The 273,450-nt window shown below is 41.5% G+C and overlaps 4 protein-coding genes across 13 annotated transcripts; 2 read left to right on the forward strand and 2 right to left on the reverse strand.

The window, feature by feature from the left end:
- Positions 1-374: 374 nt before the first annotated feature.
- firrm (fignl1 interacting regulator of recombination and mitosis) lies at positions 375-44,012 on the reverse strand. Of its 5 annotated transcripts, none has more exons than XM_078218383.1 (24): positions 43,546-43,766; positions 41,485-41,524; positions 39,345-39,433; positions 38,128-38,232; positions 36,879-37,019; positions 34,641-34,791; positions 32,019-32,103; positions 31,215-31,353; positions 29,657-29,746; positions 25,548-25,612; positions 24,355-24,503; positions 22,684-22,813; positions 21,291-21,477; positions 19,821-19,903; positions 19,500-19,551; positions 16,472-16,561; positions 11,411-11,596; positions 8,988-9,110; positions 7,665-7,760; positions 5,727-5,840; positions 5,078-5,182; positions 4,550-4,630; positions 2,545-2,667; positions 375-1,830 (listed from the first exon to the last, which is right to left on the reverse strand). In XM_078218383.1, the coding sequence occupies exons 1-24, from the start codon at positions 43,633-43,635 to the stop codon at positions 1,648-1,650; spliced, it is 2,697 nt and encodes an 898-aa protein (XP_078074509.1). In that variant the 5' UTR covers positions 43,636-43,766; the 3' UTR covers positions 375-1,647. The 5 variants fall into 5 exon arrangements, with proteins under 5 accessions (XP_078074509.1, XP_078074508.1, XP_078074506.1 ...); XM_078218382.1 differs by having other exon boundaries at positions 29,657-29,743; positions 34,629-34,791; XM_078218380.1 differs by having other exon boundaries at positions 34,629-34,791.
- Positions 44,013-50,609: 6,597 nt separating this feature from the next.
- On the forward strand, positions 50,610-76,825 carry usp1 (ubiquitin specific peptidase 1). 2 transcript variants are annotated; one of them, XM_078218394.1, is made up of 9 exons: positions 50,610-51,001; positions 56,550-56,721; positions 57,755-57,884; positions 59,617-59,715; positions 61,939-62,108; positions 64,654-65,411; positions 68,962-69,123; positions 73,536-73,737; positions 74,016-76,825. In XM_078218394.1, exons 2-9 carry the CDS (start codon positions 56,558-56,560, stop codon positions 74,779-74,781), a joined length of 2,451 nt encoding a protein of 816 aa, XP_078074520.1. In that variant the 5' UTR covers positions 50,610-51,001; positions 56,550-56,557; the 3' UTR covers positions 74,782-76,825. The 2 variants fall into 2 exon arrangements, with proteins under 2 accessions (XP_078074520.1, XP_078074521.1); XM_078218395.1 differs by having other exon boundaries at positions 50,882-50,964.
- On the reverse strand, positions 76,765-237,901 carry dock7 (dedicator of cytokinesis 7). Of its 4 annotated transcripts, XM_078218393.1 has the most exons (50): positions 237,755-237,901; positions 235,661-235,763; positions 223,998-224,173; positions 217,299-217,367; positions 217,073-217,202; positions 212,013-212,225; positions 208,859-208,944; positions 208,689-208,755; positions 206,798-206,947; positions 204,739-204,819; positions 204,271-204,436; positions 195,001-195,143; positions 194,776-194,869; positions 192,963-193,125; positions 162,421-162,538; positions 158,522-158,592; positions 155,512-155,650; positions 154,382-154,483; positions 151,258-151,344; positions 148,939-149,170; positions 146,347-146,511; positions 145,055-145,230; positions 143,978-144,067; positions 140,169-140,255; positions 138,554-138,649; positions 137,031-137,171; positions 135,970-136,083; positions 135,120-135,290; positions 129,957-130,096; positions 124,010-124,179; positions 118,007-118,161; positions 116,724-116,906; positions 115,333-115,468; positions 113,465-113,561; positions 102,547-102,661; positions 101,684-101,818; positions 99,158-99,310; positions 98,888-99,046; positions 98,048-98,148; positions 96,256-96,448; positions 95,456-95,599; positions 94,282-94,413; positions 94,017-94,031; positions 87,146-87,271; positions 85,641-85,730; positions 84,493-84,729; positions 83,564-83,707; positions 79,573-79,679; positions 77,829-77,996; positions 76,765-77,261 (listed from the first exon to the last, which is right to left on the reverse strand). In XM_078218393.1, the coding sequence occupies exons 1-50, from the start codon at positions 237,790-237,792 to the stop codon at positions 77,219-77,221; spliced, it is 6,411 nt and encodes a 2,136-aa protein (XP_078074519.1). In that variant the 5' UTR covers positions 237,793-237,901; the 3' UTR covers positions 76,765-77,218. The 4 variants fall into 4 exon arrangements, with proteins under 4 accessions (XP_078074519.1, XP_078074516.1, XP_078074515.1 ...); XM_078218390.1 differs by lacking the exon at positions 143,978-144,067 and having other exon boundaries at positions 102,547-102,643; XM_078218389.1 differs by lacking the exon at positions 143,978-144,067.
- Positions 167,447-188,168, forward strand: angptl3 (angiopoietin-like 3). Of its 2 annotated transcripts, XM_078218396.1 has the most exons (7): positions 167,447-168,012; positions 168,883-168,993; positions 169,935-170,055; positions 176,488-176,601; positions 178,131-178,226; positions 182,507-182,782; positions 187,854-188,168. In XM_078218396.1, the coding sequence occupies exons 1-7, from the start codon at positions 167,518-167,520 to the stop codon at positions 188,033-188,035; spliced, it is 1,395 nt and encodes a 464-aa protein (XP_078074522.1). In that variant the 5' UTR covers positions 167,447-167,517; the 3' UTR covers positions 188,036-188,168. The 2 variants fall into 2 exon arrangements, with proteins under 2 accessions (XP_078074522.1, XP_078074523.1); XM_078218397.1 differs by lacking the exon at positions 178,131-178,226.
- Positions 237,902-273,450: the final 35,549 nt, after the last annotated feature.

Raw genomic sequence — 273,450 nt, forward strand, 5'->3', positions numbered from 1 at the left:
TAATGTGAATACTCCTAAGGTCCCTGCTTTGGTCCATTGATAAACCTCTGTTGAAATACAATTTAAACATCGGTACAATTAAACAATTTTGCAAAAATCAGTTAAAGTTAAAATGAGTGCATTTACAAATTCCAAACTAAGAATTGGATTTGTATTAGTGCAGAACCTGTTTATGCTACAGCAAGCTATGCACTACTCAAGTGTGATGATACAATCAGCAGATACATATTTCTGGCTTATTCACAAAAGCTGTACCTGATCCAGCTCCGTAATATTGAGCAGTATCCAGCAGGAAATTTTCTCCCAGATGATCTGGTCCTTTAAACTTTACAAATGAGGTTCAATTGATAACCCTCAAGATAATCTGGATGCTCGTCAATAGGCAGTGCTGAGCTTGTAAATCAGGTCAAAGGGCCTTTAAACTGACTTAATTTTATATACTGTGGCATTTGATGCAATTAGAGGTAATCGCAACAGAAGTAATTTACATGTATTTGGCGCGCTACTACTTTCACAGCAATTTACTGAGACTAAGTTCAGGTTATTCAGCCAACTGATTTATTTAACATTTTGATAGTGGATTCAGAGAAATTAAATTGCCATTATAAAAGAACTTGTAAAATTTATTGGGTTGAGATGTATTAATTTTTATACAATTAATAAAGATCTATTTGAAAAAAATCAACTGGTTACATTTAACATTCTAACAATCAGTGGTTTGGTACTTAATTACAATAGACAGCACATCCAACAAAATCTTGATACTTATTTTCAATTTTAAAATCAATCCTTTGTTGCAGGGTATTAATGATCCAGCCTCTTGGCTGACCCACCAAGGAAGATGCACAAGATGAGAATCTAAAGTGGTACATGTAGCTCATATCTGCTTTGTGGGTGATCCTTAACAAGCCTGTTACTGTATCTGTCAACTGACCTTTGTTCACAGCCCACTCAGTTGTGAAATGTTGGTAGAACTGAGATTCAGTACCGTCCAGTAAGAGCAAATAACAAAGCAGAACTGTGTTCTACTGGAACTCTTTCTACTTCTTTTGGGAAAATGTCACAGTTGCATTGATGGAATTGCAGGTGTAAAAGACAAGAGAAGTGTGGCCCCCTTTGGTCAAAAATGTTAATAAAACTTGCTTAGATGTAAAAACGCTCACTTGGGTAATCTTAACTGTCAGCTATTAAACTCTGAACTGATTTGAGAATTGAGCACTGCAGTCATAGTTGTTGGTTACCATGCTTGATCAATCTGAGCATCACACTTTAAGGTCAATTGGCTGCCTAATTATCTACCTGACCAGTTCAAGGTGTATAAATGCTGCTCTGCTTTAGCTCTTACAAAATTACTATTGCAGAAAGTCATTGCTTCAAAAAGAACTATTAAAATCTGTATCTTGAAACAATTTGAACATTTAAGTAATATTGGTGAGCAGCAAATACATTTACATTTGGTTAATTTGATGCAAATCAACCCTAGAACATTAGGCACATGTAGTGCATTAACTACATGCAATTCCTGTCTATTCCAAAGATAAAAAGTTGACTGGCATTACTGCTGGTTGTTTCCATTATACAGCAATGACATGTATTCCTCCTCTGCAGGAAGATGTAATTTCTTCAGGTTGTTTGTTTTATGCCATATTACCTTCCAGTGTTCAAAGCAATGATTGTTGTCTGTAGAGCTTGTAAACGAGCCATTACAGTTTCTGGTGCTGGTCTTTGTTGTATCAAGGTCTGCAGTGTTTTAAAAGCATTCTCTGCTGTTTGCAATGCTGACTCATACTCCTCTTCACACTGTTCCAATCGAGCACGCTTAGCAGAAGGCTAAAAATGAAAACGGGTAGAAAACTCATGCTAGCAACAATTTCTTCAACCATCACCAGTTCTTAATGCGTTTTTAAAGGCAGAGAAGTGAATGAACTGCACATGGTTATTTTTTGACATTTGTACTGTGGTGTGAGGCAATGGGCGCTATTGGCCATTTCAAGGATTTAGCCCCTCTGCCTTTCATGAATTTTCTCTAAGGGTCCACAACCTCCCTCCAGGCATTCATTGTTTACCTCCAGCCTAGCAGAAGCCACTGGCACTTGCTGGAGGTGACCAATATTCCTTAACTGCTGTCTCCACTTGTTACAATAGCATATTTAATACCCGAGTTGACACCAGACTTGTAAATATTTCCAAGAATGAAACAAGCTTTATATTTGTAAATAGAAAACATTAAAATAGTTTGTGATCTCATTCAGGGCAGTGATATGGATACAACTAGTTTTGAGTTAATGAATGGAAGTGGGTCAAGGTACCTGCTCCCAACAGCCATCTGCAAATCATTTGGAAACATGCACGTGGTTGTTGCGCTAGGATAGATTGGGCTCAGTTGTGTTGCTTTCCATTGTCAAACAGTCTGTCAAAACTTGCACATAAATAATGGCCACTCAGGCAAAGTACTAGATCATGGATACCACCCATAGTTAAGAAGTGGTGAGCCTGGAGTCAATACGGTCAGAAGGAGAGTGGAAAATTATTTTAAATATATACCTGCATTACAACAGGGTCATTCACCGCACATAGGTTTAGGGTAGTAAAATGTGCGTCCAGAATAGTATTTTCTTGTTTTAACCTCTCCACTTGCAACTCCTTGCACTCAACTGTTGTGATCACCTGCAAAAATAAAACAAAATATATATTCCTGGAGGGGGCCTTTACCAAAGATACATGGGGGAAGCAGATATTCAGTGGTTTCTACAGAAAGCTTAATATAGAAAACACCAGACAACCTGAAATTTTAGATGGGTGTATATTTGTGGAAGATCAAACTGAAATTCCAGAATTGCATAGCAAACTCATCAGAGTATCTGGTTTGACTTGGTATCTTGCTATATTCTTTTCTGACAAACACCAGATGAAATTAATTAAAATTGGGACATTATTACTCTTAGAATCCATTCTTCCAACTAATTAAGTCACAATCTTGCAAACTTGACCATAAACATTGCTTTCCAAAGTTGGCGAAGTGGAAGGTAGCAACAGGTCTAGACCATTCAAATGGAAGGAAATTTCAACTCCAATCTTCAATTTTACATTCCATTATATTTTCATGTTTTCCAAGGTGCCACATAACTTTGGAAATAATACATGTGTAGTCATCATGACACAATGCAAACTGATAACCCTATTTTGTAGGCAGACATATTTAAAAACCATCTCAGCAACTGATTACATAGAAACATGCAAATTAGGAGTAGACCATTCAGCCCCTCAAGCCTGCTCTGCAATTTAATAAGATCTTGGCTGATTGGATTGTGGCCTCTCCAATTTGTCTAGCCTGAACTCCCTTATCAATCAAGAATCCATCAAACACAACCTTAAAAATATTCAATGAACCTGCCTCCGATGCTCTCAGAGGAAGAAAATTCTACAAACTAACCACAGTAAGAAAAGATTTCTCATCATCACCATTTTAAATGGGAAACCCCTTATTTTTAAAACTGCGTCCCTTAGTTCTAGTCTCTCGCACAAGAGGAAACATCCTCTTAGCATCCACCCTGTCAAGTCCCCCTCAGGATCTTCTGTTTCAAAAAGATTACCTAATTTTTCTAAAATCCACTGGATACAGGTCCAACCTTTCCCCATAAGATAACCTCTTCATCCCAGGAATCAGTTAGGTGAACTTTCTTTGAACTGGTTCTCATGCTATTATATTCTTTGTCAAGTAAACCAAAACTGTACATTACTCTAGATGTGATCTTACCAACTTCCTATACAATTGTGACAAAACTCCCAGACTTTAATATTCCATTTCTCTTGCAATAAATGCCAGCATTCCATTTGCCCACCTAATCAAGTTGCAAACTAACTTTTTGTGATTTGTGTACCAGGACATCCAGAACCCACTAATTGCAGAGTATGCAATCTTTCTCCATTTAACTAATATACTACTTTTCTATTCTTCCTGCCAAAAAGGATATATTCACATTATTCCACTTACACCCCATCTATCAATTCTTTGCCCATTTACTTAATCTATATCCCTTTGTAGATTATTTATGTCCTCCTCACAATTTATTTTCCTACCTATCTTTGTATCATTAGCAAATTTAGCAAGCATATGTTTGGTCCATGCCTTAATCCAAGTCATTTATATCTCCGGCCCAACAGGCCAATTTTACAAGCAGTGTAGCTAGTTGCGCGCATTGATTCTAGAACATAGGCTTTTACAGAATTACATTCCATTTCATATGATTGCTATAAACCACAAGCAAAACATTTTGGGCAAAATCTGCCTATGAAATAAATGTTGGGCTGTTTTACGGATAATTAAATATACATATAACCCAGAACAACAAATGTGTTTAAACATTAAACCCTTTATCCTTTGAAAAGTTTAGCTTATTATTTTTCTCATGGTATTTCCACTAACAGAGGGAAGTAACACTCTCATTTCATGAAAGGATATTATAAAAAGTAAGTTTTGCCATGAAACAACTGTAAAATTTAAGAAGGAAGATCCACTTTCACTGGAACCAGCTCAAATTATGTGTACCTTGTTCAAGAAGCTTACAACTTTGTTCTTGGTCCCTCCCGACTCCAGGCTGTGAGGAACCACTTCCTCATGGCAAGTCTCCTGAAACAAAGAGTTTTATTACTCATTGTCCACTGCGACTAAAGGGTTGAAAACAGACAACAAACTCGTGCAAAATAAACCATGTATCTTGCTTTATAAATTAATCAAGGTCGTTTATATTTAAATGATTTGGAACAGGGTGACAGCTTACAGAGAAGTCACTTTTTCATAGCCAAAGGATACAAATTGTTAACATGGGGATGGACATCAAATTTCCTCTCTTCTTAAGCAATTCCCAAATCTTACACAACTTCTCAAATTTAATGATAGAAAAAATTTAATTTGAAGAACTTCATTCACGTAGTTGCAAGACTTAGATGATGCTGTATCTATGAACATATACTGTCCCTGGAGTACCCATTAATCCTTCTGGAAATGTATTATATCCAAAGTTTAGTAAATAGTCAAACTATTCAACACTATAACTACCCAAGTCTCAATTGTCACCTCAGCAAACAGTGTAAATCCCTGCAGTGCATGTTGAAGAATTAGCCAGGACTTGTCAGTCAGAAGAGATGCAAAGAGGTAAGGCAGCTTCGGAAGGACAGTGCCCTGCAAGAGATTGAAACATGAGTTCTTATGTACTTTATAAACGAACATGGTAAGTACAAAAATGTTTTCTGGAGTAATTTGACTGGACGTTGCTTTTCACCTCAAACTCCAACTCAAATTCCTACATTACAATAGCATTTACACTCAAAGTTTTTCATTGGCTTATAATGTCTTTTGGTTGTGAAATCTTGTGTATAAATACAAATCTTTCTTTTCAGATGTATTGAATGGAAATTTTGAACATTCAAAATAGACACTTAAGCACTACAAAATGCAAGTTGATAGAGGTTCAACCTACATTTTAATGCGTGCCAGTCCATAACTCAGAAGAGTTTTGCACTTAATTGGTAATCTCTCTTGTGTGAAAGGTGAAAATAGACTTTTATGGTTGGGGATTTTCACCTAAGGATGAACCAGATTACAATAGGAGTGCCTGATAATGGCATTGGGTGCAAAACACAGCAAAAAAGTGGTCCATTTCCCAGGTTGACAGCTTTATTCAAACACTCTTTTATTGTACTTTTAAAAGAAAATTCTAAAGTACCTGAACATCTGGTGGTATAACTATCTTTCCTAGGGAACCCAAGAAATCCAGCGCAGCAAGACGAACATGATCAGGGGGATTCAAGGGAAGAAGAGAACTGAGAAATAATACCACCTATTCCACAAATAGGAGAATCAATCATTACAATAAGGAAATTCAACAGCACGGAACCTCCATTACAAACATGTGACATTTTGCTAAACGCACCAGTAAACCAGTGGATCAAGCCTCTGATTAATAGTTATGTCCATATCTTTAACCACTAAATCATGTCCTATTTTGCACCATTGGTCATCAAAAAAAAAACAGCTCATGGAATGTTGTGGGTCTTCAGTAACCAACTTTTTTCCTACTGCTAGTTAATTAGCCAACTAATATCCTACTGAGCATTTGACAATTTCTCATTCAAATATATATATATTAAATATATATCATTCATACACACCATGCAGACTCACACCCACAGATCTCATCATGATGTTGCCTCAAGACCTCTCCATCCAAATGGTTACAAATGTGAAGTTTTATAAGATTGTTGTGTTTTGCAACTGGCTCTTTAAGCTAAAATAGAGGTGAGCATGGAGAGGGGAGAGTCCATCGGAAGCCACCGTAGGATTGGATTGTGGGATGTTTTGTTAAAAATATCACTGACAGTGTCAGTCTGCAACAATCTGAGAGAGCAGCGAGTTAGTGGCAGCAAATCTCTGTTGTTCACCATGCAAGAATACAGGTGGGAGCTCGTGCTCAGATTTAAGGGACTGAGTTCATGAGGGGATGGCACAGTGGTTAGCACTGCTGTCTCACAGTGCTAGGGACCCGGGTTTGATTCTGACCTTGGATGACTGTGTGGAGGTTGCACATTCTCCCCGTGTCTGCGTGGGTTTTCTCCAGGAGATCTGGTTTCTTCTCACAATACAAAGATGTGCAGGTTAGGTGAATTAGCCATGGTAAATGCTCAGGGTCAGTGCAGACTCAATGGGCCACGTGGCCTCTTTCTGCACTGTAGGAATTCTAAACGAGACTGGAAGATTTGCCTAATTTTGGCTAGAGGCAAAAATAATCTAGAGGGAGGGATTTCCAGGGTAACCTTCACCGCAAAAGCCAGTTCAGCAATTAGGCTGCAAAAATAAAATAAAGGAATCGCTTTGAACTGGTTCCAGGAGAACAGAACACCTACTTAAGGGACACAGAGAGAAAAGTCCCAAAATTGTGTATTTGCCTCTGACAGCCCACGGACCTGGTCTTCGCACTGAGGGTAAATTCAATGAAAGATTCAGCAAGGAACTGCTCCTCCAATCACTGGCTGTTTTTCGCCCATGTTTGCTGTTGATAAACTCAATAGTTAACCCAGCAGCAGCAAATTCAGGAGAGAAACTGTCTCTGACGGAGGGACAGACAGCAGTGGGAGGAGGAGTGTCCTCTCTTTCGTTTTCCATGTTCTCCTTTAGCTTTCTGTAGTAGTTTAGAACCATATAATCCTTACAGTGCAGAAAAAGGTCATTTGGTCCATTGAGTCTGCACCGATTCGCCGAAAGAACATCCCACCCAGGCCCTCCCATCCACCCTATCCCTGAAACCCCATGGCTAATCCATCCAACCTACACATCTTTGGACAACTAACCTGCACATCTCTGGACTGTGGGAGGAAACCCATGCAGACACTGGGAGAACGTGCAGGCTCCACACAGACAGTCGTCCGGGGCTGGAATCGAACCCGACACCCTGGTGCTGTGAAGCAGCAGTGTTAACCATTGTGCCACTGATTATCTCCTACATCATGCAGTCACCATCATAGAATCCCTACAGTGCAGAAGGAGGCCATTCGGCCCATCAATCCTGCACCAACCACAATCAAAAGCTAAAATCTACATAACAAACTTCTCATATTTGGTCATTTTTCATAAGAATCAAAGCAAATTCACCCAACACCAACCTTACCTGAACAATCAACGTAGTACCTACTAGTCGAATCAGCAGTGCAACAAGAGAAAGGAGCAGAGTGGCTGTCGGCTGAACACAGCGCTGGCTCAGGACCTGTATGAAGGAAAGGACAGCTTAATTCATAAGGAGACAAAAAACTGATTATGTGTACAACAGGAAATAATTGCGCTTGTTAATTTATGTTCAATACTCCTATACAGTTTTTGCTTTTATCATGCTGACACAAAAATATAGTAGGTCTCCATTGAATTCCTGAAAATCACCACTTTAAATTGAACATAGGTTCCCATAGAAATCAATGTTAAAACTGTAGTTAAGTTCTGTAGGACTTTCCTAATCGGAGAAAAAAACATATTAAACATTATAACCTCCAAGTTGAAATATTCTACAATGCTAAATTCCTGCATTGGCAAACAAAATAACTTTTAAACAAATTAAGTTTTAAAATATAAATTAAAAATTTTAATTTCTACTTTTGTTCTTCTATCTCACTGCAGATCTTGCTTCCCAAACGTCCTGCTCCCTGCAGATTCTCCCCTTCCCAGACTCTCCAAGTTGCGACCTCACCTCCTCCATGATCTCCAAGTTGTGGCCTCTCCCCCTCCCCGAACTTCTGAGTTGCGATAGTGGGTTGGGAGCAGGGGAGGCCAAAACTCAGATCAGTTCAGAGGCGTTCCAAAACAGTAGCAATCTGGTTTTGTGGGAAACAGTGTTAAAATGAATTCTACACCATTCAACGATATTATAGACCCCATTAACTTATCGATGTTAAATGGGGAAATGACAGATGAAGACCTCCTGTACACAGCATTCTTCCCCCCCACACAAGTACTAAAGCATTTGGAAGAAGCCAATAGTACACGATTAAAGCATACTCAGGGAAAACCACAAGTATTAGAGCAGAAATTCACCTGTGAGAGACTATGTGAACAGGAACAAGAACTTACTATGGAGAAATAAAATAGAAGAAAAGTTACTGATGAGATTTCAGTGGGGTGGAAGGAATATGCTGTGTTATAGGACGGCCTATTCTAATTTTAAGAAAGTAATTATGGTTTCAATTTTGGCATTACTTTTGGTATTTTAAACGGTGTAACAGTACATGTGCAACCAGCATGATTATAGCATTAAGCCAGTCTAACTGAATCAGGGCTTGTTTCTATTATTGATCAGGTAAGTAGAATTTTGTGGAACATCTCGCTACCTAGCAACAGTTGTATTGCATTATCCTGGTCAGATTATCATAAAATGCAAGAAATATAGTATTATAGTGATGTTCACAGATAAGAACATTAGTTGCATTTTGTCTACTCTGCTCACCTGTTCCACAGTGAGGACGGTCCACATCTGGCAGAGTGTTTCTGTGATTGATAATTGCAACTCCAAATTCAAGGTTTCCCCATGGGCACGACACACAGCTACCAGAGCAGCAAGGGCAACATTCTGATAAAGACAAATCAGCTTATGACACATAATTCCACTATAATATCAAAATTAACTATTAATTAGTTAAAATATCTGGCTGTCATCTTTGGTTTAAGTAAAAAAAACTTCAAGAGTCACAGACTCATAAATGGGATGCAAGAAACTGAAAGCAAAATGCATGCCCATTATGAGAAACAAACATTACTAGAAAAGAGATGTGACTTGTTAGTTGTGGCATTAATATTGGATTCTTTGCTGTGATATTATAGTTTAGCTTCTCGAGGTCATCTACTGCAATATGTTGGGTTGGTTGAGAGACCACCCTCCTACTGCAGGATTAACAAACAAAATATTGATAGCTCTAAGGAATGTTTGAAAACTGAAGTGAATGCTCTCTCAAAAGAGGTTGGCAACACTGATGAGGGGAAATTCTTTTTATTTGCATTTGAACATTTGATCTAACGAGCACGATCGTACTGTCTAAAATTTTGAGTTTTGACAAAAACAGCAAACACTGTACTATTCATAGAACCCCTACAGTAAAGAAGGAGGCCATTTGGCTCATCGAGCTTGCACCGACACTCCGACAGTGCATCTTACCCAGGCCCAGCACTTGCCCTATTCCTGCAACCCCACGTATTTGTCCCGCTAATCCCCCTAACCTACACATCTTGGGACACAAATGGGCAATTTAGCACGGCCAATCCACTTAACCAGCACATCTTTGGACTGTGGGAGGAAACTGGAGCACATGGAGGAAACCCATGCAGACATGGGAAGAACGTGCAAACTCCACACAGACAGTCACACAAGGCTGGAAATGAACCTGGGTCCCTGGCGCTATGAGGCAGCAGTGTTAACCATTGTGCCTTCCTATTCTGCAAACACTGACTATTTTCTTAAGATGTTGAAAAGAAAAGGGTTCATCCATTATGCAGGAATATAACCAGCATGCAATCAAACAATGCGCAACCAATTGCTATTTAATTATTTTGAGGATGGACATTTGTCATGTTTAATGGAGGAACCATTTACTAGTCGCTGTAAAAATATCCATGGACATGGATAAAATTATCAAAACCTTGGACAGTTATATGTCTTTCGTAACCAAATTAGCTTTATTTTCGCAAATATAATTATTTGTCTTGTGCAGGGTGTTGCTACAGGGTAGAGGTGGAGCCATTGGCAGGGGCATTTGAGTCCTATTTCCTCTGGATCATTGACTGGCAATTATTTCTAGAGCTTGGTAGACAAGGTTGCATCTCAAGAGGTTCCAGCACTACACCAATAAAGTTCTTCAATTGTCAAAAGAGGGTGCATTCATTTTGCACATTTGGAAAGCTGCTGGGCTTTGGCTCCACAACCCTGTATGAATCTTAAGCTGCTTTGTGGGGCAATGGACTAAAGTATTGTTGAAATCAACATCTGCATTTTGGTTGCGTCTCAGGCAAGTCCTGGTTTATTGACCAAAATGGCTGCACAAATTCGTAATCACAAGTCTGCCATAAGAGTTAGTGTTGGCTTTTCTGGTTTATTATATTTTTCTTTAGCAATGAGGTGGTGAGCTCCTCTCCACCCTGACCATAAGTCTAGCAAGCTGAATACTTCAGATTTGTCGGGCTAATGTGAGATTGTATATTAAGAGTAATAGAGAACATAGAATCTCTATTCGGTCCATCGAGCCTGCACCGACAACAATCCCACGCAGGCCCTATCCCTGTAACCCCAGTATTTACCCTGCTAATCCCCCTGGCACTAAGGGGCAATCAACCTAACCCATACATCTTTGGAGTGTGGGAGGAAAGTGGAACACCCGGGAGGAAACCCACGCTGACACTGGAGAACATGCAAATTCCACACAGACGGTCACCTGAGGCCGGAATTGAACCTGGGTTCCTGGCGCTGAGAGGCAGCAGTGCAAACCACTATGCCAGAATGCCGCATGAGCTTAACATGCTGCTCACTACCAGTTAGTTGGGCAAAAACAACCTCAGGCATTTTGGAAATGGATCACCAGGAATGCAACTAGACTCCTCTGTCTTGAGCGGTGGGTGAGGAAAGGGGACTGAAAAAGATGGTGGAGCACAAGAGCCATGATGCCCGGAGGGCAAAGGCTGGAATGGGCGTAAAACAGTCCTGAAATTGCTAGCTGCAGCAGGAGATTCATGCTTCCAGGAGTGTACTGTCTACTTAGTTTAACCAAAAACATTATCACAGGATTCAAGATATAGGTGCAATTTTCCATCAACTATAATGCAGAACGAGAAAATTCATATGTTCTTTGTTCATCTCTAATGAAATTGGACATTACGTCTTACCACTTGTTCCAGTTCTCCCAAGGCACATTTGCTACTCTGCCATTTCAGACACTGGTCGATTGCTGTCCTGGTGATGTCAGAAGTGACAGTTTTCTGAAGCTCAGGGGTCAGAGCTTTAACATTAACTTGTCGCCATAGCAATAAGTTGCTCATCTCCTTGGGAGAAAACTTCTCCACAAACGCAACCTGTATATAGAGTGAAAGGAATATGATGACTCAAAAAAAAATGCATGCTTTCAGGCAAGTCCTCACAAATCTTACTGAACAATTCATCAGCTGACAGATAAATCAATATATCTGACCAGTAATTGACTTTAATCCCTCAGCCTAGGAGGCAAATTCTTATTTTTACAATACCAAAGGAGATCAGGGAAATGCTACACAGTTCACAAAAAATTAATTCGCCTGTTACATTCTTTTCCTTTTCTTGGCAAGTTGGTACATTGCACTTGTAGATGATGCATACTGCCATCACTGTGCACTGGTGGTATTAAACAGGCTTGCTTTGACCTTGATGATGTTGAGTATCTTGCGTGTTTTGGAGCTACACTGATCCAAGCAAGTGGAGAGTATTCTATCAAACTCCTTACATGTACCTTGTAGGTAATGGTCAAGTTTTGATGAATCAGGATGAATTACTGCAGAATTCCTAACTTCTGACCTGTTCTTGTAGCCTAGATATGATTGATTCAGTTCAGTTTCTGGTCAAGGACAATTTTCATGATATCGATGGTGAAGGAATCCAGAACAGGAGGACACAACTTTAAAATTAGAACCGTGTTCGAGTGAAATCTGGAAGCACTTTTGCACACAAAAGGGCAGTGAAAAACTGAAACAGTCTAGGCGAGATTCTCCGACCTCCCAGCCGCGTGTTTTTGATTTGATTTATTATTGTCACATGTATTAACATAGTGAAAAGTATTGTTTCTTGCGTGCTATACAGACAAAACATGCCATTCATAGAGAAGGAAACGAGAGAGTGCAGAATGTAGTGTCACAATCATAGCTAGCGTGTAGAGAAAGATCAACTTAATGCAAGGTAAGTCCATTCAAAAGTCTGACAGCAGCAGGGAAGAAGCTGTTCTTGAGTCGGTTGGTATGTGACCTCACAGCGGGATTCTCAGGTCCGGCATGAACGGCCGGAGAATTCTGGGCACTATCTCCAAAATGTTCTGGATGTGAGATTAACTGAAATTTTGTATCTTTATCCCGAAGGAAGGTGGTGGAAGAGAGAATGTCCGGGGTGCGTGGGGTCCTTAATTATGCTGGCTGCTTTGCCGAGGCAACGGGAAGTGCAGACAGAGTGAATGGATGGGACGCTGATTTGTGTGATGGATTGGGCTACGTTCACGACCTTTTGTAGTTTCTTGCGGTCTTGGGCAGAGCAGGAGCCATACCAAGCTGTGATACAACCAGAAAGAAGGCTTTCTATGGTGCATCTGTAAAAGTTGCTGAGAGTCATAGCTGACATGCCAAATTTCCTTAGTCTTCTGAGAAAGTAGAGGCATTGGTGGGCTTTCTTAACTATAGTGTCAGCATGGGGAGGCCAGGACAGGTTGTTGGCGATCTGGACACCTACAAACTTGAAGCTCTCGACCCTTTCTACTTCGTTCCCATTGATGTAGACAGGGGCATGTTCTCCTTTACACTTCCTGAATTCGATGACAATTTCCTTCATTTTGTTGACATTGAGGGAGAGATTATTGTTGCCTCACCAGTTCACCAGATTCTCTATCTCATTGCTGTACTCTGTCTTGTCATTGTTTGAGATCCGACCCACTACGGTGGTGTCGTCAGCAAACTTGAAAATCGGATTGGAGGGGAATGTGGGCACACAGTCATAGGTGTATAAGGAGTATAGTAGGGGGCGCCGGCAGAGGTGGCGTTTTGTTTGCTCACAGCGGAATTCTCAGGTCCGGCATGAACGGCCGGAGAATTCTGGGCACTATCTCCAAAATGTTCTGGATGGGAGATTGACTGAAATTTTGAAGAATAAGATCAATAGATTTTTGTTTAGTGAGAATATCAAGGGAATATGGAACAACGAGTTGTAAAACAGAGTTAAGATACAGATCAGCTATGATCTAACTGAATGGCAAAACAGGCTCATAGAATCCCTGCAGTGCACTAGAGGCAATTTGGCCCATCAAGTCTGCACCCATTCTCTGACAAAATATCTTACCCAGCTTCTCTCCCCTATTCCTGGAACCCACACATTTACCATGGCTAATCCATCTAACTCACACATCTTGGGACACTGAGAGGCAATTTAGCATGTCCAATTCACCTAACCTGCACATCTTTGGATTGTGGAAGGAAACTGGAGCACCTAGAGGAAACCCACGTAAACACAGGAAGAATGTGCAAACTCCATGCAGACTCAAGGTACTGAATGACCTACTCCTTTTTCCATTGATTTTTCTAAATCATTTATAGGATATGAGCTTCGCTGGAAATCTGTTGTGCATTCCAGATATATTCATCAGGCAAAAGAACTGTGCATTTATAAAGCACATTTCATGTTCTCAGAACATCCCAAAGCACTTTGCAGCCAACTATGTACTTTTAAAATGTAATTATTCTTCCAATGATAGTAAATATCGCAGTCAATTTGCGCACACTGCCCCAGAAGCAACAGCTCCCATGCACCCTCCTTGTCAGCATTCCATCTCAGTCTCATGCTAATGGTGCTCCTGTGCTCACTGTTATCTTGCAGGGACTCTATATTGCTATCGTTAGCGAGGGCAAGAAACAAATCGCTATTCAGTCAGCAGCTAACCACCTATGAATACTTCTAAAACCATCAGTTCTCATAAATGAAAATATCATTGTTGTTGTCAGGGTATATTTCATTTACCTGCAATAACCAAATCCTGATGGTTCAAAACCACTTATGTGTAATTGGAATGAAATCGCGATACATTCATTTACACAGAAAGGCCTGATGGCAACATGGGTACCATCAATGTCACCCTGTACTCTTGGGAACCCAGCTAATTTGGAGAAGAATTGTTCCTTTTTTAGTATCAAGAAAGTTCAATGAAGTCATGACCTTGACCACAACAGGTCCACAACAACATCTGCTGATTAGTCCACTGTTCAAGCTCCGGTATATGGCACATACTCCAAGGCACAGTCAGAGGTATTCACGCTTAAAACCTTGCTGCAGAAAAAAAGAGAACTCCTTCAAAGCCAAACGGCTGACGTGTAGTCTTTGAGGCAAATTTGTCAAAGATCTCAGAAAGTGCACTTGGGTCTAAACATTCTGTTGGATGGGTCATGCTGGAATGGTGTGGCTCTTCTCCACTGTTGCCTAATTAATCTGTCTACCTTTATTGCCTCCTCAGCACTTCTTCCGACATGTACATAAAATGAAAATGGAATTCCCATTAAGAATAACAACGTGCTGCTTTCAGATTCCAATGTTTTCCATGGGCAAGACAGAATGTAGAAGGGCTTCTGAGCAGAAGTGAAAATTATTTTATTAAACCTGCAATGAACCCCAAGATACACAAGTCCCCACAAATATTTTCAGCCAGCAGTGTTCTTTACCAAAGTACCTCCACCTTGATGAGTAGTATTGTAAATTGTAAGTATTGCAAATTGTAAGCGTGCAGGTTCAGCAGGTGGTAACGAAGGCAAATGGTATGTTGGCCTTCATTGCGAGAGGTTTCGAGTACAGGAGTAGGGATGTGTTGTTGCAATTGTACAGGGCCTTGGTGAGGCCACATCTAGAGTATTGTGTGCAGTTTTGGTCTTCTTTTCTGAGGAAGAATGTTCTTGCTCTCGAGGGAGTGCAGCGAACGTTTACCAGGCTGATTCCAGGGATGGTGTGACTGATGTATGAGGAGAGGCTGACTAGGTTAGGATTGTTTTCGCTGGAGTTCAGACCAATGAGGTGGGGGGGATCTCATAGAGACTTATAAAATTCTAACAGGACTGGACAGAGTAGATGCAGGGAAGATATTCCCGATGGTGGGGGAGTCCAGAACCAGGGGTCACAGTCTGAGGATTCAGGGTAGATCATTTAGGATGGAGGTGAGGAGAAATTTCTTCACCCAAAGAGTGGTGAGCCTATGGAATTCATTACCACAGGAAGTAGTTGATGCCAAAACATTGAATGTATTCAAGAGGCAGCTAGATATAGCACTTAGGGCAAATGGGATCAAAGGTTATGGGGAGAAAGTAGGATTAGGCTATTGAGTTGGATGATCAGCCAAGATCATAATGAATGGCAGAGCAGGCTCGAAGGCCAAATAGCCTCCTCTTGCTCCTATCTTCTATGTTTCTATGTAATTTTGAAATACTGCTGCACGTTCAAGAGCAGATGGGAAAAACAGAAGATACAGAATTTTTGAGAGATAACACCATTCTGTGCCAACTCTGCCATTTACATGTAGCTGCCACCCAGAGGCTGTGCAGCTCTTCACTGTGCCCTGAAGCAGAACAGAATTCATGGAGATGGAGTGCTTCCAAAGTAGAATCCCAGCACTCGCAAAATTGCCACAAACATGCAATTACTGATTTACTCCCTTCCCCAATGCAAGACTTGCAGCCTATGACATAAGTTTGTATTCCCAGTTACTTTAGCCTAGTGTAATATCTATTTCAGCCACATGATGCCACTAATAAACCAAGTAAACTATTCACCTTCATTAATGCCACTAATGCAGTACTGCAATTATGAATTACTTCATAGATTTTAAGTAGCCAGGTTCAGAGAGGTAGTATTATCCTCAATAGTTAAAATTCCAGTCAGACTCCGGCAATTCCTTTACAAGATAGTATGGTTTGCTCAAAGTCCCCATAGTTCTAAAGCAAAAGTAGCAGCTCTTTCCACATATAACCCTGACCCATTAGACTGTTTTGTTCTAAGCCACGTACTTCATGGTTATACACAACATGATAACTGTTCAAAGCTCATCCCAATTTATTGGTAAGATCCATTGAAATAAATGCAGTTTGTCATTACTGCCAAATTGCCAAAATTCTGGTATGTTATCTGAATTTGGCAACAGGTTAGTCAGCATAATTTTCAGCCCTGCCCTCTTAGAGACTAACCTGATGGTCTGCTGCCATGAGAAAAAGCATACGTCGGAGCAGTAAGGATAAATGGGACAACTGGTAGCACTCTCCACAACAAGATTTTACCTGAAAATGAAAATACAATACATCAGTCAACCAAAAAAATGCACTACATGAGAATAAGGTTCTCCTAAAGTGATAATTTACTTCCTATTTACAATACTCATCATGATGTGACACCGCACCCTCTCCACAAAATATAAATATAGCCTTAATGTAGCTATTAAAACTTCATAGCAACCTCAAGCTCTCTCTTAAGTGTTCACAGTATAAATCTGCTGGAATATGGAATTAATCCACCATAGGAGGAAGGAAAGTTAATTATCTGTGGAAGGGAAAAATTGAAGAGTCTTCAATCAAAGAATAAAATTAGCATATAACTAGATTAACCAGCAGTTAACCAGTAACGAGCATAAATTTAAAAAGGGGCAATTGTGATTGACAAACCTCAGTAGATGGGAGAAATGTAGTGAATGTATATGGCACATGGACTTTACGAAAGCCTTTCACATGTGAGATCACTGGAGAATATTAAGTGGTACGAAATTAGGGGGTGAGCAACAAAATTGATTAAAATCAAAGAGGGAAAACCAAATGCAGTTTTCAGAGTGGCTGGTAGCGAGTTGTGGTATCCACTTCCAAGTGCCACTTCTGTGTATATCACTAATTTGGATTTTGGCTTAGTGGCCTACATTTGTAAATTATACCAAAATAGAAGACAATATTGTTTTTTATAAGATCAAAGGATGTTGCAAAGGAATAGTGATTATATGGGGGGAAAACAGGCAAAAATGAGGCAAATGGAATTGAAAGTTTTTGTGTGAGGTGACACATTTTAATAAAAAAACAGCTATCATGGTACTGAATGAAGGTACTCAAAAAAGTAGAGGATCTGGGGGATATAGGTTCCCAGGTCATTAAAGACAGCACCTCTGGTTGATTTTTAGGTTTTGAATTCTAGAGCAATAGGATATAAAAGCCAAGAAGTAACAACCATTTCATAATTAAATCTTAAAAACACCTCAGTTCATGTACGGTGTACAATATTAGGCTTCACACTATATAAAGAACCTGATGCACATTCACTAGGATAGTGTCTATGAAGAAATAAAAATACAAAAAAAATTGAAAAAAGTTTTTTTTAAAATTAAACCACCAAAGATTGTGGGAAATATAACAGAAGTATTTAAAATTCTGAAAGAACGGCATTAAGTAGATTGTTTCCAGTAATTGAAGGGTCAATAATGAGGCACCTTAGATATAAGATTATATGCAAGCTGCTTAGAACAGAAAACAGGGAAAACGTCCTTATATAGAACAATGTACCAAGCCGTGAAATTCACTTCAGTTAGTACTTCAGGCAGAAACTGCCAACATTAAAAATTAGACTTGACACAGATGAAGCAAATGGGGTTGCCCTCTGGTTTTAATACTTGGAGGATTAATGCCAGCATGAACTGCTCGAGTCAAATGACCTGTTCCTAAATTGTAACTCATGTATTTTTATGAGATGACTGGGGAAACAGTTTTAAGGGGTCAAATTCAATGAAATAGAACTTGTAATATGATTTGAACGAAAGTTGTGTCACAATTTCAGGCTGTAGACAGAAAAATATCAGTTTGCAAAATGGATTTCTTCTTGTTGATGATAGAACATCCTTTAAACTTAGTGCCATGAACAAGAAATCTGTTTTAAACACTTACATTTTCCTTTATACAACATGCAATACAATCTAACTCTTCTGCTTTTTAACCTTCGTAACTAATTCTTAATTCATATAACTGGAGGATCTGACATATGCTTAGTGGTACTATCATGTGCAAGATGATGGTACCTTGAGCTTATCACTGTGTCTCTATCCTCTTTGCTTTATACCACATGACATGAAACTCAGTATGATGGCCAGGAAAAAGCTTAATTGGGTTTTCCAGTAATTCTTGAAAAGAAACATCCAGAGGGAGGGGTAAAGACCCTAAAAAATACATTAAATAACAAATTACAATATCTCCCATATAAGAGAATATATCCTTGTTTACTTTCACTTTTGAGCAGCATGGTGGCAGTGTTGGCACTGCTTCCTCACAGCGCCAGGGACCCGGGTTCAATTGCAGCCTCGGGGATGACTATCTGTGTGGAGTTTGCATGTTCTCCCTGTGTCTGCATGGGTTTCCTCCGGGTGCTCCGGTTTCCTCACAGTCTAAAGGTGTGTGGGTTAGGTTGATTGGCCATAGTACATTGCCCCTTAGTGTCATGGGGACTAGCCGGGTTATGGAGATAGGGCCTGGTGGAATTGTGGTCGGTGCAGACTCAATGGGCCAAATGGCCTCCTTCTGCGCTGTAGGGATTCTAGAATTCCGTTCAAGACAGCCTGTGGAGAGCAGCTGTATTCCAGTTCAGGCAGGCTCCATTATTTAGCCTTCCAAGTGTTGTGCTGAATTGGCAACCAGATCATAAAAGATACCAATCCCCGTGGATGATAGCTAAATGAAGAGCAAATTGGATGAATGAAGATGCTTCAAATCAATTTATTTTTGTGCAAACTCTTTAAATAGCTTTCTATTCTCCACAAATATTCTCCTCCCATGACACTGATATGCTTTGTTGTACAGGTTTCATGTGCCATTTACAAGCTCTAGCATCTCACCCAAGTGGTTATTCTTTACAGGTTAGGAAAGTTCTTCCATCTTGGGAAGAATACAGCTGCATCCAATCCTGTTAGACACGACAGCAGCCAACAGCAACCCTGATCAATTTTCTCTGCCCTTCCCCAAGGACACTGCAGCTAACTGCAATGGCCTAAATGCAATCCCAGTTCAGATGAAAGTCAGTTTTAATGAGCTTTCGGCGGAAAGTAGCAATTGTTTACTCCCCACCCAATCATCATGGCATTCCACTTTAACACCAAACTGCCAGTTTTCTGTTGCCAAAACGAAATTGTGAAAAAATATTTTGAAAATGCTACAACATCCTGCACAATATTTTAACATTACTTTAGTTGCTTACCAGCTGAGCAATGAGAGAGATGTGATGAGCACAAAGTTCAGCACTTCCATATCTGCAAATTAAAATACATGATGAAACAAACACAGAATAGGATGCTTTTACCAAAAAATTGCCAAAACATTTAAGCTTTCAACAAATAATTTTAGGTCCCAAAAGAGTTGTATAACACCATAAACAATCTGCTTCAGGTCTAAGGATTCAAATCTAAGGCCAGTGTCTTAGAATACATTGTGTAAACCTTCACCACAAGAAATAAGTTAAACATTAAATCGGTGCAGATTACAAACTTGATTATATTTCATTTTGCTACTCAGTACTTACCGTGCAAGGAAACACCATGCATCTGTAGCTAGTAGTGCAGTTAACATGTGAGGACGGAGTACAGCATCCAACAAGGTGCATTCCTGCAAATAAATAACACAGATCAGTAATCATAATCACAAATTTAACGAGAATATTTATTGATTATGTTGTACTGAAATATTTAACTGAAAAGAAAATGATTTTTTTTATTTTTAAACTATTCTCAATTTTTTAAAGCAGGTTCATACTTTGCTTCAGTCTTCACAAAGGAAGATATGAATAATGTACCAGAAGTGCCGAGAGAAATATGTTTTAATGAGGAGCGGAAGGAAATCAGCATTAGTAGAGAAATGGTTTTGGGGAAATTGATGGGATTGAAGGGGGATAAATCTCCAGGTAATCTTCATCCCAGAGTTCTTAAGGAATCAGCCCTGGAAATAGTAGATCCATTGGTGGCGATTTTCCAAAATTCTTTGGACTCTGGAATAGTTCCTACAAATTGGAGGGTAGCTAACATAAGCCCGCTATTCAAAAGGAGAGGGAGAGAGAAAACAGGGAACTATAGACCAGTGAGCCTAACGTCGGTACTGGAGAAGTTGCTAGAGTCTATTATCAAGGATATTATCTACCAGGAGTTGGGTGGGAGGGTGAGCTGTGAGGAGAATGGAGAGATGCTGCAGCATGATTTGGACAGGCTGAGTGTAGGGCATCTGCGTGGCAGATGGAGTATAATGTGGATAAATGTGAGGTTATTCACCCTGGTAGCAATAATAGGAAGACAGATTATTACTTGAAAGGATGCAAATTGAGAGAGGTGGATACTCAACGAGACCTTGGAGTCCTCGGGCATCGGTCGCTGAAAGTAAGGGTGCAGGTACAGCAGGCTGTAAAGAAGGAAAATTGTATGTTGGCCTTCATAGCGTGAGGATTTGAGTATAGAGATGTTTTGCTGCAATTGTATAGGGCATTGGTGAGGCCACACCTAGAGTATTGTGTGCAGTTTTGGTATCCTTATTTGAGGAAGGATATCCTTGCTATAGAGAGAGTACAACAAAGGTTTACTAGGCTGATTCCTGGGATGGCAAGTCTGTCATATGAGGAGAGACTAAATCAGTTAGGATTATATTCACTGGAGTTAGAAGAGTGAGAGGGGGTCTCACAAAAACTTTTAAAATTCTAACAGGATTAGACAGGGTAATATAAACTCAGCAGGATTCATAAATTATCCGAAAAACTATCAATAAGAAATTGCAACCAAAAATCAAACACAGTGAATACTGAAGTGTACATTAAACTTTGCTAATGGTCCCTGGCATGCTTTTCAAATGATAGTACTAGCAGCATCTCAAAAAGATATAGTAATGAAGCATGCATTTTCATCTTCATTTTGTGACTCATTTTGAGAGTTATTCTTAGTGCAATTTCAGGAAATACAAGGAAAGTTCTTCAAAATAGCTCAAAGAATGGAACGTTAAAGTTCATACTTACCAACACTGGAAAAAGAGAAGCCGGAAGGGATGTGATAAAAGAGCACAGATGAGTACATACATATTCATAAAGGCTGATACTTTGCTGAGCCTGTCCTTTATTCATCACACTTGGCAATTGGACTGGCAAAGAAAGCTCTGCATGACAACGTTGGAAGTTATGAAATAATACATTGAACAAAGATAACCTGAGGACAAGCAAAAATATAAAGATTAGGTGCAAACTTTCTTCTTGCTGAGAAAATTTGTAATCCTTTGCTATTCCCACTATTGTCATGTGAGGGTGTCATTGCGGAAGACAGTCATTAATCCTGCTCGGAAACCAAGACAGAGAAATGAGCTGCTCAACAATGTCTGCTATTCTGTAGCAGGTTACAATAAATTCAAGACTAAAAAACAGAAATGGAATTGGGTCCTGCTGGTAGAAAACTTTGCAAGTCTTACGTGAGACCCATAAACTAGCAGCCAGCAGCACTTGCACCAGTGTTGGGCACCATCAAAGCAGTTTAAAACAATCTTGATTTGTTCACTGATTCTCTTTCTGCTCATGTTAAAATTGTGAAATTTGCAAAATCAGCTACATTGAAAGGATTATTTTTTGTTCATGGGATGTGGGTGTCGCTGACTGAGCTAGCATTTATTGCCCATCCCTGAGGGCATTAAAGAGCTAACCACAATGTTGCGGATCTGGAGTCATATGTAGGCCAGATTAGATAAGGACTTTTGTGAACTAGATGGGTTCTGTATATTTGTGTTCTATGTTTTGCTCTGTTGTACTGCTCCATTCTCCTGCTGTGATTTGCTTACATTAGTATTTATTTCTGTATCTTGAGTTAGTAATTACATTACAAGTAATTATATCTACAAAAATGTCAGAAATGGAATTCTTCAACATTCTCTTTCAAAAATATCAACAGTAGGTCAAGCAAGGTTAGTTTAAACGATTAAAAAAGGGTTAAGTGAATAATAAAAATTCTTATGCAATATTTACACCTTGTATTAATCCAGCCATTAAAAACATCAAAAAAGGATTCAGTACACGGTCATCAGTTTAATTTTAAATCAACCACGGATACAAAGTGTCAGTCGCCTTCCTTTAACCTAGTCCCCTAAATTCAGATCAAGTTACTAATTGGTACAATAAGTAACAGGCTGGGTTAACAGTCAACATGCATTTCATTCAACAACATTGGTTAAAATTTATGTCTGTATTAAATTTGGTGAGCTGAGCAGATTTTGTATGGAAGATCATCAAATACATGTATAACTCAATACCCCACCACAGTTATACAAAGGCATGCGGCTTTCTCAGCTTTACCAAGTGATCGCCTGTATTTTCTAGTCTAACTAAACATGATCCTGTTTGATTTTATTCAAGCAGTAGTTGCCCTTACCTTGGCCTTTCCTCTGAAAGCCGGCTGCCAGAACACCAAAGACTTTGAACCTCCCAAGACTGTGATGGAAGCTTGCCCATGACATTCATCAGCAGCAAACATTGTGGAAAGGCTAGTTCTGAACTGAAATCTTAACATGAATGGAAACAGATATTTAGCAAAATTCCACCAACAAAATCACAGCTGGCTGAATCAAACATTTAAAGATTATATCTGTGACACTAAAAACTCATTAAAAATCTGTTATACCGAAACTTAAATCTACAAACGAAATTACAATAATTAAAATCACTGCTGTTTTTAATTAGTTAAATATTATTAAATGGCTTTTGAAGTGTTAGAATGCACTATTGATTCCACAACGATCTAGGATTATGAACACCTGCTTCAGAGGAGAGGATCTATATGAAGATAGTTTCAACAATAAAGAATAAGATAGTAGCAAAGCACTCAATCCTTCAAAATCATTTCAAAAAGAACAACATTTCTGTAGAAAATGAACTGTTCACGAAAGTCAGTGTTTTTCCCTCTTCAGTTCTAATATAGGGAAAGCAGCCAAAGAAGTTAGGATTCACTGAATTAGAATGCCCAAAGTACTCATTATCATGATGACTTTCACAAATTTATGGAGAAATTGGTTTGCACAGTGCTGCATTGTTGTTTCCCCTCAGGGTAGGCAGCACGCGTGCTACCTGCATGGTGTTCTTCATTGATTTCAATCAAGAAAGACACTTAGGCTACTTGAGTGATAACCTGCAGCATCTCCTGCTCCAGGGGAACTAGTGGAAGTCTGTTTAGCGACCCATGAAGCAATGCCATGCAGATGAATTTCTCTCCTTGAATCCCTTAAAATATGGTGTTTGAAAGCAACTTATTTATTTTTAGATCTAATGGACCAGATTGAAGCCGAAGTACTGTGAATAACACTATTCACAGATATGGCTATACTTATTACATAGATTTCACAACTAAGGGCGGCACGGTAGCGCAGTGGTTAGCACTGCTGCTTCACAGCTCCAGGGTCCCGGGTTCGATTCCCAGCTCGGGTCACTGTCTGTGTGGAGTTTGCACGTTCTCCTCGTGTCTGCGTGGGTTTCCTCCGGGTGCTCCGGTTTCCTCCCACAGTCCAAAGATGTGCGGGTTAGGTTGATTGGCCAGGTTAAAAATTGCCCCTTAGAATCCTAAAATGCGTAGGTTAGAGGGATTAGCGGGTAAATATGTGGGGGAAGGGCCTGGGTGGGATTGTGGTCGGTGCAGACTCGATGGGCCGAATGGCCTCCTTCTGCACTGTAGGGTTTCTATTCTATTCTATTTCTACGTATTCTTCAGATGCAGGGAATTACTTGTTGCACCATTAACTCTGGCTGGCAAAGGCAATGAGTCCCATAATCTGTTTGCTAATATGATAGTGATAGAGGATTTTATTTGCTGTGTCTTGCAAGCATATTTACAATCTTTTACCAAATATATTGCACTGATGTGAAAATTACTTCTCTGACATTTTATCATCAGGGAATGAATAATTGAGCACGTCTGATATTTATTAGTGTTATTATGGGATAACTTTAGCTGAAAATATTTCCTTCCAGAGAAGAAAAGATTTGATCTCATCGAGATTAGTTATTTTTAAAGAGATTAAATCAATGTTCGGACACTATTCCATGAACTCACCCTGGTTATCTCGTAGCACCGTCTCCACAAAGGGCCTGAAGGGTAGTAACTGAGAAACAAGAGCATCCAGAGCAACTGGGACAACTGAAGCAATTTGATCACAGGGTCCAGCAGACAAAATTGGTGCATACAAACTAGGAGTGAATTTACTGCACAAAGAATTAAAATGAAAAGTTATTGTTTTCTAATTCGTCCAAAAGGTATCACATTTCAAATTTATATTTTTGCCACCACTTTTTTTTAAAAAAGTAATATTTTTACATTCTTGTTGCACCTGTGGCCGCAAGCAAGTTGATGAAAAGTCATCACTTTGAAACATTGGGCGAGATTTACCCCCTCCCCGCAGTGGCCTGCCATTGATCTGGTCCCGTCATTGTCAATGGGATTTCCCTTTGAATGCACCCATCACCACTGGGAAACCTGCGACGGGGTGTGCTGTCAATGGGACCAGAAGATCCCACTGTGTGAATGGCTGTAAAGTTCTGACCATTAACTCTTGTTTCTCTCTCCCCAAATGCTGCTCAAACTGCTGAATATTTCCAACATTTTCTATTTTTATTTCAGAGTATCATCATCTGCAGTACTTTAAGTGTTGTGGCTGTAAAGCTGTTTGCTCCCAGGTCACTTTCAATGCAATGAAGTACACAGGTTTGGGTTGACTTACCCACAATTGTTCATTCCTCTCTAAAGAAAAACATTTTATACCTACACGGCATATTATCTCAATTGCCAAGGCAAGGTCAGCAACTTGGTGTAAAGGGAATCACGGAAATGAACAGAGTATCAGAGAAGGCCAAAACTCAAATACTAGAGGACAATGCAATTTAAATTAAGAATATGCGAGCTTGGAAATTGAGAGTCAAGAGTGAACAGATTTCAGATCCAATGTGATTCCCTTCTATGGAAGTAGCCTTTTGATTCTCCCTCCCAAGGTTCACTCATGGGCTACCAGCATCCATCAAATCATATCCCAGCGAGAATCAGCAACTTCAGGAAAAGGGAGAACACGATGGAAATAGGACCAAACCAACCCGTTCTTTTATTGAATGAAAACTGGAAGATGACCCACTAGGTTCCAAAATTGTGACTCTCAGGGAAAGTCAGATTATACTTCAGCCATATTTTTCTAAATTTACTCTACAGATTAATGGTCAAATACAAAATTGCTGCTGCTTGCTGATGTGTAGCATTACCTGTACATCTGAAGGTAAAGGTGATGCAGGAGATGACAAGACTTTGAAAGGAAATCAATGAATTCCTAAAATTAACAGTGCAAAACAGATATCAGAATTGAGAAGATTGATGCTATAATCAGGTTAGAAATTAAAATGCCAGTTAAATTTGGTTTAATGAAAGCAGCCATCAGAAAATCTTTTAAATGCACAACTAACTTCATCATTCTTTGCTATTCAGAAACTCATTATTACAACACAAGATTGTTTTTTTCCTGGTGAAACTGACAATTAAAGGCAAAAAATGTTTTAAAATATAGTTTCCTTATATAGATAATGGTGCATCCCAGCATAATTTCTCAAGAAGATAAAAGCTACCACTTTTTTTTATTATACTAACTTGTCGATATACTTACATGCCAATAAAGGTGCACATCTTTGCCATATAGTATTGAACCACAGTGGTGCAACAGAAGCAGTACTTTGCCTTTAATTATTAATCTAACAAGTAGAAATTATATTTTGTCTCATTTTAAGCAGCAGTCATAGAAGTTTACAGCATGGAAACAGGCCCTTCAGCCCAACTTGTCCATGCCGCCCAGTTTTTACCATTAAGCTAGTCCCAATTGCCTGCGTTTGGCCCATACTCTCTATACCAATCTTACATATGTACAGTGGAACCCTGATTTTAAGCGCCCTGATTTAGCGCGACTTCGGATATAACGCGATGAATCATTGGACCCTTTCTTTTCCCGCTCATGATTGGCAAATCTCGCTCGCCCCGCTGTTTCCACCATGCTCCACCAGTCAGCTCGTCATGAAATGCTGGGAAAAGAGTCTGGGGCCAGCCTTTCCATCACGCCAATCCACCATGGAAGATGATGACGAGCCAGATTTGTACGGCTTCACAGAGGAAGATGTGCGTGAGGCAGAGAAGCTGTCTGAATGCAGCAAAGAACAGCTACACCAGTGGCACTGCCGACGACGAATGCCCAACATATGAGCATCTGACGGACGCCGAGATCGTCCGTAACGTAACTGTAGCACCGGCAGAGGCACGTGTACTGGTTCTGGAGACCCAGGAGGTGGACTGCATAAAAATCCTCCAACTCAGAAGCATTCTAGATTTCGCTCGCAGCCTGCGAAATGCTACGTTCAAACAAGGAACACTCGATCACTTTTTTAAGAAATAAACTGTTGTTGTTTTGTTTTATTTATTAAAAAGCTTTACTAAAAATTAATTTGTGTTTTAATTTCTACTGTAACAACAACGATTTATTCGCAGAATTCTTTAATTAAAAGGCAATTTACTTGCCAGATGGTAAACGTGCAAAAAACCGGTCAAATAGGGTGATAATAGGTGTTTTAGAATATTAGGTCAACATTGGGTAAGTTTGAACGCTGATTTTCTTGAACCCCGATTTAGCGCGACCCCGCTTTTTTCGCGATAACATTTTATGGACCCCAACCATCGCGGGCTGCACTGTAACTGTCTAAATACTTTTTAAAAGACAAAATTGTACCCACCTCTATTACTACCACAACTTTTACAGATGCACCATAGAAAGCATTCTTTCTGGTTGTATCACAGCTTGGTATGGCTCCTGGCGCTGTCCAAGACCACAAGAAACTACAAAGGGTCATGAACAAAGCCCAGTCCATCACTCAAACCAGCCTCCCACCCATTGACACTGTCTACACCTCCAACTGCCTTGGAAAAGCAGCCAGCATAACTAAGGACCCCACGCAGCCCGGACATACTCTCTGCCATCTTCTTCCATCGGGAAAAAGGTACAAAAGTCTGAGGACACGTACCAACCAACTCAAGAACAGCTCCTTTCCTGCTGCTATCTTTTAAACGAACCTGCCTTCCATTAAGTTGATCTTTCTCTACACCCAAGCTATGACTGTAACATTACATTCTGCACTCTCTTCTATCCTCCTCTATGAATAGTATGCTTTGTCTGTATAGCACGCAAGAAACAATACTTTTTACTGTGTACTAATACATGTGACAATAATAAATCAAAAAATATCAAACCTCTCGCAGCTCATTCCAGACACTCACCACCCTTTAAGTGAAAAGATTGCCTCTCTGGACCTTTTTGTATTTCTCCCCTCCCACCTTAAACCTATGCCCTCTAGTTTTAGACTCACCTACCCTTGGGAAAAGATGTTGACTATCTACCTTATCTATGCCCCTCATTATTTTATAGACCTCTATAAGGTCACCCCTAAGCCTCCTATGCTCCAGAGAAAAAACTTCGAGTCTATCCCAGTCTCTCCTTATAACTCAAACCATCAAGTCCCGGTAGCATCCTAGTAAATTTTTTCTGCACTCTTTCTGGTTTAATAATATCCTTTCTATTATAGGGTGACCAGAACTGTACACAGTATTTAAAGTGTGGCCTTACCAATGTCTTGAAGAACTTTAACAAGACGTTCCAACTCCTGTATTCAATGTTCTGACCAATGAAACCAAGCATGCCAAATGCCTTCTTCACTACCCTGTCCACCTGTGACTCCACTTTCAAGGAGCTATGAACCTGTACCCCTAGATCTCCTTGTTCTATAACTCTCCCCAATGCCCTACCATTAACTAAGTCAGTTATGCCCTGGTTCGATCTACCAAAATGTATCGCCTTGCATTTATCTAAACTCCATCTGCCATTCATCAGCCCACTGGGTCAATTGATCAAGATCCTCTTGCAATCCTAGATAACCTTCTGCACTGTCCACTATGCCACCAATCTTGGTGTCATCTGCAAACCAACTAACCAAGACACCTAAATTCTCATCCAAATCATTAATATAAATGACAAATAACATTGGACCCAGTATCGATCCCTGAGGCACACCGCTGATCATAGGCCTCCAGTTTGAAAAACAACCCTCTACAACCACCCTCTGCCTTCAGTCGTCAAGGCAATTTTGTATCCAATTGGCTACCTCACCCTGGATCCCGTGAGATTTAACCTCATGCAACAATCTACCATGCGGTACATTGTCAAAGGCCTTGCTAAAGTCCATGTAGACAACGTCGACCGCACTGCCCTCATCTACCTTCTTGGTTTCAATCAAATTTGTGAGACATGATTTTCTACTCACAAAGCCATGCTGACTGTCCCTAAATCAGTCCTTGCCCTTGTAAATGCCTGTAGATCCTGTCTCTCAGAATACCTTCTGACAACTTACCCACTACAGCCCACCCACTTGTAGTTTCCAGGCTTTTCCCTGCAGCCCTTCTTAAAAAAAGGCCCAACATTTGCCACCCTCCAATTTACTAAAATTTACACCCTCCTTTTACTAAATGGCGGCCTTGAAAAGAGTGGCATTTATTTGGGAATATATACATAAGATTTTACAGCACATAAGAACAGGTCAGTAGTCTGTCTTCAATCCCTTAAATTTCAACTTCAGTTAATATTGTCTTATGAGGGACTTTATAAAATACTTCTGGAAATCTATATAATTAACATTGAAAGAAAATCCCTTGTCCACTGCTTTAATCATGTGCGTCTTCAAAAAAATGAATCAGATTTGTCATTACAAATCCATGCTGGATCTTTCTAATCAGCTGAAAATATTCAAGGTGTCACTCTATCCTTAATTATAGATTCTAGTAAAGACTCGACAACAGATGCTAGGTTAATTGATCTATAATTTTCTCGTGTCCCTCTCTCAAATTTCTTAAACAGTGGAGTGACATGCACAGTTTTCATATCTAAAGGAACAGTAGCTGAATCGAGAGTTCTTTGAAAGATTATAGTTAGGGAATCTGCGATGTTCTCACCTACGTCTGCTAAAACCCTGGGATGGAAACCATCTGGTCCGGGGGATTTGTCATTCTTCAATGTTGCGATTTTGTTCATTACGGTTATTTTGCTTATATTAATTTTAGCGAGTTCCAATTCTGAATTCAATATTGGTTTCCTTGGGATATCTGGTATACTATCACATTCCCTATTATATATACACATAGGACAAATGAATTATTCTACAAGGCCAGCATTTCCTTATTTTCATGTTTACTATCATCATTCAGTTTTCAAGGGACCCACACTGCTCCTGACCACCCTCTTTGTCCGGACATATTTTTAAAAAAAGCATCTGATAACAATTTGTATTACCTTTACATAATGCACCAATGTGTTGGCAAAAAAACGGCACAGCTTCATGGTCTTCTGGAAGAGTTTGCAATCTGTAGTGTTTGCATTCTCCTGGGTGAAGTGCAAATGCTTAGTAAAATATAAATCTCAATCATTTTACATTGACCCATGAAAACCCATGTGGAAAAGCTAACTTTTACAAAAGATCAGGATTCAAGTACATTGGCTCAAGTTAACACAGATCTCAGTAACAGTTTACAAAAACAGCCTAGTTTATCTAAACAGCATGTCTAAAATTTCAAAGATCCTCTGTTTAGACACATCCGGAATGTGTTAGTAATAAGATACAGTAAAATAGGTCAACATAGCAAATAATGATGAAGGGAGCAAGCAGAACATAAAAGATAATTTGCTACATCTTAGGAAGCACAAGAGAACCTGCTCATGTATCTAAAAAGTATTTTTTCAGGTTGTTGGATAGCTTCAGGAGTAAAAGTAGTAAATTTTCTAACAAGCTTGTTAGCTTTTGGAAAATTGACTGAAAAGCAAGAAATCATGGAATGGGAGAAAAGAGAAATGGTTCCTGCTGCTTATCTACTTGACAATACCCGTTAGAAAGTGTGCATGTACAGGCAAGATTAACTTTGAAGTAATGCTGTCTTAACAGTCAAAAGTCCATTGTCACTCAGTGCTTAAGCACTTAAGCACACATATGATTGACTGATTACAGGCTTTTTGGTGCTTATCCTTACAAAAGTCAGTGTCTTCTATTTTTTTTTAAGCACAGCCTTGTTGTATAGGTAAGTAGTGCAGAGGAACTGACTAAAATGAACTGGTGTTCAGACCCCAGATTTTCAAGGACAGGTTTCCTAATATTGATTGGGTGGGTGGGGTGGGTGGTGTCGGTGGCAAGAGAAATATCACTTTTAACCCAAAATAAAATCTCCAATGACTTCCTTGTTCTGCTAAGCCATTCATCAAAATATCCAATGTGACTGGATCAATTCCAGGATGAATATATTTTCTTTTCAAGTCTAACATGCATCTCTCAGTTGCCACACTTACATCTTGTATTACGACTTGTTTTTCCAACATGAGTATCGTGTGCATTCATTATTTATATTTGTAAAAGTTGTATTCCTGGCTGCAGAGCAGTGTTCAATCTGCCCTTGATCATAAAAATGGCATACAGTGCCAAGAATTTCAGCTATTTGCATTTGCTTGCAGTGATATTGTTTCTCATGGAACTTGGAAAACCTGCTCCTAAAATGATTGGGTAGTCCATTTTTTTCAGTGAGAGTGGCTTGCCTTATTTCATATTTTGCCACAGACAGGGCTGTCAGTAGCATAAGAGTTAGTGTATCTGGCAGTTGCTCAAGACAGCAACTGATAAACTCTTTACACCTCCTTATCCTTACCCCTCAATCCCGAGTGCATAAAGTAGATGCTCAGTTGTCCTACATCAGAAAACAAGTGAGAAATACTCTTGCAGCTGACAATGATTAAGCTGCTCTGTTAAAGTTTCACTGTCCGCTAAATGTCACACATTAAACAAGTTTTGTATCTAATGAATAATTACCATTCCTGCAGGTTGGTTCATTTGTTCAGCTAACTGCAGGCACGAGCTGAAAGAATTGAGAATATCCTCACAAAGACCAGCAACAAGTTCATCATGTGGCAGCTTTGTCTCAATCAATACCCGGTGCTTCACACTTATTCTGGAATAGAATGTTAAGACATTACAAAGAACACTGTAACTGTGCTTTTTTCCCCCCTAGCCAACTAAGTGGAAAAGCCTTTTATCTCATTTGCTGTAGTTAATTGCACATCTTTCCCCTCCATCATCAATGATCAATAGGGTGGCACGGTAGCACAGTGGTTAGCACTGCTGCTTCACAGCTCCAGGGACCTGGGTTCGATTCCCGGCTTGAGTCACTGTCTGTGTGGAGTTTGCACATTCTCCTCGTGTCTGCGTGGGTTTCCTCCGGGCGCTCCGGTTTCCTCCCACAGTCCAAAGATGTGCGGGTTAGGTTGATTGGCCATGCTAAATTGCCCCTTAGTGTCCTGAGATGCGTAAGTTAGAGGTATTAGTGGGTAAAATATGTAGGGATATGGGGGTAGGGCCTGGGTGGGATCGTGGTCGGTGCAGACTCGATGGGCCGAATGGCCTCTTTCTGTACTGTAGGATTTCTATGATTCTATGATCAGAAGTGGCCAGCAATTAATGGACAAGTATCAGTTTGCAAGTAACATCTGTTTCAGGAAGATGTATATATAGAATTGGGTAGTGCAAGAATTATCTTTGTAAAATGGCACTCGTCTTCTGGAAAGACAGGAATTTAGAAGACAAAGAAAATATTTTACCAATGCCGTTTATACTTACTTAATAAGGAATTTCCATGTGTTAGCGTGTAAGGCATGGTCCATTTTGGAAATGACTGAACAAATCTTCAAAACATTGTGAACCACTGGAAAATGGGAGATAATTAGAAATACACAAGTGTACAAAAATTGCCAAAATATTACTAAAATTGAGAAATATTTATCTCAGTGATGTCAATATCCAAGAAGCACTGCTATCACCTTAACAGACATACATGAACTGAAGGAAATTTCTCAGTAGCAGCATTGCAAAACAATTTGTAGCAGATGAAATTGTGAAGTGGTGCATTTTGATATGAAGAGAAAAGAGAGGCAATATGAAATAAAGGGCTCAATTCTAAAGGAGGTGGCAGGAATAGAGAAACAGGAGGGGGTGTATAAGTGCACTAGTTGCTGTGTGGCAAGGTAGGTTGATAAAATATGCAGTTGCTCAAGACAGCAATTGATAAACTCTTTACACCTCCTTATCCTTACCCCTCAATCCTGAGTGCATAAAGTAGATGCTCAGTTGTCCTACATCAAAAAACGACAAGTGAGAAATACTCTTGCAGCTGACGATGATTAAGCTGCTCTGTTAAAGGGCTTTATAAATAGAAGCATAAAGAACAAAAGCAAAGAACTTATGATAGACATTTATAAAACAAGAGTTCAGCCTCAACTGGAGTAGTGTCCCCAATTCTGAGTGCCACACTTCAGGAAAGATAGGAAAAAATCAGAGAATTTACGAGAATGGTTTCTGGTACGAGGAATTCAATTATATGGACAGGTTGGAAGAACTGGCATTGATCTCCTTAAATTGAAGATTAAGGGGAGTTTTGAAAGATGTACTCAAAATAACCCTCTCCTGAGACTGTCATCGACTTCAGGAAGCATAAAGGAGAACATGCCCCTGTCTACATCAATGGGGACGAAGTAGAAAAGGTCGAGAGCTTCAAGTTTTTAGGTGTCCAGATCACCAACAACCTGTCCTGGTCCCCCCCATGCTGACACTATAGTTAAGAAAGCCCACCAACGTCTCTACTTTCTCAGAAGGAGGAGGAAATTTGGAATGTCAGCTACGACTCTCACCAACTTTTACAGATGCACCATAGAAAGCATTCTTTCTGGTTGTATCACAGCTTGGTATGGCTCCTGCTCTGCCCAAGACCACAAGAAACTACAAAAGGTCGTGAATGTAGCCCAATCCATCACGCAAACCAGCCTCCCATCCACCGACTCTGTCTACACTTTCCAATGCCTCGGCAAAGCAGCCAGCATAATTAAGGACCCCATGCACCCATGACATTCTCTCTTCCACCTTCTTCCTTCGGGAAAAATATACAAAAGTCTGAGGTCACGTACCAACCGATTCAAGAACAGCTTCTTCCTGTCAGACTTTTGAATGGACTTACCTTGCATTAAGTTGATCTGTCTCTACACCCTAGCTATGACTGTAACACTACATTCTGCACTCTCTTGTTTCCTTCTCTATGAATGATATGTTTTGTCTATATTGCACACAAGAAACAATTCTTTTCACTGTATGTTAATACATGTGACAATAATAAATCAAATCAAATCAAAATCAAATCAAAAAATAAAAAGGGATCTAGACAAAAGTAGATAGAGGAGTCATGAATCAGACGACACCAATTTAAGGCGAGTGACAAAAGAACCAATGGCAGCATGAGGAAAAAGGTTTTTACGCAACGAGTGGTTAGTATCAGGAATACCCTGACAGTGTGGAGGAAGCAAGTAGAATTGGAAATTTCTAAAGAAAATTGGATTAGCACCTGAAGAGAAAAGAATTGCAGGGCTATGGGGAAAAGGCAGGCAATTGGAAATAACTAAGTCGCTCTTTCAAAAAACTGGCATGGACACAATGGGCCAAATGGCCTCTGTGTAGCCATTCTACGACCCTATGATCGTTTACAATTCAAGATCATTGTCATTTGGTTCTGACACCTCAAAATGTGTACTGCAGGGACTAAAGTGCCTGTCAGCAAGAGGTTGAGGTAAAAGATTACAGAAATACTACAGATTAGAAGAAAATGCACTATTTGATAATAATTACATCCAGCTCATTATAAATGGGTTGGATGCACAAAGCCTTCATATTAAAATGGAATTAATTCATTTCATAGCTTCTGATTGGAGTAGGAGGTAATTTCATCCTCAGAATCAATAACACAGTGGGAAGTAAAATGAAATGCTGTGGTCACTACTGGTGGATTCTGTTAAACAGAAGCTGATTTTTCTTCACTAGCTAAAGTGACATGTGATTTGACAACACAAAAGAAACTTATAATCACATTGAAATGGATTGGACACATATCCAACATTGGTGATCTTCACTATCAGTTTCACAATAAAATATGGTCCACTGGCATTCAGGTCTACCGTGATCTTAATCAACGTGAAATAAAGTACTTATAAGAAATAAAAATCCTTATTTTGCAAATTGAGGAGATCACCAAAAGCCAGGAAAAAATTAAAAACATTATAGGCACTAAAAGTATTTAAATACTAATGAATCCACACTCAGAAATTCAAATTAATATAAATAGGCATAAAGATTACGGCAACTTTCAGAAAAAAGACAAAGCTCAAAAATTGAATATTCCAAACACACCTATTACCATACATGCAATATCATCAGTAGCATCTGCCGATTCCAAAACTATCCGATCCAGGAGTTCCATGAAGCCTTTTTGAAGGGAATATGCCTCCTTAAATAAAGATTGTAACAGGTCCGCAACCAAATGCAAGCGACCTCTGTACAAAGTCTCACTGTCCTAAATACAGGTTAAAAGCAGAGCTGTCAGCAAAAGGCCAATCCATGTTCAAAACAGACAGATTATTAATAATAACGAGTAATGGGTTGGAATTCACCACAAATGTTTCATAATTTGTTTTACACTCGAGTCCTTGGCCTGAAGTAGAAACTCAGGATGGAATTTACTGTCCTTCCCAATGGCGATGAGGCCATTCCATTGGGTGGGAAGGTGGGGCCTCTGCCCCAACTTAGTCCATAGAGCGAAGGCCAGTGGACAGCCTACCCATCCAGAACTGAGACGCTTAAGTGGACTATTAATGCCCACTTAATGGCTTCATCCTGCCACTGCTGATTTTCACCCAGGGCAAAGCTCTATCAGTAAACGCTGATGAGATTGCTTGTAGGTCTCTGCTGGTCTCTCATTCAAAAGCACTGAATGCCTAATCAAGGAACCTGGCATCAGGAAAAGGGAGACCGTCGAGAATCACTCCACTGTGTTTGCTGCTGACTTCCCTCTCCTGAAACACAAATCCCAAGTTCCCCCTCCGAAAATCATACACTGTGCCTGAGTCCATTGGCAGTGCTGGACCACTGGAGGGTGTAGTACTGGCAACAGCCACTGCCAAACAATGAAGAGCTGCTGGTCGCTGACTGATTGTCAGATCTCTGCTAGACTTCTGCTTCTGGAGTGCCAGGAAAGTCCTGTTCCTGCCCTGTTAAGTGTCTAAATGGCACTTAATTCAGCGTGCCTTCTCCAAAATATGGTGTACCAGGTTCTTTCTAGCTCTCCAGCTGTTAGAAAAGACCCCACCTTCTCCATTAAATACCACCTTCAGTTTTAATTAAAATTTGATCTTTACTAGCCTAAATAAACTATGATGAATGGCAAAAGAAATAATAAACCCAAATGCCAGCTCTTACAGCTGGGGAGGAGAGAAAGTCAAAGAACAAGATAAAGAGAAAGACAAAAATAGAGTGACAGCGAGAGAGAAAAAAAACCCTATTTACAGAGTACCTCTAATGTTCTAAACAAGCACCTGAATCACAGCAAATAAATTTCTATTCTCGTCAACGTTTCTTTGAGGAGAGAGTGAAGATAGGAATTTTAAATGGGAGGGATAAAGTACTGGAGAGTAAGGTCCGCGTAAATTATCAACTAGCATGGGACCAAGCAGGTAAAATGGCGGTCAACATTCGTAATGGGTTCAAGAAGCAAGAGGTGGGTAATGTGGAAAAAGAGAGCTCCAAGGGGGCAGAGGAGAAATAAAGGGGCGACACACCCAGGTTCAAGGCTCAGGCATGGGTAATCTGGGGAGAGATTGAGTGTGTAGGAGAAATAATTTTGAGATTCCAGAAACTTGAGCACATATTCTCGACTGAAACCGTAGCACAGGACTGAATGAGGGCGGCAGCAAAGTGTCACCTTTCTAATGAAAAGTTAATTTATGGTCCCATCTGCTTTCTCACATGGATATAAAAATCCCATGACACTATTTGAAAAAAAGTGGAGAGAGCAATGAAGGGGGTGAGAATGAAGGCATGTTCATTGAATATTTTTAAGGCCGAGTTGGATAGATTTTTGATTGACAACGGAATCAAAGAGAGTAGACAGAAAAGTGGAGGTGAGGTCACAATCAGATCAGCTATGGTTTTATCAAATGGCAGAGCGGGCTCATGGTATTGAATGGCCTACCCCTGCTCCTAATTTGTAATTAGGCAGGTTCACCCCTGGTTTATTCTTCACCAATCACCACAGAAACAGAATTATCTCAAGGATGTTTATGGGGCTTAGTTACTCGATCAATGAATGATGCAGTTCCCTCTATCACAAATTGGATAAAAGTTCAAACTTTTGTCCATGGAGTGTTTTGGGAGATCCAGTGTTCATGACATAATTACATAAATGCAAATTATTTCTCAAGTCAGTCTTAATGGAGACTATTGGGTTTTTCTGTCTTTAAATTTTCAGCTGCTGCAATATTTTGCTTTCTGTAAAACAAACATAATTTACATCCTTCCCCCCCCTCCCCCATGCCAACAAATAAGGAATGATGAATGACCTAAATGGGAAATAAAACATTTCTGCAGTATTTTTGTGTATTTCACCTTGCAGTGACTAAATGTATTCTTCAGGATATGGAAGGCAGCCAAGGATAGTGAATGGATGTTTGTCAAGGTCAGAGCCTCTTCAAGAGTGCATACATGATGCACAATATTCATCAGAACTTCCAAAAGCTGGATCTGAGACTGCATATAGAAAACAACAGGAATTATATTAGCAACTTACAGATGAAAGTGTGCAGGTGGTTCATGAACCTCATTCAGAAAACATTCTATTTTGCAAGTACTAAAGGCAAATTGGCATTACTTGATTTCAAGCAGTTTCTCTCAGTCATCAAAATACTAGTAGAACTAATAATAATGAGTTCAATTTCATAATTTACCAGACTGTGCTTAATCACATCTTAATATTTTAAACCATTTTACAGGGGGCAATTCTATTAAAAAAACGTTTATAAAACTAATATTGCAACAAGCCATGGCATAAAAGGTTCCATTCCACATTAAGCTTCAAATATAAGACAGCCAAGGTCTCTTTCATCACTGACCATAGCTACTTCAAAGACGTTCATGGAGTACATGTGGTAGACACTGCAAGTATTTTTACTTTCTACACTTGTCTGCATTCAATTTTAACTGCCATTATTGTGTTTTTACATATTTTGTCCAATTAATTCTGTAATTTGAACTGCCTCCTGCAATTTCACTGCCTTTTCTAGTTTGATATAATCTTCAAATGTGACTGCTTTGCATGAGTTTCTCATTCCAAGTAACTTATGTAAATTAGAAATAGTAATAATGCCAGCATTGAACAAGGGGGCACCCCATTAAATATGTCCACTCACTCCGACACAACAAGTACATGTTTTCCATCCTCTAGCCTTTTTTCTTTCCTTTCTAAGAGTTTACCCGGAATCCCCACAGTTTGAGTTTAACCGATAGCATTTAGTGTGAAACTTTTTCAAAGGCCTTCAAACTGAATAGGTACACAACATTATAGTTGCCACAGTGCACTTGAGTTGTTTCATCAAAGTTGTTACACTCGGTCAATCAGGAACGTTCCTTCTGAATGCACACCGACTAAGCTTTTACTGTACAAGTAATCTTCAAGTTTACTCCTGACAATCAAATTTATTATTTCACAAGGTACAGAAGTTAAACTAACGGCTCTGCAGTTGCCTGTATTTGAACTCAATCCTTCAATGATTCATTCACATCACTAATGTCACTTACATAAACTTACAAATATAAAATGAAGATTAATAATAACCATTTGAACTCTAAAGGGTCCTACCTGTATAGTGCTCCTCAGTTCTGCCTGCAGTTCAGTGTTCTGACTGGACAACCCTCCTGCCTGCTGGGATAACTTATTTGCAAGCTCATCAAACAAAGTCATTACCTAGTAGGAAGAAAACCATAATGGAGTTTATGTTTCAACTGGGAAATGATGCATGATCACTGAAGCTAAAGGATGAGTGGAAATAATTTTTAAAATAGTACAAGTAGGAAATATGGCTGACAGCTCAAATTTTTCAAGAATGTTTTGACTTGTGAAGTATAAAGCAGTTGTTTACTTATTCTAACTCTTGTCCATTGCTTATTTTTGTATCTTGAGCGAACGCCATATGCCAGTTAAGACTCAGATAATACAACAGTGAATAAGATACCAGATACAATATTACACAATTCCTAGAGATTGCCCTGTTGCACTTTCAACATAATACACCATGTATCAAAGGAAACTAAACCATTATGGTTTAAGCTCCTTAATAGCTGTCCAATGAGTAGTATTGGGCACAGTGAAAAGAAAAGGCTACAGTTTGATCCCTGGACTATATTAAACCAGTTTATTTCAGTGGATGGTGGTGAAGAGGGGTCACACTGTCCTTCTGCTAAGAAGTGAGGAAAACAGTCAGGTTTCTCTCTGCAGATTATCAGCCAGCAGACCCCATGAAAAATGCAAAAGTTAGGTGAGGACCTATGAAGGAACATTCTATCAACACACATGAATTGATGGCCACTTGGTCCCTATGGAACAGTACTTGAGCAATGGATAATCAGAAGCTTTTTCCCAGGATGGAAGAGTCAATTACTAGGGGGCATAGGTTTAAGTGCGAAGGGCAAGGTTTAAAGGAAATGTACAAGGCAAGTTTTTTTTTACACAGAGGGTGGTGGGTGCCTGGAACTCGTTGCCGGGGGAGGTAGTGGAAGCAGATAAGATAGTAACTTTTAAGGGCATCTTGACAAACACATGAATAGGATGGGAATAGAGGGATAAAGCCCCCCGGAAGAGTAGGGGGTTTTAGTTCAGTCGGGCAGCATAGTCGGTGCAGGCTTGGAGGGCTGAAGAGCTTGTTCTTGTGCTGTAATTTTCTTTGTTCAATGAGTGAACACAATCAGTGAAGAAAATTAATAGAATAAAACAAAACTGATTAGATGTTTTTTGGAATTAACTTTTTAAAAAGTCATTACAATAAATAGACATATAATCAAAATGGAAAATTTACATACCCTGGGTAATGTTTGAGAGAAAAAGGTCTGTTCTTTCTCAGCAAGGCTGATGTGAGGCAGAAACTTGTCTGTAAGAACCTTCAACACGCCTTGAAAAATAAATGAACAGGTATTAGGCCAATACTCCATGGAGTTTCAATGATATAACTGAAATATACCGGATTCTGAACAGATTTGACATGGAGAGGTTGTTTTCCCTGGCTGGGGAATCTAAAACACAAGGCACAGTCTCAGGATGAGGGGTCAATCATTTAGGACTGAGATGAGGAAACATTTCTTCGCTCACAGGATTGTGAAGACTTGGAATCATCTATACTAGAGGGTTGTACATTAAGTATATTTTAGATTGAGATAGAATTGATTTTTGGTCTCGGCAATCAAGGCATATGGTCAGGAAAGTGAAGTTGAGGTAAATCAGCCACGATTGCACCAAATGGTGGAGAAGGCTCAAGGGGCCATATGGTCTACTCCCTCATCTTTTTCTTATGTTCTTATGAAAGCGGACTAATCAAAGCAGATATGATGCAGATGGAGCTGAAGGTTTTATGGAAAGCTGGGCGGGAAGTATTATCCAGATTATCCAGGTATTTGGGGTAATGTACACTTGTAATAAATGTGAAATCCTATTAACAAAGATTGAAAAAACAGAGAACAAGGAGGAAAGGGAAGAGTCAGAATTGGAGTATGCAGGGCCAATGGGGAGGGAGGGGATAAAATTAGAACCACAATTAATTAAAGTCTAAAAGATCAGTGCAAGAACATCAACATGGCGTAGGACATAGGAAGACAGCAGAGTGAGGATGAGTAAACCTGAATAAAATGTCTAAAAAGATAAATGTGGATGAAACCATTTGAGTTCCCACTGCCATGCCTTTTATTTGAAAGAAGTGAATGGAACTAAGAAGTTGTGCAGCATGAAGAATGATTCCATACAGGGCAAAAAGGATAGTCATGCAGGAACGGGACTGCTTATTTGCTATTTGATTGAATGGAGAGTCTGGAGTGATACATCCAGAATGAAAAGGAGGAAAATGGGGCCAAATAAATTAAGAGGCCATCAGATAAAGATGAGTAGGTACATAGGAAATGATAAAAGTCAGCTTGATGTGACAGGAGCAGGCTGGAACAATTGATCTACAGTGACAATTATGCTAGTGCATCTTTTGGAGGAAGCGTAAACAGGTTGTACAGAGTTTGAGAAATATGAAATAAGCAGTGGGAGGGAGAGAAGATCTCTAGAGACATGGGTTGTGTAGCAGGGTGGGAAATCATCTACTAATTTTGCTTACTACTGTAAAATATATAGATTTTCTAATTATTTCCAGTAACAAAGTACATGGAAAACTAAGTCTGTGTAAAAGTACCAGATGCTTATGAACAAAGTATGTCATTCATGTTAAACTATATATTATCTATACACACACAAAAAAAAGTTATGTTGATTTGTGTTCAAGTATATGTCTCAGTTAGTATTATGTAATTAAGTGGTTTCCTGCCCCATCACTAGTGACTCTAGTCTCCATCAGTGAACTAGTCTCATGGGGATCCTCATGCTAATTGATTATTATTACTTATGGATCATTGTGGTTTTGTCAGCTGGAAGGGATGTGCCAGATGCTGGATAATTCAATGGCAGATTCATAGAATGCAGTAGCCAACTGCTACTAATTTCCCAGTCTCTGATTCCCACACTCTAATCGAAAAGGAAATCCATCTTCACAGAACTGTTACACAACAGCTTATTCATAAAGCCTGTTCAAAAATCTTAGGTGTGAGTAGGAAAGTGGAGTTGAAGCCCAAGATCATCCACGATCATATAGAATGGAGAAGGTGGCTTGACATGCCGTATGATCAACTCCTGCTCCTATCTTGTATTCTCACTTGGTTGAATTTTCACAACTAAGATGGATTAGTCTCAGGGAATTGCGAAGGATTTTAGAAGGAAATTAACGTTTAGATAAACGGGAAGGAGCAGAATTTTTAGTATTGAAAGTTATCCTCCCTAAATATTTTAACTGTTAGGTATGCAAATAGAAAATAATGTATAGACATTATTTCAACTCTTGATTCTGTCTTCATAATTAATTATTGAGCTCTACAGAAAGATACAAGACTGCTAGCATGTGTACTCAGTACTTACATAATTGTTCACTACTGTTCTCACTACATTGATATATACAGTAACTGGTGTTAAAGAGAATTTCACTAATAAAACATCAATCACTGAGTAATTACATATGAAATATGCAAAATTAACAATAGCTGGGAACAAGCAACAAAATATATCATAGGTAAATGTAAGATTATAAGGAATTGAAACAGGAGTATGTCATTCTGCCCATCAAACCTGGCTCACCATTCAATCAGATCATGTTGATCTGATTGTACAGAATCCCTACAGTGTAGAAGGAGGCCATTCAGCCCATCTAGCCTACATCAACAACAATTCCACCCAAGCCCTATTCCCATAACCCCACGTTTACCCTACTAATCCCTCTGACACTAAGGGGCAATTTAGCATGGCCAATCAACCTAACCTGCACATCTTTGAGACTGTGGGAGGAAACCGGAGTACCCAGAGGAAACCCACGCAGACACGGGAATGACATGCAAACTCCACACAGACAGTGACCCGAGGCCTGAATTGAAGCCGGGTCCCTGGCACTGCGAGGCAGCAGTGCTAACCACTGTGCTACCGTGCTGCCCATAAATTGTGCCTTAACACCACTTTCCTGCCTGCCACCAACCTCTTCTCTCCCCCCCACTCCCTCCAATAACTCCATCCATTTCAGCAATTCGGTATAGAAGAGCTACGGGGGGGGGGGGGGGGGGGGGGGCAACATTACACCGGTTTCAAAGAACTAATCCAGGACTACACTGGATAAAACACACACCGCTTCAGAGAGCAGCACATGCCCTTTCACAAGTTGGAGATGAGCGTAACCCAAGGGCTCTGGCTGCCTGACTCTCTGCTACCGTCTTGTTCTTACCCATATCGCCCTCGAGAGGGAGAATGGAGTCTCCAATGGTAATCAGAGCCTTTACAACCTATGTACACCAATTAGGGTACTGATTGCCATTTGATAGATAACAAAATAACAATTTAATTTAAATCCTCATTAGTTTGATTAGACACAATTAGATTATGCCTTCGTTACATCCTTTTAAAAAGGGCACTTGTGCATACCGATTCCTTGCCATCCAGTGCCATTGTTATAACTCTAAAGGAAGGCACTCTCGTTGGCCTTACCATCAAACAGAGCTTAACTCCAACGATTTCTAAATATCAAATTAAGAGGATCATCCTAGAGAGCAAAAATAACCCTGACACAAATTAATTACAAGTTTGCTACATTACAAATATCTTCACTTCCAAAGTATTTCATTGACTACAAAACATCTGGTATTGGGAAAGGCGCTACTGTATATAAACGCAAGTCTTTACTTTTTTCTACTTAAAGCAAGACACAAACTAAACTATAACTACAATCTACAACTCCCTGTCTGAAACCAGTGGTATCAATGACAAATAGCTTCAAGAGTCAAACTAACTCCATAACGGACAGAAATGGGACAATATTATCCTCTTTCATAGAAAGAATCATAGAAACCCTACAGTACAGAAAGAGGCCATTCGGCCCATCGAGTCTGCACCGACCACAAACCCACCCAGGCCCTATCCCCATATCCCTACATATTTTACCCACTAATCCCTCTAACCTTCACATCTCAGGACACTAAGGGGCAATTTTAGCATCTTCGGACTGTGGGAGGAAACCGGAGCACCCGGAGGAAACCCACGCAGACACGTGGAGAATGTGCAAACTCCACACAGACAGTGACCCATACCGGGAATCGAACCGAGGTCGCTGGAGCTGTGAAGCAGCAGTGCTAACCACTGTGCTACCGTGTCTCTCCTGTCAAATTGTATTCTAACTCAGGAGTTTAGTTACATTTACATGATAACTCCAATTGAATTTTCTTCGCCATGCCCAAAGGTGGTCCTGGTAAAGATTTCCATAACTTATAAATTTTATCCCAAAATTCATTATTTAACATTTTTATTAAACGTTAATTTTAATGAATCAAGAATAGTCATTTGTTAACTCTGCCAGGATGTGTACTAGTAGCTTCTTACTTATTAGTATTGGCAATAACAAATCAATGGAACACAACTTCCAATAGGACAGTGAAAGGATATGATAAGTTCAGGGAGAACATGCCCCATCTTCCTCTTGCACATCTCCTCATTCCACTGGCAGACCTCTTCTAATAAACAATTCCGGGACATTGTAGGGGTTTATGTCACTTTGAAGGTACTCCAGGTTGGAGGAAAGCCAGGCAGTATAGTGGGTACTCTTCGGCGGGAGAAGTCAGAAATAAAACTCTGCAAATATCTGGCATTTCAGCAACAGTTGGAGGTTCACAGGGAGGCCTGGTCGCTGCGGCTGACACCACGGGCTTATCATCAGCCGCCAGCCTCTATTAGAGAAACCAGTAAACCTGCCATCAAATCCGACACAGACCCGGGTTTATTTTCACTCAGCCTGGTGCCTGTTGGTGTTAATATATCGGTGTGGGATTGTGTCCAGTCAGATGGACCAATTTCCCCAAGTCCCGCTCTCCAACTACAACCCCCTACCAGCCGAACCCAGCGCGCATGCGCGCAGACTGCCGGCCTACGGCCGCTTGCGTACCGCGCATGTGCAAACTCATTCAGCCCTGAACAGGTTCGGACAGCTGATGGACATGGAGCATCTTACTGCACTGTGGAGGCTCTGCAGCTCTGGGAACAGTTACTTCCAAAAGTCCCTCATACAATCATAGAATCCCTACAGTGCAGAAGGAGGCCATTCAGACCATCGAGTCTGCACCAACAGAGTCTTACCCAGGCCCTTTCCCCCAGCCCTATCCCTGTAACCCCGCACATTTTACCATCACTCATGTACACATCTTGGAACACTAAGGAGCAATTTAGCAGGGCCAATCAACTTAACCCCCACATCTTTAGACTATGGGAGGAAACCGGAGCACCCGGAGAGAATGTGTAAACTCCACACAGACTGACCCGACGCTGGAATTGAACTCCTGGCACTGTGAAGCAGCAGTATTAACCACTTTGTCACCATAACTGCTCCTGTTGTCAAAGACATATTTGCACAGCTTGAAGAAGGTAGTGCTGGCACAGTTGAGTTGGTGCAGGACTTCCTCACCGATTTTAGTCCCTTGGGAGAGGTAACTGCTGAGATATGGAAAGTGCTGCGTATACTCTGTCTACATGGATGGCGCAGGGGATGCTCATTTGACCTGTGGAAGGTTGATGAAGGATCTTTGCCCTTCAGAGATAGGCTACACTTTTTACAGGTGTTGAAGAGGTCAAGTGTCCTTTCATTTCCTGTACAGAGTGAACCATCACACAGTAGTCATCTGCAAACTGGAAGTCGTGGATATCCTTGGTGGTCAATTTTGTTTTTGCCTGGAAGTGACTAAGGTTGAAAAGTTTCCTGTCCAGATGATACTTGATGCTGATACAGGATGGTAGGTCATCTCGTATGAGGTGGACGATGACAATCAGGTAAACAAATGGGGGCAATCACACAACCTTGTTTAACCCCAGTCCGGACGTGAAGGGTGTCAGTTTCAGATCCACTACTCAGGACAGTAGCATATTGTCATGCAGGAGCTTCAACAGTCAACCAAAGCATTGGAGGACAATTTAAAGAACTTGATTTAAAGAATCAGATCACAGAGAAGTCAAGGAACAATTCTCGGCTTTGCTCCCAGCATTTTTCCTGGATCTGCCTAGCCACAAATGGACATGCATTAAGGACTACTTTGTTTTAAACTCTATTGCCTCTGACTGATCCAGTTATAATTTCTGGCAAATATGTACAGTTGGTGCTCTTCACATCTTGGGAGCATTGTCACTACATGCAGTCCTTGTCAAGAAAAAGTTAGAACTGCTGCAAATAATAAAATTACAAAGCACACTTATCAAAAAACTAGCCCAAGCACAACAAACGCCTTCTTTATAACAAATTGTCTTTGACAATTATGAAATATAATTTAAGTTTCATTTTATTTGTAACAAAATCATCAACAACAGCTATAAAGTATAATGAGGAAATTTCTTGAAACAAAAACCTGAAAGGAAAATTTACCAATTTTGAGATAGTAAGGGACTTATGGTAAGCCTCGCAGATTGATGCACAAATGAGTGTGCATTAAAGTTGTCTGCAAAGACTTGCAGCGCTTGGAAATATGATCTTACTTTTCTTTTTGAGGGTATCTGTTGGATTATTCAATTGCTTTTTACTTATTTTGTCTGATGAAAATTTTCATATTTTAACTTATAAAAGGTCTAATCTGACCCCATATAACTTTCAAAGGTTTAAGTATTATCTTGGTATTAGATTATGCAGTGCCTAAAATAATCATATGATGACTTCACTAGACATTCCTCCAGCCATATTTTCAGCAGCTTACATAGATTTTACAACAAGCATCACAATCAGTTGATAAAATTTAACACATGGATTGCCTTTCGTACTTCTTACTGTCTTTGATTAGATTTTGTACTGAAAGGATTTTTCTTCTCCCAAAATCCTTGACTAGGCCATAATATTTTTTCCAGAGTTTTGATATTGATAGCTGATTCTAGGTCTTGTAGTCAAAAGAATGCAGTCTGCACAATTTCCCTGGATAAATCAGCAGTATTTAAACTAGCCAAATGATAAAATGTTACTCTCAGTCTCAAATCAAATGTGTTTTTTTAATTATTTAAATAAATGATAAGAACTTCTAAAGCTTGTTCAGTTCAAGTTTATAATGAATCTATTTTTAAAAGAAAAGTTTGTCTGTGAGAAAAAATTGTTTATGCACCTGTTGTAACTTTTATGTTTTATAATTTTCAGAAGGCATAGTAAATGCTTTTTCTTGTCCTAGTTTTAGTTAATTTATCAAAGCAAATTAAAATTAATTTTGAAGTCAATGAAAACTTTCTAATTTTCTCACCTGTTTCTGATGAAAGAAACACAATGGTTTAAGAAGGTGAAGTCAAAGGGCAAGATGATGTTGTTTAGGGCTACATTTCCTGATACTTATTTACAAAATGCAGCCTAAGTGGTTTGTTTTCCACACCCAGCACTGCAAAAGCAGGATGCCAGATCATACTCTCCGTTTTTTACACTATCTGATTTCCCACTTAAGCAACACCTCAGTAGAAAAATTCTCATTTTCAAATTCTCCTATGGTCTTGCCCCTCCCTTTCTCTCTAATCTCTATCTGTCTCACAACCTCTGAGATACCCGTGCTGCTCTAATTCTACCATCCCTAATACTAATCGCTCCCAACACCAGGCTAAAGTCCAACAGGTTTATTTGGTAGCAAAAGCCACTAGTTTTCGGAGCGCTGCTCCTTCAGCAGGTGAGTGGGAGTTCTGTTCACAAACAGGGCATATAAAGACACAAACTCAATTTACAGAATAATGATTGGAATGCGAGTCTTTACAGGTAATCAAGTCTTAAATGTACAATGTGAGTGGAGAGAGGGTTAAGCACAGGTTAAAGAGATGTGTATTGTCTCCAGACAGGACAGTTCGTGAGATTTTGCAAGCTCAGGCAAGTCGTGGGGGTTACAGATAGTGTGACATGAACCCAAGATCCTGGTTGAGGCCGTCCTCATGTGTGCGGAACTTGGCTATCAGTCTCTGCTCAGCGACTCTGCACTGTTGTGTGTCGTGAAGGCCGCCTTGGAGAACGCTTACCTGAAGATCAGAGGCCGAATGCCCGTGACCGCTGAAGTGTTCCCCAACAAGAAGAGAACACTCTTGCCTGGTGATTGTCGAGCGGTGTTCATTCATCCGTTGTCATAGCGTCTGCATGGTCTCCCCAATGTACCATGCCTCGGGACATCCTTTCCTGCAGCGTATCAGCACAGCAACCTCTGCAAGACGTGCCAGATCATCAACACGGGTGCCATCATCTCATGTGAGAACACCATCCACCAGGTACACGGTGCATACTCTTGCAACTCAGCCAACATTGTCTACCTAATACGCTGCAGGAAAGGATGCCCCGAGGCATGGTACATTGGGGAGACCATGCAGACGCTACGACAACGGATGAATGAACACCGCTCGACAATCACCAGGCAGGAGTGTTCTCTTCCTGCTGGGGAACACTTCAGCGGTCACGGGCATTCGGCCTCTGATCTTCGGGTAAGCGTTCTCCAAGGCGGCCTTCACAACACACGACAGTGCAGAGTCGCTGAGCAGAGACTGATAGCCAAATTTCGCACACATGAGGACGGCCTCAACCGGGATCTTGGGTTCATGTCACACTATCTGTAACCCCCATGACTTGCCTGGACTTGCAAAATCTCACTAACTGTCCTGTCTGGAGACAATACACATCTCTTTAACCTGTGCTTAACGCTCTCTCCACTCACATTGTCTGTACCTTTAAGACTTGATTACCTGTAAAGACTCGCATTCCAATCATTATTCTGTAAATTGAGTTTGTGTCTTTATATGCCCTGTTTGTGAATAGAACTCCCACTCACCTGACGAAGGAGCAGCGCTCCGAAAGCTAGTGGCTTTTGCTACCAAATAAACCTGATGGACTTAAACCTGGTGTTGTGCGACTTCTTACTGTGTTTACCCCAGTCCAACGCCGGCATCTCCACATCATGACTAATCGCTCCACCATTGGTGGCCAGTCTTTCACCTTCAAAGGCTATAAAGCTCTGATATTCCATCTCCACTTTACTGTTCTACACTGCACTTTACAGTGCTCTTTAAAACCCACACTTTGGCTAGCTTTTGGCCATCTGTCTTAATGTCATCTTAGATGGCTGACTGGTTAATTTTCTTTTATAATGGCTGTGGGAATCACCTTGAAACTTTAATGATGTTAAAGGCACTATATGAACAGAGATTGTTACATGTGCAAAGGTGACTGGTTTCCCACCAGTGAAACGGTCCTTTTGTGATTAAAAATATTGTTTAAAATGCAGTGAGGACAACCTCTGGGCAATCCCGAACTTTTCTGGTATTGACACAGGTAGTTAAACAGGGGACTGTTCCTGGCTCTGTGTATAGGCGATAGTTCCTGGCTCTTTGTAAGAGATTGCGACTGACTTTGTGTGGATTATTAATGCAGTAAGAGTTTTAACAACAACAGGTTAAAGTCCAACAGGTTTATTTTGGAGCAAATGCCATTAGCTTTCGGAGTGCACTCCAGTCATTTCGATGGCGTGGGTGCTCCGAAGCTAATGGCATTTGCTACCAAATAAACCTGTTGGACTTAAACCTGGTGTTGTTAAAACTCTTACTAGATTATTAATGGCCATGTAAGGGGATTGTTCCTGGCTAAGTGTTTAGGATTATTACTGCCTCTGAACAGGAGATTGTTCCAAGCACTGTGTAGGGAATTGTTACTGTCTCAGTGCAGGGGATTGTTACTGGCTCTGTACAGAGGATTGTTCCTGGCTGTGTAGGGGATTGTTACTGGCTGTGTAAGGCATTATTCCTGGCTGTGTAGGGGATTGTTACTGGCTGTGTGCAGGGGATTATTGCTGGCTATGTGTCGGGCATTGTTCCTGGCTCTGTTTAGGGGATTGTTCCTGGCTGTGTAGTGGAATGTGGGATTGTTCCTGGCTGTGTGTGGGGAACTGTTCCTGTCTGTGTTTAGGGGATTATTACTGGTTGTGTGTAGGGGATTGTTACTGGCTCTGTGTAGGGGAATTTCTTGGCTCTCTTTAGGGGATTATTACTGGCTCTGTGTTGGGGAATATCACTGGCTGTGTGTACGTTATTGTTCCGGGCTCTCTATAGGGGATTGTTGCTGGTTGTGTAGGGGAATGGGGAAATGTTCCTTACTCTGTTTAGGGGATTGTTACTGGCTCTGTTTAGGAGTTTGTTACTGGCTGTGTACCTAGGAACATAGGAATTAGGAACGGGAGTAGGCAATTCAGCCCTTAGAACCTGCTCTGCCATTTAATATGATCATGGCTGATCTTACCCTGGACTCACTTTCCTGCCTGCTCCCCATAGCCTTTATCCTGCTTTTTATCAGAAACATGTCTATATCTTTCTTGAATCTGTTGATTGATTCTGCTTCCAATGCATTCTGGGGCAGTGAGTTCCACAGATTCACAACTCTCTGAGAGAAATAGTTTCTCCTCATCTCAGTTTTGAACCTACCTCCTCTCACTCTATATCTATGACCTTTTGTTCTGGACTGTCTCACAAGGGAGAACATCTGTTCAACGCCCGCCTTTTCAAGCCCCTTTAGCATTTTATATACCACAATCAGATCCCTCATTCTTCTGAACTCCAGCAAGTACAAGCCCAAGCTATTCAACCCCTCTTCATTTGACAGCCCTTTCATCCCTGGAATCAATCTGGTGAACCTCTTCTGAACTGTCTCCAGTGCAACCACATCCTTCCTCATGTAAGGAGACCAAAACTGGGCACAATGGAAGGGAATGGTGGGGGTTATTCCTGGCTGTGTGTAGGGTATTGTTACTGGCTGTATAGGGGAATAGGGGACTGTTCCTGGACGTGTGTAGGGGATTATTACTGGCTGTGGAGGGGAGTGGGGGAATATTCCTGGCTGTGTGTTGGGTATTGTTTCTGGCTGTGTCGGGGAACAGGGATTGTTCCTGGCTGTGTGTATGGGATTATTACTGGTTGTGTTTCGGGGATGGTTGGCTGTGTAGGGGAATGGGGGATTGTTCCTGGCTGTGTGTAGGGGATTATCACTGGCTCTGTGTAGGGGATTGTTCCTCACTGTGTATAGTGGATTATTACAGTCTATGTGCAGGGGATTATTACTGGCTCTGTGTAGGGGATTGTTACTGTCTCTGTGTAGGAGATTGTTCCTCGCTGTGTGTGTGGGATTGTTACTGTCTCTGTGTAAGGGATTGCTCCTGGCTATGTGTAGGGTATTGTATAGGGGAATAGGGGGGGATCATTATTGTCTGTGTAGATCAGTATTGGCTGTGTATAGGGTATTGGTACTGTCTCTGTGCAAGGGATTGTTATGATTTCTGTGTAAGGGATTGTTACTGGGTGTGTAGGGTATTATTCCTCAGTGAGTGTACGGGATCAGCACTGGTTCTGTGTTGGGGGTTGTTACTGGGTGTGTAGGAGAATGGGGGATTATTATTGTTTGTATAGGGGATAAGCATTGGCTATTTATAGGGTATCGTTACTGTCTGTGTGTAGGGTGTTGTTACTGGGTGTATAAGGTATTATTCCTCACTGGGTGTAGGAAATCATTGCTGCCTCCACACTCTGCTGCTGCTCTGTTATAATCTGTGTTGCTGAGCACTCTCCAAAATAGTCCCATTTAGTTCACTAATGTATATCCTGTAATAATTAAAAGTGGAGTCGCAAAAACAATGGATATCAATTTATATAGTTATTAGAATAAATATTTTATTACTGTTCAAACAGACGAGTATTAGTAAATAGTATTTTTTAAATAATGAAAAGATTGGACAGGCATTCGCCGCGGACGGGTGTCGGGGCCTAGCGGTGGAAAGGGCGCCAAGCTCCGTTGTCAAGAGGTTGAGAGAGAGAACCGGAGAGAGAGAGCGGAATATAACCGAGAGAGTGAGTACCGGAGAGAGAGCGGGGAGCCTGGAAAGAGGTGAGACTCCTGGGGAGAGAGCAGGAAGTGTACCGGAGAGAGCGGCGATCCGGGACGGGGACGCAGGGCGGTGTGTGCCAGGAGCTCGGGACAGGATTAACAGGGAGAGGGAGATGAGAGAGAATTGAGGGAGGGGGAGAGAGGCAGTGAAGAGTGGGGTTGGGGGGAGAGAGAGTGCGGGGAATTTGGGGGGGGGGGGGGAGAGAGAGTGCGGGGAATTTGGGGGGGGGGGGAGAGAGAGTGCGGGGAATTTGGGGGGGGGGGAGAGAGAGTGCGGGGAATTTGGGGGGGGGGGTGGGGAGAGAGTGCGGGGAATTTGGGGGGGGGGTGGGGAGAGAGTGCGGGGAATTTGGGGGGGGGGGTGGGGAGAGAGTGCGGGGAATTTGGGGGGGGGGGTGGGGAGAGAGTGCGGGGAATTTGGGGGGGGGGGTGGGGAGAGAGTGCGGGGAATTTGGGGGGGGGGGGTGGGGAGAGAGTGCGGGGAATTTGGGGGGGGGTGGGGAGAGAGTGCGGGGAATTTGGGGGGGGGTGGGGAGAGAGTGCGGGGAATTTGGGGGGGGGTGGGGAGAGAGTGCGGGGAATTTGGGGGGGGGGGGAGAGAGTGCGGGGAATTTGGGGGGGGGGGAGAGAGTGCGGGGAATTTGGGGGGGGGGGAGAGAGTGCGGGGAATTTGGGGGGGGGGAGAGAGTGCGGGGAATTTGGGGGGGGGGGGAGAGTGCGGGGAATTTGGGGGGGGGAGAGAGTGCGGGGAATTTGGGGGGGGGAGAGAGAGTGCGGGGAATTTGGGGGGGGGGGGAGAGAGAGTGCGGGGAATTTGGGGGGGGGGGGGAGAGAGAGTGCGGGGAATTTGGGGGGGGGAGAGAGAGTGCGGGGAATTTGGGGGGGGAGAGAGAGTGCGGGGAATTTGGGGGGGGGTGGGGAGAGAGTGCGGGGAATTTGGGGGGGGGTGGGGAGAGAGTGTGGGGAATTTGGGGGGGGGGGAGAGAGTGCGGGGAATTTGGGGGGGGGGGAGAGAGTGCGGGGAATTTGGGGGGGGGGGAGAGAGAGTGCGGGGAATTTGGGGGGGGGGAGAGAGAGTGCGGGGAATTTGGGGGGGGGGAGAGAGTGCGGGGAATTTGGGGGGGGGAGAGAGTGCGGGGAATTTGGGGGGGGGAGAGAGTGCGGGGAATTTGGGGGGTGAGAGAGTGCGGGGAATTTGGGGGGGGAGAGAGTGCGGGGAATTTGGGGGGGGGAGAGAGTGCGGGGAATTTGGGGGGGGAGAGAGAGTGCGGGGAATTTGGGGGGGGGGGGAGAGAGAGTGCGGGGAATTTGGGGGGGGGGAGAGAGAGTGCGGGGAATTTGGGGGGGGGGAGAGAGAGTGCGGGGAATTTGGGGGGGGAGAGAGAGTGCGGGGAATTTCGGGGGGGGGGAGAGAGTGCGGGGAATTTGGGGGAGGGGGAGAGAGAGTGCGGGGAATTTGGGGGAGGGGGAGAGAGTGCGGGGAATTTGGGGGGGGGGGGGAGAGAGAGTGTGGGGAATTTGGGGGGGGGAGAGAGTGCGGGGAATTTGGGGGGGGGGAGAGAGAGTGTGGGGAATTTGGGGGGGGAGAGAGAGGGCGGGGAATTTGGGGGGGGGGGAGAGAGAGTGCGGGGAATTTGGGGGGGGGGAGAAAGAGTGCGGGGAATTTGGGGGGGGAGAGAGAGTGCGGGGAATTTGGGGGGGGGGAGAGAGTGCGGGGAATGGGGGGGGGGAGAGAGAGTGCGGGGAATGGGGGGGGAGAGAGAGTGCGGGGAATGGGGGGGAGAGAGAGTGCGGGGAATGGGGGGGGGAGAGAGAGTGCGGGGAATGGGGGGGGGAGAGAGAGTGCGGGGAATGGGGGGGAGAGAGAGTGCGGGGAATGGGGGGAGAGAGAGTGCGGGGAATGGGGGGGGGGAGAGAGAGAGTGCGGGGAATGGGGGGGAGAGAGAGTGCGGGGAATGGGGGGGAGAGAGAGTGCGGGGAATGGGGGGGGGAGAGAGAGTGCGGGGAATGGGGGGGAGAGAGAGTGCGGGGAATGGGGGGGAGAGAGAGTGCGGGGAATATGGGGGGGAGAGAGAGTGCGGGGAATGGGGGGGAGAGATAGTGCGGGGAATGGGGGGGGAGAGAGAGTGCGGGGAATGGGGGGGGGGAGAGAGAGTGCGGGGAATGGGGGGGGGAGAGAGAGTGCGGGGAATGGGGGGGGGAGAGAGAGTGCGGGGAATGGGGGGGGGAGAGAGAGTGCGGGGAATGGGGGGGGGAGAGAGAGTGCGGGGAATGGGGGGGGGAGAGAGAGTGCGGGGAATGGGGGGGGGAGAGAGAGTGCGGGGAATGGGGGGAGAGAGAGTGCGGGGAATGGGGGGAGAGAGAGTGCGGGGAATGGGGGGGGGGAGAGAGAGTGCGGGGAATGGGGGGGGGGAGAGAGAGAGTGCGGGGAATGGGGGGGGGGAGAGAGAGAGTGCGGGGAATGGGGGGGGAGAGAGAGTGCGGGGAATGGGGGGGAGAGAGAGTGCGGGGAATATGGGGGGGAGAGAGAGTGCGGGGAATATGGGGGGGAGAGAGAGTGCGGGGAATGGGGGAGAGAGAGTGCGGGGAATGGGGGGGGGAGAGAGAGTGCGGGGAATGGGGGGGGGAGAGAGAGTGCGGGGAATGGGGGGAGAGAGAGTGCGGGGAATGGGGGGGAGAGATAGTGCGGGGAATTTGGGGGGGGGGAGAGAGAGTGCGGGGAATTTGGGGGGGGAGAGAGAGTGCGGGGAATTTGGGGGGGGGAGAGAGAGTGCGGGGAATGGGGGGGGAGAGAGAGTGCGGGGAATGGGGGGGGAGAGAGAGTGCGGGGAATGGGGGGGGAGAGAGAGTGCGGGGAATGGGGGGGGAGAGAGAGAGTGCGGGGAATGGGGGGGAGAGAGAGTGCGGGGAATGGGGGAGAGAGAGTGCGGGGAATGGGGGGGGAGAGAGAGTGCGGGGAATGGGGGGGGGGAGAGAGTGCGGGGAATGTGGGGGGGAGAGAGAGTGCGGGGAATGTGGGGGGGGGAGAGAGAGTGCGGGGAATGGGGGGGGGGAGAGAGAGTGCGGGGAATGGGGGGGGGAGAGAGAGTGCGGGGAATGGGGGGGGAGAGAGAGAGTGCGGGGAATGGGGGGGGAGAGAGAGTGCGGGGAATGGGGGGGGGGAGAGAGTGCGGGGAATGGGGGGGGAGAGAGAGTGCGGGGAATGGGGGGGAGAGAGAGTGCGGGGAATGGGGGGGAGAGAGAGAGTGCGGGGAATGGCGGGGGAGAGAGAGTGCGGGGAATGTGGGGGGGAGAGAGAGTGCGGGGAATGTGGGGGGGGGAGAGAGAGTGCGGGGAATGGGGGGGGGGAGAGAGAGTGCGGGGAATGGGGGGGGGAGAGAGAGTGCGGGGAATGGGGGGGGGAGAGAGAGTGCGGGGAATGGGGGGGGGAGAGAGAGTGCGGGGAATGGGGGGGGGAGAGAGAGTGCGGGGAATGGGGGGGGAGAGAGAGAGTGCGGGGAATGGGGGGGGGAGAGAGAGTGCGGGGAATGGGGGGGGGGAGAGAGTGCGGGGAATGGGGGGGGAGAGAGAGTGCGGGGAATGGGGGGGAGAGAGAGTGCGGGGAATGGGGGGGAGAGAGAGAGTGCGGGGAATGGCGGGGGAGAGAGAGTGCGGGGAATGGGGGGGAGAGAGTGTGGGAATTTGGGGGGGGGGAGAGAGTGTGGGAATTTGGGGGGGGGGGAGAGAGTGTGGGAATTTGGGGGGGGAGAGAGAGTGTGGGGAATTTGGGGGGGGGAGTGAGTGCGGGGATTGGGGGGGAGAGAGTGCGGGGATTGGGGGGGAGAGAGTGCGGGGATTGGGGGGGAGAGAGTGCGGGGATTGGGGGGGAGAGAGTGCGGGGATTGGGGGGGAGAGAGTGCGGGGATTGGGGGGGAGAGAGTGCGGGATTTGGGGGGGAGAGTGCGGGGATTTGGGGGGGGAGAGAGAGCGCGTGGGGATTGGGGGGGAGAGAGAGCGCGTGGGGAATTGGGGTGGAGAGAGAGAGAGCACGCGGGGAATTGGGGTGGAGAGAGGGAGAGCGCGCGGGGAATTGGGGTAGAGAGAGGGAGAGCGCGCGGGGAATTGGGGTGGAGAGAGGGAGAGCGCGCGGGGAATTGGGGTGGAGAGAGGGAGAGAGCGCGGGGAATTGGGGTGGAGAGAGGGAGAGCGCGCGGGGAATTGGGGTGGAGAGAGGGAGAGCGCGCGGGGAATTGGGGTGGAGAGAGGGAGAGCGCGCGGGGAATTGGGGTGGAGAGAGGGAGAGCGCGCGGGGTATTGGGGTGGAGAGAGGGAGAGCGTGCGGGGAATTGGGGTGGAGAGAGAGAGAGCGCGGGGAATTGGGGTGGAGAGAGAGCGCGCGGGGAAGTGGGGGGGGTAGAGAGCGCACGGGGAATTGGGGTAGAGCGCACGGGGAATTGGGGTAGAGAGCACGTGGGGAAGTGGGGGGTAGAGAGTGCACGGGGAAGTGGGGGGTCGAGAGCGCGCGGGGAAGTGGGGGGGTAGAGAGCGCACGGGGAATTGGGGTAGAGAGCATGTGGGGAAGTGGGGGGTAGAGAGCGCGCGGGGAAGTGGGGGGTAGAGAGCGCGCGGGGAAGTGGGGGGTAGAGAGCGCGCAGGGAAGTGGGGGGGTAGAGAGCGCGCGGGGAAATGGGGGGGAGAGGGAGGGCGGGGAATTGGAGGAGAGAGAGAGGGCATGGGGAATTGGAGGAGTGGGGGAAGAGAGAAGCAGAAGAGTTTAGCAGGCGATGGTAGGGAGGGCAAGGGGTAGCGGGATGGTGAAGGTGGGGAGATTGTGGGGTGGGAGTGAGGATAGGGGGTTGGGGCAAGGGTGTTGAGGTTTGGGCGGGGGGATGTGGGTGAGTGAGGGCAAGGGGGGGAAGAAGGCAGTGGATGAGTGGGGAGGGGGAAGTGGGCAGACGAGATAGGGGTGGCTGGGAAATGGTTGCAGAAATTGTGTATCATTGTCAAATTAAGTTTAATTGCATTACTATTTTAGGCTGTTGAATTGAAGAAACTCAGATTAAATTGATTATTTTAAGAAGGAATGACAAGGCCTGCCATGTCAAATAATTATACTGTCATAATGCCAATGACATCACAAACTAGCTTCAACTGACTCCTTGTTTAAAAAAAAATACTCTTCAATTGGATTTTTTCAGTTGACATTCTATGAGCAAATTATTTGTTGCCTCTGGAAGTACTTGTAATTACAGCTGGCCATCACATTCCAGGTTTTTCATGTTATTGATGGGCTCTACGTGTCTGTTCATGCACAGCACTAGGTTGGTTTCTGATTCCCGTGTAAATTCAGTTTTATATGATATTCATTCAGTTGACAATGTGTTTCTGTAATTTAAATTTGGCGTTGGTCTCATAATACAACTGAGTCGAGATTTCTAACTGTTCTTCAACAGAAATACAATTCACCATTTGCTAAATCCATTTATTTATTTAACAAGCTGCTAGGTTGCAGCTGTGAACAGAGAACAGCCTTACTTCAATCTAAAAAGTTACTGTTTCTGTTTACTAGTAAATAGGATGCCAGGCCTGATGCAGAATGAGAGCAATGGAAGGGGGAGCCCTACCAAAAGGAAACGACTTTCCCTTAAGTTCTTTCAGAAAAAAGAAGCCAAACGTGCATTGGATTTTACTGAGAAGCAAGAAAATGAACAAAGCCCTTCAGAGCCCAAAAAACTGGATAAGTATGTTGCACAATAAATCAGTACAATAAATTCTGAATCTATGATGATCACAGTGTTCCAATATGTATTTTTAGTAATGTTCTGGACAATTGATGTAAGACCATAAGACCATAAGACATAGGAGCGGAAGTAAGGCCATTCGGCCCTTCGAGTCCACTCCACCATTCAATCATGGTTGATTTCAACTCCATTTACCCGCTCTCTCCCCATAGCCCTTAATTCCTCGAGAAATCAAGAATTTATCAATTTCTGTCTTGAAGACGCTCAACGTCTCGGCCTCCACAGCCCTCTGTGGCAATGAATTCCACAGACCCACCACTCTCTGGCTGAAGAAATTTCTCCTCATCTCTGTTCTAAAGTGACTCCCTTTTATTCTAAGGCTGTGCCCCCGCGTCCTAGTCTCCCCTGTTAATGTACATTTAATTGCAGAACATGAAACTGCGTAAAAATGCTTTCTGCCTCATGCTAAATGCTATGTGTCATTTTTATTTAATACTGCATATTCCTGCTGCTTTGTTAGACAAAGTACGGTTAACAGTTTGCCGTTGTTGGTGCTCCGGCTTGTACTTGATGGAAAGTTATAACCCCTCGCCCCACTTCTGCATCCAAGTTACATAATTTCCCACTGAGTAGAAGATTTTTTAATATTTTGAACTACCATGTCAGGAAATCTCATGGGCTAACTTCTGACTTGTGCTGAGTGCATAATGGGTAATAAATGTCAGTTTATTTACCTGACTTATGATGGTCCTTCCATTCAGAACATCTTAATTTCTCAATTTATTGTTACTGTGTTAACTTTTACTTTCCGCTAATGCTTCCTCTCTATTTCACCTTATACCTGGTTGTCATGCCAGTGTCCTTTTTCTTTTGTTCAGTGTAATTTATTTCACTGTGGTTTGAAACATTTAATATATCCATGATTTTTTATGTTCAAAGATTGCAAGATCTTTTGAAACTATTTATTCAATGTTACTGATTATTGTACTGGCAATGTGGCTTTTCTTTTATCCCAATCCCATCCCTAAAATAGATGTGATAAAATTGTTTCTGGAGGACCTTTGATATCTTCTGCAGTTGGATACGAAAAGAGGGAGGAGCTTCTACCTTTTGTGGGTCTGAATAACCTGGGAAATACATGTTACCTCAATAGCGTACTTCAGGTAAAGTAGACTGATCTTAGAGGTGGTGTTAATTCCTTGAATTGTGTTCACTAATATATTACAATACTCTGTAATTTTCTGATTTTGTAACATGACTTTGGGAGCATCTACTCTGAAATATGCTGATCAATTGCTGCTTTTTCTTTACATTTTTAAAGTTGCTTGTTTATCTAGATCGACTAGCCTCAAGCAAGGAAATTAATTCTCTTAAATACTTATCAGACATTCTGAGGCATTAATAAAATTACACATGGACATATGCGCTGCTTCAGTTTCTCCATGTATCCAGATTTATGTTTTTTTAAGCATACTAACAAGGAAGGTCAGGAAAAGAGCCTCCTAGTTCATTAAACCTGTTCCAATTCAGACTGCAATCATTTATAATGTGCAGGCTATGCAGGATTTTTAGTGTCAGGACATTTCAATCCACAGGCATGCCTACAGTGAGTTTTGCTGCTGATTCCTTCACCATGGCATCTGCTTCTGTTTACATCGTTCCACTTGATGATTTTTTTCTACAGTTCAATTGTTTTGAATTACTACCGTTGTTTATTTTAGTTTTAGAAAATGTTCTCTTTTATCTTAAATATTGTACCTTTATTTATAAGCCTCAAAATCACATGCCATTTTGATTTTAACAAGCCCGTGTTGCTGATCACTACTTGACACTAAAATAGTATGGGTTAGGTGAAAATGGGTTCTGTTCTGCAACACTCTTTTGTCTTTCCTAAATTCATAGGTCATGCATCTCATTGCTTTTTGTGGGATCCTGTGCAGAAAATGGCCATCACATTTACTTCCATAAATCACTACACTCCAATCTTCTGAAGTGCTTTGAGATATTTTTGAGAAAAGTAATAAGGTAGAGGTGATGCTGCTGTTTATTTCTTTCCTGGAGTAAGTGTGTATGCAAGCAGAGAAACAACTACATTTCAGTCAGCAAGAACAACTGTATGAGGAACTCGTGTACCTGTTTTGGGTAACGAGTAAGCTAAGGATCTTCATTACCGTTTTATCAAATATTTGGATTACTTCTACACAGGTTTTTAAAACATTTACATGTTTCTTGTACTTCTATTTTCACTATTCTCCTTGATCACTTGCCTTCTAACAAAAAAAATCACCTTTTTAAATCATGATTGATTTTCCCCATATGACAATGAGATAATAACAAAGAGGGAAGCTCTTCAAACTAATTCCAAAGGAAATTGAGGGGAAGCTAGAAACAATCATAGAGAACATTGTTGGAGTTTGTCACAGTTTTTGTCAGTTGTGGCTCAGTTGGTTGCATTCTTGCCTCTTGTGAAAGATCCTATAGCATTATTTTAAATAAGAACAGGGTCCTAGCCAATATTTCTCCCTCAACCAACATCACTTTTTTGAAAGGAACCAAATTATCTGGCCACTGATGTTTGTGGAATCTTTTTGTGTACAAACTTGTTGCTGCTTTTCCTAGATGACAACAGTGACTGTGCTTTAAATTGTACTATATTGGTTGTAATGTGTGTTGGAATACCCGTGATTGTGAAAGTTCAAATAATTTTTAAGATTATGGGATTTAGACAGGGTGGTTCATGATGAAAGATGTTGACAACCAAATATCCTGTTTCTGTACTGACATGTATGATTCTATTTAGTATCTCTCAGTCAGCAAATATATGCTGAATTGTGGTTAATGTGTAAATGTGTATTATGGTCACATTTTGTTAAAATGCAACTTTTTAATGACTAGGTGTTGTACTATTGCCCTGGATTTAAAACTGGGATGAAATTCATGCATGACATAATCTCCAAGAAACTGAAATGTGAGGAGGATACCAAAAAAGAGCAGGTAATCGGGAATTAAAATACATTTGCAAATGGTTAGGTTTGTTATGCTAAGCATTTCCCTGACTATTCAAGGACTTTAATTTTCTACTGCTTCTGTAACTACACTTATGTTATTCCGGTATTTCATTTTGAAAGCAATTTATTGATATGTGTTTCTACTGTCAGGGGATAGTACCTCATTCAAATGGCTGATTATCTGTTGTCTTGCTACTTGATCATGGAGGGCACTGCAGCTGAGGTGAACTCTTCCTTTGCCAACATACAGTTTCCATCCTGATACTGGATAGTGATCAAGAGGAGAAAATTTGATTGATTCTCTCTCTCTCTTCCCTGTCAAAGTTAATGTAAATCTTCTCAAGGATTTTTTTTTTGTTGCACTGTCTCCTTATGTGAGGGGCAGGATGTTTCTCAGTACTGGCAGCCAGGGGAGTTGAGTTGATCGGAGAGTAGGTATTGTTAAAATATATTATTATTAAATATTTAAATAAGAAAAGGATTAACAGAGTGAGTGTTGACCCTATGGAAAGTACATCTGGATAATTGAAAATGGAAAATAGGGGGATGGCAGGGGAATTAGTTATTTTTCATTGGTCTTCACTGCAGAGGACATGAGTAACATTCCAGAAATAACTCTAAATCAAGAAATGGGAGGGAGAAACTCAGAAAAATTATAATTACTAGGGAAGTGGTACTGAGTAAATTGTTGGGGGTGTGGTTGGAATTCGCCCAAGGTCTTGAAAGAAGTGGTTAGTGAGATAGTTGATGCATTGCTTTATATTTTCCAAAATTCCCTAGATCTGTGGAATGTTCCATTAGATTGGAAAATAACAAATATAACTCCTTTATTCAAAAAGGGAGGGAGATAGAAAGCAGGATACTACAGGCCAGTTAGCCTAAGATCTGTTATAGAAAAATGTTAGAAGCTCTTATACGGGATGTTATAGGAGGGCACTTGGAAAAATGAAAGTCAATCAGGCAAATTCAACATAATTTTGTGAAGGGGAAATCATGTTTGATTTTTTTTGGAGTTTTTTAAATGAATCACATGCTGTGGATTTAAGGGGTGGATGTATCCAGCTTAGATTTTCAGAGGCATGTGATAAGGTGCTACATCAAAGTTTGTGGAAAATAATAGCTCATGGTGTAGGGGTTCCATATTGGCATGGATAGATGATTTGTTCGTCAACATTTTAGAATTCATATAAATAACATGGATGAAGGGATCAAAGATATGTTTGTTAAATTTGGTGATGACACAAAGGTAGATAGGAAACTAAAGTGTGAAGAGGATGCATGGAGACTAGAAAGGACTTAAATAGGTTAAGTGAGTGGGCAAAGATCTGGGAAATGGAGTACAAAGTGTGCAAATAAAGCTTATCTGAATGATGCATGAATTACAAAAGGATAGTATACAGGTACAGCAAGTAGTTGGGGAAGCTAATAGAATATTGTTTATTGTGAGGGGAATTGATTACAAAAGTAGAGATTATGCTTCAGTTGAATAAGGGATTGGAGAGACCACATCTGAAGTACTGTGTATAGTATTGGTGTCCTTATTTAAGGAAAGATGTAAATGCGATATAAGGTTTACTAGACTAATACCAGGAATGGGTAGGTTGTCTCATGAAGAAAGGTAGGGCAGGCTTAGACTAGTATCTGCTGAAGTGTAGAAGAGTCAGAGGTGACTTGATTGAAACCTTTAAGATTCTGAGTGGTCTTGACTGGGTGGATGTGGAGAGAATGTTTTCTCCTGTGGGAGAATCTAGAATTAATGGTCACGGTTTAAAAATAAGTGATAGTTCATTTTGGACAGAGATGAAAATTTTCTTTCTGTGGTCCTCCGTCTTTAGAACTCTTCCTCAACAGGCAGTGGAAGTAAAACCTCTGAATATTTTAAAGTCAGAGCTTGATAGATTCTTGATTAACAAGGGGGTGAAAGGTAGGCAGGAATGTGAAGTTGATGTTACAATCAGATTGACTATGTTCTAATTGAATGGCGGAGCAAACTCAAATGGCCTACTAATCTGTAAGCTTAAGAAATAGTTTTGGCCACATAACTGAAAATACTTTATTTTGAAGAAAAGTAAGCTTTTAAAACGGAGAATTACTGGTGAAGAACACTTAGTCCTAATTAAATGTATCCTGACAGTTGCTGCTTCTGACAGATTTTAGCTAACTAAAATTTGAGGTATAATACTGATCTGTGAATGCTTCTGTGCGATAGGACATATTAAATGATCAAGAGGAATTGCCAATCTGTTTAAAGCTGATCTGCAACTTGCAAAGCTTGATTGTATCCATGGAACTGATACAAGCCAGCTATCTTCTGAACGCTGAGAATTATACTGAGGGTGAACTTGCTACTCAGCCTAAGAGACTGATGAGTACACTGAAGTAAGTTTTTAAATACATATTAGAAACAATACTTAAGTGTTAAAATCTAGACATTACGTCTTGCTGTTAAATAATCCTGTTTATGGCACTACTGAACAAAATGCCTGTATTGAATGATCATTGTGAATGTAAAATTCTGGGTACATCTCCAAGTTCATTCTTAAGTACTTGGTCATTAACTGTCCTCATACCAGATTCCTAGCCAAGGCAACTAGAGATTGTAGAATATTTATTCAACCAGAAATTTTCTTAACTATGGCAAGGTAGATTTAGCTGCACACTACAATTGTAATAAGGTGTTCTCTGAAGGGATCAATTTTGTCTGAAAAGTTAAAGGTGTTTTTATATTTTGCTTTTTCTTCCCTTTTTATGTCATTTCTGGAGGAGATGTTTCATCTTACATTATGGCTACTTGGGCAGTGGCAGCCATTTAATAACTTGCTAAAGCATCCATTCTTCATCTTTGAACCTTACAATGTCAGTTTGCCCTCTTCTGTTATCTTAAGTGCACCTAAAGCAGAAGATACTCAATATTAATCATGAATAGGAATTGTAGTCTCTCCTCTTTGTTCATTCTGGTGATGTCGGGGCCATTGTTGTACACAACTGCTGCAGTTGAGATTGAGTAATTGAACTCTGGCTCTTTGCTGCCTGTATGAACCAAACTATGAGTTATGTTGATACACTGCGAAATCCTGTTTAACTTAAGTGTTATATAAATAGCGAAGATGTTATTAACACAGAATCATGTCGTTGAAGGAATATTCTGCAATAAGATTTCGATCTTTGAAAATGGGTTTAAAAAATAATTTCTTTATTCTGCTCTCATCTTTGCTTGCCCCTAATACGCACACATGTTTGCACACCAACTGAAACTGCCTTATTTATGCTGTTCCCAAGACTGGACACTGGAGTGTAATAAACACTTGTTTCAGCTACTGGCATTGAAATCTCACATTTGAGCATTCTATGCTATTTCAACACCCAACATTGGAAATGGCATGAGAGAGGCCAGCAGTTGAGAAGTTAACTTTTAATTTGCCTTCCTGCAATAACAACCCCTCCCCCTTGAAAGAGTTTTGAAGCTTTGACTCCTTACTGAGGTACTTTATCCAAGTAGCTATTATCTGTAAGTGTATGTAGGCTGCCCAATGACTTGGTAATCACAGCCTCACCCGATTCTGACATTTAACGCAATGTTGCCACCTAACCCAGGTAAGATTGTAGCCAATTGTAATCATCCTAGCTGAAATCATTAAATCTCCATAGATCAGAAATTGAACCAGATCAACCAAATTTTCTCCCATTCTTTTGTATATTTGTTGTTTGCTGAAACTTTAACTTAAAAAAAAATTGAATACTACAAATAGAACCACAAAAATCTGGTTTGGTGAGTCAAAATCTCGACTATTTTATAATAGCATTACACTGTACACAAGTAAATGATGGTGTAGTTTCCTGTGACATTTCTCACAGCAAACACATTCTTCTCCTCGCTGTAATTATGTAGTATTCTATCAGATTCAGTTTGAATTTTTCACTCTAAGCCTCCTGTCATCTGTAGATCTCCAATGTTTCTCTCTGCAGCTGTCACACATGTTCCCTTTACTGATGTATGCACTATCCATGTTTTACGTTTTTAAGCTACTGTACTGTATGTCGGGAAAATGGGAGGGATTGACTAAGAAATGCTAAAGTATGGGTAGTTGAGATAGAACGTGAAGATGAATGCAAAATCAGGAGTATCTGAGTGCAAGGCTCGGGGTGTTCCCAGCTCAGTCAGAGTCTGCAAGGATTTGGGGTTAAGGAAGAGTAGAGACAGCTGGAAAATGGGAGTAAGAGTGTGGTAATATAGGAATAGTTGGTGAGGGAGTATATGAGCAGCCAAGAAAAGCTTGGCAGGTGAGTTGGAAAGAAGTTGTTTCCATTATCCAAAGTCTTTCCCATTTTGAGTCTTCTACAAACTGGCCTGCTCCTCAGCCGATTCGGAACCATATTGCTGTGTAGTTCTTTTCTTTAGTTAAGTAGTATAGCAATGCCTGGAAATTCATTTAAGAATTCTGACCCAATAAGACTAGGATCTACTAAACCAAACTACAAAGCTGGCATGGTAAACGATTATTGAAAAGCTGCGGTGCTCACATGTATAAAGAATAGACCAAACTTTGTACTCTGCTAAATCAAAACAACTTTGTATTTTTAAAGTTTAAATGTAAATCTTAAAAATGAGGGGATGTATATGAGGAACAATGTTTTAAAAATATGCTCATTCTTGGACCTTTTTATTGATAACTGTAATCCTTCCAGAAACACTGACATTGGCTGGATATAATGAAGTATCCTTCAGAAATGCTATTCATTTGGATCATAAAACTGACGTTACACTAAGCGTCTATTGTAATCAAGTAGCTGGGCTACGTATTTTAACTGTACTTGAAGGTCTTGCAGTAATATCAATAGAAACATAAATATTTATGTTGCAGAATAATTAAATTGAAATTACGTTTGAATGGAATAATATATAAACTGCCGATATGTATTTTAGAGAGCTGAATCCAATGTATGACGGCTACCTACAGCATGATGCACAAGAAGTGTTGCAGTGTATTTTGGGATACATCCTGGAAGCTTGTCAGCTGTTAAAGAGAAGTGCATCTGTTGAAGAAAATGCAGCTTCTGAAACAACTGTGGAGAATCAAACGAAGAGGCCTACAGAAATGCCTTGCTCCAGTAAGCTATTAATTGGAAATGATGCAGTGCAAAACGACTGTGAAATGCCTGATCTGGAGACAGAGGAAATGCTGAAGAAAAAGAAAAATGGGAAAAGAAAAAGCGATACGCAAGCTGGCAATGCCATGAAAAAATCTAAATTGCCTAAGGATCTGAGAAAATCGGAAGAGAAACGACAAACAAGACGGACCAGAAAATCTTCTGGGGATGCTATTGAACAAGAACCTGATATTGATGCTAGGAGTGTATCTGAAAATGGTATTGTGCGCTTAGTTGCTCATAAGAAAGCAGAGCTTGGCTTAAGGTGGCTGAAACCTACAGTGAAGCAGCCAAGTATACTTTCTAAATTTTGTAGTCTTGGCAAGCTTACATCAAATCGGGGCATAAAAGAACCAAAAAAAGATGATGAAGCAAATGGAAATCATCCAAGGTGTGCAAAAGTGGCAAATGCGAAAAGTTTAACAGAGCACTACTGTTCTGCATCAAGCTGCAAGGCCAATTGTGCTACAGAAATCGCCAATGAGAGAAATGGAAGCGTGTGTGAAATTGAAGACAAGAGCACAAGGAAAGCAGGTCAGTGAGCATAAAAGTTTCAGCAAGTTTTCTTTTTGAGCTAAAGTTGACGCAGTAACGTAGGATTTATTCAATGCCTCAACAAAGGTCTAAGTTCCAGCAGAACACAGACAAACACCATTTCCAATTAAATATTCTTAGTGCCATGCAATTATGCTCACAGCGTTTCTGTCTAGTTTTAACACCTATGGAGCTAGAAAAGGTCAAGTAATAAAGAGCCTGGGGAACAGAAAGGAAAGCAAAGCAAAGAGGTAAGAATGATGGTCTAATTTATTAAAAATTAATCATGGGACTCAATGAGGTGGATGTTGAGATATTATCCAAAAACCACAAAGAGAAACAGATGACACTATTTAGGCTAAAGGTGACATTACACAAAATAATTCTAAGTTCAATTAAATTGACTTCTGTATACAGTTATCTAGAATTGATAGGGTTGGAAAAAGATATGGTGCCATATTGACTTTTCCTTGTTAGACATGGTGCATTCGAACATAATCTATCTGAACTGAAATATGATTGTAAAGGTGACGTTGTTTTGAGTCTGGTCAACTTTCATTTATTCCTCTGTTTACACAGCTCAAACTGACTTGCAGACTTCATTTTCTTTTACTTACAGGAAAAATAGCAATGCAGTACTTTCCCCTGAAACTACATCAATAAATTACAATACTTTACTGTAACATTGTTAGAACAATCAAAGAAAATAAACTCTTGAGACACCAAAGACACTTAATTAGAGTTTGTCATTCCTAATGTGTGTTAACAACCCTATTCTTTTTTGACACCTAAAACATGTCAGGTTGACTTGGTTACATTTGCGATGCTACTAGAACAATACTCTAATTTATTCAGATTGACTAACAGTTGGGTCCAAAGATTTATTATTTAACCAATTAGTAATACCTGTAAAGGCCGTTGCTCCTACTTCTGGTATGGGTCATGAGAGGGAAGTGAGTGGCTTTTGCAGAAATATCGTTGAGAAAAAATGACAAGTCTAAAATGCCCTAGCTAAAATAGATGGTTTATTTTTGTTCTTCAGCATTATTATGGTAATAGTTAGTCTTGCCTTGAGCTGCTGTATTACTTATATTTTCAACTAATACTGATATATTAATATGATCCTTCATCCCAGAACCAGTTATTTCTTATTCTGTTTCTAGCCAATTATTATTTATTCAACTTTATTAGCAATAGAAACTTAGCCTGCTTTTCCTCAGTGCAGTATTTTACCAAGTTGAGTGAGATGTAATTTTAGTCTTTTGTTCCCATAATATGTTGACTTTCAGGATCCTTTTATCATTGTTTTATTCATAGCTTTCAGCTCATGCAACATGAAACTAAAATCATATGGTAACATTCCGGATTGTGACGAGAGGTATATGTCAAGTAGAAACTTCATTCATTGCGTTGAGTACTGAAACTTCAGCCAAGTTTTGGGAGCTGATTTATTGCCACCTGACATGACTGTGCAGCATGATCCTCCTGGTTAAAACGCTTTCATGTTCTGATGTTAGGCCGTCTGGTTGGTTGGGACCTTACTTAAAAGAAAATTGGTTTATCTCTTGTGTTGCTTTCTGAAAAAGTTAATGTCTGTTTGTCTTCCCCTTGTCTTTCCTGCTCCCTCACTGATTATTTCTATTTCTTTGACTTCCATAATTTAAACATTTTCTTTCTGTTTTCCACTTTGCCTGCCTCCATTCACTCTAAGCCATTTAATTTAAGTACAACTGAAGAATCCCTTGCATTTGTTCTTTGCCTCCACTTTCTGTATACCCAGAAGACCAGCTCCGTTTTCTAAATCGAACTCCAGCAGGAAAGCCGAGACAAAGAACAAGGTAAATGCACTAGAGTCCTTGTGGCTTCACTGTCCAATCCATACTGTTAAACATACCTAGAGTCTTTTTTTCTCCTACGTAACAATGACCCAAAGCTTCAATCTTTTGATAGTTCTAGGAGGGGTTGCATCACCCCTTGATATTTTCTGTCATTAATTGTCCCTATTATTCATGATGCCTTAACAGACAAAGTTCTGCTTGCAGGTTTAATTTCAAATCTTAAAACAAGGAAACTTTAGACAGCCAAGTAAGTGTGAAGTATCCCTTTTTTGTAACATGTGGAAATATGGAGTATTTTCAACAAATCACACAACTTGTGTATTGCTGAAATAAGAGACATGGCGAAGCTTTTTGCCTTGCACTTACCAGGACACTTCACAAGAATACCAGCATAAAGGGAAAACCATTTATTCTTTGAGAAGAAAATGCTTATTGGTTGGTAAGTGCACTCTGGTAGAGGCATTGCCTTGGAGAATGTACCAGTTGATGATGGTTGCTGGATAACTGCCAAGCACCATTTTAAATTTAGACGAGCCAGCTCGACTCTGATTAATCAAAGCATTGCTGTGGGGCATTAAATCAGTGAGTGAGTGTCACATGTTCTTTCTGTCTGCAAAGAACAGGGCCCTGTGTATTAACATATGTAGCTTCCAGTATACACAAATATGCCATACTGCCAGCCCAACTGACAATCTTAAATTGGTTGTCAGCATAATCTTAGCATATGGAGGATTATTTAGTCAATGCTATCCAATCATGGAATTGCACCTAATGTTGGATTCTGTTTTGAGTTTCAGAAGAATGTGCTGGTTGAGTATGGTCTGTACCTTGCTGGTTGAGAACTGGAGCTGGGACCTGCTGTTTGATATGATCCACCAGTCTTTAGGACATATGACTTACATACCTAGCGTTACATTGGCACTGAAATTCATATAGCACATTGTTCATTTGTGTGACAGGATATCTTTTTGTATTGACGGTAGCATCTTATGAGTGGCAAATAGCACTGCATAATAGCAGTGTGAAACAGCTAGCTTCACCTGTTGCTCAAATTCCTGACTGGGTACTTCTCAGGGCCAAAAGTGATGGCCTTTGGCCGTTCATGGGTCTGAGAAATAATATGTTCTGATATGGGTAGCCATTATCCTGCAAGATGCCTTTTGGTCCTATTTCAGCAACAAGCTTCGTCAACATTTGCTAAATAATCCTTCAGTGTGCTAAGAATTACATTTAACCAATTTAAGATTGTCAATTGGATTGCAGTGTGGTGCATTTGCATATATTAATACACAGGGTCCTGTTCCTTGAAGACACAAAGAACATGTATACACACTGCGCCTGTTTCAGCTAAATAAAATAAGTGACATCCATTCATTACCCATTTTAATGCCTTGATCAATTGGTGTCTAGCTGTCTGGTTTAAGTTTCAAACAATGCTTGGCAGTTATCTGTTAATCACCATCAACTGGTATTCTCCATGGCAATGCCTCTACCAACCAGGGTCCACTTGCCAGCCAATCGCATTCTCTTCTTTGTATAACTTGATGTTTTTCCCCTGTACTGGTATTATTGCAAATGTCCTGATTGCAAGACAAAAAGCTTTGACATGTCTTTTTCTTGCAGCAATACTCAAATTATAGTTTAATTTCAATGCTCATGGCTTTTTGCACTTGCATTATTCTGACAGTAACAACTATTTTTGGTTTGTTTAGAGTTGTCTGGGTTTGAGTTGATGGATGGAATGTTCCAAGGACAGTTAGTTTTGAGAACACGGTGTTTGGAGTGTGAGTGTTACTCTGAACGGAGAGAGAATTTCCAGGATATCAGCGTACCTGTTCAAGAAAACGACCCAAAGGAAGGAGATGGTTCTGAGAGTAAGTAAATAACTACAAACATACATAAAAGGAGCAGGAGGAGGCCATTCGGCCCCTCGAGCCTCCTCCACCATTTATAAGATCATGGCTGATCTGATAGTAAGCTCAAATCTGCATCCTGCCTACCCCCAATAACCTTTCACCGCCTTGCTTACCAAGAATATTTCCACCAGTGCCTTGAAAATATTCAAAGCTTCTGCTTCCACAACCTTTTGAGAAAGGGGGTCTGAGTGAATAAATTTTACCATATTTTGTTTTAAATGGACAACCCCTTATTTTTAAACAGTGACCCCTAATTCCAGGTTCTCTCACAAGAGGAAGCATCCTCTCTACCTCCAACTTGTCAAGACTCCTCAGGATCTTGTATGTTTCAATCGAGTTGCCTCTTACTCTTCTAAACTCCAGCAGGTACAAGCCTAGCCTGCCCAAACTTTCCTTGCAAGACAAACCACCCATTCCAGGTATTGGCTTGGTAAACCTTCTCTGAATTGCTTCCAGCGCATTTTGCATCCTTCCTTTAAATATGGTGACCAATACCGTACACAGTACTCCATATGTGGTCTCACAAGTGCCCTATATAACTGACGCATGACCGTCCTACTCTTATGTTCAATTCCTCTCATAATAAAGGATTCCATTGGCCATGATCACATGCTGCACCTGCATACTAAGTTTATGTGACTTGGGCACGAGAACACCTAAATCCCTCTGCACCTTGGTATTCTGCAGTTGTTCTCCATTTAAGTGACACTTCGCTTTTTTATTCTTGCCAGAGTGAACATTCACACTTTCCCACATTATACTCTATCTGGCAAATCTTTGCCCACTCCACCTATATCCATCTGCAAATTTTGTCTTCTTCACAGCGTACTTTCCTATCTTTCTTTGTCTCATCTGCAGATTTAGCTACCACGCTTAACATTCCTTTTTAATCATTATACTATTCCTTATATTCTGTCCAATCTTCTGACCTTCCACCTATCTTTGAACAATTACGTGCTTTTCCTTTAAGTTTGATGCCATTTTTAACCTTTCCAGTTAACCGCGGATGGTGTGTCCATCCCTTGGACTTTTTCTTACTCTTTGAAATGTATCTATTCTATGCATTCTGAAATATCCCCTTAAATGTTTGCCACTACATCTCTTGCCACATCCCAAAATCTAACTTGTCAATTCACCATGGCCAGCTTAGCTTTCACGCCCCCATAATTGCCCTTATTTTGTTTAAAAACATAGTCTCAGATTCACTCTTCTCTCCCTCAAACTGAATGCAAAATTCAATCATAGTATGGTGGCTGCTACCTAGGGGTGCCTTCATTATGGGGTCATTAATTAATCCTATCTCATTGCACAATATCAGGTCTAGTTCTCTCCGGATGGTGCCAGAATATGCTGTTCTAAGAAACTATCCCGGAAACCTTCTATAAACTCCTCATCTAGACTACCTTTGCTCATTGACTTTCCCAGTCCATTTGTAGATTCAAATATATCATGATTATCGTCATGTGTTTTTGACAAGTTCCCATTATTTCTTCCTTTATTCACCACCTTACCATGTATTTATTATTAGGGGATCTGTACACGAATCCCACTGCCTTTACTATTTCTCATGCCTACTCAAACCATTTCCATATCCTAGTTTCCTGAACTTGCGTCATCCCCCACTGTTGTGCTGATACCATCATTAACTAATAGAACCATCCCTCACTTCATCCTGTCCTTCCTAAATGCCCTGGACTCTTTTTTTTATTCAGTTCCCCATCCGTGTCCTCCTGTGGTTATGCCTTTGCAATGGCTATCAAATCGTACTTATTTATGTGTGAGCTCTCAGTTCATCTGTTTTGTTTCAAGTGCTTTGTGCATTCAGATACAGAGCCTTTAGTTTTATTTTTTGTCATATAACCTCTATTGATTTACTGTTGTATTCTCGATCCCTTTCTTGTCATGGTCTATTTTTCACTTCCTGTAATAATACCTTTCTCTTTTGCCTTGTATTTGATTTGACACATTTTCACAAATTTGATCCCTTACCACCACTACTTAGTTTAAAACCCTCTCTATTTCCTTAGTTGTCCCAAACCGGATCAGCTGTAGACTGTCCCAATGGTATAGATCCCACTTTCCTCAGTACTGTTGCCTATGCCCCATGAACTGAAACCCACTTCTCCCATTCCAGTCTTTGAGTCACGTATTCATGACTTTAATCTGATTTGTCCTATGTCAATTTGCACATGGCTCAGCTAATAATCTAGTGATTATGACCTTTTGAGGTTCTGCTTCTTAATTTGGTGCCATGCTCCTCGTGCCCACTATGCAGAACTTCTTTCTTTGCCCTGCAAATGACGGTGGTACCTACTTGGACCATGGCAACTGGGTTCTCCCCCTCCCACTGCAAGTTCCTCTCCAGTGAATGTCTGGCACCGGGTAGACAACACTGCCGTTTGGACTTGTGTTCTTTGCTGCAGAGAATGGTGTCAATCTTTCTGACTATGCTGTCCCCTACCACCACTATATTCCATGTAACTCCTTGAATGGCCTGTACAACGGTGCCATAACAAGTTAGCTCATCCACCCTGCAGCCCCTACTCTCATCCAAACAAGCTAAAAGTCCTCATACCTGTTGGACAGTTGAAAGGGTAGAGGCTCCTATCCGCTGGATTCCCATACCTACCTCAATTGCAGTCACATCCTGCTATACCTCCAATCAGAAGATGCTATCTTAAGGGGTGTGACCGCCTCCTGGAATAAAGTATTCAGTTAGCTTTCCTTCTACCTGATTTACTGCAGTGTCTGCAGTTTAGCCTCCAGCTCAATACCCAGAAGTGCTGTCATTCTGCAATCACAACACGTCACCTGCCCTGCCATCTCAAATACGTGTTGACTAATAATTGCTAATCAATGAATTTATCATTATAAAGCTTACACCTCCCTGGCACTACCCGTAGACTTTACATTACTAATAAAACAATACAGTATTTAAAATGCTGGTAAAACTTAGTTTCTCATAATGCCAGTTACTGATTTGCCTGCTTTTCCTGCTGTACGAATGTGGAAATCAAATACTGGAGGCTGTAAATAGAGTAGAAGAGCAAAACACCTTTCCTCGCCCATCACCAAACTCCCCACTCGCTACACTTTACTTCTTACAGTAAACCTTACATAAAGCACCTCTTTTTTTCCCATCCACTGAATTGCCATTTTGAACCAAATTGCCAGTTATACTCATTTGGTCTCACTCAGGCTGAAGTCTCCCCTCACTGACCATGCACCTCTTACTGGTGTCTTTACTGGTTTAGTGAAAGATGATTCCTTTTGGGATCAGTAAATGGAATGTAGGATTTTGAAGAGGAGCAAGTAATTTTAATTGTGCTTAGGTAGGGATGAGAGGGAAGACCTTGGAAAGGGGTTAAGGAGAACTATTCTGCTACCTCCATGAAAGTTTTTTTTTGAATGATGGCTTCTGCGGCAACCAATTGTAGTGCTGTGAGTGGAACACACTCGAGTACTGTATCCAGTTCTGTTCGCCAAGTCACCAGAGAGACATTTAAGTTTTTAAAGCAGGGCAGAGGTGAGCCATGTGTCTGATTCCTAGTGTTAAAGGGTTGAGCTGCAGTAAGTTCTCACTTAAAAGTTGTGTTTGTCTTTCTGAAAATTGCGACTTTAAAGTGAACTAACTGTAGGTGAATCATGATTCCTACGGGAACTTGAGCGTTAAAAGCAGGAGTTAGGTTCCTTTGGACATCACTAGTCCAGGGGCAAAAAACAAGATTGAAATACTCCACTGCACATGTGCAGTATTGTGCATGCCTAGCTGGAATAACTTGCAAAATAAAATAGATCACTGAATATAACTATTTGAATTCTAATGAATAACACTAAATCACTCAAACAAGCCCTGAGTAGCACAGTTTGTATCTCGCCCACAGCACTCCTCAAACTCAGTTCAACATTTTGCTTGCTTTCCGTTCCCTCCTTTCCCATTCTTGTCTCTCTCCAAAACCTGGACTCCTTCCTGACAGCCACCGTTGAAGCAAGGGGTCTGTGGAAGGAACTGGAGCTCGTTCCACAACCCCCCCCCCACACAATCATACTTCTTCACCCACTGACCATTTTGCCATGCTACCCTGCAGTCCTGTTTCTAGATCTCAGACCGCGCTGTCTCCACTCAGCCTGGTATTCTGGTGATGGCAGTGGAGACAAACACAACTTTTAAGTGAGAACTTCCTGCAGCTCAACCCTTTAACACTAGGAATCAGACACGTGGCTCACCTCTGCCCTGAAACCAAAATTGCTGATGCAAATCAGAAAAAAAAGGCCCAAAAGAATAAATGATCTAAGAGCAAATTGACTTTAAATAGGGTGAGTAAGGACAGACTGGGGTGACTTGAAATTTTATGTCTCTTTTATTCCAGTATCTCCAGAGCCAAAGATGGAAATAAAAACACTGAAATGGGCAATATCGCAGTTTGCTTCAGTGGAACGGATAGTTGGTGAAGACAAATATTTCTGTGAAAACTGTCACCATTATACAGAGGCTGAGCGCAGCCTGTTGTTTGACAAGATGCCAGAAGTTGTTACCATTCACTTGAAATGTTTTGCGGCTTGTAGCTCAGAGTAAGTATGAAAATTAATATGGAACTGCAAAAAAACAATGGTGAAGTTTTAAGATCAAAATTTATTTAAAATGCCCAAAATGTTTTAACTTAATAGTTACCCCTTTCTTGCTATAAATGATATACAAGTCTACATTATTTTAAATTTTGCAGTTTACTGGATCGTGATTATTAATCCCATATCTGGCTGAACAGTGAAAAATAAGCTGTATTTTTAAAATGTTATTTACTATCCTTGCTGCCCATGAACTATTCTGCTGATTATGGATTTCTTTTCAGGTTGGAGCCCTATGGCAATCTGTCAAAAGTGAATACTCCTTTGCTGACTCCTCTTCAGCTTTCTCTTGAAGAATGGAGCACAAGAGAGACCAGTGATTGCTATGAACTGTTTGCCGTAGTCATGCACAATGGGGTGAGCATTAGTAGTGGTCATTACACGGCTTATGTAAAAATGACAAATTTTGGCAGTCAGGAGATGCCCAAAGAAGAATCTACAATGACTGGTGCATATGGTGTGAAACAGGAATTGCTTGGTGAGGAAGAGGCAAAAAGCTTCATTTGTCCACAAGAATATGATGATGGAGAAATATCGGTTAAAATGAAAGGAAACTTCCAAACACCAACAACTGGTAAAACTACAAAGAAGAATGCAGAAAGTGTTGGGCTCCTTGGTGGACAGAAAAGTATGTCCAGTTTTGATCTGCATGTCCCCAAGAGCAAAAATGATCCTGAGAAACCTGGAACTAGATCAAGAGAAAATGTGAAATCTGACGATAACTTGAAAGAAAAACACATTAATTCCATTAAAGACCAAAGTTCTTGCAGCAACCACCAGGGAGTGTCTGAAACTTGGAGAAACATCCCAGAAAACCAGGTTTCTCAAAGCTGCTGTAATCTTCTGGAGTATGAAGGAAAATGGATGCTGTTTGATGATGCTGAGGTGAAGCTCACAGATGAGGAAGATTTTCTCAGTTCACTTTCCCCGTCGAGCTCTTGCACATCAACACCGTACCTGTTGTTTTACAAAAAAATGGCAAATCCATAAAAAGGGCACCTTAAAAAAAATTGACAACTTTTCCATGGGAAATTTTCTTTTCACTGCTTGTTGTATATTTAATATAGAGCACTGTAAAACCTTGAAGCCTTTGTGTGATTTGCTAGTATAAGGTGTCTGAACCACTAATCACGCACTCCTTAAACAGCCTGATAAAGCAAGCTTCTAATTTTGTATTTAAATATGAAGCAGGTTGTAGGCTCTAAATTTAAAAGCACATTTAGATGCAATTTTTGTTTTATCAAATAATGGTGGGTGCAAAATTTTTTTCTTGCCTCTACTACAGCAGAGGTTAGATGTTAAAACTGTCCATCTCTGGCTTGTTATTGTTTGATGTCTATCACCTTTGAAAGTTTAAACAAGTCCTATAAAACACCTCGGGACACTTGTCCACACTGCCCTACAACCAACAGTGAAATGTAAGGGATAAGATCACGTGCCTTTTAGAAACTTGCAGTCATTCCTTGTACCACTTCTCTGACAGGCCCTTACCAATTCAGGGACAAAAGCCCCTGTATCTGTTGGTGCTGCCCTCCAGAGGTCAGTCAAAATTTGTACATTGAGTAAAGTATTATTCTAAACCTCTGGTGGTTAACATATTTGGCTGTGGTTTGCGATTGCCGAGAGATGAAAGTATTTTGTTTCCTGGCGGGAAGGTGTAGTCCTTTTTTTGGGGTAGCTCAGTTGGCTAGACGGCCTAATTTGTGATGTGGAACATTACCAACAGCATGCGTTCATTCCCCGTACTAGCTGTTAGAGGTTGAAACCGCAAGCTTCCTGTCTTGAAATGGACATTTTAGAAGTTTGAATATCAGCAAAGATGTGCAAGAAATTAGAAGATAGTCACAGGTTTTCTTTTCTTAGTGTATTATAGATATGAGCAATGTAAATATAAAATAATTTTGTATAAAAGTTTAATCGTATAACTTTTAGTATGTAATTTCTAAGAATCTAGGAAACCTGGCCTATAAATTCACCCCTCTAATTTGTAAATGCAATTATCTCAAAGTTGTACATATAAGACCAATAATAATCTTTACATGAAATGAAATTTGTGGAACACGGACATGTATATTATTTGCCATGGGTCATTATTTTTCAGTAGGCACGTCCTCTGCACACTGCTAGACTTGAGGCAGGCTTGATCACTGTTCCAGTGTGGCATTAACAACCCAAAGAACAGTTCTCCTACAGAGTAAAAGGTAATCTACAAGTTGTTGATCAGTTGCTTATTTTGATTAAAAACAAATAAGCCATTATTATACCAGCATGGCACCATTTGCCATTTTTTCTTTCAATAGTTCATTTGTTTCTGTGAATTGTGAGATTTCAATAGGAGAGAATTCCAGTGTTCTCTAAGTTTTTGACTAGATGCAGTATGCAACCTATTGTGGCACAACAAGATGGATGTTGGATGGTGTCAAAATGAGTTCAAGCTCTTTGTACTTTTTCCAATTTTACTGTAAATTGGGAAATTTTCAATAAACCATGACTCCACAACCTCTCTCTGTGCTACATGTTATTATAAAATAGTCCTTTATCTTTCCTTTGACTCCTTGTTGTGATGTGGTTCCTCAAAGTGGGATACTCAGCAGCCAATAGAACTGAACCTCTTCATCCACTTCACTAACATCTATGGCATAATTTGCATAGACAACAGGTTCAATTTGTTTTGTTCAATTAACTGATTTCAACCTAAGCTGCAGTGGGATAGGAAAGTGAGAAGAACTATTATCGATCTCCGGCAATTACAGTTAGGAGGGAGGTACAAAGAATGGTTTCCTCCTTTCTCATTTTATGACATTAAACCAGAATAATGTTCAGCGTTATCATCATAGCTATTAGTTGAAGAGAACTTATCTAGATCATTAGTGATTCATTAAAATATTTACATAAAACCTCAGATGGTTGTATGGACTTCAACATTCTTTTTTCAAACCTGTTTTTGTTTAAGTGAAATAAAAAAACCACATTGAAGTAATTTCAATATTTAATAGTACCTTTTTCAAAAAATAAAAATGAAATTATCAATGCCAATGACAAACTGTTCAAAGAAATTTTGTGCGAATTTCTGATATAAATAGTACATCAGCTAATAGTAAACAACATTAAGAACTTTTAATACATAATGGTAGATAAATAGTAGCAGGCATGACTGATTAGTGAATCGTAACAGTTGTAACTGCTAGTGACAACACTAACTATTGAGACTGCAAGGAAATGTAACCTTGAATGTTGGAATAATTACTAGTACCATGATGCAAGCCATTTATCCTCAACCTCTCCATGTCACTTAAAAATGTAGTGTATCAAAATTTGAGGTATGAATTTGTGTTTAGATGTCCACATTTGTTGTCTGATTAAATGAATAAGGTTCTTTTCACCCTTTTATCTCACACAAGCATAGGTAAGTGCCTAGTCCATCTTTTCAGATGTCCACTTTGCGAAGGCTCAATCTGCTGAAAGAGTCCCTGTAAACACAACATATAAGAATTAATCAGTTTGCATTTTCCATTTCTCTCAATGACAATAATATTAGGAAACAGTTTTTCATTCCCTAAAAAGTGTGATTCAGGCTTGAGCACATCTTCACAGAATCTTGGTGATTTTGCCAGGCTGTTCACTGATATAGCCAACACCAGACCTGTTCTCAAATTTGCACCCATATATGCATTTCTCCAGCTCAACTGGAAATTCTGGTTGATTTTGTATGCAATACCCTTCCAAGATGAAGCAGCTAATTTGGTGAGTTTGGGAATTAAAACCTGGACCTTTCTGTATCCTGTACGGCTTCATAGCTCATCAGGTAGTAGGTTTATCCACTGATCTGACAACACCTTGTCAACTGCTTTTCAAATTAGTCCTTGTCGGTTATAGGAGTAACTGAACAGATGGATGTGTCTTCAGTTATTACATAAACCAAGGTGAAATCTACTGTAGAATAATTTGTACCATAAACGTGGACAGTGACAGACATTTAATCTCAGCCTTATGAACAAAAGCAACTTCATTGCTGTTTGGTACCAATTTAAACCTACCTATGGCAGCTGATTGGTAAAACAGGTTTGTAAAGCTGGGGAATCTTTCTGTTTATCAAAGGCTGAAGAGCCTCCTTGAGGCGGTGATAATTCCGTTCGAGTTCTCGTTGATATTCTTTCTGATCGGGACCTATCAAACTCTTGTTCTTCCGCAGCGCATCTTCACATCTTAATTAAACAAACTGTGATCAGAAAATTATAACACTCCATCTCAGTTGTACAATGTCTAGCTATTGAGCGTTGTCATGAGGCATAGCCTTGGCAGCAATTTGAAAACTGAAATCATATGTGTCAATTTTTAAAATGTTATTCAATGCATTTAACTGATGCTCCTAATTCTTCATCTCGAATAGTTCCCAATCGTGACTGAGCATGAAAAGTCACTATGCCATGCATGCTATACAGTTACCTGGCTCATGCACTGCTCCTTCAACCAAGATGGTATCTGACAATTCTACTTCTGCTCCAACTATAAAGTGTATGAGAACAGCCAAAGGTGACTCTCACCACTTATCCTTTCATTCCATGGGGAGGAAGATTCTATTGACCCACACTACTATTAACCACATGGCTCAAGTACACTCTACCACTATCGAATAGCTATGTAGAGTATGACAGCATGCAGCAGAAAAATGCACAATTCAAGCATTTGATTTCTCAAAAGTCGAACAATGTTCAGCCAGTCTCCGATCATGTAATCTGAATCCAGGCCCCAGCAATACAATGCAAGTTTCCACTGAGGTAGTTTCCACAACATACACAAAGCTGTTCAAAATTTGAGACTAAATGGTCATATTCAGAAAGATAGTGAATGTTGACAAGGTAGTTGCAATTGTCAAAAAATTTTACGGTTTAGGTGGATTGGCCATGCTAAAATTGCCCCTTAGTGTCATGGGTTAAATGCATGGGGTTATGGGGATAGGGCCCCGAGTGGGATTGTGGTCGGTGTTGTCTCAATGGGCTGAATGACCTCCTTCTGCACTGTAGGGATTCTATGATCTAAAAGGAAACAAGAAAACAGGTCCCTAAAAAGATGCTCCTTCAAGTTGGGCAGGGCATTTAACCTCAAAAGGTGTGAGGGTGTAAATCGGGGGGGGGGGGGGGGTGCAGGGGGTTGTGGCATAGCCATAATTTATTAATGTTACTTGTAAAACTACCCTCAAAATTCATTAGATTTCACAAAATCAGATGCTTATTTTGACACAGTGTGGCATTCAGTCTGGATTTAATTGGCCCTGGAGTGGTCAACAGCAATGTGATGTGCCTGGATTAATTAAAGGAGGATAATGTGAATTGATGCAGAGAGACTATCAGGCACTTGAAAAATAGTATTTATCTGTTGTACCATAAAATTACTCGATTACAAGCCACATATACTATACATCATTATGAAGAATATACATCACCATATATTATGTAAGTAAACAGTGCACTGCTGTCTATGAAAAACCTGTATAATCAGTTCAGTTTATATAAGACTCTTGAAATACAAATGAGGTGGCTTATATCGAGAGGCAGAGAACACAACCGCCTGGTGATTTATTCCTGAAACAAATGGATAACGTAGAACAGGTAACACTTGATCGGTGGCTCTGTTTCAATTCTGAGTGGCCAAAAGCTCAGTCAACACAGAATGTGGACATTTGTGATGTTGACCATCCAGATTTGTTGTGCAGTGTAAATGCGACAGCAAATCTAGAGCAAAAGTAACCATTTCAGTGCATAAAACAGTGTAAAGTCATACCTCTTGGTGAAGTCTTTGAAGCATAGACGTAACTTGTTATGATGTCGGAAGAGTTTGGGATCATTGGGTATTTCAGACAAAAACACTTGAGCAACTTCTAAGGGTCCCTATGTAAAGAATAAACATGATCAAAACAGGAACTGTATTTTAACTTTCATTACCATCAAAGAACATTTATAACTATGCAGGCACAATACCGAGAATTTTACACACATGTTTGACCATCGATCCAGAGAAATCTCCATGTCTCTGGCTGACTAGATTTCAACACCTTCACAGTGATACTAAAACTAAACCAAATTTTACAAGTAGCTTCATCATTCCTAAATAATGAAAAGTTGTACAAAAACAGTTTAGACACTTAATTAACCACTGCCCACTCTGTTCACCCCCTTTTGTCTCCTATTTTCACTTATCCCAGCCATTTTCCTTCTTAAGTTTTAATTGTTTCACTTCCCTTTATTATTTTCTAACATCTCTGTTTCCATTATTCAATTTAAAGGTGATAATTTTTTTTAAGGTTTCATCAATTACTAGGTAGATTTTTGATGCCAAAATTATGTTAGAATTTTGTGGTGATACTTAGCATTGGTCACTGCAGCCTTTTGTCCTGATCATTACGCATACAGGACAGACATTGGATGCTGACCCCAATAATACACAAACAGTAAAATTAAATCTAACATCTACTCCATTATAATATGGGACCAAATTAAATGAAGACTAATTATGTAAATTCATTAAGCTGGTCTTAATACTGCACTATTTATTTGTGCATTAATCCCCAAGATTCAGCTGATCTGCTTTTTCTAATTTTAGAATAGATGTACCTTGAACATAAGTGTGATATGTTCCCTTCCCTCATTTCATGAGATTGAGCTGTGACATGGATACTAAATTACCCAAGTGGTCATTATTCAATTTTGAGCCCAAACAGTGATTAGGTTATTTGACTTGGGAGAATGGGAAAGAAATATTACATTCTGTGTTGACTGAGCTTTTGGCCACTCAGAATTGAAACAGAGCCACCGATCAAGTGCTTTTATATCGAGAGGCAGAGAACACAACCGCCTGGTGATTTATTCCTGAAACAAATGGATAACGTAGAACAGGTAACAAAACAAAGTAGCACTTGATCGGTGGCTCTGTTTCAATTCTGAGTGGCCAAAAGCTCAGTCAACACAGAATGTGCCTTGTGTATCTTCCGGGAGGCAGGAAAGATCTCCAACGCGGGGACTACGTGGGACTTTGAGCATGTGACTTATATGGTGGTGTACTTAGCTTGGCATATTGGCTTGAACTTAAAAAAAAATGTTACATTGGTACAGACTCTTAAAAGAACATTGTCACATAGCTTCCACTGATGTTAGATTCCTTATGTGGAGATGCCGGCGTTGGACTGGGGTAAACGCATTAAGAAGTCTCACAACACCAGGTTAAAGTCCAACAGGTTTATTTGGTAGCAAAAGCCACTAGCTTTCGGAGCGCTGCTCCTTCGTCAGGTAAGTGGGAGTTCTGTTCACAAACAGGGCATATAAAGACACAAACTCAATTTACAAAATAATGATTGGAATGCGAGTCTTTACAGGTAATCAGGTCTTAAAGGTACAGACAATGTGAATGGAGGGTTAAGCACAGATTGAGATGTGTATTATCTCCAGCCGGGACAGTTAGTGAGATTTTGCAAGCCCAGGCAAGTCATGGGGGTTACAGATAGTGTGACATGAACCCAAGATCCCGGTTGAGGCCGTGCTTGTGTGCGGAATGCAATGCAACGCCATCTGCGCTCTCAAGACCAACCACAACATTGTCATCAAACCAGCAGACAAAGGAGGGGCCATCGTCATACTGAACAGAACGGATTACTGCAAAGAAGTGTACCGACAACTGAATAATGAGGAACATTACAGACAGTTACCCGCAGATCCGACCAAAGAACACACCTATCAACTCAACAGACTGATCAAGACCTTTGATCCGACCTTCAGAGCACCCTCCATGCTCTCATCCCACGTAGTCCCCGCGTTGGAGATCTTTACTGCCTCCCGAAGATACACAAGGCAAACACACCCGGCCGTCCCATTGTATCGGGCAATGAGACCCTGTGCGAGAACCTCTCCGGTTACGTCCAGGGCATCCTGAAACCCATTGTACAAAGAACCCTCAGCTTTTGTCACGACACTACGGACTTCCTACAGAAACTCAGCACACATGGAGCAGTTGAACCAGGAGCACTCGAACCAGGAGCACTCCTCATCACAATGGATGTCTCGGCACTCTACACCAGCATCCCCCACGATGATGGCATTGCTGCAACTGCCTCAGTACTCAACGCCGACAACTGCCAGTCTCCAGATGCAATTTTACAACTCATCCACTTCATCCTGGACCACATTGTCTTCACCTTCAACAACCAGTTCTTCATCCAGACACGGAACAGCCATGGGGACCAAATTTGCACCTCAATATGCCAACATCTTCATGCACGGGTTTGAACAAGACCTCTTCACCGCACAGGACCGTCAACCAATGCTATACACTAGATACATTGATGACATTTTCTTACTTGGGACTCATGGTGAACAATCACTGAAACAACTATATGATGACATCAACAAGTTCCATCCCACCATCAGACTCACCATGGACTATTCTCCGGAATCGGTTGCATTCTTGGACACACACATCTCCATCAAGGACGGTCACCTCAGTACTTCACTGTACCGCAAGCCCACTGATAACCTCACGATGCTCCACTTCTCCAGCTTCCACCCTAAACACGTAAAAGAAGCCATCCCCTACAGACAAGCCCCCCCGTATACACAGGATCTGCTCAGTTGAGGAGGATCGCAACGGACACCTCCTGATGCTGAAAGATGCCCTCATAAGAACAGGATATGGCGCTCGACTCATCGATCGACAGTTCCGACGCGCCACAGCGAAAAACCGCACCGACCTCAGAAAACAACACAGCGGACAGAGTACCCTTCATCATCCAGTACTTCCCCGGAGCGGAGAAGCTACGACATCTTCTCCGGAGCCTTCAACATGTCATTGATGAAGATGAACATCTAGCCAAGGCCATCCCCACACCCCCACTTCTTGCCTTCAAACAACCGCACAACCTCAAACAGACCATTGTCCGCAGCAAACTACCCAGCCTTCAGGAGAACAGTGACCACGACACCACACAACCCTGCCACAGCAACCTCTGCAAGACGTGCCGGATCATCGACACGGATGCCATCATCTCACGTGAGAACACTATCCACCAGGTACACGGTACTTACTCTTGCAACTCGGCCAACGTTGTCTACCTGATACGCTGCAGGAAAGGATGTCCCGAGGCATGGTACATTGGGGAGACCATGCAGACGCTACGACAACGGATGAATCAACACCGCTCGACAATCACCAGGCAAGAGGGTTCTCTTCCTGTTGGGGAACACTTCAGCGGTCACGGGCATTCGGCCTCTGATCTTCGGGTAAACGTTCTCCAAGGTGGCCTTCACAACACACGACAGTGCAGAGTCGCTGAGCAGAGACTGATAGCCAAGTTCCGCACATGAACATGGCCTCAACCGGGATCTTGGGTTCATGTCACACTATCTGTATGACTTGCCTGGGCTTGCAAAATCTCACTAACTATCCCGGCTGGAGACCTTACACGTCCCTTTAACCTGTGCTTAACCCTCTCTCCATTCACATTGTCTGTACCTTTAAGACCTGATTACCTGTAAAGACTCGCATTCCAACCATTATTTTGTAAATTGAGTTTGAGTCTTTATATGCCCTGTTTGTGAACAGAACTCCCACTTACCTGACGAAGGAGCAGCGCTCCGAAAGCTAGTGGCTTTTGCTACCAAATAAACCTGTTGGACTTTAACCTGGTGTTGTGAGACTTCTTACTGCGTTAGATTCCTTGCCAGCGAGTACAGTAATTGACCAAATATGCCAACAGATTTTGTTTCTGGTAGGCATTAAACCATACTTGGTTAACTGTTGTTCCCACTGAGCCCTGCAACACCATTTGAAGCATCTTGGGATCAGCCGGCTCTTGATGTGTTGCAAAGGCTAGCTCTTGAGTTTTCTTCTGCATGTCTTCTATTGCCACTTCAATGGGTGTTAAGATGACCTGTAGATAACAAAGCCGGTATTGAAATTTATCCGGTATCATTTTCAGCTGTGCTTTCAAGCATAACAGGTTACATTTCTCAATGTAATTAAATCATTGTATTAAATCATTGCCTCTTATTTGTGCATGATTAATCCAAAGGTGGGATGCAAGCATAGTGGATTAGTGTCAACTTTAATAGCTAGGTAATCAGGCTGTGTATTTACTGTTTTTGCCTTTGCAATAGCACTGGTTTGATTTTTCTAAACCCCGCCCACTCAGACATGAAAAATCACAGAGGGGGAGGGGGGAGGAAAATAAAGGATTGGTGGGCCGTCATGAGACCTGATCTCATGTATCAGCCATTGCAGTGCAACATTGGAAACTACACAACCATCACGCCACTTGGCTGCGATTGGTTCCTGATCCACGAAGGAAAAGAAGAATCCCTTGGTATAAAGCAACAGTTGCATGTCCTACAAAATCTATATAACAAGTAGATGTATGCTTTTAAAAGGAAATAGTAAATTCAAATACAGGACTATTAATTGAAACACAAGATGAGGAATGAATTTCAACTGGATTAACTATTGATGAGTCAAAGTAGATTTTAAACTCCAACTGTACAGAAGTAGTAAGGAAGTGCTCCTTCCATCAAACATGTCTAGTGCCTTGCAAAGGGAGTTATACAACGCTACAACTGAAAATGAATTGGAAATAGAACATGGTAGTGTTCCTGTGATGAACATTCACAGCACAGTTTCTTCAAACTATAACATTGATGAAACATTGATTTATTTTCTTACCTCTTCTTTCTGGGTGACATTGATCCTGGTTTTAATGTAGGGGAACGTGTGAGAGACAGTCAAGATTGTTTTGCGTTTGAACTGTTCATGAAGATCACCGTGAGCTCGGCCATCTAATGTGAATGGCGTGCAATACATGAAACGTCTCAGGTTATAATTTTTGTCAAAATACGTGATCCTGTCCTTCATTTCATAGGTGTCAAAATATGGTTCCACATAAGTTATCTGAATGTAGGCCTGTAAAAATATTTTGAAAACCCACTGAATCTCACACAAACTTCACATGAAAATCTTATTTAAACTGCTTTACCATACAGATTATGGATGGGCTTCTTGGACTTCCTCCTCATCTGGATCTTTACACTTCCTGGCTAACATCGTGAAGAATTCTGGGAGTTCATGGGGCCAATTTCAGCACTATCCATCTCCCTCTGTAACAGTACAGCCTACACTTCATGGACTGCTGCAGTGCACCACCAAGAGATTTAGGGATGGGTAAAAAATGCTGGCCTTGCCAACAATGCACATATCCTGTGAAAGGATTAAAATAATGCTTATGCCCTGATTCAGTGAATTTCTGCTCCAGTGAATCATATCACTGTGCCGTGGTGACCTGCTATTTCCTTCTTCTACTTCCTCATTTGCTCCTATTTGTCCAACTCCCAAATTTCATTGGAATTTGTGGGGTGCGACACCACATTTCTACAGTTGTGTGCAACCACTGAGTCTTGAGTAAAGTGTAAGCAAGTACGTTGGAAAATTATGGAACTAAGGTATTTCACCTCCAAAGGTTTAATCTTCATGATACTTATGAGTGCTAGAATCAATAACATAAATCTGCCTGTGGTCGTCACAATACTAACATCAACTGGGGGACTGCATCTGACTTCAACACCTAATGAAAAATAAAAGAGTTTGGTTGCAAAGTGTGTGTGAGTGGATGTTCTGTGAGAATCAGAATCAACCGTAATGCCTTTCATGGCCATAGAGTCTAGCAGTACTCACCGGCCACTCTCCTACGCAAAGAAATGATCAATTGAGGTAGAGGACTTGTGTAACTAAACCCCAATAAGGGATGGCACATTCAGAAGAGGAGGGGAGAAAAGGGAATATTTAATGAACAGCTGTTACAATAACATATTTTTCACCTTATTAGGATCCAGTTTGCATTTGTCCACTGGATTGGAATCTTTGATAACTTCCACAACATCCTCACCAAAACGTTCACCATAAAATGCCTAATCCAAAAGAAATGCATTCATTAAATATTAAACACTGATAAGTATTACAGTAGTCTATAGTATTTTGAAATGTATAAAAGTCCAGTCTGTGGCAAAATCCATCTTAAAAAGGCATTTGCAGCACCAATTATGACTGTAGGTGGCATTGTAATTCACCAATGTAATTCAGTGCTCCACTGGTGAACTAATGTTACAAAGACAGTCTATCTATTCTATAGTGAGTATATTTAGTTAAAAAATATATTTTGAGTCTGCCTACAGTCACAGATAATGGCTACTGGATGTTATTCTAAAGCAGATTCTGAACTGTCCCTTTGTACTCTATTGGAACGCCATGTTGTTTCGAGGCAAATAAGCTACAGGATAAGTCATTTTTCAAGATTTGCTTCAACAATCCCATTCTGCCTGTTGAGTTTAAATGTCTTGCTCCTGTCAGACTTTTAATCCTCTCAACTCAGCAAAATCCTGCTGGATGAATATATCTGGCTATCAGGCAGTTGATTTTCTTGCCTTTAATAATCTCCAGCCAGGTATTGGCCACAGATACCTTGTGATTCTTTTCCACATACATCATACTTGTTACCAACTCCATAACTTTGCAAACACCAGTCTATCCTGCACCTCACCAGGAAAGCACCCAAGCCAGCCTTCAACAAAAATATGGAATTCCCTCCTTTTTTCATTGTTGTTATTGGTCTTTTCTGCTTTTGCTCAGTGGTCTGTTTTGTCAACTGATTCTTCTCCTGTAATGTTAGGCCATTTTATTTCAAGCTGCCAAGAATTAAAAAGGGCTGCCTGCAAAAGCTTATTTTCTTCCAGGACCCTGCCATCTGTCTTCTCCATTCACCTCTCCCCTCACCCCATCCCTATCTGAATTTACTACGCTGTGTCATAGATCCAGGCAGTGCAGCTGCTTCCTTTGGGCTGCAACCCTACTCTCATCTTTCAGTTCTCTCCACTACCACCCTCCAATGGCTACCTACTACACTCTATCTTTTCCCACCTCCCTATTCCCTCGCTTTCCTTTAACTCCTCTTCCCAGCTAACAACCCGTTCTACCTTCCCTTTCTCTAGCATCAAACTCTGCTCAGCATTCACTTCCATGCTTCTAACATTGTTCTACTTGCCCCTCTTCTATACCCTGCTCTACTCACCCTCTTGTCTATTCTGCTGTACCTTCCTGCTTTCCCAATCCACCAGACCACTCTACTCTTGCATCTTCAGTCTACCACTGTCACATTCCTGTCTGCCTCAATCCAATTATCTTCCATTCTCTAACATTGTCAGACCTGGGGAATTCACTTGTTCTCGACTCTCCATGGTTAATCGCCTAGATTTTTGAATAAAACAACCATTGATTTTTTTTGGAATTAGGCAATTAACAGAATTATGTCATGCTTATTGCAGCTCACCTCAAGACGATGAGAGATTTCAGCCAGTTTTGTTATGGCTGGCTCTTTGTAAACAAACTCTTGTTCATCCAGGTCACCAAACTTGGACCCATAGAAGCCAACACGGAAATAGGTACCAAACATCCTCTTTCCATCCTACAAACGGGAATTTTTATGGTTATCTTGGATCAACCACACACAAACCAACTGCAGCACTGATCCTGTTTATAATTTTCACATGTCAAACATGAAGTTAGAAAAGTCCATTCAGTCTATGATGCCCACTCTCTCCTCAGGCTATGTATATGTTACCCGATGCATTTAAACTTAAGGGAAAGTCTAAATATTCTTTGATCCCAAAAGCAACAAATCAAATAATTTTCCAACAAAATTAGTCCTCTAATGTTTAAAGTTTATTTATTAGTGTCACAAGTAGGCTTACATTAACACTGCAATGAAGTTACTATGATCCTCTAGTCGCCACCGATGCCTGTTCGAGTACACTCAGGGATAATTTAGCATAGCCAATGCATCTAACCAGTATGTCTTTCAGACTGTGTGAGGAAACTGCAGCACCAGGAGGAAACCCACGCAGACACGGGGAGAACGTGCAGACAGTGACCCAAGCCAGGAATCGAACCCGGGTCCCTGGTGCTGTGAGACAGCAGTGCTAACCATTGTGCCACCATGCTGCTGGTGAACTAATGTTACAAAGACAGTTCAATTATTTTATAGTTAGTGTATTTAGTTTAAAATAATATTTCAAGTCTGCCTGCAGCCACAGATAATGGCTACTGGATGTTATTATAAAGCAGATTCTTAACTGTCCCTTTGCATTTGACTGGAATGTCATGTTGTTTCGAGGCAAGTAAGCTTCAGGTAAGCCATCTTTCAAGATCTGCTTAAAGACCTTCACCTCTTTGTTGTTCACCTTTACCTCCTTAGTAAGTTCCCCTTCACATTCAACATGTCAAATATTTTAATCAGATATTAGCTTTTAACCTCAATGGTCTAAAAAGGAAAAACAACTGTCTCTTTATTTTAAGGTGTTTCCTTTCATCCATCCAGGAAAAGTTTAGAGGAGTAGTGTGGTAGGCTAAACTGCCTCTGCCAATGTTATTTCCAAGATATTTTTGAAAACCATATGTAGACAAAGAAAATAAGGAAGCATCAAATGCAAAATGTCCAATCTATCTTGCACACACCTGCCAGAGCATTTGCAAAAAAAAATTACAATACATTTTATACCTTTCAAAGCATTTTGCAAATTCCTTTCCAACTCCTCTCCCAAACAATGAGCTCTCCCTCTTGCTAGCAACTACTTGGCCTCAACTTGGCAAGGGTGGCACAGTGGTTAGCACTGCTGCCTCACAGCGCCAGGGACCCAGCTTGGGTCACTGTCTGTATGGAGTTTGCACATTCTCCCCGTGTCTGCGTGGGTTTCCTCTGGGTGCTCCAGTTTCCTCCCACAGTTCAAAGATGTGCGGGTTAGGTGGATTGGCCATGCTAAATTGCCCCTAAGTGTCAGGGGGACTAGCTAGGGTAAACGCATGGGGTTTTGGGGATAGGGCCTGGGTGAGATTGTGGTCGATGCAGACTCGATGGGTCAAATGGTCTCCTTCTGCACTGTAGGATTCTATGATTCTCTCTGCGAGACCCATGATGGGACAATGATAAACAAGATTTATTTTCTGCCATCCACATCTTGCACTTCAATGGTTTCCTACACACACTACTTCATATCAAGGATTAATTAGTAGAATAGTGTGAATTCTTACTGCTGAAACATTATGTTTCACATCATTACAAATCAAAATCCTTTCAATACCAAATTAACACTGTTGCTAATGCAACATTTAGGGAAATAATATTCTGTATTGTACTTTTAACATTCCCCCTCTGCTGTTGTGGAGACACTGACCCAACCCTTGGACTTAGTTCCATGAGTACTAGATACTATCCAGTATCCTGTCTCTAAGTGGGGCCATTTTCACAAGTAGATTTAGAAAATGTCAATAAAATATTTGACTGAAGAGTGAGAGGTGACCTTATTCAAACATATAAGGATCCTGAGAGGTTGATGGTGAGATGTTTTCACTATTGGGAGAGTTACTAGCTACAAGTTAAAGGGCCAATCATTTAAAACTGAGGTGCATAGAAATTTCTTCTCGCAGAGGGTGGTGAATCTCTGGAATTCTCTGCCCCAAAGGGTGATGGAGGCTGGATCATGAGGAGTATTCAAAGTGGAGGCTGAAATGGCACAGAAAAGATTTTGAGGCCAGCATAGATCAGCCATGATTGTAGTGAATGGTGGGACAGGCTTAAAGGGCTTGGTGGCCTACTCCTGCTTCTATTTTTTGTGTTCTTGTGGCTACATCACAGCTGATTCCAATCCTGTCCATACCTAAAGAGAAGTGATTGTTTTCCCTTTCAGGACTAGGGGCACTGACGTGAGGATGGCCCAGTTGCTGCCTTGGTTGAGCTAAAATTGCTTAATTCAGATTACAGATTGGATCTAGGACCTCCTTGGTATAGGCTAGATCCAAACTGAGCAATCTATTTAGCAGCTGAGGCACAATTTAGCTTGCATATTGGTTTTATATATTAAATAACTGAAACAAACATCTTCCTCCACAAAAGCTTAAATGCCAGTATTTAAAAGATACAAGTTTTTCATAAGATTAAAATCATTATTTTGTTTGTTTATTCTGTGTCAGTACTGGGAGTATCCAGATATAACTGTAGTAAGGACAAATATCTCAAGAATTTGATCCAGGTGGTTGCTGGGACCACTAAAATACTTGGCTATATTGTGTTGGAGACCAATGTGCAAGTCTCAGGTTTTCCAAGTGTTAACAATGTAGGCAACAGCAATCAGGAAAGTGCTACAGGATGAGGCAAGTCAATCCTCTGTATATAATGCACATTAACAATCACGCATAACAATTACCTACTTTAAAACCAAAATACAATTCACAGAGAGCTTTGGGTGGGTTTCAATTTTAAAAAATCAAAACAATCCATGCCAATATATGCATTGAGATGGAGAAATACACACAAGTTAATCAACAGCAAACATAAAACCTTTAGAATGTTAATAAAGGTTAGATAATTAGGACATCACTTAAAAATGATTGCATGTCATGCATTTTGGGCTAGAATGAAAATTAAAATGCATGTACAAATGCACGTACTGCAATCACAGACTTACATCTTGTTAATCTATTTTGCAAATTCTTATGTTGACTCCATTTTTAAGCGGATACGATGGCTGTAAGCTTAAAGAGGATGAAAAATCTATGAAGACTATTTTCCGTCTAAAGTCCTCCCCCACCTCTTGAAACAATGCAGCTTTCAAAACGTAATTAAATTCTCAGCTAGATCGCAAACTCTCTCTGTTTATTTCAATGGGAGATGCCATTCTGGGCCACCCTACAGCTACCTGGCACCAGGACAAACTGTGTACTCTCTGCATAACCCTATTCTTTTCCTGGAAAGCAAAAGGGTGCACCTTCCTGAGACATACTCTCCTTAGCCCTTCCTTCCTTTTATTACTAGCACCGATCAGTTTTGATACTCACCAGGGTTATAACCATAGCAGTAGTGCTCTAAGGAAACAAGAGCAGCTGTTGTTAATTAACAGTGCAGCCCTTCTGCCATTGAGGGAAATGGGTAACCTGTTGCCCTCCTTTGATATTGCCCTCTTTGGCAGCTCTTAAGCGCTACAAAATAATGTAATTCTTTTCAATTTTTCTTTTGCCTGCAGGGGATCAGCTCCTTTTTGACATGGTTTACTTGGAGCATGGAAATCAAACTTGCATCTTCCCATTCTATCATGCGACATATGCATTGTTGTGGCATGTATTTTTTGGTGTGTTTTGCTGCTGTACGTAGTTCATTCATATTGAAACACTGCCTATGTGTTTGCAACACAGAATATCTACAAGCAGATAACAGGCATGGCAGATAATAGAGGAAAAAGCAACACAAGGAATAGCCGCAAAGCAACATAGGAATATATACAAAATTTAACAGCAAATTAATTAAAGAAAGTAGAAATTGCAACAAGCAGAATGTGAGACAAACAATTTAACAATTTAGTTGTGCAATATTCACTCCTGATTTCTACTCATAATTAACGTGGCATCAAGTACAAATATCTATTTTTTTCACGAATATATTTGAAAGACCTGCTTTTATATAAATCCTCATGCTTAGACTCATTGAATCCCTACAGTGCAGAAAAAGGCCATTTGGCCTATCGAATCTGCATCGATCACAATCCCACCCTATTCCCATAACCCCACTTATTTACCCTGCTAACCCCTTGACACTAAGGGGCAATTTAGTATAGCCCAAATCAACCTAACTCACACATCTTTGGACTGTGGGAGGAAACCGGAGCACCTGGAGGAAGCCCACGCAGACACGGGGAGAACGTGCAAACTCCACACAGTCACCCAAGCCGGGAATTGAACCCGGGCTCCTGGTTCAATTGAGGCAGCAATGCTAACCACTGTACCACCGTGCTGCATAGCTTTGTTAGGGTTTCGTCATCTCTGACTAACCCATAGAATTATTAGAACACAGGAGGCCATCCAGCCAATCAATGTCCATGTCTCTGCAAAGCAACCCAGTTAGTCCCACTCCTTAACCCTGTGGGCATGTAATTTTTCTCTATTCGGGTGCTTATCCAATTCCCTTTGAAAGCCACAATTGAATTTGTCTCTACCACACTTCCAGGCAGTGCATTCTTCCAGATCCTAGCCACTCACTGTATTACAAGGATATCCTTCATGTCAACATTGCTTCTTTTGCTAATCATCTTAAATTGATGTTCTCTGGGTTCTCAACTGTTCAATTAGTTTCTCTCTATCCACTTTGTCTAGATCCCTCATAATTTTGAACTCTTTTATCAATCTCTTCTCAACCTTCTCTTCCTCTGAGGTATGTTCTCGGGCCTCAACTTTTCACCATATTTATTGATGACTGATGTTGGGATAAAGACAGGTGACTCTCAGTTAGAAATGACAGTATCTAGTTTAGATGTTGCAAAAGGACATAGACAGATTAAGAGAGTGAACAAAATTCAGACAAAGAGAGTTTAATATGGGCAAATGTGTAAGGTCATCCACTTTGGCCTCCATACGGATAAACCGGATTACTTTCTAAATGGTGAGAAAGTAGGACCTATAAATGGGCAGAGAGATTTTGGGGGGAGGGTGGGGGGGTCCATCCATGAAGCATTAAAATTAGTAGAAAGGTACAAAGCAATTAAAAAGGTTAATGAAATGTTGGCCTATTTCAAATGGGCTGGAATACCTAACTTGCTCATCTTTGGACTGTGAGAGGAAACAGGAGCACCCGGAGGAAACCCATGTAGACACGGGGAGAACATGCAAATTCCACACAGTTACCCAAGGCCAGAATTGAACCCGGGTCCCTGGAGCTGTGAGGCAGCAGTGCTAACCACTGTGCCACCCATATTTGTGCTCCTAAGACAAATATTAGCAGGATAATGGGAAACAAAAAGGCCTGCTTCTCTTTTAAGAATGCCATGGGATCTTTGTTGTCGAACAACTCTCCTCATATAATTTTGGATTCCAATTTTCATGCGAGTTTCCAACAGGGAATGCTTAGTCTTCCAGTGCAAAGTAAAGTGACCAAGGGCCTGTGCTCCCTTTATATTGCCTCGGGATTTGCAGGATTTGCCACACTCCTATGGCATGTTTCTACAACAGGCAAAACACTGTCATGAAACAAGTGGATATTCTCACTCTTCTCACTTCAATTTCTTCTCATCACTGGCCCACCCATTTTCAGGAGTGTTTTAAGGAAAGTGGGCACCAGGCCTGGCACCAGCTTCTTTCTGATCAGAGAATCAAAGGGAGACAGGCATCTAATAGAAAGGCTGCTAGTTGAAATAATAGCTTATGGGAGTGAATGTTGCGGAATTATTAAAAATATTTAGTCACACAAGACAACCACCTTGATGCCAACACAATGAATATTGGTACATGGGATGCATGATAAAAGCAAGCACCCAAAGGAGAAAATAAAAGTTATGTGATTCACATAAAATGTAATTTCTTTCCCCCAACAAAGAATGCATCAGGTATCGCAATAGATCAACAAAGTAGAAAACTTACCACAATAAGGACAGTTATAAAAGCAGGAGGAAGGGATCAGCATCAGGGCGAGAGAGAGAGAAGGAGAAAACATAAATTATTTTAAAAGGGCAGGGATCGTTGAAACAAAAAGGCAACACATTCCAGCAATAAAAGTAAATTTAAAAAGACAGCAGCTATCAACTCCACTTGAACATGACAGCACAGCACAACATGCAGTATCTGATAATAAAAGGGATAGCATATTCAGCCCTCCACATGATAGATGATTGAGAAAGGAGAAGAGACTAACACAGACCACAACTGGACAAGGAAACAGGCTAGGGAGGTACTTTACCATGCAATGTTGCAATGTGTGACTCGTGAACAATGGACACAAATAATTGCATTGAGGAAAGAAAATGTATAAATCAAAACTAGTAAAATAAAGAAAACCTTCCTGCCAGCAGCAGTGAGAGGCAAATACATGTCTGTGAAACAAACACGATTAAAAGCTAGTGATAATGGAAGTGACTCATTCACAGGACTCTTCATTAGTGAGAAATTGTCTACGTAACATGCACCGTCTGTGAGATCTGTTCATCCGAAAGCATTTCACATGGCCTCAACAGGGAATAAAAAAAACTACAACTCTGAGGTCAAAAGAAATGGCTCCATAAGCCAGACAACAACAGAACACCCACAGCCAGCACACACGGGCAAAGCATTCACACGAGTCTTACATTAAACATTAGTGCTCCAACATCAACTGAAGTAACACCTACCTCCCAGCCAGTACTCTGTGTAACAGAAAGTAGAATCAAGTCAAGTCAGTCACACAACAAACAAGATCCTGTAAAGTTTGGATCATGTGCAAAAAGAAAGGCATGCAGATACAATTTTAAATGTACGTGTTTAGATAATCTTTTCCAACGATGTGTTCAAATCTTACAGTAAAAATGAACTAAGAAAAATGACCTAAAATCAACGATCCACAATTTAACAATATATTTGAAATTAAACTTAAATGAAGCACGTGAAATAAATTACCTGATGGACTATTTTGCTGAATGCATCTTGGAGTTTACCATGAATAGTTGCTAGTTTTTTTGCATCACGATTAGCCTCATGAATTGGAATCAGAACCTTGTAAACTTCATTTACTGCCTCATACATTCCAGCCTGTGATTTGAAAGTCCAAAATAATTAGTGCAGCAAGTGAAAATTAGCATTTTGTTCAATACACAATTATAATGTGGGTGGGGAGACTTTGAAAAATTAGCCAGTAGGCAGAAGGTTCCTGCTGAGTTATGGTGCAAAAGGTGCCAACAACCTCCTGCTAATTTAACCAACCTGAGACAGTGAATGTCAACAGCTTATTTCACCACAACGCTAACACTTAAGAATACTGTCTTTTGTGTACTAGACCGTAGCAATGTTGGCAGTTTGAGGAAGTATTTAAAGTGTACAAAGATGTCAGAAATGCGAGGAAGCCCCCGATGCAGCGCAAGTGCTGAATTTGCTGATTTGAGTCTGTCAGCAATTAGCTTTGGGCGAGGAAGGATACAAATTAACCTATGTCTATGCTCTTAATCGCTATCATTAGCCCACTTTTGAATTGCATGTATACATTTTACCCATTTGCCCTAACTGCATATCGTGGACTGGATTTGTCACCGGTGCTAGGCAAGTCCATTCACATGTCTTAGCTGAAGCAGATTATAAATGGATAAATGGAAAATAAAAAATACAAAAGATGATATTCAGTAAAATATTAAAAGGAAAATGTGGAATGAGAAAGACATTCAACTCATCAAATCCACTTCTTTGACAGACTATGTATAATTCCCCCAATTACAGATGTTACCTCAGTCATTTAATATCATAACTCTCGAGTAATATGCCCTGATCCCCAAAGGTTATCAGAAAAAAAAATCTTCCTCTCCTCAGTTCTAAAGAAGTCATATTGGACTCAAGACATTGGACAGAATTCTCTCAAAAATAAAACTAAGTGTCATAACGGCGAGAATAATGGAGTGATCTGTGCTGGTCTGTCAGGCGCGCTCCACACTGCAATACTCACACATTCAGACACTTTTTGATGAGTTTGATACCAGGACTGGAGGTGGGGGGGGGGGGGAGCCTGCTAGTCTTCATGGATCCCATTCCATCCACCCATGGTGGCAGCAGTCTCAGAAAGCTAGTAAACTGGAATAACACTTACCATTGAAAACAGATCTGCAGCTTGCTCCAGCAATCCCACAAGACCAGCCTCTGTAAAATACTTCCCAGAGCAAATTCCTTCCTCATCTGGTGAAAGCACATCATCGGAAACTGCAGACTCTTCCAAAACATTAAAAGAAATATTCTAAGAGAGAACCAAAGGAAGATATAGAGGCTACGGTCAATATTTATGAACAGAAATCTTTTAATTATTAGTTGAGCCTAAGCAATTTGTCTTTGAATAAAATCTCACAGATACAGACAGCCAAAAAAAACCAACCTGAACTACTTTGCTTGTCAAGGATTACAAATACAATCAATATAGAATTATCGACCCACCCTTAATCAGTGGGAATCTTGAATTTCCTGTCCTCCCAGCTGAGGATCACAATCAATTGTTTCCACTGTAATGGTAAACCTTGGCTTTGTGGTTTATCCTTTATTTTGTTGAATAGACATTACTGATGTGAGGCTACCCCTGAAACTATAGCCGTAGTGAAAGCCCTCCATCCAAAATGAAGTTCCAGTAGAAGGATGCCTCTAGTGTTATATTTATTTATTACTAAAACTCACAGACATGAAAATGGGCAAGAGAAATATATGCAGCAGCAAAACGGACAGAGGGTGAGAGGGAAAGAGAAGAATACAAAAGAACAAATATATCACAAACATATGCTACATTTATACTGCACTGAAGGATGCAACTATTTTCTTAGTAAAGCGAACAGAAACATGTTATTACTCTGATGCTGACATGGCAGCAATCCTCCAACACCAGTACTTAACAACTGAATCTCCTACCTGAAAGGTTACACATCCTACTGGAAGATACTTGCGATCTTCCAACATGCTTAAGTACTCAGCTACTAATGCTGCTGAATGGACCAGACATTGTGCTGCTTCAGCACGATTGCTCCTCTCGGAGTGTTTTCCAGCCATGTTTTGGAGCCACGTTAGCCGCAGATCCGGTGACGTCTGGTATCCTTTAGCGATTCTTCCAGGAGCAAATGAAAAACAAAATTATCACTGATAAACATCCAGCCTAAAATTAAGTTATCACCAGTATTTCATTTGTCTTCTTCTCGTACGCCCCACTACCAAATGTTCTTCTTTCCTCTCGTGAAGATATTGATTCATCTCAACATGGCTCAACAGGTGCTACCCACCCACAAGTGTTATACTTCACCTTGGGTACTAGTTAGGAAGCCTCTAGCACACTGTTCAATCATGGAGGGCATTACAATCTAGTCCTTATTTGATATCCATATATGTGCAATTTCTACTCTGGGTCATCTGGTAGTAATCAGCAACACTACTTTACTTTTTGTTTATTTCACCCAGAGCTAGAGGCCAATCATTAGCAACTCAGTGGCTTTTCTTACTGAGATCAGTGCAAGGATTGCAGCCCTTCTGATTGTATGACTTATTTACATGCCAGATGATGCATTATGTTATGCTGTACCAGGACTCTCCAGCCTCATGGTTAGATTAAATTATTTTACCCATTATTGACATCAGACTATTAAGTCTGCAGTTGCTTGTTGCCCAGTTGATTAGCTTTTTAATAATTGTAAAGTAGTTAAATGCCTACTTTCATCTAATCCCATGCCTCTGGTATGCTGTTCGATTTTTTTTCTTGGATATATAACGCATCATTATCCATTAATGGTGGCAAGCATAATCCTGATACTTGGTTTGAGTGGGTGATGAAGTTGGCATGAGGACATCCTGTTATATTTGCCCACAGTCAATGTCTGGTAGGTTTTGGCCTTAGCATGGCAACAGCCATATTCTGGTAAGGTGAAGGACATCTTTCTTAAGTAATGCTTCATTGTTCTCACCACCACTGGTAACGTACAAGTACTTCACCCAAGTGACTCGTCCTGACATAACTCAAGATTGACAGAATTTGTAAGTGTACTGCGAGATGTTTTTCAAGGTTCAGTTGGAAATTTCTTAGGTTTGTTGAAATTCTTTATTAGATAAAAATTTTTAGTATAAAAACCCTCAGAGACTAATTTCTTCTACTTTACTGAGTTGATACTCTCAGATATATTGGGATGAGAAGCTATGCTGGCATTCTTCAAGGAAGTCACTCCCATGCACATCCTAACCACTAACTTCACTGTTGGGGAATAGATAGAAGGTTATTCTCCTTCATGCAAACAGCTGCAAACTCAGGTGGTTATAAGCAGCGAAAGAAAAGGAAAATGTCAGAACATAAAACATACCAGAGATTGAAATCTTCTTCAATCTCAGGCATGATGTGATGGTGACAAGTGAAACGCATCAGCCTGGGTTTACTGTTCCAGATTCCTATCCAGTAATTCCTGCTCTAAAGTGCATTTGTGGATGTTGGGGGAGGGCAGAATGATGTTCCACAAATCAGAATTACATTGCCCATTGACAATCATGGCCCATGCCTATACTTGGTCACTCGAATGAGATACCGGAGCAGTGCTGGCACTCATTGAACTGCACAACTGTATGAATTAGAGGCTTGAGAAAAGCTGGGATAAGTGGCTAAATTTGGAGGAAGGACAGGAATGACTCCGCACTGTCTATTTGAGAACTGAACATCTTTGAGTTATACCTGTACATCAGATCAATGAGCATCTCTGGATCTTCCTGGTGTTCCTTCATTTTCACAGTGTCTGAAAGGATCATGTGGAGATTGAAAACCAGATCCTGGACCTATAACAAAGTAATAATGAAAGGCATTAGAGTTAACAAATTCACCCCAAACCCAAACATACCCAAATAGGGTTGATAGAACCATTTTCAGGTATTAGTTGAGGTAGTCCAATCACAACAAAGAGAACACGCAGATGACTGTTTCAACCAAACGTCTGTCGAATATGTAGCTGACTCAAGATTTGTTTTCTTTGTAAATAACATACATGTTAAAAAAACTTTACATTACTTTTCCACTTCATCAATCGATTATATGTCTTTATTTCAAAGTGAAAATCATTGCAAATATCTCACTTAATTATGGGAGCATTCTATATTTGTGAAGACCAGATTTATTTTCCTACAACCAGTACAATAGCAGATAGTCAACAGATCAGCATTAAGTGAACCAACCTGTCATAGAATCATAGGATCACAGAATCCCTACAGTACAGAAGGAGGTCACTTGGCCCATTGAACTTGCACCAACAACAATACCACCCTACCCCTGTAACCCCACATATTTAGCCTGCTAATCCCCCCGAAACTAGGATCAATTTAGCATGGCCAATCAACCTAATCTGCACATCTTTGGACTGTGGGAGGAAACCAGAGCACTCGGAGGAAACCCAAGCAGACACGGGGAGAACATGCAAATTCCACACAAGTATAAACTGCTTTAGGACCAGGCAGGTGGAGTGCCGCTGTGATAGACACTATATACTATATAAATATATACACTACATAAATATATACATACCTGGTCTGGAAAGGTAGTTTCTCTCAGTTCCAAGTCTTCTTCAGCATATGTCAAAATTGTCTTCAAAGAGCGTCTAAGGAATTCTTCATTAAAATTCTGGGATGTTCCAACCAGCGAAGAAAGGGACATGGTTACTTGCATCTTCACCCTTGCAAAATTCTGTAAATAATAAAACAATAATTATCTCAACATTTTAATGCCACAGTTTTCAAAGAACAAAAAAATAATGTATTGTCTAAAGAGGTAAAACGAGGTTCAAACATTGCTTACATTGCCAATCTCAAAGTTTTGCCTCATGAGGAGATAGAGTGAGGCACTGGCGTGTGCTCGGATTGTGCCAATACTGCTGCTGCAGTGTCGTAAAAGCCTCAGGCACAGATCAGCACACAGTTCTGTTTCTTCTTCAAAAAGGAGTTCAGGAAACTGTAAGAACAGGAGAAAAAATTAAATCTTTTCTACCTTTCTGTTCTTAAAGATAAAATGTTTAAAACTTTACTCACTATCAACATGTACATTTTCTAGAAGTCACTGGATAGCAATTACAAGCACCTTACTGTTACACTTCAATTGAGCCAATGTATGATTTTACCTTTTTTTTCAGAAGTTTCTTGACAAGGTATTTAATTGTTTAAAAAAAGTACAAGCACATTCAAAACATGGATAAAGTGTCACAAACATTTCTTTACAACTGATAAACGATGATTCAGTCTATGGATCAACATAATTCCCTCAATACAGAAAAGCTTTTAGTGACAACATCTAATTTATTGGCAATAAATAACTCCTACAACCCTAAACTGAACAAGATAACAAATTTCCCCAACCCCAAAAGAGGAAGAAAAGGGGAAATCAACTTCTGAATTCCCCATTCCCTTTCTTGGATGTCTCCATTAAACCTGCACAGCTAAAAAGCAGTTACAATTACATGGGAAACGTGATTCAGATCAACAAACCTCCTCCACAGACAATATGCTATCAATCCTACCAACAATTCCACCTCATCACTCATTCCTCTGAAGAAAGGTCTTGCAAATTTTCTGCCTACCCTGTGCCTAAGGTATATCAAGCAAATCTCCCAAAATCTCTACCTAACCTATAACTTACAGCCTTCACTCGCTGCCTCCTTTCACATGACCCCAACATCTGAGGACTCACCATGGGTATCATAGGTGTTGATGATTGTCAAATGTATTTCATCCCATTCCTAACTACGTTTTCACAATGATGGAGAAAAACCCTGAATTATGTGCAGACATTTTGAACATTTAAATTATGTGTTTTTAAAAATGGACTTACAAGCCAAAGATAACCGAAGGTGTAAATTCTGAGGATGTAAATTCTGAGGATGTAAATGCAGTCACTCTCTGAATTGCTCCTATGTGGGTGATACTAAGAGAGAGGCAGTGGAATGCCACATGCCGTCTCAGAAAGGAAGAAGTCATGCAAACATGAACTGCCATCTCCTATGGAGATAGTGGGAGCCGATTACCATCTCTGCAGGAATTATATCTGTAAGTTATGTCCGAGACCGGCTTGTAGATTTTCATCTTCCAGGAAAATACAAGAGACTGGTAAAAGCCAGGTGCAAAACTTGATCAGTTTTGACAAGTGCTGGGTGTGTCAGAGTGTGTGATGCAGAAACAAAAAGACCTGTTCTGGCAGGTAAAATACAAGCCTCGCTCTCTCTCTGATTGCTGAAGCAAACCAAGTCAGCAAATCCACAGCTGAAAAGAAAACAGGACAACTTCTCAGCCAAAGTTTAGGATCCTGCTGAAGTCAGTGCTACTGGAATCACAAATCTCAAACAGCCACAATGTTTCACCATCTACCCCTCAGGGACAAGTCAAAGACCGATTCCTTTTGTTTAAAATTTATTTTTGGTCTCGCTTCTCATTTCTAATCTGTGAATATATGTGCATGTGTTTTATTATATCCCTCACATTTAGTAGCAAATAAAATCACTCTTATTTTAATTCAAGAAAGCCTGGTTATGCTGGCTACCTTCAAAACTTAAATATATTGGGGCTGGGAAAAGGGACATGAGGAAATATTGAAATGAGATGGACATATGGAACATAAGTCCTTTTACTATTCCAATTGATTCCTACAGTCTGATATTGACATTCAAACAATTCCAAGTATAAAATAAAACAACTGTACCAATTTGACAAGTGATTTGTCAAATTTAGGATGCCATTTTTTTTAAGCGCAGCAAAATCTTAAAATGTATTAAAAGTCAAGTGATTCTATGCTTGGACTGATGGGTTATTTTGATTTGATTGCATATTGGCTGTCAAACACATCCTGTCTGTTTACAGAGCATTTAACAACAGCTGTTACATCCATATCATATATACGAGGGTCCATCCATATTTCACCAGAACTGCTGTTCCATACGTCTCAGGACTCCAATTCCAAGACTCCTGGCAGCTGGATGTTGTCAGGCCTGGGGTCCAGTACTGTTACCTCTCTATTTTATGTTCTCAAATGAGAGAAAGCAAGAGAGTGACTTTGGATTATCACCATTTTGGTAGAATGAGTGAAAATGTTCCAATAAAGCCAAATAACCTATCAGTCCAATGATTTTTAATTCTTCCTGTGAGGAATGGTATGATGCTCGTTTAGTAATACCCTAAAGTAGCACAGAAAAACCAGTTCAACATGAACCAGTTCAACAGGCAACAAATCAGTGTCTGACCTTTAGTTGGTGTGGTCTGTTGTAACATTCTGGAGAGTAGCCTTTGAGCAATAGAAAGTCAATAACATTTATTGTATTTATTGTATTGTTACACCTACTTTAGAGACCAAGGCTCTCTGGGTGGCAAAACAATGTTGCAAGTAAAGCGCACTCTGATTACAGGCCATTGTATGTAGAAGAACTTTCAGGACCCCTCCGAGCACACTCTCTTTGGACTCTGTCACTGAAACAGTCTGTACATATAGAGGGCAAAGATTAAAAATAAACAATTGTTAAATATTTGACATGTTTCAAATCAAATGCTTTACAGTATTTTTGTCATCCTGCTATTACAATTTTGTAAATCCTTTTCAAAAAGCAATAATTGTGCTAATTAATGTAAAGATGTTAGTGCAGGAAATTGAAATACATCATTAAGTGCTTAGCTGTCAGCTACAGAATGGGTTAGGTGTAAAGCTGTCCCAACACTATCCCAATGATCACTCTGAGGAAACGGAGAACACTGAGTAGATACAGATCTCTCTACTTTGTCCCAAAGTTACAACTCTCCAGCAGCATCCTCTATGACACCAATTTGACTTTTCCCATTTCTTATAGATCATTTATGGTCTTTCAGAGATTGCCATTTTGATCCCAGTAGAGACGAGTTTAATACCTCACATCTATGCATGGTGAGAAATGGGTTGAGATTGTTCCAATTCCACTTCACATGGGACCCAGACTTTCAACTTATCAATCAGGGCAGAATTTGAACATGGTTTCCAAAGGTGAAGGCACAATAGTCTACATTTTCCTATTTACATTATGTCAACCCAATTCGATTCAGTCTAGGTCAGTTTGGTAATTCAGATGTCTGAAAAGCTGAGTAAATACGGTAGCGTGCCATCAGTGGAAAACTTCTAGACAAGCCCATAGATATTTCTCCACCATCACAGTTTTCCTTGTTTTCTTGTTATCTTACCTGAACAATTATTTCCAAAGTATCCAAAATTATAAGGTTTGCCTCTGTTGCGAGGTTACCATCAATCAGTGCCTCATGTTCCAACTCAGCCCTTGATCTGTCACACACAAATATCCTGTCAGAAAAGGTTCAGATTCTTGCTTTAGATGTATAAACATTATGATTTAATTTAAGATTTATGGTTAAGAATGCAGACTAGTTTAATCTATAAGAGTATTAAGTTGTGCGTTTTCAAAATAAGCTCCCAGTATCTCCTTGGTTGAGATGTGTTAACTAACTCTGGGTTTAAACCCAGGAATTTGCTGATCTATACTGCTCATTTCCACACATTCCAGTCACTTGCACACTGAGCCACCAGGAGAGCTAAAAAGTATGCAGCTTAATTATGCAATAAAACACAGGTTCTGCCAACACCATGTTAAAATCAGAATAAAGAGTGATATAATCTGCAGGCAAGAAAGCAAATGATGTTTTCCTATAATAGGAGTTCCAATTCTGAATCATTTCATAAATAAAATGTTTATAATGCCTTCAATGATCAAACTCCAGCAGTTGTATTTCTGAACGATATCGCCTTTTGTTGCAATATTACAAATATATTGCTCAACACCTGGCATCCATCTTCAGCTGATATTAAATACTCAAAGGGTGGTAACTTTGGCTCGACTACATGCCTCTTTTTAGCTTCAACTGTAAGATGGACTTAATTCCTTCTGTGTTCACTTTAGTTTAAATACAAACAATTCAACATAATTCTCTGCAAAGCCATGGATTGATAGAATCTCAAATCACAACAGACTGATTGCGTCTTTATGCTGATGCTGCATCAAGGAAAGTTCCATTCTCTATTTATCCTAAAATGTGTTGTTACAAAGTCAATCTTTTGGGATATCTCTGAGTGATGGATTGATAAACATTTATTCTATACTAAGTCAGTTTTTTCCAGCATTTCCAAACTGTGGAATACCCTGGTGAAGGCACTACCATGCTTGAAAAGGATGTGAAAAACCAGATATAAAATTCAAGCAGTTGCCATTAAGTGGTGACAAATTCAGGTTTTAAAGACTGGATCGGCAAGAGTGGATTAAAGAACGGATGGGCAAGACTGAGGGGTGTAAAATATTTCACAATGTAGTGGTTATGGGAAAGGATAAAATGGAGATGAAGACCAGGATTAAATCATTTTAACAGGAATGGCATAAAGTAGCACATTTCCATTCCAGGGAAGATTCTGAGGTAATTACTGTAATATAATGAGAGATACTGGTTGAGAAAAGGAGAAGAGAAAGTAGGAGGAGAGGGGCTGGGAGGGGGAAGAGGGGCAAGAAAGTCTGGCTGAAAATATAAAATACATGATTTTTAAGGTGGGTGTTAAGTAGTCCGCGACTTGAGCATCTCTGTAAATTAGCAGCTTCCCCATGATTTTTGCACTGAAATGCAGCAACATCGGCAACATGTAGAAGGGCCAGGCAAAATAAGATAATGGCTCAAGCAGTAAATGTTCATATATCAGGAATCCTGTTCTTCCTGAGGACATATACCAGAGGATTAAAACAGATGGCCACCTCTTAATTTTCAAGTGAAATATGTGTGGTACTTACTGTTCATTATGCAAGTGCAAACGGACAAGGTTACATTAATGAGGGAAAACACTTGAGAAAGCAATACAAACCCCAAAACCCACTTTACAAGCACAAAGCTAACAAGGTACAAGACAGTTTTGAGTCCTCTTGATGATTCAAAAAGCAGCGTTTACAGGTTGCACTTAATGCACTCACAAGTCTTTCACCTAAATAAGGTTAAACAACAATCTTCAACTGCTCATAATTTACTAATGCTAGTTTAATTAGTGGGAATACTGTGAAAGGAGAAGAGTGGGAAGAAAATAATTGCTCTAGTCACAGTGTGTAATAAAATTATAAGCATGTGCTTATGAGTATAATTCATAATGCCACTACTGATAGCTGACAGCAGTTCATCCCAGAATGACAGGTTCAGAGAGCAGGTATAGAGAGGAATAAAGAGGTAGATGAACATGTGCCAGCAGAGGGAGAACGGATGGATTGAGGAAGAAAGGGGTGGAGAGAAAGAGAGGGAAAATAATTGAAAGAGAGAAGGAAATATTTATTTGCAAGATCTGACCAAGAAATAAAGAACGTATGAGTTTAAACAACTGTTAGCTAATTGCAAACTCTGTTTTGCACAACGGAAGTTACACTGCGAATTCTCAGACTCTTCACTAACAAATTTAAAATTATTGGCAGAATAAAAATCAGAATATAATTCAAGTGAAATTGTTATTTTCATTATGCACAGGAAATATCCTTAACAATTACCTGGAGAACAATGATAGAAAAATAATATTAAAATAGACTCTTACACATATCATAAATGAAAAACACTGTTTATGACAAACTGAATCAATTAACCTCTTCAGAATAAAGCATTAAACAGTTAAATGCCATATTTTACATTTCATTATTCGTGCTACAATTTTTCTGTAAGTGCACTTTTAGTGTTTTATGTTCAAGCTGCATGCAGATCAGCAAACGAACCAGCGCAAGCAGAGCTCCCCCAGACATGTCAACATTCAGGCTGATATGCTGAGGAGGCATTCTGCAAACATGTATTTCAAGCATTGAAACAGAAGCACACAGACAGCAACTGTACTAAAAGATTGGGTTAAGTCAAACAGATTAGATGAAGATAGACTGACTTTTGCATGGTAGTCACTGACCAGCATAGCTTGTTAACTATACTATTGGTCTTCTATCTATAAAATTAATTTTGACGTATTATTTGGGCCCCAGAAAAGTGCAAACACATTAGTGGCCATGATAGCACCAAGCCAAAACAGACTGACGAAAGGTTATCTAATTCACAGTATACATTATCCCACGTGCATACACTCAAACCTGTTTATACAGCAGTAGATTATTGTGTGTTACTACATTCTAGTCAGCATCAATATATAATGTCTCAGTGCTCCAACATTTGTTTGAGCAATATCACCAGCCCCTCTGCCACTCTTTCAACACTAAGCTAAATTCAAACTGTACATGACTAACATGTTGTCCAGGGCTGTAATCCTATTACTGTATTTTCTTTGTCAGGTGCAGAGAAAATAGATTGGAAATGTAATGTACACACGGTAGTGATGATACTGATCCCATTATGTCTATAATATCCTGAAATATAAATGAGGTAGAATACCTTGCTTTGGAGGCAAAGAACACCTTTTTGGTTAGTAGTTTTGCCCGAGCCTCCAGAGGCAAAGTGCCACTGGCAGCAAACATGAACAACTATCACATTATTCAGGTAACAGGCAAAATAACCTCTTAGTTTGCATGTGCAGGCTAGCAATGCAAAACAGCCAGATCATTTGAGTTCACCATCTTTGAATATTTGTACATTTGTCCCAGTGTTGCCAAATCCACTCTGCAATATAGAGGGGATTAATTTAGAAAAATGTGTCATTCGATAAAACAAATTCTATGGCAAGTAGTTCACTATCGATAAGGTAATTACATCCTTTTGTTCCAATGGCTTGGGTTTGTAAGCATGTTGGAGCCTCAACGTGCTTCCATTGAAATATATAAGTAGATTGCACCTATTATCCTTCATCAGACTTGCCACTGTGACATGAGAAGAGGTTTAAGAACATGAGATACAATGTCTTAGTGGCCATTTTTAGGATAGTATTGTATTATTGGAGGTCATAAGGGAGCAGTTGCATCCTTTAGTGTTGGGATGTGTATTGCAAACGTATAATAAAGAATTATTAGAAGCACTTCCAAAAGACGAAGCCTAACCCAACAGAGGGGAGAAAGGTCTGACATAGAATTCCCAGCTGCTGGTGATGAGGTGTGAATTAGGTTCATTAATGAGTCAGTTGATATTTTGAGCGGCATGGTGGCACAGTGGTTAGCACTGCTGCCTCACAGTGCCAGAGATCCAGATTCAATTCCCAGCTTGGGTCACTGTGGGTGGAGTTTGCATGGGTTTCGTTCCACAATCCAAAGATGTGTGGGTTAGGTTGATTGGCCATGCTAAATTGCCCCTTAGTGTCAGGGCATTAGCAGGATAAATACCTGGGGTTACAAGGATAGGGCCTTGGTGGCATTGTTGTCAGTGCAGACTCGATGGGCCAAATGGCCTCCTCTGCACTGTAGGGATCTATGGGTTCTAACAGAAAAGGAAAGACTTGCATTTATATAGTGGTTTGCATGATCACTGGTCTTCTCAAAGCACTTCAAACCCATAAAGTACGTCTGAAGTATAATCGTTATTGTAATGTAGGAAATAAAGACTAGGTGCAGAACAAATCATTATTAGGTAATGTACACCCTGCATCTTTTGAATTTCCTCATCTGTGGTTCTTGGCTCATGCTGCAGTACAATGTCAAAAGTGGTGGTACTCCCCTTCAGTATTTTACCCAAGGAGACATTTGTCAATTGTGAATCTCAATGAGTGTTTGAAGACTATTTGACTGTGGAGCCCATCGCAGCTGAGATCTCTGCTCATAAAAAATTCACTGCATTGTCACTGAACAACAATCAGTTGTCAGTTTTTGGATGTGCTAAGGCTAACTGCAACTTCCCTACCATTCCTATAGCTGAAATCAACCAAGTTTGAGAAGAGACATTTCCTTGGGAGATGGGGGTGGTGAGAGTCCATTTATAGAGAGTGGATTTATAGAGTCATAGAGGTTTACAGCATGGAAACAGGCCCTTCGGCCCAACTTGTCCATGCCGCCATATTTTTTTTAACCCCTAAGCTAATCCCAATTGCCCGCATTTGGCCCATATCGCTCTATACCCATCTTACCCATGTAACTGTCTAAATGCTTTTTAAAAGACAAAATTGTACTCGCGTCTACTACTATCTCTGGCAGCTTGTTCCAGACACCACCCTCTGTGTGGAAAAAATTGCCCCTCTGGATACTTTTGTATTTCTCCCCTCTCAACTTAAACCTATGCGCTCTAGTTTTCGACTCCCCTACCTTTGGGAAAAGATATTGACTATCTAGCTGATCTGTGCCCCTCATTATTTTATAGACCTCTATATGATCACCCCTCAGCCTTCTACTTTCCAGAGAAAAAAGTCCCAGTCTATCCAGCCTCTCCTTATAACTCAAAATATCAAGTCCAGGTAGCATCCTAGTAAATCTTTTCTGCACTCTTTCTAGTTTAATAAAATCCTTCCTATAACAAGGTGACCAGAACTGTACACAGTATTCCAAGTGTGGCCTTACCAATGTCTTGTACAACTTCAACAAAACATTCCAACTCCTTTATTCAATGTTCCAACCAATGAAACCAAGCATGCTGAATGCCTTCTTCACCACTCTGTCCACCTGTGACTCCATTTTCAAAGAACTATGAACATGTACCGCTAGATATCTTTGTTCTGTAACTCTCCCCAACGTCCTACCATTAACTGAGTAAGTCCTGCCCTGGTTCAATCTACCAAAATGAATCACCTCGCATTTATCTAAATTAAACTCCATCTGCCACTTGTCAGTCCACTAGCCCAATTGATCAAGATCCCATTGCAAACGGAGATAACTTTCTTCACTGTCCACTATGCCACCAATCTTGGTGTCATCTGCAAACTTACTAACCATGCCTCCTATATTCTCATCCAAATCATTGATATAAATGACAAATAACAGTGGACCCAGCACTGATCCCTGAGGCACACCGCTGGTCACAGGCCTCCAGTTTGAAAAACAACCCTCTACTACAACCATCCTCTGGCTTCTGTCAAGAAGCCAATTTTGTATCCATTTAGATACCTCACCCTGGATCCCATGAGATTTAACCTTATGCAACAACCCCTACCATGCGGTACCTTGTCAAAAGCCTTGCCAAAGCCCATGTAGACAACATCAACTGCACTGCCCTTATCTACCTTCTTGGTTACACCTTCAAAAAACTCAATCAAATTTGTGAGACATGATTTTCCACTCACAAAGGCATGCTGACTCTCCCTAATCAGTCCTTGCATCTCTAAATGCCTATAGATCCTGTCTCTCAAAATACCTTCCATCACAGATACGAGGCTAACTGGCCAGTAGTTCCCATAGATGACATAGATGACCTTGTTGATCCTTAAGAGGCCCTACTCTCTCCCTTGTTACTCTTTTGCCCTTTTCCCTGCAGCCCTTTTTAAACAAAGGCACAACATTTGCCACTCTCCAATCTTCAGGCACTTCACCCGTGACTATCGATGATTCAAATATCTCGGCCAGGGGACCCGCAATTTCCTCCCTAGCCTCCCACAATGTCCTGGAATACACTTCATCAGGTCCCGGGGATTTATCTACTTTGATGCGCTTTAAGACTTCCAGCACCTCCTTCTCTGTAATATGTACACTCCTTAAGACATCACTATTTATTTCCCCAAGTTCCCTAACATCCATGCTTTTTTCAACAGTAAATACTGATGAGAAATATTCATTTAGGATCTCACCAATCCTTTATGGATCTGCACATAGATGACCTTGTTGATCCTTAAGAGGCCCTACTCTCTCCCTTGTTACTCTTTTGCCCTTTATATATTTGTAGAAGCTCTTTGGATTCTCCTTTGCCTTATCTGCCAAAACAATCTCGTGTCCCCTTTTTGCCCTCCTGATTTCTCTCTTAACTCTACTCCTACACTCCCTATACTCTTCCACGGATTCACTTGATCCCAGCTGCCTATGCATGTCATGTGGCTCTTTCTTCTTCTTGATTTTGATATTTATGATTTTGTTATTCACAGTGCTTAGATGAAATGGTTCAGTGCCATATCATGTAAAGTACCCACACATTGGCAAGAGCCATTACCACAAGAAGTAATGGCAGCACATTTGGAAAATCATAATCCAATAAAGCAGAGTCAGAATGGCTTCATGAAAGGGAAACCATGTCTAATTTATTTGAGTTTTTTGAGGAAGTTTCAGCCAGAGTGGATAGAGGGGAACCAGCAGATGTGTTGTATTTGGACTTCCAGAAGGCATTTGAAAAAGTACCTCGCAAAACATTAAGTCATAAGTAAATGGCCCATAGTGTTGGAGATGGTGTATTCGAATGGAGAGAGAATTGACTAATGGGCAGGAAACAGCAAGTAGGGATAAGGGGTTCTTTTTCAGGTTGGGGACCAGGTGGGGTTCCACAAGGATCAATGCTGGGATTACAACTGTTGACAATATATATTAATGACTTGGAGAAAGGAAGACAACACAAAAATAGGTGGAAAGGCAAGTTGCGAGGGGGATACAAACAGTTTACAAAGAGATATTGATAGGTTAAGTAAATGAGTAAAAAGTTGGCAAATGGAGTATAATGTGGAAAAATGTGAAATTATTCATTTTGGAAGGGAGAACAAAAGAACGGGGAAATGGGGAAAAACTGCAGAAAGCTGCAACACGAAGGGACTTGGGAGTACTTGTGCACAAAACACAGAAATCTAGCACACAGGTGCAGCAGGTAATCAGGAAGGCGAATGGAATGCTGGTCCTTATTTCAATGGAGTTGGAATATAAGAGTAGGGAAATCTCGTTGCAACTGTACAAGGTACTGGTGAGACCACATCTGGAGCAGTTTTAGTTCTCTTATTTAAGGAAAGATTATTTCATTGGAGGCAGTTCAGAAAAGGTTCACTAAATGATCCCCGGTATGGAAGGGTTGCCTTATGAGGAAAGGTTAAATAGTTTGGGACTCTATGCATTGGAACTTAGAAGAATGAGAGGTGATCACATTGAAACATAAAGGATTCTTAAAGGGTTTGATAGGATAAATGCTGAGAGGATGTTTCCTCTCATGGGAGAGTCTAGGACCAGAGTGCATACTCCCAGAATAAAGAGGAGCCAATTTAAGATTGAGATGAGGAGGAATTTCTTCTCTCAAAGGGCTGAAAGTCTTTGGACTCCTTGCCAGAGAGAGCTATGAAGGCAGAGTCCTTGTGTATAGTTAAGGCAGAGGTAGATAGATTAATGATCAGTAAGGGAATGAAGGGTTATAGGAAAAGGACAGGTGGACATGAGGGATGTTGGATCAGCCATGATCCTATTGAATGGTGGAGCAGGCTCAAGGAGCCGAACAGCCTATTCCTGTTCTTAATTCTTATGGTCTTATTATAGTGATAAAGGAGCAAAAACAACATCTTCAGGTCAAAATATACACACAAGTGACTTCTCTTGATAAAACTGAAAACCAACTCTAGCATCTGCAATTAAAACCCAAATTTTTAAAAGATCGAAGCTACTTTCGAAAATGTTCTAACATTCATGTAATTTTTTTTCATTTTTGCATTTTAGACTTAAACTGATCATTTTGCTGATCTCACTACACAATAATTATCACAAGCACACACACACACATACACCTAGCAAATTAACGCACCACATAGAATGCAATCTCATCCTAGGTGCAACCCAGGGATGAAATGACAAAAGTTTTAGTATTTTTCACCCATATTATGCAGAAGCAGAGATGGAAGCAGCAGCCAGTGTTACCGTACCTGACAGATTTCTGGCTTCTTTAACAAAACAGCACATGTGAAGAAATAATTACAGCTGTGAGTTAGGATAAAGATAGTGAGACAGAACAAGAGCAAGTCTTAACACCCAATAATTCTAAAGTAGGATCACTCTTGGTAATCTGAAATGGATCAGTTGATTAAAGCCACTACCCTGTATGGTACTGAACCATGATGTGGAGGTGCCGGCGTTGGACTGGGGTGAACACAGTAAGAAGTCTCACAACACCAGGTTAAAGTCCAACAGGTTTATTTGGTAGGAAATACCATAAGCTTTTGGAGCGCTGCTCCTTCGTCAGATGGAGTGGAAATGTGCTCTCAAACAGTGCCTTCCAAACAAACATGGGAGAAAATCATTTCAGGGATGAAGTTGTAAGGCTTTCTGAAAACAGATTGTTCAAAGGCATGAAGATCAAAGATGATGCTGAAAATCCAGAAATGGGTTGGAAGGCACTGTTTGAGAGCACATTTCCACTCCATCTGACGAAGGAGCAGCGCTCCGAAAGCTTATGGTATTTGCTACCAAATAAACCTGTTGGGACTTTAACCTGGTGTTGAGAGACTTCTTACGGTACTGAACCATACAGACTAGGAACAATACCAGGTTCTGTCCCCATTCTGTACTGAGCTAACAAATATGTGAACGTTTGTGGGTAGTAGCACTACAGTTGACCTTAGCACGAGCAGAAAAAGATGAGAAAAAAGGACAAATGTGCATTCAGTCCATTTGGGCTTTTCCCTCCCAGCACACATCATAATTCACCCCCACCAATCTCCACACCATCTCCTCAGACAGACAAAAAAAAAATAATGTAATACAGATGAAATTAACAAATTTAGCCAAAGGGTCTAGCACGTCGCTATTCAATAAAATCTGGTGGATGGAGAATATATATGAGTGTCAGACGAAGAAAGGATCAAGCTCAGCAATTATTGCTTCAGTGGTGAAACAGCCTGCTGACACATAAATAAAAGGGCCACATGGGTAAGGTATGGGAGGGGTGCAGACACTCACAGATTCATAGTTTATGCCAAGTCAATGCTTTTTTCAGCACAGGAAAAAAGTATAAACCTCCCCTAAAATATCCCAAACACTTCTTCACTGAAATGTGATAACTACTATTTATGAAAACAAAGGGTTGCTTTTCATCCAATATATGATTCTATGGATGACAGGTTCTTTCGAGTCCATCACCAAATAACTAATCTGTTTGTGTCAGCTTCAGAGGGGGATGTCCCATATGCCATCAGGAAGGTCCCAACTGCATCTCCAATCAGCTCCAAAGAGGGTGTTTAAATATGCAGATTAACTACCTCACACAACCGGGATGATGGCTATTGCCAGTTTCATGTCAAATTTAATGGGGTTGCCGGAGCTAGTTTACTATCCTCGTGTTCAATCTCCCTCCTGGTCCTACAGTTAAAGTTGCCTCAGCGGGACCACGAAGATTCAGTCTACCTTGTCTGAGTCTAATCTGTTCATGATCTGACATTTATAAATGTTCTCTTTCCAACAGAGTTGGCCAGATAATGATAAGGAGCAAGAACCCTAGCAATTAAAAAAAACCCTTCCCTAGCCTAGGCCACTGAAGGTAGTCACAGCGTTCCTAGCATAAGGTTACCTGCAATATGAAGAGCACCATTGTAGATGAGCAATGTCAATAATGTGTGTCTGCCTCTCAATAATATGTCTGCATCACTGTGCCCAAACTCAAGCTTCAAGGTTCACAAGAACTCCAGATCACTTAACTTGGCTACACATAGTTAAGTCAATTGACCATTTAGTCAGATACTGTCAGACCTGCTGAGTTTCTCCAGCATTTTCTGTTTTTGTTTCAGATTCCAGCATCTGCAGTATTTTGCCTTGACCTTTTAGGCTACTGACCTCATGAATGGCACAGGGTTTCTTTAGCAACAGATCAATTTCAAAGTGCAATATGGGTGGGAATTTCTGCCCCAGCCCCACTGTGACATGTTTGGTGGTGATGAAGTCGGCCCGCCGTTGGCTCGTGGTGTGATCTTCCAGTTCCGCCGCTGTCAACGGAACTTCCCATTGCTCATTGCCCTCCACCATTGAATAACCTGTGGTTTGGGGGGAGGTGGGAGGGCGGTCGCCATTGGCGAGACCAGAAAATCCTGCCCAATGCAGTCTGTTTTTTGGAGCACTGTGCTGGTTCCAGATTCCATGTAGAAGGCTTTGCACCTGCCCAACATCAGAACACCTACTAAGATGCAGGCTATTTAGATGCAACAAATGGATTTGCTGGTGTTGTACAATGACTTCATACTGATATCCCACTTTTAGAAACTCTTAAGGAGTTAACATTCATTAACATATGCTTTGGTCCCTTTGCCTTTATGTGTACTATATCAGCCCCCTAATACTTAACGCACTTGTCAAGCTTTTCACTGTTTTGGCGCCAGTGGGTCATATCTTTCCTCCACCTCAGATTTTCTTGGCTTCCAAATGCACTTCCAGATGGACTTCGTTCTGCACATCAAGGACAAAGAAGAAACATTAAAATGAGCTTACAGTAATCGATCCTTAAAAGGACTGTGTCTGTTGTTCAGTACACTTCCCCAAAGGCTATGTGATGAATAATAGAAATGTCACTTCCACATAAGGAGAAGTTAAGTTAGATTTTCTTACTAAGTTAGAAATTGCTGAAAAAGACACATGCCTGTCAAAAGTTTTGCCTTGCACTCATCAGGACAGATGCAAGAATTCCAAATTTCAAAGGGAACAACAATTTATACGGCATGAGGAAAGGGGGCTAAGTTGTTGGCAAGTCAACTCTGACCAAGATGTTGGCATGGCGAATGCATCAGGGACATGTCATCCTCCAGACTTTTGTTTAATTCAAAAATGGCTCAATATCTGGGCATATTACCTTTGATCTGCCACAGGTTATGCATATATGTAGCTTCTAGCAAGCGCTAGTGAGCCACATTGCAAGCCAAATTGATAATTGTAAATTGGTTGTTAATGTAATTCTTAGCACACTCGGGATTGTTCAACATGTCACAGTGAGGTGGAGGTGGAAACTCCCACCCAAAATTACAATTTGAAATTGATCTGCTGCTTAAGAAACCCTGCGTCACTCATGAGGTTAGTAGACTAAAAGGTCAGTTGACTTAACCATGTGTAGCCAGGTTAAGTGGGTCCTGAGTTCTTATAAAACTTGATGCTCGAGTTTGGGCACAGTGATGCAGACACATTATTGAGAGGCAGACAAACATTATTGATATTGCACATCTACAAAGGTACTCCTCATATTGGGGGCAGCTTTATGCTAGGAACACAGTGATTACCTTCAGTGGCACTTGGTGAACAATCCTGAGTGTGCTAAGAACAGCACCAACAATCAATTAAAATTATCAGTCGGGCTCATAATATGTTGGCTAGAAGCTACATATATTCAAACGGAGGGCCCTGTCCTCTACAACAAATTGAATGTGTCCATGAATTGCACCTTTTTTGAATGAAACAAATACCTGGGGAACAATAGTTACCTGGTGCATTCGCCACGGCAATGCCTTGACCAATTAGAGACAACTTGCCTACCAATAAGCATCCCTTTTCTCATGCTGTATAAATTGCTGCTCCTTTTGAAATTTGCCATTCTTGTAAATTGTCCCGATGAATGCAGGACAAAAAGCTTCAACTGACTGTTTCTTTTTTCAGCAACAGTTTAGTGTTGTACTACCAAATGACTACAATTTAGAAATAATTTACGTGTGTAAGGAAGAGAGAGTTAAACAAACATGGGAGAAAATCATTTCAGGGATGAAGTTGTAAGGCTTTCTGAAAACAGATTGTTCAAAGGCATGAAGATCAAAGATGATGCTGAAAATCCAGAAATGGGTTGGAAGGACAGGTAAGGTTAGAAGACAGTGAAGATGAATAACATTTCTGGGATTGGCTGGCATGCAACTTTAGTCTCCATTAATGCAGCTGCAGAACGATGTGGAACTGAGGATGGGAACAGTTACAATATAGATTGAAGCACTAGTGTTAGAGAAATTGACAACATTCATGCAGCAGCACATGTTAGAGAGGGCAGATTCCCTATAATGAGGAGAGCTATAGTTGGCGAAGCATTAAATATGATGAACATTTCAGGGAAGTTCAATTGGAATCCACGTGAAATAAGTTGTGGCTGGAGAGAGATGCTATGAGTAGAGGCATGGCTGGGAAAATGGGTTCTGACAAAACGAGAAAGTTAAAGGGAGAACGATGAGAGCGAACAGGATGAATGTACCTAGCTGCCCTCTGCTACGACGAACCATCTCCTGCCGAGCTCCAATGCTTCCAAGAATTGCTTCTTCAAGTTTTGCTTTCATGTCCTTTGATTTTTTGAACGTCAGGCTATTCATTCGTTCAAAAGCTTTCTTGCCCTGTAACGATTTAACATGAGGTTAAATACATGTTCCGTACTTACCTCATCTTTTAAAAAACTCTAGCGTGCAAATTTTATGATACTTTTTATGCCATCCCGATGCTGATTCTGCATTTCTCCAGTACCTTAGGACAGGGGGGTGTCAGTAGGACATACGACTACAGAAGGTCTGACGAGAAGTTCAATTCTTACCTCATCTGACAACCATAAACAAATGGGGGGGGGGGGAGGGGGAATTTTCCCAGAAAGAAATTAAGTGTCCAACGGGGGGGAAAACGGGAGATTTTCCTGCCCGTTTTTTGGGTGCACTTAGTGAGATGAATTTGCAGCACTCTGTGCTTCACAGAGTCTGCGGGGGGATTCATGCCTGTAGGGGGGTCCTAACCCTGCCCGAGAGGCTGGCATCAGTGCGCAGAGCGGGCCACTGCGCATGTGCAGATCTGTCACCAGGGAGATCAGCGCATGTGCACTGGCTCCCCTATCGCAGGCCTCCCGATTGCTGGCCTCCTGACCCCCTCCCATGGCCAGCCCCGAACCCCCCCCCTCTCCTCCACCGATCCCAAATGCAGAGTGGCAGCGGTTCCCCCTCACCCCACAAGCACCACCAATCAGCCCCACTGCCTTGGCACTACCCTGGCAGCGCCAGGGTGCCAGTCTGGCACTGTCCAAGGGGCACACCCCACCCCCAACATCCAGTGGGTGGGGGGGTGGCGGGAGGTTGCCTCAATGGCCTCTGCTCCCACCAGCAAGGTGATCACACCTGGTACCCTTTTATGGGGCCCTACTTTAAGCCCTGCTTGTGGGAACCATTAGCGAGCCCGGACGATACAATCTCAGGCTTGCTAATGAGATGGAAGTTTCCATATGGTAATCAGCCTCACGCTGATTTCCGGTGCGAGGCTGGTTACGTTGTTACAAAATGGCCTGGGAAAGTCCAGCCGATCGTGACTCCCACTACAGGCTGACATTTCCCAGCCCCCTGCACTACTCGAGCAGCACAGCGGGCTGGGAAAATCGTGCCCATGAACTTTGCAGCAGGCAACACAGGATAGGAGTTAAAAGCAAGAACAGAGACTGATTTTTTTTTAAACCCTCCGTCATACTGAAGTCAAATTGTATCATCTCTACTGTTGCCTCCACTACTCATAGCTAACTAAAAGTTTGATAAGCATGAGCGTACATACATCTATCAATATTTTTAAACAGACTCCAAAAGAAACAGGAAAGTTAGAGTGATTTTGACATAACTGTACCTTGTATTCGAAGCAGGAGACACACAGATACATCAAGTCCAACAAGCGGTTCAGTTGAAGAATGGCGAGATCTGCAAACCATTTTTGCAGAACCATATTGTCTGCATTTTTTAAAACCCAGAGGAGGCAAATCAACAAGCTCCGGCTTGATTCAGCTGAGAAGTTTGTATACTGGCGCCCAGTCTAAAACAAATCAAAAGAAAGACTTGTCACTCGGACTAGAGGAACCAGTGCAATTCTATTACTTACTAACACTCACTTGCTTCAAAGAAGATTCTTCTATTAACTCTAGCACCCTAACTCTGTAACTGCTCCAGTTAGTTATCCCCCGGGAGGTCTCAGCTTGGCTCAGTGGTAGCAGCACTTACTTCTACCTCTGAATCAGAGGTCATTGGGATCAACCCCACTCCAGAAAGTGAATTATTCTAAGCTGACCTGTCAGTGCAGTACCGAGTTGCACTAGTGGAGGGACAGTATTTCAAATTGGAAGCTAAAATAAGGTTCTGTCTGCCCTCTTAAGTTGTTGCAAAGATTCTAGTTGAAGAAAAACAGGTGAGTGTTCCAGGCATGCTGGCCAAAATCCATACTTCCACCAACATCACAAACAGATTATCTGATCATTTATCTTATTGTTGTTTGTGGTATCCTATAAATCAGCATTACATTAAAACAGTGGCAAAAAGTGGGATATCCTAAGGCCAGGAAAGATGGTACATAGAGTTACGAAGAATTTACAGCACAGAAACAGAGCAGTCGGCCTGATCAATTCATGCCAGCGTTTATGTTAACCCCCTCGCACCTTTCTTTGGGTAACTCAGCAGGCAGTTGACACAGAAGAAGGCTGACTCAGAAGCCTGTGAAGTTATTAATTTTAGTAGGAAGATTGGGGAGAGGCAAAATAAACTAAATGACACAAAGAGGGCACAGAGGCAAAGAGACATGGAGGATGGAGTGAGGTCTTTGAAGCTGTGCAAGTTAAGATGGCCATTAAAAGAAGATCCTAAATGCAAGTTATTTCTTTCTGTTGTTGCAAAAATATTGTCCTGCAAATTCTTCCTTCCTCACTACATTAAAATAATGGCTCACTATATCTCCTAGGGTAAAACTATGGAACTCTTTATCATCTTAAGTCCTTGCATTCTGATAACTATTAAAATCCAGCTAACCAATAACTCTTGATTTTTACAAGTTTCTCTCCTAGTCTTTTAACTGGATAATGTCTTGCATTTTGAACCCGAGGCTGCCATCTAGGCTTCCTCGTAATAAAAAGAGGTTTGCGTTACCCCAGATGTCAGCAGGAAACTACTCGGTCGGGAAAGCTGTGGAACTGAGGCTCCTGCGATTGCCATGGCGACGGTTTGATTGATCATGCTGCTGCTTTCACTCTCGTATTCATCTGCAGTTACAACACTGGGACGTCCTCGCTGATTGAGGGATTCTTGCAGGAAAGGGGGGCAGAAGAAAGGAAAAAAAGGTGACATCTAATCTGAAATGGTCACCTCCAAACAAACATTCTGGAATAACTCATTTGTTGGCAATACTAATTCAAAGGTCATTATTACATGTTTTGAAGCAAAACTATGTCTTGAAGCAGTCACTCACACCTGTAATAGTTTTATGCCCAGAAAGTTTTTTTTAAGGCTAATATATACATATGAGAGAGAGACAAAGAGAGAGAGAGGAGACAAAGAGAGAGAAAGCGAGCCTCCAGTTACCTAATTCAATTCAAGGTGTAGAGTGCACTGGCTGACACACAACTGAACATTTCAGGCTGGCTTATGGATGGAAGGAGAGGAAGCACAGTTTTTCAAATGGAACATCAGGGATCCTAATGAACATTATGGTGATATGAATGGACAGGGTTTTTGCCATTCATTGCCAGATTTGCTTGGAAACATTAAACACTATCAAGGTCCTGTTTTTGAGTGTTAAGAATGCTCAATATTCAGAGAATGCAAAGATAACCCGAGGCTTCTTTTTTGTACTTTAGCCCCACTCGACTATCTTCTCCACCCTCATCTCTAACAAGTGCAAAGAGCCCATGGACTTTTTTGTCACTAACAATGAGACAATCCAATCAACTGCTTTGGCCGCTTCTCTCTTTCCCTCGCCCAACAGGTCAAACCTCCTCCAAACATCCCCCATACCCTGGTTCTAAACTCAAAGCTTCCTCTATTTCTCTCTTCCATCTCCCCTCATGTTCTCTCTGAGCCCATGTTGTCTGAGATTCAGCTCCAGCTCCTTCGAGGCTATGCCCACTAAACTGCTGATTACCCAGGTTCCGTTCATTTTCCTCAACCTAGGATTCCCCCTCACTGTGGTTGACAGGGTCCCCAACCTGGCCTGAGCCATTTTCCCACACTTCTGCCCTCACCCCGTCCCCTCCCTCCCAGAACCAAAATATGGTTCCCCCTTTTGCTCACTTTCCACTGAACCAGCCTCCGCAATCAAAGGACTATCTTCCGCCATCTCCAGTACGATGTCACCACCAAACACATCTTCCCCTCACCTGCCCATCAGCATTTCAAAGGGACCGTTCCCTCCTCGACACCCTTCCCCACTCCTCTATCATCCCCAACATCTCATCCTCTGCCCATGCAATCGCAGGTGTAATACATGCTCTTCATTTCATCTTCCATAAAAATAAAGTGGAAGACAAACAGATAGAGAGAGAAAAATAATTCAATGTAGAAACTATAGAAAGAGAAAGAATTGTATTTTAGTTTTATTTAGACATCACCACAGGAAATACAAAATATGCAACACATTTTCTGTTACATGCTAAATAACTCCTTTAGTTTTAAAGGAATGCATCCTCCAACTCACCAAAAACATCAAATCGCTTCAGAACCAACGAATGATTGAACCATTTTTTCACTAAGACATGATTATATTCATTACACCAGCACAATCAGTCTATTTAATTTATGCTAAAACTTTTAGATAGGTTAGCTGGTAGCACTGGACACTGTGGTGGGATAGATTAGCTCAGATGGAAAATGAGTTCTCTCATCCACATCTATCTTCTGATCTTTGACTGCACAGTTTATTCCATAACCCGTTGCTTCTCTTTCAATTAATTTCCACTTCTATTTTAATAGGCATCCTGATTTCCTAGCACACATTTTTTTTTGCCAGGAGGATGAGAGACAGAGAGGCTGGAGCAGCTTTCATGCATACTTAAACTTAAAAAATAACTTTACAAAACTTATTCTGAAAACTAATTTTACAAAATGGATCAAAACTGCAGACGCCTCATGTCCCAAATAGGTTTACCTGTTCCTAAGAATCTTTGTTTGTGTTTTTGGTTTAGTAGTAGTGAGAGCTTACATTTCAGAACCCAAAAATTGCTTCCCATCGATCCCCCCCCTATCCCTACTCCAAATTACTCAGCTTCACCAATTGGGTGGAGATTGTGGTGTACTGGCAATGTCACTGGAATGGTAATGCAGAGACCTGCGCTAATGCCCTGGGGGCTCAGGTTCAAATCCCACCATGGCAGCGGCTGGAATTTCAATTTAATTCATGAATTTCATTTTTTAATAAAAACCGGGAATTGAAAGCTAGTCTCAGTAATTGTGCCAATGAAACTACCATCCAATGTCATACAAACTCTCTTGGCATGCAAGTATAGCAGGCGGTGAGGAAAGCTAATGGCAGTCTGGCCTTCATAGCAAGAGGATTTGTGTATAGGAGTAAGGATGTTTTGCTGCAGTTATACGGGGTCTTGGTGAGGCCACACCTTGAGTATTGTGTGCAGTTTTGGTCTCCTGAGGAAGAACATTCTTGCTATTGAGGGAGTCCAATGAAGGTTTACCAGACTGATTCCTGGAACGACAGGACTGACATATGAAGAGAGATTTGATCGACTGGGCTTCTGCTTACTGGAATTTAGAAGAATGAGAGGGGATCTCATAGAAACATAAAATCCTGGTGGGACTGAACAGGCTAGATGCGGGAAGAATGTTCCCGATGTAGGAGAAGTCCAGAACTAGGGATCACAGTCTAAGAATAAGGGGTAAGCCATTCAGGACTGATATGCGGAAGAATTTCTTCACCTAGAGTTGTGAGCCTGTGGAATTCTCTACCACAGAAAGCTGTTGGGGCCAGTTCGTTAGAGATGTTAAAGAGGGAGCCTTTGCAGCTAAAGGGATCAAGGGGTATGAAGAAAAAGTGGGAGTGGGATATTGAAAGCGCATGATCAGCCATGATCATGTTGAATAGTGGTGCAGGCTTGAAGGGCTGAATGGCCTTCTCCTGCACCTATTTTCTATGTTTCTATGTAAGCTCACTAATATCCTTTCGGGAAGGAAATCCTCCATCCTTACCTGCTTAGGCCTATATGTGACTCCAGAGCCATAGCAATATAGTTGACTCTTAACTGCCTCTAAAATGGCCTAGCAAACCACTTGGTTGTACCAAACCACAACAGAAAAGTCAAAATGGAATAAAATTGGACAAATCACCTGCCATTGACTAAGGCATTGGAAACGACAAAGGCACATGCAACTCTGCAAAGCCCTCTTGACTAACATCTGGCAGCTTGTGCAAAAATTGGGAGAACTATCCCACAGACTGGTCAAGCAACAGCTTGTCATGGTCATACTCACAGAAACATATCTTACAGCCAACATCCTGGACACCACCATCACCACCTTTGGGTATGCCCTGCCCACCAGTTAGACAAACACAGTAGAGGCTGCAGCACAGCGGGTATACTATTGGGAGAGAGTTGCTCTGGGAGTCTTCAACATAGTGTCAGTGGGGTTAGCAGGGTAAATACATGGGGTTATGGGGATAGGGCCTGGGTGCGATTGTTGTCGGAACAGGCTCGATGGGCCGAATGGCCTCCTTCTGCACTGTAGGAATTCTATGATTAAGCCTCATGGCATCAGGTCGAACATGGGCAAGGAAACCTCCCACTGATTACCACCTTCAGCTGATCAATAAGTATTGCTCCTGTTGAACACCACTTGGAAGAAGCACTGAGGTAGCAAGAAAGCAGAATGGGGGATTTCAATGTCCATCACCAAGAGTGATTTGATACCACCATTACTGAGTGCTGAAGGACAGATGCACCATAGAAAGCATTCTTTCTGGTTGTATCACAGCTTGGTATGGCTCCTGCTCTGCCCAAGTCCGCAAGAAACTACAAGAGGTCGTGAATGTAGCCCAATCCATCACGCAAACCAGCCTCCCATCCATTGACTCTATCTACACTTCCCGCTGCCTCGGCAAAGCAGCCAGCATAATTAAGGACCCCACGCACCCCGGACATTCTCTCTTCCACCTTCTTCCTTCGGGGAAAAAGATACAAAAATCTGAGGTCACGTACCAACCGACTCAAGAACAGCCTCTTCCCTGATGCTGTCAGGCTTTTGAATGGACTTACCTTGCATTAAGTTGATCTTTCTCTACACCCTAGCTTTGACTGTAACACTACATTCTGCACTCTCTCGTTTTCTTCTCTATGAACAGTATGTTTTGTCTGTATAGCGCGCAAGAAACAATACTTTTCACTGTATGTTAATACATGTGACAATAATAAATCAAATCAAAAAATATCTGCCAGATTAGGTCAGCAGCAGGTTGCAAGGGAGCCAACAAGAGGGAAAACTCAGGCCTTGTCCTCACCAATCTACCTGCTGCAGTTGCTTCTGTCCACGGAAGTATAGGTAGCAGTGACAACTGCACAGTCCTTGTGAAGAAAAAGTCCCATTTTCACATTGTGCATACCATCCCTTGTGTTGTCTGGCACCACATGCTAAATGGGATAGACTCAGAACAGATCTAACACCTAAAAACTGGCATACATGAGACACTGTGGGCCATCAGCAGCAGTGGAATTGTGTACAACCTCAATCTATAATCTCATGGCCGGCATATCCCCTACTATTGACCATTACCATCAAGCTAAGGGATCAACCCTGGTTCAAACATCGCATACCAGACAATGAAAACAGTATGCAACTGACAGAGCTAAGCAATCCCAAAACCAACACATTTAGATCAAAGCTCTGCACATCTAGCATGAATGGTGGTGAAGTAATATAGCTTATTTTGATCTTATCAATGCAAATAATGATCCAACAAGGGAATTCTCTATTGACATGAAGTGGGAACCTAATGGCAATTTATTCCAGCTCAACTCCACTCATCACTGGAATAGGTGGTCCTGGAAGAGTTCGTAGCCCACCCAGTATGATGAAAATTTAAAAGGCAAATTGGCACTAAGTTGTTGAAATAAATATGAATAATTACAGTAATAAAGTGATTACTTGCTGTAATATTGATTCAACTAATTAAAGTAACAGAAATGCAATTTTAATTAGAAACGTAAACATGTCAACAGTTCACAACAGCTTGTCTGCTTGATCTCAATTTCTCCCGTTTTAACGGTTTCACATTCTAAATCTTTTACATTATAATAATATAAAAGCAAAGTACTGCAGATGCTGGAATCTGAAGCAAAAACAGAAAATGCTGGAAAATCTCAGCAAGTCTGACATCATCTGTGGGGAGAGAAGAGAGCCAATGTTTCGAATCTAGATGACCCTTCATCAGTCTGTCCTTGCTCCCAAGTCTTTTGACCTGACGTCAGCTCTCAGACCTGTGCCCAGTTCTACAGACTGTTTCCAAACATGGATTCCTACTCAACCCTAGGGTCAGCAAAATCTCTATGACCTTTTTCTAATCCTAATTCTAATCTAAATCTTTACATGATTATTACCCTCATCTTTGCTGCTCTACATCAGCTCCAGCCCCCCAACATTTCAATTTTTAAATTCTCATAATTGAGTTCATCTCACTTCACTGTCTTGCTCTCCCTACCTCTCTTACTTCTTCCAACTTTACAACCACCTCCATCCCCCACAATGTCTATTCCTCTGCTTCCTTCCTCTTGTTCATCCTTCTTCATACCATTGGTGATTGTGCCTTCATTATCCATGTTCTTGAATTCCCTCCCTAAACCTATCCACCTCTCCCCTTCAATCCTTTCCTTCAAGATCCTTCTTAAAATTAATCTGTATGACCAAGCTTTTGATCAACCGTCCTATTATTTCCTTTGGCAACTCATCTATTTTTCCCCTATAGCAATGAGCATCACCAATGTGCTTCTATCTTAAATGCCCTACAGAAGTGAAACTTGCTGCTGGTCATACTTCGATGGCTTCTCAAGGGTAACAATGGAATTCTAATTAATTACTTTCTATATCCTTACATATCTCAATATCCTTTACAACTTCTCTACAGTTTTGAAGAGACCCAACAAAAGGCTGAGTTACCTGTGAAATCATATAGCTGTGGCACGGCTTCCATAATGATGCCAATCATTGGTAAGTACAACATGGCCACACGAGCTTTCACATCTAGATCAGCATACCGAGGATCTGAGTCATGACTCGACAGCAAGTTATGAACAACGTTGACAACCTTCTTGTGCAGTCCAAACAAGCTGTAAAAGGTTAAATCATTCAACAAGATCATCAAAAACACCAGCATAATGCTCATATTCATCAGCTTAAATTCTGACAATTGGTCATTCCTATTTTGGTAAAGAAGCCGGCCAGCACCAGGATACAGTAAGAAGTCTAACAACACCAGGTTAAAGCCCAACAGGTTTATTTGGTAGCAAAAGCCACGAGCTTTCGGAACAGGCTGTCCCTTCGTCAGGTGGGTGGGAGTTCAGATTACCAACAAGGCACAAAGACACAAACTCAATTTACATGAATAATGATTGGAATGTGAGCCTTTACAGCTCACTTAAGACTTGATTAGCTGTAAAGGCTCACATTCCAATCATTATTCATGTAAATTGAGTTTGTGTCTTTGTGCCTTGTTTGTAATCAGAACTCCCACCCACCTGACGAAGGGACAGCCTGTTCCGAAAGCTCGTGGCTTTTACTACCAAATAAACCTGTTGGGCTTTAACCTGGTGTTGTTAGACTTCTTACTGTGTTTACCCCAGTCCAACGCCGGCATCTCCACATCATGAGCACCAGGATACTCATGAGACACGGAAATTATCAGTGACACCTTGTCACACTGTTCCCATATTCCTTAATGCCCCAGTACCCAAAAATCAGTTGACCTCTAACTTGAATATACTCAACGATTGAGCACCTACAACTGTGTAAGGTAGAGAATTTTAAAGGTGCGCAATGCTTTGAGTGAAGAAAGTGATCATTTCAGACTGAATTTTGAGACTGTGTCCCAAGTTCTAGATCCCCAACCGGATGAAATATCCTCCCAGCAACTACCCTGCCACACCTCTTAAAATTTCAATGAAATCATACAAACACATTAAATAGAAGCAGAAGTAGGCCATTTGGCCCCTCGAGCCTGCTTCGCCATTCAATAAGATCATGACTGATCTGTTTGTGTTTTGAATTCCACATTAAAGAACAAAGAACAAAACAGCACAGGAACAGGCCCTTCGGCCCTCCAAGCCTGCGCCGCTCATGTGCCCAACTAGACCATTCTTTTGTATCCCTCTATTCCCAGTCTGTTCATGTGGCTATCTAGATAAGTCTTAAACGATCCCAGCGTGTCCGCCTCAATTACCTTGCTTGGCAGTGCATTCCAGGCCCCCACCACCCTCTGTGTAAAATACGTCTCCCTGACATCTGTGTTGAACCTTGCCCCCCTCACCTTGAACCCGTGACCCCTTGTGTTCGTCACCTCCGACCTGGGAAAAAACTTCCCACTGTTCACTCTATCTATGCCCTTCATAATTTTATACATCTCTATTAGGTCGCCCCTCATCCTCTGTCTTTCCAGGGAGAACAACCCCAATCATTATTCATGTAAATTGAGTTTGTGTCTTTGTGCCTTGTTTGTAATCAGAACTCCCACCCACCTGATGAAGGGACAGCCTGTTCCGAAAGCTCGTGGCTTTTGCTACCTAATTAGTTTACCTAATCTCTCCTCATAGCTAAGACCCTCCATACCAGGCAACATCCTGGTAAACCTTCTCTGTACTCTCTCCAAAGCCTCCATGTCCTTCTGGTAGTGTGGCGACCAGAACTGGACGCAGTATTCCAAATGTGGCCTAACCATTGTTCTATACAGCTGCAACATCATATGCCAACTTTTATATTCTATGCCCCGTCCAATAAAGGCAAGCATGCCATATGCCTTCTTGACCCCCTCTCCACCTGTGCTGCCACCTTTAAGGATCTGTGGACTTGTACACCCAGGTCCCTCTGTGTATCTATACTCCTGATGGTTCTGCCATTTATTGTATAGCTCCCCCTTACATTAGATCTACCAAAATGCATCACTTCGCATTTATCTGGATTAAATTCCATCTGCCATTTCTCCGCCCAATGTTCCAGCCTATCTATATCCTCCTGTATTCTCTGACAACGTTCATCACTATCTGCTACTCCAGCAATCTTCGTGTCATCCGCAAACTTACTGATCACACCAGCTACATCTTCCTCCAAATCATTTATATATATCACATACAGCAGAGGTCCCAGTACAGAGACCTGCGGAACACCACTAGTCACAGACCTCCAACCGGAAAAAGACCCCTCCACTGCTACCCTCTGTCTTCTATGGCTAATCATGATGTGGAGATGCCGGCGTTGGACTGGGGTAAACACAGTAAGAAGTTTAACAACACCAGGTTAAAGTCCAACAGGTTTATTTGGTAGCAAAAGCCACACAAGCTTTCGAGGCTCTAAATACATACTCTTGCAACTCGGCCAACGTTGTCTACCTGATACGCTGCAAGAAAGGATGTCCCGAGGCATGGTACATTGGGGAAACTGCAGACGCTGCGACAACGGATGAATGAACACCGCTCGACAATCACCAGGCAAGACTGTTCTCTTCCTGTTGGGGAGCACTTCAGCGGTCACGGGCATTCGGCCTCTGATATTCGGGTAAGCGTTCTCCAAGGCGGCCTTCGCGACACACGACAGCGCAGAGTCGCTGAGCAGAAACTGATAGCCAAGTTCCGCACACACAAGGACGGCCTCAACCGGGATATTGGGTTCATGTCACAATATTTGTAACTCCCACAGTTGCGTGGACCTGCAGAGTTTCACTGGCTGTCTTGTCTGGAGACAATACACATCTTTTTAGCCTGTCTTGATGCTCTCTCCACTCCCATTGTTTTGTTTCTTAAAGACTGGATTAGTTGTAAGTATTCGCATTCCAACCATTATTCATGTAAATTGAGTCTGTGTCTTTATAAATTCTGTTTGTGAACAGAATTCCCACTCACCTGAAGAAGGGGCTTAGAGCCTCGAAAGCTTGTGTGGCTTTTGCTACCAAATAAACCTGTTGGACTTTAACCTGGTGTTGTTAAACTTCTTTCTATGGCTAAGCCAGTTCTCCACCCATCTAGCTAGCTCACCTTTTATCCCGTGAGATTTAACCTTTTGCACCAGCCTGCCATGAGGGACCTTGTCAAACGCTTTACTAAAATCCATATAGACTACATCCACGGCCCTTCCTTCGTCAATCGTTTTTGTCACCTCCTCAAAAAACTCAACCAAATTTGTGGGCATGACCTCCCTCGTACAAAACCATGCTGTCTATCGCTAATGAGATTATTCAGTTCTAAATGCGCATATATCCTATCTCTAAGAATCTTCTCCAACAACTTCCCTACCACGGACGTCAAGCCCATCGGCCTATAATTACCCGGGTTATCCTTGCTACCCTTCTTAAATAACGGGACCACATTTGCTATCCTCCAATCCTCTGGGACCTCACCCATCTACCCCTGCTAACCTTTGATTCCCTGGCTTAACAAGAATCTACCTACCTCCAGCTTAAAGGCATTCAATGATGCCACTTCCACCGCCTTTTGAAGCAGACAGTTCCAAAGTCACACAACCCTCAGAGAGAAAAATTCTCATCTCTGTCCAAAAAGAGCAACCCATAATTTTAAAATACTTCCCCCAGTTCAAAGCTCACCCACAAGAAGAAACATACTTTCCACATCCACCTTTTCAATACCATTAAGAATCTTATATACTTCAATCAAGTCATCCCCTCACTCTTCAAAACTTCAGTGGAAATGAGCCTAGTTAGTCTAACCTTCCCTCATCAGACAACCTGCTCATTCCAGGTTTCAATCCAGTAAACCTCCTCTGAACTACTTTCAATTCATTTACACTCTTCCTTAGATAAAGAGACCACAACTGCACTCAGTATCTGAGGTATGGTCTCACCAATACCCTATATAACTGAAGCATAACATCTTCTCGTAATAAAAGATGTGCTCCATGAACTTTCTTAACTGCTTGCTGTACCTACATACTTATTTTTTGTGACTCATGCACAAGAACACCTAGATCCCTCTGCACCTCGGAATTCTGCAGCTGTTCTTCGTTTAAGTAATATCTTGATTTTTAGTCTTCCTGCCAAAGTGAACAACTTCACATTTTCCCACATTATACTGCATCTGCCAGATTTTTACTCAGTCATTCAACCTGTCTGTATCCATCTGCAATCTCCTTATATCCTCTTCACAAGATACTTCCCTATCTTTCTTTGGGCCATCTGCAATTGAGCTACCATGCCTTCACTCCCCTCTTCCATATCATTGATATAAATTGTAAGAAGGCCCCAGCACAGAACCCTGCGGGACTCCACTTGTCACATCCTGCCAATCAGACAAAGACTCATTTATTCATAATCTCTAGCTTTCTGCCAGCCAGCCAATCTTCTATCCATGAGATCACCTGCCATTTTTCTAATTTCTCCTGTTTTCTGTCCTAAATCTCTTACATTTAACTTTACATTCATACCTCTTCACCTAGACCTTTCACTTGCAAACTACTTTTTCCCATCCTTTCACAATGTTAAGCGCCACTATTAACTTACCCCTATATTGTACCTTGTTTTAAGAAAACCCCAATATTGTAGATCTCTCTCTATTTCTTATACTAGACAACATTCCGAGGGAATATAGGCCAAGTCTATTCAATCTTTCCTCATTTGACAATGCATTCATCCCAGGAATCGGTCTAGTGAGCCTTTGTTGCACTCCCTCTAAGGGAAGCATTTCCTTCCTTTAAGTAAGGTCAAAGCTGTACATACTACTTAAGGTGTGGTTTCACTAAGGCTCCATTTAACTGCCGTAAAGTATTTTCATTCTTATATTTCAATCCCTTTGTAATAAAGGCTCACATACATTTGATTTTCTAATTACTTGGTGTATGCATGTTAACTTTCTGTGATTGATGTAAATGGACACCAGGATCCATCTGAACACCAACATTTCCCAGCTTGTCCCTGTTTAAAAATATTCTGCTTTTCTATTTTTCCTCCCAAAGTAGATAATTTCATATTTCTTCACTTAATATTCCATCTGCCACTTTCTTGCCCACTCTCTTAATCTGTCTAAATCCTTTCGCAGGCTCTATGTGTCCTCCTCACAGCCCACTTTCCCATTGTAACTTTTGTATTATCAGCAAATTTAAACTCAATTTTCTCATCCAAGTCATTAACATAGATTGTAAACATCTGAGGCCCAAGCAGTGGCGCTTACAGCACTCAATTGGCTATAGATGGTCAACCGGAAAAGTGGCCTATTCATTCCTATAGTCTGCTTTCTGTCTGTTAGCCAATCTTCAATCAATTTATTATTCTAAAACCATGAGACATAACTGTGTACTTTTATTGGAATTAAAGTAAAAGAAACATTAATTCCACCCACCGCCCTGCCTCAGAGAAGGAAAGTTTTTTTTGACACGAGCAACAATGAGCAATCTTTCTGGTTGTATCACAGCTTGGTATGGCTCCTGTTCTGTCCAAGACCGCAAGAAACTACAAAGGGTCGTGAACAAAGCCCAGTCCATCACACAAACCAGCCTCCCATCCATTGACTCTGTCTACACTCCCTGCTGCCTCAGAAAAGCAGCCAGCATAATCAAGGACCCCATGCACCCCGGACATACTCTCTTCCACCTTTCTCCATCGGGAAAAAGTCTGAGGACCCGTACCAATCAACACAAGAACAGCTTCTTCCCTGCTGCCATCAGACCTTTGAATGGAACTACCTCACATTAAGTTGATCTTTCTCTACGCCCTAGCTATGAATGTAACATGACATTCTGCATCCTCTCCTTTTCTTTTCTATGTATGGTATGCTTTGTCTGTATAGCGTGCAAGAAACAATACTTTTCATTGTATACCAATACATGTGACAATAATAAATCAAATCAAAATCAATAAAGACACTATGAGCATGCATCTTATCCAACTCACCCCTCTGCCTCTGGGTCTAGAATAAGTGCTAACTCAGTGAGTACGAGTCCAGCTAGGTAGTGCTGCTGGCGGAATGGGACTGACAATTCAAACATATTTGCAATCTTTTGATCTTGAACAATTGTAGAAAACCCAGAGCTCTGGAAAATAAAACAGACTGGAATTAATAATAACACGCAAACAGGCCATTCTGCTTAACTAACTTGTATTTATCCTTCACACAAGCCATTGTCACATTACCATATTCCCTTGTTGCCTTGTCATATCTCCTTATTCCTTTTATTTAATCATGTACTGGTTATCCTTAAAGGTTAACCTGGCAACTGCTTAATCTCTAATTCTGGCAGTCTATTGCAAGCTTCACAACCCTGTGTAGAAAGAAATTTCTCTTGTTCTCTGTCCCAAATCTCCCACATTTAATCTTGTATCCCAATTCTTTCATGCTAGACCTTTCATTTGCAAATTCCTTTTCCTCATCCTTTCATAATTCTAAACACGTCTATTAAATACCCCTGTATTATACTCTGTTCCAAGAAAAATCTTATTTTTAAAAACATATTTCTTTGTATTTTTTCATATCAGATAGCACCTGAGTGCACTTTTCACGTCCTCTCTTATAGTGTGGAGCCCAAAGTGGCACACACTACTTCAACTTCAAAAGAGAGATAAGAGGCGGTGGGTGAGGTTTAGGGAGGGAATTCTAGAGCCTTGGGCCAAGTCAGTGAAAGATATAGCCACATGAAAGAGCAATTAAAATCAGGGGTGCTCAAAGAGGCCTTTTACCTCTGGGTCTAGAATAAGTGTTAACTCAGTGAGTATGTGGGGAGGCAATGGCCTAGTGGTATTATGGCCGACTATTAATCCAGAAACCCAGATAATGCTCTGGGGACCTGGGTTCAAATCCCGCCACGGCAGATGGTGAAATTTGAATTCAATAAAAAATATCTGGAATTTAGAATCTACCGATGACCATGAAACCATTGTAGAAAAAACCCATCTGGTTCACTAATGTTCTTTAGGGAAGGAAATCTGCCATCCTTAGCTGGTCTGGCCTACATGTGACTCCAGCACCACAGTAATGTGGTTGACTCTCATATGCCCTCTGAAATGGCCTAGCAAGCTACTCAGTTGTAACAACCACTACCAAGTCTCAACAAAAAAACAAAACTGGACGGACCACCTAGCATTAATCTAGGCACCGGAAATGACAACGGGAAAACAAACAGCCCTGTCGACTCTACAAAGTCCTCCTTACTAACATCTGGGGGCTAGTGTCAAAACTGGGAGAGCTGTCTCACAGGCTAGTCAAGCAACAACCTGACATAGCCATTCTCACGGAATCATACCTTACAGATAACACTCCAGACACCACCATTACCATCCCTGGATATGTCCTGTCCCACCGGCAGGACAGACCCAGCAGAGGTGGCAGCACAGAGGTATACAGATGGGAGGGAGTTGCCCTGGGAGTCCTTAACATCAACTCCGGACCCCATGAAGTCTCATGGCTTCAGGTTAAACATGGGCAAGGAAACCTCTTACTGGTTACCACGTACCGTCCTCCTTCGGCTGATGAATCAGTGTTCCTCCATGTTGAACAACACTTGGGTGGCAAGGGCGCAAAATGTACTCTGGGTGGGGTATTTCAATGTCCACCACCAAGGGTGGCTCGGCAGCAGCACTACTGATCGAGCTCGTCGGGTCCTAAAGGATATAACTGCTAGACTGGGTCTGCAGCAGGTGGTGAAGGAACCAACAAGAGGAAATAACATCCTTGACCTCATCCTTACCAATCTGCCGGCTACAGATGCATTTGTCCATGATAATATCGGTAAGAGTGACCACCGCATAGTCCTTGTGGAGACAAAGTCCCCCCTTCGCATTGAGGATAACCTCCATCGTGTTATGTGGCACTATCACAGTGCTAAATGGGACAGACTTCGAACCAATCTAGCAACTCAAGTTTGGGCATCCATGAGGTGCTATGGGCCATCAACAGCAGCGGAATTGTACTCCAGCACAATCTGCAACCTCATGACCCGGCATATCCCTCACTCAACCATTACCATCAAGCCAGGGGATCAACCCTGGTTCAATGGAGAGTGCAGGAGGACATGTCAGGAGCAGCACCAGGCATACCTAAAAATGAAGTGTCAACCTGGTGAAGCTACAAAACAGGACTACTTGCATGCCAAATGGCAAAAACAGCAAGTGATAGACAGAGCTAAGCAATCCCACAACCAACGGATCAGATCTAAGCTCTGCAGTCCTGCCACATCCAGTCAAGAATGATGGTGGACAATTAAACAACTCACTGGAGGAGGAGGTTCCACAAATATCCCCATCCTAAATGATGGAGGAGCCCAGCACATCAGTGCAAAAGATAAGGTTGAAGTATTCGCAACAATCTTCAGCCAGAAGTGCCAAGTGGGTGATCCATCTCGGCCTCCTCCAGTGGCCCCCAGCATCTCAGATGCCAGTCTCCAGCCAATTCGATTCACTCCAAGTGATATCAAGGAACAGTTGGAGGCACTGGATACTGCAAAGGCCCTGATAGCATTCCGGCAATAGTACTGAAGACTTATGCTCCAGAACTTGCTGCTCCCCTAGCCAACCTCTTCCAGTAGAGTTACAAAACTGGATATACCCAACAATGTGGAAAATTGCCCAGGTATGTCCTGTACACAAAAAGCAGGACAAATCCAACCCGGCCAATTTCCGCCCAATCAGTCTACTCTCGATCATCACTAAAGTGATGGAAGGAAGGGGTCATCAACAGTGCTATCAAGCAGCACCTGCTCAGCAATAACCTGCTCAGTGACGCCCAGTTTGAGTTTCGCCAGGGTCACTCAGCTCCTGACCTCATCACAGCCTTGGTTCAAACATGGACAAAAGAGCTGAATTCCAGAGGTGAGATGCAAGTGACAGCACTTGACATCAAAGCTGCAAAGATGCTGAGTGTGGCATCAAGGAGCCCTCGCAAAACTGGAATCAATGGGTATCAAGGGGCAAATTCTCCACTGGTTGGAATCATACTAGGTACATAGGAAGATGGTTGTGGTTGTGGAGGGTCAGTCATCTCAGCTCCAGGACATCTCTGCAAGAGTCCCTCAGGGCAGTGTCCTAGGCCCAACAATCTTCAGCTGCTTCATCAATGACCTCCCCTCCGTCATAAGGTCAGAAGTGGGGATGTTCACCGATGATTGCACTATGTTCAACACCATTTGCGACTCCTCACATACTGAAGCAGTCCATGTTCAAATACAACAAGATTTGGACAATATCCAGGCCTGGGCTGACAAGTGGCAAGTAACATTCGCGCCACACAAATGCCAGGCAATGACCATCACTAATAAGAGACACTCTAACCACCGTCCTTGACATTCAATGGTGTAACCATCACTGAATTCCCCCACTGTCAACATCCTTGGGATTACCATTGACCAGAAACTCAACTGGACTCACCACATAAACACAGTGGCTACAAGAGCAGGTCAGAGGCTAGGAACACTGCGGCGAGTAACTCACCTCCTGACTCTCCAAAGCCTATCCACCATCGACAAGGCATAAGTCAGGAGTGTGATGGAATACTCCCCATTTGCCTGGATGGGTGCAGCTCCAACAACACTCAAGAAGCTTGACACCATCCAGGACAAAGCAGCCCGCTTGATTGGCACCACATCCACAAACATTCAATCCCTCCACCACCAACGCTCAGTAGCAGCAGTGTGTACTATCTCCAAGATGCACTGCAGCAATTCACCAAAGATCCTTAGACAGCACCTTCCAAACCCACGACCACTTTCATCTAGAAGGACAAGGACAACAGATAAATGGGAACATCACCTCCTGCAAGTTCCCCTCCAAGCCACTCACCATCCTGACTTGGAAATATATCGCTGTTCCTTCGCAGTTGCTGGGTCAAAATCCTGGAATTCCCTCCCCAACGGCATTGTGGATCAACCCACAGAACATGGACTGCAGCAATTCAAGAAGGCAGCTCACCAGCACCTTCTCAACGGCAACTAGGGATGGGCAATAAATGCTGGCCAGCCAGCAACATCCATGCCCCACGAATGAATAAAAAAAAAAGCTTATGGGGCTGAAGGAGATGGGAAGGGTGGGACCATGGTGGGATTTGAAATCAAGAATGAGAATTTTACAATCGAGGCATTACTTAACCAGAAACCAATGTAGTCCAGTGAGCGTAAGGGTAACAGATGAACAGGACTTGGTGCAAGTAAGGACATGGGCAACAGAGTTTTGGATGATCTCAAGTTTACATAGGGTAGAATATGGGAAGTAGGCCAAGTGTGCTTAGCATAGCATATGAGATAACGAAGGATTGGGTGAGGGTTTGCGCAGATGATGAGCTGAGGCAAAGGTGGAGTCAGGTGATGTTACAAGGGTGGAAATGTGGACATACGATCAGAAGCTCACCTTGGGGTCTAATATAACACTAAAGTTATGAACAGTTTGGGTCAACCATACACAGTTGCTAATGGAGAGGGATGGAGCTGGCAGCTAAGGAATGGAGTTTGTAGCAGTCATCAAATATGGCATTGATCTTCCCAATATTTAATAACATTCTCACTTTAATATTCATTATATTTTTCCATGAACCACATTGCTCCATTAGCTTTTTAAGGTCCTATTCACTTGAGTTGTTCCTTTTAACGTTTTGTGAACCTGTACCCCAATCCCTCTACTCCTCTATATTATTCTCCATTTAAAGTACAATTACCATCTCATAATTATTGACATTGAATTGCATCTACTATCATTTCAATATATAATCCCACCATTTTGTCAGCATCTCTTTGCAGCTTCCTTCGGTCTTCAATATTATTTATTACGTTTCATATTTTAATACCATCTGCAAGTTTGGATTCTACTCCCACTCACCTTACATCTAAATTATTGTTAGATATAGTTAAATAGAAATAGACTCACAACAGAACTCTGTGGGACACCACTGCACACTTACAACCATTCTGAGAAACTGCACTTAGCTCCAATTCTATATTCTCTCTTCTAATCAGTGTATATACTTCAATTTACTTCCCTACCTCAAATGTTCTTTAATCTTTTCAAATAATCTCCTGCCTGGGACTTTGTCACAGGTTTTATGAAAAGGAACTTCAATACCACATGCCAATGTACCTGACTGGTTGCAGAAGACACAGAGGGAGATGGAGAGGATGGAGGTGTAAGGAGACTGCATGGTAAGTTCAGTGTAACATAATGCTCATGGCTGCAGATGATTCGCAGGAAGTCCAACCTCAATGACACAAGCATACTTGGAGTCTGTAATGCATAAAGCTTTGAAGAAACCTAGAAAACAATAGATACAAGTGTTTAAATAATAACATTCTGTAAAAATTAAATAAACTTAAAGTGCACGTATTCACAGTTCAATCAAAATTTTAAAATTGCTTAGGGTATCATCAATGTAACTTTAAATGCATTTTTTCTGTTTGGAGGACAGGGTTGTGGCCAAATTATAAGCTGTGTTAACACTTCATTAACAGTGACCATATTTAAAAAAATAATATTGGGATATCCTGGGAATCTATGCAAGAAGGATTTGTGCAACTGAAAATTCTAAGATCCTAACTAAATAATTTTAATATCAGTTGTATATTATTTTTTAAAACTTGGTTCACGGTGCACATAATCTGATCATCTGGAACCAATTTGTCTGTTCCCTGTTTGTTTATTTAGGAAACGTGGGTACAAGTAGGACATTTTCCATTTCAATGCATCTAGCAGCATAATCAAGCTCTCTCAAGTCCAAAACAGTCATCCCATCTCATGACAGCCAGTTCAGCACCAACCAAGGGCTGAATCTGGGGATCTTCCTCGTATTCGCGATGCAGTATTACACTTGATAGCTATTTTACTTTCTGGACTATCAGGGTGCTATGAAAAACCTTTCATAGTATTTTTTCAAAACACCATAATCTGTGTGATGTTCTTTACACCCTGAAAAGATAGATTCTGTGTTTATTACCTGCTTCCAGTAGGTTTTGGTGAGGGAAAAGACAAAGCCACGATCCATCACTGAAAACAGATCGTTGAGGAAAAACGCAAGACTAACGTTTAGTCTCTCAATCAGTTCTATATCCTAAAAATATAAAAAATTCATCATTTTCACCATCAGCATTCTTGTGTAACTCTTAATTTAGTGAACAATACTTGTACAAGACACATGCTGAAATGCATACTGAAAATGTTTCACTGGTTTTGACCGAGTCCAGCACTTACTTGGCTATGTTTCATCCAATGCTCTCTCTCTCTCTCGCGTGCGTATCTTCATACCCATACTGTTTTTTTCACCCTTCGGGGGATAGTGGAGGAAGGATTTCCAAGCTGATTATCAGCCCGTCGAACCACATTGAACACTCCTTCTGTGGCCTACAAGTCCTGGTGTTGGACTCGTACCTGGAGTGTCTGGTCCAGCAGTATGGGCGCTACCACTGTGCCGCAAGGCCTCCTCCTAATGCTCAGAACTGGTTTGCTGGATAGGTTGACTGTCATTTCCATCCTTTTCTTACTATTCTCCCAATCTTCCCTGAAGGCACTGACTTACATTTGGAGTAGGCCCAAGGCTGTTACCCACCTGTCCAATATAGTCATTCTTCAGTCCAGACAATGAGAGGCAACATCCTGCCAAGTCGAATCACTAATAAACCCAAAACATGTTGCTCCCTTACATGACAACAGGCAAGGGCAGAAATTCTGGCTGATCTTTCTGCTCCTTAACACAGAAGAACCTCAACTACTTCTATTCCTATATGTAAGACAGAGATCAATGCATTGTAGGATAGCAAGAGAATTAAAGTTCATGGGAATGGTGTGATAAGGTAATGTTGATGTAAAAGATCAGACATGGTCACACAGTGTGGCAGGGTGGGCTCAAAGAGCCTACTCCTGCTCCTATTCCTTACGTTCTTAATTGGCACCCTAACATAAGATTAGAAAACACAGCACAAGCCAGGGATCAAATGTGGTTCCATCTGTCTATATGATCACATCTGCGAAAATGAAGAGAAGAATGAATTCCATCGTTACCTTCTGAAATCTTGTAACTATATCCCCTGCAATCATGCTAACCAGCGCAGCAATGTCATCCATGAATCTTTCTGGGAATCGAGCTTTTCTCAAGGTGTCAAGTTTGTCAGAAAAATATAAATGGTGCACCATGCTTTTCACCTGATCAATCAATAACATATTACACAAAGCATTAGTTCTAGATATATGTTTAAGTTTTTAAAAAAGAACTTGCAGTACATTTTGGTTTCTCTGAAATGAGTGCCAACACAATTCACAAGACAGGTATGGAGATGGAATCAATACAAGACCTTTTGGAAAGTGGATAAAGCTATTTGAACCAAAAAAAACCATCTCTTTAATCCCACCTAACCATTGCCCCCTCTCTCACCAGGTTACTTCTCTCAATTATTTCTCTCTCCAAAAATAATTTAATTGCTTTTTGGATGTACTGATACTGTTTACTGCCATACTCTTCCCTAGTAGCTCATTCCAAACTATGTTTTTTGTGGGGGGAGCATCCACCTCTTTTCCTTTGTCTCCTACATTAACCTGGGAGTTAAACAATTTCCAACAGAATTACACAAACGTCAATTGGATCATCTTGATATCTTCTGTTTTGCAAGAATTCAAGCAAGAAATCTCATTCAAAATCCAGATTTTTAACAGCTAGAATCACACTTACTCATCCATTTTTTAAAAAATGGTCGTTGAACAAGACAGATGGAGCCCAATGGGATCCAAAAGGGAAACTGAGCAAAATGAGAGATGGACATCATTTGAGCCACCATGCACATCTTCAAAGAAGCCCTAATACTCCATTTATATGACAGCATTACCTTCAGAGGTGGCCCTATTCAATACAAACTAAGTAGTGTACATGCTTTAGAAAACAAAGTAAACTAGCCTAAAATAGTTCTGCTCCTTCAGCTCTCAAATTATATGAATCAAATGAAGCTAATTTCATAATGTATGAGCTGAATGGGCCTCTCTATCAACTACAAAGATCGCCTGCCAGGATGGCTGTGGAACTGGACTTTAGGACAACTGCAAATCCACACTGTAAACAAAGTCAATTCAGAATACAGGGATATGGTTCATGTTGTGCGATTACTTCCATAGTGTGGGGTGGAACATGAAGGGGGTTTGGGATTGAGCAAACCCTGTACCCTGTTTGGGAGTGTGAGGCTGGCTCAGAGGAGAACTCAAAATTTAAGTCAACAAAACAAAGAACAAGCTTCTCCCAGAACTACATCTTATTGAACTAAACATGAAGTCTTCAGCAATCACTGGCACAATGTGGAACTTTAAAACTTAAGAGTTAACCGTACACAGGTTAACATACGAATTAAGAGCAGGAGCGAGCCACTCGGTCCTCGAGGCTGCTCCACCATTTAATAAGATCATGGCTGATCTGACTGTAACCTGAACCCAACACATTCCTGATTACCCCCAATCACCTTTCACCCCCTTCTTAATCAGGAATCGATCTAGCTCCGTCTTAAAAATATTCAAAAGAGTCAGATCTTGTTTATTGTACTTACCATTAATTCAAAGAAGAACCAGGCCTGGTGCAAAGCGGATTCACGCACACTCCCACTGCTAACAACCCACTGCAGGGCCAGCTCCTCATGCAATAGCTGAGTCACACAACACAACAGGAATTATAAACACTTACAAAATAATACTCCAGAATAAGGACAAACATAGTTATTCTGCCTGAGTTCAACAATCACAGCTGGATGGTAATTTTAATCTTTCTAATCTTGGAATTTGTTTAACTCCAGTTCATGTACAAAATCCAGACTCTGTAAAATACTGAGTGTTGAAGTGTGGCTTTTATATCGGAACAATGGATTCCATGAAATGCTATGCACTTTATCTATACTCAATAGCTGGGGGAGGTAAAGGGAAGAGGAAGTCATTTTGGAAGTTTAACCCTGGCTGACATTGGATTTCATTCTATTAAATTGCCATGCCTGACACCCTGGAATCCAGGACTGGGGAAAAAATGAGGGCCTCCACTTGACCTGATGAAGTTTACTGAGTAACAGATCTGCAAGATGGATTTGTAATCTGAGCCAAATAAAAGTTCATTTTCCATCTGAAAATCTAGTTTTCTAGATCTCTTGCAGCTTTCACTGTTTGATCCGTACAGTTGGGATTTATTCACTCCAACAGATAAAAATCTAAAATGTTTTTCTGTTGCAGGCTGTGCTAATATTTCCTATAAACAGTTCTCTAGGACAATGCTTCTCAATGCCTGAGCTCAGAGCAGTGTTGGGAAACAATCTGACGATGAGGTTATAGTATTCAAGTTCAATCCTATTCTTACTCATCATCTACACAAGAACACTTTGCAGCAGGGTTACTGAATAATAATCAAGAACAGGAACTGTGGGACAGAGGCTGAGGCAAATTGCATCACCCCCGAATGTTGCTTTGACAAAGAACAGTTAACATAGCACAGACCAGAGATAAGCTGGGACATTCAGTATTGATGTGACTTAGTGCACCACTTAAGTGGTACATTTACGCATTGAATAAAGGAAGCTTAGATTTTGGGAAGAATTGCTCTATCCGAGGCCGTGAAATGTAATAATTGTCTCCACTGGTAAATTTAATTTAATTTAATAATCCCCATAACAAAATTAAAATTTGTGTGTGCATCAAAACATCTACTACTGCTGCAATTGTAAAAACAAAGCTCAAATGTATGATGGACCACTTTTGGTCACAGATTATGATTAAGCACAGCTGCCTGAAGTATGTTACAAATTTCAATCTGTTGAAAATACGCCCTCAGTAACAAGCTGCACCAACAACAGGGAGTCATCCAATCTGATATTAGCTAAAACAAAAAGTTTCAAAACATTCTGCTTAAAGCTCGCTGCAATTCTCTGTGATTCAAATCAGACCACTGAAAGCAGTCTGACTATTTGTGACACTCTAGCGCTGTCGTTAGACACAATGCAACACATAAACTGGGTTAGTACGCTGCAGGCTACAAATTCTTCAACAAATTCTATGACAAAGCTCAACTTGATTTGGACTGTAACCTCCTAGGTTTGAGCAAAGTTAGAGATAGCATTCAAGAATTCCTGGAGTAGATTTATCCCACCTTCCTCACTCGCCTCACACAATAGTACTGTGCACTACCTTCTTAGTTGGTAAGCGTCCCGTTAACGTTTGTAAGAAACTTGTGCTCTCGGTATGCGATGACATGCGATTACTTCGGTCCATCGCCTATGGAGTGGAATGAATGTTGGTAACAGATTGGTGAAGTCAGATATGGCAGAAATGATTGTATTAATTTAAACACGCAGAAGTTGGAAGCATAGAATTTCAATCAAATTATATTTCAAACGATACGTCTGTAATTTCACATTTATAATAGGGGCTATCACTTTACCTATGACTAAAACTGATCTGAAAGCACAACATGGATGTAAATCAGCTATTAAGTTCTGACGTTTGGTTTGCTACTGAGAATGTTATTTGTCTTAAAAAGAGATGGAACATTATGGCAGAGTACTCCTTGTTTAAACTATTCCATTAAAGTCTTTGTTCAGCAAAATTTTGCATTTCTTGCATGTCTGCATCATCTGTGTCGCGTCTCTTACATGTGTGCCCAAGCCAGTTAATTTTATTCATTCTTCAGATTGAAGTGGATCAAATAAGCAGTATGTATATTTTTCAAAAGTCATACTTACACGTTGATAACCTTTCCTTCTTTCTGAGTCACTCTCTCAAGCAAATGTTCTTATCTCTATTTTAATCAATTCTATTTGTCCTTTTCGCTTCCTCCTAAATTTCCTATTTTTATGCAGAACCTCAGGACTGGAAAGCTCCTTGCCCTTTCCTACACGGTGGCACTGCTTCCTCACAGCGCCAGGGACCTAGGTTCGATTCCGGCCTTGGGTGACTGTCTATGTGGAGTCTGCACATTCTTCCCGTGTCTGCGTGGGTTTCCTCCGGGTGCTCCGTTTCCTCCCACAGTCCAAAGATGCGCAGGTCAGATGGACTGGCCATGGGGGAGTGTGTGGGCCTAAAGGGATAGAGCAGAGGAGAGGGCCTGGGTGGATTTCTCTTTCGTAGAGTTGGTGCAGACCTAATGGACCGGATGGCCTCTTTCTACACTGTCGGGATTTTATGGTTCTACAAGGCAAGGTAACAGGGACCTTGGAGTCAGCAATGCTTTATGACAATGAAGTTGAGTTTCACAAATCTGAGAGTTTTTTAAGGGCATAACTAGCAGGATGGATAAGGGAGAACCAATGATGTAGTACTGAAAAAGAGCGAGAATAAACTAGTAATTTTCAGATCGGCAGGCTGTAATTAGCATATTGCTGCAAGTACTTGGGCCTCAACTATTTACAAATTATACCAATGACTTAGATGAAGCGGGCTGGTTGTCATGAATCCAAGTTTAATGATGATACAAACCAAATGGGAAAGTGAGCTGTGAGGAGAATACAAAGGGGCTACAAAGGAATACAGGCAGGGTAAGTGATTGGGTATGAATGTGGCAAATGAAGCATAACGTGGGGAAATGTGGAATGATCCACTTTGGTTGGGAGAATAGAAAAGTAGGACATTTTTTAATAGGCGAGAACCTAATACATGTTGGTATGCAGAGGGATTTAAGAAGTTAACCTGCAAATACATCAAGGCAAATAGGAAAGCAAGTATGTGTGAAAGTATGTAAGCCTTCATTGCAAGGGGATTGGAGTATAGGAGTAAGGAAGCTTTGCTGCCATTAAAAGCAACATTGGTGAGATGATACCTGGTGTACTGAGTACAGTTTTGGTCTCCTTACCCAAGGATAAACTTATCTTAGAGGGGGTACAACAAAGGTTCACTAGATTGAATTCTGGGATGAGTGGGTATGCCTATGAGGAGAGATTGAGTAGATTGAGCCTATATTCTCTGGGGTTTAGAAGAATGACATTGAAATGTCAAATTCCTAAGAGGGCTTGTCAAGGTAGATGACCAGAGACTGTTTCCCCTGGCTGGAAAATGTAGAACTAGGGATAATAGTAGTAGGATAAGCCATTTAGGACTGAGATGAGAAAAAATTTCTTCACTCAGGCAATCATAAACCTTTAATTTCTTTCCCCTGTTAGTCACCGAGTATAAACAAGACTGCGATTAAGAGAGTTTTGTAAACCAACTGAATCAAAGGATAAGGGACATGTGAGAGGAGGTAGAAGATCAGCCATACTCATGTCAAATGGTGGAATAGGCTCAAGGGGCCATTTGGCTTTTGACAGCTCCTATTTCTTACGTTCTAATGTCTTACAATCTTCATGCTTTTAAAACCTAAGCTTAGTGTCACCTAGTCAGTACTTTCAGATTTATCTAATTTTCTATATTACTCTTTTGAATTTTTGGTAATTTTCTGATTTCTCCTCTGATTTTTCTTGCCCATTGATACTCAGTTCAGCATATTTCTATAATTTGGTCTATAGAACTTTATACAACTTTTCTTTTTTTCCACATGGTATCAGTTATAAATGTGAAATTACAGTGCATCCAGTTTTAAAAGGTTTACGCATAAACCTTTGGAGTCATTCAGTGCTTAAATAATCTGCAACACAACTCCCAAGAACATGGGTCTCATCGTGAAGAAAGTAGATCTTGATGAACATGTAACACACACAACAATTCAACTCTGAGCTGCATAACTTAATGATGAAATGTTCATGTAAACTAACTTAATTAAAAAGTTCAGTTATCATTTTACGTCTGCAAGCCTTTGGCTGTCAATTTTCATCTTCTCTCTGTAGAAGTAGTGTCTGACCCTCACGCAACAGTAATTAGTCTAGGGCCCATCATAGCAGGAATTGTGATCGGATATATACACACTCTCATTTCGAAGTTTAATTCCAGCTTCCACTTAGCCCCAACATATATTCCCCTCTGGTTGAACAAAAAGCAGACCACTTACAGATTAAGAGTTTGACCAAGGTGAACAACAGAAGCCTTTCTGAAATCATCTGTATTAGATTGATATGCATTTTCGAAACTGGCAAATAGGTTTACACTAAGTAATACATTTCCAAACACACACACAGATCTGGATGCCATGTGATAATAAAAGAATGCATGGCATTTTGTAACTTTGTCAATAAAATGGAGGTGATTGATGACTAATGAGTATGGTGTACGAGGCACAGGTTAATATGCTTCTCTTCAGTTGCAAATATTGTATATAGGATTTGAGTAAAGCTTAAAAGTGGACATAAAATATTTTCAAACTATATCCCGATAAACTGCGCGAAAACAATAGTACAATGACTAATTCTACTCTTTCAAACTTGTGCTTTGTCATGTGATTGCACTTTGATATGTGCAGTACTAGATGGGCCATTAGTGGTGACAGCAATTTGAAGTGATGAATTAAGCCTCACACACCAGGGTTCTGCACATAATTAAATAGTATTGCTTTTAAATTCCATCTTCCTAGAATGTATTCGTACAAATATGCTGAAGCTGCCTGGAAACAACAGCCAGTTCAGAAGACCTTCAGCATTCCTGGGGACGATACAACAATTGAATAGTGAGAAATAAATTATTTTACTCCATGAAGAGTGAAACGCAGCTCACTCCCGAATTCATTTAGGACTGTTAAATTTTTAAGCATGACTCACAAATTCATAGCTGTGAAAATACACACAATTTACAATAGTGCAGTCACGTGCTGATGCACTGTGCAATCCATGCATTTCTATAAAATAGCATGCACAAGCACTCGAGCATAAAGCTGTGGAAAATGGTCTTAAAAAATAAGTTGTTGACAATTTACTTCACAAAAAAAACTATTAATCACAAGCAACCGCTAGTAAAACTTAAAAAGGACTGAAATACAAAACATTCAAATAATCAGAATAATGGGAAATGGATGAAAGTAAAAATTCAGTTGCAAAGTAATGTCCTGAAAAAAATGTATTAGCATCTGAAACCACCTGCATTACTTCAGTGCTTGATCTGGGGGGACTTCTCCATGGGACAGTTGGGCCACCAGCATTAACCCAGGAATTGGAACGATCTAGTCCCTGAACAGGTGAATGAAGCAAATGGGAGAGGGCATTTAAAAACATTTAGCTGGATGTCGCCTTAATTTCTCCAAAAACACACAATCTATAAGGCAAGCGTATTTAAAGAGTCCGCCTCAGATTGCAATAAAAAAATGTATTTTCCCCCCACCCTCATCTGAAGATGCCAACTCTTTCCGAACTTTAATTCCACGTAATTGGGGAACCCTCTGTTAACATGCTCAAAGTATCCATTCTTCGTTTTGATCATGGCAGTTGAAGGGGTACAGGGAGATGGCCACAAAGTAACCCAGACATTAACTAACCCTCGTCTGATGTCCACACACGTACACTTTCCAGTCGGAGCCACCGGGTGGTGATCATGAGCAAAGAAATACACTGATTTTGGCCCACTGCTGATCAGAGGGTCATGAGCTCTAGTATGTTAACTCAGTACAGAGTATGAATTAAATGTTCCTAATTTATATGACTTAGAACTAGGCAGTTCATTTACAGTCTGAGCCACTGGGGTTATCTGTAGAATAGATTAGTTATTAAAATGGAACAAGAAGGATATTAAGCAAAGGGATTGAAAATACAAAATGAAATACTAGTATTGAAAAATAGCAAATTTTACGCAAAGGTATTGAACTATTTAAATGCCTTCGTTAAAATTTAGCAAACAGATTAATAATACACATTGTAATCTCAACCATAGAATTGTTTCCAATCACAGGGTTCAGAGGGCTGCAAATACATAAAGATAATCCGAGTCTGGGGCTGGAGATGAAGGATTGGACAGAAAAGTGTGTTAATTAGAAAAGGAGAGCATTAAAAAGGGAAACTTTAACCTCAACAAACTTTCTATCTGTTATATACAATTATTTTTTACTTCATCGTAAAAAGCTTTACAATTGAAAAAAAAACACAAATTGGGTTTAAATACTACATGTGGCTTAAATTCTTAGTATACATATCAGCACCTACAAGTAGATGGAGGCTGTTTACCTTGCTGCCAATAATTGTCCTTACTTCATCATCTGGTGAGGTTGGTGTACCTGAGATGTCGGGGTTGCTATTACTGAGACTCCTGGACCGACTAAGGCTCAGACTGGCCAGCCTTGCTGCTGTACGCGCCATTGTCGCATAATGCATAGATCCACCCAACACACAGCTACCGGGGCCTGTGGCAAGGATTCAATCATGATCAATGGGTAAAGTTTCAACTCTTATGTAAATTCAGGAGATGTATTGCAAGACAGGACATGCATGAGCTATCTGTCTGGAAAATACAATGCAAAACAGGACTCAAACTATTGGTCAGGCAGATAAATAATGATGTGGAGATGCCGGCGTTGGACTGGGGTGGGCACAGTAAGAAGTTTCACAACATCAGGTTAAAGTCCAACAAGTTCACTAGGAGTCACGAGCTTTCGGAGCGCTGCTCCTTCATCAGGCGAGTAGAGAGGTAGGTTTTACAAACATGGCATATATAGGTGAAGACACAATTGCAAGATAATGGTTGGATAAATAATGAGATAGGTCCGAAGTTATCAGTTTGGGGAACGTGGTTTGAAATGGAAGGTGGGGGTGCAGAATGAAATACGTCATAGCCCATCAATCTGAAGACGCTAGAACTAGTCATGAACTAGTACATTAGAGTTTGGATCAGCCAGACTCCACTCTTTGATTCCAGTTTGTCAGTAATGCTCCATGTCTCACTGTTTGACTTTCTCTAATTCTCTCACATCGCCCACTCAAGGTGCAGTCATGAAAATAATTAAAATTGGCTCCCTGTCTACGCTGACCATGGGCAGTGAGTCTGGAAATGGGGAAAGAGGGCTGGGCACATATTAGCTAAGCAATTGTACGAGGGAAAGGGCGACAAATTAAAAACAAAACACAATGGAAATCATTAAATGGAGCCTGAAGTCAAGTGGAAAACTGTGCAGCCCTCTGCCCTTTGGGTGGGATTTTTCATGCATTAGGCTGGCAGTGGGATCTTCTGATCCTGCCGTTGCTAACGGGATTTCCTGTTGAATGAACCCCTCACCGCTGGGGGACCCACGACGGGGAGCACGCTATCGCAGGACAGGAAGCTCCCACTGGCGTGAATGGCCGGAAAGTTGCGGCCACTATGAGACATAACAAGGGGATGTGCTGTTGCATGAAGGAGTTTTAACCCTATGTGTCACTACGGAGGCATCGTTTGAGATGGCACTTGACTGTAGCTAGTGCTTTTATATTATTCTTTTTAGTGAACACTCAAGTCACGCCTGGTACTCAAATTTTGCTCTCACCTGGTGATGAGTGGTTTGACTCTGTGCTCGGAAGACGGAAAACGTAGTAAATATAGGATGCCAACAAATTGTTTCTGCCATGCTGATCCTGGTTTGTTTCCAAATTTTTGTGAAGTCTGTTTACAATGGATGTCATTGCCTCAAAAGATGGCTGTCCCATATTTACTAAAGGAAAGAAATTGTGAAGAAGTTACAATCTCCAGAAAGCTATTTAATCTCAGCCTGTGAGGCTGAGTCCTGAGCTCCAGTTTGAATGACTTTAAGTGTCAGGTTAGGTTTCATGAACTGAAAAATGAAGCAGACAATAATATCACATATATGTCATAAACATCTGCAACGCTGAATTACACAAATAGGCAATTCAATATCTGATTACAATTTAAAAGATGAAAATTTATTGTTGTCCTTCTTTCCTTCTCCATTTTCATCATTTTTTAATGCGAATGTTCTTGAAAAAATTAATATTAATATATTTTTCTGGAAATGTAATCTATTTGACTTTTTGGAAATTTTCACCGGTCACCTTCAGAAACTTTTACTTCCTATCTTGTCCTCCTGGGGAAGAATTTTCAGATGGAAGGGGTTCATAGAATCCCTACAGTGCAGAAGGAGGCCGTTCGGCCCATTGAGTTTGCACCAACAACAATCCCACCCGAGCCCTATCTCACTGGCCCCATGTATTTACCCCTGTCATTAAGGGTCAATTTCCCATGGCCAATCCACCTAACCTGCACATCCTTGGTATGAGGGAGGAAACTGGAGCACCTGGAGGAAACCCAATGCAGACACAGGGAGAATGTGCAAACTCCACACCGACAGTGACCCGAGGCCGGAATTGAACCCGGGTCCCTGGCACTGTGAGGTAGCAGAGCTAACCACTGAGCCACCGTGCTGCCGTTTCCTGCTCCACTACCAAAAAAGTCAGCAGGGAACGCGCCCCCGCTCTTGATAGCTACTCGATTCTAAACCATTACTGCCCAATGCCTAGTTTAACAAAAGCATGACCCATGGATTGTAACATAAATCCTTTATTGTGCATTATATGATGCATCACAAAGAATGCCTATTTCCACCTCAATAACATTGTCCATCTCTGCCCTATCTCAATCCACCTGCTGCTGAAATGCTCAACCATGCTTTTGTCACCTGCAGACTTGACTATTCCAATTCCCTCCAGGCCAGCATCCTATCTTTCATTCCAGGAAACTTGAGTCTATCCAAAAGTCTGACGTCCATATGCTAACATGCACCAAGTCCCACATTGCTATGCTCACTGATGGCACGGTGACACAATAGTTAGCACTGCTGCCTTACAGCACCAGGGACCCGGGTTCAATTCCAGCACTCCAAGAAATCTGTGTTCCCCTAATTCTGTTGTCTTATGCATTCCCCATTCATTTTGCCACACCACTGATGTCTGCAGCTTCAGCCACCTCTGTCTTAAGCTTTGGTATTCCCTCCTTAAACCTCTGGACTGTCCACATCTCTGCAAGCTTCAGGTCAAACCTCCTAATTATCCCCTTCTTTGGCTTGGTATCAATCTTTGTCTGATTCTGTTCCTATGAAACACCCGGAGCTGTTTCGCCAAGTTAAAGGAGCTATATAAGAACATAAGAAATAGGAGCAGGAGTAGGCCATCTAGCCCCTCGAGCCTGCCCCGCCATTCAATAAGATCATGGCTGATCTGAAGTGGATCAGTTCCACTTACCTGCCTGATCCCTATAACCCCTAATTCCCTTACCAATCAGGAATCCATCTATCCATGATTTAAACATATTCAACGAGGTAGCCTTCACCACTTCAGTGGGCAGAGAATTCCAGAGATTCACCACCCTCTGAGAGAAGAAGTTCCTCCTCAACTCTGTCCTAAACTGACCCTAAACAAAAGCAATTATATTAATCCAGTTCTTAGATGTGTTAATAAACAACGTTATGTCCTGGATATCTGTGACTGCCCTATTTAGCTCTGGCACAAGACAGAGATTTAGCTACTTTGTGATGTGCAACATTCCCATGTAATTTTTCTCTTGGTATAGATGACTGCTAATTTGATCATTGAAATGAGCCACTCTTTAGACATTAAGCAAACTTTAAACACCAAAAGGTAAATTGAAGATAATATTGCCAGAAATGCAAAATCTAATTATTTAAATTCCACATAAATTTCCCATCTTCCAATTTCACATTTTTCTGACTCATGTTGTGTTACAATGCACCTTTCAAAGCCTTACACAAGAGATCTTTACTCATGCACAAGCCCAGATAATTGGTATTGATGAGTTAGTTCACTGACATTTGTATGCACATCTGCACATGCACAACTTAGTGATCAATGTATAATGGAATAGTGGAAGCCCAGGCTACATTTCACACCTGCTTAGTCCAGTGTATGACTGGAGCAAAGATCATATAGACAGCTTAACCCCACAATGCATTTATCAACGTTGGTAAACGTTCTCAATTAAACTTGGACATGTGATTGTTCTGTAAAAGAGCAGTCCATGTTGAACTAAGATGCTAAGCTCATAATTAATTGACAAACCCTCAGAAAAAGAGCTAGACTAAAAATAAGGAAGGATGCATTTGACATACCTATCTGCCCAGCGATCACAGGAGGCCTCACAACCAACAAGACAAGTTTATCCAGAAGCTGGTGGAGGAATCGAACCACAGGCTCTAGCTGAGCTGAGCTCAAGGCTGATATACTGTTTTTCAGCTCATTCTCCAGATCATTCTCCAGAATCCTCAGATCTCCAATTCGCACAGGAAATGCATGCTCCTCCAAGGCGTGCACCAGAGCAAAAAACTTGTCAAGGTATGGGTCCTGTGTTAAATATTCAATGTGTAACATTAAAACAAAAATCAGAACTAACTAATCTCTGTTTTCCAACGTTTAGAAGTATGAGGGCTAAGTTATAAACTTGTGCCACATAAATTTATTTTCATATATTATTTATCACATTATTTTAATATTATTTTTGGCAATCTGTGTGCACATCCGAATGAGGGATATTAGCTGATATTTGCTGCGACTCAAACACATTTCTCTTGCATTCACTGCACCAATAACCCACTGTAGTAAGATTTTTTTCTTAATTCCTCTCTCATCACATTCTTGATAATGTTTAGTTGATGGCTGTTCCCCAGCCATATAAAATAAGATTTTCTCTTTTGCCCATTTAATCTCATTAAATATTTTAAAACCTGTGGCTATTTCTCTGTGCTACTGAAATTAATCCCAGTGGCTCTCTGGTCACTTAATGAGGTGTGTTCTTTCCACAGAAAAAGCAAGACAAATTCAACCCATCAAATTAATGCCTCATCAGCCTACTTTTAATCATCAGTAAAGTAATAGGTGAAGCTTTTATCAGTGCTCATTGATATTCAGTGCTGGACTTCATTGCAGCCTTGATCCCAACATGGACACCAGGGATGAATTCTACAGGTGAGGCGAGAGTGACCACCCTTGACATCAAGGTGGCATGTGGCCAACTTTAGAACCAATGAGCCCTGGTAAAACTTAAGTCGATAGGTTTCTAAGGAGAGGATTGCCCAATGGATGGTATTAAACTGACACAAAGGACAATGGCTGTGATTGTTGGAGGCCAATCATCTCAGCCTCAGAAATCATTGCAGGAGTTCTTCAGGACAGTGTACTAGGGCCAAGTATCTTCAGCTGCTTCATCAATTGCCTTCTCTACATCAGAAATGGGACTGTTTGCGAATGATTGCACGTATTTCAGTTCCATTCAAAAATGTTCAGATAATGAGGTAGTTTTGTCCATGTACAGCAAGACCTGGACAACATCTAAACTTGGATTGATAAGTGTTAGTAACACTCATGCCAGACAGGTGCTCAACAATGACCATCTACCATCCGAGTAGATTAACCACATGCCCATCACACTCAATGACATTGCCATTGACAAACTGCCCAGCTTCAATATCTTGGAACATGACCTTTGGCCTGAAGCTCAAGTGGATGAGCTTTATACATGCTGTGGTTACTAGAGCATGTCAGAGGCTGGGTATTCTGTAGAGAATGACTTACTTTCTGACTCCACAAACCTGTTCCACCACGTAAAAGGAATAAGTCAGGAATACTCTTCACTTGCTTGGATGAGTGCAGTTGCAACATTATTTAAGAAACTCAACACCATCACGGAAAATGAATGAATAAATCCCAGTGTTTCCCATCCCTGACATCATCCTGGTGAATTATTGCTGTTCTCAATGGCTTACTGATCCTTCTTTATAATGGGATAGTCAAAACTGCACAGTTCTCCAACAGTGGCTTGACCAATGCATTATATAAAGTAACCTTTACTACTTCATTCTTGTACTTTGTATTCCTATTTATAATGTATAGTTTTTAATTCTCTTACTATTTGCTCATTTTTAGACCCCACTCCCTGTACTTATTTTTAATTTATTTTGTATCTACAAGCCTGTCCAGAGTATCTTTAATTTTTTGGTCTCTTTTGCTCATTTTCAATCCAGCACATTTTAATAATTTGGTTATATCTCAGGAACAGAAAAGGCCACCAGGGCCACATACGTTCATCTCATTTCTTTTTGGCCTCGTCCCTCAATCTCCATGCTTGGCAGAAGCAAAAACCCAGAGACACAGATAATTCAGGAATCAATAAAAACCAGCTCTTCAAAGTATGCTGAAATAACATCTCCTCTACCTCTCACCTTCACTGTACCACCACCCCCTAGCCACAAGTGGAGAAGAAAAAACATCAAAATTCAATGAATGTACTTTGAAGATATCACACTTAATGACTCTGTTTAAGGAGGAACCCTATCGAAAAAATGAAGCAAAATTCAACCCTCAGAGCTTACTACAGAAAAAGAAGCAGACTCATTTTATAATTAAATGCAAATCAGGCACAGATTTGTTCTCACCTGGGTGTGAATGGAGGATACCGCAATCACTTCCACATTAAACACTCCCTTATGGTTGTCCACCCACTTCATGCCAGGCAAAGGTACCTGCAACAGTAACAAGATCTTGTATATTAAGAGATATAATATGTCTCCTTGATGATTCACTCAGTAAATCTAGTATTCATGTCCCTGTCAAACTGAGGCTTCAATTAGAAAACTATCAATGCTAAAAGAGAGAACTTGTCAGGGAAGGAATAAAGCAGGGGGAAGAAAACTTAAATTGCAGTTTAATATTAAGCTTGTCAGTCTACAGCTGGGTAGTCTAAATTAGTGGCATATAAATTTACTATTGGGAACTACCAAAACTTATAATGTTGGTGGCATTCATCATCTAAAAGAGTCACATACTCTAAAAGCAAAACCAAAAAATTTATTGGGCTGTCCAAATCAATGTCCCTAATTATTCTGGTCTCAGTGTTGCAACCATAACTTCTCTCAATTAACCAGGAGTTCAAGCACTTGGATTACATTGAGCATTTGTCTCACAGCTAAGCGAGCAAACTTGGGACAAAGGGCTCTTATGCGCAACTCATCTAAGTATTAACATACATGGACATATTAGGGCGAAACTTCCTCTGGGCTTGAAAAAACTCGATCCTCACATTTTCGCAGCTCACAAATTGCACAACCAACCCATGTGTGACTTTGCATGATGTGTTGACTTTGCACATCAAGGTCAACTTCGTTGTGTAGTTTGCAAGCCATGAACCAGTGCTGGAAAGCGTGTTTGCAAAGGCAGACTGGTTAGAAGGCCTTCCTCGCCTCTCCAACAGAGTGGCAAATGAAATGTTGCATTTATTATAAGTAGAATAGAGTACAAAAGTAAGGAAGTTTTGCTACACTTGTACAGGGCATTGGTGAGATAACATCGAGAGTACCGTGTATAGTTTTGGTCTCCTTACTTAAAGGATAAAGCGTTCAACTTACCTTTAAAGAACAGATTACCATCATGAATCACTGCACTAAAAACACATCTACATTACACTACAACACCTAAAGTGTGAAAACACTTTTCACTTATCTTTCAGAGTTTTCCAGCAGGCTTTCCATTTTCTTCACCAACTGTCAAAGCTGGCAAGCTTTAATGGGCTTCCAATACCCCACACTACCAGACGAAAAAGGGTGTGAAAGGAAATCTAATTCCATCTTCCATTTGAAAAGGGGAACCCAACCTCAGCTGGGGTGGGTTTTCCATTTGCACACCAGGCATCATATAGGGTGGCACAGTGGTTAGCTCAGCTCCAGGGACCCAGGTTCGATTCTGGCCTTGGGTGACTGTGTGGAGTTTGCAACTTCTCCCCATGTCTGCCTGGGTTTCCTCCGGGTGCTCCGGTTTCCTCCCACAGTCCAAAGATGTGCAGGTTAGGTGGATTGGCCATGCTAAATTGTTCCTCAGTGTCCCAGGATGAGGATCAGCGGGGTAAATACGTGGAGTAGCAGGATAGGGCCTGTGTAGGTATGCTCTGTTGAAGAGTCGGTGCAGATTCCTTCTGCATTGTAGGGATTCTATGTATATTCCCAACCCACAAAAAAAAGACACAAGAAAATAGCGCATAATCAAAAATGTGGTTTTCTTCAAAGAAGTGTCCATTCGCACACTGAAACACACCTCTGGACCCAGACAAAAATCCCCAATTGTTTACTGAGATGTATTGCAACCACACACAGGTTATTTGTGAAAAACATGGTTGTTCAGGAGAGGCTGAATTGTTAATTCAGAGTCTTTGTAACTGAACTGGAGAACCGTCTGATCTTGAATAGAGATAACACTTAAAGCCTTCCGCAGATGCTGAAGATATGCTGACCCTTATTGAATGCAAGAGATTATGTACTGCGTAGGCCAGTAAGCGCGTGCACTGAGCCACAATATCCTGTTTTGTTGGACACTCCATGCTGAACATTCAACTCTAGCCTGTGACTTCGCCCGTTATAGGCTAAGCACTTTTATTATTAATTGCTTTATTTGATCTCAACATGCTTTTCTAAGGAGTAGTAGACTGATTACTGCAGTAAGGTTTAAAGCGCACAGCTTGCTTTATTTTGAAATATAACCTGTAGGAAACAGATTATAATAATTTGTTCTGGAGGAATTGCGGTTGTAATTGGCCAACAAATTCAGTCTCACACATCCAGAAACTTCCTTTCAAAAGAACTCCCGTTGATACCGAAGAAACATTTCATTAACATATGTCTCCAATTATCCATTCACGAAGCAGAAATGGTCATCAGGGGGTTGATTTGATATTGTTGTAAACCATATGATAGTTATGAACCTGTCTGTATCATTCCTGTACTGACACAATTGGCCATCTATTATATTCTTCTATACCGCGGCACGGTAGCACAGTGGTTAGCACTGCTGCTTCATAGCTCCAGGGTCCCGGGTTCGACTCCCGGCTTGGGTCACTGTCTGTGTGGAGTTTGCACATTCTCCTCGTGTCTGCGTGGGTTTCCTCCGGGTGCTCCGGTTTCCTCCCACAGTCCAAAGATGTGCGGGTTAGGTTGATTGGCCAGGTTAAAAAAATTGTCCCTTAGAGTCCTGGGATGTGTAGGTTAGAGGGATTAGCGGGTAAAATATGTGGGGGTAGGGCCTGGGTGGGATTGTGGTCGGTGCAGACTCGATGGGCCGAATGGCCTCCTTCTGCACTGTAGGGTTTCTATGATTTCTATGATTTAAAAGAAACCAGGGTATTCCTTTTCACACATCATTTCTGAGGTCTTGTGGTTCATTCGGCAGCATCCCTGCCTCTGAGCCAGAAGTTTCAGATTCAAGGCCCACTCCAGGACTTGTTAATCATGGAAAGAATGTTCATAATGTGGTTCAAACAGGTTGATAATCAGTCTGCTAACCCTGCCAATACTTCTCCACTTTTCCCCAAAGGAAAAAAAAAGTGTGATGAAACAAGAAAAACACATCATTACCACCAGCAGAAGCAGTAGAATTCAAACACAGGTGAAATAACAATTTACTGAAGTACTGCATCACCCTGCCACCCTGAACCCCTTGCTCAGTAAGCAGTAGATCTGTGTAATATATACCAGAAAAGGTGATCCAAACTCAGAATTATTTTCAGTTACTTACTTCTGGAGATAAAACTGAATAAGATTGCGGAGGCTTCTCAAGAGACACAGGAAGGCAGAATTGACCAGTTTTCAGGCGTCCATTCTGCAGCATTGGGATCCACTGTAATGGAAGGATCAAAAACTAAGCATTAACTGAAACAGTGTGTGTGTATGTGCGTGCGCGTGCATGTGTGTTCCCTGTGAAGAAGGTTCAACTACTTCCTTCATCCAAGGACATTATTCTGGAACTGTTACAAACACAATTGCTGTTCACCTTCTGAGGCTCCCAACATTGAAATGACCAACATCAGGAAATTCAGCAGCCTAGAAAGATAATAATAATAATGATAATAATAACATTCTTCCAGCATGGTGTGTCCTATCATAGTAAGAGTTTTAACAACACCAGGTTGTTAAAATCTGCAGATTTCCACTCCATCTGACGAAGGAGCAGCGCTCCGAAAGCTAATGGTATTTGCTACCAAATAAACCTGTTGGACTTTAACCTGGTGTTGTTAAAACTCTTACTGTATTTACCCCAGTCCAACGCCGGCATCTCCACATCGTGTCCTATCATACCCAGAGGAGCTCATTCAAAGCAACAAACATTGGATGTATTTTGTGCAATTTTAGCAAGTTCATTCCTGCAATGTGCTAAGTTCATCAGAAACAAATTTATTAAAATAGCTTGAAGCTTTGCACTACATAAGCCAAAAGTGCAGAGATGTGTCCAGTTTTCATGCACCCCAACTCCTCCACCAAATTCCGATCTCAGCCAAGGCTCTTTATATGTAGGTTCTTTATATAGGGTCTCACCATACTCAATCTACAGAAATGAAAGTGTTCACACTCCTGATTGATTGGCTTGATCATGATGACCACACGCCAACTCTTGGCAATCAAACAGACAATTTACACTCATTCATCAAGGTCATGTACATTCAGATAAGGTACTGAAGGTGGTAGATATGGGGGCATTGAGTACCTTTAAGGCAGAGGTTGATAGAAGACAGCAGAAGATGTGGGGATATGAAGTAAAAAGTATTTTTACAGGAACTGCTTTCTGGTTTAAAAAAAAACTATTTCTGAATATCACATGAGCACTACTACTACACCAGTACTGTGTAAAATCATAAAAGTGTCTGGTACCGTGTATCCAACTGGGGTTTCCAAGGGTGTGTTCTGCTTCTGCTGGCAGCTGACATGGTAGAAGGTGAACAGCAGATGATGATGGTCAGTCAGATAAGCAGGAAGTTTGACTTTAATTTCTTCATGAAAGTCAGGTGATCTATCAAAAAAAATGTGCATTTTACACAAAACATTTTTTTGCCTTTATATCCTGCCTCAACTGCAATATGTTGCAACTGTATTATCCAAAAGCAAAAACATTGATAGTGTCTTGAAAGCCTCAGATGGTTCCCCTATTTGTTTAGTTAATCCCCCAGCCTCAAGCAGTACCTAGGCATACCCTGCCTGCAAGAATCACACATTCGAAAATTGCAAGCATACGCCATGTTTTTCCGTCCATTAATAGACAGAGAATTATAGGGATCACACTTATACTTTATTAACATGTACTCCCAACAATGAAGCTCCTTGTGGAAGCACATATTCAGAAATTGATCCTCTACTTTTCAAAAAAGGAAACAAGTGGTCAGTCTACTTGCATTCTGATTCAATATTAAAATCCAAGTTGAGTGAAACAGGCATCTACTTTAATTAGAAAGTGAATGCAAGTAATTGCAACACAATGTGTACTCAAGAGCATGTTAGTGATCACTGTTACACTGAACTCTCTTACTTACTGCTGCACTATATTGCAGATGACGAAATCTGGAGTCTGTCACTTCAAGAGTCAGCAATTCCATGGTCATGTTTACCCAATGAACAGTACTTAAAAACATACTTTGAGATCAAACAGTTTAAGAATATTTCAGTAAAAGGCAAAGGAGTTTTTTTAATGACAGGGTTCCACTATTGTATTTTACGCATGCTTCTCCAGTCTTCAACATGATGACCAGCGCTAAGGTATAATGTTACCTGTGACCAATATTATCTCACCTAATTATCTTCTATGTGAGCCCAACTAGTAAATGTTACCAGGTAACTCAAGTATGAAAGACGCAACAACCAAGTCTGATCTGGTCCTTGCCTACATCAAGACACTTGCACCTTCTAGCATTCAAGTGGATAGTGATCACCTTTTTTATCTTCCCACCTAGACCACAGCATCAAGACCAATTAGAGTCTTTCTACTGCCTCCTGTATTGAGATCTTCAGCAGTAACATCAAACCATAGTATAAAAATATATGAAAAAATTACTGTGGTGTTACTTAGATATAAATAGAGGATTTTTTAAAAAGATGAATGTAATTAATTTGTTTTAGTTTAACACTCTCAGATTGTAATAGACATTAGGCAATACTGTAAGCTTTCCCCGACACTTGTTCCATCGTGTTTAGCAAATTCTGAATGTCGAATACCTTTGTTGGGTTTAACAACATGGTACAAACTTGAACACAGCAGAGAAGTTTAACAAGGACAGATAGTTCACAACACTGAACCAGCAATTGCTGAACGAATTAGAAAGTTCGCAAATTATTTCCCCGTGGAATGCAGACATTTTCAGTGTCCCATTCCTAACACTGACACTCCTCATCCTGACGAGACTGGAAGGTCAACAAGCAAACAAAAAAATCATATTTTAAAATTTTGTCCCACAAAAATTTAAATTTAAGTGTTGTGAATTTACTTCACTGACAGCACTGTTATGTGTTTATGAGAAGTGGGAATTTTATTCCTATTGCACTCTGATTACTGCAGATTAGGTAGAGCACAGTTTAGAAGATAAATAAAAGGTCCCTCTATAGTGCCCCAACATGTCTTAACCTCAAAGTCAAAAGAGCCTTCCCAATGCAGCAGCAGACATTTTTATTTCCCACATCAGCCATCCTTGTGGCCTCCTGAACAGTTTAACAATGAATGCCAGTTTTGCCAGTGAAACCCACAGGCTGACGAGGAGCAATTTAAAATAAAGGTTCACTGGAATTATTTTTTCCAAAGGCCTCTGGTTTGGTTTCTTCACCTGATTCTTAATCTATAATTCTTAGCTCTGAAACGTTCAATGAATCTAATCCCCTAAGAGCTACATTTATGTTAAAAATGCTTTCATTAAGTTAAGTGACATCAAGATCCTTCAGTGGCAGCATTGCCAAAAGTCTGGAAATGTGACATTCATTTAACTTAAAAAAGCACTGTTTTTGGTAAGTGAGAAAGCAGATAAGTAAAGGACGGAAAATAGCAAATTTTATTTAATGAACCTATTCTGTTTGCTAAATTCTTAATTTGTCACAAACACTTTAATCATAGAAAATGGTTCAACTTCAAGGACTAAGAAAATTCTGAAAAAAGTTGTGCTTTAAAAGATACTGTTCTTTAAAGTGTTAATGCAGGACCCTGATTGCTATTCCTGGGGGGGAAAAAAATCAATTTACAAGAAAAGGTAATTAAGCAGTTTTAAAGAAGCTGGAAATTTCTTGACCTGGTGGACTGTGTACAATAAGGATGATATGGTACTTAATGGCTCTGGAAAAGCACTTGTGTGGAAAACTGTTAAAGTTGGTTTTGCTTTGAGAAGATCAACTGTGTGTGAAGAGGAGATAGCAACCCTTTTTGCAGCCCAGAGCTGCAAGTGTATATAAGCTGCTCCTAAATTGCTCTACACACTGAATTAGAGTAACTGTAAGTGTTCCTCGAGCCCTGCCTGAAAAGCAGTGCAAGAGTCATCAATTGTTTCGCAGATCAGCGCTGAGAACACGATCACGTAACTTAGACACATTTTAAGGGCTCCACCTCCTTTCCTTCCCCCCTTGAACCATTGACTATTAACCTAAATCATTGGCCATTTTGGTGAGTGAATCAAACTTTCAAATTAAGTGTGCAAGTGGAGTAGTGGGGCCAGTCAAACTGCACACTCCTCCCATCCCAGTCGTAGCAAATTACTGTAAATTAATCTCCGTCTTCACTTATCACCTCTCATCTGTATAATTCAAAGCTGAGATTTTTCTATAGATGTTGCTATAATACTGGTATTGTGCCCTGGTGTATTCGAATTTTGAGTGAAACTAAGATAGGAACATTTTTTTGATATTTTCTTACCTATTGTGGTAAATTACTGCAGTATATGATTCTTTTGTAAACTCTGCACAACTTGACTTTCCAAAGATGACCTAAAAAGGGATAAAAGCAATTGCTTGAGGGAAAAAAAAATCAATGAAGGTTTATTATTTAACCATTAGCCATGGTTCACCTCTGAGTCAGACGATCATGGGTTCAAGCCTCATTCCAAAGACAAGCACATAATCCAGACAAACACTTCAGTGCATTGCTAAAGAGCAGCAAGAATGTTTTCTTTATGCCTTGGCCAACCGTCTGGTTATTTACTTCATCACTGTTTGTGGGACCTGATTGTTATGTTTCCCTACAACAATGAATACACTTCAAAAGTAGGCAGTGAAGTGATTTGGGACATGCTGTGTTTGTAAAGGGTGCTAGACAAGTGAAAGGGGCGAATGGGATCAAAAGTTATGGGGAGAAAACAGAATTACGCTATTGAGTTAGACGATCAGCCATGATCATGATGAATGGCAGAGCAGGCTCGAAGGGCTGAATGGCCTCCTCCTGCTCCTATCTTCTGTGAAAGATTTCTTCTATTAGATGGTGGAATACAATGCTAAATTGCATTCGTGATCTCCCTCATCTGCGTTTTAAAGTTATAATTAGTAGGCCAGATGAGGCGGGACCAGTGGATTTGGATTCTCAAAAAGCTTTTTGTAAGGGTGCCAAAAATAGTTTATAGCACAAAATTAGGACTCGTGCGATTGGGGGTAATACATTAGCATGGATTTGTGATTGGTTGATGAGCAGAAGAGAGAGTAGAAATTAACAGGTCTTTTTCAGGTTGTAGGTTGTAACAGTGTAAAATTGATTGTTACAACCTATTGCTTTTTCCAACCAATATCAATGTCATAGATGGGGGGGCCAAATTAAATGTATCCAAGATTGCTCACAATACAAAGTTTAAGGAGGAAAATGTGAGGAGGATTCAAAGGGATCTAAGCAGGTTAAGTGTGTGGGCAAGAACATGGGAGTTGGAATATAATATGGTGAAGTTAGTTATCTACTTCAGAAAGTAAACTGAGAAGCCGAATATTTTGTAAATGGTGAAGTGGCTGTGAAATGCTGGTGTTCAGAAGGATGTCAGTGTGCTGGTGGTTGAGTCACAGGGGTGGCACGGTGGCACAGTGGTTAGCACTGCTGCTTCACAACACCAGAGACCCGGCTTGGGTCACTATGCAAACTCCACACAAACATTCTCCCCGTGTCTGCATGGGTTTCCTCCGGGTGCTCCGGTTTCCTCCCACAGTCTGAAAGGTGTGCTGGTTAGGTGCATTGGCCATGCTAAAAATTTTCCCTCGATGTACCCGAATAGGCGCTCGAGTGTGGCGACTAGGGGATTTTCACAGTAACTTCATTGCAGTGTTAATGTAAGCCTACTTGTGACTAATAAATAAATTTTAACTTTACTTTACTTTAGGAAGTTAACATACAAGTACAGCAAGCAATTAGGAAAGAAAATGATATGTTAACTTTTATTACAAAAGAATCGGAATATAAGAGTGAAAATGTTTGACTGCAATTGTATAGAGCCCTGGTGAGATCACATCTGGAAATACCATGAATGCATTGTAGTAAAGCAGATATCTCTCGTCTGTGGGACAATCCAGAGTAAATGGTTCATCCTGTAACCTCACTTTCATCATCTTTCACACAAAATGAGTTGTAGAGATTGGTCCATGCCTTGGAGACTGGTTAAGTATTGGCCCCAACGGTGTTTTGACAATATGAAGAAAGACAATATCGGTGTGACGGTACCAATCTTCAGGGAAATCCAAGGGATGGGAACGGCTTGCAATTTGTGACACCCATAAATCTTTGAAAACGTGAAAATAGCACATTGCAGGATGTGCTCTGAAAGGCTGCACTTCATTTCTCCAAACTCCTCCCTGGGTGATGTCAAAGGTACTAAGAGTTGCTTGTTGTAGATGGGAGGAAGTGAAACAGTGTATCCAGTTTATGTTTGGTGACAGTGCAACATCTATTATTCCCAAACCAGCTATCCTGTGGTCTCCCTGATTTTTACTGGTGTTTTAGTGAGCCATGCCCATTAGGAACTTTATTAAGACTACAGAACATAATGTCAGAATTCTCAAAGTCAGCAGTCTGGATTGGTTTTAAATTGTAAAGAGTAGTGTGCTAAACCACCACAACATCAAGTACCTTGTGGATGGTAACACTGAATGCAATTCAATTCTTTTCCAGCACCTCACTGTAAGTTCTTACTTTCTTTAAGGGCCCTATTTTACCATTGCGTTGCGCCCATTTTCGGGTGCCAAAACATGGTAAAGTCAGGTGTAAGGCCATTAACACAGTCCACGCCCACGTCCACGCAGATGGCCACTTTACTGAGACCCAGAAATGGCCACAATCCGATTCGCGCCCGAAACGGGCGCAACAGCGATTTAAATGCATTTGCATGCCTTTAAATTGAATTAATGAACTGCCCGCCCAACTTTATCAGCATTTCGCCCTTTACCACTGCGTTCATCGATCCAGAATCGCGCCGAAATGAACATGCTGAATAAAAATCTGTTTCCGGCGCTCCAGCTGCTGAAGAGGTAAGTTCAGAGCTTCCAACGGCTCTCTGACTCAGATCGGTGGGGGAGGGAGGCGGGCCAGATCATTCTCAGGCTGGGGGGGTGGGGGGGAGAGAGAGGAGAGTGAGGCCAGATCGTTGTCTGGTTGGGGGTGCGGGGGTGGGAGGACCGATAGTTGTCTGGTAGTGGTGGCGGGGGGGGGGGGGAGGAGAAGAGGGCTGATCGTTGTCTGGTGGTAGTGGGGGGGAGGCCAATTATTGTCTGGTGGGGGGAAGGGAGAGGGCCAATTGTTGTCTGGTGATGGGGGGGGGATCGTTATCTGGTGGTGGTGGGGGAGGCCGATCATTGTCTGGTGGGGTGGGGGGGGGGGGAAGAGGATCGATCATTGTCGGGGGGGGGGGGCGATCGTTATCTGGTGGGGGGGGAGGGAGGCGGGCCTGATCATTCTCTGGCGAGGGGTTGGGGAGGGAGGAGGAGGCGGGTCAGATGTATCTCTGGTGGGGGGGAGGGGGGGGTGAGGCCTGATCATTCGCTTTGGGGGGGGGGGGGGGTGAGGCCAGATCATTCTTTTGGGGGGGGGGGGGGGAGTGAGGCCAGATCGTTCTTTGGGGGGGGGGGGGGGGGGGGGGGGGGGGATGGAGGTGGGGCAGATGTATCTCTGGTGGGGTGGGGTGGGGTGGGGGAGGCCTGATCGTTCACTGGTGGGGGGAGCTGATGGACCTCTGGTGGGGGGTGGGGGGCAGGGGGGTCCGCTGCCACTCTGCGGGTGATCAGTGTGGGGGAAGGGGGCAGGGGGTCGGGATCAGTCTTGGTAGGGGGGGGTGGATAAGGGGGACAGTGATGTGTGTGGGGGCCATCGCTCCTGCTTTTTGCTCCTGGGCCGCTTTCTCTACTTTCTGCGGCTCGGGAGCGATCTGGCATGGGCTCGCTTTTTCAATATTTTTTCTAACTGCGCATGTGCAGTTCAGGGCTCCGGTGGTTTCGGGCAGGCTAAGCCCTGCCCACAGCGTGAATGGGACCCGTGATTTTTTTTCAGGCTAAGTGCTAATGGGGGTGCCTGAAAGCAGATTTCCAAGTCGGATCTGAATTACGCCCAGATTCAGCACTTAGAATGAAAATGGTAAAATCAGGCCCTAAATCTTTCCTTCCCCCTACAACATTCAAACCTGGCATCACCTAATCACTACCACTTGATTCTTTTTGTCTCTCTCCAACTTTCCAAGTTTGATGGTGTTCATAGTTCAAGTTTGATGTGCACATAGACCTTAGAAATTAACCAAAATTTCACAATTCCACAACTTTAAAGGACATGATGCAAAAGTCTGAGAGAATTTGATTTACCTGCATTGCATTATTCTGATCTTCCCCAGACATAAACTGCACTTTCACAGTAATGTTTCTGGCAGAACCTTGACGATTTGCAAAATTGAGGCTCTGAGGGTACACATAAAGTAAATTCCTGTGGAAATATACAACAGAGTTGATGAGTTTTGTGTAAAAATAGAACATAGTGACATTTTCTTATATCTGTAATACCAAAATGTTATCAGGAAATTCAAATGTATAAGAAGGTATACAAATATTTTTGAATGTTTCAATAACTAGTTATTAGTTGCAAGATCCAGTTCAATGTGGAAAATGTCTATTGTAGGAATATTGAACCAAAAGGGAGAGTTGATGGTTTTGCTCACAAGCCTAATTTTTACCACTATTCATTCACAGGATATTGCCATCTCCAATTGCCCTTGAAGGTGGTGTTGAGTTGCCTTCTTGGCAACTGAGTGGCTTGCTCAGCCATTTCAGAGGGAAGTTAAGAGTCAACCAAATTGCAGCAGATCTGGAGTCACATATCAGCCAGAGTGGGTACAAAGAGCAGACTTCCTTCCCTAAAGGATACCAATGCACCAGATGGAATGTTAATAGCAATCTGGTAGTCACATTGTCACCACTACCGTCACTTGATTTTTATTCCAGATTTGGTTTTTAATTTCATTAATTTAAATTCCTGAACTGCTGGGTTGGGATTTGAACTCATTTCTCATAGAAATCATAGAAACCCTACAGTGTCGAAGGAGGCCATTTGGCTCATCAAATCTGCACTGACAACAATCTCACCTTGGCCCTATCCCCGTAACCTCATATTTTGTTCCCCCTCTAATCCCGGGACACTAAGGAGCAATTTAGCATAGCCAATGCACCTAACCAGCACATCTTTGGAGTGTGGGGGGAAACCGGAGCACCCGGAGGAAACCCATGGGGAGAACGTGCAAACTCCACACAGACAGTGACCCAAGCCGAGAATTGAAGCCAGGTCCCTGGAGTTGTGAGGCAGCAGTGCTCACCACTGTGCCGCCCAGACTATTAATTAGTGCAGGCCTCTGGATCGCAAATCCAGTTAACATAACAATCTTTCCGCGAACAGGCTTAAGGATTACTCAGTTAAGAGGCATGTCTCCTTATCACAGAATAGATTTTATTGCTTTAATAGGGTCCAGAAACAAGCCAAGATGATTACAGATCTCAGAATCTAGAAAGAAAGGTTCAGGAAGTTGTGTTTGTACTCTTTAAAGTCAGTTCTTTGATATTTTCAGGATTACAAAAGTGGCTGATTGAAGTTAATCTGCACAAATCTTTTTCTGGCGATAAAGTCTAGTTGAAAAATAAAGCTGCTGATAGATGCCAGGGAGATTATATCACAAGGCATTGGTTACTTAGCACACTCTGTAAACACAATGTGCTGCAACTGGATCAGTACATGCACGCACACGTGCTTGTGTGTTTCTTGGATGGCTGTCACTACTGAGAATTCTTTTAGTGTTTCTAAGTACGACCAAAATGCAGGCGATGACGATGAGCCGGAGAAGCTTTCAAAATTCAAATCAAATACTAAAAGGAGAAAAAGCTCAAATTGGGATGGTTGCTTCTTAGCTCAATTTGAATACATTGTGCTTTCTAAGAATAGACAGCCTTTAATTAAAAGCTTAAGTAAAAATTTGCTTAAATTCATTAAAGTTTGAATTAAAATCACTTTCAAAATCAACATTATGGACAGACGTAATTTCACTTTAAGAATTAATAGAACATATAAAAACATAATCAAAGGCTACAACCAATGTATAAATCAGTGGAGCAGTCACTTGTTTCTCTTCCCTCATGTTTATTTATATTATAAATACATATGAGGGCCTCATTTGTTTGGCAATCTGTTCAAACATTAAACATCATTCAGTAATGCATTCAGCACAAAACAGGCCATAGAGAAAAGAATATAAGGAAGTGATGTAGTGTTTTTACTTCGTTAGAAAGAGACCTTTTGCTACTATCAAGACACAGTGTTGTGAACAGGGTTGGTGATGTCAGCTTTACAATTCCTCCTAATTATTAGATGTGGGAATGTTATATGCTGTCCATGTGGGTGTTTTGTCAAGAATAAATCAACTGAATTATCTGACATATTATTGTTTCTAGCTTTACAAATCGGTTTATGTAACAGAGGTGTCTTGGCCAACGCAACATCTCACATAGGCAAGAGGCCTGCAATTGTTACGTCAGTAAATGTTGGTGTCAGGTCCCAGGTGACCATAGGCTGCTCTCTCTCCTTTTGAGGGAGAGCGCTGACTGTTGGTGATCTAACCTGAGGATCACCATACCTCAGGCGAGGGGCAAGGTTGAGAAGTGAGGATAACAAAAACAGAAAATGCTGGAAAATCTCAGCAGGTCTGACAGCATCTTTAGAGACAGAATTGAGCCAACCTTTTGAGTCTCGATGACCCTTCGTCAGAGCTAAGAGCTCAGGGTCATCCAGACTTGAAACGTTGACTCTATTCTCTCCCCACAGATACAGTCAGACGGGAATTGAAGCCACGCTGTTGGCGTTGCTCTGCATCACTAATCAGCTGTCCAACCTCCTGAGCTAAACCAACCCACAAATGTTGATGTACAATTTTGTGAAAATTACATGTTGATTTGGGAATTTACTCACACTGCTTTAAAAAAAAAACATGCTTCATATTAAGCAATGAAAGAAGCAAGCTGAGCATGGAATGGATTTAATGTGGTTATATTTCACAAACATTGACTTCTTGATTGATCTTTGCAAAGCTCAACAGTGATGAAGTTGGGCTATATATTTTTCTTAGCGCCAATGTGAAACCAGATGAGCAAAGTCCTGGGTTTCATCCCTGGTCTGTGTTGCTTTAGGTCACTTTGGCCAAGATGACAGCTGCGGCGATATGTTTGGACTCAGTGCCACTCAACTCAGAAGGTGAAAAATCAGCCGGAATTCAGTGCTGCTTGCTGGAAAGTTGATGTTTCGACATTAAATGAGAATCAAATTTGGCTTAACTGTAATTCCTTTCACAGATGAAAAGCCTGAAGGTCTCGCTGTACAGATTCACACATAACAAATGGATATGGTGATAAAGGGCTGTGAGCACCCCTGAAACCACATAGTCACTTTTGACATTACTTGATATGCAAAAACAATCGGCAATCAATGCCAAAACTCTTGCTCCAAAGACACAAACAGGTCTTGCAACACAGGAATTTACACAGAATATCTTTATAGTGTTTAAAGACGATGTAATTGCAATCAGAAAATTGACTCTTATGAAAAACTTCAGGAAAAGATAACGGACACAATCTTACTTGCCGTTCATGCCACGCTCACGCTACAGCAAGGTCAGAGAATTTGGCAGCCAGCCAAATCTCAGTACACTGCAGTGGGATGGAAAAATCCCACCGGTGTGAACAGTGGTAACATTCCGGCCAATGGGTACATCATGATCTAAATGCACAAAGGCGCTGTATGATTGGTTTAAGTTTAAGTTAAGTTTATTTATTAGTGTCACAAGTAGGCTTACATTAACACTGCAATGAAGTTACTGTGAAAATCCCCCATTTGTCACACTCTGACACCTGTTTGGATATGATGTGGAGATAACCTGTTTGGATACACAGAGGAAGAATTTAGCATGACCAATGCACCTAACCAGCACATCTTTCGGACTGTGGGAGGAAACCGGAGCACCAGGAGGAAACCCACTCAGACATGACGAGAACTGCAGACTCCGCACAGACAGCCACCCAAGCCGAGAATCAAACCCGGGTCCTTGGTACTGTGAGGCAACAGTGCTAACCACTGTACCACCATGGTTTGATAAAAGCTTAAGGTAAAAGGTACTCTGGAGTAAAAGTTTTCGAAATGGCAAGGCCTAAAATTTCCAAAAGTAAACAGCAACTCCTACATTTTAAATGGGGTGACTTCTAAAGTTCCGTTATTCCTACAAACATGCCCAATTTCCAGATTCTTCCTGAATAGCTAAGAGTGACAGCAAGAGTTAATCAGATGACTGATATTTGTAAAAGTTATATCATAGAAACCCTACAGTGCAGAAGGAGGCCATTCGGCCCATCGAGTCTGCACCGACCACAATCCCACCCAGGCCCTACCCTCACATATTTACCCGCTAATCCCGCTAACCTACGCATCTGAGGACTCTAAGGGGCAATTTTTAACCTGGCCAATCAACCTAACCCGCACATCTTTGGACTGTGGGAGGAAACCGGAGCACCCGGAGGAAACCCACGCAGACACGAGGAGAATGTGCAAACTCCACACAGACAGTGACCCGAGCCGGGAATCGAACCCGGGACCCTGGAGCTGTGAAGCAGCAGTGCTAACCACTGTGCTACCGTGCCGCCCCCTATAATCTTTTCACCCAGCCACAGGTTCACCGATGAAACACTTGCATCAGCCTTGAACAGATGTTAATGAATGAAAGATACAGCAACTATCTTTACATCAGAAAAAACTCCTTACAACACAAAGTCAGAAAACATACATCATGCTGGATTAATAGGTAAGTGTATTATACAGTGTAGTGCGTGCCTTTGAGGTTCTAGGCTTAGAATAGGGAGGCAAAAATAAATAATTATTCAGGGCTTCCACTTGCAATAGCTATGAAATATAGAGTACGTGCATGCATGCAAACACACATGCCCACATCAGCTGAGATCAGTTATCACTGATCATCACCATTATGAAATAAGTCTGCTGGTACTGCCTTAGATTACACATATAGAAAGGTCACTTGGGTAAGGTGCAGTGAGCAGTCACAGAACTGTATGCCAGAAAATATCATGCCTTCATGAGAAGAATTATGAAAATTGGGGGGAGAATCATCAGTGCTCGGATCAGTATATCTTAAACTTATTTGAACAATTTTTTGTGACATAACGGTCATCGAGTTTTGCCAGTTCCGCTCTATTTGCACAGTTTTATGTTGACTTTACTCATGGCTCCTCCTTGCTTTGGAGGTTATATTAGTTCAAGATGAAACTGTTTAATGATCAACTGCAGAAACCAAGCAGCAATTCAAATCAGATATATATAGACACATCTTGTTAGACAGCAGTCTAACAAAAAATCGGGACAAAATGATGATGTTCTTAACACCATTCCTTATTTTGACTCTGTCCAGTTACACTGTCCAATTACAAGCCGATGATTCTGTCTTGGAGACAACTTCGCTGGAAGAATCCAGATTTGCAATGGTAGATGATGTGAGAATTTTAGCAAATGGCCTCCTACAATTGGGACGCGGACTGAAAGATTTTGTTCAGAAGACCAAGAACCAAGTCAATAAAATATTGGACAAGATTAACATATTTGACAGATCCTTCTTTGAACTCTCAAAAGAAACAGATGAAATCAAGCTTAACGAGCAAGAGCTAAAGAACAGGACAATAATTCTACAGGCTAACAACGAGGAGTTGAAAAACATGTCACTAGACATCAGGAAAAAAATAAATGGCATTGTAGAAAACCGAACTGTTCTAGAAACAAAAGTAGATGGTCTTGAAGACAAATTATCTGAACTGACTGAAATCAAGACAGAAATATCAGAGATAAAGGAGTTCCCATCTCTAAAAGTAAGTGCATTTTAATGTAAAAAGTGATATGTTGTTCCCTAAACCTTGAGACCAGAAAGATCCGAAGTATTATCCCTGCGCTATGTAGTTAGCTGATCTTTGTAAGAGTGAGAGCAATTGTCCTCAGTGCCCTTGAGCGAAGGAAGAAGGCAACAAAATCAGTTTCCACATTCCTATCCTATGACCCCGGCTGAATAGTTCACTTGTGGATATTAAGTGAGGACAGAAATTGTCTGGCTGTCACTGACTTTGGCAAATAGCTTGTGAGCACTCACTGTCTAAACGCAGGTCTGAAAAACAGCCACTTGTACAATGTGCTGGAAGGCAATTACTTTGCAATATCATGGCATCACAGCAAAAATGGGGAGAAGAACGGCAAGCCTATTAAAGACCACATCCAAATCAGATTCTGCCCAGCTGTGGGATATTGATCGAGCTTCAGTTCAATTATGTACTTCTTTTGTACATTAAAATATTGAAAATGTTATGATGCAGAATAAGATCAGTTCTCTTAAAGCCACTGAAAGTGAAAGGTGTAATACAAATAGAACAGACACACACACAGCTTATGTACAGCATACTTGAGAATGGCTCTGAAACAAGCCATCACTTGGGGATTTGTAATATTTGACAACAGAGTAGTGTGTAACATTTTCCGATACTATGTTTGCAATTCCTGTAAAAAAACAAGCACCGGAGTATGTCTGAAGACAGTAGTTCATCTCTGTGCAGAGCTTTTCTGAGATTAAAATCATGATTTTAAATTTGAAGTAAATCCAGTAATAATTTAAAAATGGCAAAATGTGCAATAGGAATTCAGGCAGAACAATCTTTTGCTACTTAATCATTTTATATATTTTGTTCAAACAGGCTCTTATTGAAGAACAGAATGAAAGTATTAAACGGTTGATCAGTACTCTACATGAACAACACAGTCAACTAGACAAACAGAATCATCAAATAGAGCAACTGGAAGAAAAGGTATGTCACAATTCACTTTATATTCCAAGACGCACAGTCAAGTAAAATTCTAAAATTGTTGCATTACTCCTGTCCAAGTGGGAGCCTTTTCAACAGGGCAAAACTATCAAACCATTGAGAAATGACCAGAACTCTCTCTCAAGTTTCCACAAGAAATGCTCTCCCAAGTATGGCACTGCAGCACAGTGGCTAATACTGCTGCCTCACAGTGCCAGGGACCGAGGTTCGATTCCGGCCTTGAGTGATTCTGTGTGTGGAGTTCGTACGTTCGCTCTGTGTCTGAGTGGGTTTCCTCCGGGAGGTTAGGCGGATTGGCCATGCTAAATTGACCCTTATTGTCCAAAGATGTGCATGTTAGGTGGAGTAACCATGGTAAATGCGCAGGGTTACAGGGATATGGTGGAGGGGAGGGCCTCAGTCAGTTGCTCTTTTGGAGAGTCGGTGCAAACTTGATGTACAGATGGCCTTTTCTGCACTGCAGGGATTCTATGGAAAACGCAAATAGAACCATTCAGACCAGCAAGTCCCAATGTTCAAATCCCAATCTATGCTGTGTTTTCTGATTTAGTTGGTAGCGGGATTACACAACAGGTATCACCATATATGGATGTCATTTGAGAATAGAATCAAGGTCAGAAATTAAAATTGCCTGCTGATAGTTATCATGCCAGGCACATAGAGAAGAATGTCCACTCGTTTAAGACAACGGACACTGTACCAGATATCATAACACTCCTTCAAAAAAGAATGGAAAGGGCAAAACTCAGAAGGGAGTAGACTGAAAGGGGAAGGACAATTAAACATTTCTAAGCCGATTGTAGTATGCACTAGAAAATGTTACATACTTATAACATATATATTTCTTTTCAGCAAATATGTTTAAGAATATGACAATATATTAAAATGTTTTAAAAATACAGTAAGCTATACATATTTTACAGCTAAGAGTCACCTTCTTACCAGATAATCAAAGTGATATTCAACTGCCTCAGAAGCCCACTGCTTCCAAGTATGTTCACTACTTCCCCAGTAACAACACACAACTATCGTCTGATGACAATGGTAAGAAATATCTACAAAGATCACTTGTATATGTAGGGAGAAAAATGTAAAAAAATTACGACGATTTTATAAATTAAAAAATATACACATGCGCCAATAATTTGCTATTTCGCCAAAGAATATCGTACTGGCGTTGTCATTTGGAATTCAGTTAATTATAAAGGTGGATGTACAAAACCTTTGTACAGCGCAAGGTGAAAGAAATCCAGCAATACGATTATACACCCACCCTTCCAAATTTCTTGTGTGTCTGGAAATAGATGAATAAACGTACAAATGGGATATATGCCAGTAGAATGAAGAACACGTGATTACAGATCTGCCCTGCTGCTGGGAGCAATTTAAATTGATACGAGTTAACAAAATATTGCATAACATGAAAGTATAATAATACAAAACTATTTTTTCCTGTGGAAATCCTACTATTTAAAGTCTAAATACGATGAGTGATAATGCTAAAATTTGAGCTGATATTTCTATACTTTAACAGAACCCTTTTCAAACACACAATTACATTTGTTAACCTGGTGCGATGGCAATTATCTCTCCCTCGATGTCAATAAAACGAAGGAGATAGTCAGGAAGCGTAGCAGAGAACATGCCCCTATCTACATCAATGGGGACGAAGTAGAAATGGTCGAGAGCTTCAAGCTTTTAGATGTCCAGGTCACCAACAACCTGTCGTGGTCCCCCCATGCCGACACTATAGTTAAGAAAGCCCACCAATGCCTCTACTTCCTCAGAAGACTAAGGAAATTTGGCATGTCTGCTACAACTGCCACCAATTTTTACAGATCCACCATAGAATGCATTCTTTCTGGTTGTATCACAGCTTGGTATGGCTCCTGCTCAGTCCAAGACCACGAGAAACTACAAAAGGTTGTGAATGTAGCCCAATTCACCACGCAAACTGGAAAAAGAGTTTATATTAACCCTGGAAATAAATCCACACCTTCTACCCATCCAATTAACTGAGGGAGAACGGTAAGCGGGGCTGCGTTTTCACAAGCTCTGGTGCCACTCATCTTTTAATCTTTTTATTTATCCTGATGCACAACCCATAATTATCTAATCCTGGAGGGTATACTCTTGCTATGCTCCTGGAAGATTCTGGTTCGGTTTGGGTGAAGGGGAGCCGAGCAAAGTCAAGAAAATCCTTGTTTGATAAAGGCGGTTGCAGAGAGCCAGGGTGGGGCCTTGTTCGCAGTGCCGGTTTAGCTGGTGAGTGTGCTCACACTCTGGCGATGTTATAGGCATTGAGATGACGGCTACCATTGTGAGTAAAGTCGTAGATGACGGTCTCGGCTCCCTGACACAAATCACTGGTGTTCACGTTGATGAATTGTGAGATATCGATGAAGCGGAGGAAAGAATCCGGTCAGTCAAGAGGGCAGTTTCATCGATGGAGGCTCACTTTCAATCCTTGTAATTGCAATCAGAAAATTGACTCTTATGAAAAACTTCAGGAAAAGATAACGGACACAATCTTACTTGCCGTTCATGCCACGCTCACGCTACAGCAGCTCCAATCAGCCTCCAACTGTGCATGCACAGAAAAAAATGATAGAATGCTGCTCCCCGTCACATCCCTCCCGGACCAGATAATGCCTCCCCATGGGCCCCTCACACAACATTACTGACCCCCTTATAACCCCCCCCCCCCCACTGATCTCAGGCAGAGTGGCAGCAGACCCACCTTCCCCCCCTCCACCCCCACCGATCTCGAGCAGAGAACCATCGGACCTACCCCCTACCCCCCCCAATCGATCTCAAGCAGACAGCTGTCGAACGCTCAGCACTTACCTCCTCACCTACTGGAATGCCTGAATCGGACTTATATGGAGCATGTCTGTTTGACGTCGATTCTGGATGGGTGAACCCAGTGGTACAGGGGGAAGTGCTGGTAAAGTTGGGCGTGCAGCTCATTGAGTCAATTTAAATGCATGCAAATGCATTTAAATGGCCATCACGCCCGTTTTGGGCGTGGTCCCGATCGCGGCCATTTTCGGGCCTTGGTAAAGGGGGAACCAGCGTGGAGGCGAGCGCGGATCATGCTACTCGCCTCACGCCCAACTTTATCAAATTTTCGCGCCCGAAAACAGGCGCAACGCAATGGTAAAATCGGGCCCACTATGTCTGATCTTTGAGATTTGGGGTCGGTTATAGGCCCCGATCGCTGGTCTTACATTGTCTTCACCTTGGTGTTCATCAAGGGGGACTGGAACTGACTAATCACAGTTGGATCTCGCCACCTACTGGGGTCTTTTCCAGGGTCTCTGGGCGATGACACAACAGAGGTGCAGAGGCCTTGGTGAAATTATAGATGGATCCTTGATGCTGCTCAACAATCCTGTCAAGTCTTTAGCCTTTTCAAGCTCCATGGATGGGTACATTATCCTGCAGATTGTCATTAATCCTGAACTACTCCCCTTGTGATTATAATCCTGGTGTTGTCTTTTATCCTGACAAGAGCGGTTGATATATGAGCACTAAGGCATATGTTGCCTGTTATCCTCTTAATTTTTAAAAGCCAGAGATAGAACATAGAAAAACTACAGCACAAACAGGCCCTTCAAACCACAAGTTACGCCGGTTGTGTCCCTACCTACCTAGGCTTATAAATAGACTTACCTATAACCCTCAATCCTATCAAGTCCCATGTACTCATCCAGAAGTCTCTTAAAAGACCCTATCAAGTTTGCCTCCACCACCACTGACGGCAGCCGATTCCACTCACCCACCATCCTCTGAGTGAAAACCTTACCCCTGACATCTCCTCTGTACCTACTCCCCAGCACCTTAAACCTGTGTCCTCTTGTAGCAACCATTTCAGCCATGGGAAAAAGCCTCTGAGAATCCACCCGATCTATACCTCTCAACATCTTGTAAACCTCTATCAGGTCACCTCTCATCCTTCGTCTCTCCAAGGAGAAAAGACCGAGCTCCCTCAACCTATCCTCATAAGGCATGCCACCCAATCCAGGCAACATCCTTGTAAATCTCCTCTGCACCCTTTCTATGGCTTCCACATCCTTTCTGTAATGAGGCGACCAGAACCGGGCACAGTACTCCAGGTAGGGTCTGGCAAGGGTTTTATAAAGCTGCATCATTATCCCCCAACTCCTAAACTCAATCCCTCGATTGATGAAGGCCAGCACACCATACGCCTTCTTAACCACCTCCTCCACCTGCGAGGCCAATTTAAGAGTCCTATGGACCCGGACCCCAAGGTCCTTCTGATCCTCTACACTGCTAAGAGTCTTACCCCTGATATTATACTCCTTCATCCCATTTGACCTGCCAAAATGAACCACTACACATTTATCCGGGTTGAAGTCCATCTGCCACTTCTCCGCCCAGTCTTGCATCCTATGTCACTCTGCAGCTTCTGACATCCCTCCAAACTTTCCACAACACCACCAACCTTCGTGTCGTCGGCAAACTTGCCAACCCATCCCTCCATTTCCTCATCCAGGTCATTTATGAAGATGACAAACAGCAAGGGTCCCAGAACAGATCCCTGGGGCACTCCACTGGTGACCAACCTCCATTCAGATAAAGACCCATCTACAATCACTCTCTGCCTTCTGTAGGCAAGCCAGTTCTGGATCCACAAGGCAACAGCCCCTTGGATCCCATGCCCTCTCACTTTCTCGAGAAGTCTTGCATGGGGGACCTTATCGAATGCCTTGCTGAAGTCCATGTAAACCACATCTACCGCTTTTCCTTCATCAATGTGTTTAGTCACATTTTCAAAGAACTCCACCAGGCTCGTAAGGCACGATTTGCCTTTGACAAAGCCATGCTGACTACTTTTGAGCATATTAAAACCTCTCCAAATGTTCATAAATCCTGTCCCTCAGAATCTTCTCCATCAACTTACCAACCACCGAGGTTAGACTCACCAGTCGGTAATTTCCTGGGCTATCCCTATTCCCTTTCTTGAATATAGGAACCACATCCGCAATCCTCCGGATATTTATAATGGAATTCATCCACTAGTGTGCTCTGGCTGTGGAAGGAGGGAGACACTAGCTTAAAGTGCGTTACCGTTTACATTCAATCTTGGTCTTTCCATGTGGCACCCGGGGTGCAGGGTAGGTAAGGGGGTTTGCCGACCCTACTCCTAGTCCAGTGTCAAATCCAAACTCCTGTTTGCAATATAGATATTTTCTTTGCTTGTGGAGTGATAATGGGTCCCCTTCATTCTGAGTTGGTTGTATGGTATCAGGGTTATGCGATATTTATCCATTTTTTGTATTGTAATCCTGACATTTATAATGGAGGTTTATATGATATGGCATCCTTTAAGGATGGATAACATGAGTAGCACCACAGAAGGGTGGTGGGTAAGCGGTTTGATATAGAGGTGGTGGGTATGGACTTATAATCTCTCCCAATGAGTGCGGAAATCCCCCTTTAGAACTAATGATCTTGTGCTTTTCTTTTGTCTTTTTGTTATTTTGGGGTTTATAGAATCCTTGTTGTTTGCCTGTGAGCGTACAGACAGATCATATATTCTGAAAAAGACTGCGTTTTATTGTTGTTGGTGCTTCTGGTGTAGCTGGAGTTGGGGGAAATACTTATTGTTGCATGCCCCAGCATTATCAGGGAATCCTTGGTTGTCTAGGCCTTTTTGGGTTGGTTTCCTATATTTCCCTTGGCTGTGTGGGTTGTGACAGTGGTTACTTGGTGGTTTGGCTCCTGGAATGGAGCCAAACCACCATCCCATTGGTAGAAGATTCTTATCCTCCCCCGAAATATCCTGACTGTGCGTGTTTGGATGACAATTCCTCCTGTAGCTAGGGTTTGCTTGATGGGAGGAAAATGGGTGGAATCCTGAATAGGGTCTCAGGTATGATTGGAGGTAGGGGAAGCTTGTTTTGTTTGAAACCTAGGGGTGGCATGAGTACTCCTGACAAGTCGGCCCTCCTTTTAACTGTGTCGTTGTTCAATGATTTTCTTTTGGGGGGGGGGGGTTCTCCTATGAGGTTACGTAGCTCTGTTCCTGATATCCTGCATGTGAGAGTCTACACCGACAAACCATGTCTATGGGCTTATCCTGGTGTTCCTCTCTCTCCAAGGTTTCGTTATCTGGGTCAGTGAGGTGCTGATATAAGCTCTGATTTATTATATTTGATTCCACAAGGTTTCTCTCATCTTCTCAGGAGGGGAAGGATTGTATCTTTCCCAGAGATATCCCATCTGAGGAAGTATTGACAACTCTTCTTCTTCCGTTTGGTGGGAATCCTTGATAGGGAAATGGGTAAAATTTTCCGGCTCATGGCGAGGCTTGAGCAGCATTTCCAGTGCGGCTGGAGATGAGTGAAGCTTATTTTGTGATGAGCCCAAGTGTGAATGAGAACCCTTGGATTATTGGCTCTTCTTTTATCTATGTCAGTATCCCTTACTTTCTTTGGCTGTGCAGGCAAGGATAGCAGCTATTTGCAAATTCATACTTAGAAGGTGTGGAGATTACATTACAGGTTTAAGTCTCCCTGATGGAAGATATCCTGTTATTCAAGGGATTGGGGGGGTTAAGTTTATATCTGGGCTTTATTTTATCTGCACACTTCCCATGAGGCTGCTTAGCTCTGCTCCTGTTAGTGTGTTAGTGTGTGTGTGTGTGTGTGTGTGTGTGTATACTGTCACGCCATGTCTTGGGTTTGTATCCTGATGTTCTCCTCTTTCTGTTTTTCTGGGGTATCCTTTCATTATTCAGAGGTTTTAGCGTGCTGTTTTAGATGCCAATTGATTGTATTTGACCCCAAAGGGGCTCCATTATGCGGTGATCTCGCTCCTTGTTATCCTGTGGGTGAGGGTGTGCACCATTGAGCCATGTGCTCATGTCTTTATGCTGATATATTTTACTCTGTGCAATATCCTTTCATTATCTGTACAAAGGGAGGCATCAATTACAACGAACTGTAATTGATAATTGATATTCCAAACCAACTGTAATGATATTTGCCAGTCTTTTCTGTGTATGTGGAAAAATGATTATGCTGTACTGACCAAGTCTTGAGGGTTTGTTGCACTGTTTGTAGAAATGGGAAAGGCGTCTTCAATAATAATTTTTTTTTTCAAACTTGGAGAACATGGGAACATGAAAATTTACCCTCCACGAGTCTGTTCTACCAATGATATCCTGACACCTTTACCCAAGTCCACATATTTTCCCCAACTTTTCCCCCATATCCCTTAATATCTTCTGTTCACAGAAACCTATCAATCTCAGAATTAAAATTAATTGACTCAGCATCAACTGTCATTTGCAGAAGACAGTCCCACCTGATGCCACCCTTCAATCAACAGAAATTTATTGAGGTCAACGTCTTTGCCGAGCTCAGGTAGATCCAAAGGGGTAAAGCATTATAAATATGGTAGATGGCGTTTCAGATATCTAACTGCAAGCTCTTTTAACCTTTGCAGATTTTCCCACTGACTGCAATAACATTGACAATGAGGGAACGGACAGTAATGGAGTGTACATAATTAAACCTAATGGATACAAAGCATTCAATGTGTCCTGCCACTTCACAGCGGGTAATGGTCACTATTTCACTATTATTTTTGGTAAAATTCATCCCAGCAAAGCGGTATATGAACATTTATACTAAATTGAAATTGCGTTTATTTTTCCCTTCCCCACTTATAAAATGCTGATTCACACAGGTGTATGGTTCCAAGGCTGTCAATAGATCAGAACAGTAACTTTGTTAAAATTTATTTGTGGCACGTAGACATTGCTTGCAGGCCAGCACTTACTGTCCACCTGAGTTGCCCTTGAAACTTCTTGAACTGCTGCAGGTTGTGTGGTGCAAGTAAACCAATGGTGTTGCTAAGCAGGATTTTTCACATGATGATGATGAAGGAACAATGATATATGTTCAAGTCAGGATGGAGAGGAACTGGGAGGTAATCGTTTCCCATGTAATTGCTGCAATACATCCTGTATAGTACACACTGCTGCACAGGTGGTGCAGGATGGGCTGGCGAGCAAGCCAACTATTTTGTAATGGATGGCGTGAGCTTCTCCAGTTGTTACATACAAGCTAGATGATGACAATGGGGCACTTGACATGTGAAGATCAGTCCTGTAGCTGCCTGATGACCACTCACTTTACAACAGGGTAACTGATGATCATGCACGCCCAAAGGCATTCCAGCTGGTGTCCTTGGATTTATTGCTGGGCTCATCACAAAATAAGCCTCACTCATCTCCAGACAGACTGGAAATGCTGCTCAAGCCCCGCCATCAGCCGGAGAATTTAACCCATTTCCCTACCAAGGATTCCCACTGAACGAAAGAAGAATTGTCAAGATGTCCTCTGATGGGATATCTTGAACAGTGCAGTGGGCTGAGAGAATGGCACACACCCCCCCACCCCCCTCCAAAATGTGTCACTCCCCTCTGACTATTCGGGGTCTACATGAAGCAGCAGATTCTGCAGTTTTTCTCCTTTTTGATTTTGCTCTCTGCAAAGTTAGCACTTTGCAATTCCTGTTTTACACCTACACGACACCTCACCACCCCAATCGCTCCCCTTCACCAGTTATCGCCCCTACCCTGGATCTGAAATTAAAATGTTGCAGCTTCCCTGCTTACTCCTCTGTTCTCTACCTGCTTTCCTCAGCTGGCTTTGGGCCTGCTGGTTCTCCCCTATTCTCTCTCTTCACCTCCTTAAGGCCAACAATTGACTCCTTCCTACCCCACCTTCAAAACCATGGGGCTCTGTTATGTACAATCAGTTCCAAGCTCCACACCTCAAATTTGCCTACGAGATTTCTTCCAGAAAAACAAACATTTTGCCTATGCTCAACCCAAGTACTTATTTATGTACTCGTCATCAAAATTCTTCATCATAGTGAACAATTTGCCCAAATCAGATATGTGACCGAGGAATATGAAATCTTGGGAAGGAAGAAGATTTACTCCCATGAAGGTAGGAAAGAAAGCTAACTAGTTCAGAGTTCTGAGTGCAATTGCTTACAACCTAATTCATGTCACTAACTGGGTAAATACATGGAATTCTCTACTGAAACCATACTTTACATTTGGCCCTTATTTTCAGTGGGCAGTTGGACTGTCATACAGCGAAGATTTGATGGGTCAGTGGATTTTGACCAGCCTTGGCAACAATATGAAAATGGTTTTGGTACATTGGAAGGTAAGAGGATAGTTCAAAACATTTTTTTAAAAATCATAAAACTGCATGCAATTGAAATAGCTTTAAGTTATATGACTAGAAGTGTGGAGGAGGTGGGGGAGATAGCTTGGGTTTCCACTTCCAACATCAAGGCGGTGACTCCCACTGAAAAACATGTGCACGGGTATGAATGGGGCATTTCAGAATGAGGCAGAATCATTTATTTAGCTGCAATACTACCCACTGCTGAAGAATCGAATAACACAGTCTAGACTCACACTTGAAAATGAGAACATGGGCAAGGGATCAAACAGCTTTCAGCACTTATGGAACTACAGCCCACATTAAACTATCAGGGAAAAAAAAATAAAGTAGAAAATCATTTTATTTTTAAAAAATCAATATACTTGTTATTTGTCAATGTCACTGAGACACATCAGTGCCTAAATATGAAATGTTGTTTACCTAGTCTTGGGTCCAAAAAACCACCCATTAAGCATGTTCATCGATGAAAACATTTTAGCTCCCAACATCCAGTTAAGGGAAAATAAAAGAGTAACACTTTTTGTCTCATGCAGCCAAGTAGGAATTAGTCTAATTCCAACATGGTTGATCGAGACAAAAAAAAAATACACTTAAGCAAATCTCCTTATTAAATTGGAAGGACCTTAGTGTTAGGTGAATACTCAAGAACAGGACATTTCAACCTTAATCCTGAAACATTCCTTCAGACTTTGGAAGTTGATTTGGATGAAGTAGTTTTGCCCCATTTAACATAATAACATTTCCAGAAATGGAAAGTACCCAGGAGTTCTCAACTTGAGCCATGTGACACTCTCTCCTGCTGAGGTCAAATGAACGCTATAGTATGAGGCATTCATTCTCTTATGCAGAGTTTCATTCTCCTCAATCATTAGACAAAAATGAAAAGCAGACAGCATAATGTAACCAAGGCGTGGGATCGCATTAATGGAACTACACAAGCGAAATCCACCATTGAAGACAAAAAGAGGAGCAATTTTTTTGTAGGCATGTTGGTATGTGAAAGAATCGGTGTCAATGTGGATGCAGGGGAAGGAAATGTTTTATTCGACAAGCAAGTTTCAGGAAAAAATGTTGACAAATTTGAAATAAAACTACTCTTGATCTTAATAAATAATTATATTCAAAATAAGAGGTCAAGAGGAACAAATATGGTTTAAGAATATAGTAAGTGAAAAAAAAATTTAGAACAACGAGACATGACCAAGAAATCCACTAACACTGTCAACATGGCCACAACAAGAGAGAGATCATTAAGAAAACACTTCCTCACCAACCATTCATTCTTCCTCACATTGACACAGAGCAACCTTTACAGCATTGGCTGAACCATTATATGATGTGGAGATGCCGGCGTTGGACTGGGGTAAACACAGTAAGAAGTTTAACAACACCAGGTTAAAGTCCAACAGGTTTATTTGGTAGCAAGTGTGGCTTTTGCTACCAAGTAAACCTGTTGGACTTTAACCTGGTGTTGTTAAACTTCTTACTGTGAACCATTATATGACAGACCATCTGTCATCGACCTCGGCATCAGAAACAAAACTGGCACATCCTGTCCAGTTGACCATCTAAAGTTCTTCTTACTAACATCTGGTGATTTGTGCTAAAATTGGGAGAGCTGACCCAAAAACGAGTCAAGCATCAGCCTGACATAATCATATTCACTGACAGTAAATGTTAGGCTCCTCCATCAATGTCCCAGGATATATGCTGTTCCAGCAGCAGGACAGACCCACTAAGTTTGCAGCACAATGATATACAGTTGGGAGGGAATGGCCCTGGGAGTCCCCAACATTGATACCTGACTCCATGAAGTTTCATGACATCAGGTCAAATATGGGCAAGGAAACCTCCTGCTGATTGCTACCTACTGCCCTTTAACAGCTGATGAATCACTATTTTTCCATGTTGAACATCATTCAGAAGATGTATTGAAGGTGGCAGTGGCACAGAATGTATTATGCTTGGGGACTTCAATGCACATCACCAAGGGCACCACCATTGACCGAGCTGGCAAAATCCTGAAGGACATATCTGCCAGACCCTATAAGTGGTCAAAGATCTAACAAGAAGAAAAATCTTATTTGACGAATTTACTTTTCACAGATGTATCCATCCATGACAGTATTAGTGAGAGTGACCACCACATAATCCCTGTGGTGACAAAATTCAGTCTTTGCAGTGAGGACACACCATTGTGTTGTGTGGCATTGCCAGCATGCTAAATGGAACTTACAGCTCAAAACTTGTCATCCACAAGGTGCTGCAAGCCATCAGGAACAGCATAATTGCATTACATAATTTGTAATTTCACCATCAGGGGTATGGAGGTAAAGGATGGTGAATCATGTTGGGGTTCAGTTTCACAGAATGGTAATATACTTTAGGGTAGGTACGGTTTCACAGGATGGTGGATGATATTGGAGTACAGTTTCACAGGGTGAAGAATCATGTTGGGGTATGGATTCACAGGACCGTGAATCATATTGGGGTACAGTTTCACACAGTGAATTGACCAAAAGCAACACTTCTCAGGACACCCCAGCAGGGATGAGCTAACACACCACAGATCTTTAAACTTTACAATAATTTGTGCCTCCACTGTATCAGTGAATGAATATCAGACAAAGTATTCAAAATTCAAACCAGATCCTTGAACTTTAGGTCAAGCACTTCTTTGTAAAAAGCTGCATCTGACCATGTTAGCTCTATCTGACCTGTACATCCACCCATGGTTAATGTTTAATCCTACAATGGTCAGTACCGATTAGTCAAGCAAATATTAAGTCCTCTTGCACAAACTTCAAAATATTCTGATTCTGCATTTTCTTTGCACACTGTGCCATTGCTGTAGTGTCAGGGAGGCTCTATACCACTCAGGTCAGAGTGGAAAATTCCCTTTGGGGTACAAGTACCTGTCCTCTCCCTGACACCATGTTTGAAGTGTGAACCAAGAATATCATGCCAAAAGACTATTTAACAGGAACAGCATCTCAGACAAGACCAAACTCTTCTGATGCGTACTCTTGAGCAACAATCACTGCTTACCAATCTGAAACGGAAATATTCATTGACATCCAATCTCCTGGAAGGGTCACAGAGGCCAATTATATTGTTTCCAGTTCCAACCAGGATGAAAGCAACTAACTCAGCAAGGCAAAGGATGAAGCCAACAGTCGTCCTGGGATGTATGACTCATATCACACTGGGCACTGCACTTAATCAACAACCCTAAAAAACTTTAAACCCATCAGAAGGCCCCATCATCTTGTTTAAAGCTGGCTTCCACAGAAAGGGAGAAGCTATCAAATGACCAAGGTTTGTTACACAGATATTGGACTTAGTTGTGATGCACCCGAATGAATAAACTGCCAACCCTCACAATCTAGGACATTCAAAACCGGTTACCCTCACCACACACAAAGCGATCAAGGCACCTCAAAAGTGTGACCAAATTCAACTCCATAGGCGTGGGACAGAAAGTTACCACTGCAGCCCTATTCCTTATATGGCTCAGGTCCCCAGTGAAGTAGCTAAATGATAGAATGTATTTGCATTGCAGTGCCCATAATGTAGGAATGATGTAATGGTTTGTGATTTTAATATAATTTGAATTGAACATTACCTTTCCTTTAATATCCTGTCCATCACTTCCTGGTTAACTACTTAACTACTAATTGTATTTATCTATTTTTGTTACTATATGAATGTCACATGTTTGCATGTTTTAAACTTAATTAGTTCGTCTGTACATGAATTTTTCAATTTAAGTCATGCTGCAATTCAGCTTTTAGCTTGAATAAAATACCATTGTTAGTATTTTAATCTAGAATCAAACTTGAAAAGTAGGTACTTGGGTGAGGTGCCAGAGAACTACCAATGCCCATGGAGCTAAACCTGTGCATGAGTCAGCATGTTTGGATGTCAGATGAGGACTCAATTGGATGGTCCTTTAATACTGTACAGTCGAATAGTCTGCTGGCATTCACTAGCCAGCTCAGATGATGAATTCCATTTGAATGAGAGAAGGTGACTGCAATAATGTATCCAAGCAGAGGGGGAGAAAATCAACTGACCTGTCTTCCTTGGAGCCCCAATAACCTCAGTGAGACCCTTTCTCCCATCACCCTGGTTAGAGAACCTCAGCCCTGGTCTATCAACTCGCAAAAGTCAAGCACAACATTTACAAAGGTGTAGCTATGCTCCTGACTTTTAAACTCAATCCTTCACAACATTTTTATCTATCTTTTGTGTAGGTGAGTTCTGGCTAGGACTGGAAAAGGTGCACCATATTACGCGACAGAGAGCTTACATGCTGCATATTGAATTGGATGAGTGGAAAAGTGACAAGCGTTTCATAAAATATACATTCAGCCTGGGAGAAAAAGAGACGGATTACACTATACAACTCTCTGATATCCTCCTGGGAAATCTCCACAATGCAATGACTGAACAGGCAGGAATGAAATTCTCCACCAAGGACAGGGACAACGACATGAGAAATGACACTAACTGTGCTGAAAGTTATTCAGGTAACTCCAATTATAAAAAACACTTGATATCTATTGTTCACTATGACAAATAATTCAGGTACTAAATAAAAATCTAGGCGCTGGAAGGGAAGTGAGGTGGATCTTTCCACCAAAAAGGTAATCAAGTTGTGGAATATGGTAACAGGAAAGGCAACTGAAGCAGACAGTATGTTCAGTTCAAGGAGCATCTGGACACATTTCCAAAGGTTAAGCGCAATAACAAGAAGGTGAAAAAGTAGGATTACAAAATGGGGCAGAGCTGTTGGTCCCAAGGGTATTTATCCTGCTTCAAAAAATTCCCAGGCCCTCGTTTACTCAGATGCATTGAAGGATCTCTAAGATGACCTTCGAATACAAACTTGCATTTAGAATTCTGGAATAAGAATTGTAGGATTAGGAAGAATAGTAGTACCACACGTATACCAAAAATTATATAAGTCAAAACGATGTATAAGACCACCCCAATTTTCCAGCCCCAGAAATCATGCTTTTGCATATGCTCACATACAAGTTGACCCATGCCCCTGTCCAGCTTTTCAGCCATCACATACTATGCCCACATTAGCAGTCAGCTTCAATTGTTCTCCTCACAAACAGGTTTGACTACTGGTACCTTATAACTGAGTGTAGTGATAGGGACTATGTTGCAAAGGTGTGCAGATGTTTAAGACACAATCACTCAAAATAAATAACACTTCAACATAGTGACCACCAGCAACACATTTGCCAGTGTTTCACTTTTATACTCGGCATATAATCACCCCCCCACCAGACACACAGACACAGACACCACCCCTCCACCTCCCCGCTCAACCAATGTTTTCCACCCAAAAGGCTTGCTGTGGACAGTGTCAGTGATGCTACAGTCTAACAAGTGAAGCACTTTTTCATTCAGTGAAGATCATTCTCTGTAAGTAATGTTAACCTCACTGACCTTCTCTGACAGTTATAACTCGGAAATATCACCCCAGTGTTAGGAAACAGCCACCTACTTTTGCATTAAATCATCTAGTCCAAGGAGGCCCCACGATCAAATACCAAATCTGAACTGAGTTTGATGATCTCAGCTGGGAAAGGAGTCAGTATTATAATCATTGGAATTTTCTCGGTGAGGAAAGTTCCTGTATCTGATCAATAATCCCTCCTTGAAAAGCAGTTTTTCTGCATATTGTGCAAGGACGGAAATGTGATATTGCCTTAATTAAATCACCTGTCAACACTCATCGTCTCAGCTGACACAAAAAATGGTCACTTGGCCCAAGTACCAGACACACCCACGGCTGATGGAAATACAATCTGTCAGGGAAGAAAAAAAAACTCCACCCAATCTCCTTGCGCCAGAGACCCAGGTTCGATTCCGACCTTGGGTCACTGTCTGTGCGAAGTCTGCATGTTCTCCCCGTGTCTGCGTGGGTTTTCTCCGGGTGCTCCGGTTTCCTCCACAGTCCGAAAGATGCACTGGTTAGGTGCATTGGCCACGCTAAATTCTCCTTCAGTGTACCCGAACAGGCACCGGAGTGTGGCGACTAGGGGATTTTCACAGTAACTTCACGGCAGCGGGAGTGAAAGCCTACTCGTGACACTAATAAACTTAAACTTAACATTTTTGATTTTAAAAATTAAAGAATTACTTAACAGTGGAAATGACACATTATGGGCTGAATTATAACTTGCAGATGTGTGAGAGTTTGGAAGGGGGTGGAAAGCAAACAAATTGACATGACATTAGGAAACAGGCTCCAATCCACCAACTTCTGCATTTAACTGCAGGGCATTAGGCAAGCATCCCCTCGGGAAAGGCAAGCTATCATTTTTAACATGTTAATCACTCAATTACAATGATCTTAACATTGTTTTTTCAATTTAACTGAGAGTCCACGGGCTTCCTGGAACTCACAAGTGAAAGCAAGCTGATTGAGGGGATTGAAGACATAACAAGGAAATATACCAATGAGTACTAAAACCTCTTATCTGCTTGCTTGTGTGAAAGACTTTGTTCACAGTACTTGTGTTGAGGTTATTTTAACAAATTGAGGTTACCTTGGCAACTTGGAGGTTTCTACGTCTGATTTTCATTTTGATGTTCTGAGTTATCTTATCAGAACAGGTGCCCATTATGCTGTTTTAGTTTGGATCTCAGATGAGCAGCACCAGGCTACATGTTTACAATGGGCAACTCCACAGCAGAGAGAGGATGAGAGATGTAACTTGCAGGAGGCCATATCCACCACAAAAGGTGTATAGGCAGAGGAAAAGCTTCCTCAATGTGTCAGAGTACTAGTGCTTAGGAGGCTCAATCTCTCGCGTGAGGTGGTGTCAGACACTTCCAGAACAAAATCTGGAACAAAATCTGTTGCCAACTGGACCTGGTGACCAGACATTACCAGTGGCTTGCAAAGTCATCATCACCCTCAGCCTCTTTTGCCTCTGTCTCCTCCCCAAGCTGTCAGAACCACGTCCAGGACTTTGCAGTCAGCAGCTTACGAATCCATTAGACAGGTAACTAATGACTTGCTTGCCAGGGCAATTATGTCAACACTGCCACTAATGATGTCAGTCAGAGGAGCAAGCACTCGAGTTTGCAGCTTTGGCTGGTTTCCCAAAGGTGCTGAGCGTAATTCACTGCTTGCATGTGGCAATTAAGATACCAGAAAGATTCATTAATCGCAAGGGCTTTGACTCTATCAATCTGCAGCTGGTGTACAATCAGAAAAAGAAGTTTATGCAGGTGTGAGCAAGATTCCCAGGCAGCTTCATCGTGTTTTCATCCTGCAGTAAGATAGACCACCCTCTCTGAGCTCTTTGTATCTCGAAACACAGTAACTATGTTAGCTGTTCAGAAACAAGGGATACCCACTGATGAAATCCATGAGGAACTGAGTTTATGAGGCCTGGGGAGATACAATGAAAGCTATGTGACAAACAGATGTGTTATTTACTGAGCCATTGGCATGCTGAAGAGAGGCTTCAGATGCCTGGACAGATACAGATGGACCCTTCCATGCAAACCAGCCAGGGAATGACTATGGTCTGCTGGGCCTGCACAACGTTGTACAGCAGCAGGGTTGGAGCCTAAAGAAGGAACAAGGTGTGGAGGTGCTGGTGACAGAACATGATGTGACCAAGACAACATCGGTGACACACATAGCTGCCTGAGATACCCTCATTATTGTAAGGTTCCACCAGTCTGACAGACAAATTTAAGAGTCATTCACTTTTACCACCTTTGTCCAGCACTATTCAGTCCTGCAAACAACCAAGCACTCCTTTCATAGTCTCTCTTACCATTTACCACAAGTGAAGTGGCCACTTTCCAGGCAGAAACTAGAAATAGACAAGATAGGAACGTAATGAAATGTATTAATATTTATGTGGCTCAAAAGTAGAACAAAAACTTAATGTAACATTGTGTAATAATACATCAATGTGCAGACCTTGTGCAACTACAAATCTTTATTCTTCCTCTTCCATTTCTACATGGTGCAATCCCTCTGATTTCAGCTGAGGGAGAGACAGGATGCTCTGATCTCTGCCCTGAATGCTGAAATGCTTTTGGCTGATGGGACCCAAGGGTCCCAGTAAAGACTGCTCCACCTGTACCTGTGCCAGGGCAGTCTCAGCCATTGGGTCACAAATCACATGTGGGTACAGGTGAGGAGGACGCAGGATAGCAACCGTTGCAAAATGCAAGCACTTTGAGCCCCTTTCATTTCCCCTTTTGCCATCGTCCCTCTCATAGCCTCAGAGAGTTGTGGGAAGGCTATGAGCTGGAAAGCACTTTGCTGCAGATCAATGGGGCGATGAAACAGTCTAGGCTAGGGTAACATGAATCCCATTTAAGATGACTTTGATAGTGTGCAAGCCATTGGTGGGCGACAGCATGCACTTGTTTAATTGTTTGATGCTCCATATAAGTGGTCACACTTTCCATGGACAAAGGCATCCTCACAAAGGCCTGTGACAATACATACTCATGCTTGGTACAGACTCCTGCAATCTCTCTTCAGTAATGCACATTCAGGTGGAAAACCTGCCATATCTCACATTCTTTGCTGCTGCTCCAGAAACATCCACTTTGTTGATAGATCGAAAGATACACCATCTGCATCAGCTGAGCAAAACCTGAAGAATCCTGCAACCTACTGTGGATTCTCCACTGCTGACCTTGTCTCCACCATCTGCTCTTGCTCACTTTTGATGTGAGAGTTGGATGAAAATCCAACTAACTATCTGCCTTACCGGTCCCTCTGAAGCATGAGAATCTGAGCTGGTGGGTGGTTTGCATTGTCCTGTAAGAGTGCATAAAATGAGTGACCTCCTGAGGAATGAAGATGAATAAAGGTGAATGTGAGTGTCAGTGGTAGATGGACAGGCAGGGATTTGAGGAAGTGCATAAATAGAGAGGGGTATGTTCACCAGCAAAGTTAGGTTGGTGTGAGAACTGATGTTCAGGAGTTGGTTTGAATGGGCAGACTGAGGAGGTTAGCATGATACTCACATAAGGATGTAGTTGAGTGTGCCATTGTACTCACCCTGCCTGCCCTGCTTGGGTTGTTAAATCATTCTTGGTGTTGAATCCACAAGCATGGCACCATGCCCCAAATATGACCTCACGGGTATCCTCCAACAGCACCACCCTTACTTCACTGGCAGGTTCTGCTCATCATTGAGGAACAGTATCACCCTTAAAGCCTCAGCAACACACCCATACATGGGTCATTAAGACAAGGTTGGGTGCATTCAATTCCATCAATTCATTCTGCTCTGCCTCCAACTTCAAAGTTCATGTGTTTGGAGTGCCCCTATAAAGTTGGAATTGGCTCAAACCGGCTGTGCTGTGACAACTGCTGCTCAAGCTGATGGTTGGGAAACCTGGGAACAATATAGTAATGCAGTAGGCAAGTTAAAAAGCCACTGGCCAACACATACTGTACTTTCTTCTGGGTTTCTGGTCATTATTGGCCCCAATAACCCCCCATCCCAGCAAACTTGAAATCGGCATGGATATATCAACACATGTTCATTGTATTTTACAGCAAGCTTTAAATTCTTTATTTCTTTGTCTAAAAAGGAGGATGGTGGTTTAATGCATGTGGAGAAGCTAACTTGAATGGAAAATACATCAAAATAAGATCAAAAGGAAAACTGGAGCGAAGGAAGGGAATATGTTGGAACACTTGGAAGGGAAAATCACTTTTCCTGAAATCAACAAAAATGATGATCCGTCCTCTTAATTCAGAAGGATTTAAATGAAGAGTATTTTGTTTCAACTATTGTGCTGCAACAAAACTTGGGTACTGATGCTGTTACTCACTTCCAATCATACAATGCAACTGCAACAGCTGACACAAAGGTTTAGTACATGTGTAACATTATTAAGTAATATTATGTGACAATTCTGTGCAGCACAGATCAATATTCACAACAGTTCCCATGGTGTGCAACATACATAGATTTTCCACTGTCCTGGGCAAGACAATAAGTATATTTGCAAAGAAATCCCTCACTCTGACTTTTCCAAAATTATGCTTATAAAGTGTGCAATATCTAGTACCCCATAACCTTGTACCCGAGTTAAATTGAAACAAACAATCCGACTCATGGTCTGAAAAAATAATAAATTTAATTATTTCAGCCACAAAGGCTAATTGCCCTTTTCCTCTGAACACAGCAATCAAACCATTGTGGACAGAGAAAAGTTACCAAGTTAAATAACAGAAAATAAGTTTTATTCTCATAGAAATTTACTGTTAACCATCAAGTTACTAGCTTATCATTATACTTGATAAGTACTGAGTCACGTTGACTTCCACAATCAATTTTCTCTACAAACCATAACACTCATTTTGATACATTAGCAAAAAGATAAGAAATGCTTCAGGTTGATTTAAAACGTACATTTTTATTTCACATGACTTGTGTAACAATGTATTTAAGCAAGGGTATGATTTCACAGGTTTAAACTTTATATTATATTGTTTCATTTATTCTTGCCTTAGAAAGCACAGAAGCAAACAATGGAGGATGATGATTCTGGGTACCAGAAATTTAAGTTGTGAACAGACATTCAGAAAGTAAAGCTTAGTTAGTGGGAGCTGCAGAGGGTTAGACAGTGGTCATCTGGCTTTTGACCCTGGGTTAAAATCCAATCCAGGCAAATGGAGTTTAAAAAAATTACCCTCCTTGCAGTCTGAAACAGTTTGAACGTAAATTTGTTGGAAGGTTTTGGCCTGGAAGTTACAGTGATAGGGAACAGCATGGGGGATGGAAGGATTTGAATACAAGGATGGTAGTTTTAAAATTGAGCCATTGATGGACTGGGAGCCAATGGAAGTCAGCAAGTGTAGGGAAGATGGGTAATTGGAAATTGATGCAGATTAGGATATCAGCAGCCATGTTTTGGATGTGCACAAGTTCCTGGTGGGTAGCAGAAAGGAGGCCAAGCAGGAGAGCATTCGAACAATTATGTCTGGAGGTAACAAAAGCAGGATGATAGTTGAGGCAGAGACAGGTGGTGTTGCAAAGTAGGCAGTCTTAGACATGGAGGGCATACAAGATAGGCAGTTCAGCTCAGGGTCAAACTGGATGCCAACATTGAGAACAGCCTTCAGCAGAAGACATAGGCCAGGGAGGGATTGGAATGAGTAGCAAAGGAAATTGAGTTTGTGACAGGCTGGATGTCAGACAAGCAGTCTCACAACATAAAGACAGTGAAGGGGTTGAGAGGGATGGTAGTGAGTAGAGTTCTGTGTCACCCGTCTTCATGTGGAACCAGACATAATGCCTTTGGCCTTTTTCTGTTCTTACCAACCAATGTTTTATGTTCTAAAATTACAACTGTTCCATGATTACTGAAATACTTACCAAGTCAACTTACCAGTTTATAAGTATTATGATTGCAACATGTTAATGAACCTTTACCTTTTATAAAGTTTATCAAAGGTACAATGATTAAAAAATCTTTGAAAATTATTTTTGTTGTCTGTGAAATTTTTTAATCATTTAGAAAATCTCTACTTCTGCTTCAATATCGATTCTAATTAATTACAGCCCATGTTTGAGAAATTAGAAAATTATTAATTTGTTTATTGATAATGCCACAAACATTTGTTTAAATTTATTTCACATTTTATCGATCCTGTTATCTAATTGTGGTCAGCTATATTTAGTTTTTCCTTTACACAGTAAAAACATGACTTTCCTGATCTGGTTAAGCCCTTTTACAAGGCATCCTTATACAGTGACATTACAGTGTAATAAGTTCTTCCTTTTTGTAAAAATGAAAATTTACAAAAGGACTGATCCTTAAGAGAGACATAGCACTGTGATTTAATTTAAACTTTCATTGGGCAATAAACAACCCTTAAGAGATTAAAAAAAGAAAAACTTTGAATGCCAAAAATAAAAGCAGATGTGCACAACAACGGAAAGAAAAGTGTAACATTTCAAGCAGAATTCTTCATCAGATCATCAAGCACCTAATCTGGTCACCCTACAATTCACACTTGTCTACTTCAAATTTCTTCCCAAATAACAATTCAAAAGTTATAGCATTCCTCATGTAGGAAAGAGATACAGGTACACTTATATGGTCGTGAAAAAAGGGTAAAAAGGAAAAGGTGAGTTTGAAAGATGAAGGTTTCCACTTCAGATAGCCATCCAGTGATCCCATTGGATTGTCAGATAAGGACTGGAATCATACCTCTATGGGTTATAACTGGATAATAATCACCATCAAGATCATCAAGCACCTAGACATACTGATTCCAATCTTGTCATCCTACAATTTACACTTGTCTATTTAGAATTTCTTCCCAAATAACAATTTGGACCTACCTCACATTAAGTTGATCTTTCTCTACACCCTAACTATAACTCTAACACTACCTTCTGCACTCTCTCCTTTCCTTCTCTATGAACGGTATGCTTTGTCTGTATAGCGTGCAAGAAAAATACTTTTCACTGTATACAAATCATGTGACAATAAATCAAATCAAATCAAAATCTAGGACAGTCACCCTGGCAAGAACCACAATTCTAAAAATTCTAAAAAAATGTCATTACAGACAAATGATGCAAATACAACAATCTCAAAATCCTGGTGTAAAAGCAATATCCAAGCTTTCTTTATCAGCTTTAACCAAAACTGCACAGACCATACAGCCCATAGAACTGGTCACACTGCACTGAAAGGTGGGTTTACACAAGTTGGGATTAAAGCTGACGAGGTTAATTTGGATACCAATTTCATTGCACATTTGATTTTATTATACTTACAATTTTACATTGACTTCATTCACTGAATCATTGCTGGTGCAAAGAGAAAAAAGGATTACTGCCCCCTGTTGTTCAATAAGATTAACTGTAACAAAGAAGGATCCACTGCCCTGAACTGCAAATGTCATCTCAAATGTTTCAGATTCTTAATTGTCAGAGGCAGCACGTGACCAAACATTTTGTGTACAACTAACATTGGGAAAATGAGAGGATGGAATTGTATAGTGCTGCCCTCACCTCACTGTTCCTTTTTTTTAATGTGGAGATGCCGGCGTTGGACTGGGGTAAGCACAGTAAGAAGTCTCACAACACCAGGTTAAAGTCCAACAGGTTTATTTGGTAGTAAATACCATAAGCTTTCGGAGCACAGCTCCTTCGTCAGATGGGGTGGATATCTGTTCTCCAACAGTGCACAGACACAGAAATCAAGTTACAGAATACTAATTAGAATGCAAATCTCTACAGCCAGCCAGGTCTTAAAGGTACAGATGGGTGGAGTGGAGGGAGCATTCAACACAGGTTAGAGATGTGTATTGTCTCCAGACAGAACAGCTAGTGAGATTCTACAAGCCCAGGAGGCAAGCTGTGGGGGTTACTGATAATGTGACATAAATCCAACATCCCGGTTTAGGCCGTCCTCATGTGTGCGGAACTTGGCTATCAGTTTCTGCTCAGCGACTCTGCACTGTCGTGTGTCGTGAAGGCCGCCTTGGAGAACACTTACCTGAAGATCCAAGGCTGAATGCCCGTGACTGCTGAAGTGCTCCCCCACAGGAAGAGAACAGTTTTGCCTGGTGATTGTCGAGCGGTGTTCATTCATCCGTTGTCGTAGCGTCTGCATGGTTTCCCCAATGTACCATGCCTCGGGACATCCTTTCCTGCAGCGTATCAGGTAGACAACGTTGGCCGAGTTGCAAGAGTAGGTACCGTGTACCTGATAGATGGTGTTCTCACATGAGATGATGGCATCCGTATCGATGATCTGGCACGTCTTGCAGAGGTTGCTGTGGCAGGGTTGTGTGGTGTCGTGGTCACTGTTCTCCTGAAGGCTGGGTAGTTTGCTGCGGACAATGGTCTGTTTGAGGTTGCGTGGTTGTTTGAAGGCAAGAAGTGGGGGTGTGGGGATGGCCTTGGCGAGATGTTCGTCTTCATCAATGACATGTTGAAGGCTCCGGAGGAGTTGCCGTAGTTTCTCCGCTCCGGGGAAGTACTGGACGACGAAGGGTACTCTGTCCACCGTGTCCCGTGTTTGTCTTCTGAGGAGGTCGGTGCGGTTTTCCGCTGTGGCGCGTCGGAACTGTTGATCGATGAGTCGAGCGCCATATCCTGTTCTTATGAGGGCATCTTTCAGCGTCTGGAGGTGTCTGTTGCGATCCTCCTCATCCGAGCAAATCCTCAGGTAAGCGTTCTCCAAGGCGGCCTTCACGACACACGACAGCGCAGAGTCGCTGAGCAGAAACTGATAGCCAAGTTCCGCACACATGAGGACGGCCTAAACCGGGATGTTGGATTTATGTCACATTATCAGTAACCCCTGCAGCTTGCCTCCTGGGCTTGTAGAATCTCACTAGCTGTTCTGTCTGGAGACAATACACATCTCTTTAACCTGTGTTGAATGCTCCCTCCACCCACATTATCTGTACCTTTAAGACATGGCTGGCTGTAGAGATTTGCATTCTAGTTAGTATTCTGTAACTTGATTTCTGTGTCTGTGCACTGTTGGAGAACAGATATCCACCCCATCTGACGAAGGAGCTGTGCTCCGAAAGCTTATGGTATTTGCTACCAAATAAACCTGTTGGACTTTAACCTGGTGTTGTGAGACTTCTTACTGTCCTTTTTTTTAAACCATGAGAATTAATTGTACATAATACCGATTAAACAATATCACTATTTTTCTCACCTGTATGTGGTGTATGGCACATATACATCCCTTGATGGAAATTCCAGGATATCCTTCGTTGGTCTGACTCTAGTATCGGGGTAAGGTTTAACTTGTAGTAATTCGGGAGTCAGGCAATAATGGGGATTTTCTGGAGCCGGAGAGATATCTATTTTCAGCTGAGCTGCATTTAGATAGCAACACAAAAAAAAATCAAATGTTAACGAAATGATAAAAAGTTCTAAGGAAAAAATAAACAGATAAGATTTTAATTAATTTTTTTCCTGAAATTTTCTTTTTTAAAACTGTCTGAGATTATAAGGCACAAATAAAACTAAGTGTCGTAACTCTGAGCTAAAAGCTTAAAAATTCTGGAACTGGTGAACTTTTCAGTCAGCATTTGAAAAAGGTGGCATTGGAGGAAGCAGGCAGAATAGCAACATTTAAGAGACATCTGGATGGGTACATGAATAGGGAGGGAATGGAGGGATACGGACCGGGTAAGGGCAGACAGTTTTTTTTTTAGTTTAATTAGGGCATCAGGATCGGCAAAGGCTTGGAGGGCCGAAGGGCCTGTTCCGGTGCTGTACTTTTCTTTGTTCATCAGAGCCAAACAGAGAGCATCACAGAAGTCTTGAACATCGCTGGGCAGAGAGAGACCAAGAGAAGATTAGTTTGATGGGTTAGGAGCAAGCTGAAACAGTGGCCTCACATGGTCAGCCATGATTGTGAATACTGGTGATAAGGAAGAAAAGAGGAGTGGTGCAAATGAGATTCAATACAGTGGGAGAGGGGGAAGATGTTCTCAGAAATTAGACAATTAACATTGTGAATAATATTTATGATGAAGGATTCCACTCGAAAATGTAATCTTTCCCTTCCAGATGTGGATAGACCCTGGCTTTGCAGTTCCAGCATTTTCTGTTTTAATTTTAGCTGCTGAATATTTCCCACGAACGAAAACAGAATAGCAACCTGCTCATTGACCTCTGCCTGAACCACACAAGGACCAGTCAGTGGGAGGTATGTGACTGAGTCATCTCAATCGTTTCTGCATTACTCAGTGTTAGGTCCAGCTCCTTTAGTTAGCTACATTCTCAATCTTAAGATTCACTCACACATTAAATTATCTACATTCCTGTCAACAGTGGTTAGCACTGCTGCCTCCCAGCGCCAGGGAACCCAGATTCAGTTCCAGCCTCAGGTGACTGTGAGGAGTTTGCACGTTCTTGCCATGTCAGCGTGGGTTTCCTTCGGGTGCTCCGGTTTCCTCCCACAATCCAAAGTTGTGCAGGTTAGGTGGATTGGCCATGGTAAATGCGTGGGGTTATGGATATAGGGCACAAGGGTGGGCCTGGGTAAGATGCTCTTTCAGAGAGTTGGTGGAGACAAGATGGGCTGAATGGCCTCCTTCCGTACTGTATGGATTCTATGGTTCAGTCAGGAATAGTTTGCCAAGATCACTGAGCCTTTGATATTTTCAGTCACAGGCAAGTGTCCCGTTCCTTCCCCCACCTTTTTCTCATTTCCGCAAATTCAGAATCCTGTTTTTCTCATTTTGCACTTCATCTGAATGGCCAAAGTGAGTCAGCAGACTATTTTCCGGAAGGGGGCTTTGTCTGATCAATGGTTTCTGATCAAGAGCAAGGAGTCGGGCTCATTTACTTCAACCTCATCAAGACAAATGAAGCCAATCAAACTGCTACAATCACTTCCTTTGCTGAGAATAACTGGACAGTTCAGCCCCACACCCAGTAGTGCTTTCACCCACATTTAAAACATTGAGGGAAATGCCAGACAAGAAAGCAAACACTTTAAAAAAAAAATAACTTGCCTGTGATTGGTCGTAGTCTCCGCAAAACAGATGAAGGCCTTCTCATATCAGCAAGAAATTTATACAAATCTTCATCGCTCAGGCGATCTCCCTCCTAGACATTGCCGTGAGGTGGAGGTGGGGTGACAAAGGAGGGATGTAAGGTACGCAAGTTCTATTTCATATATTATACATTGATATCACAGGTGGTTTGAATCCGATACGATATGCATTTATTTCAGTTACCTGTTTGAAGAAGTTTGTGACAGTCAGCGTGGCTGGTCTGAAGCTCGAAAGGTTACACGATTCATCTCCGCTAGTCGTTCGTTCAAGAGACCGCCTTCCGACAAGACCAGAATTCCTCCTTTCTGACCAAGAACCCTTCCGCTCTATCAGAAAATAGTGTCACACCAGTTAAACAAACATGTCAGTGCCCCTTGCTCCTGCAAACTGGAATAAGTTTGCAATGTCGAATTACCCGCACAAGCAGCAGCCATTCTTGGTGAGTGAAAATAAGAAGTGCCAGAAGGTTATTTGTCAGTGAAAACATCATAGCCAAACCTGACCACCCTATCACACAAAACCAACTTATGTGTTTCTCCCAGCAGCAAGGCCAAATTCCCTCCCAAACAAGACTGCTTTGCTTGAAGTGATAGTGCTCCTCTTTCTGGGAATGAAAATGAGAGTCTAAGCCTCACACCCAGAACATAATCTAGGTTGATACTTCAGTACAGTACTAAGAGTTCTGGTTGTCCAATGGGATCCTATAACTGAGATCCTATAAGCCAATTCTTTCAGCTCATATGAATGCTAGAAATCCCACAGCATTAAGTGAAGCCAGGAGTGCTCCTTCTAATCTAGCCGACATTCCTCCTTCTATTCATTTGACCAAAAACCAAAAAAATCTCGTGGTTTGCTACACAATGTTGTTGCAGAACAGCAACTGCATTTGTCTACAGCACCATCAAAACTGTACTCAAAGATAATATACTGCATGAAGGACTTTAAAAGAGATTTCAAAAATCTGTAAACAGTATGTAAAGGCAAGTTCTATTTCTTTTTATTCATTGCTTAACAGATGAAGCAATAAAAATAAAAGGGGGTCGGTTTAAGACAGAGTTGAGGAGGAACTTCTTCTCCCAGAGGGTGGTGAATCTCTGGAATTCTCTGCCCACTGAGGTGGTGGAGGCTACCTCGCTGAATATGTTTAAAGCGCGGGTGGATGGATTCCTGATCGGTAAGGGAATTAAGGGTTATGGGGATCAGGCGGGTAAGTGGTACTGATCCACGTCAGATCAGCCATGATCTTATTGAATGGCGGGGCAGGCTCGAGGGGCTAGATGGCCTACTCCTGCTCCTATTTCTTATGTTCTTATGTTCTTATGTGCATTTACCACAGAGACATAAAGGGTGTGTGTGTGTGCATGCGCAAGCGTACTTGTACTTATGGGAGCTTCACCCAGGAAGGATCACTGGAAGTCCCCGCATTTCAATTTCAAGCAGCCATTCTAATGGTGCTGACTTTTGTTTTTATATTTTTGGTTGTGTGGCAGTGGATTATTGTTGACATTGTGACTGTAATGTCAATGTAAAACAGTTACAACATTACGTATACAAGTGCATCCAGAATCCTGAAACCAACCTGATACAAAATGCAACAAAAACAGAAAATGTTGGAAAATCTCAGCAGGTCTGACTGCATCTGTGGAGAGAGAATAGAGCCAACGTTTTGAGTCTGGATGACCCTTCGTCAGAGCTGAAGACAAGGAAAATTGGGCAAGATTTATACTATGAGGGTGGAGGGGGGCCTGTAATCAATAGGACTGGCATAGACAAAAATACAAAGGGAATGTAACTGGTGATAAAAAAGGTTGCGAATGGTGCGAATTAAGAAATCAGAATATGTGAATTGCAGAATAAAAGTGTAGAGTGCCAAAGGACAACCTGAGGAATGTGGCAGTTGACCAGTGGGGTGGGGGGTTGGAAAACAAGATGGGAAGCGAGATTTTAGAAGTGGAAAAATAAAAATAAGAATATTGAGTTTTGGTAAACACCTTGTCGAACACCAGGAGGGAAACGGAAAGCAATGAAGGTGGACAGGGTAAAAGAGAGAAACAGGAATACTGTCGGAGAGAAGAGCAGAACTTCCTCAGGGTAGGCATTTCTGCAAATTGAATAAGATTCCCTGAAGGACAAAGTCCCACGAGGCTTCATGTTAGAGTCAGGCTGAGGTCATAACTCAATAACTAGTATACCAATGTATACTAGATCGTCCAAAATTTCCAGAGTTTCTCCTGATCTCCTGCCATAACCGCCAGCAGCCAGAGATATGATATGCCATTTTCCCTCGGTTTCTGCCAAAATTTCAAAGTTACCCTGAGAAATTGTAAATTGTTAAGTTGCGTACAATGCAACATTATTTTATAATGTTATTAAACTTGCAGCCTAAGAGTTTCTATATTTAGTTGTAGTTATGATGTGGAGGTACTGACGTTGGACTGTGGTGGGCACAGTAAGAAGTCTCACAGCACCAGGTTAAAGTCCAACAGGTTTATTTGGAATCACAAGCTTTCGGAGTGCTGCTCCTTCATCAGGTGAGTCCTTCATCAGGTGAGTGGTAGTTAACTTTTCGAAAAAACTTTACAACATTTCAACAACTCAAATCAAAAGGATAATGGTGACCTGCTCGAGGTCTAAAATTAGCAAGGGCAATGCTAATGTAAATAATGTTAGATTGTTTCCACTGATTAATGAAGCTTGACAAGTGCACACATAATAAATAATTTTAATGGGACAGTATAGACTTGTACCCACAGGTTATTTTGAAACTGTAATTTGTGTGACAGACTTTTGTTGAAACAGTACTTTAATTCTTTTCAAAGTTAATTTCATAGTTGAAAAACATAAAAATAGGGATGGGAAGTGAGCAGAAAGATTAGATTAGATTAGGTGGTTCATGTGAGGATGACACTTGACTTGGTAGGCTGACTCTTGTGCTGCAACAATCAAGTGTTAAATAACTTTCTACCACAAAAGCAAGTATAACAAAGAACAAAGAAAAGTACAGCACAGGAACAGATCCTTCAGCCCTCCAAGCCTGCATCGATCATGATGCCTGCCTAAACTAAAACTGTATGCACTTACAGAGTCCGTATCCTTCCATTCTCATCCTATTCATGTTTCATTTGAGGGTCAAAGTGGTACGTAAATGGTTACTGCAGCATAGCTTACCAGTGCAGGCACCGATCATTACTTTCTAAAATTATTTGCTTTAAATAGATGTGCTTTTACATTGCTAACATTTAAGAATGCACCCTATAAACCAATTATATAGTTGTTACTATATCAATTCATTCCACATTCATGTTGAAACAACACACAAAAGCCACTATAACTGGTTTGAAGGTCACACAATAAGTTAATGTGAATTTCAGAAAGGCTTCCATTCATATAGTGCATTAGTTGGGCCTATACCATTGAAGTTTAGAAGAATAAGAGATGACCTCATTGAAAATCCCTGAGGGGATTTAGTAGGATGGATACCTGAAAGATGTTTTCTTTTGTGAAGGAGACTAAAACAAAGGGACACCGTTAAAAAAAGTTATCCTTTTTAATACAAAGATGAGGATATTTACTTTTCTTTCAAAGCGTTGCTAGCCTGTGGAATTCTCTACCCCAGAAAGCAGTGGAAGCTTGGTTATTAATTTATTCATGGCTGAGTTAGATAAGTGTTTGGTAGAAGGGAGTCCAGGTTTATGGGGGGGCAGACAGGAACATAGAACATAACAGCGCAGTACAGGCCCTTCGGCCCTCGATGTTGCGCCGACCAGTGGTACCAATCTAAAGCCCCTCTAATCTACACTATTCCAATATCATCCATATGTTTATCCAATAACCACTTGAACGCTCTCAATGTTGACGAGTCCACCACTGCTGCAGGCAGGGCATTCCACGCCCTTCCTACTCTCTGAATAAAGAACCTACCTCTAACATCTGTCCTATATCTCTCACCCCTCAATTTAAAGCTATGTCCCCTCGTGCTAGCCAACACCATCCGAGGAAAAAGGCTCTCACTATCCACCCTATCTAATCCTCTGATCATCTTGTATGCCTCTATTAAGTCACCTCTTAACCTTCTTCTCTCTAACGAAAACAACCTCAAGCCCCTCAGCCTTTCCTCATACGATTTTCCCACCATACCAGGCAACATCCTGGTAAATCTCCTCTGCACCCTTTCCAACACTTCCACATCTTTCCTATAATAGGAAGGTGAAGTTGAGACCACAGAAAAGTGACAAGCAGAGAAATCAAGGGCCAGAATCAAACAAGGCCACAGTGAAAAATAGTGAGAAAGGGACAGGTAATGTTAAAAAGACAAGCCTTAAGGCTTTGTGCCTTAACACGCGGAGCATCTGCAAAAAAGGGGATGAATTAATCATGCGAATAGATATAAACGGGTTTGATATAGTTAGGATTACGGAGACATGAGTGCAGGGTGACCAGGGACGAAATTGAACATCCAGGGGTATTCAGTATTTAGGAAGGACAGACAAAAAGATTAAGGCGGTGGAGTTGCATTGCTCATTAAAGAAGAAATGAACGCAATAATGAAAAAGGATATTAGTTCTGATGATGGGGAATCTGTATAGGTAGAACTGAGAAACACCAAGGGCAAAAAACATTAGTAGAGGTTGTATATAGACTCCCAAACTATGGTTGATGCTGGGAATGGCATTAAACAGGAAATTAGAGATGCATGCAATAAAAGAACATCTGTAATTATGGATTACTTGAATCTGCACAAAGACTGGGCAAATAAAATTAGTCACAATATCATAGAGGAGGAATTCCTGGAGTGTGTACTGGATGGTTTTCTGGACCAATACGTTGAGAAACCAACTGGAGAACAGGCCATTCTAGACTGGGTATTGTCTAATATGTAATTAATAATTGGCAATCTAGGTGAGCGAAACTCCTTGGGGATGAATGATCATAATATGTTGAATTTTTCATCAGAATGGAGTGTGACATAGTTGATTCTGAGATGAGGGATCTGAATCTTAATAAAGGAGATTATGGTATGAGGCACAAATTGGCTATGATGAATTGAGAAACATTACTTAAAGGTATGGTGGTGGATAGGCAAACATTCAAAGTGCGTGGGTGAACTGCAACAACTGTTTACTCCTGTCTAGTGCAAAAGTAAAATGAGTAAAGTGGCCAAACCCAATGGCTTACAAGGGAAATTAGAGATAGTATTAGATCGAAGGAAGAGGCATACAAATTGGCCAGAAAAAAGTAACAGAAGGATTGGGAACAGTTTAAAATTCAACAAGGGAGGACAAAGGGATTGATTAAGAAGGGGAAAATAGAGCACAAGAGTAAGCTTGCAGGGAACATAAAGGTTTACTGTATAAATTTCTGTCAGTATGTGAAGGGAAAAAGATTGGTGAAGACAAATGTAGGTCCCTTACAGTTAGAAACAAGGAATTTAGAATGGGGAACAAAGAAATGGCTGACCAATTAAATAAATACTTTGGTTCTGTCTTTACAAAGGAGGACACAAGTAACATATCAGAAATGTTGGGGATCACGGGGTTTAATGAGAGGGAGGAACTGAAGGAAATCAGCATAAGTAGAGAAATGATGTTGGGGAAACTGATGGGATTGAGGGCTGAAAAATCCCCAGGGCCTGATTATCTACATCCCAGAGGATTGAAGGAAGTGGCCTGAGAAATAGTGGAAGCATTGGTAGTCATCTTCCAAGATTCTGTAGACTCTGGAACAGTTCATACAGATTGGAGGGTAGCTGATTTAACCCCACTATTTTAAAAGGGAGGTAGAGGAAAAACAGGGAATTATAGCCTGATGCCGGTACTGGGAGAAACTCTGGAGTCCATTATCAAAGATTTTATAGCAGAGCACTTGGTAAACAGTGGTAGAATCAGATAGAGTCAGCATGGATTTACAAAAGGGAAATCATGCTCGACAAATCTACTGGAATTCTTCACGATGTAACTTGTAGACCTGATGAAGGGGAGCCATTGGATGTGATTTATTTGGACTTTCAGAAGACTTTTGGCAAGGTACCACATAAATAAATTAGTGTGTAAAATTAAAGTGCATGGTATTGGGATAGTGAATTGAGATGGATAGAAAACTGGTTGACAGACAGGAACCAAAGGGTAAGAATAAACGGATCATTTTTCAAATGGCAATTAGTGACTAATGGGGTACCACAGGAATCAGTGCTGGGACCCCGGCTATTTACAATATATATTAATGATTTAGAATCATAGAATTACTACAGTGCAGAAGGAGGCCATTCTGCTCATCAAGCCTGCACCAACAACAAGCTCACCCAGGCCATATCCCCTTAACTCAACATATTTAGCTTGGCCAATCAACCTAACCCACACATCTTTGAACTGTGGGAGGAAACCGGAGCACCCGAAGGAAACCCACGCAGACACGGGAGAACATGCAAACTCCACACAGTCACCAGAGGCCTGAATTGAACCCAGGTCCCTGGCGCTGTGAGGCAGCAGTGCTAACCACTGTGCAACCATGCTGCCTCTCCAGCCAAGGAAACTAAATGCAATATCTCCACATTTGCAGATGACACAAAGCTGGGTGGGAGGGTGAAGTGTGAGGATTCAAAGATGTTTCAGCATGATTTGGACAAGCTGAGTGGATGGGCAAATGCATGGCAGATGCAGTGTAATGCGGTTAAATGTTGGGTTATCCACTTTGGTAGCAAAAACAGGAAGATAGATTATTATCTGAATGGCTATAAATTGGGAGAGGAGAATGTACAAACAAGGCCAGGATGTCCTCATATACCAGCTGCTCAAGGTAAGCATGCAATTGCAGCAGGCAGTAAAGAAGGCAAATGGTATGTTGACCTTCATGGTGAAAGGATTCGAGTATATGAGCAGGAATGACTGGCTGCAGTTATACAGGGTCTTGATGAGACCACACCTGGAATATTGTGTGCAGCTTTTGTCTTATCTGAGGAAGGATGTTCTTGCTATAGAGGGAGTACAGAGTAGGTTTACAAAACTGATTCTTGGGATGGTGGGACTGATGACTTAGAGGAGGGGGCTGAAGGGCCTGTTCTGTGCTGTACTGTTCTATGTTCTATGTATGAGGAGAGATTGAGTCGGTTAGCATTTTCTTAGCTGGGGTTTAGAAAAATGAGGGGAGTATCATAGAACCCTGTAAAATTCTAACAGGACTGGACAGGGTAGAAGCAAGAAGGATGTTGTTCTCAATGATGGACGTGGACAAAACCAGGGGTCATAGTCTAAGGATACGAGGTAAACCTTTTAGGACTGAGATGAGGAGAATTTTTTTCACCCCGATAGTGGCATGCTTGTGGAATTCTCTATCACTCAAAGCAGTTGAGGTCAAAACATTGTAAGTTTTCAAGAAAGAGTTAGATATAGCTCTTGGGGTAAGAAGATCAAAGGAAATGGGAGGAAGGTGGCATAGGGAGTTGGATGATCAGCCAAGATCTTAATGAATGGTGGAGCAGGCAAGAAGGGCTGAATGGCCTACTCCCACTCCTATTTTCTATATTTCTAACCAGATCAGCCATGTTTTTATTGAATAGCGAAGGCGGCTTGAAGGGCCAAATAGCTTAATCCTGCTTTTACTTTCTATTTTCCTATGTTCCTAACAAATCTTTCAGAAATATCCTTAACTGTTCAATGACTGCTGCAGACAAAGCAAGGCAACCAATAGCAATATCCTGTAAACAATGTAATGGACGTTCAGTGGTTTTTTTTGAGGCAAACTGTTGGCCAGGAGAACTTTGAGAATCCCTTCTGTTTTCTCCAAATATTGTCTGAGGAACTTAAACATCTAATTGAACCAACAGAATCAGCAGATAAGACCCTGGTTTAACATCTTATCCAAAGGACACACTTCCCAAATAACTCCCAATAACTAAACCCACCGTTCATGAAAGTTAAGTCTTCATTCTCGTCTTGCTGCTCTGACATATCTGAAAATATTATCTCTCTACAATATTAAGTATCTCCAGTTGGTCTACAACTTCACTTCAGTGATCATTATCAGGTCTTTTTTCATACATATTTCACCCCTCCAACACCAGAAATCATCTTTATTCCTCTCCTCTGCACAACTTATAAACCTTACCTTGGAAACCAAAGTTGCATTCAAGCCTACCCACAGCACTATACAGCTTTGTTATGTCATCTGGAACTTTTGAATTCAAATGATTTAGTAACATAACTCGTAACTTATTCCATTTTCTTGACTGCCATCTTACACTGACTGCCAATCCATGCATAAAGCTCTACACTGATTGTAGTGATACTGCCCCAAAGCCATCTTTACAAACCTGATTAAGAATGAAGCTCCTTCTATATTATTAAAATTAATTAAAAGCTATCAAGTCAATTAGCTCTTTGTAGCAACATAGCCCTATGTTCAAATGCATGTGCAGGAAGCTCTGCTTTGTCAGAGTATGTGCCGGTGCAAGTCAGTATGAAATTTGATGTGGCCATTTTGCAATGCTCTAAGTCATAGGTATTCATGCCTAAATTGCATCTGTCATGCAAAAGCAGCCATTATGATACATGTCAAAACCCGATCAGTAGCCTTACTAAAGTGCTGACTGAGTGTTAGGTCACTGTCCTTCTGTTTCATGAAAATTATTTAAATAAATGAAGGTACTAAAGATTTAAAAAATTTCTCAAAGATTCTTGAAAATCAAGAGGTGATAGAGAGGGATGAACTTAAAGCAATCACCATCGCCAGGAAAACTAGTAGACTTAAAGGCTGACTCATCCCCAGGACCAGATGGCCTGCATCCTCGGGTCATAAAATAAGTGGCGGCAAAGACAGCAGGGGCATTGATCATAATCTTCCAAAATTCCTTATATTCTGGAAAAGTTCCAGCGGATTGGGAAATAGCTAATTTAATACCTTTATTTAAGAAAGGAGGGAGGCAGAAAGCAGGCCAGTTAGCCTAACATCTATCACAGGGTAAATGCTCGAATCCTTTAATAAGGGGGTTATAGCAGGATACTTAATCACAATTTGTGAAAAGGAAATCATGCTTTTTTGATGAAGTAACATGCAAGGTAGATAAAGGGGAACCCGTAGCTGTGGTGTGCTTAGAAGTGCATAGGTGTGGTGTGGTGTGCTGGGTTCAAATTTAATCCAAGTTGATGGGACAGTGTCCCATTTGAAATTGTGACTTGGAGGCCAACATGGTTAATGTGGGAAATAGAAAAATATACACTGGTGCATTTCAAGTGCTCTTTTGATCTTGGGGCTTATTAGAGGGAGCCTAGCTTGGCATCAAAGTTGTGCTATGCCAGACCTTGTTGCTGATATTGAGTATCAAAAATGATTACATTCAAAGCTCAGGCATCCCTCAATTTAAAGAGCAAGGAAAGACTACCAAATGATAAATATACAAATACAGACAGAAGCATTGTTGTTACAGTTTATAACAAAAAATATTCTGGAAAAGGTCTTCACCTCCTGCCCCTATCTCCGAGTCGGTACTGTCTCGCTCCAGGCTTCCTGCACTGTTAACAATATTCATTAGATGTATGGCAGTCCAAGCAAAAGGCATGCGATACTTCCCCAGTCTGTGGCAAAACTGCTCCGCCTGGCTCTTTAGCTTCTCCAACTTTTCCTTGTTCTGTAACAAAAAAAGTTGACATAATTAAGAGCAAATTCTCTACAACACAGACTGAAACAAAACTCCTACTCCTATAGTAGCCCTATACTATTCTTAAAAGGTACAACTCAATCTTGCAAGTCAGCCATCTAACATGGTCTACCTTCCCTCCATCCAGCACACAAAAAAAACACGAACTTGTTAAAAATGGAACAAAGTTATCATTGATCAATTGGATTTGGCAACACAAATTAATTTTCCTTTGTAATCACTGCTAAATATTAATTCTTAACAGTTCCAAAATACCTCTGAAAGGTTCTTACTTTGGTCGTGTCAGATTCTTTGAAGATCATGTACGGTTCTGCACATTCACCAATATCTCCTTGCTGCAGGACTTTCTCCAGCTGAAAGAAAACACAGGAAAGAAACATTTGTAACAACCAGGTACATGTCCTTTTCAGTTACAGCTTATCGTTGTACTTAAAAGTTTCATAATTTACATTATACTGTTAAGAGATCACTGACGATTTAGTGAAATCAGCTTAGTATTCAATATCATCATCAACAACTTGCATCTAAGTTACAACTTCAATGTGGTGTTTGGTTCATTAGGAGTGATGATCAAAGAAGGCTGACTCAAGAGGTAAGGTTAAAGTTGGTTGTTGAGGCAGCAGCGGTAGGTGGAGAGGTTGAAGAAAATAATTTCAGAGTGGAACGTGGATGGCTGACAGCACACACCCCAAACAGGGAGATGAAGTCACAGAATTGTTACAGCACTGAAGGAGGCACGTCATGCCTGTACCAGCTCTCCGAATGAGCAATTCAGCTTGTGCCATTCACTCTCCTTCACCCTGTAATCTTCCTTTACAGATAATAATCCAATTTCCTGAAAAGGAAGACTGCAGGGTTATGGGAACAACATATGAAATAGTAGTGCTGGGCAGGAGATTACAGAAGTAAGGAGAGGCAACACCACAGAGAGATTTAAATGCCAACTGTAAAACTGTAAATTTGAGGCTTGATGGACTTTATAAAGAGCAATGGCAGATTGGATATGATGCAGGCTAGGAAAACAAGAGTTTTGGAGAAGCTGAAGTTTACGAACAGTGAAGAATTGGAGGTCAGACAAGCGAGCAATGGAACAATCAAGCCTGGAGGTAACAAAAGGCATGGATGATGGTTTTAGCCACAGATAAAGGAAAAGAGGCTGGCAATGTTACAGCTTTGGAGGTAGGCAGCATTGTGATTACAGAAGATAAGGATATAGAAGTATAGAAGTTCAATTTGGGATCAGTAGATTAGTGGTTATATCACAGGACTAGAACTAATAACTTAAAGGACACAAGTTCAAATCCCACCACAAGAGCTTGAGAATCTGGATTGAGGTTGTTTTTGTTTAAATCTAGAAAGCAGTAAGAGTAAACACAAAGCTGCCCAATTGCAGTATAAACTCATCTGGTTGATGAATATCCTTTATGGGAAGAAACCCAAGTGCCTTACCCAGTGTAGCCTTTTTATTACTCCTGTTTCATACCAATGTGGTTGTCTCTCAATATTACCCTAGCAAGCCACTCAGTTGTTAAAAAGACACCTCCCAGCAGTTCAAGAAGTCCACCAATCACTGCCACTTTTTTAGGGCAGCTGATGGTTGGAGTAATAAATGCCAGCCTGGTCAGATATGTCCACATCATGAATAAAGGAAAAGGACAGCAAAGTTCTGAACAGTTTGATTCCATGGACCAGGGAGAAGGATAGCCAATGGTGATAGTATGGAATTTATGGCAATGACTGAATGGCCTCAATCCTTCCAACATTAATTTGCAGGTAATAAGACTCATCCAAGACTGGATGTCAGACAACAGTCCATCAGTACAGCAGCAATGGAGAGAGATAAAGATAGACTGAGCATGTGTGGGTGCTCATTTCTTGTGCAAATGTAATATTACAAAGGGATAGTGTTTAGAGAGGGAGAGGAGGAATTTGAACTCATTTACTCAGGGCAGAAAGGTCCTCTTCCTGTAAAAAAAAAAATCATTTCAATCCAGAAATCTCCAATTGGCTTGAACACCCTTGAAAAATGGGAGCTACGAGGGGCTGAGTATAGTGGATGGGAGTGTTGAGGGGAAGCGCAAGTAATCAGCCGGAGTTGGGCATTTTTACTAAGTTAAAGGGGAAGTGTAAGTTGCTGCTGTTCTCCTCTTCTTGTTACTTTCTAGTAACTTCTGCTACAAAGCATAGGTTGGAAAGCCCGTCACTCAGCACAAGATCAAAACGAATTCACCATCTCGACTCCCACACAAAAAATTGTGGTACCATTTATCAGCATCGGTCTGTACCTTCCAGGAAGAAGAGTAAATAATGCAAAATGAAATAATTTCTTACCTTTATAACTAAAAAGACATCCTGACAGGGATATGTGATTGAGAAGATTGCTGATCGAGCCAGTGTTGAAATGGCTGCAGGTGGAATATGAGGTCGCAGCATACCTTTGATTTGCTCAGAATTCAAATCGAAGAAAAAATTTTCTGAAATCTGTTTTTTAAAGAAGTATGTTAGAAATTAGAAAGTGATAGTTTTACATTTCTGAATTTTGTAAATAGCTGCAAAAAATTGCAATCACGGGTCAGAAATAGGCAGCAGCACTTGTACATCTGGAATTTCACAGCACAAAGTAGACAAGGCTGATAAACCATTTTTTAAAAAAGATTGTCACAGGTAAATAAAACAGCATTTCTGCTAGGAAATGGGAAACATTTTATTTGAAAATAATGGGAACTCTTGAGATCTTAAAAAAAGATGCTGCGTAACTATCAGACATTCCCAGGTTAGATGTACAACAAATTAGATTATAGTGCATCTCCCAACTTGTTCACGAACCACAGAAAATTCCTATCGCAACAGTAAAACCTTCTTCAATCATAAAATTGCCACCATTTGGCTGGCTGAGTCTGATTGCCAATTAGTGTATAAGACTGGTGATAATTTTGTGCTATGAGCCCTTGCCACATAACATCAATGTTAAGATTCAGTTCAAAAAAGAGAGAGGAATGGAAAAGGGGGGAAAATTTTCATTCCATCAGAAAATACAGGAATTGTACAACAGGCCTATCACTATTTGAAGGCAAACAGAGGTTTCACATTTCAGATGAAAACTGTACCTTACCCCCACCCCCAGCAACCCAATTCAGCCAAATGGCTCAGCCATTTTTGCCATGCGAGCTATTTCCTTCACCCATCATCAGTCCCACAAGCAGTCTCCAGAGTGTGTTTTAATCCTGAGAATTCAAACACTTTGCTTTTAGAAACTTGTGGCCTTATCAATGCATTGCTTTTATCTGCTAATTTATTTATTCTTCTGTGTAAACTTATTTCCATTTCTATAGCTTTATCCTATATGGTTTCTGCTTATCAAAGGCTTTGGAGTGTAATGTAAGCTGTCTGTATGATGAACTGTACCAATCCCAGCACTACAAGTCCAGGGCTATCGCTTGTTAATCTGAGGCATATTCACCTCAGGCTTTAAGTTTTAAATTTCTGCTCGTAGGCAATGTGAATTTGTCTACAGAAAATAGAATCTGCCTTATATCAGTAGGAAGAACTCAACGAGAGCTCAAATCCAAACACTGGTTGTGATTAATCTACAGCTAGCATAATGCCCAAATGCTGTATTATTCACACATCATTTGCAAGAATTTTGATTGACATTAGGTCAGCAACTATAAATCAGAGTTGCAACTCTCTGCAGTTTGCCATGGGACGAAGACAAATAGCACCAAGACAGACCTACATGTTAACTGGCCTGAGAGAGAACTCTGTTCTGAGTCATATTCACAGAACATGTGTTAAACACAACAATATTACTCAAATAATCCCTTTGAAGCTTCTCGTAAAGATGCTGTTCATCTGGGACTGAGCCTAAACAGAAAGATCCCACAGCTGAATCCTCAACTGATTGATCTCAACGAAGCCAGTTACTGAATTTGCAATGTCTGTGGGCTGGGTGAAAAAAAAAATCAGCAACAGATTCTGCTCTCAAATCCTACCCAATTATAAATGTAAATGTATGGACAGAATCAGGAGTAACTGAACAACATAATCCGTCAGCTCGTTGGCACATTCTATGTTGACCACACATTGGAAAGGTTCCTTGGGTGAGGTACAGGAAGAGGTACTGGTATTGCTAATGGAATCACATCCTAACAGAATCCACACTATCTTCAGGACAGGAGGGAAAAGAGGAACTAGAATGGCAAAAAATATTTACAAAACTAACCTTTTTCTTCTCTCTGACATCATATAAAGCCAAGCTTGCAAAAATTGGCTCAATTTCAATTTCAAATCTATGAAGACAAGAATTTGGTTTTTTTAAGTTGCAAGAGAATATTCTTTTAAACGATGCACAACTTGAAAATTTACAACTCTTCATGAAAAAAGTGCACGTACTTCAATGATAAGCATTTTACAAGCAGTCTTTGACCGAAGTGCTCTCTGGGAACTTCAGGAATACTGTGCCTTTCTATTGGCTCATCCTACAATCAATTTGAAACACAAAAGTTAGTTCATCAATGGTATAGGGCCTATCAACAAACATTTACTGTTTGGCGAAACCTCCTGAGAAAGATGACACAAAATATCTGCTAAGTATTTCACTCTTCATTTGTCCATTTTAGAGACCCCTCCAATAGCTCTGACAGAATATGCACCGCATTGTGTGGCATTGAATCATGCAGGTCAGAGGGTTCAAGGTTTAATTCTTTGTCCGCTCAATGTTAGCTTATTTCTAGCTTGGGCAGCAGTTAAGAGTTATGGCAATTAGTCTTGGCATTGCTAAAATAACTACAGAAATCAGCCAGGACTCCCTGATAGCTGCCCAGTGAGCTCCATCACAAAGTGCATCAGCACAGGATCGGACTTACACAATAAGATCTTGCATTTAGGAATTGTCTTGAACACAGTAACACATCCTAAGGTGCTTCACAGGAACGTAAATCAACATAATTTGGTCCCAAACCTGAAATGGAACCGGGACTCACCACCTATGTGAGTGATGGTGATGGAGAAATAAACTTACGCAGCTATAGGAATAGACTGGGGTAATGTGGACTGATTGGATTGCTCTATAGAGAGTTGGCATGGACTCAATTTGCTGGTGGCCACCTTCTGTGCCATATTAACTCGGTGACCAAGGCATATAAGGAGCTATTAGAACAAGTGACCAAAAGCTTTGTCAAAGATCAATTTGGACAGTGAGTTATTGAAGTCTATGAACTATGGGGTGGATTTTATGGGGGGCAGATCACCCGTCCCCTTCACTGGTGTTAAATATGGCTGCCCAACAGTGATAATACCCAAGGAGCGGTCTTAATTGGGAGTGGGAGTTCTAGCCCTCGGAGGCAGGAAGTACCACCCTAGAGAGAGCTGGCAGCTAATCTGATTGGCGAACAGTTCATTAGTCCCAGCAGAACCAGAAAAGAGTGGCGACCACTGCTGGGACTACAAGCAGCCCTGAGGAAGATGTGAGTGTGGGAACTAGACTTCAGTTAAGTCTGGGATTTTGGGAGGGTACGGCTGGTGAGGTGGATGCGCCGGATGGCGAGTGGGGGGGGCATTCATAGAATCCCTACAGTGCAGAAGAGGCCATTCAGCCCATCGAGTCTGCACTGACCACAATCCCACCCAGGCCTTATTCCTGCAACCCCACATTTTTACCCTGCTAATCCCCCTGACACTAGGGTCAATTTTAGCATGGCCAATCAACCTAACCGGCACATCTTTGGACTGTGGGAGGAAACCAGAGCACCTGGAAGAAACCCACACAGACATGGGGAGAATGTGCAAACTCATGTGCAAAGCACAGACAGTGACCCGAGGCCGGAATTGAACCCAGGTCCCTGGTGCTGTGAGGCAGCAGTGCTAACCACTGTGCCACCGTGGTGGTGGTGTCTGGAGATTCAAGCATGCAAGGTGGGAGAAGGGGACTATAGGGATCCAGTTAGAGAAATTGGGGGAATGGGAGAGGAACAAAGGGGTACCATGTTGAGAAGTGATGCGTGTCCCCATGGCCACAGAGGATGCGACCCACCCCCAAAGGAGACACAGCTCCTTCCTGTCCAGCAGCAATGCATACGGTGCAAGTTGCCAGGCTGTTTGCCATGTCACAAAATTGTGTCAGAACCACAATGAGGCTTTATGTGGCAATAAATTGTCCACTGAAGGGCCTCAATAGCTTTAAGGGCAGGCAGGCTGCCTGCACCTTACCCACCCCCGTTCTACAGGGAAAGATTGGAGATGGGCAGGAACGTGGTGGGTAGGAAATCATTTTATTTTATGTGCTCCTCCCCACCATCAAATACGCTGGCAGGGGGCCATAAAATTCACCTCAATATTCCGGGATTGGATCTTTTTCAAAGAGTGGGAAAGAGAATTGCATGGGTGTGGGAGGGAGAACCATCAATACTATTTTAAAAGAATTTGCAGCCAAATGCAGTGAACGGGTCAGGTGAGTGTGACAGTTTTAAAGTTATAAGTTTATTATTAGTATCACAAGTAGGCTTACATTAGCACTGCAATGAAGTTACTGTGAAAATCCCCTTGTCGCCATACTCTGGCGCCTGTTCAGATACGTTGAGGGAGAATTTAGCATGGCCAATGCACCCAATCAGCACATCTTTCGAACTGTGGAGGAAATCCACACAGACATGGGGAGAACATGCAAACTTCACACAGGCAGTGACCCTAGGCGGGAATTGAACCCAGGTCCCTGGCACTGCGAGGCAGCAGTGCTAACCACTTTGGCACCCAGGGTTTGTTCCTTGCAAAGTTCCAAAGTGTATGTCTTGGAATTGGGAAATGAAAAATACCAAATGAAAGCGAAAGACCTATTGACAAGAACAGAAGTTGCCCGGGGTACTGCTGGAGGAAGCAATGCAGAGTCACTCCCAAACCAATTTCCACAAATGGGCCTGTTTCAAAGAAATTGGCTACACAAGTAGCTGGGAAGCAGCACCCAATCCACGTGCTTGGTGTGGAACAGCAAACTACCCACAAGATCCGTTTGGATGGTTGTGATAGGCTGGGGAGCAGGGTTGAAAATTCTCTTATATAAAAAGAGGAAGTGTGACAATGTACTAATGCAACAAGTGTACAGAAATCGTTTAATTGAAAGCGGAAAAAAAATTAGCTGATATCATTGCATACGACTACATAGATTATTATTAGTGCTTATGTTGTAATATATGTTATGCATCCTCAAAATGTAATTTTTAGAGTGCCAACATTCCCTACAATATGTGAGAACATTTCCTATTTCAGGTTATCCACTGTCAACATCAAATACTCCCAGGACAGGCATAGAACAGGACAGATGTAGAACAAATCTCCCTCTACTCTCAGAACAGTACCTCCTCCTGCATCAGTATAATATTTCTTACTTTCCACACCTGCCATCCGATGGTTTCTGAATTAAGTTGTCAATTAACATTAATTTGTGCCAAATAATACTGTTTATATTTACATAAAACCACACATTACATGGCAAAGATCAGAATATGAAATTGTATGGTAGAGATCTCCAATAAACACATGATAATTTTCCAACCTCATCTGGTGCTGGATAAAGTGCAAACAGCTCCCTGTGTCGATTTCCCTTCCTCTGTTCTTCGTTCTGTTGGTCTATTTCTTCGATTGGAGATCGATCAAGTAGATTTGGAAGAACCGCATCAGGAAGCGAGTTTTTAAGATCAAAAATACTGCAGGCCCAGCTACCTCTAGGAGTATCATCTATTGATACAGAGCGACGTTTCAAATCATCCTGCAACCAGAGTCATTTGTTTAGTTCCATGGTCTAACTTTTGGTTGAAAACCACTGTTTATTCAAGGGCACTCTCAGGAATATTAACATTTTAAAAAATTTATTCATTCGTGGGACGTAGGCATCGCTGCCTGGCCAGCATTTATTGCCCATTCCTAGTTGACCCCGGGCAATTGAGAGTGAACCACATTGCTGTGGCTCTGGAGTCACATGTAAGCCAGACCAGGTAAGGACAGCAGATTTCCTTCTCTAAAGGGACATCAGTGAACCAGATGGGTTTTTCCGACAATCGACAATGGTTTCATGGTCATCAGTAGATTCTTAATTCCAGATTTTTTTTATTGAATTCAAATTCCACCATCTGCCATGGCAGGATTTGAACCCAGGGCCCTAGAATATTGGCTGAGTTTTTGGATTAATGTTCTAGCGATGATACCACTGGGCCATTGCCTCCCCATTCACGTGCAATGCAATGGCAGGGTACAGATCCAGGCCTGCGGTCCCACAGTGAACTCCTAATTATAATTATACTACGAAAGGGCAGGTACTGAATGAAACCTGATATTTCCCCTCTGGAAGAGGGAATAAAAAGCTTATATCATTCAAATAGGAATATTTCACACTCTGTGAATGCTGGAACAACCCTTCTCGTATCACACCATTAACTTTTTCTGCTGGAAAGCTTGAAGGGAGAACAAAACACTGCAATGAATGGAATCTCAGAAGGCACATGATGCAGCAAATCAGTTGAGGCGACATCAGGAGTACCGAATACTTTAAGTTCATTTAGCAAAGAACTACCATTACAGAACACATTGGGCCAGATCTTCCAGTATCGGAGGCAGCGATGAACTGAACTTAATTTGATGATGCATGTCGGAACCTTGAGGAGATATTGTCTGTGATTGCCCAGGAAATTTAACCTTCTGATAGGTTGTTCGCACTGCCCGGGACCCTCCATGAATGTACCTTACACTGATCTCAGTGTCAGAGGCTTGGGCTAGATATACACTATTTAACCGGATACCCTAGAATTGTTACACTGTTTAATCTCTGGTCTAACTCAGAGATTAACAATGAAAACCAACCCACCACTCTCCACACATACACCCCCACCCAGCCCCCTGATGCTTCTGTCCACATCTCTCAACCCAACTACCCTTCGACTCATCTATCAACCCTCCCAACCCAATCCAACTAACCCAACTCAACCTGACTACTCAAGTCCCAACCTGAGTACCCCACTCTGACACGACTACCTAACCCCACACACAACCACAACTAGACAATCTGTCTAGACATGCCCCTGAATCAACTACCAACTCACCCACAACTCTCACTCACCCAGCTACTCATTAGCCTCACTGAAAGGCTTGAGACCTTTAAAAACTACCTTACACAGCATATTGAAAAAAGGGGGCATTTCCTCTGGCCTGCTCCTCTTTACTGGACTTCTCCATAGATGGCTGTACCATGGGAATGCTGCGGCAGCTGGGATCAGAAGAACCGGCTGAAATTGTGCTAAAAGGTCATGGTTATGGAGATAGTGGGGGTAAAAGGCATTGAATCGTCCAATCAGTAATGATCTTATTAAATGGTGGAGCAGGCCTGATGGGCTAAAGTTTAAGTTTATTTATTAATGTCAACAAGTAAGCTTACATTAACACTGCAATGAAGTTACTCTGAAAATCCCCTAGTCGCCACACTCCGGCGCCTGTTCGGGTACCCTGAGGGAGAATTTACCATGGCCAATGCACCCAACCAGCATGTCTTTCAGACTATGGGAGGAAACCGGAGCACCCGGAGGAAATCCATGCAGACACGGGGAGAACGTGCAGACTCTGCACAGTGTGCCAAGCCTGGAATCTAACCCGGGTCCCTGGTGCTGTGAGGCTGCAGTGTTACCCACTATGCCACCCTGGCTGAATGGCCTACTTCTGTTCCTATGTAAGCACGCAATGATCTCTGCAGTCAACACCAATGCCTCCAGCATGCGTCTGATCAGAAGGTCTGGCCCATTATCTCAGAGACACTCTTATAATCTCAAATACATACTACCAATGTGAGAAACATATGATCTGTAGTATAGCACAGAAAAATGTTCTTTTTGCTCAGGAAATATACAATCACAGGCAACAAATCCACAAATGAACTGTGTCAGGCAATTTAAATCTGTAGTCCGTGCCTTTGAGTATTTATGCAATGAATGCTTCATTTTTATATTAAAGGAAAAATCACATTTAAAATCAACAACTTAAGACAGGAGTGACTTAATGACTCAGTGGTGAGAAAATTATTGGAAGCAATTCTGAGAAACAGAATTAATTTGCATTTGGAGAGGCAGGGATTAATCAAGAACAGTCAGCTTGGTTTTGTTAAGCGGAGGTTGTGTCTGACCAACTTGATTGAATTTTTCGAAGAGGTGACCAGATATGGAGATGAGGGCAATGCATTTGACATAGTCTACTTGGACTTTGGCAAAGCTTTTGATAAGGTCCCACATGGAAGACTGATAGCGAAGGTAAGAGCCCATTGGACCCAAGGGAATGTGATAAATTGGATCCAGAATTGGCTGAGTGGCAGGAAGCACAGGATTGGTGGTTGAAGGATATTTTTCTGATGGGAACACTGTGTCCAGTGCGGTCCCACAGGAATCAGTTCTGAGGCCCTTGCTCTTTGTGGTTTATATACATAATTTAGACTTGAATGTAGGAGGGTTGATCAGTAAGGTTATGGATGATACGAAAATTGGTGGGGTGGTAAACAGTGAGGAGGATAACCTTAGATTACGGGAGGATATAGATGGGTTGGTCAGATTGGCTGAACAGTGGCAAATGGAATTCAGTCCAGATAAGTGTGAGGTGACACACTTGAGCAGGACAGACAAGGCAAGAGAATATAGGCAGGACCCTCAGAAGCACCAAGGATCAAAGGGACCTTGGAGTGCATGTGTACCGGTTCCTTAAGTTAGCAGGACAGGTGGACAAAGTGGTTAAGAAAGCATATGATATACTTGCCTTTATTTAGCCGTGGCATGGAGCTTAAGAGCAGGGAAGTTTTGTTGGAACTATACAAAACGTTGGTTAGAGTATTGTGTGCAGTTCTAGAATTCACATTATAGGAGGGATATGACAGCACTGGAAAAGATTCAGAGGGGATGTACCAGGATGTTGCCTGGGCTGGAGAGTTTTAATTATGAAGAGAGATTGGACAGATTGGGGTCATTTTTCCTGGAGCAGAGCAGACTGAGGGGAACATGGTTGAGATTATGAGGGGCATAGATAGAGTAGGTGGAGGGATCAATGACTCGGGGGCATAGGTTTAAGTTAGGGGGTAGGAAGTTTAGAGGGGATATGAGGAAAAACCTTCTCACCCAGATGGTGGTGGGAATCTAAAACTCTGTCTGAAAGGGTGGTCCAGGCAGAGACCCTCATAAAATTTAAGAAGTATTTAAATGTGTCCTTGCAATGCCACGGCATACAAAGCTATGAACCCAGTGCTAGAAAATGGGATTAAAATGATTAGGTGGTTTGTCTTTAAATGGTGCAGATGTGATGGGCCGAAGGGCCCTTTTCTGTGCTATATACACCTCAATAACTCTAAATATCACCCCCAATGAAGTGTGAAAATGGCTGAGTGATGTCCCTGCAACAAAAGTGCAATGCCTTGGCGTTGATTGTTTCTAATCAGCTACTGTTGTACCACAAAGACTACATGAACTGTACTCTATGTGTTGCAATGTTTAGTCTGATCTATCCCAACAATACTTTTCAGTACAACTTCAGAAAGACAGCTCCTAATGGAGCAGTGTGAATTTTTCTATTTTCTAGATGTCTTGCAAGTTCTTAACTGAGATTGCCAAATAAACGTCAATGACTGCCTAGTTAAAAGATGGTGTTGTGCTTTGGGTCCAGTAAGACCACAACTGAGATTGCCTCAAAACCATTTACTGTAAGGTCACTACAGCACTCAAAACAAACTTTTCATCTGAATAATATGAGCCTCGTTTGGATGGGGGTCTTGAGGTGAAAGGACAGTAGCTGATTTTCACATCCTAACGTGCACTGTTTTGTAGAAATGAAGCTGCAGACAAATCTTAAGTTTTTAAATCTAAATTTGGGGAAGACCACTGTTTTCAAAATGTTTAAATTTTCAGATTCCACAATCATTGCCAAATAATCAGAAGGCAATTTCTCTGTTAACAAAACAGGTGAAAGTTGAATAGTTGAGATCCAAGGGAGTGAATTTTCTAGAGTTTGCTCAGTTAACTCTCTAATTAGGGTTCTCTGCAGAACATTTTAATATTATTATCGATCCATCATTTCTTACAAAATAAATAAGTCAACTGGACACTCATATCAATGTTGTTTGCTGGGCCTCCATGGGGTGGATGCCTCTTTTGTTTCTGTAAATTTACTGTCCATGACTGAGAAATTTCAAACACATGATGAGGCACTGCATAATTTTTTATTTATAAAGTTCTTACTTTATGATGTCATCTTATTTAAGTAGGTTAGTCTGCCTACTGAGATAATCCTGGGTATTGATCATTCTATTCACATAAACCAAGCAGCCTCTTGATTAGATAGAAAGACCTGCATTCATATAGCATCTTTCACAGCCTCAAGAGGTCCCAAAATATTTACAACCAACTAAGTACTTTTTGAAATGTAATGTACAGTTGTGATGAAAGGTGGCAGCCAGCTGGCACACAGCAAGCTCTCACAAAGTGCAACATGATAATGACCAGGTGATCTGTCTTTTGTGATGCTGATACCAGCCTGTGGCTCACCTCAGGCGTTAAATTTAATTTCTGTTTCATAAATATTATCAATGAAGTACTTCACCTGATCATCCTGGTAACTGCTGGTGTCTGGGATTTCATCCGATTCAAAGATCTGTTTTGGTAAACCCTTTTGTCTTTCCTTCTGTTTGTCAAGCGTGTTGGGATTAAATCCTGTGCTGAGTTTGTGATACCTGGTTACAGAATTTTTCAAAAATTGCAATACAATTAAAATTCACTCAGCATATAGACTGAACTTTAGTAAAAGGAACATACAACTTAACACTTACTTTCGATTTACAATAGCCCAGTCTTCAGTGTAGGTTTTTACGCAGTCCCTGACATGGGGCTCCACATCACTGAAAATAATTTAAATATCATTAATTATAAAAATGCCATTGTAAATAATGATAAGGGGACAAAGTGGCTTTCACAAAATACATACCATTTAAAAACATTTCATTGATGAAATAAGGTAATTGCAATTCAACTAGTTCCCTAAAAGGGCTACCACTGTGTATTAAAGTGGAAAGGATATCCCCACGCCCCACCATAATTTTTAAACATACTGTGCTCAGTTTTGGGGACGTTAAAGACATGGACAGGATGGGATAAGAAACACACACTGTGGAGATAGTGATATAATAGTAATATCACTAGACTCGTAATCCAGAAGCCCTGACTTATGCTCTGGGGACATGGATCCAAATGGCACCAAAGCAGCTGGTAGAATTTGAAATCAATCAATAAATTTGGAATATAAAGCAAGTCCCAGTAATGGTGACCATGACAACTATAAATCTGCCATCCTTACCCGGTCCTGCTGACATGGGACTGTAGACACTAAGGGGCAATTTACCCTGCCCAATCAACCTAGCCCGCATACCTTTGGACTGTGGGAGGAAACCAGAGCACCCGGAGGAAACCCACACAGACACGGGGAGAATGTGCAAACTCCACGCAGAGTGACCCAAGTGAGGAATCAAACCTGGGTCTCTGGCGCTGTGAGGCAGCAATGCTAACCACTGTGCCACCATGGCGCCCCTCAATTCAAGGGTAATTAAGGATGGATAACAATTGCTGGCCTTGCCATCAAGACCCACATCCCATGAAAGAATAAAGGGGGAAAAATTGAACTGTGCCAGGGATTAGAGGCTTTAGTTACAAGGACAAAACAGAGAAACTGAAACTCTTTTTATGACAACAAAGGAAATGTGTTCGAGGTGTTCAGAATTATAAAGGTTTCTTAGAATCTTAGAAACCCTACAGCACAGAGAAAGGCCATTCGGCCCATCGAGTCTGCACCAACCACAATCCCACCCAGACCCTACCCCCATATCCCTACATATTTACCCACTAATCCCTCTAACTTACGCATCCCAGGACACTAAGGGCAATTTTAGCATGGCCAATTAACCTAACCCGCACATCTTTGGACTGTGGGAGGAAACCGGAGCACCCGGAGGAAACCCATGCAGACACGAAGAGAATGTGCAAACTCCACACAGACAGTGACCCAAGCCGGGAATCGAACCCAGGTCCTTAGAGCTGTGAAGCAGCAGTGCTAACCACTGTGCTTTGAGAAGAAATAATTACACTGATTGACGAGTCAGGACACAAATTTAAGATAACCACAAAAAATGTGAAGGGAAAAATTAGATTACTTTTTAATGAAAAACGAAAATTTGGATAAATATTTGAAGAAAAATGTAAAAGGCTATGGCAAGAGGACAGGGCAATGCAGATAAATGGATAACACTTGAAAAGCAATGTCATAAATACAATGGCCAAATGACCTTTTATGAAGTAAAATTCAACAATTTGCTTTTGTTGCTAGCTATATGTGTACTAATTGGCTTTTCTCAGCTGTTCCTTACTGCACAGCGAGTGCTGCTTGGGAAAGTTAGTGTTTTCCAGTATCCACAGTATTTTGCCTTTTATAATATTAATAGTGCAATAGACCCAACAAATCTGCCTTATACTCAACCTCATGTCAGCACTGCCTAATAAACCCAGTGTAATGTTCCTTTCCAACCGAAGTCACCCCTCAGGCATGTAGGGAGGCACATTGGCGCAGTGGTTAGCACTGCTGCCTCAGAGCGCCAGGGACCAGGTTCAATTCCCTCCTTGGGTGACTCTGTAACGTTTTCCTGCGTGGGTTTCCTACAGGTGCTCCAGTTTCCTTCCACAGTTCAAAGAATGTGCAGGTTAGGTGGATTGACCATGCTAAATTATCCCTCAGTTTCCCAAGGTGTGTAGGTTGGATGGATTAGCCATGATAAACACGTGGGGTTACGGGGATAGGGCGGGATGGTGGGCCTAGGTAAGATACCCTTGTCAGAGAGTCGATGCAGACTCGATGGGCTGAATGGCCTCCTTCTGCACTGTAGGGATTCTATGGTCCCATGATCTCCACGTCAAACTGCCGAATATTTTGATGCTGTTAACCCACACATTAAGAACTGGGCTAATATGCCAAAATCATTGTACAATAAGTCCTCACTTAAAAGTTGTAGCTGCATTCCTGACAATTGTGACCTTAAGTGAGCCTTTAAGGGAATCATGTTATCCCATTAAAACCAATGGTTAAACTTAAACTTAAAATGTTCTGTAGGACATTGCTAAATATCTGTATTGGTAAATGAAATAACTTAAAACAAATTTAATTTTAAAAATTTAAAAGAGATATGGTAACTTCCTACTTGCAGTACCACAATCCTGTTTCCTGAACTGCCCACTTGCCACACTTCCCTGACCTTCCTGGTTGCTCCAGCTTGGTTCTGTCACTGGAGCTTTAGATTTGTGAAAATGCAGGTTCCGATGATGCTAAAGTGCCGAGCTAGGGCTGTTGTAATTTATGTCTTTTTAAAATGCTCTCATTTGCCGTTTCCCCTCCCTGAACCTTCGCTATGAGTGAGTGCTCTGGAGATACGTGACAAGGCAGAAGTAGCAGCTTCAGGTCATTTTTAAAAAACATGATTACAACAGCTGCAGCTTGGCAGTCTGCACCATCAGAACCTGCACTCTCACAACCCTGGAGCTTCAGATCTTGAACAGGATTGCAGGTTCAGGAGAGGGAAAAGGCGAGTGGGAGAGTTGGGCGGTGGGAGATTCGGCGAGAGCAAGGGCCAGCGAGAGTGAGAGTCAGGGAGCGGTAGAGGCCACAATGCAGACAGTCAGGGAACGGGAGAGGCCGTAAGTTTGGGGGGGTTGGTGGGGTGGAGAAATCAGGCTGGTGGGAAACAACATTAACACAAATCTCACAGTATTAAATGAGAACACAGGCCCCATTAACTCGCCAACATTAAACCAAAACAGTGTAAAATGGGACAATGTTAAATGGGGACTTACTGTATATTCAGCAATCACAGGAATGACTTCCATCCCATTGGCTAGGCTCAAACCCCAGATCTAGTGCGTGAACCTACTATACCACAAGTCCCTCACATCTCTAGCAACTTACAAATCTATTTCATGGTTTATTCTGTGGCATGGCGATCAGTCATCTCACACCTACATTATGAATCTCCATCTAAGCCTCTTGGACTTTGCTACATCTTCTCCGACCTTCAAAAATCTCTCTTTAACAGTGTTTTGGGCTAATTCCCTAAATTTCCGCCTGCTCTGACCCCCAATTGTGAAGTAGCTCGAAAATTAAAAATGTAACGGCATTGTACGAGTTGCTGTTTTAGAAAATATTTCAAGTTTCTTGTAGGTAACACAATCCATGAATACAGGCACTAAACCAAATAAAAATTTGTCCCTTCCCACTAATTAACATTCAGAATGTTTACCCTGAACCCCAAAAGCATGCAATAAAATTTCAAGAATTTAAATATGAAGCAAAATTAATTATGTACTTATCACGTTCCCTCATTTGTTTCAGTAATATTTGGAGAAAATTGCCAGTTAGCCTAGCAAGCCCATCCCAATAGATTAACCATTCTTCTTGTCATCTCAATCATTTTTTTGTCTCCCTAAATGCTTCCAACTGCCTCTTGCATCCACATATGTTGGCTGCAACAATGGCCCTTGCATAATAACCTATTCAACAACTCAACTGCCTGCTACTGATAATTCAAGGTTATTTTTGGAACCAAAGAATTTGAATTAAGCCAAGCAAAATACAAACAACAAATCAAAGATTTAATGCTAATAAGTTTACCTGATCAGACAATTTAAATTATGTAACTTTGAATTAAGAAAAGAAACCAACAACTTTTTGTGTAAACAATAAAGTTTTATCTGACTTCCCTGTCCTTACTCTTGATTTTTAACATCTGTTCTTTGGTCTTTTACTCCTTCAAGGCAATAAATCAAATTTGATGGAGTCTGACCAAGGATCTGTCCAACTGAAATAACACTTCCTCACTTCTGAATTCCAATGTCTGAGATGAAGGCCAATATTCCATTAGCCTTTTGGATTATGTTTTGTCCTTATCCACTAGCTTTTAGCGATTGTGTGTGGGTGTGTGTGTGGACAACTAAATCCCACTGCTCCTCCACAGGTCCTATTCTTGCACCATTTTTCTAAATTCTCTTTTTCAGATCCAAAATGGATGTTCTCACATTTCTTCACATTGAATTTCACTCGCTGTAGTTTTACCCACTAAATTAATGGGTCAGAATTTGCTGTTAAAATATTAGTGAAGCTAATGGCACTCAGTTATTTCTGTATAACTGGTGCAGTAAAATCAAGCCGAGGCAAAAGCATGCAAATATGCAAATATCCAAAGATTCCTGTCCGAGTTGCACTCACAGTGCAGAAGGAGGCCATTCGGCCCATCAGTTCTGCACTGACTCTCTGGCTGGAGTACCTTAGCTAGGCCCACCACCCTGCCCTATCCCATGGTTAATCTATCTAACGTTCACATCTTGGGAAACTAAGGGGCAGTTTAGCATGGCAAATCGAGCTAACCTGCACATCTTTGGACTCTTGAGGAAACCGGAGCACCTGGAAGAAACCCAAGCAGACGAGGGGAGAACATGCAAACTCCACACAGACTGTCACCTGAGGCCGGAATTGAACCTGGGGCCCTGGCGCTGTGAGGCAGCAGTGCCAACCACTGGGCCACTCCTTAGCCCTCTTTTATTCTTCATCAACATGCTGCCCCTCAGTGTTATCATCCAAAAGCACAAGGCTTGATTTAGGCCTGTTGTCACGGCATTCGCCAGTGGGCCCTGAAGTCGTCAGGATCTGGTGTGGGTCTGAGATAGTCAGCTGAACAGCAGGCCATGAGGTGGGTGACACGGGTTTGCCACTTGATCATGTGGTTTAGGGGAGTGGCACCAACATCATGAAACGCAATAGCCACGCAGGATCTAGTACCATATTTCAAGGGCAGTCAGCCCTGTGTTAAGAGCAGGAAATCCTCTTGCAGGCTTTGTAAGAAAGCTCCATAGTTTAAATCCCCGGCATCTGAATTTCTGTTGCTCCTGCACAAAGAGATGTTCCAAAGTCCAAAGACTCCTCCACCGTCGCACAAGTTCAAAGCACAAGGTTGATAATAGAGGATTTGATGTGGGTCAGGGCACAGGGTTGTGGACATCATCAGGTTTATTCAGGTGCATTGTGAGATGACAACTAGAAGCGTGAGGAATAGTTTGGTTATAACAAAGGTATGGATGAGGGTGTTGGTAGCAAATGAGCTGAGGTGGGTGGCGTCGTCTGATCCAGGTGGCTTTAGTGATGGCGGGGTAATATGGTCACAGCTCCTTATGGGATTATGGATGACACTGAGGTTTCTAACAGTTTAGATCAGCCATAAACACTTGCCAGAGAGAGGGATGAACTTCGTAACTAGGGGACAGAGTTTGGGGTGGGGACCAAAGGCAATGGCTTTTGTTTTCTCAATATTTTAATTGGATAAAACGTTTGTTCATCTAGTGCTGGATGTGCACAAGCAGTCTTATAATTTAACAACAGTGTATGAGTTGGGAACAATGGTGGTTTGGTAAAGCTGGATGTCTTCATCATGCATGTGAAAACTAACTCTGTGGGCTGTATTTTGTGACAAGCTGACAAGGGCAAGATGGTAGGTGGACATAGAGAATTGAATGGGAAGTTGCAAGTCAGACTCCCAGCAGTAGGAAAACAGCAAGAGATTAAGTCAGGGACAGGAGGGTAACAAAACAGGAAACTCACCTTTTAGCAGTGGGAAGCTCATTGATATGCTTAATTTCCCACTTGTATAAAATTTAGATGCAATTCAATGTGACTTACTCCTGCCTCCCCAATTTAATGAAACTTGCACTAAATTCACACATGTCTCTTGTGGCTTCAGTAACCCGCCAGTGAAAGGTGGTGACTTATGTGGTTCCTTTGACTCAGTTTTGAGAGTCCTTTAGACTTCCAGGAGGCTGAGTCACAGGGCACTGAACTGATCTTGGAGATGTTTTCTCTGTTAAAAATTGATGTGCACACAGAGCATCAGACAGGCAATTCAGAACCCAGAAGTACTGGGTCCAAAATTTAAAGAGGCAGCACACAACTGATGTGCAGAGAGGCCATCTCTTAAAGTGGCATCATATATTAGGGTCTGTAATGGTAGGACACTTAGGAGGCTGCCTGCAAAGAGAGGCACATAGCATGGGAACCATCCACCCTTCTTCATCCGAGCGCTGGAGGCATTGTGCTGGCTGGACTGTGACATCTCAGTCCTCAGCTGAACCCATTGATGCCACTGAATGAATTTATGTGACGGTGGATGAATCTTCTCCCTGGACTTTAGAATGTCTGTTTGTGCTGGAGCAACAGAAACTCAGCTGGAGATTTAAATGGTAGAAGGATAAAACAGAAATGTTGAGATAAAAACAGAACAAATCCATCAGCATTAACACTATTTATTGCTTCAAATGGAACCGTTCATATAACCAACCTTAGTCTTCCGTTAGTTTGCTAATCTGCAGTGTATATATAACCCTTTTGTTTTTAAGATTACATCTGATCAAACTGCTTTGATTTGCATAGTTAGGAATTACCTTCTTACCTTTCTTCAGGGACAGCTTGCACCAATGTTCGGCATTCTCTGGGACTGTAAATAACTTCAATGTCGTCTGGAGGGAATTCCAGCAAGTCCCTTAAGGGACCTGGATCAATTATAGGAGGGTGCATTAACACATAATCCTCAAAGTCCACTGGATCCACCGCCTCCGTTAGTGGGACCTAGAAATCACACATTTTCAGAATTTATTGTGCAAAATCTACTCACCTTAAATTGAATTAATTTGTTGTACAATTTCTTTCACTGAGGTCTAGAATGATGTCAAAAGCTCCATCACTCAATGCACAACATTTGATAAACTTCCATAATGCCCAGGACTTGGATGGCAAAAGCACTGGTCATAATAGGAATTAACCATTCAGTCCTTTGAACTGTCTATCATTCAATTAGACTATGGCTGATCAGTATGTCATGTCCATTTACTAACTTTTGCTCCATATTTCTTGATTCCCTCACCTAACAAAAATGAGAACATGATCAGATGCAACACCCTTCATAGTCAATTCACTTGCTCAATTTCATGGTCCATCCTCACATGAAGAATAGCAAAGCAGCCAAAGAATCATACCCTTGCAATGAACTAACGCCTTCAGCAGGGGAGTGCGGGAAACTGGTTTTTAAAATAGTTGATTTGGTAATATCTGTGACAACAAAAATAACTTCCAGTGAGATGGCACCTTTAACATAATACATCCTCCCAACGTACTTCACAGGAAAGTTATCAAATAAAATTGGAGCTGAGCCACACCAGATTATCAGGAGAGGTGACCCAAAGCTTGGTCAAAGAAGGTTTTAAGAAGCATATTCAAAGAGAAGAAAGTAGTGAAGCAGAATGGTCTAGACAACTGAAGGTACTGCTGCCAATATTGGAATGATTAAAATTGGGGATGCACAGGAGATCAAAATTGGAGGAGTACAGGGAACTCAGGAGGTTGTGGAACTGCAGAAGGTAAGAAGGAGAGAGGCCACGAATGGGATTTGAAAACATGGATGAGCGTTTTAAAACCAAGGCATTGACAGACTGGGAGACAATGTGGTTAGTGAGCTCAAGAGTGATGATGAACAGAACTTGGTGCGAGTTAATAAAGCCAAGATGAAGAAAAGAAGCTACAAAGGAGAAAGAGTCCAACCATCAAAGGAGAAGAAGAAATCCAACGTTAAGAACATCAAAGTTTCTCAAAACAAGCTTTACTGTAGAAATTTCAGGCACAATGCATCCAATTCTATAGATGTTTTAAATTAGTGAACTATATCATTTTTAAATGTGTTTATTCTTCTACATTCTTCAAATATACATCATAGCAACTGGATCAAAAATCAAAAGAAAGCATCTGAAACTAATAATTGCAATGATACAATTGGTTCATTTGGTATTAGCTGGTGTTTCAAGATTGCTTTGGAAAAGAAATGACTTGTTTAGTTCCACGTGCATGCTCATTCGTGACCCTCTCTTGGTAGCATTTTCTTAAAGCTGTCAAACATTTGAATAAATGAGCATGTTTCACAGAACAGCTATTACTTAAGTCAAATAGAAAAGTGTGATTTATGATTTTTCTCGCTTACGGATACATATTAATCCAAATGCCACATCTGGATTTTTGATATATGTGAAGGATCGCTTAATTATAATACAAGTTAAAATATTAAGAAATGAAATCTAGAGTCAACATTATCACAAGTTATCTTTATTATTGCAATACTACTATTTATTTCAGCTCACAGTATGTGACCTCACAACTTGGTCCAGTGAGGGAGTGATCTAAAGGTGGAGTCAAATCCAGCACTTTACGGGAAAGTCACCAATAGAGCTTTGAAAATACACTATCATTCAAATTCACAATTCTGCATCATATTCTGTTCTCAGTTTCAGGAACTGTGTCAAAACTGCTCGCAATGCTCCAAATGGGGTCTGACCAGAGCCTTATACAAACTCAGAAGTGCATCCCTGCTCTTGTATTCTAGCCCTCTCGACATGAATGCTAACATTGCATTTGCCTTCCTAATGGGAGTCATTGATCAAGATTCTCTTAAGGTTAACGTGCAGATTCAGTCGACAGTTAGGAAGGCAAATGCAATGTTAGCATTCATGTCGAGAGGGCTAGAATACAAGAGCAGGGATGTACTTCTGAGGCTGTATGAGGCTCTGGTCAGACCCCATTTGGAGTATTGTGAGCAGTTTTGGGACCCATATCTAAGGAAGGGTGTGCTGGACTTGGAAAGGGTCCAGAGGAGGTTCACAAGAATAATCCCTGGAATAAGAGATTGTCGTATGAGGACTCTGGGTTTGTACTCGTTGGAATTTAGAAGGATGAGGGGGCATCTTATTGAAACTTACAGGATGTGCGAGGCCTGGATAGAGTGGACGTGGAGAGGATGTCGCCACTAGTCGGAAAAACTAGGACCAGAGAATACAACCTCAGGCTAAAGGGATGATCCTTTAAAACAGAGATAAGGAGGAATTTCTTCAGCCAGAGAATGGTGAAACTGGGGAACTCTTTGCCGCAGAAGGCTGTGGAGGCCAGGTCACTGAGCGTCTTTAAGACAGAGATAGAAAGGCTCTTGATTAATAAGGGGATCAGGGGTTATAGGGAAAAGGCAGAAGAATGGGGATGAGAAAAATATCAGCCACAATCGAATGGCAGAGCAGACTTGATGGGCCGAGTGGCCTAATTCTGCTTCTATGTCTTATGGTCTTATGGAGTCAAGCTTATTTACCTAACCAAACTCTAAACAGTTTCACAGTTGTCGAAAAGCCCTGAGGATGCGAGGGGAGAAAAAAAATCCATCTCGGGGTTGGCGAAACTTTTACCAAATGCTTGGAGGTTACTGAGGGAATGACTCATCTCAGAAAATTTACAGGCTTGTAGGTCAAGGCACAGCAAAGTTCAAAGGCTTCCAAGGTTAAATGAGTGGGATTTACTGGTCCAGTTTGAGTAAGATCCTGAAATGACTGAGTTCATGATGTTCAAACAGGAAATAATACTTCTACAAAGCAAATCCTCCCTTCAGGAAATTAAGGACGTGGTACTGTGCTCTGCTGATGGCTCAGCAGTTTTAGCCAGACATTAGTGAGTCACACATGTCAGCCAAGTTCAAGATGTGTCCTTTGGTTTGTAAGGAATTAGCTGTCAGCCAAGCAGTGCTAAGTGGAAAGGTGCTGTAATCAGGCTGTATCCTTGAATAATGACGAGGATTAAAGGAAGAGATTAAAAATTGGCTATTGCTCCTATTCCAAAACCAGTATTCTCCGACTCGTGGATAAATTATAGAATCCTGACTGTGCAGAAGGAGGCCATTTGGTCCATCGAGCCTGCACCAACAATGATCCCACCAGCCCCTATCCCCGTAACCCCACATATTTACCCTGCTAATCCCCCTAATCTACACATCTTGGGACACTAAGGGGCAATTTAGCATGGCCAATCAACCTAACCTGCACATCTTTGGACTGTGGGAGGAAATCTGAGCACCCGGAGGAAATCCACGCAGACTCGGGGAGAATGAAAACTCCACACAGTCACCTGAATCTGGAATTGAACCCGGGTCCCTGGTGCTGTGAGGCAGCAGTGCTAATCACTGTGCCATTGTGCCACCCGATTAGGGAGCTGAGTGCATGGTTCAAAGTTAGCTGTGGGAGAAATGGGTTTTGATTCCTGGGGAATGTAGGAATTATATTGTTGGGATAGTCTTCATCTGAATCGTGGTGCGACCAGTATTCTGGCAAGTCATATAACTAGGGCATGGATAACCGCAGCCAGTACAGGAATTGAACTCGCAATGAGAGCGGCACAGTGGCTAGCACTGCTGCCTCACAGCGGCATGGACTCAGGTTCAATTCCAGCCTCAAGTGACTGTCTGTGTGGAGTTTGCACATTCTCCCCGTGATTGCTTGGGTTTCCTCCGGGTGCTCCGGTTTCTTCCCACAGAGACCTAAGATGTACAGGTTAGGTGGATTGACCATGGTAAATTGTGCCTTAGTGTCAGGGGGAATAGCAGGGTAAAGACGTGGGATTATGGGGATAGGGCCTGGGTGGAATTGTTGTTGGTGCAGGCTCAATGAGCCCAATGGCCTCCTTCTGTACTGTAGGGATTTGATAATTCTATATTGGCATCACTCTGCATCACAAACCAACTGTCTAGCCAACTGAGCTAACCAACCCCCAAGGTAATCCATGAAGACCCAGCCTTCTCAACCTTGCCCCTTGCCTGACGTGTGGTGATCCTCAAGTTAAATCAACACCAGTCAGCTCTCCCTGATCATCTGGGGCTATGGTGACTTTACACTTTTACATAACTAGGGCAGTAGCGACAGATGGCTTTAAATTAAACCGTGCGGGCGAAGGATCAAGTGAGGGAAAATGTGCTGAATTATAGAGAGGGGAAAAGACAAGACAGCAAGTATCAAGAAGGGTAATAATAATCAACAGAATGGCAGGAAAGGATAGAGAGTACAAACCTAAGCGTGTGCCAGCATGAATGGCCAAAGTTCACAAAAAAATTAAGACAGATCTAAAGGCTCTGTATCTAAAATGCATGTAGCATCCATAACAAAATGGATGAGTTGTCCGCTCATATACAAATAATTCTGATTGTCATCACGCACACAGCCATATCTCTGTAATGGCCAAGGCTGGTGTCTGAATATTCAAGGGATAACATTTCAGAAGGACAGGAAACTAGGAAAAGGAGCGGAATAGCTCTGCTACGGATGGTGTTAATATGATGGTGAGAGATGACCTTAGGTCTGAAGATCAAGATGTCGCATCAATTTGGGTAAAGACAAGATAGAAATAGCACTGGTAAGAAGTCACTTGTGGGAGTAGTTTATAGTTCAGGTACACAGAAGAAATATTGGGGCTTGTGAGAAAGGTACGGTGATAATCATGGGTGATGTTAATCTGTATATAGGTGGATTCGTTTTAATTTTCTAAAATTCTAGATGCTGGAAAGATCCATCAAATTGGAAAATAGCAAAATGTAACTCTTCTGTTCAAGAAAGGAAGGAGACAGAAAGAAAAATACAGGCCAGTTAGCCTAACATCTGTCAAAGCAAAATGCTGGAAAACTATTACTAAGGTCATAGCTGGACAAGTAGAAAACCTTAATGTTATCAGGCAAAGTCAATATAGTTTTGTGGTAGGGAAATCATATTTGACTAATTTATTAAAGCTCTTTGAGGAAGTAACATGGAAATGGATGAAGGGGAACTATAAATGTGGATACTTGGATTTCCAAAAATCATTTGGCAAGGTGTCATATCAAAACTTACTACACAAAATAAGTGTTCATTTGTAGGGAGCAACATATTAGCAACATAAAGGATTGGTTAGTTAACTGGGAAAAAGCGAATGGGGATAAATGGGTTGACAAGATGTAACCTGTGAAGTGCCACATGGACCAATGATGGAGCCTCTACTATTTACAATCTATACCAATGACTGGGATGAAAGACCAAATGTATGGTTGCTAAATTTGCTGATGACACAAAGATAAATAGGAGATTAAGTTGTGAGGAGCATATAAGAAGTCTGCAAAGGGATGCCGGTACATTAAGTGAGTGGGCAAAAAATGGCAGATGGAGTATAATGTGGAAAAACATGGACAAATGTGAACTTGTTGACTTTTGCAGTAAGAATAGAAAAGCAGCATATTATTTAAATGGAGAGAGATTGCAGAGCTCTGATTTTCAAAGTGATTGGAGTGTCCTGGTATATGAATGACAAAACCTTAGTATTCACAGCATGTGATTAGGAAGACAAATGAAATGTCATTTATTGTAAAGGGAATGGAATATAAATGGAGGGACGTTTTGCTGGTTGTACAGGGCATTGGTGAGACCATATCTAGAGTACTGTGAAGGGAACAGAATGTAAAAGTAGGGATGTTTTGTCACAGTTGCACAGGATGTTGATGAGAATACATCTGGAATGCTGTGTACCGATTTGGTCCCCTTATTTGAGGAAGGATGTACTTGCACTGGAAGCAGTGCATAGAAGGCTCACTTGTCTCTTTCTTGGGATGAATGGGTCATCATATGAGGAAAGGTTTTACAAATTGGACCTGTATTTATTGTAGTTTAGAAGAATAGCATGATCTTATTAAAATAAATAAAAAGATCCTGAGGGCACTTGATAGGGTAGATGCTGAAAGGATATTTCCCCTTATGGGAGACGAGAATGAGGGGGGACACAGTTTAAAAAAGTAAGGGGTTTCCCATTTAAGGCAGAAATGAGGAGAATTTATTTCTCTCAGTCATTAGACTTCCGAATTTTCTTCCGCAGGGAGCAGTCGAGACAGGGTCATTGAATATTTTTTAGGCTGGGTTAGATGGGTTCGTCACTGACAAGGGAGTGAAAGGTAATAGAGAGGAAATAGAGGCTACTATCAGATCAGCCATGATCTTATCAAATGGCGGAACAGACAAGAGGGACCAAATGGTCTACTCCTGCTCCAAATTCATATGTTTGTATGCTCAAAAGTGCATACTTGTGGACTCAATAAATTGAAACTTACTGTCTACAGTTCAATATAAAAAAATGTCATTTAAGTAAAGCACTGGAGTGTGGCCAGTGCCTTTGAAACTGTAATGAGTCAGTGTCTTCAGGAGAATAGTATGTTGGAGGAAGAGATTTTATAAAAATGGATCAAAATACGTTAAGGTTAAATTACATATTTTTGTACCATGAGATCACAGATGATGCATTCTTTTAAGTACAATGAATAGTTAGTTCATTATCATGTCTGTGCCTGCAGGAGTTGCTTTAATAGGTGAATTAAGGTCTCCTGTTTATTAATAACAGTCTCTAAGGATCTGTGGTTTAGCGTGGCTTTTGTTTTTGTAGTGCACATGAAAACCATAAATGTTCTGCTTATATCGTCATGCCTGTAAAGAACAGAAGTCATTCCATTAAAAATGTTTCTTATGGGAGTTCTTTAGTGGTTGATTGCAGCTGGATACTAAATTATACTGCACTACAGTCTACAGTTGATACAAATGTGTACTCCTGAGACTGGAGTTGTTAATTACTTTCAACATAATTAGCTACTTCAATAGTACTTACACATTTTCAAACCCTTGCAGTACTATCATATTAATAATCTACTAGAGGTGCACTACTGGAAGAGTGTATCAAGCCAGTATGAAGGATTATTTACATTTCAAATTCAAAGTGCAGTTGCATAACTGGCAAATTTCTGTTCTTGCAATATGGAAAAACTGCCTTGATGAATCAGTATTGCCAAATGTGATACTGAGACATAACCGACCAGGAAAGACACAGAATCAAACCTGGTTCTATGTTAAATTAACTGATCTCAGTTGGAATGTTAATAGAGGCACCACAATTCACCACACACTCTTGGTCTAGACAAGAAAGTAGAATCATAGAATCCCTACAGTGCAGAAGGAGGCCATTTGGCACATCGAGTCTGCATCAACCACAATCCTACCCAGGCCCTATTCCCGTAACCCCACATATTTACCTTGTTAATCCCCTGACACTAGGGTCAATTTAACATGGCCAATCAACCAAACCCGCATGTCAGTAGATCACTCTCCTGTGACCATTACCCAATGATTTTTCCTGCACTCTGGTTAGGGAAAGATTATCCTTGGTTAATACTGAACAGTTATTGGGCTGCATTTTCCTGTGGGTTTCAGAACATCAATATTGGAACCCAACTGGGTCCTGAGGCCAGCCGTGAAATCTTTTGGAAAGGCAGCCTCCAAATTGGTTGCTTCACCATTCACCATTGTTATCTAGGTTCTGATGTCAAAGGCTCAATCAGAGAGTCAGCAGTTCTGGAGCCTCAGCAGCCCCACTGTTGAATCAGGTGGGATCCATGAAGGTACCATTGCATGGTGGCCAAATAAGAATGCTGTAGTGAAGACTGTCGAAACCAGTGCAGTCTTTAGGATGGAGGAGAAACTCCTCTGCAGGCTACTCACTGACCTGTTGACCAGGGATCACCTTGATTAAGTCTTCATTCCCAATCAACCCCTAGAGAAATTTCCCAGAAGTGGGAAGACATTGTTAGACAGTTCCCTGTTATTTTTCCAATTCCCACCAACCCCTCCATCTCCAAATCCATCTCCACAGTGCTGGAAAATGCCAGCTCATTGTCTCAGCTCAACATGAAGAATGGCCAAAAAAAAGCAAAATATTCTGAGATAGCCAATTGGCTAAAGTGTAAGTGCCTGTGGAACCATACTCCAAGACAAGTCATGTTTATCTTTGGGATAAGAAGGAAAGAGCTCCAAACAGACTTTGGACAACAAGTTCTAGGAGTAACTAACATCACAGATTAACATGTCTAGGGAGCAGGTGGGTCTACTGATTCCAGCACAGCAAATATGGCTGTATATTAAGCAGCAAACTAATATGTACCACAGTGTCCATTCAGCCATGACAGCATGATGAGGTGCTTTCAGTTCAATCTCAAAATATAATTTAATCACCTTTACTTTACACATGAAATTACAACTATGCCCGCTGTTGAGCATGAAACAAATGCAGATATGTGTGGTTACTGAATGTATTGGGGTTCCAATGCTTGCAAGATGTGTTGGTTCCCTTCAATGCTCCCATTTCAGTACCACGACTGTAACAAGGTATTGAGCGGAAGGTTCAGCAAGAAAACACCATGTCTGTTAACTGCTCAATTGCAAAAGGGGAGGAACTGGCCAAACTATCCTCTCAGTTAGCACAAAAAAGCAAAGCATTTCACAGCCTTAAATGAGTAATTAGCCTCAAATCTAGGTAGCAATTTTCTTGCACAACATTTTTTTAAAAAAATGTGCTATGCAACAGTTTTCACGTTGATCACTTTTACATTGATGTGACTGCCGTGGTGTTGCTTATCAACAAGGGGTCTTCATTGACAATTTCTTAACCACAAATCTCAACCCGCAAGTGGATTTTTACTTTTGCACCCTATAACCAAAAGTAATTTAAAGGAAGCCAAATCAAAAATCCAAATTCAGGAGCATGGGGTGTACTATCAATGGTCATCTTTTGATCAGGTACCATATTAAGTTACTTCTCACCTCCTTCCCGACTCTACAATTCTCTTTACATTCATGATCTTCAACCTGTGTTTTTTCATTGTTTAATTTAGAATCTGCTTCTACTGTTTATTTCACCTTTTAAAAGCAGATTTCTAAATGGGTGAAGTAATTAAATTCATAGGAAAACAAATCCTGAAGATCTAGTCCTTGATTTAAAACTTCAATGGTAATATTAAGGAAAGCATAGCTAGGGAATTTAACAGTTTACTTTGATCATACACTCTCAGTGTGGAGCACTCCCAAGTTTTACTGGTGATATGAAGGCAAAATTCCCTTGACAAAAAACCGCAAGAGCACTGATACATCCTCCAATATTCATCTTTCCAAGCCTAATTCTCTCAACGTATAATGACCATCCCCACTTTCCAACATCAAAGCAACCATCACTGGCCCAGATTTTGTAATAGTAACAACAGCAAAGCTATCAGCTTTCACCATCATCACTTCTCTGAAAAAAGACAGTAAATTATGGAATCCACACATGAGCAATTAAACACAGAAATCTAGAAGTTGCTGTTAGTGATTCTTTGCTTCTCCATAGGGTGTGCTGTTGATGTACTGCAATCAATTATTTCGACTTTTATGTTATTAGTCTTGTTGTAAAAACATTATACCTGGCTGAATAAGCTATAATTTTGAGGTATAATGTATCATAGAATCATAGAAACCCTACAGTGTAGAAAGAGGCCATTCGGCCCATCGAGTCTACACCGACCACAATCCCACCCAGGCCCTACCCCTATATCCCTACATATTTACCCACTAATCCCTCTAACCTACACATCTCAAGACACTAAGGGGCAATTTTAGCACAGCCAATCAACCTAACCCGCACATCTTTGGACTGTGGGAGGAAACCGGAGCACCCGGAGGAAACCCACGCAGACACGAGGAGAATGTGCAAACTCCACACAGACAGTGACCCAAGCCGGGAATCGAACCCAGGTCCCTGGAACTGTGAAGCAGCAGTGCTAACCACTGTGCTACCGTGCCACCTTTAAGCAGCATTAAGTTCATAATTACTGCAGAATAACTCTTCTCGCCCTAAAAATCTAATTTATGGAATTGCCATATTTCTCCATTATGTATAAAGAAATTTACATATTTTAAAATGATGTTTATTAAATGGTGATATTTCAGCTTCCACCTTAATCTCATGTGTATAACCAAATCTTTGTTTTGCTCTCTGTGAAAGTATATTAAAAAGTGAAGCATTAATGAAGTTTTTAACCTCCTGGTTTGCTGTCTGAGAGAATTCTTCAATTTGATTGGCTGCTTACCCTGCTTGTTGACATCACTGTTGCTGCACACCCGGAGATCCCCTTGACTTGGTGCCAGATTCAAATTAACATCAAGAAAGGTGAGATCCACGCCACAGAGATCGCTAGATCTTTGCGGGCAGCTTTCTTCAAAGTCATTGGCGCGCGCCATCGCTTCGCCGCTGACCACAGAATCCGGGCCATTAAGACGAATAACTGAAACATGTAGAACAAACAAAGCAGATAGCTTCAACACGGCAGTGAGCTATATCATTGAACAAAAATATAGAAAAGGATGGAAACAGAGTGTAGCATGAATAGAGGAAAAAAGACAGGTTATTATATCCGTCTTTGGAACAGAAAGAAATTCAATTAATATTTATTTTTGTTTCTATATCAAACAGATAGATATTTGGCAAGACAGGCATCCAAATTTCATTTGGTCTCCTAGTGTGGTTCAACAGCAGAGGCAACATATAACATTATTTATCTTCCAATACCAATAAAGGGTTACCATTTTAAATTTAAAGCATTACCTTCTCTTTTCAGTTGCTGACTGACCTACCTTTGTTTCCACCTTTGTTGTAATTTCTAATTTTAAGTTTTACATTTTTTCATTTTACTACTTGGTTGTGGGAAGTTTGGTTGCATTGTATTCAATTTCATTGTCACCTCTCCACAAACCAGTATCAAATATCAACCAATGATTTTAAGAAACTGAATACAAGAAAACCAGCTTTTATAAGGAACTGGTCAATGTCCACTCATCATTCGTTTTGTTTTCTCCCACAAGGAGAAATGGTCATCTAGAGACCTATACGATCAAAAACATAAAAGGTCACACTGTATTCAATGCAGTCAAGTTTCTCTTCCTTCTCTGCAAACTTTATTTCATATTTGGTGGGATGACATGGATTTGGCACCCACTGGTGCCTCACCTAAGTGCCCTCTTCTATTTTGAAATCTTGACAGTGACTATCAACAGACTATTTGACTGTATATTTCATTACAGCTCAGCCCAATCCTGTCCTCCAACCTCCACACACCGGTGCCTTACAGCAAGGATGACTATAAAGCAAATTAGGAGCTGAGGAGTGCTGAAGATGGTTGTCAAAACCTGACTGGTGCCTTGATGAAGGATCAATTAACCTGGTACATATTCAAGATTGAATTCAAGGTTGTTCTAATCTGTGTAGCTCAGCTCCACTTTTAGTAGTATAGTTAATAACTGGGCCATCCGGGAAACATCAGATTTAACAAAAACACTTCTTTATCAAGCAGAAGTAAAGAACATTCTAAGACATATTTTAAAATGACCTTACAGTATGGTGAGAAATATTTGCTCCAACATTGAGGTTTTTGAGCAGCTGTGGCGAACTGCCATATTGGCCAGAGATCTGCTTCCTTACTTCAGCTGCCACAGTCCTAGAGAGAAAAAAAGTATTTTACTTCAGAGTATTGTATCAGGAATCTCAAGCACGCTGCACTGTGTCCAGGTTTAATTAAGAACACATCAACACTCCTGCTGGAGTTTTACGATACTATGCTTGGGTAACATTAGAACTTGCGCTATGAAATTTGACCTGTGGAGTACTCAGGCCCATGTGTACAAAGCAAGGGCACTATGTAAGCCCATTTACAATGTTTATCAACTTCATGCCCAAGCATATACAGTTAAGATTTATGAATAAAATACTGACCATAGGAGCAAGATGACTTGGAATTCCAAACAAATAAATCATTAACATGTGAGCTAATGCAAAAATGTTTACAGAAAAAAAGTTTAATTAAATTATGCATAATGTACAGGAAAGTAGTTGTGATGTCCTTGCTTCCATGGTGAAAACCTTTAAATACCAAATGTCTAGTAACTTTGGGATAAATGCATTACCCAATGTGGCATTGAGTCATGCCAATCAAAAACATTGTAGGTTTGTTTCTGCTCTGCCGTAAGTTAACTGATCTTAGGCTGGATGTCAAAAGAAGCATGCGGAGTAGGAGATATTTGAATTTGATTTCAATGGCCGTATGGGAAAGGTGTAACATTAAGGAGATGTTTTGCTGCCCTATACCCATCTCATTTCTAATGCTTGATTTGGACAAAATCTTCTCCTGGCATTTAGTCATTGTTAGAATTATCAAACAAAACTGTTCTTAAGGCAATTTCTGAACTTTGATGTTACAAAGCTGTTAAATGAGTTGCATTGTAATCCAAGCAATATCAGATTTGCACCACCTGTCAGAATTAAAGGAACGTTTAAATCAGTGGTGCAAGATGAGAACCAGGATGTATCAGGCACAAACTACAACCCAACTGGACCATTCAAGTCTTGACTAACACCTCTTTGGATTTGGGGGTTTCCTGATGATACCACAAAGAAAATCCATCAGCCACACAATCCATCAGTAATGCTTTCAAAGCTAGATAGCAAATCTTTTAAAATATTTATATCCATGCACAGAAGCAGCATGAATTATAATCAGTACCGAAAAGTTTTATTTCAGTCAAAGAACATATATTTTTAACAGACTGCAGTGGAGTTAATAATGCTGGCTGATGGATAGTCCTTTTATAAATCTACTTGAGATTTAATGTGTAAAGATTCTGTTCTGGACTTCAAACATCTTAAAATGGTTTGAAACCTGCTCAAAGTGACTTAAGTTATCTCACTGTGAGAGTGTAAGATCACAAATGTTGATAGTTTAATTGCATTTTTACACTTAAACATTAGTTGTACGAGTTTCCCTGAAAGAGCACTAAATGCACAAATGGTATAAAGCAGAACCGGGAGTGACCGCAGCTTAGTGTTTGCACCATCCCGAGTACTTGGGTATCGTTTTTTAACATAACGTTTATTTATAGATGTCACATTGAATGTGATCGTATTTAACATACAATAGAGATGATTGTATCCCAGCCAGTTACACTGTATCCATCGTGGTACTTTCTCTCCCATTATACCATATTGCACTGCGGTAGCAGATTACATTTGGCATTGTGGCATTAAATAAATGCACAGGATTACATCCCATCATTGCATCCGGCGCTGCGATCTCCGTCACTATATGTATTACAAGACATCGCCTCATACTTGTATTGTAAACGTTACTGTTGTATTAGATGCTATTGCATACTATTTAAAGCGGTCTTGATTTATTGCAATCTGCGAGGTATTATGTTCAGTCATTTGTTGCTATATTCTACATTATAGGTACACTTTTATTAGTTGCAGTATATTCACATTCCTCCTGCACTGCAATGCCCAGTGCAGGGTTTTTATTCGCTCCTATAGAAGCACAAAGCGGGCTCGGATGGAGCTGGGCAGCCGGGGGGCGCTCAGGCCTCCGCCACCGACCTCTGGCTCTGCATGGAGGAACCGCGCCTCTGCGGAGCGGGCCGGAGGAAGATCTTTTACCTGCTGATTTTCTGCGCGAAGGCGCGGCGCTCGGCCATTTGCACCGGGAGGAAAAAAAGGAGTGAACAGGGCGGCGGCGATAGAAATCAGAGCCCCCAGCCGTAATATATCAGAGACTGGAGCCTCTACCGTAATATACCGGAGACTGGGGCCTCTACCGTAATATACCGGAGACTGGGGCCTCTACCGTAATATACCGGATACTGGGGCCTCTACCGTAGTACACCAGAGACTGGTGCCTCTACCGTAATAGACCAGAGATTGGGACTTCTGTAATACAGTAAGAGTTTTAACAACACCAGGTTAAAGTCCAACAGGTTTATTTGGTAGCAAATGCCATCAGCTTTCGGAGCGCTGCTCCTTCGTCAGATGGAGTGGATATCTGCTCTCAAACAGGGCACAGAGACACAAAATCAAGTTACAGAATACTGATTAGAATGCGAATCGCTACAGCCAACCAGGTCTTAAAGATACAGACAATGTGGGTGGAGGGAGCATTAAGCACAGGTTAAAGAGATGTGTATTGTCTCCAGACAGGACAGCCAGTGAGATTCTGCAAGTCCAGGAGGCAAGCTGTGGGGGTTACTGATAGTGTGACATAAACCCAACATCCCGGTTTAGGCCGTCCTCATGTGTGCGGAACTTGGCTATCAGTTTCTGCTCAGCGACTCTGCTGAGCAGAAAGGATGTTGCATTTAGGTAGATTGAACCAGGGCAGGACTTACTCAGTTAATGGTAGGGCATTGGGGAGAGTTATAGAACAAAGAGATCTCGGGGTACATGTTCATAGCTCCTCGAAAGTGGAGTCACAGGTGGACAAAGTAGTGAAGAAGGCATTCGGCATGCTTGGTTTCATCGGTCAGAACATTGAATACAGGAGTTGAGACGTCTTGTTGAAGTTGTAGAAGACATTGGTAAGGAAAGGATGTCCCGAGGCATAGTACATTGGGGAGACCATGCAGACGCTACGACAACGGATGAATGAACACCGCTCGACAATCACCAGGCAAGACTGTTCTCTTCCTGTGGGAGCAGCACTTCAGCAGTCACGGGCATTCAGCCTCTGATCTTCGAGTAAGCGTTCTCCAAGGCGGCCTTCACGACACACGACAGCGGAGAGTCGCTGAGCAGAAACTGATAGCCAAGTTCTGCACATATGAGGACAGCCTAAACCGGGATGTTGGGTTTATGTCACACTATCAGTAACCCCCACAGCTTGCCTCCTGGACTTGCAGAATCTCACTGGCTGTCCTGTCTGGAGACAATACACATCTCTTTAACCTGTGCTTAATGCTCCCTCCACTCACATTGTCTGTATCTTTAAGACCTGGTTGGCTGTAGAAATTCGCATTCTAATCAGTATTCTGTAACTTGATTTTGTGTCTCTGTGCCCTGTTTGAGAGCAGATTTCCACTCCATCTGACGAAGGAGCAGCGCTCCGAAAGCTAATGGCATTTGTTACCAAATAAACCTGTTGGACTTTAACCTGGTGTTGTTAAAACTCTTACTGTATTTACCCCAGTCTAACACCATCTCCACATCATGGCTTCTGTAATACACCAGAGACTGGAGCCTCTACCGTAATACACCAGAGACTGGGGCCTCTACCATAGTATACTAGAGACTGGGGCCTCTACCATAGTATACTAGAGACTGGGGCCTCTATCATAATACAGCAGAGACTGGAGCCTCTACCGTAATATACCAGAGACTGGGGCCTCTACCATAGTATACTAGAGGCTGGGGCCTCTATCATAATACAGCAGAGACTGGAGCCTCTACTGTAATACACAGGAGAAATCTATCGTAATACACCGGAGACAGGGGCCTTTACCATATTATACAGGAGACAGGAGCCAGAGGGTGGTTGTAGAGGGTTGTTTTTCAAACTGGAGGCCTGTGACCGGCGGTGTGCACCAGGGATCAGTGCTGGGCCCACTGTTATTTGTCATTTATATTAATGATTTGGATAAGAATATAGGGGGCATGGTTAGTAAGTTTGCAGATGACACCAAGATTGGTGGCATAGTGGACAGTGAAGAAAGTTATCTCCGATTGCAACGGGATCTCGATCAATGGGCCAGTGGGCTGCGAATGGCAGATGGAGTTTAATTTAGACAAATGCAAGGTGATGCATTTTGGTAGATTGAACCAGGGCAGGACTTACTCAGTTAATGGTAGGGCATTGGGGAGAGTTACAGAACAAAGTGATCGAGGGGTACATGTTCATAGCTCCTTGAAAGTGGAGTCACAGGTGGACAAAGTAGTGAAGAAGGCATTCGGCATGCTTGATTTCATCGGTCAGAACATTGAATACAGGAGTTGAGACGTCTTGTTGAAGTTGTAGAAGACATTGGTAAGGCCACACTTGGAATACTGTGGGCAATTCTGGTCACCCTATTATAGAAAGGATATTATTAAACTAGAAAGAGTGCAGAAAAGATTTACTAGGATGCTACCAGGACTTGATGGTTTGAGTTATAAGGAGAAGCTGGATAGACTGGGACTTTTTTCTCTGGAGTATAGGAGGCTGAGGGGTGATCTTACAGAGGTCTATAAAATAATGAGGGGCACAGATCAGCTAGATAGTCAATATCTTTTCCCAAAGGTAGGGGAGTCTAAAACTAGAGGGCATAGGTTTAAGTGAGAGGGGAGAGATACAAAAGTGTCCAGAGGGGCAATTTTTTCACACAGAGGGTGGTGAGTGTCTGGAACAAGCTGCCAGAGGTAGTAGTAGAGGCGGGTACAATTTTGTCTTTTAAAAAACATTTAGATAGTTACATGGATAAGATGGGTATAGAGGGATATGGGCCAAATACGGGCAATTGGGATTAGCTTAGGGTTTTTTACAAAAAAGGGTAGCATGGACAAGTTGGGCCGAAGGGCCTGTTTCCATGCTGTAAACCTGTATGACTCTCCCATAATATACTGGAGTCTGTGGGGGGGCTTCTACCATAATACACTGGAGAAATCTACCATAATACATCGGAGGCTCCCATAACATACTGGAGACTGATGGGAGATTGAGGAGGGGGGGTGCATTTACCACAACACATCGGAGAAATCTACTGTAATACACCAGAGACTGGGCTTCTACCGCATTACATTGAAAATTGTGGTCACTACCATAATATGCCAAAGAATGGAGTGACTATTGTAATGACTGCGAGTGTGAAATTAAGGGACAGTGGCCTTCTTTCACTGCCTGGCAATGTTACACTTGTTAGGGACCAGATCAGAAACTCCAAGGTATGTTATGAAGTTAACCAATTTTGTTTTTGATTTTGGGATTAGGTGAGCATAAGGTGTTTTGCTCCAGTTACGGTTCAACTGATCAACCCAAGGATGCTTTTATTAAAATAAACTTTATTTTTAACAACACAGTGAAAATAGAAGTAAAATAGTTAAAAAGAATTATCATACCTTTTATCAATTGGAAATACTTAAATTCTTAATAGCTGTCCAGCTTTATAGTTCCATTGTAAGCAGTTTCCTCACATAAATCCCTCTTCAGAATCAGTACAAAAAAGATATGGTCACATGGGTGCTACATTTCTGTCCTGTCTGGACAGATACAGAGAGACACCTGGCTTCTGCCTCTCATCCAGCAACCTCCAGAGAAAGATCCACCCCAAACAGCAGAATCTCAGAGAAAGAGACTCATTTCCCAGCAGAACCCAGTCTCAAAATCCAGAGAGAAAAAGAGAAAGCGACCTCTCTCTAAAGTTCCCAAGCAGCAAACTAAGCTTGCTTTCTCCGTGTAAGCCTAAATCCACCAGTCACATGGACATTTTACTGTCCATCAACCTAATCAAGCCCTATTCTGCAAAATCCCAAGGGAAAACCCCAAAATAACAGAACAACATTAGTCCAAATTAAAACAAATATACTAGCAATTGGGACCAATTATGCTGCTGCAATAACAACAGAGGCTGTCGGTTACAGACAAATTGGCATCGATAAGAAAACAAACTGCTAGAACAGATCCTGCACAAGAAACATAACCCAAATACATTTCTTAAAGGCACAGTACCATCACACACTTCTTTGCCATCTGAAAGAATAACGCACAAAGTTGTGGTGCGGAGATAGGAGAAAGTAAGAAGTGCATGCATACACCATGGACAGCTTATAAATCAAAGAAAGTGTGGGATGAGATGGAAGTGGGATGCGATAGAAATGTTTCAATTTTGAGGGAATCAAGCATCTTTAACGGATTCAGCTTTGCTGCTGGCCAAAGCCTCAGCAATATTCTGATATTGTCCAGCACTGTCTCCACCACGAGGGTTAGAACATGCAGGTGTCCACCCTCCCCCCGCCCCCAACACACACTTTTCTGCCCACCTAACCAGTTTACTGTTAACTTCCTGCAGTCCGTAGCTTTCTGCCTCACCATCAACCTCACAACCAATTTTTGTACCATTTGCTATATTTTTTAATAAGGCCTCTACATTTAAGTATAAATCATTGATATATCCCACATAAAGCAATGGCCAGCACTAATTGTTCATCCCTGAGGGCAATTAAGAGTCAACCACATTGCTGTGGATCTGGAGTCACGTGTAGGCCAGACAAGTAATGGTGATAAATTTCCTTCCCTAAAGGACATTAGTGAACCAGATAGGTTTTTCCGATAATCGACAATCGTTTCATGGTCATCATCAGACTTTTAACTCCAGATTTTTATTGAATTCAAACTTCACTATGAACTATGGGGGGGATTTGAACCCGGGATTATTCTGGATTGCTAGTCCAGTGAATGCCTCCCCTAATTTATCTACTTTCAAAGATGCTGAACCACTTAATATTTTCTTTCTATGTTTATCCCATCCAATATTTCACGCTCCTCTTTCTTAACCATAATGTCAGCATCATTTCCCTCTTTGTGAAGGCAGACTCAAAGTATCCTTTAAGAACGATGCCCACATCTTCCCCTTCTAAACACAGGTTACCACTTGGTCTCAAAAAATAGTCCCTAATTTTTCCTTTGTGATATTCTTGCATTTTATGTATTTATTAAACATCTGTGTGTTTTCCGTGATTTTACTTGCCACTATTTTTTCCTGCTCCCTTTTTTGCTTTACTGATTTCTTTTAATTTCACTTCTGCACTTTTTATTGTCCACCTGGTTTCCTGCATTATTGAGCTCTTGGTATCTGACATAAGATTCCCTTTCTTTGCCTTATTTTACCCTCTTTGTCACATGGGAAGGCCTAGATTTGATATTCCCATACTTTTCCTTAGTGGGAACATAAAATTTGTTCTGAACAGTCTCTGTCTCTTCCTGGAATGCTTCCTGCTCTGCTCTGACACTGATTTACCTTCAAGTCGCTGTTTCTAGTCCACTTTTGCCAAGTCACATCTCAGCTTAGTACAATTGGTCTTTCACCAATTGAGAACATCTAATGTTGGTCTTTGTCTTTTTAACAACAACTACCAAATGCTCTCCTTCTATCTACCCAGCTTCATTCCCTAAACCAGAACTGCCATTCAGTTATTGGGCTTGCTGTATACTGTACTGGCTAAATGTTCTCCTGAATATATTTGAAGGATTCTGCACTGAAACCATGACTGCCCTATTGTTTTTACATTTCTGAGCAATTTGCCTACAAATTTGCTTCTTTATCTCCCTCTGGCTATTTTGGGATCTGTAGTGCTTTGTTGTGTGGCAGAGGTTTGAGGATTGTCTAGTTTTCCAAAACTCTGCTACTTGAGTCCATAGTCTTTTTAACCAAAACGATTTATTTACAGCAAGTATTTACATGTTTGGACCTTCACAGGGGGTCAGAGCTTCTGCTGTCTTCAAGATCTGTCTTACTATTCAGTCATGTGATTTGACATCATTATTACATCAGCATCACGCATGCCTCTGATGTTAACCCTTTAGTCTCCATGTAGTACATTCCCAGCAGGGTGATTGTCCATTTTCTGTTCCTCAGTTCAACCCAAATGACATAATTTGCTGTTCCTTTGAACATATCATTCCTCCTTGCAGCGGGCTTCTATGCGAATTTGTCTGCTCTCCACCTCATTAATTATGCATATGCACGTTCCACGTTAACTGTCATGATGAGGCTGACAGAAACGTCAGGCATCCTGCCATCATATCCAGCTGTCATATTTAAATGGCACCCAGACAGCCCTTTACTAACTGGAAGAAGGAAAAGATTAGTAGGAGAAGGTAAGTGACAGATCTCTTGAGCATCTCCTGGATCCTCTTTCCCCATGAATGGCCACAGCGGGCCATCTCAACTGACTACTGTGGCCTGGGAGGAGGTAGCCAGGGTGGTCAGCACCCATGGCATGCAGAGGAGAACTAGCCTATAATGAGAGAAAAGGGTCAACGATTTAATCCACCCCGCTATGGTAAGTGAACTTTCAACCCACTTTCCAACCCACTTCACCACAATGGTGTTTGTCTCAGAGGACCTGGGTTTCACTGGCAAGGCCTGTATTTCTCTTGCCCATTTTTAAATGGCCTTGACAAGGTGGTGGGCTGCTGTCTTATAGAACCATTGCAGTCCATGTGCTATTTGCAAGAGAATCGCAGAGTTTTCACCCAGCCACAGTGAAGGCACAGTGGGCAATTGCAGGTGTTGCTGCTCTCATGCACCTGCTGTCCTTATTCTTCTAGCTAGTACAATTTGCAAGGTTGGCGGATGCTGTTCAAGGAGCCTTGGTGATTTGCTGCAGTGCATCTTGCACCTGGTACACACCACTGCCACTGTGCACAGGTGGTGAAACATAGAAACTAAAAGCAGGAGTAGTCCATTCGGCCCTTCGAGCCTGCCCCACAATTTATTTTGATCATGGCTGGTCATCGAATTCAATATTGTGATCCCCTCTTCCCCCCCATTTCCCTTGACCCCATTAGCCTCAAGAGCTATATCTAATTTCTTCTTGAAATCAGACAGTGTTTTGGCCTCAACTACACTCGGTGGTAGTGAATTCCACACATTCACCACCCTCTGGGTGAGGAAATTTCTTCTCACCTCAGTTCTATCCTCAACCTATGACCCCTAGTTCTGGACTCCCCCACTATTGGGATCATTCTTTCTGGATTTTCCCTAACCCTGTTAGAATTTTGTAAGTTTCTAAGAGAATCCCTCTCACTCTTCTAAACTCCAGTGAATATAATCCTAACCGACTTAGTCTCTCCTCATATAACAAACCTGCCATCCCAGGAATCAGCCTGGTAAACCTTTGTTGTACTCCCTCTATAGCAAGGACATCCTTCCTCAGATAAGGACACCAAAACTGCACACCATATTCCAGATGTGGCTTCACCAACGCCCCATACAATTGCAACAAAACTTTCCTGTCTTCAAATGCTCATGCTATGAAGGCCAACATACCATTTGCCTTCTTTACTACTTGATGTACCTGTGCACTTTTTTTAATTTCAAAAATATACTTTATTCATAAAAAAAACCTCTCAAGTAAGACATTGCAAACGACAGATCCAAGATTACAAACAGTGCAAAAAAAGAATCATTTTTGCAGTACAATACAGTGCTTATTTACAAAAAATTACATTCATTACATTTCATTACTTAAAACTATGTACATACATCAGAGTTTACTGTGTGCTGTTATTTTTCAGATTGGCACACAGTTACGCAGGCCGAAGGTATTCTGCAGTTACCCGGCCCTCGGTCTGCCTCGGTTGAGATGCTTTACACGGTGGCCTTTCCCCATTGTGCCTTTGCGGCGGCTGCCCCAAGCTTGAGCGCGTCCCTGAGTAGGTAGTCTTGGACCTTGGAATGTGCCAGTCTGCAACACTCGGTCAAGGACAATTCTTTCAGCTGGAAGATCAGCAAGTTTCGGGCGGACCAAAGCGCGTTACCTGTGCACTTACTTTCAGCGATTGATGCACGAGGATTCTACGGTTTCATTGAGTATCCACCTCTCTCAATTTATACCCATTCAAGTAACGATCTGTCTTCCTATTATTGCTACCAAAGTGGATAACTTCACATTTATCCACATTATACTGCATCTGCCATGCACATGCCCACACATTCAGCCTGTCCAAATCACGCCGAAGCATCTCTGCATCCTCCTCACAGCTCACCCTCCCACCCAACTTTGTATCATCTCCAAATTTGGATTCAGTTCTCTCTTCCAAATCATTAATATGTAATGTGAACAGTTGGGGTCCTAGCACAGATCCCTGCAGAACCCCACTAATCACTGACTGCCAATCAGAAAAAGACCCATTAATGCCAACTCTTTGCTTCCTATCTGCAAACCAGCTTTCTATCCATCTCAAGATATTACCTGCAATCCCATGTGCTTTAACTTTACACAGTGGTCTGTTATGTGAGACCTTGTCAAAAGCCTTCTGAAAGTCTAAATAAACCACATCCACTGGTTCTCCTCCGTCAACTCTACTAGTTACATCCTCAAAAAATTCCAATAGATTCGTCATAAGCATAAATCCGTATTGACTTTGTCTGATTATACCATTGCCTCCCAAATGCTGAGTTATGAATAATAGACTCTAGAAACTTCTCCAGTACCAATGTTATCTATAGCTACCTGTTTTCTCTCTAGCTCCCTTCTTGAATAGTGGGCTTACATTAGCTACCCTCCAATCTGTAGGGACTATGCCAGAGTCTGAACAATTTTGGAAAATAACCACCAATGGATCTACTATTTCAAGGGCCACCTCCTTAAGTACTCTTGGATGAAGGTTATCAGGACCTGGAGATTTATCCACCTTTAATCCCATCAATTTCTCCAAAACCATTCTTGCGCCAAACAGGAATAAACAACTTCTGGAGTTCACCTATTCGTCCTTTAAATGTCTGCCATTGCCTGTCCACTGTCTTTTCTTTCAGTAATGTTTCCCAGTCCATCATAGCCAATTCATGCATCATACCATCATAGTTACCTCTATTGAGATTCATGACCCTGGTCTCAGAATCAACGACATCATTACCTACCTTGACAGAGAATTCTACCATATTATGGTCACTCATCCCCAAGTGTTCTCTCACAACTAGATTGCCAACTAATCCTTTCTCATTGCACAACACCCAGTCCCAGATGGCCTGCTCCCTTCTTGATTCCTCAAAGTATTGCTCCAGAAAGCCATCCCATATACACTCCAGAAATTCCTCCTCTATTGTACTGTGACTAATTTGACTCTCCCAATCTAAATGCAGATGAAAGTCACCCATAATCAGAGATGTTCCTTTAACGCATGCATCTTTGATTTCCTGTCTAATGCTTTTCCCAACATTACCACTACAGTTTGGTGGTCTATATACCACCCCCACCAATGTATTTTGTCCCTTGTTGTTTCTTAACTCGACTCATACAGATTCCACATCATCTATGTTAATATCTTTCCTCAATATTGTATCAATATCTTCTTTAATCAACATTCCAACTCCACCACTTTCGCCTTTTCGACTATCCTTCCCAAACACTGAATAGCCCTCATTTTTTAATTTCCCATCTTTGCTCACTTTGGAGCCACGAGTCTATAGAGCCAACTATATCATGCCCCTTTACATCGATCTGTGCAACTAATTTATCTATTTTGTTTCGAATGCTCTGAGCATTCAGGTACAAAACTTTAAGGTGGGCACTTTTAACATTTCTTTTCCCTTTCCTACTAGTTTTTACTCAGTCCTTATCTGACTCTGGCCCTTGATTTCTCTGTCAATCACTTTCCTTATTCTCCATCCTGTCTTTTCCTCTTGTTCTTAATTCCCCCTGTTCTGAATCCTTGCACGGGGACTGAATGAAAAGGGTGTCGGATTGGGTGTCAATTAAGCGGCTTGTTTTGTCCTGGAGGGAGTCAAGGTTCCTGAATGTTCTTGGTTTGATTTATTATTGTCACATGTATTAGTAAGGGGGAGCAGATTTAGGACTGAGTTGAGGAGGAACTTCTTCACACAAAGGGTTGTGAATCTGTGGAATTCCCTGCCCAGTGAAGCAGTTGAGGCTACCTCATTGAATGTTTTTAGGGCAAGGATAGATAAATTTTTGAACAGTAAAGGAATTAAGGGCTATGGTGAGCGGGCAGGTAAATGGAGCTGAAACCACAAAAATATCAGCTATGATCTTATTGAGTGGTGGAGCAGGCTCGAGGGGCCAGATGGCCTACTCCTGCTCCTAGTTCTTATGTAGTATACAGTGAAAAATATTGCTTCTTGTGCTGTACAGACAAAGCATAGAGAAGGAAAGGAGAGGGTGTAGAATGTGGTGTTACAGTCATAGGTAGGGCGTGTTTCAGAGTTTAAAAGAGTTAGAATAGAGTTTTAAAAGCATAGAACAAGAGTAAAAGATAGAATTAGAGGGTATGCTGGGCACAGTTTGCAAGTAGTTGCCACACTCCAGCGCCATCTTGGGGACAGAGCTGCACTCACCCAGGCAAGTGGAGACTATTCCATCACAATCCTCATTTGTACCAAGCACATGGTGGTTGGGTTTTAGGGAGTCCCAAGGTCAGTTAGCTGCCACAGAATTAGCAGCCTGTGACCTGCTCTTAAATAAAACTAGACCATGGTTATCAGAGGAAGATCTTGGAAAAGATTACTGCACAGCTTCCGGTAACCCAGTAAAAATAATGGGAAAGTTTGGGATCATTGGCTCACTTGAGGAAGAATCCAAGAACTAGAAATCTTATGTAGAATGATTTTATTATTATACACTGGCAAATAAGATTTCAATGGATATTGTAGCACCTGCATTTCTTAGTCATTGGCAGTAAAACTTTCAATTTACTCCTCAGTCTGGTTCAGCCTGAGAAACCCAGTAGCAAAATATACCAAGAATTAACAAAGATACCGGAGGACCATTACTCACTCAAACCCTTAGTTATAGCAGAGAAGTTTAGGTTCGATGAATGAAGCCATCTTGAATAAGGGAAGATAGCTCAGTCTGTGGCAACCCTAAAGAGCCTTGCAGAACATTGTGAATTTGGTGACTTTCTGGATGATACAATTAGAGACCGTTTGGTTTGTGAGTAATAAGACTATACAGTGAAGATTGTTGAATGAAAGGAATTTATGTCTTATAACAGCCTTAGAGATAGCCGTTCAGATGAAGCCTGCTGCTAAGGAGGTTTTGCAACTCAGAGTAGGCACAAGGATCCATAACATGGGCACTGCCCAGAAAAAGTATATCCAGCAACAGGCGTGTGGTCACAGTATAAAAATGGGACACTCACAGGTTAAGTGCTGGTGCAGAGACAGCCACTGCAAAAATTATGGAAATATTGGCCACATAACACAAGCTTGCTGGGAAAAAATCAGCTTCTCCAGGAAAGACTGTCAAATAAAAAAACTCAGAATATACCTAAAAGGAAAAACAAAATGAATTCCAGTAAAAGAATTTAAAATGTGGAACAGAAAAATAATCTGGATAATTAAGACACAGCACATGAATCTAATGAGGAATTGGAGCTAAATGTACTTTCAATTCAAGGAGCATCATATCAGTTCTACATAGAAGATACATAGATGCATAGAATCCCTACAGAAGGATGTCATTTGGCCCATCGAGTCTGTACCGACCACAATCCCACCCAGGTCCTATTCCCATAACCCTCATTCACCTTGCTAATCCCCCTGACATTAGGGTCATTTTAACATGGCCAATCGACCTTATCCACACACCTTTGGACTGTGGGAGGAAACCGGAGACCCCTGAGGAAACCCACGCAGACACGGGGAGAAAGTGCAAACTCCATACAGACAGTCACCTGAGGCCAGAATTGAACCTAGGTTCCTGAATCTGTGAGGCTGCAGTGCTAACCATTGTGCCACCATGCCACCCAGTTCTGGGTAGTTCCAAAGTTAAATAGACAGTCTATAAGAAAGGAGGTTGATGCAGAAGCTGCTGTTTCACTAATTCACGAGACGACTTATAGGGAGAGATTGAATCACCTACCATTAAAGCTGGCAGAAGTCATCTTGAGGATCTATAGTGACGAAATAGTGCCTCTAAGTCAATACATCACAGTCAAGGTAGAGTTAAGTAGGCAAACTGCAGAGCTGCCACTCCATGTTGTACGGGGAGATTTCCCAGCTCTTTCCAGCCGTTCCTGGCTCGAGAAGATGCTTAATTGGAGTGTTGAGACAGATCTACAGAGCATTTTAGAAAAACACAAGAGTGCATTAGAGGACAAATTGGGGTCCATGAAAGGAGTTCAGGTGACACTCATGATCAGAAGCAGCAATTGGGTACGACATCTAGACTAAGTGTCCAGGCTGGTAGTAGTAAAAAAAGAAAAGCAGCTGGGATTCTGACTCTTAACCATGATCCGTTGAGTCTTGCTGTAAAATGATGTGTGTAAATGTTAGATTAGAAGATGATCATCCTTGGTTGTAATGCCAATTAGACTATTATTGATCAGGAAAAACTAGGCATAGGGTAACCTTACCATGTTATTCACAACTCAATAACATTTAAAAAAGTATTATGTTGATACATAAGAATATACTCTGCAGCACAAAAAATGCTTACAGAATCATGTGTCAGTACAGGTTAGTAAAAAAGAAGGGAAACTCGGAAAAATATTATTTTAAGTTGAGGTTTGTTGTGAGAGGTGACTACTTATGCATCTAAATCTATCACTATAGATATTGGTATTGAACAGCGACTTGCAAATGCATAATTGATGCTCGTTGGGAACAGAACTATTCTAAGCAATCATGATCAATAATGTAATATTGGATAATCAGCTTATTTTATGTTGATGCTTGTTTATTAAGGTGTAATTATAAATTTGTCCAGTTAACTGAAAAATGCCATCAATATTGATCCAGTTTAATTACCATACTAAATTGCTTCTGTATTATCTCCTTATTTCTACTTCTGTTCCTGAGAAATTGCTTTTTGTTTAGTCTTTTTTTTAAGAAAACCTTTTCTTCCAATTTTAATCCCTGAAGCTGTTAACATTCCCAGGATATCATTCAGGATGTGTCAGCCACCCTACAATACCGACTCCAACTGGACATTCTTTATATATCAGCAAGTTATTTGACCTTGGATGGGGCAGTCAGCCAATCTGAAATTGATCCTCTCCTTGCCTGACATCCACACATTTACATTTTGCAGTAGGCATTAATGGATTACGAGAAGGACTGGGAACCCTGCTTGACTTCCACCTCCTAGCCGAGGATGCTAATGAAATTCCCCGCATGGCTCTGGCTGAGATTAGTGAATTCAACACAAATCGAAGGTCCAAATAGGACTTTCTGATCTGGATGGGTCCATGCTAAATTCTTGAATTTACCTAATCCATTTTTTAAAACTGGGACCTGGTCATCGCTAGCTTGGCCAGTATTTATATAACCCATCCCAAATTTCTCTTGAGAAAGTAAATTAAGGTACATTTTGCAGGAACTATTTTATGTTCATGACAAAACAACGTGACTGTGACAAAAGCAAACATTTTGTCAGCATCAAGTAAGGACTATTTTATCTTAATATAAATCTGTGCAGACAATTTGGTTTAAAAATTGAATTACACCAAAATGTGTATTTATTGTCTTTCAGAATGAACAGTGGTGGGCATCCCAGTAGAGTAGTTAGGGAATAGTTGCTGGGCCCGTGACAGGCATAAAAGCTCTGGTTTTGGTTCCTCAAAGATGTTGTCTGGTTATTAAAACTGCCCTCTACCTTAAGCACAAAAGGAAGCCCAAAATGTAACAGTAAATTCTATACCATGGAAAATCTAACTATTGAATAATGTTTCATGATTGCCTCTAGAAAAAAAAAGAAATATTGCATGCAGTCTGACCATTTACATCATGCCAAGGACATCCCAAAGCACATTGCTACCATTGAAGTACTTTTGAAATGTTGTCACAACTTTATCATCAACAAATGCAGAGACAGTTTCACAGAATCATTGAATCATAGAACCCTACAGTGCAGAAGGAGGCCATTCAGTCCATCGAGCCCGCACCAACAATAATCCCACCCAGGCCCTATCCCTGTTACCCCACATATTTCCCCTACTGATCCCCCTGACACTAAGAAGCAATTTAGCATGGCCAATCAACCTAACCCGCACATCTTTCGACTGTGGGAGGAAACTAGAGCACCCGGAGGAAACCCACACAGATACGGGGAGAACGTGCAAACTCCACACCGACAGTCACTCAAGGCTGGAATTGAACCCTGGCGCTGTGAGGCAATAGTGCTAACCACTGTGCCACCATGCTGCCCTGCTTTGTGATTTGTAATTCCCACTGTATATCCGAACAGACAAATGACCAGAAAAATCCATTGTAGTGTTATTGGCTAAGCATAAACATTGGCCAATAGTACTCCGCTACTCTTTTGAAAACTGTATAATGAGATCTTTTACAACTGTCTTAAGTAATCATATAGAGACCTAGTTTAATATCACATTTGAAATGCAGCACCTCAGACAATACAATACTTCCTTGATACTGTACTGAAGTATCAACTAGATTATATACTTAAGTCCCTGGACCAGGGTTTAAGCCAACATTCTCCTACCTTAGAAACAATTACACAATGATGGAGTCAAGGGTTGATATTATCATTACAAAAGCAAAATATCACAGATGTTGGAAATCTGAAATTAAAACAAAAAATGCTGGAAATACTCAGCAGGTCTGGCATCATCTATGGAGAGAGAAACGGAGTTAACATGCCAGATTTTTGTGGAGTCAGGAAGATTATGTAGACCGTTAAAAATGGCTGCTATGACATGGGTGTAAACGTCCACCCCCCATTTCTGACAAATCCAATTTTTGCTGATAGAAAAGAGAGGAGATCCTGAATCCCAAACTTAGCAGGGCCATTTGATCTCAGTGGTGAGTTCAAACAGACCACAATTTGACAGTGAATTGATGGCATAGACATAAATGTCCTTGAAAGATGTGTAAGGTATGTATAACTGTTATGATCTGAAATTTTTAAATTTTCCATTCTTGAAGCATGAAAAATAAAGGCTTAAGTCAATGAGAGTTAAGGAAAAAACCTCTGCTGGAATGATTTGATTGACAGGCTATCTGGTGTAGGTTAGAAAAACATTACCAGTTTCAATAGAGGACTTTGTTGGTATTTTCCTAAGGGCTGTTATGTAATTATGACTGATACGTTAAGTTTCAAAAGCTACAATTATCTCAGCAGGGATTCAGAGTTCACAGTCTGATTGACAGTTTAAAGAGGCTATCAAAGGATTAGCTTTTTTTGATGTGATGTCTGAATAGAAGTTTGTTTGTCTTTATAAGAGATAAACCACTTGAGAAGATTCAAATCTTGAATGGGTTCAATTATTATTTAGTGTCTAAGAATGAGAGCTATATTTAGACAGTTACATGGTTAAGATGGGTATAGAGGGATCATAGAATCCTACAGTGCAGAAAGAGGCCATTCAGCCCATCAAGTCTGCACCAACCACAAACCCACCCAGGCCCTATCCCTATATCCCTACATATTTACCCACTAATTCCTCTAACCTACACATCCCGGGACACTAAGGGGCAATTTAGCATGGCCAATCAACCTAGCCCGCGCATCTTTGGACTGTGGGAGGAAACCGGAGCACCCGGAGGAAACCCACGCAGACACGGGGAGAATGTGCAAACTCCACACAGACAGTGACCCGAGCCGGGATTCGAACCCAGGTCCCTGGAGCTGTGAAGCAGCAGTGCTAACCACTGTGTTACCGTGCCACCCCAAATGGGCCAAATGCGGGAAATTGGGACTAGTTTCGGAGTTCTAAAAAAAAAAGGTGGCATGGACAAGTTGGGCCAAAGGGCCTGTTTCCATGCGGTAAACCTCTATGACTCTATGAAATATTAGATTGTTAGAAGTTTATGTATGCCATGGTGGATGCTGGGTTAGCAGCTATGGAGGTGGCATGGTGTATAATTGGAGCCATGGGACAGAGTTGTATGAGGTGGCATTGAGTTAGTATGGAGGTTATGAGGGGCCATTGGGCTGGATGAGGGACATGGGTAAGCATTGAGTTAGCATTTAGGGTATGAGGAGGCATAGTTGGTGGGTGGGGGCATGAGTTGGCATTGAATTGTCATGGAGGGTATGAGAACCATGGGAGAGGCAGGTGAGGGAATGAGTGACATGAGGGGAGTGGGCTAGAGGGTCTAACTTTGAAAAAGTCACAGAAAACCGAGGCTGGCCTTTTAACCAGACTGCCTTGGCACTCATCTGTCCCTGTATTTGACTCCATTTTAATTCCTAGATCAGTGAACCTGACTCCATCCATGCCTGCCCTCCCAGAGTGAAAATTGTACAATTCTGGGTACCTTTGACTAAGGTAGGTCTGAAAAGTCAGGAGAAATTCCTACTCAAGGTATTCACTTTGGTACCAAAAATTCATCCCCCCAGTCTCCATCCGCATGTCTTTTCCAATCCCCCAGTGTATTTTTCCAAGCACCTGTTACCCTGCACCTGAGAAATTTTAGTAGTGCTGTTTTAAATAATATATGCTGACTGTAAGAAGCTACTCATACTTTGCGTTTGAAAGAAAAATGATTCCTTCTTGTTGACATTTTTCATCTCAGAGGCCGGACGACCTGGTTATACATTTCATCACATCACACGTCTGAACCACCTGCCTCCTGGTCTCATTGTGACTATTCTCTTATTCCTCTTACATTTTCTCAATGTTCAAACACCTGACTCTTCCTATCCATCTTTCTTACCTACCCTAATGTCTCCACCTTCTGAAGTACACTCCAAAATTCATTCCGTCTCGCCACCGCTGTTTGCCTTCTTTATCACCCATGGCCACCCGCTCAACATTTTTCTTTCTTCGATGCCACTTCTTTCTGCACTTTCTGGAGGAGAGGTTATGGATGAAAAGAAGACGAAGAAATTGGATAATAAAAGGATACAAATCCAATAAATATAAGTCTCTTCAACCTCATAAATATAACATCTCAAAACACATGCAAAGTGCCACAGCCATCTAGCAGAGCAACAATAGGACTGAATGATAATTGCACAATCTGTGAAGTAACCATCAGACTAAAATGCTCTGAAGGTCATTGTACAAGGATTGGCACGTGCCTTGTGTTTTGAGTTTTCCGTGCACACTTTCCTGATATGTTTTTGTGCTTCCTGTTCATTGTGCAGATTCTTGTATGACTTCCTGTAATTCACTGTAGAAGCACTAATTTTGTGAGTCTAGCCAAAATGGGGTTGGGCTAATCTATGGTACAGGATCATTCATTATAGCAATCTAGAAGATGGACTCCACTAAATTTTATAAGGGCAGTCCCAGCATTAAATTAAGTAAGCTATTGGTCTTGGGAGCTTGGCCTGAAGCACACTTGGCAAAGAGGTATAGAGCATAAAATTGGCAAGACAGCTGCTCCTAAGGGCTGCAGCTCAGAAGTTGTCACTGTGGCAACTGTTCACAACTGTACTGTGGAGATGTGGGAAAGACTGTTCTGTTTAATGTAGATGTCCTATTGCAGGAGGCGTACCAAAGGGGCCAAAGGTCAACCTTCAATAAAAACAAGTGTGCAAGGTGCATGGATGGTGATTACCAACCAGGTTGTTACAGTTATCTTAGACCTTTTCACACGGCTGTGTATGAAAGGAAGTTCAGTAATATCAGGAGGAAAGTAATGGTAAGTTTCTCCTCTCACAAACATTTGTTGCAGCGTCCATCAAGTATGACACAGATCTAAGTTGGGACTTTCTGGTGCATGTGGTTCACTTCCACACCACATCCACCACCACAAACAGCAGCTTGCATTTATATAGTGCCTTTAATGTAGAAAGGTATCCCAAGGTGCTGCACAGAGACATACCAGATAAAAATGGATGGTGAGTTTAGAAAAGAGCTATTTGGAGGGGTGACCAAAAGTTTGGTCCAAGTAGGTTAGTTTTAAGGAAGGCCTTAAAGGAAGAGGAGGATTTGGAGAGGTGGAGGGATTTAGGCATGTAGTGCCGAAATAGCCGATGGAACAGCCAGCAATATAAGATATATATAAAAGATGTTATAGGGGATTGACAGGATATACCTGGAGTGGATGTTTTCCCTTGTTGGACATTCTAGAATGAGAGACCATAGTTTTATGCTAAGGGGTAGCAGATTTGAAAAGAAATGAGGAGCATTTACTACACTCAAAGGTTCATAAATCTGTGGAATTATCTATCCCAGACTGCAATAGATACAGGAACAAACAAAGTTAAGAAGAAGGTAGATTTTTAATTAGTAGCGGAATAAAGAATTATGGGGAATGGGCGGGAAGGTGGAGGTGGAGCCAAGATGGAAGCAGCCATGGTATACTGAATGGTGGAATTTCCTACTCCTACTTCTAGTTCTTATATTCTTATCTTCAATGCAAGTGATCTCGGGAGAGGCCTGAGTTGGAGTAACAAAGAGATTGGGGCGCAAGTGGGGGAGGCTGCTGGTCTTCAGGATGTTACTAGATACAAAGGGACAAAGCTATAAATGGATTTAAACATAGGGATAAGAATTTCAAATTGGGATGCAGGATTGCAGGACTCGATGTGGGATATACAACTATACTTTAGATAAACTAAAGTTTATGGAGCATGGAGGATGGAAGTCAGCCAGGAATGCATTGGAATAATCAAATCTGGAGGTAACAAAGGCATGGATCAGGGTTTCAGTGGCAGATATGCTTAGGTAGGGTGAAGCCAAATTACATGACAGAGCTTGAAGGACATTGGGTGGAATTCTCTGGCCGCGCTTGCCCCAAAACCAAAGAATCCCACCTGAGGTCAATGGACCTTTGTGTGGTCTGCCCCCCGCCCGCCATGATTCCTGAGGTGGGCAGCTCAGGAGAATTTCCCCCCATTATCTTTGTCATGAAATAGTTAAGAGGTTGATTCAGCATGTGTTCAAATTGTATACTCTGGTTTGGTGGGATTTTCCAGGAAATTCCCACTTGAAGTCAATGGACTTTTTGCTGGTCTGGAGTAAATTAATCAATCCAACCTTTAATGATTCCCACAGTGGGTGGGACCAGGGAATGTAGGCCATTGTAACCAGACCAGCTCAACTCAAGGGAGAGGGTGGAATTATGTTGAGTAGTGGAAACAATGGCTTTGGTATTCCCAATGTTTAACTGGGAAAAATTATGGCTTATACAGGACAGAATGTCAGACAGGTAGTCTGAGGCAGGTAAATGTCATCAGGATACAGGTAATATATTTATCAAGCGACCTGTAGGGGAAGTAAATACCTGAGTGAAATAACTAATTGATAACTTTAAACTGTATTGCTAGCTCACTTCAAATCATTTATAATGATCTTTGGGGACTGAAGAAAGACTTACATTTGTGTTTACTTTCATGTAGCCCCCAAGTGCTTTGCAGGCAATGAAATACTTATGAAGTGTTGTCACTGGCAGAAATTAGTGTACAACCATTATTAACACAACCAGTGTACAATATACAATGGCATAGCAAGTACTCACAAACAGCAATGAGATAATGACCAGATAATCTGTTTCAGTAATGTTGGTTGAGGGATTTGTACTGGCTAGGACACCAAGAGAACTCCCCTCCTCTTCTTCAAAAAATGCAGTGGGATTTTTTTAAGACTGCCAGATGTGGTGTCAGTTTAACATCTCATCCTAAAGACTGAACCTCCTACAGTGCAGCACTCCTTCAGTACTATTTTTAAAAATCATTGAAGGGATGCAGGCATTCCTGGCAAGACTGGCATTTATTGCCCATCCCTCACTGCCCTGTACTGTATCGGAATGTCAGCCTGGATTCTGTGCTCATTATCAGGGTGAAACCTAAAACTCACCTAAAACCTTCTGACTTGGAGGTGAGTGAGTTAATTCTCAGCCATGACTAACATTTAAGTATGTATTATCACATCTTACAGCTGACATGATAACTGATTCTTATTGATGAGATGAAAAAGTGTTTCAATCAGCAACAATTTGTACTGTTAATCAATGCACTTCATGCAGATTGAATTCATTTTGCTGAGCACAGAAGCTAAATTTAAAAGTTTGTCTCCTTATTATCATTAGTAATGTTTTTATTGGCATTGGTGTCTTTAGAGATTAGTGTCATGCAAACAGTGATGAAGCTTTGGTGCGCAAGAGAGGAGTTTGGGTGCACAATACATACAAATGTCAATTCCTATTCGAGTGCAGTCAAGCTCCATTTAATTCTTCTTTGCACGAGATTCTGCTGGATAGAATCATAGGAAGTTTACAGCAGAGAAAGAGGCCACTTGAACCATCGTATCGGCGCCACCCAAAAATTGAGTCACCCTGCTTCAGCTAGTATTTGGTCCAAAGCCCTGCAGATTACAGCATTTAAAGTGCATATCCAGACACCATTTTAATGAGTTGAGGGTTTCTGCATCTACTATCCTTTCAGACAGTGGGGGAGATTTTATCAGAAATCAGCAAAGGCCGATGACGAGCGGAGAAAGTGATGCTGAGCACACCGATGGTAATGGTGGCTTTTCCAGATATATAACACAGCACGTAGTGCCAAACATTTTCATGCACAGTTTCTACGCTATATCGCTGGTTGGGGGGCCTCTTATTTGCCTGCCCTGCCATCACCTAAATCATCAGGGCACCACATTTAAAGATGAATCTCCATGGGTCGCCGGGAAGTGATGGCTGCAAAGAAATCCGCCCCCAAGTTTTCTGAGGCCTCCCTGGAGAGACTTCTAAATGCTGTAAAGGCCTGAGGTGATGTTCTGTACCCATGCTCAGGTTAGAAACCAGCCAGCAAGGTGACGGGTGGTAGCAGTGGTCAGTGCTAATGCTCTGCGGAAGAGGACAGCCATCCAGGGCAAGAAGAGAAGAGGATGAATGATCTCCTCCATTCTGCCAGGGTAAGTCTTCTCATTACTCTCAACTCACACACTCACTGACCCATCACACATCCACAGGGATCTCACTCACTGCCAGGCTCAAGGGATGGCACCACTCGCTCTCCCACACACATCTTCATCTTTCCTGCAGATCCTGTCCTCATCACCTCGCTCCTCCCACTCACCATCCACACATGCCAGGCATCCTTATCATCTGTTCTGGCATGCTTCCTTACACTCTCTCCATCTCTTTTCATACAGAACAAGCTGGCACACAACGAGAGGGAAAGATCCCAGGTGGAGGGATGTTAGAGCTGAAGGTCCTCATGGACTTCGAAGACAGAGACATTCAGCTGGCCGAGGAGGATGATGGCCGTTCCTGTGCTGATGGTGAGGTTGGTGGCAATAAACCAATTGAAGATCCAGCGCTGCATCATCCATCAGACAACAATGCTGTGAGTCATGCCTCCTATTCCTAAATGCCCCTGCCATGGACCAATGACCTCTCCTTTCTTTCGCAGGTACATCTGGAAAGCAGCCAAGGGAATCCACCAGCCAGTTCTAACACCAGCACAGAGGAGGGATTCATAGATCCTCCATACTGAAGACCCAATACTCCTGAGTCAAGTCTGGTGTCTCTACCCTGACTCTACCCCCAATTACATAGAACTGCTCCATAAGTGCTAGTCTCACCTCTGAGCTCCTCTTGGAGATGTGCTTTGGCTTTGAAGCCAGTTGTGATCCACGGCGTTCTGACATCACGCTGCCCGGGATGGATTTTCTGACAAAGAGGTATGGTGTATGGGCCCAATAGTGACATACAAATGTATTATAATAATATTTCCAACATTGAACGGTGGGAAAAAAGGGCCCCCATTGATGGGGAGGGGGGGAGGGGTGGGGACAATAATAGCAAGTTTTCACACCGCAGAAGACTCAATTGTGGACTTCTCACAATATTTTCCACTCTTGACCAACCCGACACGAACAGGAGTGAAAAACCCAGGCCAGTGAGTTCCAGACCCCCACAACTCACTGGATGAAAACATTTTTCCTCACCTCCCCTCTAATCCTTCCACCAATCAGTTTAAATCCATGCCCCCTAGTCACTGACATCTCTGCTAAAGTAAATAAGCTCTTCCCATCCATTCTATTCAGCCCCCCTCACAACTTGGTCCAAAATTGGCAATCCCTCAGCCTTTTCTGTTCCAAGGACAACTCCGGCCTATTGCTGCAACATCATTGAAAGTTTCCTCTATACCATCGCTCATGCAATTACATCATTTTTATACTGAGGTGACCAGAACTGCACACAGTACTCAAATAAATTGAGACCTAACTAATGTTTTAAGTAGTTCCAACATACCATCCTTGCTCTTATATTCTATGCCTTGGTTAATAAAGGAAATAATTCCATTTGTCTTGTTAACCACATGATTGACCAGTCCAGATACTTTCAGGAATATGTGGACATTCACTCCAAGACCTCTCACTTCCTCTATTCCTCTCAGTAAGTTTCAAGTTTATTAGTGTCAAAAATAGGCTTACATTAACACTGCAATGAAGTTACTGTGAAAATCCCCTGGTCGCCAATATCATCCTATTTCTTGCCTTATTTCACCTCCCAAAATGCATCACCTCACACGTCTCTGTATTGAATTCTACTTGCCACTTTTTTTTGCCCACCTGACCAGTCTGTTGATTTCTTCCTCCAGTCTACAGCAATCCTCTTCAGTATCAGCCGTGTTATTGTATTGTCTGCAAACTTCTTGATCATTCCCCCTACAATTACAGACAAATCATTAATATTTACCGCAAAAGGCAGGGACCTAGCACTGGGACCTGTGGAATCCCACTGGAAACAGCCTTCCAGTCACAAACATCCATCAGCAATTACCCTTTCTTTCCTGCCACTGAGACAAGCTTGCCCTGGATCCCGGGGGCTTTTTTTTTTAACCAGTCTGCCATGTGGGCTGTTGTCAAAAGCCTTGCTTAAATCCATGTAGACTACATCAACCGCACAACCCTTACCAATCCTCCTTGTAATTTCCTCAAAAAATTCATTCAAATTTTAGTCAGACACGACATACCCTTAAAAAAAGGAAGACTTGGTTATCCTTAATCAACCCATGCTTTTCTTAGTAACAGTTTATCCTGTCACTCAGAATTGATTCCAATAGTTTGCCCACTGCTGAGGTCAAACTGACTGGCCTGTAATTATTTGATCTACACCTCGTTCCCTTTTTAAACAAAGGTGCAACGTTAGCAGACTTCCAGCCCTCCCACACTTCCACCAGCATCCAGTGAGGATTGGATAATGATGGTAAGACCCTTACGCAATATTCCACCACCCCCACCCACCCCGGCTTCTTTTACCAGCCTGGGGTACATTTCATCCTGCCTTGGTGATTTCTCTGCTGGATCTGTGGTTCTCAAATGTTTTTGATTGAAGGACCAGTTTTTAAATGGATTAGTAATCATGGACTCCCCATTTAAATCATATTAGAACGTAATAATTCAAATAAGCATGTCGAGTTTTTTATAATAATTATTTTAAGAAAACAGTTTCTACTAGAGGTCTTTATCAGTGTCTATGTCAGGCTATGTCTTCTTCTCATTGCAAGTGTCTATCTATTTTTGTGCTCTCTCCTCCTAGGCGAGTCAGCCAGTTCCTCCGCACTCCACTTTTGTCTCTTAGTTCACATTTCACAGTATTTTGCAGACCCCCAGGAAAATCTCAATGGTCTCCCAGTTTGGGAATCACTGTACTAAATGATTGAGAAGGAAAAGCTAACATTTTAGATGCAAGCAGGAGTAAATTGGAAGTTACCATGGCTGTGCTTTAATCTCAGCACAATGCACAACCTCAGATACCATCTCTGCTCTGGACTTGGTCTGAAGGAGTCATATTAAACTCAAAACATTGGCTGGAATTTTACTGGCCCGCCCACCACAGGAATCAGAGCGGGCGAGGGACGGAGCATGGGAAGGTCCCTTGACCTCGGGCAGGCCATAAACTCCCACCCATGAACTCCACTTCTCTCTCCTCGGATGCTGCCCAATCAGTTGAGTGTTTCCAGCACTTTCTGCTTTTAATTCTTAACTTGCTCAAATTCATTTCTTTCAAACACTTCTCAATCTTTCTAGCTGATTGTTTAAAATAGCTTTTACACCTAACTCCACTCTGGACTCAAATCCATCAAGTAGTTATTTCAACCTGGCCTCAACCTCAGTCTGAATTCTAACCCCAGCCGCAGTCCTTCCCCCGCCACCCCGTTCTTACACTTCCCAACACAATGTTACATGTAGGCATGTTCACTGAATATAGCATGAATGCAGCACTAAATTTCTACTGCACTTGCTTCACTGGTTCCCACTCTCTCATCTGGTATTGTGGTTATTATATTCTTTACCCACTCCTTACTCTATCCCCAGTTCTTCCCTGTAACTGATTACTACCTTGTGCATTGTCACATTTGCCTGACAGGCTTTCCCCCTCACATTCACTACCACTTCTGTCTTTTAGCCTTACAACAACCTCCTTCTGGTTATTAACAATGTCCCAGTTCCAACTCAGCATTGGCCCATCCCCAACTTCCACCATCTCCAACTCTTGCCAGCACAGTTGCACCCTTGATAATCTCACTTCATCTCAATTCCAGTCTATACTTAGCCTCATTTGGAATGCAAACTTCACCCATTCTGTCTTCACTACTTCCCTACAATATCCTGGGAACTGGCAAATTGTTTCACAACACCACCTGAATCCTCAACGAAAGACTAAAATAATAAAACACAATGGAAGAAAACTTATAAAAAATAAAAAATGTAAGTCAACAGAAAGGAGCAACTAAAAGAGGAAATGGACCATCAGCATAAGAGCATAAGAAATGAGAACCAGAGTAGGACATATGGCCCCTTAAACCTACTCCTGCATTCAGTAAGATCATGGTTGACCCTACCTTGGCCTCCTTTCAACTTTCCTGCCTGCGCCCCATGACTCTTGTCTCCCTTAAAGTTCAAAAATCTGTCTATGTCAGCCTTGAACATATTCAATGGTCCAGCCTCCGCAGCTCTCCGACGTGCAGAATGCCAAAGTTTTAAGGCCATCTCAGAGAAGAAATTCCTCCTCATCTCCTACATAAATGGAGGACCCTTTATTCTTAAACTACGCCCCTATTTTTTGATTTCCCCCACAAGGGAAAAAAATTCTTTCATCTACCCTTTCCAGTCTTCTCAGAATCTTATGTTTCAATAAGGTCACCTTTCATTTTTCTCGGCTAAACTCTTTTCTAAACTCCAATAGGTATAGGTCAGATCTGCTCAATGTTTCCTTGTAAAACAATCCCGGCATCCCAGAAATCAATCTGTGAACTTTCTCTGAACTGCCTCTAACGCAAGTATAACTTTCTTTAAATAGGGAAACTAAAACCTTATGCAGTTCACTAGGTGTGGTCTCACCGAAGTCTTGTACAGCTGTAGCTCGATTTCCCGACTTGTATACTCCATCCTCCCCACAATAAAGGCCTACATTCCCATTTGCCTTCCTAATTGCTTACTGTATCTGCATGCTAAAATTTTGTGTTTCATGTATGTGGATACTCAGATGCAAATGTACTGCCGCATTCTGTGATCTCCCTCCATTTCAATTCTATTCTTCCTACCAAAGTGAATAACTTCATATTTTCCCACATTATACTCCCTCTGCCTCATTTTTGCCCATTCACTTAATCACTACCTGTTATATATTGAATGATTTGTCTGGCTTGCTGTACTTTGCAAGCCAGTGCGTTATGGGATCGCAGGATCCGTGTTTTCTTTTAGTTTGACTGCGACAGCAATAAAGGACAATTGCAATATCAATCATCTCTTGTGTGTCCTTGTGTACTGGTTAAATGTGATTGGTAACTGGACCAAAAACACTACAAATTGGCAATGTGAACAATGGACCTTTGTGTAATGTCACTTGAAAAGTGAAACTAAAGTAAGGAATCTTTAATTTTCACCTGAACTGCATATTGGATTTGTGCTGCTCGGAAGTCTGGCAATTAAATACAGGGACCTGTGGTGTTTTGAAGAAAAAGAAACCTGCAGGTTTTAAAAATAAAAGGGAACTGTATAGTAAAAAAAATGCAGCTGTTCGGAACGCTTAAGGAAAAAGAAGCAACCAGAAGCACTGTTGCTTTCAGTTAAGGAAAGACCCAAGACATTCAAAAAATAACAAAAGAGGCATTAGTAAGAAGACACTATGAGTGGAAATAAAAATAGCTTCTAATCGGACGGCAGGCCCACCTGGATTCCCAAAGCACGGGATGTATAGAGAGCGAAAGTCCCTGCCGAGTGAAAAGGGAAAAAAAAATCAACCTCTCCAATCGTACAGAAAAAAGAACAGAGATCGTTATTGTCCTTAACCAGCAACAAAGAAGGTTTTTAAATGTTTTAAAACACAGAGCAACTACATTGCCGGTGAGCCCGCCAAAACTTGGGAAGAACTGTCAGCCAAGAATGCTGACAGCTGCAATGACAGCCCGAAGGAACCAAATCTTTGAACGTAAGAACTAGGAGCAGGAGTAGGCCATCTGGCCCCTCGAGCCTGCTCCGCCATTCAATAAGATCATGGCTAATCTTTTCATGGACTCAGCTCCACTTAACCGCCCACTCATCATAACCCTTAATTCCTTTACTGTTCAAAAATCTATCCTTGCCTTAAAAACATTCAATGAGGTAGCCTCAACTGCTTCACTGGGCAGGGAATTCCACAGATTCACAACCTTTGGGTGAAGAAGTTCCTCCTCAACTCAGTCCTAAATCTGCTCCCCCTTATTTTGAGGCCATGCCCCCTAGTTCTAGTTTCCCCTGCCGGTGGAAACAATCTTCCTGCTTCTATCTTATCCCTTCATAATCTTTTATGTTTCTATAAGATCTCCTCTCATTCTTCTGACTTCCAATGAGTATAGTCTCAGTCTATTCAGTCTCTCCTCATAAGCCAACCCTCTCAACTCTGGAGTCAACCTCGTGAATCTTCTCTGCATCCCCTCCAATGCATATCCTTTCTCAAGTAAGCAGACCAAAAATGAGGTGTGGCCTCATCAGCATCTTCTCCAGCTGCAACATAACTCCCTGTTTTTAAACCCCATCCCTCTCGCAATGCAGGACAAAATTCCATTTGCCTTCTTAATTACCTGCTGCATCTGCAAACCAATTTTTTGTGACTCATGCACAAAGACACCCAGGTCCCTCTGCACAGCAGCATGCTGCAATTTTTTGCCATTTAAATAATAGTCCATTTTGCTGTTATTCCTACCAAAATGGATGACCTCACATTTACCAACATTGTACTCCATCTGCCAGACCCTTTGACCGATTTCAAAGTGGCAACACATTTAACATGGCAGCAAAGCAACTGACAAAGAAGAGAAAACAAAAGGCCACATTTACCGGACAAAATGGCCACATTTACCGGACCTATGGGACATTTTGATGAGACTATTGAACAGTGGAGCCCCTCCACTGAACGTTTTGAGATTTTGTTCTTGCAAATGGAATTGAAAATGATAGAAAGGTGGTGATTTTCTTAAGTGTGATGGACCTAGAACCTTTGGCTTATCAAGAAGCTTGGTGCAGCCTGATAAACCTGGCACTAAATTGTATAAGAACATTGTAAAAGTCCTGGAGATGCATTTTCCTCCTGAGCCAAATGTCATAGCAGTAAGATTTAGGTTTCACAAATCATCCAAGAAGAGGGAGAAACAATTGTGCAGTATGTTGTAGTACTTAAATAGCTCACTGAATATTGTGAATTCAATGAAGTACTGAACGATATCCTCCATGATAGATCGGTCTGTGGCTTTTGTAGTGAAGCAATCCAGAGATGTTTTCTGAGACTAACTTCACCTTGTAGGAGGCCAGAGAGATTGTAGTCTCCATGGACCTGGCTGCAAAAGAAGCAGAGAGATTGTAGTCTCCATGGACCTGGCTGCAAAAGAAGCAGAGCGGCAGAATCCATCAACTCAACTGCCTAATAAGCTGAGCATACATACAAGATAGTAAGCAGCTGAAAATATTACCATTGTGGAAATCCAGGTCACCATCCATATGAATGTTAATGTAGAGACCTTGAATGCCATGGAATGCCATGACACTGTGAGATAGTTCACATGAAAGAGATCACCAGGAGCTACTTTTGATGGCCTGGCCTGGACCAAGACATTGAACAATGCAAGATCTTGTTCTTCATGTTGCAATGTAAGAAATATATCTCAATTGGCATCCCTCTATCCATGAGATTGGCTAGAAAACCCTTTGCAGCGTATCCACATCAATTTTGCTGGTTCATTTGAAGGAACAATGTTCATGGTGGTTGTGGATACTCATTCCAAATGGCCAGAAATGTCAGTGATGTCCTATATTACTGCTGTGAGTACAATTCAAAGGCTAAGAGAAACGTTCAGTCATTACGGGTTACCAGAACAACTTGTGATCGACAATGAACCTCAGTTTGTCTTGCAGGAGTTTGAGAACTCAAGATGTAACAGAATTTGTCACATTACCTCCACACCCTACCACCCATCCACCAATGGATTAGCAGAGAGATTTATTCAAACCATGTAACACCCTTTAAGGTCATTGTAAGGACATTCCTCTATTTGAAAGCATCTAGACACATTTCCGCAGAGACACGTTGATCAATTGTTGCCAAATAAACACCACCTAAGGATAGTCCTGTTATGGAAGATCCTGATTTCACCACTTCAAGTCAGCCGATTCCAGTTTCACATCCTCAGTCTCACTCGACTTAAGTTGAAGTCATTTCACCTTCTGCGGCATTAGACAGAACTTCAGATTTGGCTACCAGTCCTAAATTGTCATCGGTCTACAATGAGCATTACTCTGTAGAAGCACCAGACGCTCCCTGTGACCCACACCGGGAAAGAAGACCTCCTGACCGTCTAAGTTATTAATGCAAACACATCAATTTTTTTTGAGGCAATCTACCCTCTTTCCCTAATTCAGAAAATGTTTCATTAAACCGACATTTTCAATAAGAGGGAGGTATATGTTGTGTGTTCTACTTTGCAAGCCAGTGCATTCTGGGAATGTAGGATCCATGTTCTATTTTAGTTAGACTGCTACAGCAATAAATGACAGTTTCAATGTTAATCATCTCCTGTGTTTACTTGTGTACTAATTGATCTTGAAAGGTACCAGAATCAAAAACATAACACTTAAATGTGCCTTTGTTGACCCTTTCCCATTGTGCATGTCCACTTGTCATTATACAGTCTGCAAATCTGGCTATAGTACACTTGGTCCCTTCATCCAAGTCATTCCTATAGATTGTTAATAGCTGAAGCCCTAGCAATGATTCTGTGGCACTTCACTCATTACAATTTAACAAACTGAAAATGTTCCACTTAACTCTGTTTTCTGTTAGGTGACTAATCCTCTATCCATATTGATATGCTAAGCCCAACAATGTGGGTTCTCATGCCACCTTTAGGTGGCAGCGTTATAACCCCATAGAGACCGATAACTTTTAAAAAAGAAATTTGAACTTCTAGTTAATAGTTGAAAGAATGGCACATGAAGGTTTTGTATTTTATCACTTAATGGTGTTTTTAGTCATTTATTACAATATTAAGTAAATACGATTTTTGGGCAACTTATACTTTAAACCACAGAAAGAAATGATTTTCTTTCACTCATATCATATGCTCCACAGAATTACAGTCCTTATAGCAAACAGCAGACAGTTGTTTTCAGCTTCCAATGGGTTCATGTTTTCCTTGTTTCACAGAGTAGTAACTTTGAATGACTGCCTTTAAGTTCTTCCTCTAGTTTTCGGAAGGTTGCCTAAATCCACTACCAGTGGGGTAGAGAGCCTCTCCCAATTATTCCTCCCATCTGGCCATGCCAGGATGAATCTCCCAGAATCCTTAGATGGCTGCAAGATGCATCCTTTAACTAGAAATTGTTTTCTTCCCACATTCGACTGGTAGTTTGCAAAGTTACGTGGCCTCTGCTGACCACATGAAAATTGCTGTCTGTGGTGTTCATTGATTTGTATGAAAGCCTGTAATCTTATCGCCAAAATAACTTTTGCTGCACTTTTCACCATGACAGTGTGAATAAGGATGTGAGAACATAAGAAATAGGAGCAGAAGTAGGCAATTTGGCCCCTCAAGCCTGCTCCAAAATTCAATAAGATTACAGTTGATCTGCTTGTGACTTTAACTCCACTTTCCTGCCTGTCCCATAACCCTTGACTCCCTTGTCAATCAAATATCTGTCTAACTCAGCCTTGAATATATTCAATAACCCCGCCTCCATGCCTGATGGAGAAGAGAACTCCACATGACTATGATTCTTTGAGAAAGGAAATTCCTCCTCACCCCTGAAATAAATGGAATATCCCTTACTTTGAATCTGTGCCCTTTAATTCTCGACTCCCCCACATGGAAAGTCATAGAGTCATACACTCATAGATGCTCACAGCATGGAAACAGGCCCTTTGGCCCAACTTGTCCATGCCACACTTTTTTGAACCCCTAAGCTAGTACCAATTGCCAGCATTTGGCTCATATCCCTCTATACCCATCTTGCCCATGAAACTGTCTAAACGCTTTTTAAATGACAAAATTATACCTGCCTCGACTACTACCTCTGGCAGCTTGTTCCAGACACTCACCACCCTCTGTGTGAAAAAATTGCCCGTCTGGACCCTTTTGTATCTCTCTCCTCTCACCTTAAACCTATGCCCTCTAGTTTTATACTCCCCTACCTTTGGGAAAAGATATTGACTATCTAGCTGATCTATACCCCTCATTATTTTATAGATCTCTATAAGATCACCCCTCAGCCTCCTATGCTTCAGAGAAAAAAGTCCCAGTCTATTCAGACTCTCCTTATAACTCAATCAATCAAGTCCTGGTAGCCTCCTAGTAAATCTTTTCTGCACTCTTTCTAGTTTACTAATATCCTTTCTATAATAGGGTGACCAGAACTGTACACAGTATTCCAAGTGTGGCCTTACCAATATCTTGTACAACTTCAACAAGACGTTCCAAATCCTGTATTCAATGTTCTGACCGATGAAACCAAGCAAGCTGAATGCCTTCTTCACCACTCTGTGACTCCACTTTCAAGGAGCTATGAAACTGTACCCTTAGATCTCTTTGTTCTATAACTCTCCCCAACGCCCTACCATTAACTGAATAAGTCCTGCCCTAGTTCGATCGACCAAAATGCATCGCCTTGCATTTATCTAAATTAAGTTCCATCTGCCATTTGTCAGCTCACTGGCCCAATTGATCAAGATCCCATTGTAATCCTAGATAACCTTCTTCACTGTCCACTATGCCACCAATCTTGGTGTCATCTGTAAACTTACTAACCATGCCTACTGAATTCTCATCCAAATCATTAATATAAATGACAAGCAACAGTGGACCCAGCACCGATCCCTGAGGCACACTACTGGTCACAGGCCTCCAGTTTGAAAAGCAACCCTCCACAACCACCCTCTGGCTTCTGTCAAGAAGCCAATTTTGTATCCATTTGGCTACCTCACCCTGGATCCCGTGAGATTTAACCTTATGTAACAACCTACCATGCGGTTCCTTGTCAAAGGTCTTGCTAAAATCCATGTAGACAACATCAACTGCACTGACCTCATCTATCTTCTTGGTTACCCCTTCAAAAAACTCAATCAAATTTGTGAGACATGATTTTCCACTCACAAAGCCATGCTGACTGTCCCTAATCAATCCTTGGGTCTCTAAATGCCTGTAGGTCCTATCTCTCAAAATATCTTCTAATAACTTATCCACTACACATGTGAGGCTCACCAGCCTGTAAAACATCTTCTTAGCATCTACCCTGTAAAGCGTCCTCATCATCTTATATGTTTCCCAAGATCATCTCTCAGTTTTTAAAAACTCCGATGAGTATAGGCCCCAAACTCTCAACTATTCCTCATAAGACATCCTCATCCCAGGAATCAGTCTTGCATTCAGGTAGAAATACTGATGAGATATTCTTGAACCCAAGTCTCTTTCATCTTAGAAGTAAATTGATAGTTTACAGCACAATAGAAAGCATTCTTTCTGGTTGTATCATAGCTTGGTATGGCTCCTGCTCTGCCCAAAACCGCAAGGAACTACAAAAGGTTGTGAATATAGCCCATTCCATCATGCAAACCAGCCTCCCATCCATTGACTCTGTCTACACTTCCCACTGCCTCGGCAAAGCAGCCAGCAAAATTAAGGATCCCAAGCACTCCGGACATTCTCTCTTCCACTTTCTTCTGTCGGGAAAAATATACAAAAGTCTGAGGCCACGTACCAACTGACTCAAGAACAGCTTCTTCCCTGCTGCTGTCAGACTTTTAAATGGATTTACCTTGCATTAAGTTGGTCTTTCTCTACACCCTAGCTATGACTGTAACACTACATTCTGCACTCTCTCGTTTCCTTCCCTATGAACAGTATGCTTTGTCTGTATAGCATGCAAGAAACAATACTTTTCATTGTATGTTAATACACGTGACAATAATAAATCAAATCAAAAATTATTTGCATCCGAATACTTCCATCACTTTTCTGGGACTTCAGGAGATTCAATCTCCACTGTTAATACATAGGCTGCCGCCATAGTCTCCAACCCTGAATACCTAGCACCTTCTTCCCAGTATAACAATCTGAGCCTTCCTTTGATCTCTCACCCAGATTTAATGTCAGGCAGACTTCAGAACAAGTTATGTAACTCTCTTCAGTTTACCCTAAATTTTAAAAAACAGTCCCAAAGCATAATCCGATAACCTAATAATTGTAACAGGTACCTTATTAAATGTTCCTTTGAAATCCAAACTACATCTACTGGTTCCCCTTTATCCATCTTGCCGCTTACAATCTCAAAGAACTCTAAATAATTTGTTAAACATGATTTCCTTTTCATATAACCCTGGTGACTCTGCTTGACTGTAATCTGATTTTTAAAATATTCTGCTGCTACTTCCTTCATTCCAGATATTTTCCCAAGTCCAGATATTAGGTGGACTGGTCTTTGGTTTCCTGTTTTCCGATTCTCTCCTTTGTTGAGCATGAATGGTTTTCCAATCTGCTATTGAAGATCCACATGTAGATTACAAATGTGCAATATTTATGTAGAACTGACAAACTCAAAGCTGCCCTACAGGTGGATCTGCCATGTAGGCAGCTCCATGATGTTATTATGAAAGGCAGTGTTGTCAAAGGATCTTCCTCAGGAGCTCTGAACCTTTTACACCATGAGAGAGGAGTTAACCATGCAAGACATCTGATACTTCATTGCCAGATATTTATCATTCTCATCTCTCTGCAGAGGTGCTGAGGGGAATACTATCCATACTATCATGAAGGAGAATAGTAGCCATATTTAAGTGTCCAGTGAAAGGGTTAAAAGAGACAAACCAAGTAGAAAAAAGCTGCACATAGCTTAACTGCAAGGACATGCATATCAAAGTTATGGGCTGCTAACTCGAGATGAGAAGACAAAGAAAGACTGTCCAAATGATAAAGGTGGCCTTCAGATAAATGTAGAGAGAAAGACTCAGGCTGGGAGAGGCATTAAACCAGACGCTTGAACATGGGACGATTGATTGCAATCTAAAAACTCAGACACAAGGTGGGGTGTCAAAAGATAGTGTGGACGGTAGTGGGGTAGAAAGATAGTGGGGTGACACAGTAGCACAGTGGTTAGCACTGCTGCCTCACAGTGTCAGGGACCCAGGTTCAATTCCGGCCTCGAGTCACTGTGTGTAGTTTGCACATTTTCCCTTAATCTGCATGAGTTTCCTCTGGGTGCTCCGGTTTCCTCCCATAGTGCAAAGATGTACGGGTTAGGTTGATTGGCTATGCTAAATTTGCCCTAGTGTCAGGGGATTAGCAGGGTAAATACATTTGGTTACGAGAATAAGTCCTGGGTGGGATTGTGATTGGTGCAGGCTTGATGGGCCGAATGGCCTTCTTCTGCACTGTATGGATTCAAAGCTTACTAATGTAATTAAACCTCATGCTCATTGGATATTATAATTAAGCAGGCGTGCAATGATTGTGATTGGTTTTAATATCTGTATCTTATGCATGATGTAACCTTAATCAATAGCTGTGAATAGATAGAGATAACTCCTATACCTTGATTGGAATATGTCAATTACTTGTAATTGAGTTTGAAACTATAACTGCTTGTGTATTCCTGAATTTTGTACTCTGACTGGCCTTAATGAACTTTCAGAGTCCTATAGCTATAGAATAAACCATCTTGAATCACTCTGCGACTTTGTTTGGCTACTTCAAGGAAACAAAAGTAATAACTACACAAACAGGTGGAATATCAATGAAGCCCGCAACAGGTGCCATACCCAGCAACTCCACCAAGGGCATCCAGGGGTGGAAGCAACAAAGTGTAGGGCAAATGAATCCTTATACTGGCCCTCCTTGTATGTAGATATAAAGAGAGAAGTGACCAGATGTGTACCATGCAACATGCTCAAGCATCATCAAACCGAAGAACCAATGCACCTACATGAAGTCCCAGATCTCCCATGGTCACTCATGGTGGTAGACATATTCAAATGCAACAGAAAACAGCACTTGGTACTGGTTGACTCATACTCTGGTTGGTATGAAATCAACCACCTAGGCTGCAGTGGGATAGGAAAGTGAGAAGAACTTACAACAATCTCCTGCAATTACAGTTAGGATGGATGGTGAGGCGGGGCACAAAGAATGGTTTCCTTCTTTTTCATTTTATGACATTAGACCCAAATAATGTTTAGCATTACCAACACAGCTGTTATTTGGTAGAGAATTTATCTAGATCATTAGTGATTAGGTGGATTGACCATGCTAAATTGCACCTTAGTGTCCAAACGTGTGTCAGTTAAATGGATTAGCCATGCGAAATGTATGGGGTTACGGTGCTAGGGCTGGGGAAAGGGTCTGTCAGAGAGTCGGTGCAGACTCGATGGGCCAAATGGCCTTTTCTGCACTGTAGGGATTCTGAGATTCTATTAACTATCAGCCCGATCTGAAAAGCAACACAGTCATTGGCAAGCTGAAGAAACACTTCGTCAAACATGGCACACTTCAGAGGATAATGACAGAAAATGCTTGGCAGTTTATCTTTAGTGAGTTCAAGGACTTTGCGCAAAAATGGGACTTTGAGCACATCACAAGTAGCCCCTCTAGTACGATTGACATTTCCTGAATCCTTGGTGTGCAGGATATTTATAATGCATACTGTATGCCATTTTCTGATTATGATATTTACTGAATCCTTGATGTGCAGTACATTTATAATGCATATAGTATGACATTTGCTGATTCCTTCTGTGCAATATATTTATGTGTACTATATGATATTTGCAATTCTTGCTGCACAGTGCATTTATAATGTGTACTATATTAGATTTGCTGATTCTTATTGTGCAGTATACTTATGTGTATTGTGTGAAATTTGCTGATTCCTTGTTGTGCAGTATATTTACATGTACTATGTATTTGTTGAATCCTTGCTGTGTAGCAGATTTATAATGTACATTTGATGACATTTACTGATTCATTGTTGAGTAGTATATTTTTAATGTGTACTGTATGACATTTGCCAAATCCTTGTTGAGCAGTATATTTATAATGTATATTGTATGACATCAGTCATACATCTTGCAATTGTGCAATATATTCCTATTGTGGATATATATTTGCTGATTCCTTGTTGTGCAGTATACTTATGTGTACTATATATTTATAGTCTTGCAATTTTGCAGTATATTTATAATATGTATTGTATGACATTTGCTGATTCCTTGTTGAAGTATATTTATATTGTGTGCTGCAGAGTATTTGCTAAATCCTTGTGCAGT

Source organism: Mustelus asterias, chromosome 8 (genome assembly GCF_964213995.1).
Source record: "Mustelus asterias chromosome 8, sMusAst1.hap1.1, whole genome shotgun sequence".
NCBI lineage: Eukaryota > Metazoa > Chordata > Chondrichthyes > Carcharhiniformes > Triakidae > Mustelus > Mustelus asterias.

Coding starts and splice junctions, on each gene's coding strand:
- firrm (XM_078218380.1), bottom strand. CDS start 43,635: ATGTCCCGGAATTGTTTATTAGAAGAGGTCTGCCAGTGGAATGAGGAG. Junction 19,904..21,290: donor CTTCTCTTTTTCCAGTGTTG/GTAAGTATGAAC, acceptor ATTTATTTGCAG/GAATGCACCTTGTTGGATGC. Junction 9,111..11,410: donor TGGGAGAACTGGAACAAGTG/GTAAGACGTAAT, acceptor TGTCTTTATCAG/AATGTTGCCCTTGCTGCTCT.
- usp1 (XM_078218394.1), top strand. CDS start 56,558: ATGCCAGGCCTGATGCAGAATGAGAGCAATGGAAGGGGGAGCCCTACC. Junction 57,885..59,616: donor ACCTCAATAGCGTACTTCAG/GTAAAGTAGACT, acceptor TTTAATGACTAG/GTGTTGTACTATTGCCCTGG. Junction 62,109..64,653: donor AGACTGATGAGTACACTGAA/GTAAGTTTTTAA, acceptor TATGTATTTTAG/AGAGCTGAATCCAATGTATG.
- angptl3 (XM_078218396.1), top strand. CDS start 167,518: ATGATGATGTTCTTAACACCATTCCTTATTTTGACTCTGTCCAGTTAC. Junction 176,602..178,130: donor GTCCTGCCACTTCACAGCGG/GTAATGGTCACT, acceptor CCTTATTTTCAG/TGGGCAGTTGGACTGTCATA. Junction 178,227..182,506: donor TGGTTTTGGTACATTGGAAG/GTAAGAGGATAG, acceptor TCTTTTGTGTAG/GTGAGTTCTGGCTAGGACTG.
- dock7 (XM_078218393.1), bottom strand. CDS start 237,792: ATGGCCGAGCGCCGCGCCTTCGCGCAGAAAATCAGCAG. Junction 145,231..146,346: donor GTCAAACCACTCATCACCAG/GTGAGAGCAAAA, acceptor TCCTTGCCACAG/GCCCCGGTAGCTGTGTGTTG. Junction 101,819..102,546: donor CTTTGGAAATAATTGTTCAG/GTAAGATAACAA, acceptor CTATATGTACAG/ACTGTTTCAGTGACAGAGTC.